The following is a 275660-nucleotide window of genomic DNA, read 5'->3' on the forward strand; positions in this document are numbered from 1 at the left end:
CCCATGTTGCCTTTGATCTTTCCCCCAACTAACTTCAGATTGTGTCCCCATGTTCTTGTGTTCATTTTCCTATTTAAAACACTTTCCTCCTGAACCTTATTTAACCCTTTAGCATATTTAAATGTTTCGATCATGTCCCCCCTTTTCCTTCTGTCCTCCAGACTATACAGATGGAGTTCACTAAGTCTTTCCTGATATGTTTTACGCTTAAGACCTTCCACCATTCTTGTAGCCCGTCTTTGGACCCGTTCAATTTTGTCAATATCTTTTTGTAGGTGAGGTCTCCAGAACTGAACACAGAATTATTCCAAATGTGGTCTCACCAGCGCTCTATATAAGGGGATCACAATCTCCCTCTTCCTGCTTGTTATACCTCTAGCTATGCAGCCAAGCATCCTACTTGCTTTTCCTACCGCCCGACCACAATTTTACTCTACCTTAAGTAACCCCCAAATAACAGAGATTAATAAACAATATTTATCCCCTTTTTTGGTTTTATATACAGTATAGCAATCTGTTTTTTCAAAACAAAGGAAAAATACTGTCAAAACAAGTAGGAGTTCCAAAATTCCCTTTCAAGCCTTGTTCGGTTTGACAAAAACAGTTCAATTAAATTACAGTATCTTGTTCATGTCGCTGCAACTAACATTCCTTGGGAACCCAATAGAACCCTATTAAAACTCTCAATTATCAAAAGTCTATACTTTAACAAGAACACGTACTAGACAGTTAATATTTTGGTATGAAACGGATCTGGTTGGCAAATCAAATTTGAATGATAAATTTACATAACAAGGAAGAATAAAGTTTCAGATAGCAATATAGAATCTATTTAACATTATAACAACAATAGTTTGCATGAGCTAGAATTGAAATCTTATATAGCAGTGATAGCGAACCTTTTTTTTCTCAGGTGCCAAAATTAATAATTAATAATAATAATAATAATTTAATAGATTTGTATGCCGCCCCTCTCCGAAGACTCGGGGCGGCTCACAACAACGATAAAAACAATATTATAATGGCACAAATCTAATATTAAAAAACTAAAAACCCTATCATAATTAAAAACCAAACAGCATATACATACCAAACATAAATTATAGCATGTGTGTGCGTTACTGTGCGTACAGGAGTGCCAACACCCATAATCCACTGCCCGTGGAGGGCGAAAACAGCTTCCCCCCCCCCGGAGGCCCCCTAGGGGCTGGAAACAGCCTGTTTCCCAACTTCTGGTGGGCCCAGTAGGTTCGTGTTTTGCCCTAATCAGGCTCCAAAGGCTTCCCTCGAGCCAGGGGAGGGTAAAAACAGCCTCCCCCATCCCTCCGGAGGTCTCTGGAAGCCAAAAACACCCTCCCAGAGCCTCTGTGCAAGCCAAAAATCAGCTGGCCAATACACACATGCACGTTGGAGCTGAGCTAGGGCAACAGCTCATGTGCCAGCAGATATGGCTCCCTGTGCCACCTGTGGCATCCGTGCCATAGGTTTGCCATCACTGTTATATAGAGTCCTCGGAGAGGGGGAGCATATAAATCCAATTAATAAATAAAATAGATAGATAGATAGATAGATAGATAGATAGATAGATAGATAGATAGATAGATAGATACACAGGCATTAATAACCTGGTTTGGTTTGTCAACCTTGGCAACTTGAAGATGTATGGAGGATTCTGGGAGCTGAAGTCCATACATTTTCAAATTGACAAAGTTGAGAAACTCTGGTTTGGTTAAATCTCTTCATGTCATATCAGAGACCACTAAGCAATCCAGAAGTCTAATTCCCAGCTTATTGACTTGGGTGGGATTCTACCGGTTCAGGCAAACTGGATTTATTTATTTATTTATTATATTTCTATGCCACCCTTCTTGAGGCGACTCGAGATGCTCCTACTCGAGATGCTCCTACGGTCAGCTAGGAGCAGATCGATTTACTCCAATGTGAGCTTTACTTACCTATATCTTCTCAGCTGATTCGCGCAATACAGCAGATTGCTACCCCTCAGCTGTGTTTCTCCCCAGAGGTGATGCAGAAGGTAGGTTTTTGTTAAAGGGCGCATGTGCTTGCAGCAGGCGTGTGTGTGCGCAAAATGCGCAATCTCCAAACTGGCAGGATCCCACCATTACACAACACTGTAATCCATAGCCGCGGTGAATTATAAAGAACCGAAGAAGCTTCTTGGATGAAAGGTGAAATATTTTCAAGAAAAAAACCAAGGAAGCTCAGTAGACTTTTGAACAGCACCTCTACGGCAACCATGGCCTGAATTGAGAATTTTCATAAACGTTTATAATAAAGAAGGATTTTAGACGGAAGGTATATAGGTATCTCTCTTGTAGTTATTTATAAGTGCAAAGTGTTTCATTAAAACAGAACTGTATTCTACAATTTTAAGAACATTTAATCACATTCCTCCCAATTCAAAGGCAATTAATGTCCATGTACGGTGACACTGAACATCAGACTGCCAAAATAATGATCTGTTGCAGATTCTTTTTTTCTCTCAAACAGGAAGCAGTAGTATTCCACAGGTGAGGAGTTAGAACAGAGGTCTTCAAACTTGGCAATTTTAAGACTTGTAAACTTCAACTCCCAGAATTCTCCAGCCAGGTATGCTGGCTGGAGAATTCTGGGAGTTGAAGTCCATAAGTCTTAAAGTTTCCAAGTTTGGAGACCCCTGAGTTGGAGGAAAGATGAGCACATCTTCTAGAACAGGAGTCTCCAACCTTGGCAACTTTAAGATTTACGAACTCCCAGCAAAGCTGGCCAAGGAATTCTGGCAGTTGAAGTCCACAAGTCTTAAAGTTGCCAAGGTTGGAGACTCCTGTTCTAGAATAAACATATCATGACTGTATTAAAGTACCATGAAATTAAAACAGAACAATTATACCAAAGCAAAACTATACACTTCTATGTCAAAGTTGCTTTCAGTAACTGAGGAAGTAACTGCTTCCCCTAACAAATGTGTTTTAGTTTTAAATTTTAATTAGTTTTAGTTACAGTTACTCTGAAACACCTACAGATATTTCCTATTCAATTCAATTCAATTTATTAGATTTGTATGCCGCCCCTCTCCGAAGACTCGGGGTGGCTCACAACAGTAATAAAACAATATTATAGCGAAACAAATCTAATATTAAAAAGGAGCATATAAAACCCTATCATATTAAAAAGCAAACAGCACATACATATCAAACATAAATATAAAAATATAAAAAGCCTGGGGGAAAAGGTGTCTCAATTCCATGTCTGGTGGTATAGATGGGTCTTGAGTAATTTACGGAAGACAAGAAGGGTGGGGGCAGTTCTAATCTCCGGGGGGGGGGGGGGGGCGGAGTTGATTCCAGAGGGCCGGGCCTATCTATCAATACAAGAATTTGATCTTATGGCCAAAGGTATGATCTAGGATTTTCTTTTTTAAAGTACCACTTATACTTTGTTCCACTTTCAAAAACTGCTTTTATTCTTTCACAAAACAATACTTCTCTGATTTGGGGAAATTAATTAAGAAAGACATTGTTTCAATTCAACTGTATTTAACATTCCTCTTATTGAAGCCTGTACCTCTCATCTTTTTAAGTGTACCTATTTCAACACCCTCAAAGCATTTAATCTGTCTTCGGATTGAGATTTTCCAAACGAACATTAATTCCCCAAAAGTCACAAAGGAACTTCGTCAAGAGTTACATCCAACAGAAAGAAGTACTGACAAAAGATCATTCTTCAACTACAGACCGTAATAAACCACTGCACTTTAAACACTGAGTCATCTAGGTTGAAAGAAAAACAAGGTAATCAAAAAAGGAGCAAAGAGGAAGCCGGAAAGAAGAAAAAAAGAAATAATAAAACAAGTTCTTTGGTGCATTTGCTTCCTTACATCCATACAAACTGTCCAAGTTTGGCTTAACACAGAGGGAGCCCATGCTAAAAGTTATCCCACCCAGTCGCAATTTAAAACTCAGGTGAAAACATGTTCCTTCACCAAGGTTCAATGGATTTAAAGAAAAGACAGAAACTTTATTTTCCAACAGAAGAGGAAATTTACACTTCAGGGTTGAACTGTGGAGTTCTCCTTTCAAAGGTGCTTTTCCAAAAGACAATTGGACTATGTCCCCCCACCCTTGAGGAAGATATTTCAAATCTCATCCAAGCAGCTGCATTAGAAGAATGGATGATGCGTCTTGGATGGGAAGCGACACGTCTTCAAAGAATAAACACATTTGAGACAAACCATGACCTGGATAACGGAGAATCTCCACAGACACATTGGGATCCTTGCTGATCTCTCAAACTTGGTGATTTGTCTGGCTGACATTTCATTACCCCACTAGGTATCATCATCCAGGCTACAAGGGAGCGGAACTCACAACAATCTACATACATATACCCGTGAAAACTCACAACAATCTACATACATATGCCTGTGAAAATCTATGAAAACAAATATATATACATATACAGTACTGTATACATATGTAGATTGTTCTGAGTTCGGGTTTTACCCCGTGTAATATTTTGAATGTCTATGCGACGTTTCGGTGAAATCATATTCACCATCATCAGGCTGAAGTTGTTAGCTTCGTGCTGCTGTAAATATAGTTTGTTTGCAACTGCCATTTGTTCCTTATAAATAGTGGTGGGGGTGGAGATTTGGTTTGAATGTACTGTATATATATATATATGTCACATGTTTTTTTGCTGAATTTGAAAATTAAGGGAGACTAGGATAGATCTATTTTGGCCTTATTTTGGCCTCATCAGCTAGCCATACCCACTAGGATGTGTGTATGTGTATGTATATACACTATATGTATGTATGTATGTATGTACTGTATACACACACATATATACACGTACACATATACATACATATAGATGTATAGATATACATATACATAGAAAGGAAGGGAGGGGTACGGTATGTATGCATGTTGTATGTATGTAATGCATGTGCATATATGTTTATGAGGGTTACACACACACACCCTCAGCCAACCCACGGAAAGGCACCTCGCAGGCCAGGGCGGCGGCGGCACAAGGAAAGGCGGCTCCGCTCCACTGGCGTCTGCCTCCCCGGGGCGAACCCTCCCCGCGGCCCTTCCGACGTGCAGCGCCCAGCACCGAACGGCGCCTCCCTCCCTCCCTCCCTCCCTCCCCCCCTTCCTTTGTCTCCTTCCCCGATGGCAGCCGAGGGCTGAGCCCGCCACACGGAGAGGCTGCGGGCCTGAGGGGAACGGGGGGGAGTTGGACTCCGGAGAAGCGACCCCCGACCCAAAACGAAGGCGGAGGGGCGGCGCTGGGGCTGCCCGGGCGCCGTTTAAATGCCCCACAGGGCCGGAGGGCTCTGCCCCCCCCAGGCGGAGAGGGGAGGGGGGGAAGAGTGGAGACCCCCCCTCAGGTGCCCCCCCCCCATCAATTGCGGTCCCTCACCAGGGCGCCCCCTCAGCAGCGCCCCCCCCCTTCCCGCCCTCTCTCGCGAGCGTTCCCCTTGGCTACGGTTAACGGCGGACACCCCTCCCGCCCAGGAAACGCACCGGAGACCCGCCCGCCGCTCGGCCTTCTTTACCGTCCTGAGGAAAAAGCCGCTTCTCCCGGCTGGGAGGGGGCGCGAACCCGGGGCCACTGCCCCCTCCTTCGCTGAGCGCTCTAAGGGGAGGGGAGGGGGGCAGCGGGCCACCCCGGAAGCGCTTCCCGCGGACACGCCCTACGACGGCCGGCGGCCCTATCGGAGAGACGCCAGCCGGCCCGGGGCGCGCGTCACAAAAGTGTTTCCGGGGCCCGGACGCCCTAGCAACCGCGTCCGGTTACTAAGTGGGATAGGGCGGGGCTTAAGCGGACGGAGCGGCGCAGGCGCAGAGGAGGGTTTCCTTCTAACAGAAGAGACGGGACGTGGGGTGGGGGATAGAGAGACGCAGATTGTGGGATCACGTGGGACTTGTTTATATGCTGATCCTGGAAAGGGATCCCGGGCTTGAACAGGGATGGGAGACCACTGGGAAATCCCGGGAAGTGGGGGAATGTCCAGAAGGTGACCAGAGCAAAGCATATCTAGGGTCTGGTCCCCAAAATAAAAGGTTACTCGGTGAAGGAGAGGTAGCCCTGCACCCCACACAAGTGTTGTTGTCATTCAAATTATTCGTATTCCACACTGGTTTCTGCTGTTTGCACAGGATTGACGTTTGTGCATCAAACTGTGCACCAAGAAAAATTTATTGTATGTCCAATCACACTTGGCCAATAAAATTCAATTCAATTCTACTCTATTCTGTGGGTTGCCCAGAAAGTAATGCATCACGTTTGTTTGTTTTTCTCAGCCTACAGTAATGGTATGAATGCGAAACTTTAGATATACTGTACATTATTTGAATTGTCAGGAGTGGGTTGTCAATTTTGCATTTCTTCAGATAGATAGCGTATCTGCAGCAGTGTTTCGAAATGGCGTCTGTAAGTGATGTACGTTACAAGTAGTGTGTCGTCACTGAATTTCTCACTGCGGAGAAAGAAACTGTTGGGAACATTCAGTTTGTGTAGTTAATAAAGAATCTGCAGTCGACAGAAGTACGGTTAGTCGCGGAAGACATTTTGAGCATGACGAAGAGGTGATTCGCACAGTGCAGAAATGGCTATGTGACCAGAACAAGGAGTGGTACCGACAGGGCATACACGTCCTTGTGTCTCACCAAAGGAAGGCCATAGAACGGGACAGAGATTATGTGGAAAAATAAGGAGTGTCGAAGAAACGTCATTCTTTCTTGTGTGTAAGTTTCATTGTGTTCAATAATTGTTGAAGGGAAAAAAAGTGTGCATTACTTTCTGGACGCCCCTTGTATGTATCCTGTGAGGCAATTGTACTTCATAATTTTTAAAATTAATGTGAATCCCACTATTTAAAAAACCTAAACAAAACCATGGCTGTCTTGACTTTTTGGACCTACCCCACAGACATTGCTGTGGCATTGAGGGTCTTAATTAAAACATTTATTTATTTATTTGTTTATTTATTGGATTTGTATGCCGCCCCTCTCCAGAGACTCGGGGCGGCTAACAGCGACAATAAAACAGTGTACAATAGTAATTTGTATTAGAAATGATTAAAAATCCATTAATATAAAAACCAAACATACATACATACATACCATGCATAGAATTGTAAAGGCCTAGGGGGAAAGAGGATCTCAATTCCCCATGCCTGGCAGCAGAGGTGGGTTTTAAGTTGTTTACGAAAGGCAAGGAGGGTGGGGGCAGTTCTAATCTCTGGGGGGAGTTGTTCCAGAGGGCCAGGGCCGCCACAGAGAAGGCTCTTCCCCTGGGTCCCGCCAGGCGACACTTGCTTAGTTGTAACATTGTACTTTAGCCTAAAGATTTCATAAATTTTGCTGAATTAGTAATAAGAATCTCATCCTACATTAAAAGAAACCTATAGCAGCTTACAAACGAGCAGAAGAAATTTATTTATTATTGGGATTTATGTGTCGCCCCACCACAGGAGGACTCTATTCTGACTTCAAACCCAATGGACTTTAAATTGAGTTGGAAGGGACCTTGCTCATCTAATCCAACCTCATTTCTGACAAATGGCAGTCCATTCTCTCCTTGAAAGCCTGCAGGGATGAAACTCCCAGAACTTCTGAAGTCAACTTATGTTCCATGGGTTGGTTGTTCTCCCTGTCAGGAAATTTCTCCTTATTTCTAGGTTGAATCTCTCCTTGATCAGTTTCCATCCATTGTTCCTTGTCTGGCTTTAGGGTGCTTTGGAAAATAGCTTGACCCCTTCCTATTCTCTGTGGCAACCCCTCAAATATTGGAAAATTGCTATCATGTCTCCCCTGGTTCTTGTTTTCATTAGACCAGCTATGCCCAGTTCCTGCAACTGTTCATCGTATGTTTAAGACTCCATCTTGGTTGCCCTTCTCTGCATTCAACATCTTTTTTATAATGTGGTGATCAAATATAATGGGAATTGTGGAAACCAATCTCAAAGCAGTTGAAGAATATTGGACCGGAATATACTGAAAGTGAACCTTTATCTTTCCCACTGCCAGAAAGTTCAATTTAAGGAAAGTATGAATACTCAAAATCTTTTAAAATCATCACGTAAGAACTAATTGTAGTCAGCACATAGACAAACCAGTTACCCAGATTAAAAACAAGGACAGCTGTGCTAAATTCAGTAAAACTGTGTTATACTTTTATTAGGCTAATTTCACAATTACAAATAATGTAGTAATTGGTTAATCGGAAAAGATTTTAACCACAGCCCCAATGCTGCAAAAGATGGAAGCAAACTGGAAAATCTTTAGAAGCATTAATATATCATTTCTAATATCAGCAATTCTGTGCTTCGTCTTGCTTTAGTAAGACAAGTTGGCCTATTCAAGCTATTATAGAGAGCCATGTTGAAATTCTACCATTCTGCCATTGTAATGAGATTCATTTCTTAGGCCTTGTTTCTTTTAAATCCAAAATAATTATTTCGTTCAACATTTTTCCAGTTTGCAGGAAAAAAAACACCTAGGTATTCAGCATAGCAACAAGCAGATTTTTTTAGAGGCATATTATTTAACACTGATTTGGCACATTCGTTAAGTGCTTAAAGAAGCAAAATGAATTTCGTACAAAGCATGTAGGTTACGAGTTAAGAATCATTAAAAACACTTAAGTATTAAGAGCGTTGTATCAATGACCAGACTTTTTTTTTTAGTCTGTCAACTTTCAAGTTATTTTAATCAACTGAATAGCATGCCAGATGCTTATAAGGACTCAGTTCAAACGGAATATATGCAATATATAATACAGCCTATACACAATGCTCTAGGAGCGCATGATCTGCTTGCAGATCCAGGATTAGATCACATTTGATCATCTTCAGATTCTTCCTGTTCCGTGGGACAAGGAGGCAAAGGACGTGTTCTGTCAATGTGGGGAGGAAAAAAATATAAATCAGCAATCGTTCATATTTCTAAAATTTCAGTAAAGTACCATCCGTGCCATAAGTTCGCCATCATTGATCTAAGTCAAGGTTTTTCCACTGTGGCAACTTTAAGCTTTATGGACTTTCAACTTCCAGAATTCCCTAGCCAAATCTTATGGGAGTCTCAGCCCACGCTAAGGCTGAGAAACAGTGAACTAGGTAATGCTGGAAACAATATTTTAAAAACAAATTTGCAAAAAGCAATGGAACGAAGCTTCACTGTGTGAAATAAATTTCCCAAAATGTTTGTCTCTAATAATTAATAATAATAATTTATTGGATTTGTATGCCGCCCCTCTCCGTAGACTCGGGGCGGCTAACAATGATAAAAACAGCATGTGACAATCCAATTAATAAAACAACTAAAAACCCTTATTATAAAACCAAACATACACACAGACATACCATGCATAACTTGTAATGGCCTAGGGGAAGGAATATCTCAACTCCCCCATGCCTGGCGGTATAAATAAGTCTTGAATAGTTTATAAAAGACAGGGAGGGTAGGGGCAATTCTAATCTCCGGGGGGAGTTGGTTCCAGAGGGCCGGGGCCGCCACAGAGAAGGCTCTTCCCCTGGGGCCCGCCGAACGACATTGTTTAGTCGACGGGACCCGGAGAAGGCCAACTCTGTGGGACCTTATCAGTCGCTGAGATTCGTGCGGTAGCAGGCGGTTCCAGAGGTAGTCTGGTCCAAAGCCATGTAGGGCTTTAAAGGCCATGACCAACACTTTGAATTGTGACCAGAAACTGATCGGCAGCCAATGCAAGCCACGGAGTGTTGAGGAAACATGGGCGAATCTTGGAAGCCCCACGATGGCTCTGGCAACTGCGTTCTGCACGATCTGAAGTTTCCAAACACTTTTCAAAGGTAGCCCCATGTAGAGAGCATTGCAGTAATCGAACCTCGAGGTGATGAGGGCATGAGTGACTGTGAGCAGTGACTCCCTGTCCAAATAGGGCCGCAACTGGTGCACCAGGCGAACCTGGGCAAACGCCCTCCTCGCCACAGCCGAAAGATGATGTTCCAATGTCAGCTGTGGATCGATACCCAATGAAAATCCGTTTTAGACATGGAGACCTCAAAACTCATGCTGCGCTGAGTGAACAAAACTTGGGAATTGTCATTTTCACTGAGCAGTAACTAAGGGGGTTAGATCAGGGGTCCCCAACCACCGGGCCACGGACCAGTACCGGGCCGCGGGGCATGTTGCACCGGTCCGTGGAGTCAGCAGCTGCCGGCCCTCATGCCGCCACCCCCTCCCTCCAGCGCTTCGCCTCCCGCCGGGCAAGAGGCCTCAGGAGGCAGGTTCTGCCGGCCACAGGACGATGGATGGGACAGAGGGGCGGGAAGGACCGAAAGGCTCAAGCCTCTTTTGGCTTCTGCCGTGGGGCGCTTTTGCGTTTTTGGCTGGGGGGAGGCAGGACGGCCAGCCTGACCCCCTCTCTCCAGCGCTTAGCTCCCGCTGGGCAAGAGGGCTTGGGAGGCAGGTTCTGCTGGCCACAGGACGATGGCGGGAAAGAGGGGCGGGGAGGACCAGCACCCCCATGCTTAATCCCACCCCCAACCACGCCCCTTTCCGCCCCCACTGGGCCATAGAAAAATTGTCTTGCTGAAACTGGTCCCTGGTGGAAAAAACGTTGGGGACCACTGGGTTAGATCAAGCGAGGCAGAAGTTTGAAAACATGCTTCACCAATTCTTCTACAGAACATTAAACCTCGAATACTGCGGCAGCTAGTTTTGCCACTTAGCAGTGTGAGGATAGCCATCCTTACTTCTTTCGGCGTTTTCCTATTTCGCTGCACCCGGGCTCCTCCTCCGAGTTGTGGTTCTCTTTTTCCCGATGATTTGGGCTTTGCCGGAAGAATTCTCCGATGCCTTTTTGCCAGGATGGAGTTGGCCTCACACATACCGGATTGCCTCCTGCGTATTTACTCTCCGCTGTAGGAAACAAACCAGGATTTATCAGTGCCCAGCCAAGAAAGCAAAAAATAAAAAAGTAACAAATCCAACTTAATGGTAGGCCTTGATTAATGATCATTATGGCAGCTCAAAGTTACCATCAGGGCGTCCAGCTGGAAAGCATTTTGAAATTCCCCTGATTTTCCCTGACATTTCCCTGAAACTTAGAAACATAGAAGAAGATTGACGGCAGAAAAAGACCTCCTGGTCCATCTTATTATTATTTTATTATTATTTATTAGATTTGTATGCCGCCCCTCTCCGTAGACTCGGGGCGGCTTACAGCAATGATAAAAACAATATATAATGACAAATCTAATAGTTAGAATCTAAAATAACAATAATACATTTAAAAAGTCTAAAAAACAATCCCTTAACTATTTCCTGTATTTTATCTTAGGATGGATATATGTTTATCCCAGGCCTGTTTAAATTCAGTGACAGTGGATATACCATGTCTGCTGGAAGTTTGTTCCAAGCATCTACTACTCTTTCAGTAAAATAATATTTTCTCACATTGCTTCTGATCTTGCCCCCAACTAACTTCAGATTGTGAACCCTTGTTCTTGTGTTCACTTTCCTATTAAAAACACTTCCCTCCTGAACCTTATTTAACCCTTTAACATATTTAAATGTTTCGATCATGTCCCCCTTTTTCCTTGTGTCCTCCAGACTCTACAGATTGAGTTCATGAAGTCTTTCCTGAGACGTTTTATGCTTAAGACCTTCCACCATTCTTGTAGCCCGTCTTTGGACCCGTTCAATTTTGTCAATATTTTTTTGTAGGTGAGGTCTCCAGAACTGAACACAGTATTCCAAATGTGCTCTCACCAGCGCTCTATATAAGGGGATCACAATCTCCCTCTTCCTGCTTATTATACCTCTAGCTATGCAGCCAAGCATCCTACTTGTTTTTCCTACCGCCCAACCACACTGCCCACCCATTTTGAGACATCATACCAAACGGCTAAGCCATGGAGAAATATTGGTAGCTGAGGAAGCAAGGTGTTGCCACAGTTAACTCATTTTTTCTTGACTCTGCCAGGCACTCACTGCTCACAGTCACTCATGCCCTCATCACCTCGAGGCTCGACTACTGTAATGCTCTCTATATGGGGCTACCTTTGAAAAGTGTTCGGAAACTTCAGATCGTGCAGAATGCAGCTGCGAGAGCAATCATGGGCTTCCCCAAATATGCCCATGTTACTCCAACACTCCGCAGTCTGCATTGGTTGCCGATCAGTTTCCGGTCACAATTCAAAGTGTTGGTTATGACCTATAAAGCCCTTCATGGCATCGGACCAGAATATCACCGGGACCGCCTCCTGCCGCACGAATCCCAGCGACCGGTTAGGTCCCACAGAGTTGGCCTTCTCCGGGTCCCGTCGACTAAACAATGTCATTCGGCGGGACCCAGGAGAAGAGCCTTCTCTGTGGCGGCCCCGACCCTCTGGAACCAGCTCCCCCCAGATATCAGAGTTGCCCCAACCCTCCTTGCCTTTTGCAAGCTCCTTAAAACCCACCTCTGTTGTCAGGCATGGGGGAATTGAAAAAATTTTCTCCCTTCCCCCTAGGCTTATAGAATTTATACATGGTATGTTTGTTGGTATGATTGGTCTCTTAAATTGGGGTTTTTAAGATTACTTTTTAATATTAGATTTGTTACATTGTTTTTTATTGTTGTTAGCCGCCCCGAGTCTTTGGAGAGGGGTGGCATACAAATCTAAATAAACTAAACTAAACTGTAATCTGAAAATCACCAGCGGCCTTCAACTTTTGTCCAGAGCAGCATTAAAGCCAGTCATATATGAAGTCCATTTTACATACTCACCTTTCCTTGATGTAGGAGGCGAACTAACATTAGCCCGTGCAGACCCCAGCGCCTTCCGAGGAGCCCTAGCAGCTACCACTGGCATAAAGAAAAAATGAGAGGTTATTTACATTTATAATGCCATTAAGTCCAATTGTCTAGGTGACAGACCAATTGCTCTTTTTACAATCCACAAAGAGGAGGTCACTTTTTAAAAAAAAAATGCAGGAGTTAAAACAGCAACAAAGGCGAATGCCCTACTCCAAGGTGTTTCCAGTCTACTCTAAGCAAATGGAAGTTGATTGGATGCTGTTGCTCCACATTGTGTGAAAGCAGCCCAAAACAAACCCTTCATCTTTTGTCTTCTTGAATTAAAAGTCAGCACCTCGTTTCCTTTAAGGAGGTTTACAGGTACCACAAAAAGCTGACTTTTGTGTATTTCATCACAGCAGCCAGTGCTAGATAGGGCTACCTTGGATTTTATTTATTTTTTTCCGAACGCCATCACTCTACTAAACAAATAATTCTCTCAACACTGTCAGACTTTCTACTAAATCTGCACTTCTATTCTTCTAGTTTTTCTCATCATTCCTTTCACCCATTTCCTCCCATGTTGACTGTATGACTGTAACTTTTTGCGTATATCCTAAGATTTTCATTAATATTGCTTCTTCGTTGCTTATTTGACCCCTATGACAATCATTAAGTGTTGTACCACATGATTCTTGACAAATGTATATTTTATTTTATGTACGCTGAGAGCATATGCACCAAGACAAATTTCTTGTGTGTCCAATCACACTTGGCTAATAAAAAAATTCTATTCTATTCTATTATTGTTGAAAGGGGCCCCAAGGGTCATCAAGTCCAACCCCCTGCTTAAGCAGGAAACCCTACATCTCCCCAGCCCAATCTCTTCTTGAAAATGAAAGTGTTCCTCCATTTCAAAGGGCCTGCACTGGCAATACACATCCTGCATTCAAGCAACATTATCATTTAATGGCCTAGGCACCCTATACTAACTTCTGCTGCCTTTTTCATGGCTTTCTGTGTCTTCAATCCAACTTAATGGCCTAAACATGGTTAAAACCCATCCCTTTTAGAAGGAAGATGGAATAATGCAAGGCAGCTGTTTCAAATTTAATTCATACACATGCTTTTAACCAGGAGGCTACAAGGCAGCTATAGTTAGACTACAGGTTAGTCTCTTCCCTTCCCGTGTGAACCTAACTTTTTTTAAGCAGTTGGAGACCTTATGCAAGAAGGGCTAATTCTGCATCCTGGTTAGCTCTGCATCCCTTAGTTCTGTATCCCACTTAATTCTGCATCCTGGTTATTTATTTTACTGGATTTCTATGCCACCCTTCTCCCCAGACTCAGGGCGGCTTACAAAAATGGGAATAAAATACAATACAGAATATAGTAGAAGAAACCCAACCTAATATTAAAACCCCAGGATATAAAAACCAGACATTCACAATCAATCTAATTCCAATCATATAATCACATTCTCAACCGGAGCAAGTTCTCATCCCGTTAGTTCTGTGTCCCACTTAATTCTGCATCCCGGTTAGTTCTGCATCTCAGTTAATTCTGCAATCCGGTTTGTTCTGTACCCCACTTTATTCTGCATCCTAGTTATTCTGTAGATCAGTTAACTCTGCATCCCAGTTAGTTCGGCATCCTGGTTAGTCCTGCATCCCTGGTTAATCATGTGCAAATGCTGTTACCTTTCCGATAGGCCCCAGCGGTGCCTCCGCAGTTCGCCTTGGTCCGCACCATGCCCGTCCTTTGCTGTTGCACCAAAGTAAAAAAAAAACCGGAATACTGTAAAACGAACAGGCAAAAAGGCAAAAGGCGCAACTTTCTTGCAAGCTGCAACTTCCTTTACTGCCGCAATATTCGGGCTTCCCGCGCGCGCGCCGCGCTCCCATTGGCCGAGGCGGAGGCGGCCAGCGGCCAATCAGGAGCCAGCCCGCGACTTTCAACCGCGGTTCGAAATTCCAGCCGCCTCCGTTTTTCTTTCGCTGCCCCGGAGCGGAGTCAACTTTTGGGCGGGAGGCCTCGAACGCCGCAGATGGAACGAACCGAACCGGGAGAAGTTTGCTTTTGGGCTCGTCTGAATCGAGAGAAGAGCGAATCCGCCTATGGCAACCGCAATTACACGTTGTTTTTTGAATTAAATTTAATTTATTTATTGAATCGTTTATTTCAATTGAATTGTTTATTATTGATAAAATAACAAAGCAAATCTAAAGGAGCGGGGGAGAAAAGGAGATTTAAAAAGTGGAAGAAGAAAAGACCAATGCACGACGGGTCCTCCGCCTCCCTGGAGTTATAAAGAATGGAATCAAGAGATGTTAAAAATAAGTGTAACACACCGACATATACTGTACAGTAAACTGACCAGGCTGCCTGAGTTTCTACGGTGCTGCACTAGATAACCATGTTTTTGCCCAATGTTTTATACGAAGCCACCTTTGTATTGACCAGGACAGCCTGATCAATAATACCAAAGGTAATCCTGCAGATATATACAAACATACACATACACACACACCCTTCAGTCTCGAAATACCATGCTCTGGATATACATACACTGCTCAAAACAAAAATAAAGGGGACACTTGAACAACAACATAACTCCAAGTGAATCAAACTTCGGTGAAATCAAACTGTCCACTTAGGAAGCAACACTGATTGACAATCAATTTCACCTGCTGTTGTGCACATTCAACTTTGTATAGAACAAAGGATTCCATGAGAATATTTCATTCAGGTCTAGGATGTGTTATTTGAGTGTTCCCTTTATTTTTTGAGCAATATATATAATATATATATGGCATGCTTAAGTGCACCATTGTGCCTACCATCCCTATCTTACTGTCCTATTATAATTTAACTGTACCTACTTATGTTTATGTTTATAAAAATACCTGCTACCCTGTCATGTTTTTGACTAAATAAATAAATGCAATATATATAGAAAAATGAGTAGAACCACAGCCCCTTGTTTAATTCTGCAATTCTCAAAGAGAATTCCTTCCTTATCTTTTAAGGCCCACTACTGATCACCCAATAAACATCTTTCAAACCTTTTTTCTGTTACCTATCTGGAAAGGTAAACAGTGACATTCCACACCCAATCAAAGCTTAATTAGATTTACAATACAGCCAATCTAAACCCATCAAGCCTTGGTTGAAAGTGATAAAAAGGCAGCTTACTTCTGCAGCTTCATACATTATCATGATAAAACCCTGGAAGCTTAATTGGTGTTAAGCCACTTGAGTTCCATTGTCATTCACCAGAAGCTAAAAACCACTGCTGTGGTTAGTTTGTTGATTGAGAAATGTGTCACAAGCATCTTCCCAGGCCTAGCGCCAATGTTTAAAGGAAAGTGATTGATACAGTGATTGTCTAATATTTATTTTTTTTAAATACATTTTAATCAGATTTTCATTGTAGCCTATGAGAAACAGACCAACAGATCTTCTACCCTCCTGTTTTAGCCAGTACATCTGATGGAAAAATATTTTATTTATTTATTTATTTATTTATTATTTAGATTTGTATGCCGCCCCTCTCTGCAGACTCGGGGCGGCTCACAACAAAATAAAACAATTCATGACAAATCTAAATTATAGTTTAAAATATTTTAAAACCCCCATTTACTAAGCAAACATACATACAAACATACCATGCATAAATTGTATATGCCCGGGGGAGATGTCTCAGTTCCCCCATGCCTGACGACAAAGGTGGGTTTTAAGGAGCTTACGAAAGGCAAGGAGAGTAGGGACAGTTCTAATCTCTGGGGGGAGTTGGTTCCAGAGAGCCGGGGCCGCCACAGAGAAGGCTCTTCCCCCGCGGCCTGCCAACCGACATTGTTTAGTTGACGGGACCCGGAGAAGGCCCACTCTGTGGGACCTAATCGGTCACTGGGATTCGTGCGGCAGCAGACGGTCTCGGAGATATTCTGGTCCAATGCCATGAAGGGCTTTAAAGGTCATAGCCAACACTTTGAATTGTGACCGGAAATTGATCGGCAACCAATGCAGACTGCGGAGTGTTGGTGTAACATGGGCATACCTAGGTAAGCCCATGACTGCTCTCGCAGCTGCATTCTGCACGATCTGAAGTTTCCGAACACTTTTCAAAGGTAGCCCCTTGGTGGGGTAACTACCCATCAACCTCGCTTTCCATGCCTTTCTTTTCATGCTAAATCAGCAGCTGTCACACCACATCCTTTGTCACCAAAAGGTACTGTTTAAACTGTGTGAAGAAGCATTTCCTGTAAGCAACTGTTGTAAACTAGTCAAGGAGAGAAGCAACCTAGAACAAAGGAGAAATGGGACAATTAGAACAATTCATCACTGGAACAACTGACCTCCAAAAGTTGTGAATCCTTCAACACTGGTAGTTTTCAAGAAGAGATTGGATAACCATTTGTCTGAAATGGTATAGGGTTTCCTGCCTGTAAAGTGAACTGGACTAGATGATCTCCAAGGTCCCTTCCAACTCTGTTATTCTATTCTATTCTAAATCCATCCCTACACAAACTATAGTTATATATATATATATACGGGACCCAGGGGAAGAGCCTTCTCTGTGGCGGCCCCGGCCCTCTGGAACCAACTCCCCCCAGAAATTAGAACTGCCCCCACCCTCCTTGCCTTTCGTAAACAACTTAAAACCCACCTTTGTCGTCAGGCATAGGGGAATTGAGATCCTCTTTCCCCCTAGGCCTTTACAATTCTATGCATGGTATGTATGTATGTATGTTTGGTTTTTATATTAATGGATTTTTGATCATTTCTAATACCAAATTACTATTGTACACTGTTTTATTGTTTCTTCATTGCTTATTTGACCCCCTTGACAATCATTAAGTGTTGTACCACATGATTCTTGATAAATTTATATTTTCTTTTATGTACACCGAGAGCATCTGCACCAAAGATAAATTCCTTGTGTGTCGAATCACACTTGGCCAATAAAGAATTCTATTCTATTCTATTCTATTCTATTCTATGGTTTGGTTTCTTTGTTGCTTTTCCTCTTTTTCAGAGTCTCCGGAGAAAAGAATTGGCTTCAACCAAGATTTTATTTTGCCAATCTATAGGGTTGTTTTTAGCCCTTACGAACTGTGTGATGCAGTTCTAATATCAGTGTTAGGTAATTTTATTTTAATCCTCCTTCCCAATGGAGCCTAAAGTAGAATTTATATTTCATTACAGAAACACAGAGGCTGTCAGGGTTCCAAGTAACACCCCCAACACAATAAGACTCCGAGGCTTGAGATTGCTCAAAGTTCCATTTTATTAGCGATGTCCTATTGGCACATCTGGGAAAACCCAAATCTGAAAGCTTCTGGCTTTTTTCCCACCCAAAACAAAGTTCAAGTCCCTGCCCAACACCCGCAGATCCATTACAAGATCCAATCAGTCACCATCCAAAACTGAAGATGCCTCCCAGTTACATCAATGCAGCTGCAGGGCACAGCGGCCTTGACTTCCTGGAAAGAATGTTGTTTTGACTATATAGCATCCGAGCTCCATACAAATCCCTCCTCCCTTTTTCCCATAGTAAAACATGTGGCAGGCCTGATTGCTGAAAGGTAAAAAGACGGCTTCCGGGTCTGACCTGTATTTTGAAGTCAGCATTATTCAACGTTTTTAGGAATGATCTAGATCAGTGATGGCGAACCTTTGTTTCCTCGGATGCTGAAAGCTGTGTGTGTGTGTGTGTTATTGCACGTGTGCCCACACCAGTGGTGGGTTGCTACTGGTACAGTAGGGGATGGTGCATCGATAGAAGCTGCCAGATCGCGCAGTTTGTGTGCAGCAGCTACGGTGCCAATCCTATGAACACCACCGTCTTTTTTTATTTTATTTTATTTTATTGGATTTGTATGCTGCCCCTCTCCGTAGACTCGGGGCGGCTAACAACAGTAGTAAACAGCATATGACAACCCAATATAAACAGTTAAAAACCCCTATTGTAAAACCAACATACATACAGATATACCGTGCATAAAATTGTAAAGGCCTAGGGGGAAAGAGTATCTCAATTCCCCCATGCCTGGCGGCAGAGGTGGGTTTTAAGAAGCTTACGAAAGGCAAGGAGGGTGGGAGCAATTCTAATCTCTGGGTGGAGTTGGTTCCAGAGGGCCGGGACCGCCACAGAGAAGGCTGTTCCCCTGGGTCCCGCCAAGCGACATTGTTTAGTTGACATTACCCGGAGAAGGCCCACTCTGTGGGACCTAACTGGTCGCTGGGATTCATGCAGCAGAAGGCGGTGCCTGAGATAATCTGGTCTGGTGTCATGAAGGGCTTTATAGGTCATAACCAACACTTTGAATTGTGACCGGAAACTGATCGGCAACCAGTGCAGACTGCGGAGTGTTGGTGTAACATGGGCATATTTGGGAAAGCCCATGACTGCTCTCACAGCTGCATTCTGCACGACCTGAAGTTTCCGTATTTTTGCTTTGTATGCATATGGGGAAGCACAATTTTGCAAAGGGATGCACGAGATTTTGCTAATTTTTTCTTCTGTGCATGCGAGACCCAGGGGAAGAGCCTTCTCTGTGGTGGCCCCGACCCTCTGGAACCAGCTCCCCCCTGGAGATTAGGATTGCCCCCACCCTCCTTGCCTTTCGTAAACTCCTTAAAACCCACCTCTGCCATCAGGCATGGGGGAACTGAGACATCTCCCCTGGCCTATATACCGTAGTTTATGCATGGTATGTTTGTGTGTATGTCTTGCTTTTAAATAAGGGTTTTTTAGATATTTTAATTATTAGATTTGTTATTATATATTGTTTTACTATTGTTGTGAGCTGCTCCGAGTCTACAGAGAGGGGCGGCATACAAATCTAATAAATAATAATAATAATAATAATAATACTGTAATAATAATAATAATAACTCTACCAAGATGTCCTGATTCAATATAATAACGTAAGATAAAACTATTGAAAGCAGAATTTAAAAGAGTTTAAGTTTTGTTTTTATAAGCTAAATTGTTTGTTTCTGTAAGCTAAACTATTGGGTATCGGTATGTTAAATCGGGATGGAATTTAAGTCGATAAGGATACGCTGAGATATTGTGAAAATATGTTGCAACTGTGTTGAAACCTTGAAGAAGAAACTGAATCAATGGTTACCAATGTAAATGTAGCTAATAACGTTGAACGCTGTCTCCTTTGGAAGATAACTTTTGTTTCATTAAACTCAGTAAAATTTATAGCATTGATAAAAAGAATGTATCACGATAGAAAGGAATGCTTTTGTAATTTGTTACCCATCTCATCAGAAAAACTGATGGAGAATGGGAGGGGGTTCTTTGTAATCAGGGTATATTAATCCGGTTCTCGCTTCTGTATTATTGAATAGATTTGCACAAACACTTAAAATTCTTCAAAGTACTGTCCTTGGGTCTCTACACATTTTTTTCAGCGACTCTGCCATGACCAGTATGCGCCCTAGAAGTTGTCTTCGGGGACCTCTCACAAGGTCTTCGTCACAGCTGATTGGATCTCTTCTGTGGATGAAAATCGTTTAAAATGATTAAAGAGAATAAAACTTTTCTATTCTCTTTGTCCGAACATCTCTGGAATTTATTTTCATAAAAATCCAGCAATCACTATCAAGGGGAAAAAAAGACCTATTCATAGACAATAATCAATAAATAAGCTAAAATTTATTTATATTTATTCATTTAATTAGATTTCTATGCCGTCCTTCTCAACCGACTCCCGACAGCAAAATGCTGAAAAAAGGATTTTTAACAAAAAAAAAAGGAACTCAATTATGAACAGTCTTTATCCTACTAATACTTGTTGGGGCTTTTTAGTTATTAATGAAAATGCTTCAAGAAGGGGAAGAACCTCAGAAAACACCCTTTGCTTTCTATATTGCCTAATAGCTGCCTGGAGACCTCCAATAAGCCCTTCAGTCAGCAGTTTAACCACTGAAAGAGGCAATCTCCTTTTGAAGGATTTAAAAGCAAATTGCCTTTGCTGATTTTCAAGGTTGTCTGAGAAGATAAGATCACTTTTTAAGGGGCGGACTTCAGTACTCTTCCTCACTTCCTGCAGGGTACAGAAATAATGTAGTTGCTCTAGCGGAGTGTGGAAGAAACATGAAGGTAAGAATTAAAGAGAATTTTTTAAATTTCTTTCTGGTTTTCCTCTTAGGTATCATAGTTCCCTCTAAGCTGAGCAGTGAGCAATCGCTCACTTAAAAATCATCATCAACTCAGAGTTTTCCAAACCTGCCCAGAAGCCGAGAGGGAAAGAGTGAGAGGGAAGGAGAGAGAGAGGAAGAGAGAGAAACAGATAGAAAAAAGAGAGGAAGGAAAAGAGAAAGAAAAAGAATGGGAGTAAGGAAGAGAGAAAGAAAATCAAAATCTAGTTTGAAACTAGCTCAACTACGGTATTTAAGTGGCATTTTGATATTGATAGAGTTGCCCTATTATGAGCTCACTGTTATAGACACACAGTACAGTATTTTATTTTGAAATTATCTGAGGCAAAACAGGGTGGGTTTTTTATTTGTTTGTTTGTTTGTTTGTTTGTTTATTATTTCTGTGCCGCCCAGTCCCGAAGGGACTGCCGCTCAGACACTATACTTTTCTGCCCACCCCCCAAAAAATTAGAGGGAACACTGTTAGGTATGTTGTGATTTTTACTGTTCTTCAGATGCATTCATTCCAATCCCTGCAAGATTGTTTCTTTCCTATGCCCGGTTTTGTCTGGCTGCATTTTCACACACATGCTCTGCAAATTCTAGCATTGTCAGGTCAGATGTTTTTGGGGATCTGATTCATGTTCTGCTTTATGTGCCTTAATACTTAATGGGGGAGTGGGATCCAGAAAGGTAGGTAGGTTTTCTTGGGAGTGGTGGTGGGGAGATAGTGTTTTTGCATCAGGTTACTCACTTTGGATTAATTATCTGTCCTTTTCAAACAACTCCTTAAAATATACTTGCTTGAAAGATTTCATTGGCAGAGTCCCTGGCTTACCAAGCTTTAAACATCCTGTTATCAAAACTCAAGTTTTATTTGAACAGAAATGGTGTAACTTATTTTAAGTTTCTTTGGGAAATAAATGTATTTTATTCTTAAACTTCAGAAGAAAATGATTTAGGGGTAGTGATTTTTGACAGTCTCAAAATGGGTGAACAATGCAGTCAGGCGGTAGGGAAAGCAAGTAGGATGCTTGGCTGCATAGGTAGAGGTATAACAAGCAGGAAGAGGGAGATTATGATCCCGCTATATAGAGTGCTGGTGAGACCACATTTGGAATACTGTGTCCAGTTCTGGAGACCTCACCTACAAAAAGATATTGATAAAATTGAACGGGTCCAAAGACGGGCTACAAGAATGGTGGAAGGTCTTAAGCATAAAAAGTATCAGGAAAGACTTCATGAACTCAATCTGTATAGTCTGGAGGACAGAAGGAAAAGGGGGGAAATGATCAAAACATTTAAATATGTTAAAGGGTTAAATAAGGTCCAGGAGGGAAGTGTTTTTAATAGGAAAGTGAACACAAGAACAAGGGGACACAATCTGAAGTTAGTTGGGGGAATGATCAAAAGCAACATGAGAAAATATTATTTTACTGAAAGAGTAGTAGATCCTTGGAACAAACTTCCAGCAGACGTAGTAGATAAATTCACAGTAACTGAATTTAAACATGCCTGGGATAAACATATATCCATCCTAAGATAAAATACAGAAAATAGTATAAGGGCAGACTAGATGGACCATGAGGTCTTTTTCTGCCGTCAGACTTCTATGTTTCTATTCCTATATGGAATTTATCTGGTTTTATATTCATCCGTCTTGTGAATATTGTGAATATTGCCAGCCCTTCTTATCTATTACTTTCTTTGTGACCTTTGGGAAAGGTAGTATTAAGTTTTATTCTTTCATGTATTTGCAGGTCAAGTTGAATGTAAAAGATCCCAATTTTCTTAACCAATAGATAAGAAGAAACAGTTTATTATGTCCTGCGTTAAATGTTAGCCTCCATAAAGTATCTCCATAATTTCTTACTGAATTACTTTTCCATTGTCATAAGAGGTTAACTGAATTTATTCCTCTGGCTTTAGATGCGATCTCTTTTCTCCCCCATCTTTTTTTTACTCTGCCCTAGTTAGCTATTGTCTCTCCTCTGCCTCCCTCCCAGCCTTCCCCCTCTCTGAATAGTTCCTGTTTTGTTTTGTTTTTTTAAAGTAGCTGGCTAACTTTTTATTTACATTCTAACAGAACCATAAGATGTCCAGTATTTTTTGGTAACAGCTGTTCCATATCCTGGACCTTATCTAGAGTTGTCTTTTGTATTCCCATGTTGGTAATCTCAATTTTGTTATCTTCCATTCTTTCATAACTCAGAACTATGTCACATAAAAGTTTTTAAACTTTCTTTAACTTCTAAAAGCTTATCCGTAAATATTTGCATTCTGAGACATTTGTTATTAATATTTTAATCTGTATTTTAGAATAAACTCTTAAGGAAAAAAGATGTAGTATTTAATTATTTTAATTCTTTTCTGCTTAACCCTGTAGTTCCCTCTAGTGTTCATCTACAACAGTGGTTCTCAACTTGGGGGTTGGGACCCCTTTGGGGGTCAAACGACCATTTCACAGGAGTCACCTAAGACCATGGGAAAAGACAAATTTCCCCTGGTGTTAGGAGCTAAAGTTTCTATTCTGGTGCCTTGGAACATATGTTTACAATCAGGGGTTCACAGTGGGGGTGTCCCTCTGACCTTCCTGCCAAACAGCTTAAAGCTCTGTTGGGAGAATTGGTGCTAGACTTATGGTTGGGGTAACGACAACATGAGGAACTGTATTAAGGGGTCACGGCGTTAGAAAGATTGAGAACCACTGCTCTATAACTTTCATCAAGGCTCAGTTGCTAACATGGTTTTAGCTTTGTTTCAGTTGTTTCCTGCCTTGAGTATACTTATTTTTCAAATTGTACAGCAAAATTAACCCATATTCCAAGTCACGCGTCTGCCATCTAAATTTATTTATTTTATTTTATTTTATTTTAATCTATCTATCTATCTATCTATCTATCTATCTATCTATCTATCTATCTATCTATCTATCTATCTATCTATCTATTGGATTTATATGCCGCCCCTCTCCGAAGACTCGGGGCGGCTAACAGCAATCATAAAACAGCATACAATAATAATCCAATACTAAAAACGATTAAAAACCCCTTAATATAAAAAACCAAACATACATACAAACATACCATGCATAAAATTGTAAAGGCCTAGGGGGAAAGGGAATCTTAATTCCCCCATGCCTGGCGGCAGAGGTGGGTTTTAAGTAGCTTACGAAAGGCAAGGAGGGTGGGGGCAATTCTAATCTCTGGAGGGAGTTGGTTCCGGAGGGCAGGGGCCGCCACAGAGAAGGCTCTTCCCCTGGGTCCCGCCAAGCAACATTCTTTAGTTGACGGGACCCAGAGAACACCCACTCTGTGGGACCTAACTGGTCGCTGGGATTCGTGCAGCAGAAGGCGGTCCCTGAGATAAATGGTTCTACAATGGTAGAAACAACTTAATTGTAGCTAACTCCATGCACCATACTAATTGTGGGTAAAGGAATAGCAGTGTCTTGATTCACTCCAGTTGTGTGGATTTACAGAACACATAAGTGTTCTGTATAATGCATAAGTGCACCAGAGTGCCTTCCGTCCCCTGTCCTAATGTTTCTCTTTTACTAGTATCATGTATATAAATATTACTATATCTTTGTATACCACCAATACGTACTTGACAAAACAAATAAATAAAATAAACAAATTAAACCATAAACCAACATGTACATCACATAAGATTGTAGCCCTAATACAGTATATAATTGTTCTAGTGCAGGGGTAGGCAAACTTGGCTCTTCTATGACTTGTGGACTTCAACTCCCAGAATTCCCGAGCCAATCATGCTAGCTCAGGAATTATGGGAGTTGAAGCCCACGTGTCATAGAAGAGCCAACTTTGCCTACCCCTGTCCTAGTGAACATAGCTACCTGAGGGATTCTGCTAGTTGAAGTCCACAAGTCTTACAAGTAACCAAGTTTCCACACCATTGCTTTAACTTTAAGGCCGCTGTACTGTAGGATGAGCACCGGAACTAGAAATACGCGGCCACCGTTGCCCAGCCGGCGCCCTTTGCGCGTTGCACTGAACCAAAACCCGGCCGGCTTTTCGCGGATGTGTGCGTGTGCACCCGTTTTCTTCTTCCCCCCTGTCAGGAAGGAATCGCTGTTACAAGCCGAGATGGCGGAGGCGGCGTCGCTCGTCTCGTGGTGCATGCGGCAGCTGCGCGGCACTTTTGGGCTGGATGTCAGCGAGGAGATTATCCAGTGAGTTTTGGGGGGGAGGGGGGGCACTGTCGGCGCCCCCCCCCCGGCGATGTTACCTTGACCCGGGCTGCTGTCTTCGCTTAGGCTTCGGGGGGGGGGTGTCGAATTACGGCCCCTCCTGCTCGGCCCCCCTTGTCTTTTGGCTTCTTTTGGCCCTGACAGGCCGAGAACGCCATTTGTCAGTCCGAGGAGGTATTGCTTTGCCTCTTGGACAACAGGCAGAAGTTTATTTTTTTGTGTATTTATTTTGTCAAGTACGTATTGGTAGTATACAAAGATGTAACAATGTTTATATACATATTATTGATACATAGAATAGAATAGAATTCTTTATTGACCAAGTGTGATTGGACACACAAGGAATTTGTCTTGGTGCATATGATCTTAGTGTACATAAAAGAAAAAGATACATTTGTCAAGAATCATGAGGTCCAACACTTAATGATTGTCATAGGGGTCAAATAAGCAATGAAGAAACAATCAATATTAATAAAAATCTTAGGATACGAGCAACAAGTTACAGTCATGCAGTCCTAAGTGGGAGGAAAAGGATGATAGGAATGATAAGAAAAACTAGTAGAAATAGAGTCACATTAATACCTGCTGAAAGTATTATATATCTCAAAAAAATAAAAGGAACACTCAGCATATCCTAGATCTGAATGAATGAAATATTCTCATGGAATACTTTGTTCTGTACAAAGCTGAATGTGTACAACAGCAGGTGAAATCAATCAGTGTTGCTTCTTAAGTGGACAGTTTGATTTCACAGACTTGATTTACTTGGAGTTATATTGTGTGGTTTAAGTGTTCTCCTTATTTTTTTGAGCTGTGTGTGTGTGTATATATAATAGAGAAACATTAGGATAGGGGCGGTAGCAGTGAAGGGCTACAAAAAAAATTTACTTCCACCATGTGGGCGTGGCTTGTTTGTGGGTGTGGCTTGCCAGTCATGTGACCAAGTGGCTTGACAATCATATGACTGGGGATGGCTTAAAGGTCATGTGGCTGGCTTAAACTTGATGTCACTCACATGAAGGATTAGGGTGCTTGGCCTCTCCTTGCCTCAAAAAGATACAATTTCCCTATTTATTATTACTGAACATCCAAAATATACTATTTAATTCTATGTATGTATGCCATATGTGTACATAAACATTACACACACATACACAAATATACATTATCTACTATATAAACTGTATGTGTATAGACACACACACATGCAGGCACAGCTCTTCAAAATTATACACATTCAATCTCATTTACTGTGATAGGAAAAACATACCCAGAGCCCAGATGGGGGGGGAAAGAAAAAAATTCAATTTTTTTTCTAGTGATTTGTGTACAAACCAAAATTTTTCTACCTGTAAGGGGATATAAGCTGACCTTAATGTTTTGTTCTGTGTCTACTTTCTCCTTGCGCCTGTGTTTGCAAATATGTTAATAAACCTCTTTGCTGCTTTTATATTATCATCCAGGGTAGTTTTACATGCAGATATGCACTGTTTATAACACAAGGGGATATAACAATTATCATTACAATGATAAGAGATCCCGGTAACAAAGTCCGGGCTACTTTTTCTCAACCTTGAATTCCCCAAATTATATTTTCATAGACATTACCCTCTGTATATTTTTAGATATATTTTGTTTATCGATGACGAGGAAGAGTTTCGCGAGTATGTCACGGACTTAATCCAAGGGAGAGATGGCCAGAAGAAGTTCTTCATAGATGAGCTCGTAGCCAGGTGGAAACAGTCCCATTCTACAACTTTGGATCCTTTGCCGCTGTGTCAGAGAAAAGATGGTAAGTGGGAAGTAGAAAAGGACAGAAAAATTTGTCCAGAGATAAAGAGGGTGTTAGAAATTAATTTTTAAATTAGCCCCGATCGGTAGCAAATTCAGCCCTTTGCTACCATCTATCATGGTCTGATTCTTATAGACTTGGTTTGATAGCTGTGCCTAAATGCATTGTAACTCAAATATGGCCCTCCAGATTTTGCTAAATTATAGTAGTCAACATTCCTTACAATGAAGGTTAGTTCAATTGAAATTCTGTGCATGCACGTCGGCACAAGATTTTGCTTCTGCGCATGTGCCGGAAGCCAAATGCTGCATGACCATGCGCGTATGAGCGAGATGTTGGCGATTTTTGCTGATATTTTTGCTTCAGTACATGAGCGAAATCTCGTGCGTGCGAGCGTCCTCACGTGAGATTTTGCTTTCAGCGCATGCACAGAAGCCAAATTTAATGCACGGACCTGCGTGCCCGTGTTGGGAGTTCAGGGATGCATGTGCATCTCCATTTCCACTAATGGATCGCCGATCCCACCCGTACCAGGTGCAACCTGCTACTGATTTGCGCGCCTTTTGCTTCAAAGCTTGCTTTCCTTTTATCGCTATCAGTTCTCTAGTAAAAGTATCAATCTCTATCAACATGGAGTTGGGGGTTTTCTTTCCTGGACTTTGAATGTAAGCACACCTGACTAAGAACAGCTTCTGCTACGTTTTTCCTATTCTTTAGATATTTTGGATACTCCTCGGCCAGGAGACCAGACAAAGAAAGGAAGGCATAAAGGGAGAAATAAACAGGAAGCACCTATTTACGTTGAAGCCTGTCAGCCTGTTGAGCAAGTAAAAACGCCACTCGATTTAGCCAAGGTAGGTGCATTTGGTGTCTACTATTGTTAGAAGACATTCATACTTTTTTAATGCAATTTATTATAATTGTTTCACTCAATGTTTTTCAAGAGGCCGCTGCGCTTCATGGTGAATAATAGGTCCTCCTTTTAATCCAAATACTACAAAACCCCAGATAGAGAGGTAGTTAAAATTGTTTTTAATAAATATAGATTAATGTTTACCCATTATTTTTCAGTGAAAATAATGTATATCTTTCAGGAAAATGGGGAATAATAATTTCTCTCTCTCTCTGTGGGTGTATAAAGAAGCGGTAGCCATCGCGATTTCTGGAATGTTAAAAAAAAAAATTTAAACTACCATAAAACTACTAAGCTTCCGCCAGGCCCTATTGACTTTGCCAGAGTGTAAAACCCCCATTGAAGAGATCTTGCTTTTATGTGATGTCAGTAGGGGCTGATGAAAGCTTAGTAGTTTTACAGGAGTTTTAAATAAATTTTTAAAACATTACGGAGATTGTGATGGCTACTGCTTCTTTATTTATAGCTATACCTGGAACTCGCATTTTTGGGACAATTCTATATACATACATACATACAGTACATATCCAGCTGTATAAAGCCAGACATCCAGAGAGATGAGAGGGAGAGAGAGAGAAAGAGGGAGAGAGGGGAAAAGGAATCCTCAATCTGAGTATTGTATTGGCGGTTCTGTGTTAGCAAAAACTTCAGAAGAAAAGGATTTAAGGGTAGTGATTTCTGACAGTCTCAAAATGGGTGAACAGTGCAGTCAGGCGGTAGGGAAAGCAAGTAGGATGCTTGGCTGCATAACTAGAGGTATAACAAGCAGGAAGAGGGAGATTGTGATCCCGCTGTATAGAGTGCTGGTGAGACCACATTTCGAATACTGTACTGTGTTCAGTTCTGGAGACCTCGCCTACAAAAAGATATTGACAAAATTGAACGGGTCCAAAGACGGGCTACAAGAATGGTGGAAGGTCTTAAGCATAAAACGTATCAGGAAAGACTTCATGAATTCAATCTGTAGAGTCTGGAGGACAGAAGGAAAAGGGGGGACATGATCGAAACATTTAAATATGTTAAAGGGTTAAATAAGGTCCAGGAGGGAAGTGTTTTTAATAGGAAAGTGAACACAAGAACAAGAGGACACAATCTGAAGTTAGTTGGGGGAAAGATCAAAAGCAACATGAGAAAATATTATTTTACTGAAAGAGTCGTAGATCCTTGGAACAAACTTCCAGCAGACGTGGTAGATAAATCCACAGTAACTGAATGTAAACATGCCTGGGATAAACATATATCCATCCTAAGATAAAATACAGGAAATAGTATAAGGGCAGACTAGATGGACCATGAGGTCTTTTTCTGCAGTCAGACTTCTATGTTTCTATGTAAAGAGTACACACATACAGGGTGCGTTCCAAAAGTAATGCAATTTTTTTAAAAAAAAGTAATTTATTGAATAGATTTGCACAAACACTTAAAATTCTTCAAAGTACTGTCCTTGGGTCTCTACACATTTTTTTCAGCGACTGCCATGACCGGTATGCGCCCTAGAAGGTGTCTTCGGGGACCTCTCGCGAGGTCTTCGTCACAGCTGATTGGATCTCTTCTACAGATGAAAAACAGGTTCCTTTCAGGGCTGGGAACAAAAAGAAGTCTGCTGGGGCAACATCAGAACTATAGGGGGGGGGGGGCAGCGTTGGCACCTGGTGTTTGGCCAGGAACTCGCGGACTCGTAGCATGTTGTGGCAAGGTGCTTTTTTCGTCCATAGAAGAGATCCAATCAGTCATGGCAAAGACCTTGCGAGAGGTCCCCGAAGATGCCTTCCAGGGCGCGTACCGGTCACGGCATAGTCGCTGGAAAAAATGTGTAGAGGCCCAAGGACGGTATTGAAGAATTTTAAGTGTTTGTGCAAATCTGTTCAATAAATTACTTTAAAAAATAATTGCATTATTTATTTATTTTATTTATTTATTAGATTTGTATGCCCCCCCTTTTCCGTAGACTCGGGGCGGCTCACAACATAATAAAACAATTCATAACAAATGTAATAATTTACATTTTAAAATTTAAAGTAGTTAAGAAAACCCCATTTTTAAGCAGACATACCTACAAACATACCATACATAAACTATATAGGCCCGGGGGAGATATCTCAATTCCCCTATGCCTGACGACAAAGGTGGGTTTTGAGGAGTTTACGAAAGGCAAGGAGGGTAGGGGCAGTTCTAATCTCTGGGGGGAGCTGGTTCCAGAGAGTCGGGGCCGCCACAGAGAAGGCTCTTCTCCTGGGGCCCGCCAACCGACATTGTTTAGTTGACAGGACCCGGTGGAAGGCCCACTCTGTGGGACCTAATCGGTCGCTGGGATTCATGCAGCAGAAGGCAGTCTTGGAGATATTCTGGTCTGATGCCATGAAGGGCTTTATAGGTCATAACCAACACTTTGAATTGTGACCGGAAATTGATCGGCAACCAATGCAGACTGCGGAGTGTTGGTGTAACATGGGCATTTTTGGGAAAGCCCATGACTGCTCTCGCAACTGCATTCTGCACGATCTGAAGTTTCCGAACACTTTTCAAAGGTAGCCCCATGTAGAGAGCGTTGCAGTAATCGAACCTCGAGGTGATGAGGGCATGAGTGACTGAGCAATGAGTCCCGGTCCAAATAGGGCCGCAACTGGTGCACCAGGCGAATGCATTAGTTTTGGAATGCACCCTGTGTAACACACACACTGTGAGATTATATCTGCTCTGTGGTGTGTTTCCCTCTCCTCATTTCATCCCTCTTTCTCCACCTTTATAACAGGCCCAGGAGGTCCCCAGAGGCAGCAGCTCCTGTTCCTCCAAGAAGAAACCGAAATACGTCAATTTGTACACGCAAGAAGGCCAGGACAAGCTGGCGGTCATGCTTCCAGGACGCCACTCCTGTGAATGCCTGGCCCAGAAGCACAAACTCGTCAACAACTGCTTGACCTGCGGGCGCATTGTCTGTGAGCAAGAGGGGTCTGGGCCTTGCCTGTTCTGTGGAACTCTGGTAGGCTGAACTTTCCCGTAGGTTTTTGTTTTATAAAAGCAGCAAGTAAGGAAGGTTGGGCAAGGCTTGCTGTTTTAAGGAGAATCCTCTGTGAAAGATTATATTTCAGTTTATATTTTAAATTTCAGTTTATATTCTGCTGCACGAATCCCAGCGACCAGTTACGTCCCACAGAGTGGGCCTTCTCCGGGTCCCATCAACTAAACAATGTCGTTTGGCGGGGCCCAGGGGAAGAGCCTTCTCTGTGGCGGCCCCGGCCCTCTGGAACCAACCCCCCCCCCCCCGGACATTAGAATTGCCCCCACCCTCCTCGCCTTTCGTAAGCTCCTTAAAACCCACCTCTGCCGTCAGGCATGGGGGAACTGAGATACTCTTTCCCCTTAGGCCTTTACAATTTTATGCATGGTATGTTTGTTTGTTTGTTTGTTTGTTTGTATGATTAGTTTTACAATAAGGGTTTTTTAGTTGTTTTAGTATTGGATTTACATGTTGTTTTTTATTATTGTTGTTAGCCGCCCCGAGTCTACGGAGAGGGGCGGCATACAAATCCAATCAATCAATCAATACCTGTTTAACACTTAGAAATTATTGATTGATTGATTGATTTTATTTTATTTGATTTCTATGCCACCCTTCTCCTGAGACTTAGGGTGGCTTACCTGCAAATTTATGCAAAACACATTAGAAATTTACAATAAAATCTACATTTAAAATACTGTCTTAAAACTCCAATACTTAAATTTAATCAATCACATCCATACATACATTCAATCATTGGCTGGGACTAGATAATAGCAGCTCAGTGGCGGGGAGAGTGGAGGGCAGTGCAAATCTCTGGAGGGAGTTCGTTCCATAGGGCCGAGGCCGCCACAGAGAAGGCTCTTCCCCTAGCTCCCGCCAGTCGGCATTGTTGGGCTGACGGGACCTGGAGAAGGCCAACAGTCCTGTAGGTAGTCTGGTATACCTGTTGTAACCCCAGGCTCCCTTTGCCTACAACACAAAAGCTCCCACTGTAAGACGTGTCTTGAGACTCTTGCAGGAGGCAAGGAGGGTGGGGGCAGTGCGAAACTCTGGAGGGAGCTGATTCTAAAGGGCCGGCCCCCCCACAGAGAAGGCTCTTCCCCTAGGCCCCACCAAGTGACATTGTCTAGTTGACAGGACCCAGAGAAGGCCGACTCTCTGGGACCGGACCTGACCGGTCGCTGGGACTCATGCAGCAGTAGGCGGTTGCACAAGTAATCTGGTCCAATGCCATGTAGGGGCTTTACAGGTCATAACCAACAGATAGATAGATTGATGATGATTTGATTTGATTTGATTTGATTTGATTTGTATGCCGCCCCTCTCCGTAGACTCGGGGTGGCTCACAACACAATAAAACAATTCATAACAAATCTAATAATTTACAATTTAAAATATTTAAAAAACCCCATTATTAAGCAGACATACATACAAACAAACATACCATACATAAATTGTATAGGCCCGGGGGAGATATCTCAGTTCCCCCATGCCTGACGACAAAGGTGGGTTTTGAGGCGTTTACGAAAGGCAAGGAGGGTGGGGGCAGTTCTAATCTCTGGGGGGAGCTGGTTCCAGAGGGCCGGGGGCCGCCACAGAGAAGGCTCTTCCCCTGGGGCCCGCAAGGCGACATTGTTTAGTTGACGGGACCCGGAGAAGGCCCACTCTGTGGGACCTAATCGGTCGCTGGGATTTATGCAGCAGAAGGCGGTCTCGGAGTTATTCTGGTCCGATGCCATGAAGGGCTTTATAGGTCATAACCAACACTTTGAATTGTGACCTGAAATTGATCAGCACCCAATGCTGAAATTGATCAGCACCCAATGCAGACTGTGGAATGTTGGTGTAACATGGGCATATTTGGGAAAGCCCATGACTGCTCTCGCAGCTGCATTCTTCACGATCCGAAGTTTCCGAACACTTTTCAAAGGTAGCCCCATGTAGAGAGCGTTACAGTAGCCGAGGTGATGAGGGCATGACTGTGAGCAGAGATGACGTTACAGTTTTGAGAGCAGTCTTAACAAGTGGACACTTTATGCACATGTAGCAACAAGCAAAGATATTTCCCACATGCAGTTGGAAGACTTAAGCTTATTCGGGACGTTCCTTCTGTTCTTGTAGGTGTGCACCAAAGAAGAACAGGATGTCTTGCAACGGGATTCCAACAAGAGCCAAAAGCTATTAAAGAAACTTTTGGGAGGTTGGTATTTTCTAAAGGACAGTTGGCTTTGTCTATGGGAAGCTGGCAAGGAAAGTTGCAAATCATGATTACGGGACACAGCAATACTTGAAAATCTGGGCTGATTGTCAAGCGCCTATTTGCTTAAAAACTTTTAACAACGATAGCTTACAGACACACAAATACAGAGATGTACATTTCTGGAGGACAGAAGGAAAAGGGGGGACATGATCGAAACATTTAAATATATTAAAGGGTTAAATATGGTCCAGGAGGGAAGTGTTTTTAATAGGAAAGTGAACACAAGAACAAGGGGACACAATCTGAAGTTAGTTGGGGGAAAGATCAAAAGCAAGGTGAGGAAATATTATTTCACTGAAAGAGTAGTAGATGCTTGGAACAAACTTCCAGCAGACGTGGTTGGTAAATCCACAGTAACTGAATTTAAACATGCTTGGGATAAACATATATCCATCCTAAGATAAAATACAGGAAATAGTATAAGGGCAGACTAGATGGACCATGAGGTCTTTTTCTGCCGTCAGACTTCTATGTTTCTATGTTTCTATTTCCTTCTTTTAAGAAGTACATCAACAGTACTCAGTGCATGATTGGTTGTCATTTTGAGTTATAATCCTTTTATTTTATTTAGTGAACAAAATGCACCGTATTTTTCAGAGCATAAGATGCACCATTTTATTTACTTACTTACTTACTTACTTACTTACTTACTTACTTACTTACTTACTTACTTACTTACTTACTTACTTATTGGATTTGTATGCCGCCCCTCTCCGGAGACTCGGGGCGGCTAACAGCGACAATAAAACAGTGTACAATAGTAATCTGATATTAGAAATGATTAAAAATCCATTAATATAAAAACCAAACATACATACATACATACCATGCATAGAATTGTAAAGGCCTAGGGGGAAAGAGGATCTCAATTCCTCCATGCCTGGCAGCAGAGGTGGGTTTTAAGTTGTTTACGAAAGGCAAGGAGGGTAGGGGCAGTTCTAATCTCTGGGGGGAGTTGGTTCCAGAGGGCCGGGGCCGCCACAGAGAAGGCTCTTCCCCTGGGTCCCGCCAGGCGACATTGCTTAGTTGACGGGACCCGGAGAAGATCCACTCTGTGGGACCTAACTGGTCGCTCGGATTCGTGATTTTACTCCCCAAAAGAGGGTGAAAACTTGAGTGCGTCTTATACACCGAATGTAGCCCCGCCCAGCCACCCCAAACCTTTGGCCTCTGCCTCCCAGCAATCTACCTTCTTGCAGCAAACAACAGAGCCTATTAAGCCAAGCAACTGGTTATTATCAGCTTCCTGATCCTCAGCTGAATTTGGCTGAAGGCAGGCCACTTGCTGAAACTGAAATTAATAATAATAATAATAATAATAATAACAATAACAACAATAATAATAATAACAACAATGATAATAACAACAACAATAATAATAATAACAGCAATAATAATAACAATAACAATAATACAAATAATTTATTAGATTTGTATGCCACCCCTCTCCGAAGACTCGGGGCGGATCACAACAACATAAACAGTGTACAAATCCAATTTTAAAAAATACAATTTAAAACCCTTATAATAAAATAATTACACAATCCAATCAAACCATACACCAAACTTGACAATTGGGTGTGTGTGTGTGTGTGTGTGTTAATTTCCCCATGCCTGGGGGCAAAGATGAGTTTTTAATAACTTACAAAAGGCGAGGAGGGTGGGGGCAGTCCAGTGAAACTAAAGCTGCAAGGGGGCAAATTGCTGGGAGGTAGAGGCAGTTGATTCCAAAGGGCCGGGGCCGCCACAGAGATGACTCTTCTCCTAGGCCCCGCCAGGCAGCATTGCCTGGCTGACAGGACCTGGAGAAGGCCGACTCTGTGGGACCTGACCAGCCGCTGCGATACGCGAGGCAGAGGACATGGGCCGCTGGTATAAATGTGAGTTAGTTGTCAGGCATGCTGCAATGGTTGTAAGTATGAAAAATGGCAATAAGTCATTTTTTCCCAGTGCCGTTGTAACTTCAGTCACTGAGCAAACTGTTGTAAGTCGAGGACCACCTGTAATGCCAAAATCTCCAGTACACTGTTGTTTATAAAAGTTTTAAAGAAAAATTGCCCCTAAAAATCATTCTGTCGGGCTCTCTGGTAGACTCCTCCCAAAAATTCACAGGTACAAATTTCAGACACACACAAACGTTTGAAAATTCAAAACAATGTTCTTTATAATGAAAATTCACTTAACCTAAGCCCTCTTTTTGTATAGCAAAGAGCACTTTGTCTCCAAACAAACTGGTAATTTGTACAAGTCCCTTATCAGTTCTGTGATACTTAGCTTGCAGCTGTGAGGCAATTCACAGTCCTTCTTCTTTCACAAAGTGAAACACACTTTGCTCTGGTTTAGTTTCAAAGCGGGGAAAAATCAGCACACAAAAGGTCAAAGTCAGTAAAGCAGTCATGAAACACAATGATCAGATAATCCTCCACAATGGTCAAACCCACAGGCTGCTCTTTATAGCAGCCTCACTAATGACCACAGCCCCACCCAACCACAGGTGGCCTCATTTTCTTTGATAATAATCTCTCAGTTGTTGCTGCCTATGCAACGCTCTCCGCATGCGTGGCTGTATCATTAACTCTTGTTCTGAATCCAAGGAGGAGCTAGATAATTGATCTTCTGAGCTTTCTGCCCCACTCTCCTCCTCCCTGTCACTCATGTCTTCTTGGTCAGAGGAGCCTTCCTCATCAGATTCCACCTGGGGGGGGGCAAAACAGGCCTGCAGCATGTGGATGTCTCCCCCACATCCACAGTCCTTGGGGCAGGAGCTGGGTCAGAGGCAACCACAACAAAAATAGTAAAGGAAAACATTTAATTTCTGACTTCCTTCTTCTTTGGACTAAATTGAGGTTTTTCTTGGGGCCGGGCGGTTCTCTCAGGTGCTGAAAATTCCGGGAAGGCGGACATAAATGACAAATACTCATGCCAACATCAAGATGCTTTGGTGAAGTTTAGCCTGGAGAAGGCTTTGAAGCACAAAGACAAACTGCTAGAGTATGACAAAACCAGGTAATGGGGGAGAGTAACGGAGCAAAGGAGGAATAGACTTAACTTTCCAACAGCTGCATGCTTTCAAAATGGGTTATTTGAGTGTTCCCTTTATTTCTTTTGAGCAGTGTGTATATATTTACATATTTCTCCTGATAAGTGAAAAGGAAGGGAGCCTAGTATAGATCTATTTTGGTCTTTTTATGGCCTCATCACCTGGACATACCCTTACTGGGATTTGAACCTGTGGCGTGCTGCATGCAAGGCAGGATATTAACCTCTGTGCTACAGGCTTGCCTCCAAATCAGCTTTATAGAAATAGATCTATACTGGGCTCACTTCCTTTTCACTTACCAGCAAATATATGTAACTATGTAAAATTATAGTTGTCGATTATTTAAAAAAAACTATCTTCTATTATTATTATTATTATTATTATTATTATTATTATTATTAATTAGATTTGTATGCCCGCCCCTCTCCGAGGACTCTTTGCATGGGGCAGAGAGGTAAAAGGAATAGCTGGGTCAAGGGTCTCCAACCTTGGCAACTTTAAGATTTGTGGACATTAACCTCCAGAGTTGACTAGGAATTCTGGGAGTTGAAGTCCAGAAGTCTAAAACTGCCGAGGTAGGAGACCCCTGGTCTGGATTGACATCAGACCGCTTCCCAGATGTCGACACAGGGGTGGATGGTAGTAACGGTGCCCCCTGCCCCCCCTTTCTTTCTGCCCCCGCAGTGTCCGGCGAACCCAAGTGATCGACGACGAGTCCGATTACTTCGCTACCGACTCCAACCAGTGGCTGTCCAAGCAGGAGAGGCAGATGCTGGAGAAGAGGGCGAAGGAGCTGTACGAACTGCGGCACGCCTCGCGGCTCTCCAGGAAGGTCACCATCGACTTCGCCGGTCGGGCTGATCCGGGAAGAAAACGACAACATGTCGGAATATCACAGCAAGTGAGGATCCGGGAATCACGGGGAGGTGGGAGTGGTCGACTCAAGATCCTAGTTGGGACAGGCGAGTCCTCCTGGAAATGGTGTATTTTGGGTGGGATATGTTGGGGAGGGGCTTAGGGTTTTTTCCCTCTGTCCCTCCATTCATTCATCTATTCATTCATTCATTCATTCATGGATCCTGTTTAAGCATCCTTGAAGGGGTCTTCTATGAATGACTCTCTGAAGAATTCGTGCTAAATATATTGGGGCTTTAGAATTTAAATTGCATGTTTTTAGTATTGAAGGTTTTTTAGAGTGTTTTAATATTAGATTTCTTACATGTTTTGTATTTACTTGTGAGCTGCCCTGAGTCTCAGGAGAAGGGTGGCATAGAAATCAGATAGGTACGTAGGTAGGTAGGTGGATGGATGGATGGATGGACGGACGGACAGACAGACGGACCAACAGACAGACAGGTCTATAGGTCAATAGATCGATAGGTAGGTAGGTAGGTAGGCAGACAGACAGATAGAAAGACAGATAGGTCGATAGATGGATAGGTAAGTAGGTAGGTAGGTAGGCAGGCAGACAGATAGACAGGTCAATAGAAAGGTTGATAAATAGATAGGTAGGTAGATCGATATGTAGGTAGGTAGGTAGGTAGGTAGCCAGGTCGATAGACAGATTGATAGGTAGGTAGGTAGATCGATAGGTCGATAGGCAGGTTGATAGGTAGGTAGGTAGGTAGATAGATTAGATAGATAGATAGATAGATAGATAGATAGATAGATAGATAGATAGATAGATAGATAGATAGATAGATAGATAGAAAGGTAGGTAGGTAGACAGACAGACAGACAGACAGACAGACAGACAGACAGAAGAGGGAAGAGAATATCACGGGATGAAAAGCCAATTTGGCGAGTTGTCTTGCAGGTTGGATGAGACAGTTGAAGCGATCAACCTCAGCTCCTTGGTCAAGGCGAAGCAAAATCCGGACATAAAAGTTGAAAACTTGGGAGTCTTGGTGAATCCACACATTCTCCAGGCAGCTCCTGTGGTCAGTATTTTTTTTCTTTTTCAATTGACATTGTCTAGTTTAGTGTTTCCCAACCTTGACAACTTGAAGATATCTGGACTTCAACTCCCAGAATTCCCCAGCCAGCGTTTGCTGGCTGGGGAATTCTGGGAGTTGAAGTCCAAATATTTTCAAGTTGCCAAGGTTGGGAAACACTGGTCTAGTTGACGGGGCCTGGAGAAGACCGACTCTGTGGGACCTAACCGGTTGCTGGGTCCCCGCAAGTAATTGGCCAATGCCATGTAGAGCCCTCCGTGCCTAAAAGGTTCACCATCACTGCACTAAGCCAGTTGAATAAATGTCACTGTGTGGGCTGTCGTGTCGCACAAGTTCAGTGTCTCTAACAAGCCCCAACCCTTAAGCACAAGTCAAAAAACCCCACCCCCTTTCTTTTCCTACCTTTCATTGTACAATTCCAAGTATAAAAACGTCTCTTTGTTCTCTTCTAAATTATACTGAAGTGGGTGGACCAAGCTGGTTTGCTGCCACACCGGAAAATGGACATCTCTGCGGAGAGCGGGACCCCCAAAAATTCAGAAAGAAGTCGCTTGCGAATTCAGGATCGAGAGATTCAGGAGATTTCAGATGGCGGCTGGTGTCTAAGCCTGCATCAGCCTTGGGCCTCCTTGCTGGTCAAAGGGATCAAGAGGTAAACAGAGATTTTTGAAGTTCAGGGGTTCACAACTAGAGCAGGGGTGTCAAACTCCATTGTCACGGCAGCATCACATGACGTATTGGGATTTCCCCTCCACTTCGCTAAATCGGGCACGGAGGTGGCCAGCGCGTGACGTATGTGGGCTGGGAGCTTGACAGCAGTAGGTCGTGGTGTGCTGTATCCAAGGTTTGTTTGAATAAGCTTCTGGGCCAAGGTTTGGGTATCATTAAGCCATAAATAGGTTTCTGTATCATTAAGCCCTATTTGGACCGGGAGTCACTGCTCACAGTCACTCACGCCCTCGTCACCTCGAGGCTCGACTACTGTAACGCTCTCTACATGGGGCTACCTTTGAAAAGTGTTCGGAAACTTCAGATCGTGCAGAATGCAGCTGCGAGAGCAATCATGGGCTTCCCTAAATATGCCCATGTCACACCAACACTCCGCAGTCTGCATTGGTTGCCGATCAGTTTCCGGTCACAATTCAAAGTGTTGGTCATTACCTATAAAGCCCTTCATGGCACCGGACCAGATTATCTCAGGGACCGCCTTCTGCCACACGAATCCCAGCGACCTGTTAGGTCCCACAGAGTGGGCCTTCTCTGGGTCCCATCAACTAAACAATGCCGTTTGGTGAGACTCAGAGGAAGAGCCTTCTGTGTGGTGGCCCCGGCCCTCTGGAACCCACTCTCCCCAGAGATTAGAGTTGCCCCCACCCTCCTTGCCTTTCATAAGCTGCTTAAAACCCACCCCTGCCGCCAGGCATGGGGGAATTGAGATATTCTTTCCCCCCTAGGCCTCTACAATTTTATGCATGGTATGTCTGTTTGGTTTTTTATAATAATGGATTTTGAACTGTTTTTAGTATTGGATTGTTATTATGTGCTGTTTTATTATTGCTGTTAGCCACCCCGAGTCTCCGGAGAGGGGCGGCATACAAATCCAATAAATAAAAATAATAATAAAGCCAAGCCCACAGAACCGGTAATTTAAAAAATAAATTGGAATCCCACCATTGGTGCCGTTGTAACTTCAAACCGTCACTAAACAGGCAGTCATGAAGCAAGGACTCACCTGTAGATCAAGGGCGTCCAACTTTTTAAAAAAACCTACAGACTTCAACTCCCAGAATTCTACTGCTAAGCCTAAACCTTTTAACTCTTACGAACGATTCACCAGGCGGCGCTGTTTTCCACCTCTCTAACTGAAGGAGTGGGGGGGACAGGGTTGCTGCATGTTTTAATGTTGCTTCCCACCCCCCACCCCTGATGCTTTTTAATATGTTGGGTTCCCCATCCCTTTTATAAAGGGGTCATTAAATGCAGTGTTGTAACCCCTGGGAACATCACAAGTTTGTAAGGCCTTGGATGTCAAAAAATAATCAGCTGGTTCAGGAAAGACTTAATGAACTCAATCTGTATAGTCTGGAGGACAGAAGGAAAAGGGGGGACATGATCAAAACATTTAAATATGTTAAAGGGTTAAATAAGGTTCAGGAGGGAAGTGTTTTTAATAGGAAAGTGAACACAAGAACAAGGGGACACAATCTGAAGTTAGTTGGGGGAAAGATCAAAAGCAACATGAGAACATATTATTTTACTGAAAGAGTAGTAGATCCTTGGAACAAACTTCCAGCAGACGTGGTTGGTAAATCCAGTCACTGAATTGAAACATGCCTGGGATAAACATAGATCCATCCTAAGATAAAATACAGGAAATAGTATAAGGGCAGACTAGATGGACCATGAGGTCTTTTTCTACTGTCAGCCTTCTATGTTTCATATGTCACTTTAAACACATTACACCCCAATCACGCTGATAAACCATTTGTGAGTTTTTTCAGCAAAAACGTGCTGAAAGCGTGATCGTGCAGAACACGGCCGCGAGAGCCATCGTGGGGCTTCCCAGATTCGCCCACGTATCTTCAACACTCCATGGCCTGCATTGGCTGCCGATCAGTTTCCGGTCACAATTCAAAGTGTTGGTCATGACCTTTAAAGCCCTACATGGCATTGGACCAGAGTACCTCCGGAACCGCCTGCTACCGCATGAATGCCAGCGGCCGAAAAGGTCCCACAGAGTTGGCCTTCTCCGGGTCCCGTCGACTAAACAATGTCGTCTGGCGGGCCCCAGGGGAAGAGCCTTCTCTGTGGTGGCCCCGGCCCTCCGGAATCAACTCCCCCCAGAGATTAGAACTGCCCACACCCTCCTTGCCCTTCGTAAACTACTTAAGACCCACCTATACCGCCAGGCATGGGGGATTTGAGACATCTTCCCCCAGGCTCATTATTATTTATGTTTGTTATGTATGTGCTGCTTGGTTTTAATTATGATAGGGGTTTTAGTTATTTTTAATATTAGATTTGTGCCATTGTAATATTGTTTTTATCGTTGTTGTGAACCGCCCCGAGTCTTCGGAGAGGTGCGGCATACAAATCTAATAAATTGAATTGAATAAATTGAATTGAATTGAATTGAATATTGCAAACAATCGTCCTGGCAGAGTTGGTGTGTGTGCGAAATGTTCCTCCTTGCCGTCTTTCCGAGTTAACAAAATGATGAAGAGGACTTGGCCGTATTTAGTGTGCTAAGCTCCTTAGAGGAAAAAAATGCTTAATGCCAGTTGAGCATCTACATATAACCTCAGTACCTCTTCCCTTCCTCCTTTCTCCCCACCCCCACCCCCACCCCCAAAGATTGCAAGACAGTCCTTTCCTTCTCCCCCTCCCCTCCCCTTCTTAGTCTACGGTTACCAGGGGTTTTAACATAACCTTCTTATTTTAGAGGTCAGCAGGTTGGAAGTGAAAAGTCCCAGCCATCCCAACAGTTTTGCATTGGTGGGGAAAATAAACATGCATTTCAAAGTACAATTGTGCTCATCTATTTTACAAATTAAGCCCTGGGGTTTCCTCATTTTATTGGGTTTGGTTATACCCGTATATATTAAATATTGGCTGCTATCCTTTCTTTCTTTCTTTCTTGCTTGTCTTCTGAGTCTAGAAAGAAGTATGCGTGTGTTTAAGAACCCTTTTTTCTATATTAAAAAAATGCTATTATTCCTGGGTAAATATGCAGGGATAAACATTAGTTTCTGTTGCAAAACTCAGAAGATGTAAAACTGCCTCTACCTGTTTAGAAGATCTTGACTCTTCTGTCCATCTTCTTGGTTGTCAAGCTTTTTAAATAATAATAATTTAATAATAATTTATTGGATTTGTATGCCGCCCCTCTCCGCAGACTCGGGGCGGCTAACAACAATAATAAACACAACATGTACAATCCAATAATAAAAACAACTAAAAACCCCTATTATAAAACCAAACATACACACAAACATACCATGCATAACTTGTAATGGCCTAGGGGGAAGAGCTACCTCAACTCCCCCATGCCTGGATCCCTTCTTTCGCCATGGCCATTTCTCCATTTAATTTATTAGATTTATAATTTAATTTAATATATTAGATTTATTAAGCCGCCCAACTCCTTTCCTGACTCTGGGGGGTGTACAAGTAGAAAACAATAAAAAGCAGTTAAAATCCCTAAACATAAAATCATTCCAGGCACTCACTGGTGATCTAATTTGTTTGTTGAGGCTCCTCCTGAGAGTCAGGTTGGCCCAAAGACTGACCCAGAATTTCCTGTAGTATTTCCAAAGAAAATATTCTTTGGAGTGACATGCAAAGAAACTTAAGGGGAGGCAGATTGTGTTTTCTGATCCTTCCCTTTCCTTCCACAGGGTGGAAGGCCGAATCTGGTACACGTCCCACAGAGGCCGGCTATGGATAGCAGCCACGGCCAAAAGGCCAACCCTCCAGGAAATCTCTGAGCTGGAGGCCACCTACCGAATGTTGCTTCAGGAAGGTAAGCCTCCTCCTTTATCTTTGTGGGGGGGGGTGTGTCTTTTTTCTCAGAGGCCGGAAGGAAAGTGAAAAAAAAGTTGGAATTGGAATACTTTTATTTGGCCAAGTGATTAAAACACACAAGGGATTTATCTCCTCGTGTGTCCAATGTACGTGCAAAGCAACAGAGAGGTTAATGAGAATAATTTACTTATTTATTTATTTATTTATTGGATTTGTATGCCGCCCCTCTCCGCAGACTCGGGGCGGCTAACAACAATGATAAAAACAACATGTAACAATCCAATTAATAAAACAACTAAAAACCCTTGTTATAAAAACCAGACATACACACAAACATACCATGCATAACTTGTAATGGCCTAGGGGGAAGGAATATCTTAACTCCCCCATGCCTGGCGGCATAAATGAGTCTTGAATAGTTTATGAAAGACAGGGAGGGTGGGGGCCGTTCTAATCTCCGGCGGGAGTTGGTTCCAGAGGGCCGGGGCCGCCACAGAGAAGGCTCTTCCCCTGGGGCCCGCCAAACGACATTGTTTAGTCAACGGGACCTGGAGAAGGCCAACTCTGTGGGACCTTATCAGTCACTGGGATTCGTGCGGTAGCAGGCGGTTCCGGAGGTAATCTGGTCCCATGCCATGGAGGGCTTTAATAATATTCCACACCTGCCTATCCTGGGTCAGGGGTGGGTTCCTCCCCATTTGGACTGGATCACCCAAACCGTAGCAACCGAATGGTGTCATCACGATGGTATCACAGATCTAGTTGCTGCCATGTTTTGGGGAAATCTTTTTCCAACTTTTTTTTGGACGTTTTGTCCTCTGATGCTGCTTGAAAAAGGGCCCGCCCGACCACCCCCAGGTTTATACTTACAATTGATCAGCTGTGCTTTGGAAGAAGGAATAAATTTTTATTATTATTTATTTATTCGATGATGATGATGATTATTATTATTATTATTATTATTATTATTATTATTATTATTATTATTATTATGTCAGTACAACACAGCAAACAAGATCGCTATGCTGGATTTCGTATTTCATCACCAGTCGGGCACTTCCCAAGCACCTAGGACTGCGTGATGTAGCGGCGAATTATGTTTGCCGATCCCAGTAAAGCGGCCTTTTGCAATTGACAGATGGAGATTTTGTCAATTCCAATGGTTTTCAAATGTCCATTGAGATCCTTTGGCACTGCGCCCAGCGTACCAAGTACCACTGGGACCACTTTCACGGGCTTATGCCAGAGTCGTTGCAGCTCGATTTTTAGATCTTCGTATTTCACTAATTTCTCTAGCTGCTTCTCCTCAATTCTGCTGTCTCCTTGAGAAGCAGCTAGAGAAATTATTATTATTATTGTTGTCGTTGTTGTTGTTGTTGTGAGCCGGGGTGGTGCAGCAGGCCACTGAAGCTGACTTGTAGATCTGAACGTCAGCGGTTCAAATCTCATCACCGGCTCAAGGTTGACTCAGCCTTCCATCCTTCCGAGGTGGGTAAAATGAGGACCCGGATTGTGGGGGCAATAGCCTAGCTCTGTTAAAAAAGTGCTATTGCTAACATATTGTAAGCCGCCCTGAGTCTAAGGAGAAGGGCGGCATAAAAATCGAATAAATAAATAAGTAAATAAATAAATAAATATTATTATTATTATTATTATTATTATTATTATTATTATTATTAAGATTTGTATGCCGCCCTTCTCTGAAGACTTGGGGCGGCTCACAGAACATAAAAAACAGCACGACAACAAATATAATTAATTAAAATGACTACTAAAAATCCCATATATATTAAAACCAGGAAAGGGAAGTGCTCAAAATGTTTCAAAGAAACCCTTAGGGGGGTTCCCCCCCCCCTTTGATGCCATTCTTTGTGTGCGTGCCCTCTTTGGTTTTTCACCTTCTCACTCCCAACCCTGGCGATTTGACGTAACATTTCAGTTTTGACTACCCAGCGTATGAAAATGACCACACAAAGGAAGTGGTTTCAAAACAACCAAACCTTCCTTAGCCTTGGTTCAATAGGTATCAAGAGGTTGTTCTAAAGGGAAAGGAGGTTTTGAGAGAAAGATAAAGCCCCCGGGGGCAGGAAACGGGGAAGGGAGAACGAAAAGAGAAGATACCGTATACGTGTTATTTATGAGTGGGTGACATTTATGTCATGTAAAGCCATAGATTATTTAACAATGAGCATTGACCTGAAGTTGACTGTTGTTAATGCAGTGTGTGAAACCACAAACCACCCTCGCAGGGTGAAATCCGACACATATCCTCCGGCTTAATCGTTCATTGCACGTCTCCACATGGTGTGTCTTTCTTTTTTTCTTTTTTCTTTGTATTTTTTTTGCATTTTTATAGCCTAACAAACCATTTTTTCCAGAGCCCCATTTTTTCTCAAACCATTTTTTCCCACCTATCCGATGGGTCCTTTCCCTTTGTTCTTTTTAAAAAAATTCTCAATTCCCCTCAAGCGGGTCTGCTGAGCGTCTCAAGACAGAAACCTTACCACGTGCGTCTGAGAATCGGAAGGCAGGAAATGGGCTCCACACCAGGGGGGGGTTTCTTAGCCCTGAGAAAGTTTTCAAGGGCCTGCGTGACATAACATTCACCTTGATTTGCCGATCAATTTCCGGTCGCAATTCGAAGTGTTGGTTATGACCTATAAAACCCTTCATGGCAGCGGACCAGAATATCTCCAAGACCGCCTTCTGCTGCACGAATCCCAGCGACCGGTTAGGTCCCACAGAGTCGGCCTTCTCCAGGTCCCGTCAACTAAACAATGTCGGTTGGCAGGCCCCAGGGGAAGAGCCTTCTCTGTGGCGGCCCTGACTCTCTGGAACCAGCTCCCCCCAGAGATTAGTACTGCCCCTACCCTCCTTGCCTTTCGTAAACTCCTCAAAACCCACCTTTGTCGTCAGGCATGGGGGAATTGAGATATCTCCCCCGGGCCTATATAATTTATGTATGGTATGCTTGTGTATATGTCTGCTTAAAATGAGGTTTCTTAACAATCAAACAGTTCATGACAAATTCTAATAATTTAAAATTTAAAATTTAAAATAATAATAATAATTAATAATAATAATAATAATTTATTAGATTTGTATGCCGCCCCGAGTCTTCGGAGAGGGGCGGCATACAAATCTAATAAATTATTATTATTATTATTATTATTATTATTATTTTAAATTTTAAATTTTAAATTATTAGATTTGTCATGAACTGTTTTATTGTGTTGTGAGCCGCCCCGAGTCTACAGAAAGGGGCGGCATACAAATCTAATAAATAAATAAATAAATAAAAAAGGGTCACCTTCAGTCCTCAATGTATGATCACAATTGACCCCCCCCCCAAAAAAATTTCTGTTCTCAAGTGAAAAAAAATTGTTAAGTGAGTTTTGCCCTATTTTACTATCTTTTCTTTCCACCTCTTTTAAGTGAATCACCACCGTTGTTAAATTAGCCATACTATAAATGGTCCTAAGTTACTGTTTTCAGTTCCTTGTAACTTAGGAAAGGTCACTAAGTGAACTGTTGTAAGTTGACCACTACCTGTATGGTGGCTGGAAGAATAGGAATGGAATGGATGCAATGGGAATGAGAATAGAGTAGAATAGAATAGAATAGAATAGGGAATAGAGTGAAGAGTAGAGTAGAGTAGTAGAATAGAATAGAATAGAATAGAATAGGGAATAGAGTAGAGTGAAGAGTAGAGTAGAATAGCATAGAGAATAGAGTGAAGAGTAGAGTAGTAGAATAAAATAGAATAGAATAGGGAATAGAGTAGAGTGAAGAGTAGAGGAGTAGAGTAGAATAGGGAATAGAGTAGAGTGAAGAGTATAGTAGAATAGAATAGAATAGAATAGGGAATAGAGTAGAGTGAAGAGTAGAGTAGAATAGCATAGAGAATAGAGTGAAGAGTAGAGTAGTAGAATAGGGAATAGAGTAGAGTGAAGAGTAGAGTAGTAGAATAGAATAGGGAATAATAGAGTAGAGTGAAGAGTAGAGTAGTAGAATAGAATAGAATAGGGAATAGAGTAGAGTGAGGAGTAGAGTAGAGTAGAATAGGAAATAGAGTAGAGTGAAGTGTAGAGTAGGAGAGTAGAATAAAGTAGAGTAGAATACAATAGGGAATAGAGTAGAGTGAAGTATAGAGTAGAGTAGAATAGAATAGGATTTTTTTATTGGCCAAGTATGATTGGAAACATGAGGAATTTGTCTTTGGTTCATCTGCTCTTAGTGTACATAAAAGAAAAGATGCATTCATCAGAAATCATGGTACAGCGCTTAATAATAGTCCAGGTACAAAGAAGCAATCCAATCATAGGATAACAGTTGAAATTTGGAAGTCCTGGGTTTAAAATCCTGATGGGCAATGAAATATTTCCTCCAAAAATGGGTATTTTTCCGGCAGGGCTCCCTAAGAAAGCCAGTGTGTTTTTTCCAAACCGTGCAATCACCATTTAAAAGCAGCCTGGCGTGAGCGCACACGCGAGGGCTGGCGGAGGCTAATCAGGACCGTGTGGAGAACGGCAGAAACCGGAGGCCCCCGCGTGAGCTTGCCTTATAATTTTCTCTCCCGCTTACCGCAGATTTGGAATTTCCCAAAGATTATCCCTCCGGCTGTCTCCTCGGCTGCGTGGACTTGATTGACTGCCTGTCACAAGAGCAATTTCAGGAACAGGTGAATGAACGGGAGAACCAACCAATCCCTCCCTACTCGTTTTGTTTTGTTTTCAGGGATGGGGGCTGCGGTAATCAAAGCTGGGAGTCCTTTGTCACCTGCTTTTAAAATAAATGGCCTCCCCCTACCCCCGTCCCTCCCCGAGTCCTCAAAGAGTTATAAAATCAATACAGTTGGAGACTGACGTATCCTCAAAGGACCTGAATGCCGAAAATGTAATGATTGCTCGGCTAGGCCTTTCTGCACCACTTCTCCCGCGAAGCAGAGCATTACATCTTCGCTCCTTTTCCCGCAGTCAGGCTTTGATTGACAGCAAGTCTTCTGGGTTCTCCCACCAGCTATTATTGACTTATTGATTAAATTTGTAGGACGCCCGTCTCGCTATTAAGCGATTCTGGGTGGCTCACTGTGCCGTAAATAACAAAAAAAACCCCAGCAATAGTGCATAGACTTATATACCGCTTCGCGGTGCTTTACAGCCCCCCTCTTTCTAGAGTCAGCCTCTTGCACCCAACAATCTGGGTCCTGGTTTTACCGACCTCGGAAAGGTGGAAGACTGAGTCGACCTTGAGACAGTCAGGATTGAACTCCTGGCAGTGAGCCTGCAATACTGCATTCTGACCACTCGGGGAAGCAGGCGGTGGGCGAGGCGGGCGGCGCGAGGCAGCTTCTGGTGGGGGCGCCTGGAACCAAGTGAGTCAGCCAAGGCTATGGGGCCTGTCCTGGGAAGCGAGCTCCCCATTGTCCTTAGGAGCCTCTCCGCCTCTCTAAGGTTTGAATCCCAGGCGGCTGCATCGTCCATGGCTGCTCCGGACGGTCAGCTTCGCCTCGAGGAGAGAAGAAGCTTCGCGGAAAGTTTGTGTGCTCTTGGGGAGCCACCACTCGCTTTATTTTTATTTATTTATTTATTTATTCATTTGTCCAATACACAAATACATAGGAAGAAAAATAGACATGTGATAATATAAAAGAGGGTGAAAGTGAACTTAGAGGAGAGGATATATGAAAGGAAGAGAATATATATGATATATGAGAGAAAGGAAAGACAATTGGACAGGGGACGTATGGCACACCAGTGCACTTATGTACGCCCCTTACTGGCCTCTTAGGAACCTGGAGAGGTCAATCGTGGAGAGTCTAAGGGAGAAGTGTTGGGGGTTAGGGGTTGACACAATTGAGTCAGATAATGAGTTCCACGCTTCGATAACTCGATTGTTGAAATCATATTTTTTACAGTCAAGTTTGGCGCGGTTCGTATTAAGTTTGAATCTGTTGCGTGCTCTTGTGTTATTGCGGTTGAAGCTGAAGTAGTCATTGATCGGTAGGACGTTGCAGCATATGATCTTGTGGGCAATACTCAAATCGTGTTTTAGGCGCCGTAGTTCTAGGCTTTCTAGGCCCAGGATTGTTAGTCTATTTTCGTAGGATATTCTGTTTCGAGTGGAGGAGTGAAGGGCTCTTCTGGTGAAATATCTTTGGACATTTTCAAGGGTGTTGATGTCTGAGATGTGATATGGGCTCCGGAAAGATGAGCAGTAGTCTAGGATGGGTGTGGCAAAAGTTTTGTAGGCTCTTGTGAGTAGAGTGAGATTGCCTGAGCAGAAGCTGCGTAGGATCAGGTTAACAACTCTAGAGGCTTTTTTGGCTCGCTTGCCTCATTTGTCCCGTGGAGCCTCTCCGCCTCTCTTACGCTCGAATCCCAGAATGGCTCAGTGGAAGTAAATGGGGTAGAGCTCAATGAGGGGGAATGCTAAGCGGTAGAATTGGCAACAGCAGCCGGTCTTCTCTATCTCTCTCCTCCTTTGCCCAGTCCCCGGCCAGGGATTGTGGCGGCTTGCTTTTTGGCTGGGCGCCATGGGGACAAAAAGGGGTCTGTCTGTCTGTCTATCATCTGCAGCAAAGGGGGCTCCCTCTCCTGTTTGCCTCCCTCTTCCCACACTTCCTCTGGCGGGGGGGAGGGGGGAAAAAGGTCCCTTCAGGGAGAAATAGTTATAGTAGTTGTTGACAGGAAGGACGTTGTAGCAGATGGCTTTATGGGCTATGCTTAGGTCGGGTTTAAGACGAGGTAGTTCTAAGCTTTCTACACCTAGGATTGTAAGTCTAGTTTCATAAAGTATTCAGTTGCAAGTTCTCTTCCCAAAAGCAATCTCCATCAGTGTCTCTCTCTCTCTCTCTCTCTCACACACACACACACACACACACACACACAGGGATTCCTTGGCCAAAATTATCCCCTTCAGCAAGTCTGGGGTTTTCCGTTTCCTCTGAGCGACAACCGCTCGAATGACTCCTTTGCATGAGATCCGTTGTGGGTTTTTTTGGCGTTAAGGTTTCTCCACTGTCTGACTCGGAGACTCTCTTAGCCCTCACCCCCCCCCCCAAATGACATCAGATAATAATGCAACTGCAGCACTAACAAGAGTCGGAGTCAAACCACAACAGAGCAGCGGTTCCGCGCGTGGGGGAGATCATCTGAGCCCAGCTCTGTAATCTTCAAAGGTTTCTCTTCTGCAAGAGGCAAATCTTAACTCTTCTCTGCACGGCTGCAAAGAAAGCAGGCGGGGGAAGGAGCTCCCTTGGCGAAAGCGTTCTCAAAGCACGGAGCTGTCACAAAGCTCCCATGCCTCCTCTCTTCCCACCTCCCGAGACGTTTAGCGGATGGTTTATGTCCCTTTGGGTTGGGTGGGCAATATTTATACAGATTAGGCAAACTCGGAGATAACCAGGGCCCCTCTGTTCCACTACTCCAGTGTTTCCCAACCTTGGCAACTTGAAGGTATCTGGACTTCAATTCCCAGAATTCCCCAGCCAGTGTTCGCTGACTGGAGAATTCTGGGAGTTGAAGTCCAAATATCTTCCAGTTGCCAAAGTTGGGAAACACTGCACTACTCTTCCTCTCCCAACTTCTGTTTCCAGATGTCCAGGGGAGTGGTAGGGATGAGCTTTGCTACACATAAGAACATAAGAAGAGCCATGCTGAATCGGGCCAAAGAATGGAATAGAATAGAATAGAATAGAATTCTTTATTGGCAAAGTGTGATTGGACACACAAGGAATTTGCCTTGGTGCATATGATCTTAGTGTATGTAAAAGAAAATATAGATTTGTCAAGAATCATGTGGTACAACACTTAATGATTGTCATAGGGGACAAATAAGCAATGAAGAAACAATCAAGATTAATAAAAATCCTAGGATACGAGCAACAAGCCCTTCGAGTCCAGCATTGGCATTGGACCAGAATACATCCGGAACCACCTGCTACCTCACGAATCCCAGCGGCCGATAAGGTCCCACCGAGTTGGCCTTCTCCGGGTCCTGTCCACTAAACAATGTCGTCTGGTGGGCCCCAGGGGAAGAGCCTTCTCTGTGGCGGCCCCGGCCCTCCGGAATCAACTCCCCCCGGAGATTAGAACTGCTCCCACCCTCCTTGTCTTCCGTAAACTACTTAAGACCCACCTATACCGCCAGGCATGGGGGATTTGAGACACCTTTCCCCCAGGCTTATTATAATTTATGTTTGGTATGTATGTGCTGTTTGGTTTTTAATTATGATAGGGTTTTTATGTTTTTTTTATATTAGATTTGTGCCAGTATTATATTGTTTTTATCGTTGTTGTGAGCCGCCCCGAGTCTTCGGAAAGGGGCGGCATACAAATCTAATAAATAATAATAATAATAATAATAATAATTATTATTATTATTATTATTATTATTATTATTATTATTATTATTATTATTATGTGTCACACAGTGGCCCCACCAATTGTCCATGGGGATCTTGAGCAGAAAGAGAAGGCAAAACCCTCCCTTTCCCTTGACCCCCAGCAAATTGGGCCCAAGGGAATCCTGCCTGCCTCAACCAACATAGAGTTGGCACTTGGACATCTTGGCACTTGGACACCTAACACCTCACATCAAGAGGTCTTCAAACCTGGAACTGGAAAAGGTGCAAAAAAGGGCAACAAGAATGATCAAGGAAATGGAGTGCCTCCCTTGTGAAACCAGGTTGCAACGCCTTGGTCTCTTCAACCTTGAAAGACGGCGTTTAAGGGCTGACTGGATCGAAGCGTATAAAATCATGCATGGGATAGAAAAAGTGGATAGAGGGAAATTATTTTCTCTATCACACAATACTAGGACGAGGGGCTCCTCCCTAAAGCTCATAGGTCAGCGGTTCAAATCTCATCACCGGCTCAAGGTTGACTCAACCTTCCATCCTTCCAAGGTGGGTAAAATGAGGACCCGGATTGTGGGGGCAATAGGCTGGCTCTATAATAGGAGAAGGGTGGCATAAAAATTGAATAAATAAATAAATAGGTAAGAAAGGACAAATAAAGGGAAATATTTCTTCATCCAGAGGGTCCTTGGTTTATGGAATTTCCTTCCAGAAGAGGTCGTGACAGCTGTCAGCCGGGATAGCTTCAGGGCAGGAATAGACAGATTCATGGATGCTAAGTGTACAGTAGTCCCTCACCTATCGCTGGTGTTACGTTCCAGACCTGGCCGCGATAGGTGAAATCCGCGATGGGGAATTTATCGACTGATAGTACTTATTTAAGTATTTATATTGTAATTGTTTGGTAAGTTTTCATTGTTTTTAGTGTTTATAAACCCTTCCCACACAGTATTTATTTTAGATACAGTAATTAAATACAGTATTTACAATTCTAGATTATTATTTTTTTTGAAAAACCTGCCGATCGAGTTCGGCAGGCTGTTTAAATCTGCCGATCGACTTCCTCAGAAACCCGCGATGAAGTGAAGCCGCAGTAGGTGAAGCGCGGTATAGCGAGGGACTACTGTATTGGTGGTTGTCCAAGTGCCACCTTTATGTTGCTTGAGGCAGGCAGGGTTCCCTTGGGTCCCATTTGTTGTGGGGTCAAGGGAAAAGGAGGGTTTTGCCTTTTCTTTCTGTTCAAGATCCCCATGGACAATTGGTGGGCCACTGTGTGACACAGAATGCTGGACTCGATGGGCTTTGGCCCGATTCAGCCTGGCTCTTCTTAGGCTCTCACGTTCTTAGCAGCTTTTAAGTCTTGTGGACTTCAACTCCTAGAATTCTCCAGCCAGCATAGCTCTGCAAGTTTGGGTTATTCTGCTTCTTGAAAAAAGCAGGTCCTCGGTCAGGCGTTGCTTGTTTTGGGCAGCTGATAATGCAAAGCATCCCTTGGACCTTGTAAGCAAGCAACTCCCTAAGGAACAGGCTGACCAGCCAGACTGGTTCATCTGCCGTGGGTTGAATCCAAGTTCTGAGAACTTTCCTGTCTTCCTTCGCATCTTACTCAGTTACGTAGGGATGTAACCAATTCCTGTTGGCTCTGGATTGCATTGTCAATAGCAGGGAGATCTGGGTATTGTGGTTTCCTATTCCTGCTTTAGAGGACAGATGTTCAAGGCCCAGCCACTGTTGACTGTTGTGAGTTCTTCTGGCCACCTAAGGACCTTGCTTCTTGGGAGGCTGGGGGAGGGGGCATGATCAGGGGACATGGCCATCTCAAAGTCCCTCATCGAGGCTCAATTTTTTTGCCACAACTGCCTCCTTCAGTCCTCTTCTGGCGAAAATAGAGCTTGGCAAGGCCACGTGAAGCCCTCTCGGGCTCTGTTTTTAGCTACGATGGTCTCTTGCAGTCCTGCCAGCAAAAATAGAGCTTGGCAAGGCCACGTGAAGCCCTCCCAGGCTCTGTTTTCAGCCACGATGGTCTCCTGCAGTCCTCTGCCAGCAAAAATAGAGCTTGGCAAGGCCACGTGAAGCCCTCCCAGGCTCTGTTTTCAGCCACGATGGTCTCCTGCAGTCCTCTGCCAGCAAAAATAGAGCTTGGCAAGGCCACGTGAAGCCCTCCCAGGCTCTGTTTTCAGCCACGATGGTCTCCTGCAGTCCTCTGCCAGCAAAAATAGAGCTTGGCAAGGCCACGTGAAGCCCTCCCAGGCTCTGTTTTCAACCACGATGGTCTCCTGCAGTCCTCTGCCAGCAAAAATAGAGCTTGGCAAGGCCACGTGAAGCCCTCTCGGGCTCTGTTTTTAGCCACGATGGTCTCCTGCAGTCCTCTGCCAGCAAAAATAGAGCTTGGCAAGGCCACGTGAAGCCCTCCCAGGCTCTGTTTTCAGCCACAATGGCCTCCTGCAGTCCTCCACCAGTAAAAATTGAGCTGGTGGAGGACTGCAGGGGGCTGTTGCGGCCAAAAACAGAGCCCAGAAGGGCTTTGCGTGGCCATCCTGAGCTCCATTTTCACTGGCAGACGCACCACGGGCCAGTCTTTCCCTGCGGCCCTAACGGGCCTACAGGCCAAATCTAAGCATCCGGCAGGCTGTATACAGCCTGTGAGCCTTGAGACCCTGCCCTACATGGTCCTTTCCTCAAAGTAGCCGAGCTTGTTAGAAGCCAACTAATCTTCTGGTGCCGAAGAGCCCGTCAAGCGTTCGGTGGTGAGGAGCCAGAACCTCCTTCCCTTTTCCAGGCGAGAGGCTAATAGATTAAACACATCCCCATAACGGGCGTCGGATCAGAGCCGCTCAGCATCTTGACAACCAGCAGGCAGTTTACGTTGGAGGAATTGGATGGCGGAGCAAGCCAATTGGCTGTGTCCTGCTTCTCCGGCAAAGGGGACTCTTGTGCTTGGAAGCCTTTAATGATGCGAGTCTCTATTTATAACTTTCCCCGATTTGGCGGATCAGCTGGATTCAGGCAGGCTCCCCTGCTGCTTCTACATCTGTTGCATAAAGCCACGCGGACCGCTCAAAAGGCATTTCTGCGCGGCCTCGGGAAGATCGTCTTATGCGTGTCTTATTTGGGGGGGCAATTGCCAGTCCATTTCACAGACACCGAGCCCGCAAGCTTCTTATAACATCCTTGCAGCCACCTTACATGTGTGACCGCGAAGAAAAGCGGTGTCTCTTTGATTCGTGCCTTCAGCCACCTTTACAGGTAATGCGTTTGGCAGAATTGTCATCAGGATAAAATAGCTCTTGCTACAGGTTTATTATTATTATTATTATCAATACAACACAGCAAACGAGATCACTATGCTGGATTTCGTATTTCACCACCTGTCGGGCGCTTCCCAAGCACCTAGGACTGCGCGATGTAGCAGCGAACTATGTGTGCTGATCCCAGTAAAGCCGCCTTTTGCAATTGGCAGATGGAGATTTTGTCAATTCCGATGGTTTTCAAATGTCCACTGAGATCCTTTGGCACTGCAGCCAGCATGCCAAGGACCACTTTCATGGGCTTATGCCAGAGTCGTTGCAGCTCGATTTTTAGATCTTCATACTTCACTAATTTCTTTAGCTGCTTCTCCTCAATTCTGCTGTCCCCTGGGATTGCGATGTCGATGATCCATACTTTCTTTTTCTCCACAATCATAGAAACATAGAAGACTGACGGCAGAAAAAGACCTCATGGTCCATCTAGCCTGCCCTTATATTATTTCCTGTATTTTATCTTACAATGGATATATGTTTATCCCAGGCATGTTTAAATTCAGTTACTGTGGATTTACCAACCACGTCTGCTGGACGTTTGTTCCAAGGATATACTACGTTGCTTTTGATCTTTCCCCCAACTAACTTCAGATTGTGCCCCCTTGTTCTTGTGTTCTCTTTGCTATTAAAAACACTTCCCTCCTGAACCTTATTTAACCCTTTCACATATTTAAATGTTTCGATCATGTCCCCCCTTTTCCTTCTGTCCTCCAGACTATACAGACTGAGTTCATGAAGTCTTTCCTGATACATTTTATGCTTAAGACCTTCCACCATTCTTGTAGCCCGTCTTTGGACCATAGTTCCCTCTAAGCTGAGCAGAGAGCAATCGCTCACTTAAAAATCATCATCAACTCAGAGTTTTCCAGACCTGCCCAGAAGCCGAGAGGGAAAGAGTGAGAGGGAAGGAGAGAGAGAGAAACAGATAGAAAAAAGAGAGGAAGGAAAAGAGAAAGAAAAAGAATGGGAGTAAGGAAGAGAGAAAGAAAATCAAAATCTAGTTTGAAACTAGCTCAACTATTTAAGTGGCGTTTTGATATTGATAGAGTTGCCCTATTATGAGCTCACTGTTATAGACACACAATACAGTATTTTATTTTGAAATTCTCTGCGACAAAACAGGGTGGGTTTTTTGTTTGTTTGTTTGTTTGTTTGTTTGTTTGTTCGTTCGTTCGTTCGTTCATTCATTCATTCATTCATTCATTTATTTATTTATTTATTTATTATTTCTGTGCTGCCCAGTCCCAAAGGGACTGCCGCTCAGACACTATACTTTTCCGCCCACCCCCAAAAAAAATTAGAGGGAACACTGCTTTGGACCCGTTCAATTTTGTCAATATCTTTTTGTAGGTGGAGGTCCCCAGAACTGAACACAGTACTCCAAATGTGGTCTCACCAGCGCTCTATATAAGGGGATCACAATCTCCCTCTTCCTGCTTGTTATACCTCTAGCTATGCAGCCAAGCATCCTACTTGCTTTCCCTACCGCCTGACTGCACTGCTCACCCATTTTGAGACTGTCAGAAATCACTACCCCTAAATCCTTCTCTTCTGAAGTTTTTTATGATGTCTGATGTGATTTGGAGAAAAAGAAAGTATGGATCATCAATTATTGTTGTTGTTGTTGTTTTTGGAAGGGACCTTGCAGGTCATCTAGTCCAACCCCTTGCTGGTGCAGGAGACCCTACATCACACTAGTCCAATAGCAGTCCGGTCTTTTCTTAAAGGTCTCTAGTGTTGGAGCGTCCACCACCTCTGCAGGCAAGCCCTTCCACTGGTTGATCGCTCTCACCGTCAGAAACTTCCTCCTTATTTCCAGGTTGAATCTCTCCTTGGACTTTTGTAGTGTGGTGACCAAAACTTTTTCTCACCTTCTCAGAGTTTGCTTGCCAGTTCATTTTTTCAAGAAAGTGGGCTTCACTTGGACTTAAAAAAAAAATAAAAAATTATTATACAAAGAACATCTGGTTTCCAAACAACGAAGAAGAAAAAACCCACTTTAGGTCTCTGAGAAATAGTGAAACAAGAACTTCAATTCATCGTGTCGACACTTTTCCATTCCACCATGTCGGAGGCTGGTTGATAACTTTAGCTGACTTAAAGACCCAAATGAGCAGGAAGTCGTAACCACCAGCTAGAATACAGGTAGTTGTCAGCTTAATGATCAGAATGGAGCCCCAAATATTTGCGCTTAAGTGAGATGTGCTTCAGCACATTATTTTATCCCCTGGTTAAGGCTTTTAAAAAACCTTATTTGTAGAGAGTAACAATGAAAGAGTTTGCAATCCAGTAAGAACTGGGAACATTGTTATCACCTGGAAAGAAACATTTGGAGCAAGTTGAGCAATGAAAGAAAACCTTGAAAAAACTTAGGGCTTGGAAAACATTTTTCGCAGAGTAACAATGAAAGATCTTGCAAGCCCTAAGAAAGATCTTGCAAAACAGAGTTGGCCTTCTCCGGGTCCCGTCAACTAAACAATGTCGTTTGGCGGGACCCAGGGGAAGAGCCTTCTCTGTGGCGGCCCCGACCCTTTGGAATCAACTCCCCCCAGATATCAGAGTTGCCCCCACCCTCCTAGCCTTTCGTAAGCTCCTTAAAACCCACCTCTGTCGTCAGGCATGGGGGAATTGACATGTTCCTTCCCCCTAGGCTTATAAAATTTATGTATGGTATGCTAGTGTGTATGATTGGTTTTAACTTGTGGTGTTTTAAAATTAATTTAAATATTGGATTTGTTTACATTGTATGGCGATTGCTGTGAGCCGCCCCGAGTCTGCGGAGAGGGGCGGCATACAAATCTGATTAATAAATAAATAAATAAAAGCCAGTAAGAGCTAGGAACATTGTTAGCATCTGGTTAGAGCTGGAAAGAAACATTCGGAGCAAGTAGAACAATAAGAAAAACCCTACAGTGACAGGGTTTGTAAAACATTATTCACAGAGAGTAACTGCGAAAGAGCTTGCAAGCGGGTAAGAGCTGAGAATATTGCTAGCACCTGATTAGGGCTGGAAAGAAACATTTGGAGCATGTTAGAGCAATGGAAAAAACTGCAAAGACAGAGCTTGGAAAACATCATGGCATCGGACCAGAATATCTCCGGGACTGCCTTCTGCCGCACGAATCCCAGCGACCGGTTAGGTCCCACAGAGTGGGCCTTCTCCGGGTCCCGTCGACTAAACAATGTCGTCTGGCGGGATTCAGGAGAAGAGCCTTCTCTGTGGTGGCTCCGACCCTCTGGAACCAGCTCCCCCCAGAGATTAGGATTGCCCCCACCCTCCTTGCCTTTCGGAAACTCCTTAAAACCCACCTCTGCTGTCAGGCATGGTGGAATTGAAACATCACCCCCTTGCCCATGTAGTTTCTGTGTATGATTCGATTGTGTGCTTGTTTTTTTATATATTGGGGTTTCTTTTGGATTTTTTAACCTAAAACTGTAATTTAGATTGCTAAATATCAGATTGGTTACTATGTATTGTTTTTTTACCATTGTTGTGAGCCGCCCCGAGTCTACGGAGAGGGGCGGCATATAAATCCAATAAATCTAATCTAAATCTAATTGTTAGCAGAGAGTAACAATGAAAGTACCTGCAAGGTAAGAGCTGGGAAGATCATTAGCACCTAGTTAAGGGGGGAAAGCTTCAAAAAAGAGCTACATAGAGTATAAGAGACACCTGAATTTTCAGCCTTTTTTAGGGAGGAAAAAGGTGCGCCTTATACTCTGAAAAATACGGTAAGTCTAAATCAGTGATTTTCAACCTTTTTTGAGCCGCGGCACATTTTTTACATTTACGAAACCCTGGGGCACATTGAGCGGGGGGGGGGGGGGGGTAAAAAAAGTTTGGACAAAAAATTCTCTCTTTCTCTCTTCCTCCCCTTCACTCTATTTCTTTCTCCCTCCCTCTTTCTCTCCCTTCCTTTCTCTTTCTTTTTTCTCTCTCCATTCCTCTTTCTTTCTCTTCCTTCCTTCCTTCCTCTTTTTTGCTCTCTCCCTCCCTCCCTCCCTCCCTCTATGTCTTTCTCTCTCTCCTTCCCTCCCTCTCTTTCTCTCTCTCTCTTGCTTTCTTTCTTTCTCTCTCTTTCTTTCTCTTGTTCTTTCTCTCTTGCCTTTTCTCTCTCTTGCTTTCTTTCTCTCTGAGCTTCGCGGCACACCTGACCATGTCTCGCGGCACACTAGTGTGCCACGGCACACTGGTTGAAAACCACTGGTCTAAATGAATGAATGAGTGAGTGAGTGAATGAGTAACTCAGCTTCACGGTTTTCCAAGCAAGCAAACCTTCCTTGGTTCGAATCCGGTCTTGGCTCTGCAGATCCATCATAGATCCTAGCCCGGGAACACTGGATCCTGCCTTCTAATCCAGCGTGCCCTTCCCAAGCTCACCTCCTTTGCCGCCCCCCCTTTCCAGCTGCACGCCGTCGGTGAAAAGTGCGAAGGGAGTTCACACGAAGGGCGAGATGAAAGGCAAGTGAAGTAGCCTGGTGGGAGCTCTTTGCGTCTCCCCCATCAAAGCAGCCAAAAACTACTTTGTTTTTGTTATCTTTGAGTGGCAGAGAGAAGCTCTTGACAGTCTCCAGGGGAGACGCTGCCCGCCATCAATAGCACAGCACCGTCACCACGATGATGATGGTTTGCAACTTTATCGGTTGAGGCAGCAAAGGAAGGCCGCTTCGGAACAAAGGCGTCTGGATTAGCCCGTCATTACTGTTTCTGCACCGTTCCTTCCTCGCTTCTTCCTCCACAGGGTAACTTTCTCACAATCCAGGCAGGGTGGCTTCTGAAAACACTACCATCCCACACTCCTTCTCCCCTAAACCCTGAATACCGGTAGTCCTCAACGTATGACCAGCAACCGAGCTCAATTTTTTTGTTCTAAGTGCAACAATTTTTTTTTCAAAAAATAATCTTTATTGAATACTGTATATACATTTTTTAAAAAGGACATATAATAATACACAATAGAACAATAATATGAATTGTACAGATGAGAGAATAAAGGAAAGATTAGAAATAAAATAAAGTAAGAAAATTAAAGAAAAAAGATTATTATTATTATTATTATTATTATTATTATTATTATTATTATTTATTAGATTTGTATGCCGCCCCTCTCCGTAGACTCGGGGCAGCTCACAATAGTAAAACAATATATAATAACAAATCTAATACAGTGAACCCTCGATCATCGCGAGGGTTCCGTTCCAGGACCCCACGCGATGATCGATTTTTAGCGAAGTAGCGGTGCGGAAGTAAAAACACCATCTGCGCGTGCGCAGATGGTGTTTTTGCTTCCACTGCCGCCCGCCCTTCGCCCGCCCACCCCGTTGCTCGCGCCTGGGGTGCGCGCGTGCTTGGGGACTCCCTAGCTCCGCTTCCCAGCTGGGGAGCGGAGCTGGGATGTCCCCAAGCGCGCGCGCTTTCCCCAGCAACGCGCGCGCGGTGGGGACTCCCTAGATCCGCTTCCCAGCTGGGGAGCGGAGCTGGGATGTCCCCAAGCGCGCGCGCTTTCCCCAGCAACGCGCGCGCGGTGGGGACTCCCTAGATCCGCTTCCCAGCTGGGGAGCGGAGCTGGGATGTCCCCAAGCGCGCGCGCTTTCCCCAGCAATGCGCGCGCGGTGGGGACTCCCTAGATCCGCTTCCCAGCTGGGGAGCGGAGCTGGGATGTCCCCAAGCGCGCGCGCTTTCCCCAGCAACGCGCGCGCGGTGGGGACTCCCTAGATCCGCTTCCCAGCTGGGGAGCGGAGCTGGGATGTCCCCAAGCGCGCGCGCTTTCCCCAGCAACGCGCGCGCGGTGGGGACTCCCTAGATCCGCTTCCCAGCTGGGGAGCGGAGCTGGGATGTCCCCAAGCGCGCGCGCTTTCCCCAGCAACGCGCGCGCGGTGGGGACTCCCTAGATCCGCCTCCCAGCTGGGGAGCGGAGCTGGGATGTCCCCAAGCGCGCGCGCTTTCCCCAGCAACGCGCGCGCGGTGGGGACTCCCTAGATCCGCTTCCCAGCTGGGGAGCGGAGCTGGGATGTCCCCAAGCGCGCGCGCTTTCCCCAGCAACGCGCGCGCGGTGGGGACTCCCTAGATCCGCTTCCCAGCTGGGGAGCGGAGCTGGGGTGTCCCAGGGAAGCCTCTGGGGGAAGGGGGAAGACCCAGGGAAGCCTCTGCCCGGCGGGGAAACTCCACCATCTACGCATGCGTGGAAGGGCACGCATGCGCAGATGGTGGAGTTTACTTCCGGGTTGAAAACTCGCGAAATAGCCCTTTCGCGATACTTGAGGACGCGAAACTCGAGGGTTCACTGTAATTAAAATATCTTTAAAAAAACTTATTTAAAAGCAAGACATACACACAAACATACCATGCATAAACTATATAGGCCAGGGGAGATGTTTCAATTCCCCCATACCTGACGGCAGAGGTGGGTTTTAAGGAGTTTATGAAAGGCAAGGAGGGTGGGGGCAATCCTAATCTTTGGGGGGAGATGGTTCCAGAGGGTCGGGGCCGCCACAGAGAAGGCTCTTCCCCTAGGTCTCGCCAGACGACATTGTTTAGTTGATGGAAACCGGAGAAGGCCAACTCTGTGGGACCTAACTGATCGCTGGGATTCGTGCGGCAGAAGGCGGTCCGGGAGATATTCTAGTCCGATGCCATGAAGGGCTTTATAGGTCATAACCAACTCTTGGATAGGATCAAGAATTGGATAGAGTTGGATAGGATCAAGAATTCAAAGGTTTCTCAAATGTTGGCAAATGATAAAAGCAATACATAATGACAAATCTAATAGTTAGAGTCTAAAATAACAATAATACATTTTAAAAGTCTAAAAAACAAGAAACCCCAATATATAAAAACATACATACAGTCATATCATACACAAAAAACTACATAGGCAGGGGGTTCCCCCACGCTTGACGATTAGAGGGAAAGAGAGAAATGTTATGTCAACTGTCGATGACATTTCGATCACATACGACCTATAATTTCAGTTGTATGGTAGCTGTAGATTTCCCCTCAGTTTCAGTTGTTTATAATAATATTTGTTGGCTAGATGTTGCACCATCGGGTGAAATCCTTTTGTATATCAGTGATTAATTTTTCATCTTTAATGGTACTACAATTTGCCATAATCCAAAGGCCCAAATATTTAACTTTTTTGTGGTTTTTATTTTAAATAATTCTTCTAATTCTATGTCATGTTTTTGACAGATTGCATTTGCTTTTCTTAACAGTTGTCGTTAAGATAGCTTTGTCCCCATTTCCTGCCTCCGTCATTAAGCGAATTGGCCTAGTTGTTTAATTACGACCACGATTGTTAAGTGAGTCAATTGCCAAACATTTGAATTTGAATCAGGCGAACCTAAGAGTGAAACGCGGTTGTAAGTCTCTTTTTCCAATGCTGCCGGGGCTTCGAACAATCACTAAATGAGCTTTTTGCAAATCGAGGAGTTGTTTATAAAGACAAAGGTGGTTGGATATGAATACATTCATAAATAAAACCAATCAGGCGTTTCTGTTTATAGAGATGATTCTCTATAAGCTGGGATTCTCAGCCTCCAAACAGCTGGTGCGGCAGCCGTTTTGCAGCTGGGGAACAACAGAGGCAAAGAGAGTCTCGTGACCATGAAATGAGCTGGCGGGGGGGGGGGGGGATTTCCCACTTCACAGGTGCCATATTTGGTCAAGAAAGACCTGCTACATCGGGGTGGGGGACGGACCATGAGAGTTTGAGTGGACTTGGCTATCTTTGATCCGGCTTAGAAACATAGAAGACTGATGGCAGAAAAAGACCTCATGGTCCATCTAGTCTGCCCTTATACTATTTCCTGTATTTTATCTTACAATGGATATATGCTACAAGAATGGTGGAAGGTCTTAAGTAGAAAACGTATCAGGAAAGACTTAATGAACTCAATCTGTATAGTCTGGAGGACAGAAGGAAAAGGGGGGACATGATCGAAACATTTAAATATGTTAAAGGGTTAAATAAGGTCCAGGAGGGAAGTGTTTTTAATAGGAAAGTGAACACAAGGACAAGGGGACACAATCTGAAGTTAGTTGGGGGAAAGATCAAAAGCAACGTGAGAAAATATTATTTTACTGAAAGAGTAGTAGATCCTTGAAACAAACTTCCAGCAGACGTGGTTGGTCAATCCACAGTAACTGAATTTAAACATGCCTGGGATAAACATACAGTGTTCCCTCGATTTTTGCGGGTTCGAACTTAGCAAATAGCCTATACCACGGTTTTTCAAAAAATATTAATTAAAAAATACTTTGCGGTTTTTTCCCATCCAATGACATCATATGTCATTGCCAAACTAGTAATTTTTGCAAATAAATAACAAAAAAAAATTATTAATAATAATTAGGTTTATAAATATCAGGATCATTAAGTATCTTATTCAATGGATAGTACCAGTAATAATGGTGAGTAAATGGTTGTTAAGGGAATGGGAAATGGTAATTTAGGGGTTTAAAGTCTTAAGGGCTGGCTTGTGATACTGTCCATAGCCAAAAATGGTGTATTTACTTCCGCATCTCTACTTCGCGGAAATTCGACTTTCGCGGGCGGTCTCGGAACACATCCCCCGCGGAAATCGAGGGAACACTGTATATCCATTGTAAGATAAAATACAGGAAAATAGTATAAGGGCAGACTAGATGGACCATGAGGTCTTTTTCTGCCGTCAGTCTTCTATGTTTCTATGTTTCTATATGTTTATCCCAGGCATGTTTAAATTCAGTTACTGTGGATTTACCAACCACGTCTGCTGGAAGTTTGTTCCAAGGATCTACTACTCTTTCAGTGAAATAATATTTTCTCACGTTGCTTTTGATCTTTCCCCCAACTAACTTCAGATTGTGTCCCCTTGTTCTTGTGTTCACTTTCCTATTAAAAACACTTCCCTCCTGGACCTTATTTAACCCTTTAACATATTTAAATGTTCGATCATGTCCCCCCTTTTCCTTCTGTCCTCCAGACTATACGGGCTTAGATTTCAGCTTCCTTGTTCTTGGATTTAGCAGATTTCTCTCTCGAGCTCTTTTGAGAGCCGACTTGCTCTGTAGTGGTCCAACAAAATCTGATGCCTTACAAGAACCGTAGTTGGTGTAGCAGTTAAAATGCAGACTTGCGGGCTGACTCTGCCTTCAGCCAAGAGTTCAATCCTCACCGGCTCAGAGTGGACTCAGCCTTCCATCCTTCCGAGGTCAGTCAAATGAGGACCCAGATTGTTGGGGGGCAATATGCTGACTCTGTAAACCGCTAAGAGCGGGCTGAAAAACACTGTGGAGCGGTTTATAGATCTACGTGCCCTTCCTTCCTTCCTTCCTTCCTTCCTTCCTTCCTTCCTTCCTTCCTTCTTTCTTCCTTTCTTCTTTCTTCTCTTCCTTCCTTCCTCCCTCCCTTCCTTCCCACTGGTTAGAATACAGTATTGAAGGCTAACTCTGCCCACAGCCAGGAGTTTGATCCTGACTCAGCCTTCTATCCTTCCGAGTTGGGTCAAATGAGGACCCAGATTGTTAGGGGCAAGAGGCTGACTCTGTAAACAACTTAGAGAGGGCTGTAAAAACACTGTGAAGCGGTGTAAAAGTCTACGTACCCTTCCTCCCTTCTCATCCCTTCCCTCCCTCCCTCCCTTAATAATAATAATTAATAATAATTTATTAGATTTGTATGGCGCCCCTCTCCGAAGACTTGGATCCTTCCTTCCTTCCTTCCTTCCTTCCTTCCTTCCTTCCTTCCTTCCTTCCTTCCTTCCTTCCTTTGTAAGATAAAGGGAATTTCCCCTTCCTTCCTTCCTTCCTTCCTTCCTTCCTATCTTCCTTCCTTCCTCCCTCCCTCCTTCCCTCCCTCCCTCCCAGTGGTTAGAATGCAATATTGAAGGCTTACTCTGCCCACAGCTAAGAGTTTGATCCTGATCATCTCAGGATAGATTCAGCCTTCCATCCTTCCGAAGTGGGTCAAATGAGGACCTCGATTGTCGGGGGTAAAAGAGGCTGTAAACCGCTTAGAGAGGGCTGTAAACGCCCTATGAAGCGGTATATAAGTGCTATCGCTATTGCTTCCTCCTGCTCACTCCACCATCCAATTTTCTGCACGCGTTGGGGAGAAGACTCCCAACGTAACCGTCTCCACTTGTGAGAAGAAGTGAAAAGCCATCGAACCCACCGAGGGGCCTTCGCAACGCAGCTGCCTTTCTCAGCTTCCCCATCGGGGATCTGAAAGCCGCCTGCGCATGATGTTCCACCAGCTGATATTTCACAGTTGAAGATACTTCCATGTTCCCAGTGGCTTTGAGGCCTCGCTGCCGGAAGGGTGCCTTCTGCTGTTGCCATCTGCGCAAGCAACGAGGTCATCTCCATTGCCGCCCTGCGCATAGACCTTCTGAAGTTGGCAGTAGGGTAACCGGGGTAGGGGCATCAATGCTTGTGCCCCTTGCTCCAAAGAAGCATCCTATTGGGTGGGCATCCTTCTAGTGCCCTTCAAAGAGCAATCCCTCGTGGGGGTGTTATCTGCTGCCCCCAGTATTTTAATAACAACAACAATAACAACAACAGAGTTGGAAGCAGGGTGTCCAGCAAACCTGGAAAACAGGGAATTATCAGGGAAATTGGCGGTTCTGGGAATTCTTGATAAAAACAGAATAAACCAGGGGAAGAAAGCAAACTACAGTGGTACCTCATGATACGAACCCCTCGCCATATGAACAACCCGAGATACGAACCCGGGGTTCGGAAATTTTTTGCCTCTTCTTACGAACTTTTTCCATCTTACGAACCTGCTGCCGCCACCGAGAAGCCCCGCCGCCCGGCTGTCGCTTTTTGAAACAGCCGGGGGGCTTCTCAGCGGCCTCCCGAACCCGAACTTTTGCCGAACTTCCGGGTTCGGCGTTCAGGAGGCCGCCTAGAAGCCCCCCGGCTGTTTCAAAAGGTGACAGCCGGGCGGCGGGGCTTCTCGACGGCCTCCCCAAATGCCGAACCCGGAAGTTCGGCAAAAGTTCGGGTTCGGGAGGCCGCTGAGAAGCACCGCCGCCCGGCTGTCACCTTTTGAAACAGCCAGGGGGCTTCTCAGTGTCCTCCTGAACCTGAATGCCAAACCAGAACTTCCGGGTTTGGGAGAACGCCAAGAAGCGCTCGGCTGTTTCAAAAGGTGACAGCCGGGCGGCGGCGTTTTTTTTGCGTTATTTTTTCGTTGCACGCATTAATTCATTTTACATTATTTCCTATGGGAAACAATGTTTCGTCTTACGAACTTTTCGCCTTACGAACCTCCCCCCTGGGAACCAATTAGGTTCGTAAGACGAGGTATTACTGTATTAAAATGTTTTAAAGTTGGGGAAAGTCGGGGTTTAAAAAAACCCCGGATCATGTCTGCTTTTGTTAGTTTGAAGCAGCTCAAAAGAAGGGTCACTCATGCCCTCATCACCTCGAGGTTCGACTACTGTAATGCTCTCTACATGGGGCTACCTTTGAAAAGTGTTCGGAAACTTCAGATCGTGCAGAATGCAGCTGCGAGAGCAGTCACGGGCTTCCCCAAGGTATGCCCATGTTACACCAACACTCCGCAGTCTGCATTGGTTGCCGATCAGTTTCCGGTCACAATTCAAAGTGTTGGTTATGACCTATAAAGCCCTTCATGGCACCGGACCAGGATATCTCCGAGACCGCCTTCTGCCGCACGAATCCCAGCGACCGATTAGGTCCCACAGAGTGGGCCTTCTCCGGGTCCCGTCAACTAAACAATGTCGGTTGGCGGGCCCCAGGGGAAGAGCCTTCTCTGTGGCGGCCCCGACTCTCTGGAACCAACTCCCCCCGGAGATTAGAACTGCCCCTACTCTCCCTGCCTTCCGTAAACTCCTTAAAACCCACCTTTGCCGTCAGGCATGGGGGAACTGAAACACCTCCCCCGGGCATGTACAATTTATGCATGGTATGTTTGTGTGTGTGTTTTGTTAGTAAAATGGGGTTCTTTTTAAATCTTTTTAAATATTTTAAATTATATTTGGATTTGTCATGAATTGCTGTATCTTGCTGTGAGCCGCCCCGAGTCTGCAGAGAGGGGCGGCATACAAATCTAAATAAATAAGTAAGTAAGTAAGTAAGTAAGTAAGTAAGTAAATAAAATAAATAAAATAAAATAAAATAAAATAAAAGAAAGAAAGAAAGAAAGAAAGGGATTCCCAAAAAACAAAATATCTCTGCTTACTCCCAGGCTGCGATTTTGCAGTGCAAAATCTCTCCCAAGGTTGATTCTAGCCCTGTTTTTGAGAACGGGCTGCTGGGATTTCTTTACACTTGCAGTGTGGCTCCCTTTGATCTGGATTTTTCCCTTTTGAAGAGATTTCAAGGGGGAGGGGGCGGCCTTCGCCTTTCAACTTGGTTGGCAGTGTTTGAAACATTTCCTCCCCTCTGTTTGGGTAGTTTTCTTGCCTTAATTTATTGTGGCGCTGATAACCTATTTGTAATGCTGCTGTTTCTGTTCTCTCCCTTCTCTTCCCCCCCCCCCAACCTTCTAGCATCCCCAGCTGAGCCAGGAGTCGTCTTCTCCATTTGTCTTCATCTGTTCTAACCCCCAGGAGATGGTTATTAAGTTTCCCATCAAGGGCAAACATAAACTCTGTAAGTAGCAGTCTCTACTCCTGAAGGAGGGAGGAGGCTGGCCAAATGACCCTGGGTAGGGAAGGTGGGGTGAGGGCTTCCTTCCTTCCTTCCTTCCTTCCTTCCTTCCTTCCTTCCTTCCTTCCTTCCTTCCTTAGATAAAGAGAATTTCTCCTTCCTTCCTTCCTTCCTTCCTTCCTTCCTTCCTTCCTTCCTAAGATAAAGAGAATTTCTCCTTCCTTCCTTCCTTCCTTCCTTCCTTCCTTTGTAAGATAAAGAGAATTTTTCCTTCCTTCCTTCCTTCCTTCCTAAGATAAAGAGAATTTCTCCTTCCTTCCTTCCTTCCTTCCTTCCTTTGTAAGATAAAGAGAATTTGTCCTTCCTTCCTTCCTTCCTTCCTTCCTTCCTTCCTTCCTTCCTTCCTTCCTTCCTTTGTAAGATAAAGAGAATTTCTCCTTCCTTCCTTCCTTCGATAAAGAGAATTTCTCCTTCCTTCCTTCCTTCCAAGTGTGATCGGATACACAAGGAAGTTGTCTTTGGTGCAGATGCTCTCAGTGTACATAAAATACATTCGTCAAGAATCACGAGGTACAACACTTAATGATTGTCATAGGAGTCAAACAAGCAATGAAGAAACAATATTAGTAAAAATCTTAAGGATACAAACAACACGTTACCGCCATACAGTCATAAGTGGGAGGAAATGGGTGATAGGAATGATGAGAAAAAACTAGTAGTAATAGTAGTGCAGACTTGGTAAATAGTTTGACAGAGTTGAGGGAATTATTGGTTTAGCAGAATGATGGGGTTTGGGAAAAATCTGTCCTTGTGTCTAGTTATCTTGGTGTGCAGTGCTCTAGAACAGTGTTTCCCAACCTTGACAACTTGAAGATATTTGGACTTCAGCTCCCAGAATTCCCCAGCCAGCAAATGCTGGCTGGGGAATTCTGGGAGTTGCAGTCCAAATATCTTCAAGTTGCCAAGGTTGGGAAACATTGAGGGTCATTTTGAGGGTAGCATTTGAAACAGTTTATGTCCAGGATGCGAGGGGTCAGTCAATATTTTCACAGCCCTCTTTTTGACTCATGCAGTATACAGGTCCTCAGTATATTGGTCCTCCTGCAGGCATTCCCCGCCCTGCAATTACTAATTAATTATTTGATTTGATTTGATTTGATTTGATTTGTATGCCACCCCTCTCAGTGGACTCGGGGCGGCTAACAACAGTGATAAAAAGAGCATGTAGAAATCTGATACTAAAACAGCTAAAAACCCTTGTTATAAAACCAATCATACATATAAACATACCATGCATAAATTGTAGGAGCCTAGAGGGAAAGAATATCTCAGTTTCCCCATGCCTGACGGCAGAGGTGGGTTTTAAGGCGCTTACGAAAGGCGAGGAGGGTGGGGGCTATTCTAATCCCTGGGGGGAGTTGGTTCCATAGGGCCGGGGCCGCCACAGAGAAGGCTCTTCCCCTGGGTCCCGCCAAACGACATTGCTTAGTCGACGGGGACCCGGAGAAGACCCACTCTGTGGGACCTAACTGGTCGCTGGGATTCGTGCGGCAGAAGGCGGTTCCGGAGATAATCTGGTCCGGTGCCATGAAGGGCTTTATAGGTCATAACAAACACTTTGAATTGTGACCGGAAACTGATCGGCAACCAATGCAGAGTGTTGGTGTGACATGGGCATATTTAGGGAAGCCCATGATTGCTCTCGCAGCTGCATTCTATTATTATATTATTGTAGTCCCAAAACCTGCGTATGGTAAAATTGCTCCGGTCTCCACCGTTGGGAAACAGCATTTGTACCTCTGCAGAGATGGCCTTGTCTACAGCAACGTGCTCACCCTTCTGTTTGCAGCAGACCGAGTGGTACATGTGACGCGACGTGGCTTGGTTTCCTGCCATCCGCGGTGGCTTTGTCTCGCGAAGCAGGGAGCCTGTTGCGGTGAGAGCTGATCGGGCAGCTGTGGCGGCGACACAGCCCTGGACAAGAATGCGCCTGGCCGATCTTGATTCAGTGGAGCAGGGACTTATTCACTGGAGCAGTGACGGTGTGGCCTGCCTGTCTCCTTGGGAGAGCAACTTTCTCCCTTCCAGAATCAAAGTCTTGTCTGTTTCGATCAGCCGTGATGGTTTCCCTCGCTTCCCGGAGGGCTCGGTTGGCTTCTGACAGGAAGGTCCCCGGCAAGCTGTTGACAAATATTCCTGGCTCGGTTTTAGGCGGGTTGCTTAAGGCAGGTGGGGGGGGGAAATACAGCCAGCATTGGAAAGTGTTAGCACATGTCTAGCATGCAAAATTACACTGCTCAAAAATGAATAAATAAAGGGAACACTCAAAGAACTGTATCATCTGTGCATCAGAAAAGTTGGTGGTTGCATGTAGGTGACACAGCAGATTGGAATTTTTGTTGACTTGATTTAAGACGGCCTAATAGTGCAGTGCAGTCAGGCAGTAGGGAAAGCAAGTAGGATGCTTGGCTGCATAGCTAGAGGTATAACAAGCAGGAAGAGGGAGATTATGATCCCGCTATATAGAGCGCTGGTGAGACCACATTTGGAATACTGTGTTCAGTTCTGGAGACCTCACCTACAAAAAGATATTGACAAAATTGAACGGGTCCAAAGACGGGCTACAAGAATGGTGGAAGGTCTTAAGCATAAAACGTCTCAGGAAAGACTTCATGAACTCAATCTGTAGAGTCTGGAGGACAGAAGGAAAAGGGGGGACATGATCGAAACATTTAAATATGTTAAAGGGTTAAATAAGGTCCAGGAGGGAAGTGTTTTTAATAGGAAAGTGAACACAAGAGCAAGGGGACACAATCTGAAGTTAGTTGGGGGAAAGATCAAAAGCAACGTGAGAAAATATTATTTCACTGAAAGAGTAGTAGATCCTTGGAACAAACTTCCAGCAGACGTGGTTGGTAAATCCACAGTAACCAAATTTAAACATGCCTGGGATAAACATATATCCATTGTAAGATAAAATACAGGAAACAGTATAAGGGCATCAGAAAAGTTGGTGATTGCATGTAAGTGACACAGCAGATTAGAAACCAGATTTGGACATCTCAACTAACCAGTTTTGGTCACCACACTACAAAAAAGATGTAGAGGCTTGAGAGAAAGTGCAGAGGAGAGCAACCAGGATGATTAGGGTACTGGAGACTCTAGCATATGGTCGCAGGAACTGGGCATGGCTAGTTTAGCAAAGAGAAGGGCCGTGGGAGACATGATAACAGTGTTCCAACAGATTTAGATTTAATTGGATTTGTATGCTGTTGTGGTTAGCTCTGGCCCAGCTCCTGCCCCAAGGACTGTGGATGTTTTGCTCCTGGTGGAATCTGATAATGAAGGCTCCTCTGACCAAGAAGACATGAGTGACAGGGAGGAGGAGAGTGTGGCAGACAGCTCAGGAGACCAATTATCTCTGGGTGGGGCTGTGGTCATTAGTGAGGCTGCTATAAAGAGCAGCCTGTGGGTTTGGCCATTGTGGAGGATTATCTGATCTTTGTGTTTCATGACTGCTTTACTGACTTTGAGCCTTCTCTGTGGGGCCGCCACAGAGAAGGCTCTTCCCCTGGGTCCCGCCAAGCGGCATTGTTTGGCTGACGGGACCTGGAGAAGACCCACTCTGTGGGACCTAATCGGTCGCTGGGATTCATGAGATCTCAGTGCCTGCAACTGAATTGAATTACAAACAACCATAAACAATAAGTACTGATGAGTTTCCCCTTCTCTCTTTTTTCAGGGAAGCTGGATCCCAAGATTCACCAGGGAGCGAAGAAAGGGTTAATGAAGCAGAAAGTGGCCCCCTGAGTTCCCAAACCCTCCTCCTCCTCCTCCTTCCTCTACTACTCTCAACTCAGGCTGAGGTTTGAGGAGAGGCAGCCCCAGGAGGGCGGATGAGGAAGCAGCGGCACTTAGGAGCTCAAGGGTTTCAAGCAGAAGAAAACAAAGAAGGAAATTGCTGTTACCTTGCATCATTATAATCACAGCCAATATCTATCTGTATACATTGTGCTGAGTTGTTTGTGACCAGAGTTGGAGAGAGTCTTTAGAGAGGGTGGCGTTAGGCCTCAGTATCTCCCCCAGGGGTTGGATGGGCGTCTTAGATTGGACGGACACTTGAGGTCCTCTTCCGGTTTATTTTATTTATTTATTCAATTTTTATGCCGTCCTTCTCCATAGACTCAGGGCGGCTTACAACATGTTAGCAATAGCCCTTTTGAACAGAGCCAGCCTATTGCCCCCACAATCCGGGTCCTCATTTGACCCACCTCGGAAGGATGGAAGGCTGAGTCAACCTTGAGCCGGTGATGAGATTTGAACCGCTGACCTTCAGATCTACAGTCAGCTGCAGTGGCCTGCAGTACAGCACTCTACCTGCTGGATGGAGCATTCTGGGACTTGAAGTCCACAAGTCTTAACCAAGGGAACAGCTGAAGAGGCTTCAGAGTTCGTGGTTCTCAATTTTTCTAATGCCGTGACCCCTTAATGCAGCTCCTCATGTTGTGGTGACCCTCAACCATAAGTCCAGCGCCAATTTTCCCAATTTTGAAACTGGTTGGCAGGAAGGTCAGAGGGACACCCCTACTGTAAACGCCTGATTGTGAAAATATGTCCCAAGTCACCAGAATAGAAGCTTTAGTTCCTAGCACCATGATAAATTTCTCTTTTTCCTTGGTCTTAGGCAGGGGTGGGCTACTGCCCGGATGGGGGGGGGAACACAGTGGGGTAGCAAAAATGGAGCTCCACCCCAGAGCACCCAATTTGCACTGAAAGATGTTGAAAGAAAATTCAATTCAATTCAGTTTATTAGATTTGTATGCTGCCCCTCTCTGAAGACTCGGGGCAGCTCACAACAATAATAAAAACAACATTCCAGCGAAAACAAATCTAATATTAAAAAGCACATAAAACCCTATCATATTTAATAAAGCAAACAACATATACATACCCAAACATAAATATAAAAAAGCCTGGGGGAAAGGTGTCTCAACTCACCCATGCCTGGCGGTATAGATGGGTCTTGAGTAATTAACGAAAGACAAGGAGTGTGGGGGCAGTTCTAATCTCTGGGGGGAGTTGATTCCAGAGGGCCGGGGCTGCCACAGAGAAGGCTCTTCCCCTGGGGCCCGCCAAACGACATTGTTTGGTCAACGGGACCCGGAGAAGGCCAACTCTGTGGGACCTTATCGGTCGCTGGGATTCGTGCGATAGCAGGCGGTTCCGGAGGTACTCCGATCCAAAATGCAGGGCATCCTACATAAGCCATGGCCAAAGTGTGGTCGTAAAAAATTTGGTAGCCCTTCACTGGTCTTAGGCGACCCCTGTGAAACGGTCATTCAGCCCCCAAAGGGGTCGCGGCCCCCAAGTTGAGAACCACTGCAACTAAGTTTAAAGACAGAGAATTTTTCACCTGCGTCTCTGCCTTATTTTTGGCTTCCTATTTTACACAAACACCTTCCCTCTCTTGCTACGTAGCCAGAGGTGGGATTCGGCCCATTCGGACGAAGCGATAGTGGTGACTGGCAGGTGGCCTCGCCTGGATGCGATCCCATCCTATATCGCTGTGGACAGCACGCAAGAGCAAATTGCCATGTTGGATAGTGCACACGTATGTGGATGTCACGCATGAGCGAATTGCCGTGTCGTTGGATGTCGCACAGACGTGAACCACATCGTGAACCACCACAGCACCTGGCTTGGGAAGATGGGCCAGTTTATTTATTTTAATTTATTTTAGAAACATAGAAACATAGAAGACTGACGGCAGAAAAAGACCCCATGGTCCATCTAGTCTGCCCTTTTACTATTTCCTGTATTTTATCTTACAATGGATATATGTTTATCCCAGGCATGTTTAAATTCGGTTACTGTGGATTTACCAACCACGTCTGCTGGAAGTTTGTTCCAAGGATCTACTACTCTTTCAGTAAAATAATACTTTCTCATGTTGCCTTTGATCTTTCCCCCAACTAACTTCAGATTGTGTCCCCTTGTTCTTGTGTTCACTTTCCTGTTAAAAACACTTCCCTCCTGAACCCTATTTAACCCTTTAACATATTTAAATGTTTCGATCATGTCCCCCCTTTTCCTTCTGTCTTCCAGACTATACAGATTGAGTTCATTAAGTCTTTCCTGATACGTTTTATACTTCAGACCTTCCACCATTCTTGTAGCCCGTCTTTGGACCCGTTCAATTTTGTCAATATCTTTTTGTAGGTGAGGTCTCCAGAACTGAACACAGTACTCCAAATGTGGTCTCACCAGCGCTCTATATAAGGGGATCACAATCTCCCTCTTCCTGCTTGTTATACCTCTAGCTATGCAGCCAAGCATCCTACTTGCCTTTCCTACCGCCCGACCACACTGCTCACCCATTTTGAGACTGTCAGAAATCACTACCCCTAAATCCTTCTCTTCTGAAGTTTTTGCTAACACAGAACTGCCAATGCAATACTCAGATTTAGGATTCCTTTTCCCCAAGTGCATTATTTTACATTTGGAAACATTAAACTGCAGTTTCCATTGCTTTGACCATTTATCTAGTAACGCTAAATCATTTACCATATTACAGACCCCTCCAGGAATATCAACCCTATTGCACACTTTAGAGTCATCGGCAAATAGGCAAACCTTCCCTACCAAACCTTCCCCTATGTCACTCACAAACATATTAAAAAGAATAGGACCCAGAACAGACCCTTGTGGCACACCGCTTGTAACCTGTCTCTGCTCAGAATACTCGCCATTAACAATAACTCTCTGATGTCTATGCTTCAGCCAGCTTGAAATCCACTGAACTATCCAGGGATTAAGTCCAATCTTCACTAATTTATCTATCAGCTCTTTATGTGGAACCGTATCAAAGGCTTTGCTGAAGTCCAGATAGGCAATATCCACAGCACCACCTTGATCCAACACCTTTGTGACATAGTCAAAGAACTCAATGAGATTAGTCTGACACGATTTGCCTTCAGTAAAGCCATGCTGATTTGGGTCCAATAAGTTATTGTTTTTTAGATGCTGATTTATCCTCTTTTTGAGTAGAGTCTCCATCATTTTAACTACAACTGATGTCAAGCTAACTGGCCTGTAGTTTCCAGCTTCTTCTCTACTTTTATTTTATTTTATTTTAATTTATTTTATTTTAATTTATTTATTTTAATTTATTTTATTTATTTGTTTCTTTGTTTCTGTTTGTTTATTTACTTACTTACTTACTTACTTACTTACTTACTTATTTGACTTGTATGCTGCCCCTCTCCATAGACTCGGAGCGGCTCACAATAAGAAACAATACAAATCCAATAATTAAAAAACACTTTAAAACCCTTACTATAAAGGACAATCATGCACCTCATACATACCATACACAAAGTTGTACAAAACGCCAGCCGGAATTGCCTGCCCGAGCAAGAGAGGCCAATTTGCTTTTCTCTCCAAGGAGTCGGGGCGGCTCGCCACATATCAAAACAATGTACAGTATCCATATCTAAAAATCCAATTAACATAGCTAAAATGTCTTTAAAAACCCTAACAACATTTGAAATCACTCATTCCCATTCGCACCGCAAAACATACTTGCACTCGTCAGACAGGGGGCTAGGGTCTAGTGACCCCCAAGCCTGGAGACACAGGTCTTTAAACTTGTGGAAAGCGAGGAGGTTGGGGGCAGTGTGAATCTCTGGGGGGAGCTGGTTCCAGAGGGCCGGCGCCACCACAGAGAAGGCTCTTCCCCTAAGCCCCGCCAACCGACATTGTCTAGGTGAGGGGACCTGGAGAAGACAGACTGTGTGGGACCTCACCAGTCGCTGGGATTCATACGGCAGAAGGCGGTCCTGCAGGTAATCTGATCTGATGCCATATAGGGCTTTGTAGGTCATAACCAACACTTTGAATTGTGCCCGGAAACCAATCGGCAACCAATGCATTCCGCGGACTGCTGGAGAACTCATGGGCATGCCTTAGAAGGTCCATGACCGCTCGCGTGGCTGCCTTCTGGATGATTTGAAGTCTCCGAACACTCTTCAAAGGTAGCCCCATGTAGAGAGCATTGCAGTAGTCGAACCTCGAGGTGTTTATGCCAAGTGCCATTTCTGCCCACTGCAGCTCATGGCAAGGTTGCCGTTTGGAGAGGGTCCAGTGCTGCCAGCCAAAAAGCAGTCGATGAACTGAACCGAAAGATTTTTTCCTTTGGCAGCTGCTACTGCCAATGCTCCTGGTGACATTCGGAGTTACTATGGACACCCGAGCGCGCCGGCACACCACATTCGCTTGGCAGCCTTTGCCATACTTTATCTAGACCAGTGTTTTTCAACCAGTGTGTGCCGTGGAGAAATTAAACACAGGTCCTCAAACTACCATTCCTGCCAGGATCTCCCTTTTGTGTTCATTGAAACAGGCCCAGGTTTCACCTGCCCTCCAACCAGCCCCACATCAGGATGTGGATTGCAATTAAAGGCTGTTTTAAGCTGTCAATAAAATTGGGAAAGACTCACAGATAAGGTGCCAAAAAAAATGGGGGAGAGAGAATCATTTTGCAAAAGGCTTCCAAGGAGTGACAACCAACCCCCTCTTATTTTAAATGACAATAACCGTATGAAATTCCCAACAGAAAGTTGATGGTGTTTGGGAGGAAGAGAATGTGAAATCAAACAAAAACAAAAAACAGATCCCCCCCCCCTCTCGAATGTCTCCTTTCCTCCCTCTCACCCCCATTGCCTCTTCTGTGAAAGAGCCTTTGTTCCCAGGAAAGGAAAATAGATTTACCTGGATGATAAATGAATACACTCACGGGGGCATCCGAGATTCCTGAGATAAGCAATCTCACTGCCAGGAAGCCATATAGTCTAGCGTGTGTAAGTATCTCTTCCTATCTTAGAAACCTAGAAGATTGACGGCAGAAAAAGACCTCCTAGTCCATCTAGTCTGCCCTTATATTATTTCCTGTATTTATTTATTTATTTATTTATTTATTTATTTATTTATTTATTTATTTATTTATTTTGTCCAATACATAATACACATTGAAGAGAAAGATATGTAATAATAGAAGTAAAGAAAAGAATAGAAGAAAAGATATAAAAAGTATAGGTGAACATATTTGAAAGGGAGAAAAGATAAATGAGATAAGGAGAGACAATTGGACAGGGGACGGAAGGCACACTGGCGCACTTATGCCCGCCCCTTACTGACCTCTAAGGAACCTGGGAGAGGTCAATCGTGGATAGTCTAAGGGAAAAATGTTGGGGGTTAGGGGTTGACACTACTGAGTCAGGTAATGAGTTCCACGCTTCGACAACTCGGTTGCTGAAGTCATATTTTTTACAGTCAGGTTTGGAGCGGTTAATATTAAGTTTGAATCTGTTGCGTGCTCTTGTGTTTTGGAGGTTGAAGCTGAAATAGTCATTGACAGGTAGAACGTTGCAGCATATGATCTTGTGGGCAATACTTAGATCGTGTTTTAGGCGACGTAGTTCTAAGCTTTCAAGACCCAGGATTGATAGTCTGCTTTCGTAGGGCATTCTGTTTCGAGTGGAGGAGTGAAGGGCTCTTCTGGTGAAGTATCTTTGGACATTTTCAAGGGTGTTGATGTCCGAGATGTAGTATGGGTTCCAGACAGATGAACTGTATTAAAGGATGGGTCTGGCAAAAGTTTTGTAGGCTCTGGTTTAGTAGCGTGAGATTGCCAGAGCAGAAGCTGTAGTCTGGCGTGTGTAAGTATCTCTTCCTATCTTAGAAACATAGAAGAATGATGGCAAAAAAAAATACCTCCTGGTCCATCTAGTCTGCCCTTATACTATTTCCTGTATTTTATCTTAGGATGGATCTATCTTTATCCCAGGCATGTTTAAATTCAGTTCCTGTGGAGTTACCTACCACGTCTGCTGGAAGTTTGTTCCAAGCATCTACTACTCTATTTATTTATTTATTTTATTTTATTAATTAGACTTCTATGCCACCCTTCTCAAAGCAACTCAGGGCAGCATACCACATAGTAAATTCAAACAATATATGTGTAGAAATCTAAGAAATATACAAAATTAGCAAAATTCTAAAAAAAAACACCCCACGCACAATCTTCCACGTTCATCCAATTCAATCATTCACAACATCATCCAGAGACAATTATCTTAACCATGATAATTGTGCCTATCGCAGTTTCAACCGTCCAATGTTGATGGCCCTTCAGCAGATTAACATAGAAACATAGAAACATAGAAGACTGACGGCAGAAAAAGACCTCATGGTCCATCTAGTCTGCCCTTATACTATTTCCTGTATTTTATCTTACAATGGATCTATGTTTATCCCAGGCATGTTTAAATTCAGTTACTGTGGATTTACCAACCACGTCTGCTGGAATTTTGTTCCAAGGATCTACTTGATTAACCCACAACACGGTTGGTTTATAGTTTAGCACATTCCTAACACCCAGCTCTGACTTACGGCTTTTAATCTATGGTTGACTGCTTGAAGCAATGTGTGAACCACCCAAATTGTAGCAAGACCTGGGTTAGCACAAGGTGTATCCCTGCCGTGAGTCTCTTTGGCCCTATCTTCTCCCGCCCGGTCTGCCACTTCCTCATCAGTAAATAGAAGAGTTGTTTCTCCCCCACTTTTATCTTCTAACCCCATCCTTTAATTTCTTAATTATCCCACATGAAAACCGAAGGGTGGGGTTGAAGATAATTGTTCAGAAGCCCAAAAATGTAACAACAGGGAGTGCAGTTTAATTATGGAGCTGGCTTCTGCTCGGTAATCTCTCTTTCCATTTTAGTTTGCCAGCATTCTTTGAAGCTTCGACATTTGGTCTATGCGAGTGATGGCGAACCTATGGCATGGGTGCCACAGGTGGCACACGGAGCCATATCTGCTGGCACACGAGCCATTATTATTTATTTATTTATTTATTTATTTATTTATTTATTTATCTATCTATTATTTAGATTTGTATGCCGCCCCTCTCCGCAGACTCGGGGCGGCTCACAGCAAGATACAGCAATCATAACAAATCCAAATAAATTTAAAATATTTAAAAATATTTAAAAAGAACCCCATTTATTAACAAACACACACACAAACATACCATGTATAAATTGTACATGCCCGGGGGAGGTGTTTCAGTTCCCCCATGCCTGATGGCAAAGGTGGGTTTTAAGGAGTTTACGGAAGGCAGGGAGAGTAGGGGCAGTTCTAATCTCTGGGGGGAGTTGGTTCCAGAGAGTCGGGGCCGCCACAGAGAAGGCTCTTCCCCTGGGGCCCGCCAACCGACATTGTTTAGTTGACGGGACCCGGAGAAGGCCCAGCTGGCATTCGTGCGGCAGAAGGCGGTTCCGGAGATATTCTGGTCCAGTGCCATAAAGGGCTTTAAAGGTCATAACCAACACTTTATTATTATTATTATTATTATTATTATTATTATTAAATTAGATTTGTATGCTGCCCCTCTCCAAAGACTCGGGGCGGCTCACAGCAATAATAAAAACAATGTCAAAGAACAAATCTAATATTAAAAAGAAACACATATAAAACCCCTCATTTAAAACCAAACAAGACATACATACCAATCATAAAATATAAAAGCCTAGGGAGATGTCTTGGTTCCCCCATGCCTGGGGATATAGGTGGGTCTTGAGTAATTTACGAAAGACAAGGAGGGTGGGAGCAGTTCTGATCTCCGGGGGGAGTTGACTCCAGAGGGCCGGGGCCGCCACAGAGTAGACTCTTCCCCTGGGGCCCGCCAAACGACATTGTTTTGTCGACAGGATTTGGAGAAGGCCAACTCTGTGGGACCTTATCGGCCGCTGAGATTCGTGCGGTAGCATTGCCCGAGCTCAGCTCCAACATGCATGTGTGTGCCGGCCAGCTGATTTTTGGCTCACACAGAGGCTCCGGGAGGGCGTTTTTGGCTTCCAGAGAGCCTCCGGAGGGATGGGGGAGGTCGAAACACGAAACACAGGGAAGTCTTTGGAGCCTGGGGAGGGCAAAACAGGAGCCTACTGGGCCCACCAGAAGTTGGGAAACGGGCCATTTCCAGCCTCCAGAGGGCCTCCAGGAGATGGGAGAAGCTGTTTTCGTCCTCCTCAAGCATTGACTTATGGGTGTGGGCACCCACCCAGGTGTGATAGCGTGCGCCCACACTCAGCACCCAAGGAAAAAAGGTTCACTGGTCTATGTTTCCCAGAAAGGTTGCAAGAAGACAATGAGATTCCAAAGGCTCAGTGGTGGTTCGTAAAGGCTACTTGTAGTTGGATTCTGGGTGTGTCCAGGGTAATTTCAGCAGGCCAAAAGCCAGTTTGCCAAGAGTGAATCACCCAGGCAAGTGGGCCAAAGAAATTACCGTCAGGTATTTTGGTCATTAGAATAATCCATGTACCATAATGCACAGGCGCTTTTCAAGGAGGAGCACCTGCACCAATCAGCCTTTGTATAATTTCTTACGAATCCAATGACCTGTGACTCGGATTTATGATGGTTGCAATGTCCTCAGATGATGGGGTTCCCCTTTTGCGACCTTCTGACCAGTCAGTCGAGAGGCCATTTTCATTTATTTTAACAACTGGGTTATTGACTTAATGACTGCAGTGATTCACTGAACAAGTTGGTAAGAGATGTCGTGGGGGGAATGGGGGGAAACTCCTTTAGCAAACGCCTCGCTTTGCAATGGGAATTTGGGGCTCGGGTGTGGGTCGCAAGTCGAGGACTTACCTGCACTGTGACCGTGGTCCAGTCTCAAAGCATCCAAAGGAGATTTCGGCGGGGCATTGGCTGAAGAGCTTTCCACAGGCCAAGAGCACTCGGATTGTGAAGCCAAGACCACAAAACCTCCAACAGCTGCCAGACAGGATAATGGACCTTCCAGCTAAAAGGAAGGCCAAACGGGACTAATTTAAAAGAAGTCCGATGAAGTTCTTGAACAGCAATAAATCTCCCAGGGCTATGAAGATGCTTCGTACTGCAGGTCAGCCCCCTCCACCCTCCCCATAACTCTCCTTAGGAGAGTAAGCAGTTTTTATTTATTGTGCAAGTGGACAGAACAATCTAATCAGCAATCAGCCTTGTAAATCATGCCGTGAACGGGCTCTTGGCTGGGCAGTCTTCGGTGCTGAGTCAGGAAAACCACGTCTCCGTCCCCTCCTGTTTTCAACTCCTGATCTTGGACGGAGGGCATTGGGCGCACTGGGCAGAAGAGATGGTAAGGTGGTACAGTTATTAATTAATTAATTAATTAATTAATTAATTAATTAATTAATTAATTAATTCATTCATTCATTCATTCGTAGAAACATAGAAGACTGACGGCAGAAAAAGACCTCATGGTCCATCTAGTCTGCCCTTATACTATTTCCTGTATTTTATCTTGCAATGGATATATGTTTATCCCAGGCATGTTTAAATTCAGTTCCTGTGGATTTACCAACCACGTCTGCTGGAAGTTTGTTCCAACATCTACTCCTCTTTCAGTGAAATAATATTTTCTCACGTTGCTTTTGATCTTTCCCCCAACTAACTTCAGATTGTGTCCCCTTGTCCTTGTGTTCACTTTCCTATTAAAAACACTTCCCTCCTGAACCTTATTTAACCCTTTAACATATTTAAATGTTTCGATCATGTCCCCCCTTTTCCTTCTGTCCTCCAGTCCAGACTGTACAGATTGAGTTCATGAAGTCTTTCCTGATACGATTTATGCTTAAGACCTTCCACCATTCTTGTAGCCCGTCTTTGGACCCGTTCAATTTTGTCAATATCTTTTTGTAGGTGAGGTCTTCATTCATTCACTCATTCATTCATTCATTAGGAAGGAATATCCTAAGTCCCCCATGCCTGGCGACAAAGGTGGGTCTTGAGTAATTTGCGAAAGACAAGGAGGGTGGGGGCCGTTCTAATCTCTGGGGGGAGTTGATTCCAGAGGGCCGGGGCCGCCGCAGAGAAGGCTCTTCCCCTGGGGCTTGCCAAACGACATTGTTTGGTCGACGGGACACAGAGAAGGTCAACTCTGTGGGACCTTATCGGCCACTGGGATTCGTGCGGTAGAAGTTAGTTTGCAGCTTCCTGCACCAACGCCACGATTTGAATTATTTGGTTGGTCCGAGATGCTTATAGGCTAAGTCAGTGATGGCAAACCCATGGCACGGATGCCACAGGTGGCACGCGGAGCCATATCTGCTGGTACGCGAGCCGTTGTCCTAGCTCATCTCCAACGTGCATGTGTGTGCCAGCCAGCTGATTTTTGGCTCGCACAGAGGCTCTGGGAGGGGGTTTTTGGCTTCCAGAGAGCCTCCAGGGGGATAGTGGAAGGCATTTTTACCCTCCCCTTTGGAGTCCAGCGAGGGCAAAACACGATCCTACTGAGCCCACCAGAAGTTGGGAAACAGGCCATTTCCAGACATCAGAAGGCCTCCAGGAAGGGGGGGCAGGTTAGGCTGTTTTGCCCTCCCCAGGCATTGAATTATGGGTGTGGGCAGAGAAAGGGGAGACATGATCGAAACATTTAAATATGTTAAAGGGTTAAATAAGGTCCAGGAGGGAAGTGTTTTTAATAGGAAAGTGAACACAAGAACAAGGGGAAACAGTTTGAGGTTAGTTGGGGGGAAGATCAGAAGCAAGGTGAGAAAAATATTATTTGACTGAAAGAGTAGTAGATGCTTGGAACAAACTTCCAGCAGACGTGGTTGGTCAATCCACAGTAACTGAATTTAAACATGCCTGGGATAAACATAGATCCATCCTAAGATAAAATACAGGAAATAGTATAAGGGCAGACTAGATGGACCAGGAGGTCTTTTTCTGCTGTCAATCTTCTATGTTTCTATATCCATCCTAAGATAAAATACAGGAAATAGTATAAGGGCAGTCTAGATGGACCAGGCGGTCTTTTTCTGCTGTCAATCTTCTATGTTTCTATATCCATCCTAAGATAAAATACAAGAAATAGTATAAGGGCAGACTAGATGGACCATGAGGTCTTTTTCTGCTGTCAATCTTCTATGTTTCTATGTTTCTATATCCATCCTAAGATAAAATACAGGAAATAGTATAAGGGCAGACTAGATGGACCATGAGGTCTTTTTCTGCTGTCAATCTTCTATGTTTCTATCTCCATCCTAAGATAAAATACAAGAAATAGTATAAGGGCAGACTAGATGGACCAGGAGGTCTTTTTCTGCTGTCAATCTTCTATGTTTCTATGTTTCTATATCCATCCTAAGATAAAATACAGGAAATAGTATAAGGGCAGACTAGATGGACCAGGAGGTCTTTTTCTGCCGTCAATCTTCTATGTTTCTATGTTTCTTTTTACTATTTTCGCCATATGCTAAATAAATAAATAAAACCACACCAAGATTCTTGCATCATTGAGGGGCAGACCTATGGACTCCTTGTCTGTCTGTGTGTATCTCTCTGAGTGTGTGTGTGTGTGTGTTTTTAAATGCTTGTGTTAGAGCCTGACCTGACCAGCTGCACCCTTTGCAAGTATCTTAAGTTAGCATTCCTAATGAAAAGGTGAAAAGGTTCCTCCCACAAATGACTTGTAAAAATGAAGCAATCCTCATTAAAAGAAAAACAAAACACCTCCCTAATTTTCTGCTGGGGCACCTCAGCTACAACTCTGCAATGAATTCCAAACAAATAGAAGATGATGAGTGGGTTCATTACCTGCTGATAGGTATCACTGTGTTTTTAAAAGCGCTTCACACCTAAATGGCATCTGATGGCATGCAGTGATACTGTAGGAGATATATTAAAAAGTTGGGTCAACAGAGCAAGGATGCACCTGTCACTGCTATATTCTGTCTGATGTTGTCCTTCCAATACGGCTAGCCCTCAAGGTACCGCCACAATTTAGGGGGTTAGGATTTTAGGATTTAGGGGTTGTGATTTCTGACAGTCTCAAAATGGGTGAACAGTGCAGTCAGGCGGTAGGGAAAGCGAGTAGAATGCTTGGCTGCATAGCTAGAGGTATAACAAACAGGAAGAGGGAGATTGTGATCCCGTTGTATAGAGTGCTGGTGAGACCCCATTTGGAATAATACTGTGTCCAGTTCTGGAGACCTCACCTACAAAAAGATATGAATAAAATTGAATGGGTCCAAAGACGGGCTACAAAAATGGCAGAAGGTCTTAAGCATAAAACCTATCAGGAAAGACTTCATGAACTCCATCTGTATCATCTGCAGGACAGAAGGGAAAGGGGAGACATGATCGAAACATTTAAATATGTTGAAGGGTTAAATAAGGTTCAGGAGGGAAAAGTTTTTAATAGGAAAGTGAACCCAAGAACAAGGGGGCACAATCCAGGTTAGTTGGGGGAAAGATCAGAAGCCACTTGAGAAAATATTATTTGACTGAAAGAGTCGTAGATGCTTGGAACAAACTTCCAGCAGATGTGAGAAAATATTATTTGACTGAAAGAGTCGTAGATGCTTGGAACAAACTTCCAGCAGACGTGAGAAAATATTATTTCACTGAAAGAGTCGTAGATGCTTGGAACAAACTTCCAGCAGACGTGAGAAAATATTATTTGACTGAAAGAGTTGTAGATGCTTGGAACAAATTTCCAGCAGACGTGAGAAAATATTATTGGACTGAAAGTCGTAGATGCTTGGAACAAACTTCCAGCAGATGTTGTTGGTAAATCCATAGTAACTGAATTGAAACATGCCTGGGATAAACATAGATCCATCCTAAGATAAAACACAGGAAATAGTAGAAGGGAAGACTAGATGGACCAGGAGGTTTGTGCACTTTCCTATTAAAAACACTTCGCTCCTGAACCTCATTTAACCCTTTAACATATTTAAATGTTTCGATCATGTCCCCCCTTTTCCTTCTGTCCTCCAAGGTCCCTTCCAACTACGGTATTGTTGTTTCTGCAGCAGAGGTCTTCAAACTTGGCAACTTTAAGACTTGTGGACTTCAACTCCCAGAATTCCCCAGCCTTTCTCCAGCCTGCTAAGCTGACTGGAGAATTCTGGGAGTTGAAGTCCACAAGTCTTAAAGTTGCCAAGTTTGGGGATCCCTGATGCCCCCCATGCATCATCATCATCATCCCACTTCACAAGGGTCCTTGGCACCCTTCCAAGCATCCTTTTTGCACCCGCTCCAGAGCATCCTTTGCAGAGGACAAAACCCACATCTTCCGGCACCCCGCGCGGGGAAGGGAGCGGTTCTGCCTCGAAAAGGGAGGCCCAGCACAGCAGCCCATCGGCGGACGGACCCAGACAGAGACGCCCGGCCGACCAAAGCGCTCCCTCCCGCTCGCCTGGCTGCTGCCGCTCAGCACCTTCCCGATCCGGGGCTCCATTCCAAGCTCCGGGTTTTCCTGGGCAGGCACGCGCGTGCGCGCGCGGTGGAACGGGGCAGGAACGTTTTTTTTCTCCCGCCTGCTCTCCCCCCCCTTTCACAACTGCGTTCCAGTGCTCCGTGTTTTCTTTCCCGCCGAGAAGAGCCGGCTCGCTGCTGCTGCTATTGCTACGACTCTCCCCCCCCCGCCTCGTTTTTTTTTTTGCGCGGCCTCGCGGAGGGAGGGCCGGGAAGAGCCGCTGTGCCGGGCGCGCGCATACTCTCCCCCCCCCTCCCGCTTCCCACAGGCGGCGGCGGCCGTGAGGAGGAGGAGGATGGCGGGCTCGTGAGGCGGCGGCGGCGGCGACGGCGGCTTCATGGAGGACGAGGCGGCGGCGGCTCCTGAGGGGCGCGCCCGGCCCCGGCCGGGACCCGAGTGTGAGTCTGAGGCGGGCGAGGCCGGGCGAACGAGCGAGGGAGGCAGCTCCTCATGGCGGCACGCTAGGCCCCGGCCTGGCTCGGGGTTCCCGCTGAGGCCGGAGCGGCGGGAGTTGCCTCGGGAGGGGGGAGGGGGGAGAAAGGCCCCTCCCTCAGCGAAGGGGGTGGGGCGGGGGGAGGCCTCATCCGGGTCTTTCCCGTGAGGGGAGGGGGCACGTCCCTCCCCCTCCTCCCCCCTTGCACAAAAGCCCCCCCACCCCCGGGCTGAGGGGAAACGGGGAGGGGGACGGGACCCCCGAGGGTGGGAAGCGGGGTCGCCCGAGCCGCGAGGACACGGCCGGGGTCACCTCCCGAGGCCGCTCCCGGGGCACGTGGGCCGGCAGCCTCGGGAAGACCCCGGCAGGAGTCGCAGCTCCCCCCCGCAATTCAAGACTCCCCTTTGAAAAGCGGGGTCGTCCCGCAGCTTCGGGAGGGGCAAAACATGGGGAGTCTCCGCCGGTGGGAAGCCCGGGATTGGGGGGGGGGCAACGAGCCGACGTTGGGGTTGTATGGCAGCCTTGGAGATGGGGGGCGAAGGGAGCCCGGGGTGGTCTTTTTTGGGGGGGGCATTAGTTCCAGGTGGCCAGTGTCGGGCTGGGATGCAGGGCTGTTGGTTCAGAGTCACGTGTTTAATCGCTGGTGTTTGTGTATTGGTTTGAGGACACCTATAGTAAGTAGGGAAAGTGTTAATTTCTTTGCTCCTGGAGAGGAGGATGTTGCAAAGATCATTGTTTTGGCCAGAGGGGGTTAAGCCGACTCCTGCTTGTGGACCAGGAATTGGGTGAAGCTGTGGTCTGCGGTAAAAACCGTGGTGTGGGGAGTAGTTCTTAGTGGATAAGGGTAGTCCTCGACTTACAACAGCTCGTGACTATTCAAAGGCTACTGAAAAAGTGACTTTGGCACCTTCCCCCTCCCCTCACATTGACTACTCTTGCAGCATCCTCATGAGTCAAAACAAAGATAGTAATAGCATTTAGACTTATATGCCACTTCATAGTGCTTTGACAGCCCTCCTTAAGCGGTTTACAGGATCAGCCTCTTGCCCCCAGCAATCTGGGTCTTCATTTTACCCACCTGGGAAGGCTGAGTCAACTTTGAGCCATGGTGAGATTTGAACTGCTGAACTACAGCTGGCAGTAGCAGATGCCTGGGCTACTTGTTTCTTATTTATGACAGTTGCAGTGTCCCAGGGTCATGTGGTCAGCTTTGGTAAAGTCCATGGGGAAACCAGACTCACTTAACGTGTTACTAACTTTAACAAATGCAGCGATTCGCATAATTGTTTCATAAAATGAGGCAAAACTCGCTTAACAAATGTTTCCCGTGGCAGCGTAAATTTGGGGGGCAGTAACGTGAGGACTACCTGTGGTTAATGGTAGGTTTGTTGTAGGTCTGGTGTCATAAAATCCTGCTGGTGTTTCTGGTATCTCAAGACATCCATAAAATCTCAGTGTCCTGAAGGAGTGTCCTTATCTGAAAGTTACACTTGAATATTGGTGTATGAGGAAGACAGCATTCAGGCCTGGTTTCTTGCCCGATATTTCTGGCTGCCTCACATAGTACAGACCATCCTTCTGTCTTTGAAGAGTTCCTGAGAAATGACAGCTCATCAGCAGTGCCCTCAATGGGTTGAAGTAAAGGCTGTTTTAACAGTTGCGGATGGTTGTAGGAGGAAATGAATGAGTAGGTTGAAATGTCCTGCGTGAGCCAATCTGGTTGCAGCTAGCTTTATTTATTTATGCCTACATTTGGGATTTATTTGGACTGGTTATTTGACTTGGGGAACAAATGCCTTTTGTCAGGGTTTGCTTCCGATATATAAAGAAACATAGAAACATAGAAAACTGACGGCAGAAAAAGACCTCATGGTCCATCTAGTCTGCCCTTATACTATTTCCTGTATTTTATCTTACAATGGATATATGTTTATCCCAGGCGTGTTTAAATTCGGTTACTGTGGATTTACCAACCACGTCTGCTGGAAGTTTGTTCCAAGGATCTACTACTCTTTCAGTAAAATAATATTTTCTCATGTTGCCTTTGATCTTTCCCCCAACTAACTTCAGATTGTGTCCCCTTGTTCTTGTGTTCACTTTCCTATTAAAAACACTTCTCTCCTGAACCCTATTTAAATATTTAAATGTTTCGATCATGTCCCCCCTTTTCCTTCTGTCCTCCAGACTATACAGATTGAGTTCATTAAGTCTTTCCTGATACGTTTTATACTTAAGACCTTCCACCATTCTTGTAGCCCGTCTAGAACTGTTCCTGTGAAGCTGAATTCTTACCTTCTGTATCTTAGCTTCTACTAACTACTCTTTTCAAGAAGCAGAGCCCATCCACGATAGAATTAAAAGGTCTACTTTTCCCCTCTCAGAAGGACAGGTATAAGTTATAAGAGTTCTGTTGTAACTATTATAACTTCTGAGGAGTTTCCAAAAACGTAAAACCTTTCATTCGTCTGTTTTGGGTCTCACCTGTGATACTACAGTACCACTGTTCTGAAAATGGTTTAATTTATTCAAAGTCCTGTTTTGTCGTCTTAGTTTAGATTATACCGAATCTTTTAGGCCTGCATGTGTTACGAACTGCAAGGAATTCTTAATCTTTAAATGTTAATACTGTATGCTAGAAAATACAGCCACAGCTGTCTCCAGCAAACCACTTATCAGGTTAAATCTATGGAATAGTTAATAGTTCATACTTTGTTTTGTTCTTTTGATAGAGGTACAGGATCTGCACAAACAAGTTATTACTTCAAATGAGTAACTGTATTTGCTCTGTGTCCTACCTCTGCAGTGTAAACCTGATAAGAATTAAGTCCTTAAATTTTTGGATTTCTGTACAAATAAATAGGTACAGAAACTACAAGCAGTAGCTAGCACTTTTGTTCAAATACTGTTTTTTTATCTGCTACAGACTCTTGCGTAATTATAGATGACAGGCAATGTCAGTGGAAATCCTAAGGAATATTTTTAAACTCAATCTGTCAGCCAGTTATAATTATTTATTATTTTAAACTATTAATATTTCTTAGGTTTATTTTCTGTTAATTTTTAATGCGCCTCAGTAGTGTTTTACATAATAGGTTTTTGCTTAGTATTCTGAATATTCTTACTAGACTTCCATTATGCTGGATAGTGAAATGAGCATGAACAATATTTAATCTTTTTGTCAATATAGTAATATCAGAAAGTACTGTACTATTGTTTCATGCTTTCCCCATTGTGTGAAATGAGAAATCACAGACATTGATGTCTAATAACCATACAGGCCAACTCTGTGGGACCTAATCCTAAAATAACAGATTAATATCGATGTTACAGGGATTATTTAATTTTATGTAAATATGTAAAACCTTAATACAGAGACCTAATTGTAAGAATGATTCTTAGTTCCAGTGTTAGGACTATAAAGTTATAATGTAGCTACACAATGACAGACCAGAAAAAAAAGATAAAAACAATTTCTTTATTCCAGTGTTTCCCAACCTTGGCAACTTGAAGATATCTGGACTTCAACTCCCAGAATTCCCCAGCCAGCAAATGCTGGCTGGGGAATTCTGGGAGTTGAAGTCCAGATATGTTCAAGTTGTCAAGGTTGGGAAATACTGCTTTATTGTAATTTATAAACTGGATTAAACTACAGATTTGCTTTATTTTATTCAGTCAAGGTTGTGAAATGGAAAAAGAATGCCTAATACGATCAAAGAAAATCCAAAATCCACTTTAGAATATAGCAAAATGGCAAAGTTAATTTTAACCGTAAAAAGTCTACCTTTATAGAATGGAATCTTATAAAAAGAGGTTGACACAAAAGAACTGTTGTCTACACTTACATTTATTTAAAAGAGATGCTGTGAGTAAGTGACAGGCATCCCAGTATTAAAATCAGCAGACGGGTACACATGCTGCTGACTCAACATCTCTAGAAAGGCATGGATACAAGCCAGAGATCTTCAAACTTGGTAACTTTAAGACTTGTGGACTTCAACTCCCAGAATTCTCCAGCCAGTTGTTGGAGAATTCTGGGAGTTGAAGTCCACAAGTCTTAAAGTTGCCAAGCTTGGGGACCCTTGATAATAAGCTTTTATTGTATGGAATACCAGCAAGTCTTCTTTGCAAAATTTCAGAGAGTAAGGCATTATCTATCTATCTATCTATCTATCTATCTATCTATCTATCTATCTATCTATCTATCTATCTATTTGGATTTGTATGCCGCCCCTCTCCGCAGACTCCGGGCGGCTAGCAACAGTAATAAAACAGCATATAATAATAATCCAATGCTAAAAACAGTTAAAAACCCATTATTATAAAAACCAAACATACATACAGATATACCATGCATAAAATTGTAAAGGCCTAGGGGTAAAGAGTATCTCAATTCCCCCATGCCTGGTGGCAGAGGTGGGTTTTAAGCAGCTTACGAAAGGCAAGGAGGGTGGGGGCAATTCTAATCTCTGGGGGGAGTTGGTTCCAGAGGGCCGGGGCAGCCACAGAGAAGGCTCTTCCCCTTTAGAAGATGCCAAAGAAAATCACTAAAAGCATAAGGCAAAGCGAGAATTTTAGTTGGCTTTTCAACTAAGTAGCAATGGGTGGTTCTGCTAAAGACATTTTGTTATATCAAATCCCATACATGTTATTTTAGTGGGGAGGGGAGGGGGAGTTGGAGAAAGGCTGCAATCTTTTAGTTTTGATTCCAGTGAAATCCTCCTCCTGGAGTGGTGTTAATCATATAGAGTTAAGGGGACTAGACCTTCTGGATGATATATCATCTTAAGACGTTGCATTGTCTGCTGCTTTGCCAAATCGGAGCTTCTGAGAGATGAAGCCAGCTTTCTTTTACAACATTTGAAATGCACCAAGAACCACTAAAATCAGCTTCAGAATTTGGAAGACCTTCATTACAAGCAGCTGCTTGATAAGATTTGTTAACATAAATGCTGTCCTATGCAGAAACAGCCCTGCTCCAGCGGGGCCTCAAGTTATACTGGAAAGGTCTATATCATAGTGATAGAATCTTCCAATTGAAGTTCTCATTAGATAATTGCAGTGCTGTAGAATGGGCCAAGAGCCTCACCCAGGGAGTAGGCAGTTTGGTTCAGAAAAGGAGCCACACAATGGTAACTCAGGCTAACTGGAGCCACTGTCAGGGATCCTTTTTTGGCAGCACCAGGTAGAATTTCCAGAGGCTTTTTAACCAGTCTCTGCGACCCCAGTGGAATTGGAAAAGAGACCGCTCGCCCCGGTAGGTTTACAAAACTGCAGTTTGCAATCTGGCCTAGCATCCATGTGTTCTGTCGGGCTCTCTGGTAGAATCCTCCCAAAATTTCACAGGTACAAATTTCAACACACACACGTTTGAAAAGTCAAAACAATGTTCTTTATAATGAAAATTCACATAAACTAAGCCCTCTTTTGGGATAGCAAAGAGCACTCGTCTCCAAACAAATTGGTAATTTGTACAAGTGCCTTATCAGTTCTGTGATACTTAGCTTGCAGCTGGGAGGCAATTCACAGTCCTTCTTCTTTCACAAAGTGAAACACACTTTGCTCTGGTTTAGTTTCAAAGCGGGGAAAAATCAGCACACAAAAGGTCAAAGTCAGTAAAGCAGGCGCGAAACACAACAATCAGATAATCCTCCACAATGGCCAAACCCACAGGCTGCTCTTTATAGCAGCCTCACTAATGACCACAGCCCCACCCAACCACAGGTGGCCTCATTTTCTTTGATAATAATCTCTCAGTTGTTGCTGCCTATGCATCGCTCTCCGCATGCGTGGCTGTATCATTAACTCTTGTTCTGAATCCAAGGAGGAGCTAGATAATTGATCTCCTGGTTAGCTGTCTGCCACACTCTCCTCCTCCCTGTCACTCATGTCTTCTTGGTCAGAGGAGCCTTCATCAGCAGATTCCACTGGGGGCAAAACAGGCCTGCAGCATGTGGATGTCTCCCCCACATCCACAGTCCTTGGGGCAGGAGCAGGGCCAGAGCCAACCACAACACCATGTTGGATAGAGGTGTGATACTTTGGCCCTGATAATTATTCAGAGCATTGCCCAAAGAGGAGAGATATCTGAGAGAGGACATAACGCCAGGTCTGTAGAAGAGCCAAGCCAATGGCAGATGTGCAAACAGAAACATAGAAACATAGAAGACTGACGGCAGAAAAAGACCTCATGGTCCATCTAGTCTGCCCTTATACTATTTTCTGTATTTTATCTTAGGATGGATATATGTTTATCCCAGGCATGTTTAAATTCAGTTACTGTGGATTTACCAACCATGTCTGCTGGAAGTTTGTTCCAAGGATCTACTACTCTTTCAGTAAAATAATAGAACCTCCAGGACCTCAGTGTAAGCCGGGTTGTCGTTTCACCAGTCTCATGGAAACCATTGCTTGTGGCCATTATTGTGAGCAGAATTTACACGAAAATGTCTGGGGAATGGATTCACCTGATCCTAATTGAAAATAAGGCCATTAGGTAGGCCCTATCAGCAACAACATAAAGAAGAAAACAGATGCAGCTAGCTTCTTATTTGCCCTGTTGCCTTTTCTTGCTAGATTGTTTCACTTAGAAGTATGTATTGGAATAACTCAAGACAACACAGAAATAGTCATCATGTTACACCAACACTCCGCAGTCTGCATTGGTTGCCGATCAATTTCCAGTCACAATTCAAAGTGTTGGTTATGACCTATAAAGCCCTTCATGGCATCGGACCAGAATATCTCCGGGACCACCTTCTGACGCACGAATCCCAGCGACCGGTTAGGTCCCACAGAGTTGGCCTTCTCCAGGTCCCTTCGACTAAACAATGTCATTCGGTGGGACCCAGAAGAAGAGCCTTCTCTGTGGCGGCCCCGACCCTCTGGAACCAGCTCCCCCCAGATATCAGAGTTGCCCCCACCCTCCTTGCCTTTCGCAAGCTCCTTAAAACCCACCTCTGTCGTCAGGCATGGGGGAATTGAAAATTCCCTTCCCCCTAGGCTTATAGAATTTATACATGGTATGCTTGTATGTATGATTGGTCTCTGAAATTGGGGGTTTTTAGATTATTTTTTAATATTAGATTTGTTATATTGTTTTCTTTATTGTTGTTAGCCGCCCCGAGTCTTCGGAGAGGGGCGGCATACAAATCAATCAATCAATCAATCAATCAAATAAATAAATGTATGAATGAATGAATAAATAAATGGGATAAAAGTTTTAGAAGAAATATCCTTCAATTTGGCACTATCGGCTCCCTGGTAGTGGGTCTCCTGGCAAGTAGACAATCCAATTGGAGCATGTGGGACAGTTCAGAGACAAACTAAAGGAAAGATTCCTACCTTCCCCAGTTTCAAACAAAAGGAAAATACAAGGGAGAATAGGAGATGTCATTGGCCATTTATGGATAATCAGTGCAATAGAATATGTTCCAAACCAGGAAGTCCCGGTCCGGTCTCCATTCTTTCCAAGCCACCGAACAGGTTCATCAGACAGTTGGCCTTCATTCTGAAGAGTATGATGACTAAAGTTAGAAGCCTTTATTCCAAACAATTGGCTAGCCTCTATAACCTTTAGTGGTCATGCTGAGTGTGCTGATACCTGGACCAGAAACGTCTCGTATGTGTGTACATGGTTCAATTCATCAGGATCAGTTTCATGTTTCTCCCCTTCAATCTGATGTTGGAATTTTTAACCAGAATGATGGCGTAATGGGCACCTGAGGGCTCATTAGGTTCATATTTTACCCCTGTTTGGACGACCTTTTCATCACAATTCCCTCAATGGGAAAATAATTGAATTAACTTAGCTCCAATTCCTTAGGGACTGCAACTTTATGATAAACATAAAGAGCTCCCTTGTTCCCTCCAGGTGAACTCTACACCTGAATAGGGAAGACTCTTCCTTCCTATCTCCAGAACAATCATTCAGGCTACAGAAGAATCTGACATGAGAAATGGTAGGTTACAGAAAAACAACCCCTCATATTGTTGACAAGAGCAATCACGGGCTTCCCTAGGTATGCCCATGTTACACCAACGCTCCGCAGTCTGCATTGGTTGCCGATCAGTTTCCGGTCACAATTCAAAGTGTTGGTTATGACCTATAAAGCCCTTCATGGCATCGGGCCAGAATATCTCCGGGACCGCCTTCTGCCGCACGAATCCCAGCGTCCGATTAGGTCCCACAGAGTTGGCCTTCTCCGGGTCCCGTCAACTAAACAATGCCGTTTGGCGGGACCCAGGGGAAGAGCCTTCTCTGTGGCGGCCCCAACCCTCTGGAACCAGCTCCCCCCAGAGATTAGAACTGCCCCCACCCTCCTCGCCTTTCGTAAACTCCTTAAAACCCACCTCTGTCGTCAGGCATGGGGGAACTGAAACATCTCCCCCGGGCCTATACAGTTATGTATGGTATGTTTGCTTTTAATAATGGGGGTTTTAGTGTTTTTTTTTAAATTATTAGATTTGTTATATATTGTTTATTATTGCTGTGAGCCGCCCCGAGTCTACGGAGAGGGGCGGCATACAAATCTAATATATAAAATAAAAATAAATAAAGACACACAGGGAGTGACAACAGCAGCTCAGAACATAGTCTTACCCCCCCATTTTCATTCCAGACCGTTCCAGTTGTTTCTGCTCTCATTACAGGAATAGATAACCCCCAGGATCTTAATAACCCGTTTAGTCCTATGCAGGGAGCAGATCTCTGACCTGGTGATTTGAATTAATCTATTTTAACCCCACCCCCCACCCCCCAGTATAGTTCTCAAAGAGCCAAGCAGAGAGAACATACAGTAATCACCGATGTCACCTGAGCAGTATAAGGAGGTCATTTTGTGCCTCTCAGTTCAGAACCTGTGGCCCAGTCTAAGGCCTTCCTGTTGCCGGTCAGTTTGCTCAGAGAGTCAGGCTGTGTACTCCGGGGTTGTTGAACTTGAAGTGAGGGGAAAGGATTTCCTAACAAGTGGACAATACTATAGCCAGGTCTGGCATTACACCATAACCCCAGGGAGGCATGAGGTCAATGGGCCTTTTAGAAGGAGGCAAATCACTTAATGAGGTAAGCAGAAGACCACGTTAAACAATGAGCACAACTGGCTCAGCCACCAGTCATTTTAACCAAAGCTTTTTCCAGAAGATAACAGAGATATTCAGCTTATTATTGATCATCTTATTTGCAACAGAGAAGAGCAGGCGGGTGAGCCATTTCTCATTTTTTCCACGATGTCAAAGCAGAGGAGATAGATGATCTGCTAATGTCATGGCCAGAGGGTTTGCTCCACACTATTTCATCGGCATAGATCGTGTCTGGAATAGCAGAAAAGATGAGTTCTTCTCAAGGCATGAGTAATTGTGATCGTTCCCTTCTGGCTCAAGGAACCTGTACTGTGATCCCTCGAGTATCGCGAGGGTTACGTTCCAAGACCTCTCGCGATAATCGATTTTTCGCGATATAGTGGTGCGGAAGTAAAAACACCATCTGCGCATGCGTGCCCTTTTTTCCATGGCCGCGCATGCGCAGATGGTGGAGCCGGGGAGCGATGAATGTGCGGAAGCCGACAAAGATTGCTTTGAATGTCGGCTGCCCCCGCCCCCCCAGCGCGTCCGGCGCCCTCGCTGCTACCGCCCGCCGCTCGCCCGCCCGCCCGCCCGATCCACCCCTCTCACCGGCTTTCGGACACGGGTCCTCCTGCAGCAGCGCTGCCGAGCAGATCAGCTGCTGGGCGGCCGAAGAAACCTTCCCTGGGTCTTCCCCGCCGCCCACGCAAAGGGGAAACCCCGATCTTCGGCTCCTCGCTGCTGCCCACCCGCCGCTCGCCTGCCCACCCGCCGCCCGCCGCTCGAGAGCAAGAGGGGGAGAGATAGAGAAAGAGAGAGAAGGAAAGAAAGAGATGAGAGAGGGAGGAAGAGAGTGTGAGAGAGGAAGAAGCAAGAGAGAGAAAGAGAGAGAAAGAAAGATGAGAAAGGAAGGAAGAGAGTGACGTCATCGGGTGGGAAAAACCGCGGTATAGCAAAAAAACCCGTGGAGTATTTTTTAATTAATATTTTTTGTAAAATCGTGGTGTAGCCGTTTCGCGAAGATCGAGATCGCGAAAATCGAGGGATCACTGTACTTCTCTGGGTGGATGTCAATAATGAAGAAATTGCTATAGCCTCCTTTGGGTAAAGCAGAATCGCTGAGGGGGGGGGAGCCGTTCTTCACCCAGAAGTTCAACAGGGGTGCTCAGTGAACCCCAGTTTTCAGATTTTGTAGTGAAGATTATCGGTGATCTGGCAAATGTTTGACTGATAGTAAAGGAGAAGGAATCTAGAAAACTGGAAATTCTGGGGTTCCTATGAGGCAGTGATGGCGAACCTATGGCACAGGTGCCAAAGGTGGCACTTGGAGACATATCTGCTGGACACGAGCTTTTGCCCCAGCTCTGTTCCAGTGTGCATGTGTGTTCTGGCCAGTTGATTTTTGGCTCACACAGAGGCTCTGGGAGGGCGTTTTTGGCTTCCAGAGAGCCTTCTGGCTCTTTGGAGCAGGGGAGGGTGAAACACGAGCCTACTGGGCCCTCCAGAAGTTGGGAAACAGTCTGTTTCTGGCCTCCAGAGGGCCTCTGGGGGGCGGGGAAGGCTATTTCTGCTCTCCCCAGGCATTGAATTATAGGTGTGGACACTCACACATGCGCGATAGAGCGCGCACATGCTCTTTCGGCACCCGAGGAAAAGAAGGTTCACCATCACTGCTATAAGATGATCTAGATAAAATGCTGGTAGCAAATTCCCAGACAAGGCAAGCTGCCACGATTCGAATTATATTTTTGAATGGATAGGGAAATTCTCCTTCAGGTTACAGGCTGGTATGCTTTTACTCAGGGGATTTGGCTTTTATTTCTTGCTCAGTTCTCCTTTCCTCATCGTGGGATTTAACATTGGTCCTCAGGATGTTGACCCCAATTCCTTTTGAGCCAATTAAGCATATCTTTATGAGCCTCCTATTTGGAAAGCAGCCTTGCTAATGGTCTTAGCCTCCACTAGGCAGCTTAGACAACCCCATCAGTGCAGGATGACCTGGGTATGTTCCATTGGGAAAAATTGGTGTGGAAAACAGATCCTGCCTTTATTATGTGCAAGATAAATTTGAGTTTTCATTGGGCTCAGGAGATTGTTTTTCCAAATGTTTTTCCAAATCCTGTTAATCCTAGATATTTATTTTATTTATTTATTTATTAGATTTGTATGCCGCCCCTCTCCGTAGACTCGGGGCGGCTCACAACACAATAAAACAGTTCATGACAAATCTAATAATTTACAATTTAAAGTATTTAAAAACCCCCATTATTAAACAGACATACCTACAAACATACCATACATAAATTGTATAGGCCCGGGGGAGATATTTCAGTTCCCCCATGCCTGACGACAAAGGTGGGTTTTGAGGAGTTTACGAAAGGCAATGAGGGTAGGGGCAGTTCTAATCTCTGGGGGGAGCTGGTTCCAGAGAGTCGGGGCCACCACAGAGAAGGCTCTTCCCCTGGGGCCCGCCAAATGACATTCTTTAGTTGACGGGACCCGGAGAAGGCCCACTCTGTGGGACCTAATTGGTCGCTGGGATTTGTGTGGCAGAAGGCGGTCTCGGAGATATTCTGGTCCGATGCCATGAAGGGCTTTAAAGGTCATAACCAACACTTTGAATTGTGACCGGAAATTGATCGGCAACCAATGTCTATCTCTCCTATAGAGGAGGCAATCTAGGGAGTTGAGTTTCTTATTCTTTTATCGGTAGATGGGCTAAGGAGTCCATCATGCGGGCTTGTAACTTAGCAATGAACAGCTACAGGAGACCTTATTACTATCTCCATTGAGGGGATACCAGCCTTGTTGGCATGGATTCCATTAGTAGAGAATGGCGAAGCAGCCACATAGTTTAGAGTTGTCTGCCTAAACATTAAAGGGATCCACATTGGCAAATACATACTCCTTTCCCCCCACTATAATAGAGCCTGTACTTGCAGTTCTCAGCAGTGACCAAGAATGGCACTTGGATTTAATATGAGATTCCTTTCAGGTACAGTCCCACCCCGGTAAGATCTTGTTCTTCAGGTCATCTGCCCAAATATTTGCTGGAAGGATCTTGTTTCAGGTCAAATAGGGAGCCTTTTGCGTTCTGATTTTAAGATACACAAGCCATAGATAATTCACTTTGCGTGCCATGAGACGTTTGTTAAATAATAAAAGTGTTTTGTTTATATTACCTTTTGGCTGAAGACAGTTCATGCAGTTGAGAAGCAGGACATAATCTCTATGGCAGAGGCCTTCAACCTTGGCAACTTTAAGACTTGGGGATTTAGCTGGCTGGAGAATTCTGGGAGTTGAAGTCCACAAGTCTTAAAAAGTTGCCAAGTTTGAAGACCTCTGTTCTATGGGATAGCTGCTTTCCCCCACTTCTTAATAAGCCAAAGAAAATGAACTTAAGCCTTTCATTCCAGGTTCATCTTTAGCAATTAAAGGGGCATCTCACTGAAAATGCAAATGTTAATTTACAATAGAAAATACAGCATAATGAGGTCTCAGGCCAGTGTTTTTGTTGGTATTGGCAATTTTCCTGAGTTTTGCTGTGACCCTTGGCCACAGTGGAGTGAAAAGCTATTGTCGATGGTTGAAAATACTCAGCATTGATAAATAACAGTTTGTTGTGTGCATTATCTTTTGGGCATTTTTATATTTCAGGTACACTCTTGATATGTAGAGCAGGTGTTTAAGCTTAGTTAAAAATATTAAACATCTCTACATTCCCTTTTGAGAAATCACAGTGTTTCATGACATTAGTAGAAAAATCAAAACAGAACTGCAGTTAAAAGTATAAAATCGGATTCACCTGTGGTTTAGCTGTCTCAAGCTTGTTTTAAAAATAGCCCATATTTAGAAATCAAATGTTTAATTGCATAAGAGTAGCCAAAATGGAGCTGTTAATAAGATGAGCATTTTTTTCATGATTTCAATATTGATTTTTGTGCTATTTTACTGTTCTGTCCCGATTATTGTTTATACACCGAATATGAAGATACATTAGGGCTGGTTATGTTCTTTTGTATACATGAAAGAAATCCATATTCTGCTTTCAGAATAAACCATGCTTATTAAGTTAGCAACTTAATTTAGTTCACATGCGTATGTGTTTGCTTTATAAAATGTTACTTTATAATATTTTGCAGAATGGAAAAAGAATAGGTGCCTTGCGGCAATGGGGCAGTAGGAATAAAACCTGTGGAAAAAAAGAAATTAATGTTACTTTATACAAAACTCTTCATCTACTTATTGTTTAAAGTTGTCTGGTTCATTTTCTCTTTTCTTTTCATTAACAAAATAGGAAAAGTGTATATTATAGTCATATGGTATTTTTTCTAATATTTACTCTGATTCATTCTCTGGTTCTCTTGTATCTTTTAAAAAAAGACTTTCTTTGAATCAAACATGTATGTAAGCAATACCACGCTCCCCGTTCCCCCCCACTCTGTTTTAGAAATTAAGAAGTCATTTGTTCAGTTATATACATAAGGAAAAAAAATCTGAATTTTATTGTTTATTATCCGCATACAGTTGTCATGTTCTCCATTCTATCAAATGAATGGGATCCCTACAGATAATGATAGTCAGGAATGGGGATTCCATTGCAACAAAGAGGATAACTTTCTGCTTCGGGGCAAAAACTATTTTTCCCCCGCTGTAGTTTTTACTTTCTCATATCATGACAAGAGAAGATGACAAGGCCAGGTAAACAGTCTGCAATTACATTCAAAGCCCATCTCGTTCCAACATGCCTCACTTAATTAGTTGCTGAACGAATGGAACTGCAGCTCTAAGCCAACATAGCAATCACCTTTTATGTCTAGAATCTGGTTTGGCTTTATTACTTATTTATTGTCTTCCCTGAAGGCACCAGGACATCCTGAGCTGCCCATTTCTGATCTCGCGGAAGAAACCTTTGGTTCAAACTGTCTGCTGCCCACCTGTAGTGGGGTTGGAAGGAGTGAATGGGAGCTTTCAGTCACCATTAAACCTACTATGCCTTGTTCACTACTTTGCAGGCTAGGATTTTAACTGTTGCTTGTGGCTTATTAAGCTTATTTCTGCTCCTCCTATCTTTGCCCAGGATATTTTCCACTTGGCAATACTAAATAATAATAAGCCATTATTATAATTGCTTTTCCTTGGAGGCTCAGTGGCATGGAACAGGCATTTATCTTTAAGCCCCATAACTATGTGAAGTATAACCATGTAGTTATAACTGCTATATAAAACAAGACTGGACTATACCTTTTTTTTCTATTTTTGGCTTGGTAGTAATACATATAAAAGAGTTCTGGATGCCCTTGTTGTTTAAAAGGTGAACATGAACCCACAGTGTGATGCCGCTCTTTAAAAGGCAAATGTTATCTTGGGCTACATTAACAAGAGTATTAGAGCCCAGATCAAGCCATGAGTTCTCCTTTGCTAGAGATGAAAGTGAAGTTGGATGGGTACTGTATTTTTCTGAGTATAAGACGCAACCCTCCCCCCAAAAGAGAGTGGAAATGTTGGTGCATCTTATACACCAAATACAGCCATTTTGGGGGCTCCCGAAGCCCCATCCCTGCATCCCATTTTTGCAACAATGGGGGGAGTTTTTACCTTTACTCAGCCCTCAGGAGCATTCTGCAGACTTCCCAAACCCTCTGCACACCCAATTTTTGCAAAAAAATAAATAATGGTGTGTGTGTTAAAAACAGGTAGCTTGTCACAAAAATTGTGGTTTTGCCCCACCCCCCAGCCCCCAGGAGCATTCTGCAGACTTTCCAAACCCTCTGCACACCCCATTTTTACAAGAAAAGAAAAGGGTGAAAATGGGTCAATTTTTGCAAAAAACGGTGTGCACATGTGGTCTTGAAGGCCTGCAGAGTGCTTCTAGGGGCTGGGGAAGGCAAAAGCCCCTGTTTTTACGAAAAACGGGGCACGCAGATGGTTGAGAGGCTTGAGGAATACTTCTGGGGTCCGGGGAGGATAAAGCCTTTTTTTTCTTTACTTATCTCTTTGAAATCTTGGTGCGTCTTATACACTGGTACATGTTATAGGGCAAAAAATACAGTAATCTCTTCCATGCCGCTGATGGTTCCACCAAGAACAGGGTTGCAGCAGATAACCCTTCCTAAGATCCCTTCCTATTATGATTCCATAACTCCTTGAAGTAGCTTCCTTCTCTGAGAAGAGTGGAAATGAGGTAAGCTGCTTGTGTGAACACAGCAGCATCTCCATTTTGTTAATTTGATTACATGTTATTATGTCAAAATGCAGCCTTAAAGTAAGAGAAGATGAAGTATTTTGTTTGTTTTCCAGTCATTTAATTTCAGAAATGGCAAGATGGGTCCATCTCGAGGGTCAATTTATTAAGGGCTGTTATTGTGTAAACTTGAATAGAGGTGAGGGTTGGCTAGAGAAGAGGGATGAGAAAACAATGAGGAGTAGCAAACACAAGACCCACCTTGTGGGACCAGATCAGAATTCTTCATTCAGCATCCCAAATCCAATAAAGGCCGGCCAGATGCTCCCAAGAAGCTCACAAAAAGGGAATCAAAGCAATCACCTTCCCCTTTGTTGTCTCCCACTAAAAAGCATTCAGTGGCATGCTGCCTCTCAATTTGGAAGTGTCAATTAACCTTCATGGCTAATAGAGTTTCATGCTCTAAATATTCTTATTTAGAGCATTCTGTTCCATTAGGTGCTTGTGTGTTCATCAAGTACACAACTTACTTTGGAGCAGCCGCAAAGGAGAACTCCCAAGATTATATGTACAGCACAGAACCGAGAAATCTGACATGTAGGATGAGCTGTCATTTAGATTGCTGCCTCCCCAACTGATAGCTGGAAACATTGAGATTAATTTAAGCTAAAGGCATCATCACATCTTTGAACAGGAAAAAAAAAGTATTTATTAAATTTGTTTGCCATCCATCTCACCCCACTACATGAAGTGCACATTTGTATTGGTGGGAAAAACATGCCAGAATGTCTGATAATTTAGGCGACTACTTCGGCTTCAACCACAACAACACAAGAGCACACAACAGATTTAAACTTAATATTAACCACTCCATAGAAACATAGAAGACTGACGGCAGAAAAAGACCTCATGGTCCATCTAGTCTGCCCTTATACTATTTCCTGTATTTTATCTTACAATGGATCTATGTTTATCCCAGGCATGTTTAAATTCAGTTACTGTGGATTTACCAACCACGTCTGCTGGAAGTTTGTTCCAAGGATCTACTACTCTTTCAGTAAAATAATATTCTCCGTACTGAAGGAGTGGGTCCAGCAGTCACATGGGTTGCTCCTGTCCAATCCGTTGGAACTGAGCCTAGTATTAAAAAAGACTGCTGGATCCGCCCCTTCCCCAGAATTCGCTCAGTTCGCATATCCTGCGGTTGTATTGTGATAGCTCGTTCAACATTCTAACACCTTCCCTTCGATCTTTCCTTCAATAAGTAGTAAGATTTATTGTCTTTATTTTATTACTTGCACTAATTGCGCCAGCCGTTTAAAAGAAAAAAGAAAAAAACGCGGCTTGGCTTTCTTTCCTTGGGAGAAGTTGCGGTTTCGTTTTCCCCCGGCGGTTTTGCCGGTTACGATTCCTGCGGCCGCTTGTGGATTCTTCTAATCCCTAGGCCTGGAGGTCCTAGTGCAAGTATTTATACCATTGAAATATTGATTATTTATTGTATATAATATTTAAGGGCTTATAATATACCTCCTGCGGAGTGAGACGCCTTATAGTCTCCTGGACTTAGTCGATCGCTTTTCCCTTTAGAAATTTCTCAGCAGCGATCTTTTCGGCGCGAAGGCCTTCGCGCCCTTTTTTTTAAAATTTAGGCCTCTCGTGTTGGCCTTCTGCCAGCCGCGTAGGCCTCAGTCCACCGCCTGGATCCGGGAGCGGGCCTTGGGGGTCCCAGGCTAAATTCTCCACCGGCTAAGCCTCCAACCAGAGTGCCTTGGTTTACTTAATTACTAAGTTTAGGGAGGCTGGCCCCGCTGGATTTGGGGGCACGAACTCTGGGTTTGCCCAGATTGTCCTCACTCTTCAGCAGCTTCGAGGCCTCGAAGCAGGATCCATTCCTCTTGGGAAGTCCTTAAAATTCTTCTCCTTATTATTTAATTATTGGCTCAGCCTTGTCTTCTGTTAATTGTCAGACTATGGCTTCTTTTCCCAAGAGAGGCACTACCAAAGGTCCCAAAGAGGTTAGGCCTACTGGTAATTCTACTGAAGTTCCCCAGGCCTCTTCCTCCTCTTCCTCAGGCACCCATTCCTTAGCCAAGCCCACCAGGGCTGAGAAGAGAAGGGACCCAGCCCTACAAAAAATACATGATAAATCAGCCAAACTTTTTAAGGTGCAGGCCCAAGTGCATATCAATCCAACCCCCCCGGAGGCCTCTAACCTGCCTCTTTCTGGGGTTCCTGTGCTATCCCTGGATGAGCCAAACCTAAATCCACCCCAACCTAATCTATGGGGTTTAGGTCCAGAGGAGCCAGATATTACCGAGGATTCCTCCCAGCCAGAACCTGCTCAGGCCCTCAGGGATCCTCCGGCTTTTCCGGCTGATATTTCTTCCTTGCCTCCGGAGTTTCAGTCTATCTTGACTATTCTGACTAACACCATTGACGCTAAACTCTCATCTTTCAATGTGCCTTCTCTGTCTCATCCCCCACCACGCTCCTCCCGTCTCGTGAGTTCTTCTCCTTTCTACAGAGCCCCAGCTATGGAGGTCTCTGACTCCTCTCAGGAAGAGGATGAGGATGTGGATGCAGAAGAGGATGATGACCCATTTCAGCGTCTGTCGGAAGATGAGGAATCTCAGATTAAGATTCCAGCCCCAGCTGCTATTTTTCCTTCGCAGCTTTTCAAATCTCTCCTGTTTAACGCTAGAGTATCCACGGGGCTAGCCGGGCAAGAAAAACAGGCTACTTCTTCCTCAGACCCTCCGGAGCAAAATCTTCCTTATTTCAGGGAAGAACAGGAAGACAATGAGGTAATACCTATGCCCAAGTTATTTAAGGATGCTTTGCTTAAACAGTGGGACCACCCAACCGTTGGCCTTACTCCCACTCCCAAGGACAAGAAGCTCTACAAGCTCTTCTCCTCCTATGAGGAACTCCCAACTTGTCCCAAGCCAGATGAACCAGTGAAGACACTCCACTCGACTGCTGCCATACCGGGCGAAGCAGAGGAGGTCCTCCGGCCAGAGGACAAACGACTTGAGCAAATGCTCAAAAGGAGTCTCCTTGCAGACTCATGGGCCATTAAGAGTGCTGCAGCGGCATCCTTCTTTTCCAGAGCTATGCTCTTGTGGCTTCGTCAGCTCCAAACACACCTGCCTCCAGATGACTTACGGGGCCAACAGGATTTCAACAAAATCTTCGCAGCTCCCCGATATGTAGCAGATGCTTCCCTCCAATCGTCCAGATTTGCAGCCAGGTCAGTAGCAGCCTCCACAACGGCCAGAAGACTTCTAGGGCTCCGCCCTTGGCAGGCGGGAGTAAGACAGAAGTGGCAGTTAGCCATGGGTCCGCTGAAACGTAACTCCTCTTCGGAGACCTTCTGGACCCTTTTTCTTTACGGAGACCACAGACAAGAAAAAGGTCTTGGGACCTACCACCAAGAAGGCCCCTAAACCGCAGCCCTTTCGGCGCACAGGGCGTCAACAGGATCAGGGCTTCGCATTTCAAAGGAATCCAGGTCAGTATTCCCCTCGGTTTCGATCCCAATCTAGAACCACCAGGGGCAGAGGTTCCCGTTATCAGAGAGGATCCTCTTCTACCAGGGCTTCCAAAAGAGCCAGATGGTAAGTTTTCCTCCTTTCCCATAGGCGGTCGCCTAGCCTGGTTCTCTTCCGCCTGGCACCGTTCTTGTAAGGACCCCTGGGTCATTGACACTGTGGAAAGGGGCCTATGGTTAGAGTTCATTTCACCTCCCCCTATCCGTTTTATTTCTTGTCCTTCTCCCAGTTCCACTCCATCTCGTTTCCGAATGGAGGAGGCTATTTCTCATTTGTTGACTATGAGAGCATTTCAACCGGTCCCCTCTCTCCAGAGAGGTTTAGGCTTCTATTCCATCCTCTTCATGGTCCCTAAGACCTCTGGAGGCTGGAGAGCCATCTTAGATCTAAAGAATTTGAACCGGTTCATAAAATATAGGAAATTCAAAATGCATTCCTTATTTTCCATTTTAGCAGCTCTACATCAGGGAGACTTTATGCGGCCTCTGGATCTCACGGAGGCCTACCTCCATATTCCCATTGCCAAGGTCCATAGGAATTTTCTGCGCTTTGCCTTTCAAGGCAGGCATTTCCAGTATAGGGCTATGCCATTTGGGCTCTCCTCAGCTCCCAGAGTCTTCACTAAACTCTTGGGATCCTTGGCAGCTCATATCCGGGCCTCTCCCATTCATATTTTATGTTATTTAGATGACACTTTAATTCATGGGAATTCCAGAACTGGTGGGGCTGCAGACACCTCTTTTACCATGTCGGTTCTACAGAATCATGGTTTCTCCATAAATCTTAAAAAGAGCCACTTTGATCCATCCACTTCCTTTCTGCATCTGGGAACTATCATTAATTCTGAGATATCCCAGGTTTTTCCTCTCCACTGAGAGAAAACGCAGCTTTTTGGATCTCATTGTTCGCATCCTGCCCCAGCAATCTGCCTCCATTGCCACCCTATCTTCCCTTTTGGGTAAAATGGTGTCATGCATTGGTATTGTTCCCTGGGTCCGTCTTCACGCCAGGGAACTACAGTGGCTTCTATTACCCCTCCAGAGATCGGGCCACAGCAACTCGAATCGTCGCATCACCATCCCACCGACGGTTCGCAGATCCCTCAAGTGGTGGACTTCTCCAGCCCTAGACAAGGGATCTCCCTTCCGGTGCCCCGACCAGTTTGTAGTCACCACAGAGGCCAGCCTCTCGGGCTGGGGAGCCCTCGCCCAGGGTCTTTTAGCTCAGGGCACATGGTCACCGGAGGAGGTTTCCAGGCCCATCAATTGGCTAGAATTAAGAGCCGTGTCTCTAGCTCTAAAACAATTCCACTCTCACATCTCTAACCAACATGTGCTGATTCTCACCGACAATATAGTCACCAAGGGCCATATTTGCAGACAGGGAGGCACAAGATCCAAGGCCCTCATGAGGGAGGCCCCGAAGTTAGGCCTTTGGGCAGAGAAAAATCTCCAGTCGCTTCTAGCCGACCACATCTCGGGAAGCCTCAATGTCCAAGCGGACTGGCTCTCGCGAGTGACCTTAGATCCAGGCGAGTGGAATCTCCATCAGTCACTGTTCCACCAGATCTGCCTCAGGTTCGGCCATCCAGTGTTGGATCTATTTGCGACCAAAGCCAATGCCCAGCTCCCTCGCTTCATCTCCAGGTTCCCGTCTCCGGGAGCAGAGGCAATCAATGCTCTCAGGAGCCCTTGGCCTCCAGGTCTATTGTAGGCCTTCCCTCCAATTCCAATTCTGCCAGACGTGATCAACAAAATTCTCCTGGAAAAGGCCCGAGTAATTCTGATTGCCCCTCACTGGCCTCGCAGGCCCTGGTTCGCGGACCTCCAACAACTGTCCGTCCAGGACCCCTGGCGACTCCCCGTTTCGGAGGATATGTTGCGACAGGGGGTCTCCTTCCACCCGGACCCAGAGTGGTTCCACCTCACCGCCTGGCTATTATCCGGAGGGACTTAGACCTGCGAGGGTATGACCCGGACACAGTGGAAATCATCCTGAAGTCTAGAAGAGGGTCTACCAACCGGATCTACGACCATACTTGGTCCAAATTCCATCAGTGGTGCTCGCAGGAGGGTTTTTTCAGCACCATCCGCCGACACCTGGCCGCCATTTCTTCCGTCTTGGCGGGGCCTCGCAGGCAGCCCCTCCGCTCTTTTCCAGAAATCCAAGAATTTCTAAGAGGAGTGGCCATCCTCAGGCCTTCTAAAATCCACAGATATCCTACCTGGGACTTGCCACGGGTTCTCCACTCTCTTACTCAGGCACCTTACGAACCCCTGAATTCTGCGTCCCTCAGGTACCTATCCTTTAAGGTAGCATTCCTGGTGGCGATTACATCCGCCCGACGCATATCTGAGTTGGCAGCCCTTTCTATCAGACAGGACCTTTGCCAGTTTTCACCAGGATAAAGTGGTTCTGCGACTGGACCCCACCTTTCTACCAAAGGTTAGTTCCATGTTTCACAGATCTCAGGATATCATATTACCTTCCTTCTGCCTCCAACGAGAGCATCCCCTGGCAACTAGATGGCACACTCTGGATCTCACTAGAGCGCTAAAGGTTTATATCCAACGCACAAGATCCATCCGGAGATCGGAAGCACTCTTCATAGCCTACCATCCCAGATCCTTGGGATCCAGAGTGTCTTCTACAGTAATAGGTCGTTGGATCAGAGGGACCATCTCTAAGGCCTACGAGACAGCTCCCTTTTCCATCCCAAGGAATATTACAGCGCATTCCACCAGAAGTGCTGCCACATCTGCCGCTTGGGCGACTCAGGCTCCGTTGGAAGAAGTCTGCAAAGCAGCCACTTGGGCCTCGCCATATTCCTTCATAAGGCACTACAAAATCGATTCGTACGCATCAGCGGACGCTGCCTTCGGCAGAAGAGTACTCCAATCCGTTATCTCTCACGATAGCAATGTACTCCCACCCTAGGGACCTATCTCTTGGGTATGTCCCATGTGACTGCTGGACCCACTCCTTCAGTACGGAGAATAGGCGTTGATTGCTTACCTGAACGCCTCTTCTCGTACGGTGAGTGGGTACAGCAGTCACTTCCCTCCCTATGTGTGGTCTTCTTTACCTTCTATTCTATTTTCTTATAACACATGAGAGTTGAACATTAAAGAGCTTCACTACTGAGCCTAGTCTATGGATTCGCGAATTCTGGGGAAGGGGCGGATCCAGCAGTCTTTTTTAATACTAGGCTCAGTTCCAACGGATTGGACAGGAGCAACCCATGTGACTGCTGTACCCACTCACCGTACGAGAAGAGGCGTTCAGGTAAGCAATCAACGCCTATTTTCTCATGTTGCCTTTGATCTTTCCCCCAACTAACTTCAGATTGTGTCCCTTTGTTCTTGTGTTCACTTTCCTATTAAAAACACTTCCCTCCTGAACCCTATTTAACCCTTTAACATATTTAAATGTTTCGATCATGTCCCCCCTTTTCCTTCTGTCCTCCAGACTATACAGATTGAGTTCATGAAGTCTTTCCTGATACGTTTTATACTTAAGACCTTCAACCATTCTTGTAGCCCGTCTTTGGACCCGTTCAATTTTGTCAATATCTTTTTGTAGGTGAGGTCTCCAGAACTGAACACAGTACTCCAAATGTGGTCTCACCAGCGCTCTATATAAGGGGATCACAATCTCCCTCTTCCTGCTTGTTATACCTCTAGCTATGCAGCCAGTCTCTAAACTTGACTGTAAAAAATATGACTTCAGCAACCGAGTTGTCGAAGCATGGAACTCGTTACTGGACTACATAGTGTCATCCCGAAACCCCAAACCCTTTACCCTTAGATTATCTACGGTTGACCTATCCAGATTCCTAAGAGGTCAGTAAAGGGCGAGTGCCTTCCGTCCCTTGTCCTATTGCTCTCCTATATCTCCTATACCTTTCTTCTATTCCTATATCTCTTCTTCTATTCTTTCATTGATATGTTCTATTACTATACCTTCTTTTCTATTCTTTCTTAGATATATTTTACTATGAGTATCTCCTCTATAACCGTCATCATGTATTTTAGTATGTATATATAGATATATACCCACTAAAACACTCATTGTGTATTGGACAAAATAAATAAATGAAAAATAAAAAGTTGAAACCTTCTTGGGCATAAATAAGACCTTTATCCATAAACATGTTGTTACCATATCTGATATTTGCGGCAGAGTAACCTTTTGCCTCCTCTATTATTATTTACAACGTTGATTTAAAAACAATTAGGCTTCTTTTTCCAGATAGAAACTGTTCTGAAGTCTTGCTGTTCATTTGGCCTCTCGTTTACAACAATGTCATATAGTTATATACATAGGCATAACCTCAGAAGCAGGACATATTTTATAACTGTAGTTATTTGCGTCAGAAAAGCATTACCCCCTGACACAAAACAAACTTGCCTTTTTATTGCTTTTTAAGTACTCTCTGCTCCACCTTGTACCCTGATGATAATCCATCTGTTGTGTGCTAAAGAAATTGTCATAAAGAGTGAGTAGAGTAAAATCCTCTGTGTGGTTTTGTTTGGATGTGTTTTGAATGTGTAATTATTTTTCAGAGGAGAAGCCGGAGAAATAAATGACTCAGGCGGGCAGCGATTTTGTAAGATTATTCTAAGTCACGGACAGGTGTGGATAATAATCCTGTGTGGACATTTCGTCTTTTATTTCAAGCTTGCTCTCCCTGTACATCCCCATCTTTGTGATTGGGCAACCATTATTATTATAGGCAAGGCCAAGGGATTGGGGTGGGGGTTTGCAACAGCACATTTTTGTAGTCTAAGGGGGATCTGCCTCCGAAAGAGAGAAGCGAAGGCTCCCCGCCTCCCGCTGCCAGCAGACAGTTCCTTGAACGAAAAGCAGCGAGTTAGGAAGCTCCTTTGTGCAGATTCCTTCATCTCCTTCTGGCTGCCAGCTGGCTTTCATTCAACATTGTTTTCATCGCTGGAGAGAGCACAAGAGAGAGAGAGCAACGTCTTAAAAAGGAGGCTACAAAAAAGACATGGGAAAGAAAAGAAGAGAGGGGGAGAGAGAGAGAGTGAAAAGAAAGGTTTCGACCTAAACAAAGCAGCCGGAGGGAGCCGGGCTCTGTAGTGCGAGTGCAGCAGCTTCCTCCTCTGCCAAGCAAGATGCATCCTCCTGAGTTTCTTTAGTCAGGAAACACACAAAAAAAGGAGCCTGGGTCGAGGTGGTGGATGGAGGAGAGCCCTGGGCTGGCTGCCAGCTCCAGGATGATGGGAGGACCAAGCCTAGGATACGGCGGCAGCTGCTGGGGCTTCCACAGCCACCTACACGTAAGAGGCTAGATGGGGTTAACGGAACGAGGTCCCGGGTTGCGTGGAATTATCCCGGGCCCTCCGAGGTATGTCTGTTACAACGGTCGGAGGCAGATCCGTCTCAAAAACTGCTTTGTTCTGCTCTGATTGCTCTCGCTTGTTTTCCTGGGGATCGCCTGGAGCCAGTAGGCGCACAAGCTGGCTTGCTCCGGCCCTGGAAAAGACACGGCAACCGTCCGAAATCCCGTGAGCCTCGGCCAAGCGCCGGGGCTGCGGTTGCCTGGTACTGGAGATTTTCCACCGTTCCTGTTGTTTTTCAGCGAGGGCATTCCTGAAAGTTAATCAGATTGAAAATTGCTGTGGGTAATGTCTGGAAGCAACTAGAGTACTGCAGGCTTTGAACGTAGCTGGTAAAGAGACGGCTCTCTTTGTATGTGGCTGAAACTGCTGGTGGGGTCAATCCATCTCTCGGTGTCACATCCTTCCCAGTTGGCTTTTCTTTGCTGCTTAACTTTGCCGCCAAAGGTCAGCGGTAATGCAGGCCCTGGTGATCATCAAGGGGGGGGCAGAAACTCTATGAAAAGTCCAGATGAATCTTTGCGAGATCTGAGACAGGTGGTCTTCATAGAGGCCACAGTTTGGAAGCCAACTTTCAAGTTTGCTCTTCAGTGACATGAGTCTTTCTCGGAACGCAGATGCAGTCGGTGGTGGTTTCATGCGGCCTTTAATGGCGCTAAATTATTTATGTCTGGCCCTGCAGATGTGTGGTTTTTCCCCAGAGAGAAGCTGTCTCTCTCAGAAATCCTGTTCCAAGACTTCCCTTCGAATCCCGTTGGAAGGCGGCCAGTTGTACAAGTGAATACATGCAGTTTCTGCTTTGCACGGGTAGAATTTTGCATGGCAAGAAGGAAATGGAGGAGAATTCCTTTGCTTGGACTGATTTCTTCCCCATCTGGCATCTGTAATTTTTGGGGGCTTGGATGCCTCTTTCTCTGGTTTCTGTACCAGATGTTCTAAAGGGGCAATGTGACACAAGCTGCAGGCTAAGGTGGGCGTTTGCCCAGGTTCGCCTGGTGCACCAGTTGCGGCCCTATCTGGACCGGGAGTCACTGCTCACAGTCACTCATGCCCTCATCACCTCGAGGCTCGACTACTGTAATGCTCTCTACATGGGGCTACCTTTGAAAAGTGTTCGGAAACTTCAGATCGTGCAGAATGCAGCTGCGAGAGCAATCATGGGCTTCCCCAGGTATGCCCATGTCACACCAACACTCCGCAGTCTGCATTGGTTGCCGATCAATTTCCGGTCACAATTCAAAGTGTTGGTTATGACCTATAAAGCCCTTCATGGCATTGGACCAGAATATCTCCGGGACTGCCTTCTGCCGCACGAATCCCAGCGACCAGTTAGGTCCCACAGAGTTGGTCTTCTCCGGGTCCCGTCAACTAAACAATGCCGCGGGACCCAGGGGAAGAGCCTTCTCTGTGGTGGCCCCGGCCCTCTGGAACCAACTCCCCCCAGAGATTAGAATTGCCCCCACCTTCCTTGCCTTTCGTAAGCTACTTAAAACCCACCTCTGCCGCCAGGCATGGGGGAATTGAGATACTCTTTCCCCGTAGGCTTATAGAATTTATACATGGTATGCTTGTATGTATGAGTGGTTCTTTAAATTAGGGTTTTTTAGATTGTTTTAATATTAGATTTGTTTACATTGTCTTTTTATATTGTTGTTAGCCGCCCCGAGTCTTCGGAGAGGGGCGGCATACAAATCTAATAAATACAAATACAAATACAAATAAGGTATAGTAGGATAAATAGGATGCATCATTTCAGGCATCTAGCTGAATCCTCAGTGCACAGGTTTTATTAGGTTTTCCAGCTATAATTTTCAACCAAATGAAATATTGGGGCTTGCGTGTAATATACAAGAGGCAAACGTCTGCTTTATTTCTCTTTATTTTTATATGCTCCCATATGAAAGCGACCCATCACATTAAAAGTAAAAATTCAGCAAAACGAAAAAATACAGCAGAGTTTTCAGGCATGTGTTCAATAAAACTAGCAATATTATTAATAAGATAATTTATTATTATTATTATTTTCATTATTATTATTTATTAGATTTGTATGCCGCCCCTCTCCGAAGACTCGGGGCGGCTCACAACAGTAATACAAAAACAATATAATAGACAAATCTAATATTAAAATAAAACATATCTAAAACCCCAACAATTTAAAAACCATACAACACATACATACCAAACATAAAATATAAAAACCTGGGGGAGGATGTCTCAGTTCCCCCATGCCTGGCGATAAAGGTGGCTGCACGAATCCCAGCGACCAGTTAGGTCCCACAGAGTGGGTCTTCTCTGGGTCCTGTCAACCAAACAATGTCGCTTGGCGGGACCCAGAGGAAGAGCCTTCTCTGTGGCGGCCCCAACCCTCTGGAACCATCTCCCCCCAGAGATTAGAATTGCCCCCACCCTCCCTGCCTTTCGTAAACTGCTTAAAATCCACCTCTGCCGCCAGGCATGGGGGAACTGAGATACACTCTCCCCCTAAGCCTTTACAATTTTATGCATGGTATGTTTGTACGTATGATTGGTTTTTTATATAATGGGTTTTTAACTGTTTTTTTAATATTGGATTTTGTTATTTACTGTTTACTGCTGTTGTTAGCCTCCCCGAGTCTGAGGAGAGGGGCGGCATACAAATCCAAATAATAAATAAATAATAATAAATAAGATAACCAGGATACAATTTTAAAGTACATGGTAGCAAATTGCCCCTTGAAGGCTCTCTGGAAGAATTCCATGTCAGTTGCCCTCTACAGCAGTGTTTCCCAACCTTGGCAACTTGAAGAGATCTGGACTTCAACTCCCAGAATTCCCCAGCCAGTGAATGCTGGCTGGGGAATTCTGGGAGTTGAAGTCCAGATCTCTCCAAGTTGCCAAGGTTGGGAAACACTGCTCTACAGTGATGTCAGTATAGCTGCCAACCTGATCTTTGGGGAAAGACTGTTCCAATTATAGGGGGCATCATGGGGGAAATACCCCTAGCCTCCCATAGCCCTTCACCACCTAAGTTATGGTGAGCACCTCATTCAAGAACAAGTGCTCAGGAATGGCATTTCTAATTGGATGAGAGTATTCTGAAGTTACTTGGGAGCTAAGTTCATAAGATCTTGTAGGTGAAAACTAGCACCTATTGAAAGCCAGTGTAACACCTGAAATATAAAATGGTGGCAGCAGTCCCACCTGCTACTAGATAGGCTACTGCATTTTGTACCAATTCAAGTTTCTGAGTAGTCTTCAGAAGTTAGGTCAAGCACACTGTAGTAATCTTAGTGATGTTGAGGATGTGGGTTACTTTAACAAGAGTTTGGGCAGAAATTATTCATGCACACATAACCTACACAACCACACCCCACCCCAAAGCAGCCTAGACAGGTATAAATCTAAGACACCAGAAGTGGAATTCATATTACAAACCCTAATTCACATTAGTACTCCACCCATTGTAGCAAGCATTTGATGGCGCAATGGTTAGAATGCAGTATTGCAGACTGACTCTGACGACTGGCAGCAATTTGATTTTCATCAGCTCAAGGTTGACTTGACCTTCCATCCTTCCAAGTTGGTGAAAGGAGAATCCAGATTGTTGGTAGGCTGACTCTGTTGACCGCTTAGAAAGGGCTGTAAAAGCACTTGGAAGTCTAAGTGCTATTGCTGTTTGTCTTACAAGGCAAGGCATAGTTTATAAAGGCAGCCTTTTGTGCCATTCTGCGAATGCAGGAGGAACAATATAGAAACATAGAAGACTGACAGCAGAAAAAGACCTCATGGTCCATCTAGTCTGCCCTTATACTATTTCCTGTATTTTATCTTACAATGGATATATGTTTATCCCAGGCATGTTTAAATTCAGTTACTGTGGATTTACCAACCACGTCTGCTGGAAGTTTGTTCCAAGGATCTACTACTCTTTCAGTGAAATAATATTTTCTCACGTTGCTTTTGATCTTTCCCTCAACTAACTTCAGATTGTGTCCCCTTGTTCTTGTGTTCACTTTCCTATTAAAAACACTTCCCTCCTGGACCTTATTTAACCCTTTAACATATTTAAATGTTTCGATCATGTCCCCCCTTTTCCTTCTGTCCTCCAGACTATACAGATTGAGTTCATGAAGTCTTTCCTGATACGTTTTATGCTTAAGACCTTCCACCATTCTTGTAGCCCGTCTTTGGACCCGTTCAATTTTGTCAATATCTTTTTGTAGGTGAGGTCTCCAGAACTCACCTACAGAATAGCAATATTTTGTCTGAAACAGTTTATTTTTGAGGGAGAAGGAACATTTTGGAGAATCACATTATGTTGCTGTAGGTGAAACTATTTTACAATTACTGTAGCTTGTAATGAGTTTGAATGTAGACTGCTTATTTAGTCTGTAGGTAGAAAATCCAAAGTTTTCACATGCACGTTTCCTATTTTCCTAAAATGTGTGCTTTTGTTCAACCGATCAAATGATGATAGTCTCTAGTCTGCTTTATTAAGCCCTCAAAAATAGACAATATTTATGAAGAAGGGCAGTTGTGAGAATTAAGAAAAAACATCAGCTCAGATATGTTTGCAGGGTGTTGTTTTCTGTAATGAGTGTAAAGATATGATTGCTATGGAGAGTGCTGTATTTACTTTCTGACAGACTTGGTTGGCATAAAGATAGTTTACACTCCCTCTTTTTATTTGCCAGGTGTGCAGTATTCAGATCTGAAGCAGGAAAGCAATTCCAGATCCAGCAAGGGTGGATTTACTGTGCCTGCCAGCAGCTCCTTAAAAATGCTAGGCTTTATTCCCTGAACTTAAACTGTAGCTGAATGGTAAACATATTTTTCAGGGACCATGTGTAAGTCTGGAAAAAAAGCATGTCTTCTTTAAAGAACATCTGGCAGATACAGTAAATACGTTAACCACATCTGAAGCTCCTTTTCTGTTTGGAGCTGAGCCCTATTAACATACTCAGGTCTGGAATGCAACTCTTCAAATCCTGTCATCTGTGTGACAAGTTTATTTTGTGTATTGTGACATTCGTTTCTTAAAAAGCATATCGGCCTTGGGATCAAAGTAATTGTGGTGAGTTCTAAAGACCTATTAAACCAAGATGGTTTAATTATTAATGGTAACCACATTATTAACTTGGTTTACGAGAAGCCATGTATACAGTCTCCTGATATATGCATGAAGATGGATTTGGGCTGTATTTAATATAGCATTGCTCCTGAGCAGGCATCCTTCTGCAAATGTTAATTCCCATAAGCCTTTTCAGTTTGGCAGAAATTTATTTATTTTATTTATTTATTGGATTTGTATGCCGCCCCTCTCCGGAGACTCGGGGCGGCTAACAGCAACAATAAAGCAGTGTACAATAGTAGTCTGATGTTAGAAATAATTAAAAGCCCATTAATATAAAAAACCCAAACATACATACATACATACATACCATGCATAGAATTGTAAAGGCCTAGGGGGAAGAGGGTCTTAATTCCCCCATGCCTGATGGCAGAGGTGGGTTTTAAGCAGCTTACGAAAGGCAAGGAGGGTGGGGTCAATTCTAATCTTTGGGGGGAGTTGGTTCCAGAGGGCCGGGGCCGCCACAGAGAAGGCTCTTCCCCTGGGTCCCGCCAAGCAACATTCTTTAGTTGACGGGACCCAGAGAAGACCCACTCTGTGGGACCTAACTGGTTGGTGGGATTCGTGCAGCAGAAGGCGGTCCCTGAGATAATCTGGTCCGGTGCCATGAAGGGCTTTATAGGTCATAACCAACACTTTGAATTGTGATTGGAAACTGATCGGCAACCAATGCAGAAATGTCTGTAGAATGCTGTAATTTCTCTTCCAACCTCTTTAACAATGAAAAAAAGAAGAAATTGCATGATGTTCAAGGAGTATTAGTATGCACAGGTTCCTCCTCTTCTGACTGTAGGACATGTTTCTTATTCTATTAGTGCATAAAAGATGGGGCATGTCAATAATCCATTTTGTGGCTCTGCCTTTTCTCTAAAACTACTCCAGATAGGGAGAAGGTTGCTTCTGATCTCATTAGGAGGAATAAAGGCTTAGGGACAAGATGTGACAAGCCAATCAGCCAGAATATTTTAGGGAGACAAATAGAAGTACGGTAAGCTATGTACTCTATCTGAAGGTGGGGTAGCGAGAGGCTGCTTTTTACAAAGACATTCCTGATTCAAAATCACTGCTGTGTTTTTTAAAAATTTCCTGCTCTCAAATCAACTCTCTGGCTCTTGAGGTTAAAAATCTCCATAATGACCTGTCGGAGAGCAGATTGTTAATAGCCAAAGTCAGAGAATCTATGGGGGGAAGGAATGGGAAATAGTGCAGCTCCTGCAATCATCTGAATTAATCGCTTATATTATACCTTGTTCCTTCCTCCTGATGTATTTTACCAACTTGCATTCTTGTGCTACCAAAACATAATCTTCGTGCTTCGCGGAATTAAAAAATAAAAATGAAAATGCAGTATCCATCTCTCTCAAAAACAGTATTGCTGTTGTGTTCCCATAAGCGTTCTCCATGCGATGCAGTATTGATCATCAGTATCTCATGATTAGCATGGAGCAGCAAAAGACAGTAATGCTTAAAACGAGCCACAGATGGAGGGGCAGCCATGGGTTCATAGGTGCACCTGAGAATGTCTTTTGCTGATTGCAGGAAAAAAATGCTATTTCGTGTGCTAATTATGCCTTGTAAATATAATTGTCTTATACTTATTTTTTTAGAATAGAATAGAATAGAATTTTTTATTGGCCAAGTGTGATTGGACACACAAGGAATTTGTCTTGGTGCAGATGCTCTCATTTTATGGAATGACTGACTTTTTTGTTTATATCCTTCAGGATACAGTGTTCTTGAAGATTTATTTATTTTCTATACGTGTATGTCACTTATTCTTAAAGGTGTGAGGGTCACTGAATGATTACAGGCTAAGAATCATTAGATAGTACAAGGGAACCAACATCCATGTATTATTTGGCCTGTATACAGTTCTGCGTTCAGCTCTCACTATTCTAATTTATGCTGTTCTTATATACCGTACCTGACTGTTTACTTTTTTCATTCGTTTCTTGTTTTTTACTATCATTTTCTTAGTACCTTTGCTATTTCTGGGATGTTACATTAAATTGTGGGAGGAAATCATGTAGCTTTTCCTTATCTCTGGAGATAATTTAGGATTTTGGAAGAAGCAGCTTCTCTCTCATAGAAACAGAAACATAGAAGACTGACGGCAGAAAAAGACCTCATGGTCCATCTAGTCTGCCCTTATACTATTTCCTGTGTTTTATCTTAGGATGGATCTATGTTTATCCCAGGCATATTTAAATTCAGTTACTGTGGATTTACCAACCACGTCTGCTGGAAGTTTGTTCCAAGGATCTACTACTCTTTCAGTCAAATAATATTTTCTCATGTTGCTTTTGATCTTTCCCCCAACTAACTTCAGATTGTGTCCCCTTGTTCTTGTGTTCACCTTCCTATTAAAAACACTTCCCTCCTGAACCTTATTTAACCCTTTAACATATTTAAATGTTTTGATCATGTCCCCCCTTTTCCTTCTGTCCTCCAGACTATACAGATTGAGTTCATGAAGTCTTTCCTGATACGATTTATGCTTAAGACCTTCCACCATTCTTGTAGCCCGTCTTTGGACCCGTTCAATTTTGTCAATATCTTTTTGTAGGTGAGGTCTCCAGAACTGGACACAGTACTCCAAATGTGGTCTCACCAGCACTCTATATAAGGGGATCACAATCTCCCTCTTCCTGCTTGTTATATATCATGGTGGCTACAGCAGCCATGCATGGGTTAATCCTGTATTCTCGGTGGTTGGACTAAGCCTGCAGAAGCTTCTGTTTATGTTGCTGACATACTTCCTGGCTCCAGTTCTTTTTCTCAGTCGCTCACTAGGACAGTTATGCTACAGCTCCTCTTAGTTCAAGTGTCCTTTGAAAACATTGCTAGAAGAAAAAGAGATTTTAAGTGAATGATTCTTCCCTATGTGAGTTTGTTCCAGTCTCAATTCCTGGGGAGATTACTGGAGTGTGAGCACCTGTTCGTGCCCCCTAAAGGGAGGGGGGACTTTGCAACGACAAATAATTCCCTTTGCCTTATTTCCCTCTCCTTAATCAGACCCTGGGGGCTCTCAGAGTCTCGGTAATGCAGCCAAATTGGCCCTAATCTCCCTCTATTTGACCTGAGAGGGAAATACCGGCAACAGCCCCCTTTTCAGCGGGCGGGAAAGTTGTCTCGCAGCAATTTCAACTAAGTTGATGATGTATCCGTTGTGAACTCTACTCAGAATACCAAGGGAACCCTCTGAAAACTAGGCCCAACGGTCTGTATATTATTACTGTAGCTGTCCAGCTGTCGGCAAAATCCAAAATGGCAGGCGGGAAAGTTGCGCCCGGCATTTTGGATTTTGCCAACAGCCGGACAGAGAGACTGCCCATAGCAGTCCTTCTGCTTCTTCGACCATGGGGTCCAGCAAGGTATCGCAGTGAGTATTCAACAAGCCCGGCAATAGGAGAACTTGGGAGCTGCACTGGCTTCCTATTAGTATCTGGGCACAATTCAAGGTATTGGTTATTACCTAAAAAGCCCTTGTTGCCCCACTGGAAATACATGGTTATCCAACTTGGGACTTGCCCAAGGTACTAAAATCCCTAAGAGTTGGCCTATATGAGCCACTCAGTGATGCACCCTTGTGCCATCTCACATGTACAGTGGCATTTTTAGTGGCGATTACATCGGCCAGGAGAGTGTCCGAGCTAGCGGCCCTGTCAGTACAGGAGGACTTATAATTGAGATTCATTCTATTATGCAGTAGTACTGTACCCAATTGGGTGGAGGAGCCTTTCAGAAGTGGTACCTTGGGGAAATTTTGTCTTTATCCTTTGGATCTTGTCTTCATTTTATGTATACAATGTAAGTAGTGGGGTTAAAGCGTGCAATCTGAGGGGCAGCATACAAATCCAATAAATAAATAAATAAATAAATAATCTAAGCTATACAGGACAGATAAACTATAGTAGAAAGCAAATTATTTGCACAGAGAATGATTCATATTCATTCCCAGGCCACTCTAATTAAAAAAAAATCATAGTAAATGAAGGGAAGCTTAGAGAGTGTAGAGAGCAACAGCCCATTGTAATACGCTTATTGGCTAAATTTATTTAAAAAAAATGAGTTGATGCAAGAGTAGAGTCCTTAACCCTATGAAAATAGTTTAATGGGATTTGACTTTCAACTTTTACTTTTAGCCAGAAATTAAAGCAGGAATGACTGATGATATTCAGTTACGCTTCCTGGGCATTTTACATCTGCATGTGAAATCCTTCCCCATATTTGTCCGTCGTGTGTGATTTTAGAATACCCTTCCTAAACAATAGCAATGTAACATATGTTGTCCCTGCTTTTCCTTTCAGCCACTATGTTATCACCTGGGTACTTCTGGATCACCGGAGGCTTGAGGACATAGCTGGAGCTGCTACTTCACACCCCGAGGCTGAAGGAGCAGACAAGAGGCTTGAACCTTGAGGTGGCGGTTAACTCTAAGATGTCCTTGAGCGGTGGAGCTACCGGAGGGAAAGGAGTGGATGCAAACCCAGTTGAGACATATGACAGTGGGGACGAATGGGACATCGGAGTAGGGAACCTCATCATTGACCTGGACGCCGATTTGGAGAAGGACCAACAGAAATTGGAAATGTCAGGCTCCAAGGAGGTGGGTCTGCCGGCCCCGAATGCTGTCGCGACGTTGCCCGAGAACATCAAGTTTGTGACACCTGTGCCAGGTCCACAGAACAAGGAAGGCAAGTCCAAATCCAAGCGGAGTAAGAGTAGCAAGGACAACGGCAAGGCCGCCCCAGGACCCTCCCTGTTTACGCCAAGCGAAGGGACTGCTGGCAAGAAGGAGGTCCAGGGGCGCTCGGGGGACGGCGTGAACTCGGGGGGGTTGGTGGCTGCCATTGCCCCCAAAGGCTCTGAGAAATCAGCCAAGACTTCTCGCAGCGTGGCGAACTCCAAAAAGGAGAAGGAAGGTGGCTCTTCCAAGAGTAAGAAAGAAAGGAGTGAGGGGGTGGGTGCTCCGGCCGAAAAGGAGCCCACTGTACTCCAGCCTCTTGCCTTGGCGGTCAGGGTTGGGCAATACGATGGCGGCCAAGGGGCTGATCCGACGGCTGCTGCTGCCGAGCAGCTTGGAGGTATAGCAATTGACACGGGATCTGCACTCAATCCTTTGGGAGTTAAGTCGGAACTGGAAGACGGCGACAGCGAGTGCCGACAGCTCAAAAAAGTCAAATCGGAGAAGGTAAGAGACAGAGTTGGTTTTCAGGGGTTCCTTGAATGCTGCCGTGGCTTGAAATCAAGAGATTATTAATATCCACAGTGTTTTTTCCTTAATAACGGGTGGGATACGCAGTCCCATAGCTGGTGTGACATGCTGTTTTGCTATACGGTGTCACTTGTTCTGGAATCTTGATAGTTAAGTGGATGTCATTCTTTGTCCAGAAGAACTGGAAGGCTGGTTTTGTCGTTTTTAATCTGTTGACGTGAATGGCTATTTCTGAAAGGCAATTGATGGAATGACGAAGTATAGCTATTTATAGCCAATTGTTGCTGCTAGACAACCTGGGAACTTCCTATCCTGTTCCTTATATTGTTTGTATGGAATGATACAGGCTTTATTCTGTAACTCGGCCTGTTTATCCAAGGGCACGTATCTGGGGAGGAAGGAAAGAGTCACGGTAGGCGGTCCTTGGTTAACAACGGTAATTGGGACCAAAACTTCAGTCGCCAAACCAAGCTGTTGTAACCCCAGCAGTCCCTATTGCTGCCATGAGGTGTTAAGCAAGGGCCTCATTACAACTTTTGCTATATTCCAACAATCAGTGGAAAAGGCAGCAGGAATGAGAGGGAAGAATACTAGCCACAACAAATTCTTTCCAGGATTCAAGGTCATCCTTTGTTCAGCACCAGCCGGAAGTCAGTGGGAGGATTGTGGACATTGGGTGAGGTTCATGTGATGAATTTGTGGGTATGGGGACAGGTGATGAACTTTAAACTGGGTGGAGAGCTGTAGGGGAAGTTAATTTTGGGTTGCTTACAGTTCGTGCCAATATGACGCTGTTAATAAATTGGAAGTTGGGAGAAGGCCAGGCCTTGGATTCTGATTTATTTCTCAGATGTTAATTGGAATGCTGACATTACACGTCCCATATAGCAGTCTGGCATGTTGGTAATTGGTAGCTTTGCATGGGTGACTAGTGCAGCATGAGTGGGGCTGGGAATGGTTGCTTCTAGGTGGACAAGACTTAACCATGGTGAGTCTCGTACCATTGCAACTTTCCCTGCCAGCTTCCCATTAGTTTTGTTTGTGGAAAACCAATAGGAAAAGTTGGAAACGTTGATCCAATGGCTCAGGGACACAGCTGCCATTGACTGTGCCAAGGTCACAGAATTTAGTCATGTGACAACGGGCGAGCTGGACATCTGGAACTTAGAGGACCAATCATGAATTTCTTTTTTCTTTTTTAAATATACTTTATTAGGTTATTAAAAAAAAGAAAACAGGGAAAAGGGGGATGGGAATACAAAAAAGAGAAGTGGGAGGGGGAGGGGGTAAACAGTATTTTTATACAGCGGCTTATATATATTCTACAAGGCCTGGGAGAAATGGTTCAGATGGTTATCTAACTTTAAAGACAATAAAACAAAAACGAATTAAAACCTCTTAATATAAATCAAAATAAAGATATACACAATAGAAATTCGGACCAAAATCAATACAATCCCTGTCTGAGTTCAATCCACTTGATAATTATTAGTAACTTACTAATATCACAACCTACAATTACTTCTCACTAACAAAAATAACAAACATAATCAAACTAAGCCGTCACAATCCAAATGCCTGCTAGTTTGCAGGTAATACCCCTCCTCTCTTTTTCTCTTTCTTCTCTCTTTCTTCTTCTTTACTTTCCACCCTCTTTCCTTTTCTATCCCACCTCCAATCGCCTTTTCTTTCCACGTTATTCTTGGACTATTAAATATTACAGCTATAAGATTATCCAAATAAGAATATTGAATACAAAATATTTACATATAGACAAATATTTGGAATGTATATACCAATCATGAGTTTCACTTGTTCAACACCATCGTAACTTCAAGCAGTTGCCGAGCGAGTGGTCATTAACTGAAGACTAGCTGTATTCTGGGGAAGAATCAGAAGGAACGGATAAAGCTCCTTGGTTGCTCCAAAAGATTTAAAAAGCAGGCTGTGGGTTTAGAAGCTTGTGTGAGCTGTATGACTTGATGTATTATTTCTGCCACTGCATCTCCCAGCACATCTGTGAAGTGTCACCTGCCCGTGCTGAATTATTTATAGCAATGTACTGCTTTTGAGGAGAAAAGAGCATCTTCGTGGATTGTGCATAAGGCTTACTTGACTTTTCAGGTGCTAGTCTAGGAAATGCTTCAAGCTAATGGCTTTCAGAGAACCAGATCTGTAGCCCAGCTGATAGCTTATTGCTTTCTTCTGCCTAGATTCTGGAAATAGCAAAGCTTTACCTATGCATGCGTTGCCTGGTTTTAGCTTTATTATTATTTTTATGTAGAAAATATTGATGTAGGGAAGCAGAGGAAATGCACATAGTTACCTACATACCTCGTAAAGGAAACAAAAATCTACCGCTTGGGTTTACAGGGAATCAAGAGAATTCAGATAGGATTGATGGATACTTGCTCCTCCACTGTAGGGTAGCCATTCCCAGCCTGATGCTTTCCAGATGGTTGCTGCTGAGTAGGACTGAGCTCTTGCTTACAGTGTAAAAAAAAAAGGGGGGAAACACTTATCCAGTATCATTTTCTCCAGAGTGCTGTCAAGGTTCATCACTTTCCTATCATGGTTTTTATGGCAAAAGCTGTTTGCGGAAGAAAAAGAAAACATACTCTGGTTTAAGTGCTGTGGAGGCCTCATGATAGTTATTAGCTGAAATCTGCATTTTCAGGAGGCTTGTAGAAGAAGGAAAGATTAGTATCTGTTGTGGTTAGCTCTGGTCCAGCTCCTGCCCCAAGGACTGTGGATGTGGGGGAGACATCCACATGCTGCAGGCCTGTTTTGCCCCTGGTGGAATCTGCTGATGAAGGCTCCTCTGACCAAGAAGACATGAGTGACAGGGAGGAGGAGAGTGTGGCAGACAGCTCAGAAGGAGATCAATTATCTAGCTCCTCCTTGGATTCAGAACAAGAGTTAATGATACAGCCACGCATGCGGAGAGCGATGCATAGGCAGCAACAACTGAGAGATTATTATCAAAGAAAATTAGGCCACCTGTGGTTGGGTGGGGATGTGGTCATTAGTGAGGCTGCTATAAATAGCAGCCTATGGGTTTGGCCATTGTGGAGGATTATCTGATCATTGTGTTTCATGACTGCTTTACTGACTTTGACCTTTTGTGTGCTGATTTTCCCCCCACTTTGAAACTAAACCAGAGCAAAGTGTGTTTCACTTTGTGAAAGAAGAAGGACTTGTACAAATTACCAGTTTGTGTGGAGACCAGTGCTCTTTGCTATCCCAAAAGAGGGCTTAGTTTAAGTGAATTTTCATTATAAAGAACATTGCTTTGAATTTTCAAACGTGTGTGTGTCTGAAATTTGTACCTGTGAATTTTTGGGAGGAGTCTACCAGAGAGCGAGACAGAACAGTATCTTTATATTTTAATTTCTTTCCCTTTCCAACAATGCGATGAGCTAGAATATGGTATACAAGTAAAATAGCATAGATTGAAGGATTAGCAGGTGTTTTTTTAAAATAGAGATGTTTCTTTGCTTTATGTTTATTTGTCTCACCACTGAGTAAATTTACTTCTTTCCTATTGATTATAGGTAATGGTTTGTGTTTACATTGAAGCTTACATTCTGTAAGGTATAAAGAAAAAAAGACTGGCTATCTTTTTTCAACCAACAGATGTCTACAGAAAAGTAGTGTGACAGTTCTGTAATATGTGGAATTTAGATTCCAGATTCTAAAACAAAATGGATTAGCCCTGTCAGAATTGAGTATAAAGCGTGCTCTGCTTTTTACAGCAATGAAAATGGCCTGTGGTATAAGCCTAATAAGAAAACATGACATGCAAGAGTCTTGCTTGTTTTCTCTTTCCATTATCTCCAGGCAGCGCATCCAATGGGAGCTGTATTCTAACTTACCTGGAGGACAAGGATTTAAGAAAAAAAAACTGTTTAGCTTGGATTTGGCAGTAATGCATATCTTTATAAAATTGGAGTATTGACCGAGTCCATTTCAAGTCACGTTAGCAGAATCCGATCGGAAACTTCAGATCGTGCAGAATGCGGCTGCGAGAGCATTCATGGGCTTCCCAAGGTATGCCCATGTCACACCAACACTCCGCAGGCTGCATTGGTTGCCGATCAATTTCTGGTCACAATTCAAAGTGTTGGTTATGACCTATAAAGCCCTTCATGGCATCGGACCAGAATACCTCCGGGACCGCCTTCTGCCGCACGAATCCCAGCGACCGGTTAGGTCCCACAGAGTTGGCCTTCTCCGGGTCCCGTCGACTAAACAATGTCGTTTGGCGGGACCCAGGAGAAGAGCCTTCTCTGTGGCGGCCCCGACCCTCTGGAACCAGCTCCTCCCGGAGATTAGAACAGCCCCCACCCTCCTTGCCTTTTGTAAAGTTCTTAAGACCCATCTCTGCCGTCGGGCATGGGGGAACTGACACATCTCCCCCGGGCCTATACAGTTTATACATGGAATGTTTGTGTGTGTGTTTGCTTTTAATAATGGGTTTTTTAGTGTTTTTTAAATTATTAGATTTGTTTTTACATTGTTCTTGTTATTGTTGTGAGCCGCCCCGAGTCTACGGAGAGGGGCGGCATACAAATCTAATAAATAAATAAATAAATAAAATAAATTAGATTTGGCCCTGAATAGAAAATGAAATACTGTAGTTGGGTAAAGGTTTTCCAGGAAAGACTTTGTATGCATCAGAAAAGATCCTATTCACCCTCTAAAAACCTCTCCCCCAGGCTGTTGTGTTAATTGGGAGATAGATGTTTGTATAAAGTATAAAGCCAATATTTGCGTGCGGGGGGGTCTTTTTCTTTTGTGACAGGCTCTTTTGCCCATGACCTTGGAAAAGAAATAACGGGAAGATCAGGGGGCTGATGTCTGAATGTAATGCCACTTCACTTCCTTCTGCCAGCTCCGAGATTGTGCGGCTGGCAGCTGGCTACGTACGGCTTGTGCTGATAATAGCACAATAAATGGCAGTTTCTTGCTGTGGGGCAACAACTTCTGTGGTGCCTGCGAGAGTAGGAGGAACAACCCAGTGGAGTGGCAGCTCCATCTGTTATCATTGTTCTCTGCCGTGACTGTCTGCTTGATTTGGGATAAATGGAGAACATGGGATGACCAGTGGACAATACAGCTTCTCTCCCCTCTTTTGCAGCTTTGTTTTTATTTAAGAGTTTGGGATGGGATAGCATGGGATGAAGAGAAAGCATGCTCCTCTGAGATATGGGATGCTGACATTCTGCTATTAATAATAATAATAATAATAATAATAATAATAATAATAATAATAATTTATTAGATTTGTCTGTAGCCGCCCTGAGTCTGCGGAGAGGGGCGGCATACAAATCAGATAGATAGATAGATAGATAGATAGATAGATAGATAGATAGATAGATAAATGTCGCCCCTCTCCAAAGACTTGGGGTGGTTCACAACAACAATAACAATACAGTACAAATCTAATGGTTAAAACTAAAATAAAAACCCATTATCATTAAAAAACAATTGATACTACACAATCATACCATACTCAAGTCCTACTAGTCAGAAGGGGGCACATTATTCCCCCCATGCCTGGCGACATAAATGGGTCTTCAGAGTCTTGTGTAAGGCGAGGAGGGTGGGATCAGTTCGAATCTCCGGGGGGAGATGATTCCAGAGGGCCGAGGCTGCCACAGAGAAGGCTCTTCCCCTAGGTCCCGCCAGGTGACATTGTTTAGTCGATGGGACCCAGAGAAGGCCAACTCTGTGGGACTTAATCAGCTGCTGGGATTTGTGCGGCAGAAGGCGGTCCCGTAGGTATTCTGGTCCGATGCCATGTAGGGCTTTATAGGTCATTACCAACACTTTGAATTGTGTCCGGAAACTAATCGGCAACCAGTGCAGGCCGCGGAGTGTTGACGAAACATGGGTGTATCTGGGAAGGCCCATGATTACTCTCGCGGCCACATTCTGCATGATCTGAAGTTTCCGAACATTCTTCAGAGGTAGCCCCATGTAGAGAGCATTGCAGTAGTCGAACCTCGAGGGGATAAGGGTGTGAGTGACTGTGAGCAGGGACTCCCTGTCCAAATAGGGCCACAACTGGTCCACCTGGTGAATCTGGGCAAACTCCTTCCATTAAATGGAAGAACCATGAGTTTTTAATAAGCTTCTCTTAGAGGTATATATGGGCAGCTGGCCTTGCACATATAGTGTTCTGAATGCATTCTTTGTCAGTTGCCAAGTCTCCCAACATTGATTAGGTGACCACGCAGCTCCTGCCACGGTCATAAGTGTGAACAGTGGTCATAACAAGGATTGTCTGTAATGCAACCCCACCAAGACTGTTTATTATTGTATGATTTATATATTGTATATAAAATATATATTATATTTTGTGGGCAGTTCTCTTCACTCAATGCAGCCAAAGCAAGACCAGAAGGTTGGACACACACACTGTTTAACTTGAGAGATGAAAGATTACATATCTAAAGTCAAATAAATATTTCTAATGGATGGTGTGGTATACAATCCCGGGAGCCTAAGTTCAAAACAAATCCTTTTATTATGCTGAAACTATTATGATTAGATAAGCTTCTATCTGTTCTTTTCCTTAAATTCCTAAGCTTCAACTGGTTATTTACTTACTGTGGATTTATTACCTTTAAGTATTTCTTTAAGCAAAATAGTTATGCCTGAGCTTGCAGATTATCTGGTAGCATGTCCTCTTAATCTTTAAGAGGAATTATGTTGCACTTGGCATTTTTGTTCACCTATTGAGCCCTTCCCAAGGACCTGAGGTAGGCAGATGTTTATAATAATAATAATACAGCATTGACAGAATCACCATCAGTTCATTGCAAAAGGCAGCTTTACTTGGAACAGCTTACATCCTGTTGATGATACCTTTAACACCACCCCAGGTCCTAGAGAAGGATTTGATAAAATGAACAAAAATGACATGTCCAGTCGAAGCATCTTTGCTGTAACGAACAGTAATAATCATGCTGCTCTCTGGAAGAAGGAGGGATGATTTTCAAAGCTTGTGCCTTCTGAATCCCCTTCCTCTCATTTGATCCTTACTTTGATGTTCTGTTGAGCTCCCTGGTAGAATCCTCCCAAAAATGCACAGATACAATTTCAGACACACACACGTTTGAAAATTCAAAACAATGTTCTTTATAATGAAAATTCACTTAAACCAAGCCCTCTTTTGGGATAGCAAAGAGCACTCGTCTCCAAACAAACTGGTAATTTGTACAAGTCCCTTATCAGTTCTGTGATACTTAGCTTGCAGCTGTGAGGCAATTCACAGTCCTTTTTTTTTTCACAAAGTGAAACACATTTTGCCCTGGTTTAGTTTCAAAGTGGGGAAAAATCAGTACACAAAAGGTCCAAGTCAGTAAAGCAGTCATGAAACACAAGGATCAGATAATCCTCCACAATGGCCAAACCCATAGGCTGCTATTTATAGCAGCCTCACTAATGACCACAGCCCCATCCAACCACAGGTGGCCTCATTTTCTTTGATAATAATCTCTCAGTTGTTGCTGCCTATGCATCGCTCTCCGCATGCGTGGCTGTATCATTAACTCTTGTTCTGAATCCAAGGAGGAGCTAGATAATTGATCTCCTTCTGAGCTGTCTGCCACACTCTCCTCCTCCCTGTCACTCATGTCTTCTTGGTCAGAGGAGCCTTCATCAGCAGATTCCACCGGCAGCAAAACAGGCATGCAGCATGTGGATGTCTCCCCCACATCCACAGTCCTTGGGGCAGGAGCAGGGCCAGAGCTAACCACAACACTTTGAAATGTTAAAAATTCTCAGTGGTTTGGATACAAGAAGCAATTAGGGAATGCAAGCATGGCTATAAGAGGAGTAACATAACAACACTAGAAATAACTGAGGAGAGCTGACATTTGGAGGGGGTTCTCACACATTTATCGCTGGAGGGATGTGGTGTTTATGGGATTGTTGGAAAAATAATGCGCAAAGCCCTCGCCATAAGCATCTCCATGTGAAGAATTTTATTTTTTTTAAAGCCGAGCTAAGTTAAGCCACAAGCTTTCGATTCCCCTTTTCTCCTGGAGATGTGACAAAAAGGGCAGCAGCTCTGTCATAGGCAATTTCCCAAGCCATCAATTTCCTTCCTTCTAGGCAGGCAACTGCTCCCGTTGACAAGGGCTGAAGGCCAGCGAGCTAGAGTAGAGGCATGCTTATCATGCTACGGTTTCCCGCTAAGTAGTGCCAGTCAGATGCTGTGATTCTAAAAATGCCAGCAGCAGTAAATATACCCATTCCTGCTAAAAACAGTTTGTAGCCAAGCAGATAATACACTCAAGTCTTTGACTGCTGTTGGTGTTCACTGTTCCTTTTCCCCCTTCCACCTATCGGTCCAAAAGGCTATTCGTGCCTAGAATTCCCAATGCGCCCAAAACATTTTGAGGCCAGTAGTTTTTGCAAAGAGGCCAAGAATGCACAGATACAATTTCAGACACACACACACGTTTGAAAATTCAAAACAATGTTCTTTATCATGAAAATTCACTTAAACCAAGCCCTCTTTTGGGATAGCAAGGAGCACTGGTCTCCAAACAAACTGGTAATTTGTACAAGTCCCTTATCAGTTCTGTGATACTTAGCTTGCAGCTGTGAGGCAATTCACAGTCCTTCTTTTTTCACAAAGTGAAACACACTTTGCCCTGGTTTAGTTTCAAAGCGGGGGAAAATCAGCACACAAAAGGTCCAAGTCAATAAAGCAGTCACGAAACACAAAGATCAGATAATCCTCCACAATGGCCAAACCCACAGGCTGCTATTTATAGCAGCCTCACTAATAACCATAGCCCCACCCAACCACAGGTGGCCTCATTTTCTTTGATAATAATCTCTCAGTTGTTGCTGCCTATGCATCGCTCTCCGCTTGCGTGGCTGTATTATTAACTCTTGTTCTGAATCCAAGGAGGAGCTAGATAATTCATCTCCTTCTGAGCTGTCTGCCCCACTCTCCTCCTCCCTGTCACTCATATCTTTTTGGTCAGAGGAGCCTTCATCAGCAGATTCCACCGGGGGGGGGGGGGGCAAAACAGGCCTGCAGCATGTGGATGTCTCCCCCACATCCACAGTCCTTGGGGCAGGAGCAGGGCCAGAGCTAACCACAACACTTGCTGTGGTGTGTTACCTGCTTTCTGACCTAAATATTTCTGGAATGCACCAGGAGGTGTTCCTCTCTTATTGGAGCTTCCAGTTGCTGCTCAAATTCTGTTCTTTTTGCAATGCATGAATAAGCTGCTGACTGGGTTGCCTTTGGAAGACTTTCAAATGAATGTTTATTTCCTCACCTCCCCTTAGAAACCAGGCCAAAATCTGGTGCTTTGGCTTCGATTTTGGTACCCAGTATGCGTATAGAGGCATGTGCCATTAAGCATGAGATGATAAAAGTTTGAGATGATATTCCAGTAACATCTATAATTGTCTGAATCTTTTTCAACATTAAATCAAATTTATAACTTACGCAAATCTCATATTGAAAACAAATCTTATAAAAAGCATCAAAATTTAATTCAAACCAACATGTTACTTATAAAAAACATTTTGATGAGATAATTATGTTTATTAATTGTACAAACTTATGCACGACTCTAATATTGTTAACATGATTAGATGCAGCACAATAATTCTAAAGAAAAAAACTGTAACATTCAGCCATCAATCATCCATTTTCTTTTGGTCTCTGACACACACACACACACACACACACACACACACAAAAACACACACACTGGTTTGTTTCATTTTTTCCTGCTTTCCTTATGAGACATACATATTTATATGCTCGGTACTTCAATCCACTTGAGATCACCATTTCATCAAATCAAATCTTTATTATGATCCTAGTTAAACACTGCCACCATTTCTTTTTCACAGCATTCCAGCATTTTCTGAGTTGTCGTAGTGCCTACGGGCTACGCAGTGGTTTGTTGCCTTCACATCGGCAGGGCCACTGTTAGCCTCTAGCAAAAGAATAATGATCCGAAGAATTCTTTCCAACGATTCTGTTTTGCCTTCAGCTTCCTTGTTGACTGTTCAAACATAACTCAACCTATGAGAGAATTATTTTTGCTTATGCAATAACATTAGCCAAACACATTATACCTTGTTCTGTGTTTTTAATTTCCAAACAGGAAAGGCCATGGTGCCTCTAAGATTTCCACTGTGCTCATAGAAAAAAAACCCCTAAAACATTTGTCATCTTTGTAATTAATTAATTATTATCTAGATCACATTCAGGCGTTGGTTATTATGGATGCTAAAACATCAAGCATGGTAAGCTACAGTAGTTCACACAGCACACTAAACAAAAAAAAAAGCATTATGGCTTCTTATGATTACTTGATTCATGGAGTACATAAAGCTATTAAAATGGTTGCTTATGGTTTAATGTGAAGATAACATATTAATTGTCAAGGAGACCCAACATATGTCAAATATGTTTAATGTAGCATGGTCAAAAGAACACTTGTTCAAAATAAGGTTTCCTAAAGAATATCTAATATATTTCTATGCTTCTCTTTTTAAAAAAACTCTCCACGACACAATAAAGCATCTGATAATTTAAAAATACTGTATGTACATTCTCCCTGGTGTAGTTGGTATTAAAGATGCCCCACTGCTAACAGGTCTCAGTCTTAACATAGAAACATAGAAGACTGACGGCAGAAAAAGACCTCATGGTCCATCTAGTCTGCCCTTATACTATTTCCTGTATTTTATCTTACAGTGGATATATGTTTATCCCAGGCATGTTTAAATTCAGTTACTGTGGATTTACCAACCACGTCTGCTGGAAGTTTGTTCCAAGGATCTACTACTCTTTCAGTAAAATAATATTTTCTCATGTTGCTTTTGATCTTTCCCCCAACTAACTTCAGATTGTGTCCCCTTGTTCTTCTGTTCACTTTCCTATTAAAAACACTTCCCTCCTGGACCTCATTTAACCCTTTAACATTCTTGTAACCTTAATAGTAGGGTCTTCATTTCTTTTGCTGTCTCCTGCATATGTTGGATTTTTGAGATAGAAGAGCGGCCTTTGGGCCTCATATTAGTCTTGGTGTTCCAATTATGTCTCAAGAGTGCTGCACACTGTAGCTTCCCTGGGAAAGTTGTGTGCCCAGTCAAACCCCCTGTGCATCAGGACACAACCCAGAATACTGAGCTGAAATAAAAGAGATCAAAGAAAAAAAATTGATTATTTGAGTACTGTACTTTCCAAAGGAGTTCTGAAATCTCGCTTGGTTTCTTCATTCTTTTATTTAAGACGGGATGTATTTAGCGATAATGAAACATCGTTCTCTTTCCACAGAAGAACATTTTCTATCTTTTTCCTTTTCCAGATTTGTTAGTATGGTTCGGTACCCATCTGCACCTCGTATTAGTAAGCCCCTAAAGGTATTGCACAGTTGATTTAAAGCCTCTGGACACTTCTATCAGGCATTAAGGCAGATGGCGTTTGTTCTGCTTTTCAGGTCCGCTTGCCAGAGGAGGTAATTTTGAAGGATTTGATATGTCAGTAAATGGAAGGGGAAAACTGGTGCCTTTGCCCGTGCCTGGGAAATGGGCCAGCCTTGGGTTGGCAGCGAAAGCAGCAAATTCATAGAAACTAACGGCTACAGCTGAAAAACTCTGGCAAGCCTTTGGGTTCCTGAGCAGGGGAATAAAGCAAGAACATAATACGACTCCTAAGGAAATAGATGTTTTCCTGTTATTAATAGGGAACCTTTGATTCTGTGTTCCATGATGGAGCTTCCATCCATTGGAATTACCCTCACAGGATATTGGCCATAAAGCTTCCTCTGGGTCTCCTGAAAATGAACGAGGTAGATAGAAACATAGAAACATAGAAGTCTGATGGCAGAAAAAGACCTCATGGTTCATCTAGTCTGCCCTTATACTATTTCCTGTATTTTATCTTAGGATGGATATATGTTTATCCCAGGCATGTTTAAATTCAGTTACTGTGGATTTATCTACCACGTCTGCTGGAAGTTTGTTCCAAGGATCTACTACTCTTTCAGTAAAATAATATTTTCTCATGTTGCTTTTGATCTTTCCCCCAACTAACTTCAGATTCTGTCCTCCAGACTATACAGATTGAGTTCATGATGTTTTTCCTGATACGTTTTATGCTTAAGACCTTCCACCATTCTTGTAGCCCGTCTTTGGACCCGTTCAATTTTGTCAATATCTTTTTGTAGGTGAGGTCTCCAGAACTGAACACAGTACAGTATTCCAAATGGGGTCTCACCAGCGCTCTATACAGCGGGATCACAATCTCCCTCTTCCTGCTTGTTATACCTCTAGCTATGCAGTCAAGCATCCTACTTGCTTTCCCTACCGCCTGACTGCACTATTCACCCATTTTGAGACTGTCAGAAATCACTACCCCTAAATCCTTCTCTTCTGAAGTTTTTGCTAACACAGAACTGCCAATACAATACTCAGATTTTGGATTCCTTTTCCCCAAGTGCATTATTTTACATTTGGAAACATTAAACTGCAGTTTCCATTGCTTTGACCATTTATCTAGTAAAACTAAATCATTTACCATATTACAGACACCTCCAGGAATATCAACTCTATTGCACACTTTAGGGTCATCGGCAAACAGGCAAACCTTCCCTACCAAACCTTCCCCTGTTTTGCTTTTTTTAAAAGAAAGAAATGTTACATACAAAAATAACAGTTTTAATCTTGTACTTTCTACCCTATCTTATATCTTGTTGTATTTAAATATAAGAATGCTGAAAGTATTAACATACAAAAGCAGGTTTTCCCTTTGCAGCTCGAGAAATGACAGCTACTTAAAGAGCTGAATTATTTTGAGCTCATTCTCTGTTGTGCATGCTAAATGTGGATTTGTTTGAAACAGGATTAGTTTCATCTAAAAAATTGTGACATTAGGTTATGTCAATCTCTGTCCAGCAGGTAATGTCTCCTAAACATAACACCCAGATCCATAAGTAGAGCAATCATGGGCTTTCCCAAATATGCCCACGTTACACCAACACTCCGCAGTCTGCATTGGTTGCCGATCAGTTTCCGGTCACAATTCAAAGTGTTGGTTATGACCTATAAAGCCCTTCATGGCACCGGACCAGATTACCTCAGGGATCGCCTTCTGCTGCACGAATCCCAGCGACCAGTTAGGTCCCACAGAGTGGATCTTCTCCGGGTCCCGTCAACTAAGCAATGTCACCTAGCGGGACCCAGGGGAAGAGCCTTCTCTGTGGCGGCCCCGGCCCTCTGGAACCAACTCCCCCCAGAGATTAGAACTGCCCCCACCCTCCTTGCCTTTCGTAAACAACTTAAAACCCACCTCTGCCGCCAGGCAGGGGGGAATTGAGATCCTTTTTCCTCCTAGGCCTTTACAATTCTATGCATGGTATGCATGTATGTATGTTTGGTTTTTATATTAATGGATTTTTAATCATTTCTAATACCAAATTACTATTGTACACTGTTTTATTGTCGCTGTTAGCCGCCCCGAGTCTCCGGAGAGGGGTGGCATACAAATCCAATAAATAAATAAAATAAATAAATAAGTATGCTCCAGTGTGCCACTGGTTCTGCCAATTGATGTTCCTTTGTGTCGTGCCAGTCTGGTAGGTTTTGCAACGAAGAGACGTTCTTGGCATTTCTGTCTAAGTAGCAATTGCTGCATGAATCTTATATTGAGTAGCTTAATACATCCATAGTCTTCTCAATTCTTTCTAAGCCATTCAGAGTGAATATTTTCCTAACATAAGCTATTTTCCTTTCTACTGACTGAAGCGGGATTGCAGACAATACACACAGTGTTGTGCAGTGTGAAGTTGTGAACATACCTATAAATGCTAATCTCTCTAATTGTAAAAATGTCTTAATATGCATATACTTAGCTATACTGTAATATGACTTTTTGTTTGGTTTGGTAAGATATAAAATTATGGTGTACTATTGTGTATACACGATGCGACTCTGGCTTGTTCAATAGATTGTGGTTTAAACTTTTGGCTTGACGTAAATGCAGTCTAGTATCTCAATCATCTGATATCTCTAATCTATTCAAATTGCCTGTCTTTCTCCTGTCATCGTATTTTTCCATACCATTCATTCAGCATGGTGGCCTACAAAGACTTGTCACTATTTTAATATACTGTACAGTGATACCTCGTCTTACAAACGCCTCATCATACAAACTTTTCGAGATACAAACCCGGGGTTTAAGATTTTTTTGCCTCTTCTTACAAACTATTTTCACCTTACAAACCCACCACTGCCGCTTGGCTGCCCCGCCTCCGGACTTCCGTTGCCAGCAAAGCACCTGTTTTTGCGCAACTGGGATTCCCCTGAGGCTACCCTCCATGGGAAACCCCACCTCTGGACTTCCGTGATTTTGTGATGCTGCAGGGGAATCCCAGCAGGTGAATCCCAGCAGCGCAAAGCGGGAGTTTCGCTGGCAACGGAAGTCTGGATTAGATTAGATTAGATTTATTGGATTTATATGCCGCCCCTCTCTGCAAATTCAGGGCGGCTCACAACAAGGTAAAAACAATACATAATAACAGAGGTGGGGTTTCCCATGGAGGGGAGCCGCAGGGGAATCCCAGCAGCACAGAAACAGGTGCTTCGGCTGGCAAAAGGGATGAATTTTGGGCTTGCACGCATTAATCGCTTTTCCATTGATTCCTATGGGAAACGCTATTTCATCTTACAAACTTTTCACCTTAAGAACCTCATCCCGGAACCAATTAAGTTTGTAAGATGAGGTATCACTGTAAATCACTTGTCAATACTCTATTCTTTTTCGATCCTTAGTCTAGTTTGGAAATCACATAATTCTTGTGAGGAATATTAGAGCTTTATTGGGGTTTTTTTTGTACTTTTGTCCTTTTTTCAACAATGGTAGGTCAAAAGTTCTTAGAAATTACATGATGCATTCAGAATTCAACTGGATATGTTATCAAATACGGTTGGCATGTAGGTGAGAGAACAGTGGATTCCTCAGATTGGAAAAAAACCCATCTTACTTTATATCTCTCCTTTAATGGCAAAATCTGAATATCCTGTGGATATGAATGAGAGCAACAACTTGCTATAACTGTGAACCACATGCTTTGTTTCTGCTGTTCTTTGTTCATGGAACCATCCCTTCACATCTGTTGAACAGATGGAAGCTACTGTACTCTCTCTTCTCTTTCTTCTTTTCTGTGTGCTTTGGAGTGAACTCCCTGCCATTTAGGAGTAGAGTTCTTTTTCACGGGTAAAACCGTCTAGATTAAAGGGAATTCTAGCATCGTGTAGATTTTTGTATTTCTAGTGAAACACGATAGATCAAGAAGGCTCTCTTCACAATTGCAAAATACAGGCTTCTGTCTTGTCCAAATCCCTGTGCTTAGGGGCGGCAACTCCTTTTATTAAAAAAATATGGTTTATTCCTTGGTATAAGATCATGGAAAAAGCCTATTAACATTCTTTCCAAGCACTGGCTGTGCTAAAGTTCTCTGTGTTCTAATTCTAAAAATGCTTTTTACAGCCAGAGTGCAGCATCTTTCCAAATGTCCATGTGCTTGGAGCCTTGCTGAACATACCCATCAAAGAATTCTGGGAAGTAATTAGCAAGGAGCAAGTAAGGACCTATTGGTGGAGGAAGGAGATGTGCAAACTGCTACACTGTGCAGATTTATTTATTTATTTATTTATTGGATTTGTATGCCGCCCCTCTCCAGAGACTTGGAGCGGCTAACAGCAACAATAAAACAGTGTACAATAGTAATCTAATACTAAAAACGATTAAAAACCCATTAATATAAAAACCAGACATACATACATACATACATATCATGCATAGAATTGTAAAGGCCTAGGGGGAAAGAGGATCTCAATTCCCCCATGCCTGACGGCAGAGGTGGGTTTTAAGTAGCTTACGAAAGGCAAGGGGTTGGGGGCAATTCTAATCTCTGGGGGAGAGTTGGTTCCAGAGGGCCGGGGCCACCACAGAGAAGGCTCTTCCCCTGGGTCCCGCCAAACGACATTGTTTAGTTGACGGGACCTGGAGAAGATCCACTCTGTGGGACCTAACTGGTCACTGGGATTTGTGCAGGAGAAGGCGGTCCCAGAGATAATCTGGTCCGGTGCCATGAAGGGCTTTATAGGTCATAACCAACACTTTGAATTGTGATTGGAAACTGATCGGCAACCAATGCAGACTGCGGAGTGTTGGTGTAACATGGGCATATTTGGGAAAGCCCATGATTGCTCTCGCAGCTGCATTCTGCACGATCTGAAGTTTCCGAACATTTTTCAAAGGTAGCCCCATGTAGAGAGCGTTACAGTAGTCGAGCCTCGAGGTGATGAGGGCATGAGTGACTGTGAGCAGTGACTCCCGGTCCAAGTAGGGTTGCAACTGGTGCACAAGGCGAACCTGGGCGAACGCCCCCCTCGCCACAGCTGAAAGATGTTTCTCTAATGTGAGCTGTGGATCGAGGAGGACGCCCAAGTTGTGAACCTTCTCTGAGGGGGGCAGTGATTCTCCCCCCAGGGTAATGGACGGACAGATGGAATTGTCCTTGGGAGGCAAGACCCACAGCCACTCCGTCTTGTCTGGGTTGAGCTTGAGTTTGTTGACACTCATCCAGGCCCCAACATCCTCCAGGCACCGGCACATCACTTCCACTGCTTCGTTGGCTGGACATGGGGTGGAGATTTATAACTGGGTATCATCGGCGTATTGATGATACCTCACCCCATGCCCTTGGATGATCTCACCCAGCAGTTTCATGTAGATTGCTAGTGCTTAATCTAAACCAGAGGTCACCAACCTTTCGGACCTCAGAGACTACCAAATTCATAGTAAGAGATAAAAGATAAATAGTATTTAGTGAAATACAAAAAATGCAATTAATTTTTCTGCGGATCACCAAAATTTTCTCGCGGACCACTGGTTAGTGATCACCACACCCAAATTCAATGCTCTGGCTGCACATATTATCCATCCACCTTCTACGAACAAATTGATTGACGAAACACAGGAAAGTTACTCAGTGTCCTATAGTTTGGGTATGTTTGGTTTTATGTTATTTGCTTTGTTCTGTTTCCCTTGCTAAATAAACCGTACAACAATCTAACAATGCACAATTAAGAGATAATTGTTGGTAATATGTTCCATTCTATAAAATAATTCTGTTATCCTAAACCTGTGGCTTTGTTTCTGTTGGCTAAAGACTAGAATAGGTGGTGAGTCTGTTAGCTATATTTATGTGTGACTGATCTACCCAATTAAATAAGATAATGTAAAGAGTATCTTGGTTGGAGTTGGAATTGTTGGGGTCTACAAAAATCATATATTTTATAAGTGCTCTGAATTCATATTTCATTAATGCTGTGTGTGAGTGGTTACCCTAATCACGGGTAAAAGGACTTTTTATCAATAATATCTTATTTCTAGCAATCATCTTGTGGTATTGCTAATGAAACAATAATATGTAACTACATTTTTTTTGTTTTTTTGCCATTGAATCTATTGCCATTGATTTGCAAAGGAAAAATAAACAAGGAACTGAAACTATTCAAGATTTGGTTTTAGTCAAATTGTGGCCAGGATTATGTATGCTTATTCCCCTATCCAAGCACCTTTTGGGTAATTGATTGTCTGAACTAGGCATTTTTTTAGCACTATTTATTGTTTACATTTACGGATTTCTGTTTCGTTATATGCAGTAAAAAATTCAAATTATATTCTATTTAGGCAGAACAAGAATGGCATATCATATATTTGGCTTCAATAAAATTGTTCAATTTGAGAATAGAAGAATTGGAAAGGTTAAATGGAATTTCTGATCATTTTCAGACTGGGCAAGTGAGATGAAAACATCAAGCATAAATGAATTATTCCATTTTGTATCTTGTTATATAATGGTTGTGTTGGATAAATTCCAAGGTCCAATATTGATGGAGTAAATAGTTTAGATAATGTAGGGATACAATGTATTCAAAAGTTTCTGGTAGCAAGAAGGGAAAAAATAATAATAATCACACATTTGCTCATTCGCAACAGAATAATAACAGAATGTTGGGATTTTTCATATCTTTTAATCAAATCTAATAATTCATATATTTGGCAGATCTTGGTCTTTAAAAAAAGTCAACATTCCTTTAATAAAGGGGTGAAATTCAGCAAGTTCTGTTTGATTCTGGAGAACCTGTAGCAGAAGTTTTGAGTAGTTCGGAGAATCGGCAAATAATACCTTTGGCTGGTCCCAGAGTGGGATGGGATTGGAGATTTTGCAGTATCCTTCCGCTGCCATGCCCAGCAAGCCACGCCCACAGAACCAGTAGGGAAAAATTTTGAATTTCACCCCTGCTTTAATATGTTTTTGTACAAGGTCCGGGACAATGATGTCCTCCCTCTGTCTCTTAATTTCTCAAGAATTCTAAAGCCTAGTTCGAACTTTGTAACAAAAGCCAATTGCCAGCACTAAATAAATTGACAAGCCCATCTTATTGTGCTGTTCTGAAATACAATAGTAGTAGGTGGTGTTTGTTTGGTAGGGTTGGTTAGGAGCAAGACTGTGACAAATGTACATACCAGCCCTCTACAAGTGGTATAGTTTGCAGCTAACCAGGAATAATTAGAGCACGGAGAAATTACAACAGGTGCAATAAATGCTTTTAACAGAGTAAATCAGGAAGCAGCAATAGTAGAAGCCATTAAACCATGTAGGAAAGAGGGAACTGCAGTTACAGTGAGTCAAGCAATGGATGATAATTGCAAATATTCCTGTGTTTGACATTCTTTCTCTTGACTGTAATTTTCTTAGTGGGATCTTAGTGGCATTAACGATTTAATTCCTTGGCTGAAGAAATAAGTAGTAGTCCAGCTTCAACACACTTAGGCTCCAGACAGAATTTCCATACATTCCTTAAGCAGTAAATAAAAAGTACATGAAATTATCGGGTGAAGCCTCTTATAGTTGTACAGTGTTCCCTCGATTTTCGTGGGGGATGAGTTCCGAGACCGCCCGCGAAAGTCGAATTTCCGCGAAGTAGAGATGCAGAAGTAAATACACTATTTTTGGCTATGAACAGTATCACAAGCCTTCCCTTAACACTTTAAACCCCTAAATTACAATTTCACATTCCCTTAGCAACCATTTAGATTATTACTCACCATGTTTATTTATTAAAGTTTATTAAAAAAATATTTATTAAAGGCAGACAAAAGTTTGGCGATGACATATGACATCATCGGGCGGGAAAAACTGTGGTATAGGGGGAAAAACTGCGAAGTATTTTTTAATTAATATTTTTGAAAAACCGTGGTATAGACTTTTCGCGAAGTTTGAACCCGCGAAAATCGAGGGAACACTGTACTCCCTTCTACATTTGGGGTTATTATAGTTTGTTGTAATAAATGTACCTTTACCTGCCTGTATCCCCAAGTGATTTCCCCCCCTAATGCCATTGTAACTTCAAACAGTCATTAAATGAATAGTTGTAAATCAAGGGCTATTTGTATGCACATATTCACTAGATAGTTAGGCAACAATTTGTTTTATGTAAGAGGCTTAAAATTGCTGGTTGCTCTATGAAAATGTACTTGAATTTGCTAATATACCTTGAACTGTTCTTATATTGACATTTTTTGAACGAATAAAAATAGCAGTGATGTGAATAAGCAAATTAGACACCTTCTTGCATAATGGCAAGGTGGACTGTCATAAAGAAGACAATTTTTGAAGAGAGGATGCCAAGTTGCAGTTGGTCTCATGAAATGGCTGAATGGAACCTGATTGACCGTAGATTGCAGACAGCGGAAGGAGTGTGTGTTTCATCATTCATCTCATCATTAATCCTGCTGCATTCCATACTGTGAGAAATGATAGTAGCTGCTAGTTTTAATGGCTTTAATAAAGAATCAAACCAAATGAGAGAAGATAAAACCTGTTGGGGAGAGCACTAACCTATAGCCAAGTGGGAAACCATCCTCCTCGTTCAGAATCCAACAATTGTGGGAAACAAGATATTGGACCAGATATTGTTGATCTGATTTAACAGAGATGCTTCTGCAGTACAGCATAAAATGTGGTCCATTTCACTTCATCTAGAATAGAATAGAATAGAATATTTATTGGCCAAGTGTGATAGGACACACAAGGAATTTGTCTTGGTGCATATGCTGTCAGCGTACATAAAATAAAATATACATTTGTGAAGAATCATATGGTACAACACTTAATGATTGTCATAGGGGTCAAATAAGCAATGAAGAAGCAATATTAATAAAAATCTTAGGATATAAGCAACAAGTTACAGCCATACAGTCAACATGGGAGTAAATGGGTGAAAGGAATGATGAGAAAAACTAGTAGAATAAAAGTGCAGATTTAGTAGAAAGTCTGACAGTGTTGAGGGAATTATTCGTTTAGTAGAGTGATGGCGTTTGGAAAAAAACTGTTCTTGTGTCTAGTTGTCTTGGTGTGCAGTGCTCTGTAGCGACGTTTTGAGGGTAGGAGTTGAAACAATTTGTGTCCAGGATGTGAGGGGTCAGTCAATATTTTCCCCGCCCTCTTTTTGACTCGTGCAGTATACAGGTCCTCAATGGAAGGCAGGTTGACAGCAATTGTTATTTCTGCAGTTCTGATTGTCCTCTGAAGTCTGTGTCGGTCCTGTTGGGTTGCAGCACCAAAACAGACAGTTATAGAGGTGCAGATGACAGACTCAATGATTCCTCTGTAGAACTGTTTCAGCATCTCCTTGGGCAGTTTGAGCTTCCTGAGCTGGCGCAGAAAGAACATTCTTTGTTGAATCTATGGTTCTTCTATATATGTAGTCCTGAAATTTGTTTCCCCCTTTTTCTTTGTCCTGAATTTATGTCTTCATATCATGATCTACATTTTGTTTTTATTTCCTGTTTGGGGCAAACATCTATCATTCAATCCTTCCTGGCATTCAGTTTAGATGATTACCAAAAAACCATAGACATTTCAAGGTGGTGATTTTTTTACCTTTGAGCTGCTAGTGACTGTTGTTGTCCTCACAACACCAAAAGGAGATTGTCATTAATACAGAGAGATGGCGATTCACGTGAGCAGGTTTTGCACAGTTAAAAATTCGAAATGGCTTCCATTTTTATGGAGAGTGAAAATTGGTTAATGTTAGAAAGGCTTCTGCTACTCAGAAAGCTATAATTTGCTGTGACCCATTTAACTCCCTGTTTGCATTGCAAGCAAATAAGAAGTGCAAACATTACATTCAGAATTTGTGGGTGGCATAGTCACACACTGCAAACAAGTGATAGGAAAAGTATCTGCAGTGAATTGCAATCGGATCGTCTTTCCTCTGGGAGCCCCAAAGCTCTTTGTGATCCCATGGAAAAACTCTTATTTTTATTAGTTTTGGACACACTGACTGAACAACTCACATGGCATTTTTGTGCTTGGTTGTTCTATACAGCCAGTGGAGTTGTGCTATTAGTTTGTGAAATGACTATTCCACCATATTGTATAAAGTCTTGGATGAACAGATCTGCTGTAAATAATTGAGTTGGTACTTTGCATATGTTGAAGCTGCAAATAATATGCCTCCAAATAGGGATTATCCGTCTTCTTAGCAAAAGTTAAAACACCTTCCCCCTTTTTTTATTTGGTTAAACAAACCCTCCGGAATCAAAGAAAAAAAAATTCTAAATTCCCAAAATACACTTTTTATAAATAAATTTATAAAAATATAAATATGAGCCGAGGTGGCACAGTGGGTAGAGTGCTGTACTGCAGGCCACTAAAGCTGACTGCCAGATCTGCAGGTCAGGGGTTCAAATCTCATCACCGGCTCAAGGTTGACTCAGCTTTCCATCCTTCCGAGGTGGGTCAAATGAGGACCCGGATTGTGGGGGCAATATGCTGGCTCTGTTAAAAAGTGCTATTGCTAACATGTTGTAAGCCGCCCTGAGTCTAAGGAGAAGGGTGGCATAAAAAAATTGAATAAGTAAAGTAAGTAAGTAAAGTAAATAAATAAATATGGCATATAAATCTGATAGATAGATAGATAGATAGGTAGGTAGGTAGGTAGGTAAGTGTTGGTTATGACCTATAAAGACCTTCATGGCATCGGACCAGAATATCGGACCGCCTTCTGTCGCACGAATCCCAGCGACCGGTTAGGTCCCACAGAGTTGGCCTTCTCCAGGTCCCGTCGACTAAATAATGTAGTTTGGTGGGACCCAGGAGAAGAGCCTTCTCTGTGGCGGCCCCAACCCTCTGGAACCAGCTCCCCCCCAGAGATTAGAACTGCCCCCACCCTCCTTGCCTTTCGTAAAGTTCTTAAGACCCATCTCTGCCATCAGGCATGGGGGAACTGAGACATCTCCCCTGGGCCTATACAGTTTATACATGGTATGTTTGTGTGTTTGTTTGCTTTTAATAATGGGGTTTTTAGTGTTTTTAAATTATTAGATTTGTTCTTACACTGTTCTTGTTATTGTTGTGAGCCGCCCTGAGTCTACGGAGAGGGGCGGCATACAAATCTAATAAATAAATAAATTATAGGAGGAGGGAAGTGTTTTTAATAGGAAAGTGAACACAAGAACAAGGGGACACAATCTGAAGTTAGTTGGGGGAAAGATCAAAAGCAACATGAGAAAATATTATTTTACTGAAAGAGTCGTAGATCCTTGGAACAAACTTCCAGCAGACGTGGTAGATAAATCCACAGTAACTGAATTTAAACATGCCTGGGATAAACATATATCCATCCTAAGATAAAATACAGAAAATAGTATAAGGGCAGACTAGATGGACCAGGAGGTCTTTTTCTGCCGTCAGTCTTCTATGTTTCTATTAAATAAATAAATAAATAGGTAGGTAGGTAGGTAGGTGGGTGGGTGGGTAGGTAGACATCTCATCATGCGATCTTGAGAGATTAAAAAAAACCTTTGACATATCCACATTGAGTATTTGTCCAAACAACATTTGTCCAGATAAAAGTTAGTGTCCAATCCCAGTGACGAACAATTGACTTGCTTAAATTAATGTAACTCCTACGACTTGTGATCCGTTGACTTCCGTGTCTGCACAAAGGCTGCTTCATCAAGTGCAAGTCAGGATTCCGTGGTGCCAGGATATCGGTATCCTTATCTCAATAACTCGGGACTCTAAAGTTGATTGGAGTGCTGTGATATTTACCAAAGCAGATAAAGAGTCAAGGTACAAATTCCTACCTGAGCAGTGAAACTAAGAGGAGAGTCTTATAATTTTTTTTTTTTTTTCCTTTTTTAAATTTAAGATAGTAAATGTATAAAGATTAGGATGGTAAAACGATACAGATGCTCTTCAAGGCAAACTCCACTTCTGGCAATCACATGAATGTCTTCATTCAGCTTTTTGGGTGACCATATTGTCATATTGCTGTCTTTAATTTTTTGTTTTTTTTAAAAAAAAGAGATTAGAATTGCCCCCCAACCTCCTTGCCTTTCGTAAGCTCCTTAAAACCCACCTCTGCCGCCAGGCATGGGGGAATTGAGATGCTCTTTCCCCCTGGGCCTTTACAATTTCATGTGTGGTATGTATGTTTGGTTTTTTATATTAATGGGTTTTTTAATCATTTTTAGTATTTATTGGATTATTATTGTACATTGTTTTATTACTGTTGTTAGCCGCCCCGAGTCTTCGGAGAGGGGCGGCATACAAATCCAATAAATAAACAAACAAACAACAAATAAATAAAGAAAGAAATAAACGTTCCACTCTTTCCCGCAGCCCAGGAATTCTCTCTTGATCTTCTATTTGAAGTAGAAGATAGACTTAACCTAATTTCCAAGCCCAGTAAAGGTCGTTCAGGGCGATGTATACTAAAACCACCATTGTGACTTGTTTAAAAGAGGGGCGATAAGGTCCCACAGAGTTGGCCTTCTCCGGGTCCCGTCGACCAAACAATGTCGTTTGGCGGGCCCCAGGGGAAGAGCCTTCTCTGTGGCGGCCCCGGCCCTCTGGAATCAACTCCCCCCAGAGATTAGAACAGCCCCCACCCTCCTTGTCTTTCGCAAACTACTCAAGACCCACCTTTGTCGCCAGGCATGGGGGAGTTAAGATATTCCTTCCCCTAGGCCATTACAAGTTATGCATGGTATTTTTGTGTGAATGTTTGGTTTTTTTAATAATAAGGGTTTTTAGTTGTTTTATTAAATTGGATTTTTACATGTTGTTTTTATCATTGTTGTTAGCCGCCCCGAGTCTGCGGAGAGGGGAGGCATACAAATACAAATCCAATCCAATAAATAAATATAAGCTTTAATGTGTGGACATAGATTAAATGGAGAATATTATTTACTATACTGCATTGGTCTTTCCCCTCCCACGGCGGTAGGCGGTAGGGAAAGCAAGTAGGATGCTTGGCTGCATAGCTAGAGGTATAACAAGCAGGAAGAGGGAGATTATGATCCCGCTGTATACAATGCTGGTGAGACCACATTTGGAATACTGTGTTCAGTTATGGAGACCTCACCTACAAAAAGATATTGACAAAATTGAACGGGTCCAAAGACGGGCTACAAGAATGGTGGAAGGTCTTAAGCGTAAAACGTATCAGGAAAGACTTCACGAACTCAATCTGTAGAGTCTGGAGGACAGGAGGAAAAGGGGGGACATGATCGAAACATTTAAATATATTAAAGGGTTAAATAAGGTCCAGGAGGGAAGTGTTTTTAATAGGAAAGTGAACACAAGAACAAGGGGGCACAATCTGAAGTTAGTTGGGGGGGAAATCAAAAGCAACATGAGAAAATATTATTTTACTGTAAGAGTAGTAGATCCTTGGAACAAACTTCCAGCAGACGTGGTAGATAAATCCACAGTAACTGAATTTAAACATGCCTGGGATAAACATAGATCCATCCTAAGATAAAATACAGGAAATGGTATAAGGGCAGACTAGATGGACCATGAGGTCTTTTTCTGCCGTCAGACTTCTATGTTTCTATGTTTCTATTTCTAATATAAAATGTCACTATCCTGTTTAAAATTAAAAAATAAATAAATGTTTAGTGAATATAAAAATATCTCCTTAATCCATACAGGGGACCAACAAATGTAGGAGCTTCATTACTGGAAGCTTTCAAGAAAAGACTGTCAGAAACGGTGCAGGGTCTCCTGCTTAGGTTGGGAGGTTGGACTAGGTGACCAAAAGGTCCCTTCCAACTCTTTTAATCAGTTATGTTATTAAATATAATCGGTGCCCACAAGAGGCCTTGTGCCAGTAAAGACCCAGAAAGAACAAATTAGAATGCAGTGTTGCTGTAAATATTAACCCACATGCCATGTCCAGGTTGGAGGATAATTTATAAAATACTCAGTTTTTGTAGAGAGAGAAGTTTGGAGCTCTAAAGTCTTAGTAGGCAAGACAACATAATTTCAGGACTGTTTATCCCTCCGGCCAGAGAAGACATCTTCTTTCAGTCTATTAATTATTAAAGCCTTTAACTTGTTATGATATGCATGCCCCAGTACTTGCAAGTAGTATACTTCAGAGGATGGAATTATTCTAATTTTCTCCCCTTGGAACTGTTTTCTGCACTTAGTTGGTTTCTCATCGCACACATAGTTCTGGGTGGCCAGTTGCAAGTGGAAAAATATGTCGTACTATCTCAGTTGTACAATCTACTGCATATAAAGTGGGGTGGGGGGCAGGAGACTTCATCCTTCTTTTACCTGTCGTAAGTAATCTAAACATCGGGATTTATTCTAAAGAGGATACAGTGATTCCTCATCTTACAAACGCTTCATCATACAAACTTTTCAAGAGACAAACCCGGGGTTTAAGATTTTTTTGCCTCTTCTTACAAACTATTTTCACCTTACAAACCCACCGCCGCCGCTGGGATGCCCCGCCTCCGGACTTCCGTTGCCAGTGAAGCACCCGTTTTTGTGCTGCTGGGATTCCCATGAGGCTCCCCTCCAAGGGAAACCCCACCTCCGGACTTCCATGTTTTTGTGATGCTGCAGGGGAATCCCAGCAGGGAAATCCCAGCAGCGCAAAAACGGGCTCTTCTCTGGCAACAGAAGTCCGGAGGTGGGGTTTCCCAGCGAGGGGAGCCTCAGTGAAATTGCAGCATCACAAAAACACAGAGGTCCAGAGGTGGGGCTTCGAGGACTTCGGTGTTTTCCCCCAAATATGCCCACGTTACACCAACACTCTGCAGTCTGCATTGGTTGCCGATCAGTTTCCGGTCACAATTCAAAGTGTTGGTTATGACCTATAAAGCCCTTCATGGCATCAGACCAGAATATCTCCGAGACCGCCTTCTGCTGCACGAATCCCAGCGACCAGTTAGGTCCCACAGAGTTGGCCTTCTCCGGGTCCTGTCAACTAAACAATGTCGTTTGGCAGGACCCAGGGGAAGAGCCTTCTTTGTGGCGGCCCCGACTCTCTGGAACCAACTCCCACCAGAGATTAGAATTGCTCCCATCCTCCTTGCCTTTCGTAAGCTTCTTAAAACCCACCTCTGCCGTCAGGCATGGGGGAATTGAGATGCTCTTTCCCCCTAGGCCTTTACAATTTATGCATGGTATGTTTGTATGCATGTTTGGTTTTATAATAAGGCGTTTTTTAGTTGTTTAGTATTGGATTGTTACATGCTGTTTTTTATCACTGTTGTTAGCCGCCTCGAGGCTGCAGAGAGGGGCGGCATACAAATCCAATAAATAATAATAATAATAATAATAATAATAATAATAATAATAATTACTATTATTACTATTATTATTATTGTTATTATTATTATTATTATTATTATTATTATTATTATTATTATTATTATTATTATTGAAGGTCTTCCACAGAGTGGGCCTTCTCCGGGTCCCGTCAACCAAACAATGTCGGTTGGCGGGCCCCAGGGGAAGAGCCTTCTCTGTGGCGGCCCCGACTCTCTGGAACCAACTCCCCCCAGAGATTAGAACTGCCCCCACCCTCCTTGCCTTCCGTAAACTCCTTAAAACCCACCTTTGCCGTCAGGCATGGGGGAACTGAAACACCTCCCCCGGGCATGTACAATTTATGCATGGTATGTTTGTGTGTGTGCTTGTTAGTAAATGGGGTTCTTTTTAAACTTTTTTAAATATTTTAAATTTATTTGGATTTGTTACGATTTGTTATATTTTGCTGTGAGCCGCCCCGAGTCTGCGGAGAGGGGCGGCATACAAATCTAAATAATAAATAATAAATAAATATAAATAAATAATAATAATAATAATAATAATAATCAGTAATGTGTCATATCAACCGCTATGCTTTCATCAAAACTGGGGACAGTCGAGAGGCGAGGCTACAAAGTTTAAAAGGACTCTGGGCAGAAAGGCAAAGTTAACCCATACTTTGGATTCTTTCTCAGCACGTAGAGAAGGAGCGTATCAGGTAAGACCAACGCCTTGGTATCTCAGTATTCTGACCTATTGAACACTTCTTATGCGCATCAGTCCTGTTTCCTCATTGTTTGCTACCCCACCGAGATCAATAAACCATGCTTCTCTCTTAGCTAGCAACATGTCTACGCATTATAATTGGAAGCAAATCCCCAGTTTCACTTCGAAGCACCAACTATGATTTGCTATTTCGCATACAACTGGGGAAAGGGAAGTGGAAATAAGAACCAGTAGGAAGAGCTTACCACAGATGCCATGGATGGCCTCAGACTCGCCCTGCCAAAGATATTTATAAAACCCTGGTTTTATGTTTGGAAAATAGCTAATCCCTTTAGCTAATATAGCATAATCTTCCAGCTGTGTAAAGCTTTTCTGAAGTGGAGAATGAATTAATGGGAGAGGTGAGTACAGTCCTTTTACTCTAAAAAAACCCAAAAACTTGTTAGCTAAAGAAAATGGAAGGTGCAGGGAATAACAAAAGCATGAAATTACAGTGCTCTCTCCAGCATACAGACGGTCCTCGCAACTGAGCCCAGAATTTACGTTGTTAAGTGAGAAATTTGTGAAGTGAATTTGCCCCATTTTACGACTTTTCTCGCTACGTACGTTTGTTAACTGAACCACTGCAGTTCTTACATTAGCAACATGGTCGTTAAGTGAATCTGGTTTACCTACTGATTTTGCTTGTCAAATGGTTGCAAAAGGGTCTCACATGACTCCAAGACTCTGCAACCGTCATAAATGTGAGTCGGTTGTCAAGCATCCGTAAATCACGCGACCATCGAGATGAACCAATGGTCGTAACTGTGAAAAATGGTCATAAGTCACGTTATGGCATTGGGCCAGAATACATCCGGAACCGCCTTCTACCGCACGAATCCCAGCGGCCGATAAGGTCCCACAGAGTTGGCCTTCTCCGGGTCCCGTCAACCAAACAATGTCGTTTGGCGGGCCCCAGGGGAAGAGTCTTCTCTGTGGCGGCCCCGGCTCTCTGGAATCAACTCCCCCCGGAGATTAGAACGGCCCCCACCCTTCTTGTCTTTTGCAAATTACTCAAGACCCACCTTTGTCGCCAGGCATGGGGGAGTTAGGATATTCCTTCCCCCTAGGCCATTACAAGTTATGTATGGTATGTTTGTGTGTATGTTTGGTTTTTATAATAAGGGTTTTTAGTTGTTTTATTAAATTGGATTGTTACATGTTGTTTTTTATCATTGTTGTTAGCCGCCCCGAGTCTGCAGAGAGGGGCGGCATACAAATCCAATTAATAATAATAATAATAATAATAATAATAATAATAATAATAATAATAATAATATTCAGTGCCGTTGTAACTTTGAATGGTCACTAAACGAACTGTTGTAAGTTGCGGACTACCTATAGTTAATAGAGAACAAATCATAAAAGAAATTTTTAAGTACTGTATTAATTTTGTAGGACTAGGAACAGTTTCTTCCCTAGAAACAGCACTCAACCTGTGTTCATAGTGGATTAGTCTGTGTAACTCACTTACAGCCAGTCTGTTCATCATATTTTATCTTTTGTGCTGGGTTAAGCTCAGCTTGAAATGGTTAAGCCACTTTTGAAATATAAATTGGATTTTTTTTTCACCCTTTGCTCATAATCCAGCGATGATTTCTTTTAAGAAGCCAGAATTAGAGAAAAGGCGTTAAGCCAGCCCGTTTGTCCTGCCCTTTGAGGAATTGCATCCAAAAGTAGTAGTTTGTGCTTATTCTGCTTTGTTTTTACTATGTTTCTCCATCTCTTTGATTTTCCCTGGTGGTGTTTGATAACATTGAACCGGTACTCACTGTAAAATGTATGTTCTCCAGATGTGCAGCTATTTTCACACTGTTCCTTTAAGCCTTAAAAGCAAGACTTTTAAGACCCATGTCCAGTCAGTGAAGCAGTGGAAGTGATGTGCCGGTGCCTGGAGGCTGTTGGGGTCTGGATGGGTGTCAACAGACTCAAGCTCAACTCTGATAAGACGGAGTGGCTGTGGGTTTTGCCTCCCAAGGACAATTCCATCTGTCCGTCCATTACCCTGGGGGGGAATTACTAACCCCCTCAGAGAGGGTCCGCAACTTGGGCGTCCTCCTCGATCCACAACTTACATTAGAGAACCATCTTTCAGCTGTGGCGAGGGGGGCGTTTGCCCAGGTTTGCCTGGTGCACCAGTTGCGGCCCTATCTGGACCGGGAGTCACTGCTCACAGTCACTCATGCCCTCATCACCTCGAGGCTCGACTACTGTAACGCTCTCTACATGGGGCTACCTTTGAAAAGTGTTCGGAAACTCCAGATCGTGCAGAATGCAGCTGCGAGAGCAATCATGGGCTTTCCCAAAAATGCCCATGTCACACCAACACTCCGCAGTCTGCATTGGTTGCCGATCAGTTTCCGGTCACAATTCAAAGTGTTGGTTATGACCTATAAAGTCCTTCATGGCACCGGACCAGATTATCTCCGGGACCGCCTTCTGCTGCATGAATCCCAGCGACCGATTAGGTCCCACAGAGTGGGTCTTCTCCGGGTCCCGTCAACTAAACAGTGTCATTTGGTGGGACCCAGGGGAAGAGCCTTCTCCGTGGTGGCCTCTGGAACCAACTCCCTCCATAGATCAGAATTGCCCCCACCCTCCTCGCCTTTCGTAAACTCCTTAAAACCCACCTCTGCCGTCAGGCATGGGGGAATTGAGATATCTCCCCCGGGCCTATACAATTTATGTATGGTATGTCAGTATGTATGTCTGGTTTTTATAATAAGGGTTTTTAGTTGTTTTATTATTGGATTGCTATATATTGTTTTTATCACTGTTGTTAGCCGCCCCGAGTCCACGGAGAGGGGCGGCATACAAATCCAATAAATAAATAAATAAATAAATAAAATAAATAAGACTGATGGAGCAATAGGTCTTACACACAAGAAGGACAAAAGATAACATTTTCCAGGAAGATAATAGCCCTTCCAGGAGAGTCCAAACAAACACTTTCAACGTGTACAATTGCAACTCATCACAAGGCAGAGGAAAAGGATGGCTCTAGTTCCTGATAAGCATGTGTGGTTTTTAGTTGCAGCAACTAAGAAATCACCCCGAGCCTGTTAGCCAAGCTTAAAAAAAGGATCTGGAGACCACACCCTGGATACACACAGATGGTGGAAATAATCTTCGCCTTGCTGAAAGTTTGCAAAATGATCACTCTCTAGTCCTGCCAATTAGCTGAAGACTGGTCCAAACATGTTACCTGAAATGACCTTATCGTTGCTAAATAGAACAGTGGGCCTCTCCAAATACATTCCTCGTAGCGTCTGCAGATGGACCGGCTAGGGCAGGAGGAGTGTCAAACTTGATTTCATTGAGGGCCACATCAGGATTGTGTTTGGCCTCAGGGAGGGGCAAGAGTGGACGTGGCCAGCTCCATGTCACTCATGTCAGAGGCGGCTGTGGTGGCCTGAGTGTCCTGCCAGCGAAAATGGGCTCCTGAGCTGGTTTTGGTTGTGATGGCTTCCTGCAGGCAGTGAAAACAGAACCCAGGAGCCTTGGGAACTCCATTTTTGCTGGCGGAGGCATTGTGGGCCAGTTCTTCGCTGTTTCTACGGTGGTCCCGCGGGCCAGATCTAAGCACCCCGCAGACTGGTTCTGGCCCCCAGGCCTTGAGTTTGACATCCCTGAGCTAGGGAGAATGTTGGTAACATGATAAAAAAACATCATTTTTTAATTTAGGCCATCTCTTGTAGACTTGAATAAAAAGCAAATGTTTTTTGTAATTTCTTCAATGTTGTCGTTCTGGAGTTTAATGTGTAGGAACGTCATACAAGCCAGCCAATATTCAGGTGTTAGCTTTTCATTTATATCTATATCCCACACATACTGTACATACAGACACAATGGCAGTTCACGTGCCCATATTTAACTTCGTTTTGCAATAATCTGTTAAAAATTAACAGGACTCTGTTAATTAAAACTAAATTTAGGTGCTTCCTTATGCAATGCTAAATAGAGGTTTCATATTAAGAAGTTACATGTTTACATTTATTTGTCAGTGCAGTTTACACAAAAAGTATTGTAGGCACCTTTTACTGTTTGAATATTGAACTATATTTACCGGTAATTAAACACAGCTGTTAGTATATAGATAAAATAGATTATCAAGATTCAGTCACCTCCGTGCTAATTGCTTTTGCCTTTATTAAGTAATGTTTACAAGCTTTTCAATAAAAATGAGAAGTTCTTGACCATCTTGGCAGTTTCTGCAGGAAGTATTATGATGTTGGAGTCATTGTAATAAAGAAATATGTATAGAGAACTACATACTTTTGATGTGAATAATTTCCCATCTTGTTTGCGATGTTTATTATGAAAAAATGTATCCTCTTAAACATATGCTAATTTTAACTTGAGATGTGGTGGAAGTGTTCGCAGAGCCTGCTGTAAATGAGGTTTTTAAAGGGTAACTACTGTCAAGGGTTGCAGATATGTGCTTTGGGAAGAAAGTATTTGCCAGCAAAAGAATCTACCCTGTTTCCCCGAAAATAAGACCCTGTCTTATATTTTTTTTAAACCCTGAAATAAGCTCTTATTATTATTATTTATTGGATTTGTATGCCGCCCCTCTCCACAGACTCGGGGCGGCTAACAACAATGATAAAAAACAACATGTAACAATCCAATTTAATAAAACAACTAAAAACCCTTATTATAAAAAACCAAACATACACACAAACATACCATACATAACTTGTAATGGCCTAGGGGGAGGGAATATCCTAACTCCCCCATGCCTGGCGACAAAGGTGGGTCTTGAGTAATTTGCGAAAGACAAGGAGGGTGGGGGCCGTTCTAATCTCTGGGGGGAGTTGATTCCAGAGGGCCGGGGCCGCCACAGAGAAGGCTCTTCCCCTGGGGCCCGCCAAACGACATTGTTTGGTCGACGGGACCCGGAGAAGGCCAACTCTGTGGGACCTTATCGGCCGCTGGGATTCGTGCGGTAGAAGGCGGTTCCGGATGTATTCTGGCCCAATGCCATGTAGGGCTTTAAAGGTCATTACCAACACTTTGAATTGTGACCGGAAACCGATCGGCAGCCAGTGCAGGCCGCAGAGTGTTGAAGAAACGTGGGCGAATCTAGGGAGCCCCACGATGGCTCTCGCGGCCGCATTCTGCACGATCTGAAATTTCCGAACACTTTTCAAAGGTAGCCCCATGTAGAGAGCGTTGCAGTAACCTTAGCTTTATTGCCATGCATTCAAAAGCCCTGTTGGGCTTATTATCGGGGATGTCTTATTTTGGGGAAAACAGGATACCAAGGCAAATGTTATCCTGTATCCTTTTAAAATAGAAGCGCTAGCTTTAAAATTGCACAGTAAGATGATGTTGCCACACGTAAGAATTATAATACAAGATATTCTTGACAGTTGGAATATGCACATCTTAAGACACAGCTTGACAGAGTCAGGCACAGCTCTTGTACCACCCACAGGTGCCGGCGTGAGGAGACATCATCTCATCATGTTCTGCATGTGAGCTACATTTAACTTTTAATTGAAAGCAGTGGGGGAGGGGATGCATGAAATTTTGCCATGAGCATTTTTCACATTGTATTCACATTGTGAATAAAGTTGACGGGTTCCTTGCAGTTCCTTATGGATTTGATCACGATTCCAAGATTTGCAGATTTGGGGGAAGAGGGTATATCCATAGTTCAGCAACTGTCATGAAATTATCAGCTTTTCATTTACAGCGGTGCCTCTACTTACGAACTTAATTCGTTCCATGACCAGGTTCTTAAGTAGAAACGTTTGTAAGAAGAAGCAATTTTTCCCATAGGAATCAAGGTAAAAATAAATAATGCATGTGATTGGCGAAACCACAGGGAAGGTGGAGGCCCTTTTTCCTCCCAGAATATTCCTAGAGAGGCCCCACGGAGGCTTCTCCCCGCCTTTTCCAGCTCTGTTTCCTCCCAGGATATTCCTAGAGAGGCCCCACAGAGGCTTCTCCCTCCTTTTCTGGCTCTGTTTCCTTCCAGGAGATTCCTAGAGAGGCCCCACAGAGACTTCTCCCTTCCTTTTCCGGCCCCGTTTCCTCCAAAGAAATTCCTAGAGAGGCCCTACAGAGACTTCTCTCTGTCTTTTCAGGCCCTGTTTCCTCCAAAGAGATTCCTAGAGAGGCCCTACGGAGACTTCTCCCTGCCTTTTCAGGCCCTGTTTCCTCCAAAGAGATTCCTAGAGAGGCCCTACGGAGGCTTCTCCCTGCCTTTTCTGGCCCTGTTTCCTCCAAAGAGATTCCTAGAGAGGCCCTACGGAGACTTCTCCCTGCCTTTTCCCGTTACAGTTTTGGAGGCTCGGGTTTGTAAGTGGAAAATGGTTCTTGAGAAGAGGCAAAAAAATATTGAACACCCAATTCTTACCTAGAAAAGTTTGTAAGTAGAGGCATTCTTAGGTAGAGGTACCACTGTACTTCGCAGCTAGGTGGCAAGTGACATTTTCCCCTCCTGACTGTCCTTGACTGTTGTTGTACCTCATATTTTTAACTTCATGATTTTAAAAAAAAATTGCAGAAGCTAACCATTGTTAACCTCCATGCCAAAATGTACCCTGTAGTCTCTTTAATGAGAAATAACATGTACATTATGTTGCTAGTATGCTAAATTGATATTGTAGTCTGTGGAGAGGGGCGGCATACAAATCTAAATAAGTAAGTAAGTAAGTAAGTAAGTAAGTAAGTAAGTAAGTAAGTAAGTATGAGGGTTAGCATTCATCCCTTCTTGATTAGTCCAAATGTGTTCAAACATCAGACTTTCCAGAGAGGTAATTCTCGTTGTCACATGTGTCATAGCTAGGTTCTTTGATTTAATAAATTGGCTTTGTCTGTATTAAATAGAGAGAAAATATACAGGAACATGAGAATATTGATCTCGCATATCTGTAGGGGACTAGGTTCAGAGGAGGCAATGTAAATATTTGGCACTGCAGATACATTTGGTGCTTTGATGTTTACTTAATCTTGAAATGCTTCCATCTGCTTCTTACAGAGAGCAAATAGTATCGTAATGCCCTGTGCTTTCTCTCCCTTCAGTTGGCCATAAGTCACAGTTGAAATCTAAAAACGTTGCAGTGAATTGTCAGAGCACTGCAGCAGAATGCAAATTATAAATATATGCATATGACTGCTTAAACATGTAACAATTCCATTTTGCATCCTGCAACCTCATGTCATCTGGATGAGACGGGCGACACACAAATCTAATAAAAATAAAGAAATAAATGTCATTTAACAGGAAGAAAGAGAAGGGTGGGGAATATTTATTTAAAGCAAACTATAGCAGCAGCTGGATACCACTTTTAACCTCTCCCACTCCCTCCTTTTTTTTGCCATCCCCAGAGCACCCTCAAATCACATCACCAAAATATAATGGAAGCTAATAACCAATTATTAGCAACATAATTTCTAACCAATGTTTGGCAGAAAGAAAGGAATAAGGTAGACTAATTATTAAAGTTAATTTACAATCCCATAGGTGCCTGCGTTTTGTGTCCATAACTGCAATTTAATAAAAAGGTACATTACACTTCTGCAACCAATATTCTTCGTGAAATATTTCAGCATTAGTGTTTAGTCAACACTGTGTCATGTGACATGTCCCTTTAAAAACACCATTTCTCTAGAACTTGCTTTTGCAAGTCCTAATGTGAACCTTTTATTTATTTATTGTTCTAGAATACACGGGGCAGGGGGGAGACCCAAAAAAGGGAGGGAACGAAATTGAACAGAAAAAGACAGAAATGTGGACAGAAAAGTGGTTCAAATTTTTTAATACATAGAAACATAGAAGACTGACGGCAGAAAAAGACCTCCTGGTCCATCTAGTCTGCCCTTATACTATTTCCTGTATTTTATCTTAGGATGGATATATGTCTTCGGAGAGGGGCGGCATACAAATCCAAATAATAAAATAATAAAATAAAATAAATGTTTATCCCAGGCATGTTTGAATTCAGTTACTGTGGATTTACCAACCACATCTGCTGGAAGTTTGTTCCAAGGATCTACTACTCTTTCAGTGAAATAATATTTTCTCACATTGCTTTTGATCTTTCCCCCAACTAACTTCAGATTGTGTCCCCTTGTTCTTGTGTTCACTTTCCTATTAAAAACACTTCCCTCCTGAACCTTATTTAACCCTTTAACATATTTAAATGTTTCGATCATGTCCCCCCCTTTTCCTTCTGTCCTCCAGACTATACAGATTGAGTCCATGAAGTCTTTCCTGATACGTTTTATGCTTAAGACCTTCCACCATTCTTGTAGCCCGTCTTTGGACTCGTTCAATTTTGTCAATCTCTTTTTGTAGGTGAGGTCTCCAGAACTGGACACAGTATTCCAAATGTGGTCTCACCAGCGCTCTATATAAGGGGATCACAATCTCCCTCTTCCTGCTTGTTATGCCTCTAGCTATGCAGCCAATACTGTAAAAAGTAGACTAAATCTAAAAAATTATGTATTTTTCCCCCAACAAAGATCATGAATACTGGTTGACTATATTTGGTATAGACATAATATGGAGTACTGTTGAGGTGTTGTTTGTTTAATCAGAAGTTCTTTATTGTGGGACTTAAAGAAAGCAGCAGATCCTTATACTGCAGAGTTATAGATGGTTCTAAAGAGGCCACAAACTCTCTCATTGCTTTATCTTTTTTTAGATAAACATCCTATTCTCACTCACTCACAGTCAGTCAAGGCGGAAACTTAATAAATCATAGACCAGCAACTCCCTTTCCCTTTGCTCCCCTTCAGATGTACGCTGGTCAGCAGCCTGTGCCATGTCATAAATTTTTTAAGAACTCACTCTCTCCTTTCTCTTCTTCTTTTTTTTTTTCATCTTTTCAAAAGCTGCAGGGAAGGTTGAGCTCCCCGCCATCCCCTTTTCCTCCTGTGCCCAGACAGCTGATAAATGACAGTACATTTGTTCCACTGCAGAGTGAAATATGAAATCCCATAAAGGCGTCTCACTTATTAGACGGCTCTCAGCAAGCTGCTTATTATGCATTGTGGCATAAGGCAGATTACAGACGTGACCAAATGATAATTAGCAAAGCTGGAGCAGCAATTAGCGTTCTTCTGCCGAGTACTGATTACCTTTCATAGTAGTAGAGCAGCTGAACAGTTTGCAAACCTGCAACTTTTCTGACTCTTAAAACACTTCCAAGAAGTGGCCCAGCTCTGCCTCCGGGGAAGTGTTGCGGTGAACCAATTTCCATCTTCCAAGACAAATTGACTGTCCCTAGTTCTTTGCCAAAATTGTTTTGCTGTAATACGTGAGAAGGAAGGAACATCTGCTCCGGATTAGTGGAGAAAGATTCCTGGAGCAGCTGATTAGGTTCATTTTTCGCCTGTTCCCAAACGGCAGGCAGAAGGTCTCTCCTTTTATTCTCTCTGGTGGCCAAACCTTGACCTTCAGCTGGCAGTGTTGGGATTCCAGCTACTGCACCCTCATGAGAGAATCAATCCAGCGTCAGAATCAAAAAGTACTTCCTTCAGTTATTACAGCATTGTCAGCTACTTTAAAAAAAAGAAAAAAAGCAAGTAGGGATGGCATCTTTGATGAATACAGCCTTGCTTTACAGGGAAACCCTTGTATACATGGACTGTTAATACATTATCGTATTTATTTGCGTCGCTCTGGTTTTGTTCTGTTAAATTTTGCTAGACATTGATCAAATAAATATTGATTGACTTCTGTTTCTGGAATCTTAGCAATGATAAAGCTACTGTAACGCTCTCTACATGGGGCTACTGTTCGGAAACTTCAGATCGTGCAGAATGCAGCTGCGAGAGCAATCATGGGCTTCCCCAAATATGCCCATGTTACACCAACACTCCGCAGTCTGCATTGGTTGCCGATCAGTTTCCGGTCACAATTCAAAGTGTTGGTTATGACCTATAAAGCCCTTCATGGCACCGGACCAGATTATCTCTGGGACCGCCTTCTGCCACACGAATCCCAGCGACCCACAGAGTGGATCTTCTCCGGGTCCCATCAACTAAAGAATGTCGCTTGGCGGGACCCAGGGGAAGAGCCTTCTCTGTGGTGGCCCCGGCCCTCTGGAACCAACCCCCCCCAAAGATTAGAATTGCCCCCACCCTCCTTGCCTTTCGTAAGCTGCTTAAAACCCACCTCTGCCGTCAGGCATGGGGGAATTGAGACCCTCTTCCCCCTAGGCCTTTACAATTCTATGCATGGTATGTATGTATGTATGTTTGGGTTTTTTTATATTAATGGGCTTTTAATTATTTCTAACATCAGACTACTATTGTACACTGCTTTATTGTTGCTGCTAGCCGCCCCGAGTCTCCGGAGAGGGGCGGCATACAAATCCAATAAATGTCTGCTACTGCATCTCAGACATTAACACTCTTGAAAATGTCCAAAGATACTTCACCAGAAGAGCCCTTCACTCCTCCACTCGAAACAGAATGCCCTACGAGACTAGACTTTCAATCCTGGGCCTAGAAAGCCTAGAACTAAGACACCTTAAACAAGATCTAAGTATTGCCCACAAGATCATGTGCTGCAACGTCCTGCCTGTCGGCGACTACTTCAGCTTCAACCACAACAACACAAGAGCACACCACAGATTTAAACTTAATATTAACTGCTCCAAACTTGACTGTAAAAAATATGACTTCAGTAACCGAGTTGTCGAAGCGTGGAACTCATTACCGGACTCCATAGTGTCATCCCCAAACCCCCAACACTTTACCCTTAGATTATCCACCGTTGACCTATCCAGATTCCTAAGAGGTCAGTAAGGGGCGAGTACAAGTGCACTAGAGTGCCTTCCGTCCCCTGTCCTATTGCTCTCCTATATCTCCTATTCCTTTCTTCTATTGCTATATCTCTTCTTCTATTCTTTCATTGATATGTTCTATTACTTTATCTTCTTTTCTATTATTTCTTAGATATAGAAACATAGAAACATAGAAGTCTGATGGCAGAAAAAGACCTCATGGTCCATCTCGTCTGCCCTTATACTATTTTCTGTATTTTATCTTAGGATGGATATATGTTTATCCCAGGCATGTTTAAATTCAGTTACTGTGGATTTATTTACCACGTCTGCTGGAAGTTTGTTCCAAGGATCTACTACTCTTTCAGTAAAATAATATTTTCTCATGTTGCTTTTGATCTTTCCCCCAACTAACTTCAGATTGTGTCCCCTTGTTCTTGTGTTCACTTTCCTATTAAAAACACTTCCCTCCTGGACCTTATTTAACCCTTTAATATATTTAAATGTTTCGATCATGTCCCCCCTTTTCCTTCTGTCCTCCAGACTATACAGATTGAGTTCATGAAGTCTTTCCTGATACGTTTTATGCTTAACACCTTCAACCATTCTTGTAGCCCGTCTTTGGACCCGTTCAATTTTGTCAATATCTTTTTGTAGGTGAGGTCTCCAGAACTGAACACAGGATTCCAAATGTGGTCTCACGAGCATTCTATATAGCGGGATCATAATCTCCCTCTTCCTGCTTGTTATACCTCTAGCTAAGCAGCCAAGCATCCTACTTGCTTTCCCTACCGCCTGACTGCACTGTTCACCCATTTTGAGACTGTCAGAAATCACTACCCCTAAATCCTTTTCTTTTGAAGTATTTGCTAATATATTTTACTATGAGTATCTCCTCTATAACCTTCATCATGTATTTTACTAGGTGTATATAGATATATACCCACTAAAACCCTCATTGTGTATTGGACTAAACAAACAAACAAACAAACATGTGTTCTGACTTGGGTGAAGGGTCTGGCAGCTCTTGTTTTTCATGCTGGGAGTGCCTAGAATTTTGCTTAGCTGAGAACAGGTCAACAGCGTGTTTTATCCTTCATTCCTGGAGCAGAAAGCTAAACACATCAACATGCCTCCACAAGGGTATTCAACAGGGTCAAGGAATCCTGTTCGGCAAAATGTAACTTACTCCACTCCTTATGTACACAAATGCACACAGACCAACTCAAGGAGAGAGAGAGGGAGAGATTTGCGTTATGCTAAGAATGTGGTCGCCTTGCAAATAGGGGCTTACGTCAGGGAGCTTGCAAATCTGAGGGATGGCTTACTGCCCTTGGGGGGAAAAAAACAAAAACCCTGGGTATAGCTTCTGTTATCTGCCTGGACAAACATCGCCAGCTCGATCACTACAGATTAAAAAGGCAGACAGTATTAAACGTTGATCAGATAAGATCGGCTTTGTTTGGCTAGCTGTCCAGGGCAAACAAGTACACAGAGGAGAAAGAACCTAATGCAGGCAAGCAGGCAAGTGACACTCTGGGTGATTTCCCCCCTCCCCTGCTGTTTTAACTTGACTGGAAGTGAAAATCCATTCCCAGAACTCAGCAGTGCCTACATTCTTGGGCACCGAACCTTGCCAGAGGGTAGACAGCTGTTTCCCTCAGTTATTGCTTATGCGATGGGAGAGATTTAATGAGATGGTGTGCACTGAAGGATAAATACCAGCGTTTTCCCCTCTTCCTGGTCCAGCAGAGGCCCTGGCGGGCTTTAAGATAATTCTACCATCTTCTCGGCATGGCTGTGTACCTGTCAGTTGAAGCGGTTTCATAAATCAGGGCTGCAACCCTTTCCCCTCCTCGGAAATGTTTGCAAGAAGAAGGGGGTGGGGGAAATGCACACGATGCTTTTCTGATGTTCTGGACAGGCAACACTGAGCACGCAAGATTCAACTTGCTCCATTTCACTGTGTTTAATTGCTTCATAAAAAGACAGTGCTAGCTCTGTGTGTATGTGTGTGAGAGAGAGAGACAATTTGCAGCAACCAAGGATCTGGCAGCCGTTCAAAAGCAGAATTAGCTTGAATGAGAGTGTGTGTGGCTGCTGGCAGTCATGTTCCATAAATAACCTCTGGTTTTATGGTCCCCAATACTCGCGGGGAAGAGGGTGCAGGTTATCTTTTGGCAAAGGGGGCGAGCTTTGGGCTCCACGCGAAACCGAAAAAAGCCAAGCTCCCAATCTGTATAGCAAGCGGGCAGCTTTCCCAGAGAGACATCTTGAATGCTTTATCTCCCTGGCTGGAATGTTTCTGCACTTAACCAAAAGGCACTCAGACCATCACTTAACCGCAGAGTGACATGTCATGGAGTTCTCGAATTAGCAGATGATGCGCGAGACAACAATAGCCAAGTTGGAAGCCTTGTTTTATGGAAGGAGTGCGCTCTGGGTGAGCAGCCAGCTTTCTTACACTGCAGCTCGTGTTTCAGCTTAGAAATCTATTAACTTTCTCTGGTGGAGGCTTAAATTGGGAGAGGGAGAGGGCTTTGCTATAGGCAGCAGCTCAGTTCCTGGATTGGGGGAATAACAATATGGACACTTGATGGCAGGCATCAAGCGCCTTTCCTTTCACCAGACAGAGGCTTTGAGATGGACAATCTCGGGCAGGGTTGCATCAAGGTTGTGTTTGACCTCAGGAAGGGTGGGGTATGTGTGGTCATTTTGATGTCACTCATGTCTGAGGGCCCTGTAATGGCCTGGGCAGGGCCGGCGTGGAGATTCCCCTGCAGCCCTCTACCAGTGAAAATGGAGCTTTGTTTTCGCTGGCGGGGGACTGCAGGAGGCTGTCACGGCTGAAAATGGAGCCCAGAGGGCCATGCGCGGCTTTCCTGGACTCCGTTTCAGCCGCGACGGCCTCCTCCAACCCTCTGCCAGCGAAAACAAAGCTCCATTTTCACTGGCAGAGGCACCAGAGGCTGGTCCTTCACTATTTCCAGGGCAGTCCTACAGGCCAGGTCTAAGTACACCACGGGGCAGATTCAGCCCACGGGCCTTGAGTTTGACACCCCTGGCTTAGAAGGTCAAGGAGAAAGTTGTATATGTTTATGAGGCTGATTTGCTGGGTGTGAGAATCCTACTATCAAGAAGGAACATTTGTTTCATATTTAAATCCTATCCCAAGTCTAAAGTGACACAACTCAGGCATAAACTTGCACGGATCATTTTCATTGGGACCTGCCCAGAATTGGGCAGCTCTATAAATGTTTTAAGCAACGTAAACAAACTTGTCTGCCTAGATTTTTTCTCTCTCTCTCCAAATGAATATCCTTTGGTTTGGCAGCACAACACAGAGGCAAGTGCTGGAGAATGGATATAGTTGTCTCACAGAACTGAAAGGAGGTGTTCTTGGCGAAAGGTTAAAGCTTTTTCCATAGCTAGTCAAAATGGCCAAGTTAGACTGTCTAGGGCAGTGTTTCCCAACCTTGGCAATTTGAAGATATCTGGACTTCAATTCCCAGAATTCCCCAGCCAGCAAATGGGGAATTCTGGGAGTTGAAGTCCAAATATCTTCAAGTTGCCAAGGTTGGGAAACACTGGTCTAGGGTAGCAGTGTCCAACCTTTAAGACTTGCAGACTTCAACTCCCAGAATTCCCCAGCCAGCAACGCCACAGCTGTTTAAAGTCACCCCTGTTTGTTCTTCACTGATAAATATGCTAGATAAGTACTACAGTCATTCGTGAAGGTAAGGTCAAGTGTAGGACTTGTGAAAGAGCCCCAGTTTGGGCGGTGGGACCCCGGGACCCCTCAAGGGTTGCTATGCCTCAGTTGTGACTGCTTCATTTTCTGTCTTTCCAGATGGAGTCTCCCGTGTCCACCCCTGCAGTGCTACCACTGCATCTACTTGTCCCTGTTGTTAACAGTGATATCTCGTCACCGTGTGAACAGATAATGGTACGCACTCGCTCTGTAGGGGTGAACACCTGCGACGTGGCGCTAGCTACTGAGCCAGAGTGCCTGGGCCCCTGTGAACCTGGCACCAGCGTTAATCTGGAAGGCATCGTGTGGCAGGAGACAGAAGACGGTAAGTGTCCTTTCAGCATACTTGTTTTAGACCAGTGCTGGTCACTTGATCAATGCAATGTAGCAGATCATATCCACCCCTGTCATTTGCAGCTTTGCACGTTTGTACAGGAATACAATGGTTCTGTGTTCCAGAGTCCAAAAGACGAAGGCATTGATGGGAAGCTTCATGAATCTGTTCTTTGTTTTAAAGGCTTGCCTTTTCTAACTGCAACGCTCTCTACATGGGGCTACCTTTGAAAAGTGTTCGGAAACTTCAGATCGTGCAGAATGCGGCCGCGAGAGCCATCGTGGGGCTTCCTAGATTCGCCTACGTTTCTGCAACACTCCGCGGCCTGCACTGGCTGCCGATCGGTTTCCGGTCACAATTCAAAGTGTTGGTAATGACTTAAAGCCCTACATGGCATTGGGCCAGAATACATCCGGAACCGCCTTCTACCGCACGAATCCCAGCGGCCGATAAGGTCCCACAGAGTTGGCCTTCTCCGGGTCCCGTCGACCAAACAATGTCGTTTGGCGGGCCCTAGGGGAAGAGCCTTCTCTGTGGTGGCCCCGGCCCTCTGGAACCAACTCCCCCCAGAGATTAGAACGGCCCCCACCCTCCTTGTCTTTTGCAAGTTACTTAAGACCCACCTTTGTTGCCAGGCATGGGGGAGTTAAGTTATCCTTTCCCCCTAGGCTACTACAAGTTATGCATGGTATGTTTGTATGTATGTTTGGTTTTTTTTATAAGGGTTTTTTAGATGTTTTTATTAATTGGATTGTTCATGTTGTTTTACCACTGTTGTTAGCCGCCCCGAGTCTGCGGAGAGGGGCGGTATACAAATCCAATTTTAAATAATAATAATAATAATAATAATAATAATAATAATATTATAATAATAATAATAATAATAATAATAATAATAATAATAATAATAATAAAGCCATCTTTTCCAGCCATTAAACTCTTTTAAGGTTTGCACCTCTGAACGCAGTGTAAAATGTTGGTAATACCCTGTTTTCCCCAAAATAAGTCGCCCCCGAAAGTAAGACCTAGGAGAGGTTTTGTAGAATTGCCTAATACAAGGCATCCCCCAAAAGTAAGACATAGGAGACATTTCGTTTCGCAGCATTTCTGAACAGAACATATATAACATATATTTGAATAAAGTATAATTGCTGTACATGGAAATAATGGTACGGTAGCAGTAAGAAATTCTTAATAGGATTCACAGTTTGTCTGGTTATGCTGGTTTCTGTGTACAGTATATAATAAGTGTTCTTTTTTTTTTTTTGTTCAGCAATAAAAGTGAATTCTTCTTCATTGAAAAAAAAATAAGACATCCCCTGAAAATAAGACATAGCACATCTTTGGGAGCAAACATTAATATAAGACGCTGTCTTATTTTCGGGGGAACAGGGTATGTGCAAATATTCTAAATTGGGAGAGAAACTTTTGAGCGGTCGGACATCTTCGTGATGTCAAAGCTCCGCCCATGGAATTCCCTATTGGAATTCCCCACCTCCTTTCTAGCCTCCAGATTGGCCGAAAACGCCGTCACCGATCACAAAAACGGCGCTCCGCCACCCGGCTGTAACCTTCTGAAACAGCGGGGCGCTTCTTGGCGGCCTCTGGAACCTGAACTCGAACTTCCGGGTTCGGCGTTCGAGAGAATGCCAAGAAGCCCCCCGGCTGTTTCAGAAGGTGACAGCCGGGCGGCGGTGCTTCTCGGCGGCCTCCTGAACCCGAAAAGTTCGGGTTCGGGAGAACGCCGAGAAGCCCCCCGGCTGTTTTAAAAGGTGACAGCTGGGCGTCGACACCCAGCGGAGCGCCATTTTGCGATCTGCGGTGGGTTTGTAAGCTGAAAAAAGTTTGTAAGAAGAGGCAAAAAATTTCCGAACCCCGGATTCGTATCACGAGGGGTTCGTATCACGAGGTACCACTGTGCCACGAAACTCCTTTGCTGTTGTTGTTGCTTTTGCTGCGAGAGATTAATGCCGCTACCCCTTTTGAAGCTTCCGTAGAGGTATGATTTGCCTTGGCAAGGAGCCAGTAACAATTGGGAGGTAGTCAATTATCTTTGGAGAGAATGATACAAAGAAGCGTCTTGCGGAGATGCAGAACGCATATCCTTGGCTGTTCCTGATCCATTTTGATGTGATGCCAGTCAGAGTGGAATTGACAGATCCTGAGAGGTTATAATTTGGGAAGACAAAGACACGCTGACAAATGTTCTTTCCAAACTTACTTGGCGCTCACACTTGTATCTCCAGGAGCTTGTGTAAGAAGCTGACTGATTAAAGATCAGGGGGAAAAAAACACCACTCAGTTTTGTCATCTCGGGTATATTTGGTTTTCCACTGATCATTTTCTTTTCCTAGATAACTTAAAAACATTCTAATGAATAGGTGATAGTTCTTTGATAGCTCTGTTAGATATCAAGTTGAATTAAAGTGTTAACAATTTGTTGTTAATGGCAGTTCCAAATATTGATTCCTTGGCTGTCGATGAGAGGAAGATTGTAAAATTGGTCAGGTTTTGAACTGGTGCCTATATCCTAATAAAGCCAAGCTCTATCACCCTAGCTGAAATCCTGAAATTTATTTATTTATTTATTCATTCATTCATTCATTCATTCATTTATTTATTTGATTTGTATGCCACCCCTCTCCGTAGACTCGGGGCAGCTAACAGCAATGATAAAAACAGCATGTAAATCCAATACGAAAACAACTAAAAAACCCCTTATTTTAAAACCAATCATACCTACAAACAAACATACCATGCATAAATTGTAAAGGCCTAGGGGGAAACAGTATCTCAGTTCCCCCATGCCTGACGGCAGAGGTGGGTTTTGAGGAGCTTACGAAAGGCGAGGAGGGTGGGGGCAATTCTATAAAGCCCTTCATGGCACTGGGCCAGGTTATCTCCGGGACCGCCTTCTGCCGCACGAATCCCAGCGACCAATTAGGTCCCACAGAGTGGGCCTTCTCCGGGTCCCATCAACTAAACAATGTCGCTTGGCGGGACCCAGGGGAAGAGCCTTCTCTGTGGCGGCCCTGGCCCTCTGGAACCAACTCCCCCCCAGAGATTAGAATAGCCCCCACCCTTCTTGCCTTTCGTAAGCTTCTTAAAACCCACCTCTGTCGTCAGGCATGGGGGGACTAAGATATTATTTCCCCCTGGGCCTCTACAGTTTATGCATGGTATGTTTGTATGTATGATTGGTTTTAAAATAAGGGTTTTTAGCTGCTTTAGTATTGGATTGTCGCATGTTGTTTTTACCACTGTTGTTAGTCGCCCCGAGTCTACGGAGAGCATACGGCGGCATACAAATCCAATAAATAAATAAACAAAATAAATAATCTCCGGGGGGAGTTGGTTCCAGAGGGCCGGGGCCGCCACAGAGAAGGCTCTTCCCCTGGGCGACATTGTTTAGTTGACGGGCCCCGGAGAAGGCCCACTCTGTGGGACCTAACTGGTCGCAGCAGAAATTGTCAAGGAGGTTTGTGTATTGATCAGGATCTGAGCACATTGCCCAAGTTTCAGAGAAAACTACTCCAGGGAGCAAATGAGATGATACTCAAGCCTTCCTGCTTGTTACTATCTCCTAATGCGTTTGCAGAATTACCCTTTTCTAGAACAGCCATAATTTCAGATCTTGCCTGGAGGTTATTCTGTGATTCCTGCAGCTTAACTATTTTTAGCCTGCACTCCTTGTAAACGTGCAGAGTTCTTGCCTGCCACATCGCTCCAGCTGTGCCGTGGTTCTTCCTTACAGAAAAATAATGTTAGTCTTTGAACGATGTGGATCTGTTTTAAACTCTTTCCAACTGTGTATTGGGCAAGACATTGGCTGCCTAATTTACCATGGTACTTGGATTTCAGGTGAAGATTTACAGTTAGCGCTTCTCCTATATGATATATGACGGCAAGCCAGAACACAGATTGTTTACTTTTGCTGTTTGTGGCGAGCAAGTCCCTTTTAGATGAGCAAGTGGAAGATTTTTTTTTAAAAAAAATCCTGCTTCTCTTTCTCTACAATCCTTGTGATGCCAAGTACCACTAACATAGAAACATAGAAACATAGAAGACTGACGGCAGAAAAAGACCTCATGGTCCATCTAGTCTGCCCTTGTACTATTTCCTGTATTTTATCTTACAATGGATATATGTTTATCCCAGGCATGTTTAAATTCAGTTACTGTGGATTTACCAACCACGTCTGCTGGGAGTTTGTTCCAAGGATCTACTACTCTCTCAGTAAAATAATATTTTCTCATGTTGCTTTTGATCTTTCCCCCAACTAACTTCAGATTGTGTCCCCTTGTTCTTGTGTTCACTTTCCTATTAAAAACACTTCCCTCCTGGACCTTATTTAACCCTTTAATATATTTAAATGTTTCGATCATGTCCCCCCTTTTCCTTCTGTCCTCCAGACTATACAGATTGAGTTCATGAAGTCTTTCCTGATACGTTTTATGCTTAAGACCTTCCACCATTCTTGTAGCCCATCTTTGGACCCGTTCAATTTTGTCAATATCTTTTTGTAGGTGAGGTCTCCAGAACTGAACACAGTACTATTCCAAATGTGGTCTCACCAGCGCTCTATATAAGGGGATCACAATCTCCCTCTTCCTGCTTGTTATACCTCTAGCTATGCAGCCAAGCATCCTACTTGCTTTTCCTACCACCCGACCACACTGCTCACCCATTTTGAGACTGTCAGAAATCACTACCCCTAAATCCTCCTCTTCTGAAGTTTTTGCTAACACCGAACTGCCAATGCAATACTCAGATTGAGGATTCCTTTTCCCCAAGTGCATTATTTTACATTTGGAAACATTAAACTGCAGTTTCCATTGCTTTGACCATTTAACTAGATAAGCTAAATCATTTACCATATTACAGACCCCTCCAGGAATATCAACCCATTGCACACACTAACAGCGTCAAAGTTTGCGCAGCAAAGTGAACATTTTTAATGTCATTGTTTGCATGGTTGGGTTTCTTACCCAGCAACTTAGTTCACACATGACATTAGACACGAGGTTCATTTTCAGCACTAAAGACTTCATTTGTAAGTTTTGCTGAAGCCACAGTTTCCGGTATAATTAAACATGTAGTTTCATTGATAAATGAGAACTTTTGCATTTGAACGGATTGCAAGTCAGTTAACTAAGACGTTTGTCCCCTTTTGCCTTAATGGAGCCCTAAAGGACCTCCTGGTCACGCAGAAGGGCAAAGGAGTTGGAAATGACCTTTAAAGCCCGACATGGCATTGGGCCAGAATACATCCGGAACCGCCTTCTACCGCACAAATCTCAGCGGCCGATAAGGTCCCACAGAGTTGGCCTTCTCCGGGTCCCGTCGACCAAACAATGTCGTTTGGTGGGCCCCAGGGGAAGAGCCTTCTCTGTGGCGGCCCCGGCCCTCTGGAACCAACTCCCCCCAGAGATTAGAACAGCCCCCACCCTCCTTGTCTTTCGCAAATTACTTAAGACCCACCTTTGTCGCCAGGCATGGGGGAGTTAAGTTATCCTTTCCCCCTAGGCTACTACAAGTTATGCATGGTATGTTTGGGGTTTTTTATAATAAGGGGTTTTTAGTTGTTTTTATTAATTGGATTGTTCATGTTGTTTTACCACTTTTGTTAGCCGCCCCGAGTCTGCGGAGAGGGGCGGCATACAAATCCAATAAATAATAATAAAAAATGTTTCCTATGGGCATAAACAATAACCGGTTCAGAGTTCTTAACGGCTAAATTTGCCTCTTCTGAAATTATTGACCTCTGTGCGAGTTGTATCACTCGTCCTTGCAGCTCCGTAGAGAGCTTTTTCATGGCCACCTGCTCTTTTCGCTGAGTAAACAGACTTCCCAGTACAGTACTGCTTGTTCTGTTCCCCTGCCCCCTGCAGAAATGCATTATTACGCTGAATAATAGCAAGGATATTGCCAAGACGTTTAAGATGGCGATCGTAGCCGTTCCTCTAATTCTGTTACGTGCCATTCTGATCTGCTGAGATCATTAATGGATTTAATTATAGCCAAACTGCAGCCCTCCACTCGCGGCCTTGCCAGCCGCCTGGTTCCCATTTCCTCTTTAATTGTGATGGATGCCATCTGGAGCGGAGCCAGTAATGGAAGAGGAGGGGCTTTAATGGCCGCAGACCTGCTCCAGGTGGGAGGCAAGCCCGTTTCAGCCACCTTCAGCATCCGAGGCTGGAAGTACCATTGCCGCTCACCTGGGAAATGTCTCAGCCAATAGCAGTGGGGCTCGCAGTTAAGAAGGGGGAAAAAAGCCCATTGTCTGACACACAGATCTTCATAGCAACAAGGTTCACTGCATGGCAACAGCAGCTGCTGCACAAAGGAACCATCAGAAGCATCTTCCTCCAAATCTCTCTCGCCTTCCCTTTTATCCGGTGGATGAGAAGCACTTTGGGTTGCAATATTTCTTTCTGTAGTCCCCCCCCCCTCTTTATTTTGTTTTGAGAGGTATACATTTTCTCTGAAAGAGGGCAGGCGGCTCCGTCAAGTCCCCAGCGGAAAGAAAAGGAGAGGGAGGCTGTTGCCATTGTAAGCTTATAGCAGGCCAGCTCTTTGAATTTCGCATAATTAAATTCTGCCCCGAGAGCTGAAACTTAGCGCCAGAGCTCTGGTGGTGTACAAATTACAGAGTTTGTGCCAATTTGAAAGCATCAGTAGCCACTGTTGAAGCTGTTGTGCTATCTTTTCTATTAAATTTTACAATTTTGTGTATGGTATGTCTGTATGTATGTTTGGTTTTTATATTAATGGGTTTTTAATCGTTTTTAGTATTGGATTATTATTGTACGCTGTCTTATTATTGCTGTGAGCCGCCCCGAGTCTCCGGAGAGGGGCGGCATACAAATCCAATAGATAGATAGATAGATAGGTAGGTAGGTAGGTAGGTAGGTAGATGATAGATGATAGATGATAGATGATAGATAGATAGATAGATAGATAGATAGATGATAGATAGATAGATAGATAGATGATAGATAGATAGATGATAGATAGATAGATAGATAGATAGATAGATCATAGATAGATGATAGATAGATAGATAGATAGATAGATAGATAGATAGATAGATAGATAGATAGGTTTTATTTATTTATTTATTTATTTATTTATTTATTTATCAGATTTGTATGCCGCCCCTCTCCGCAGACTCGGGGCGGCTCACAGCAATAATGATACAATGTAACAAATCTAATATTTAATTAATTTATAGATAGGTAGGTAGGTAGATAGATAGATGATAGATAGATAGATAGATAGATAGATAGATAGATAGATAAATAAAATCCATGTTCCCAACCTCCTGTAGCATTCAATGTTTTAAATCTTTAAATATTTTTAAATTTGTCAAATTATTTATGATTTGTTTCCACGTGTTGTGAGCCGCCCCGAGTCTTCGGAGAGGGGCGGCATACAAATCTAAGTAATAAAATAAATAAAATAAATAAATAAAATAGGCAGTGGGAAGCTGAAATTTCTGAAAGAGAATACTTAATAAAAAGAAAGAACAACATTTCCTACACTTCTGTTTCTCTTTGTAGCACTAGAGACTTGTGGCTATTAAAAAAAACATTTAAGAGGAAGAAGGAATCATCTAGTCCAGTACTGAAGTTGAATAAACAATGTTCATGTATTCAGAGCCAGATGCTGTAAAAAAAATAATTTGAACTCTTAGGCTGGCAATGCACAACAAAAGTACCATGGTTGAAACAAAACAGGTGAAATCTGAACTTAAAAGAAAACAAAAGAATGTGAGTTATATGAGAGGGCAAATGTTTTCCCTTTAAATAAAAAGTAAGTGTAAGCCCATTGAACTAATATTGACAAAGTGGGATTGGTTCATTAAGGCTCTCTGGTTTTCGTTTGCAGTCACAAGGTCACAAACGGAAGCCCGAGGTGAAACATAGAAACATAGAAGTCTGACGGCAGAAAAAGACCTCATGGTCCATCTAGTCTGCCCTTATACTATTTTCTGTATTTTATCTTACAATGGATATATGTTTATCCCAGGCATGTTTAAATTCAGTTACTGTGGATTTATCTACCACGTCTGCTGGAAGTTTGTTCCAAGGATCTACTACTCTTTCAGTAAAATAATATTTTCTCATGTTGCTTTTGATCTTTCCCCCAACTAACTTCAGATTGTGTCCCCTTGTTCTTGTGTTCACTTTCCTATTAAAAACACTTCCCTCCTGGACCTTATTTAACCCTTTAATATATTTAAATGTTTCGATCGTGTCCCCCCTTTCCCTTCTGTCCTCCAGACTATACAGATTGAGTTCATTAAGTCTTTCCTGATAACGTTTTATGCTTAAGACCTTCCACCATTCTTGTAGCCCGTCTTTGGAAAGGAAAAGGTTTTTTTCCCAATAAAATGATCCCTTGAATTTTGGAGAAATTAATTCTCCTAAGAGAAGTGGCTGTTAATAATAATAATAATAATAATAATAATGATAATGATAATGATAATGATAATAATGATAATATTAATGATGATAATAATAATAATAATAATAATAATAATAATAATAATAACAGAGATGAAAGGGACCTTGGAGGTCTTCTAGCCCCTGATTAGGCAGAAAATCCTACAATACTCCAGGCAGATGGTTATCCAACATCTGCTTAAAAACTTCTAGGGTTGGGACATTCTGTTTGGAAGATCATAGCTAGACATCACATCAATTCCCGGTTTACAGCTATGTCATCTAAATAATATAGGAAAGCAGAACATTTTGAGTTTGGAAAGGCCGTATGGGTCTAGTCTTCTCTCTCTCTCTGAGTTGGCCAGTGATAAAATGGCTGCAGAGTTGGAAAGTGACCAAACCAGCCTGTACCAACACAAAATAATTTTGGCTCAGTAGCTGAAGTACTGGATGGTTTTTAAGGGGTAACAGTTCTTCTACCTTTGGCCCTATTAAAATCAAGTTATTAAACTTGTATTGCCTTACTAATTTCTCTTTAAAAGCAGTTATTTGGACCGGGAGTCACTGCTCACAGTCACTGACGCCCTCATCACCTCGAGGCTCGACTACTGTAACGCTCTCTACATGGGGCTACCTTTGAAAAGTGTTCGGAAACTTCAGATCGTGCAGAATGCAGCTGCGAGAGCAATCATGGGCTTTCACAAATATGCCCATGTTACACCAACACTCCGCAGTCTGCATTGGTTGCCGATCAATTTCTGGTCACAATTCAAAGTGTTGGTTATGACCTATAAAGCCCTTCATGGCACCGGACCAGAATATCTCCAGGATCGCCTTCTGCCGCACAAATCCCAGCGACCAGTTAGGTCCCACAGAGTTGGCCTTCTCCGGGTCCCGTCAACTAAACAATGCCGTTTGGCGGGACCCAGGGGAAGAGCCTTCTCTGTGGCGGCCCCAACCCTTTGGAACCAACTCCCCCCAGATATCAGAGTTGCCCCCACCCTCCTCGCCTTTCGTAAGCTCCTTAAAACCCACCTCTGTCGTCAGGCATGGGGGAACTGAGACTTTCCCTCCCCTTAAAGCTTATAAAATGTATGCATGGTATGTTAGTTTGTATGATTGGTTTCTAAATTGGGGTTTTAAATTAACTTAAATATTAGGTTTGTTTACATTGTATTATTATTGCTGTTAGCCGCCCCGAGTCTGCGGAGAGGGGCGGCATACAAATCTGATTAATAAATAAAATAAATCTGATTCATAATACTGTAATACGTTAGTGGCTTTTAAACAAGCTGTGAATGTAGCAGTCATCGCTGGCCCCGAAATGCTACGCGAGAGAGCTTGCACGAAACGAACGGTCCTTTCCCTTCTCCCCCCTCGGCTTTCGTTTCCAGCGAAGGTGGTGGTTTTTTCCCAGGCAGACAGGTTAAAAAGGCTGCTTTGCAAATCACCTCCCATTTCATATTATTTGCTGGGAGGGCTTTCTCTCCCCCCCCCCCCCCACCTCTGTGTGTGCATGATTGATTGAGGTAGGTTAAATCTAGGACACGGTGTGTCAGGCAGGAGTTACAATTAGTCGTGTGCTTTGTTTGGTTGCCAGAGCAGCAGGCGAAAGGAAAAAGGAGGAGGAGGAGGGTGGTGGTGAGTTTAGCCGCCACTGAGGTCTCTGCTTTACAGAGCTCTTCATCTTTCTCCTGTGATCATGGCAGCGGGCAGGCTGCCAGGACGTCCTTCCTAATCTGACCTGCCAGCGCTGAGATGGAAGCAGCTGCTGGCGCATTGCCACACAATTAACTTGTAAGGCTCTGCAGGAAAGCGGTGCGCGGAGCGCGAGCGTGGAACTGTACAAAGGAGCCCTGCCTTGAAAGGCTGGTGCCTCCTGCTTGATGCTGACACCTGCAGGAAGAGAGATCCCTTCCCCAGGCTGAGAGAGAGAGAGAGAGAGAGAGTGCTTAGGACGAGGGAAAGGTCATCTTGACCGCTTAGGAGTCAGCAAGAGGAGCTCTCTGAAGAAGGCGAGATGAACGGAGAGGGGGAGAAATCTGCTCATCTCCTTCCCTCCCTCCCTCTAAATCACTTCCAGAGCAAAGATAAGATTTGCCCCCTTGGTCTCTCTCCCCCACATCCCCAAATCCACCCTGGAATTATGGAACTTAAGCCTCCAAGTCCATCTGCCCATTATCCAAATTTATATCCCTGTTTTCTCTGCTATATTACAACTCGAATGTGACCCTGCCTAAGAGTTTTATTGGAGAGGATTTTATTTATTTTGTCTTACTTCTATCCCGCCTTTATTATTTTTACAAATAACTCAAGGCATAGAAACATAGAAGATTGATGGCAAAAAAGACCTCCTGGTCCATCTAGTCTGCCCTTATACTATTTCCTGTATTTTATCTTAGGATGGATAGGTGTTTGGTTTGTTGGTTTGTCTGTCTATCTATCTATCTATCTATCTATCTATCTATCTATCTATCTATCTATCTATCTATCTATCTATCTATCTATCTATCTATCTATCTATCTATTGTTAGAGTTGGAAGGGACCATGCGGGTCATCAAGTCCAACCCCCTGTCTAAGCAGGAACCCTATAGCATCCCAGCCAAATGGCAGTCCAATTTCCTCTTTAAAATGTCCAGAGTATTGGAGTTCACAACGTCCGCTGGTAGGTTGTTCCACTGGTTGATCGTTCTGACCGTCAGGAAGTTCTTCCTTATTTCCAGGTTGAATCTCTCCTTGGTCAGCTTCCAGCCATTGTTCCTCGTCCGGCCCTCCGGTGCCCTGGAGAATAAAGTGATCCCCTCCTCTCTGTGGCAACCCCTCGTATACCTGTCCGCTATCATGTCCGCTCTGGCCCTCCTTTTCTCTAGGCTATCCATGCCCAGTTCCCGCAGTCTCTCTTCGTAAGTCTTGGTTTCTAGACCCCTGATCATTTTGGTTGCTCTTTTCTGCACCTTCTCCAGAGTTTCAATGTCTTTTTTGAAGTGTGGTGACCAGAACTGAACACAGTACTCCAGGTGTGGTCTGACCAGGGCGTAGTAGAGTGGTATTAAGACTTTCCTGGTCTTGTTTCATATCCCAGGCATGTTTCAATTCAGTGACTCTGGATTTACCAACCACGTCTGCTGGAAGTTTGTTTCAAGCATCTACTACTCTTTCAGTAAAGGGAGTGAACCAGAGGTGGGTTCCTCCCAGTTCAGACCGGTTCTAAAGATACCGATAGTAACTTGGCGGCCTGGGTCGTTAGAACCAGCAGCGACCCAGGCCTACCATGCCCCCGAGCAGTTCTGCTGGCAGCGCCATCCTATTTTTAGTATTGTGCATGTGCTCACAAAGCACAACGTATGTGCGCCCATGTGGTGCGCACCTGAGTGAATCAGCAGTGGGAGAAACCAGAACCCACCCCTGCGGTGAACACATTACAATACTCCTTCCTGTGTTCCCTCACAACAATCTTGCGAGGTAGATTGGGCCACAGAGCAAGTGACTGGCCCAAAGTCACCCAATGTGTATTACGTAGCACACTTGAAAGCCTGCAACATTGCATAGTGTCAGCTCGCTTTCTACCTAAAGTGCAAATACCATTCATTGTGTTTATCCACATGTGCTTTGCTTTATGACAAAGGAATAATTTTCCATTATCATACCAGTCCAATCCCGCAAAATGAACTTTTGCAACTTACAAGGCTTTTCAGGATGAAATATCTATAGAAGCTGAAGCAGTGGCAACGTAATCTTAAACTACAGTCATGTTGAGATAACCTTCTTGTCATTTCTGGTAATCGGCCGCTCTTATTGGGCTAATGAGGTCTGGAAATCATTAACTTCTGAACAGACATAGTAATTTCCTATTAATGTACCAACGACTGTGAGTTTAAAAAGCACGGTGCTTTTTGGTGAGAGAAGAGAGACATTTTCTAAACATTTAAAAGTATACAGAGCTGGCCTTCTCCAGGTCCCGTTAACTAAACAATGTCATTTGGCGGGACCCAGGGGAAGAGCCTTCTCTATGGCGGCCCCGACCCTTTGGAACCAACTCCCCCCAGATATCAGAGTGCGCCCCCCCTCCTTGCCTTTCGTAAGCTCCTTAAAACCCACCTCTGTCGCCAGGCATAGGGGAATTGAGACTTTCCCTTCCCCCTAGGCTTATAAAATTTATGCATGGTATGTCAGTATGTATGATTGGTTTCTTAAATTGGGGTTTTTTAAATTAACTTAAATATTAGATTTGTTTACATTGTATTATTATTGCTGTTAGCTGCCCCGAGTCTACGGAGAGGGGCGGCATACAAATCTAATAAAAATAAATAAATAAATAAATAAATACATACATACATACATACATACATACATACATACATACATACATACATACAAACAAAACTTTTGCTCGGTAATATTAATTTAAAGAAAAGAATTGTGTTTTATTTTAAATGTGGTTCAACCTGCTTTTGTTTTAGTTTCCTGGAAATTGTTCTGGTTCATATTATTTCCTTTCTGTACTTTTCTGGCTAATATTAGAACGTTCATGCTAATATCAGTTTCTATATCTTGGAAGATTTTTTCATCCAAAGAAACCAAACATCTAAAAGTAAAACGATTGTCATTAGTAAACAGATGTATTTATTTCATAATACATTGCTCTGAAGAAAATTAGTTTTCAGTATATTGATCTTAACATATAGTACAAAATGTAAAGAAAGACTCAATGGAGGGTACGGTATTTGGTTTTTTTGTTTGGGGAACTTGTGGCTGGGTCCTTTGTCTTTCATTATGAGACTTTTGATTTTCAAACAGTAATTTAGGAAAGTTTGGCAATATAGAGAGTAGATGAGGTGCCATGTTCGTAGACTTGCACCAAAAGAATATAGGACTAGTGTTGGGCGAACCGAACCCGCACAATTCGGGTCCATACCGAATTTTGTGGTGTTCGGCATGCAGGACCCGAACCCGAATTTTGTTTGAAATTTGTGCTTTAGTTTGGCGTTCGTGCCGAACACTGCGAAAAGCTGTCCTCTGCTGAGAAGAGGAGGAGGAGCCAGGCGCTGGTGGTGGCGGAGGAAGGCGAACACCGGGCAGCTGTCAGCCGGTTGGAGGCTGGGAGGGAGGCACAAAAGGAGCTGGGGAATCCCACAAAGAGATTCCGGGGGCGGAGCTTTGACGTCACGTACATGGGCAGGTTGCTAAGGACGCCAAAGTGATCACTTCCTGGATTCCATGGAATCCAGGAAGTGATCACTTTGGCGTCCTTAGCAACCTGCCGGTACACGTGACATCAAAGATCCACCCCTGGAATCTCTTCGTGGGAGAGATTCCCCAGCTCCTTCAAAGGGAGGTCTTTTCATGTTAAAAAAATATATATATTTTTACGAAAAAGGACGCTGCAGCACCGCCGCAAGAAAAGGGAGGTCTTTTCATGTAAAAATAAAAGTTTTTATTTTCATGTGAAAGGACCTCCCTTTGTTGCAGCGCCGCTGCGGCGTCCTTTTTCGTAAAAACAAAAAAATTTTTTTTTAAAAATCCATAAAAATAAAAAATGATGGGATGTTGGGAGCGGAGCTTTGGTGCCACGAACCGTTCGGGTTCGGCCGAAGTTTGCACAAAGTTTGTCCGAACTTGCCGAACCCATCACTATATAGGACCCCATTTAGAGAAGGAGGTTGCTTTATCGCCCTCATTATCCCGATCCTTATTCCTCTTAACAATCAAGGGAGCTTCTGCTGATCTACTTCAGCCGAGAGCACCACCCCCAAAGGCAGTTATCCCAGAATGGCAAACCACAAGAGGAATGTAAGTAGTCTACTGTAAACAGGACTAATCATCATATTACATGGAAGAAGAACTGGTTTGACTCACTGCGAAGGGAGCTTGCTAGGAGCCGAATGAATGGAAGCGGAGCCGTGCAGGAGAACACTTACACAGCCTAACTTTGATCCAAGAAAACGATAAGCTAATTACGGAACTGCACAAACTATTAGGCCTTTCACCAGAAGATCGTGAAAATAATTATCTAAATACATCAGGATTGAAAAACTGATGATTTATGGATCAGGGGTCGGTTAGAGTCTCCAATTCTGAGGTTACCCTACAACTTGGGAGAGTAATCCGGAGAACATATACCCTGTTTCCTGGAAAATAGGTCACCCCCGAAAGTAAGACATAGGAGAGGTTTCGTAGAATTGCCTAAACAATGTCGGTTGGCTGGGCCCAGGGGAAGAGCCTTCTCTGTGGCGGCCCCGGCCCTCTGGAACCAACTCCCCACAGAGATCAGAATAGCCCCCACCCTCCTTGCCATTCGTAAGCTCCTCAAAACCCACCTCTGCCGTCAGGCATGGGGGAATTAAGATAGTCCATCCCCCTAGGCTTCTACAATTTATGCATGGTATGTTTGTATGTATGATTGGTTTTATAACAAGGGTTTTTAGCTGTTGTAGTATTGGATTTTTACATTCTGTTTTTTGTCACTGTTGTTAGCCGCCCCGAGTCCACGGAGAGGGGCGGCATACAAATCCAATAAATAAATAAATAATATAAGGCATCCCCCGGAAGTAAGACATAGGCGACGTTTCGTTTTGCAGCATTCCCGAACAGAACATATATAACCCTGCTGTCCATAAATTGTATCCTAAAACGCTGCATCAATCAGATTTAAAACACATCCAACATGCGGCTGTGTGTTTGGATGCGTTTTTGCTGCAGCAGGATACAGGATACAATTCACTGGGGGGGGGAAAGACATCCCCTGAAAATAAGACGTAGCTCATCTTTGGGAGCAAAAATTAATATAAGACGCTGTCTTATTTTCAGGGAAACAGGGTAGCAGGTGATGGCGAACCTTTTTCCCCCCACTCTGGTGCCAAAAGGTCATGCGCACAACCCATAATGCAATGCCCCACCCCATGTATGCGCACAACCCCCTTGTGCTGCTCTCCCACACATGCACTCAATGAAGACTCCGGAGCCTGTGGATGGCGAAAACTGGATTCCAGATGATTTTCCGCATTCCGGAGGGCTGGGCAGGAGTCGTTTTCCCTTTCCCCAGACTCCAGAATCTGTGGAGGGTGGGAAAATGGAGCCAATGGCCCAACCGGAAGTTCGGAAACAAACTTCCGGTTGGACTGTTGGGTCGTTTTTCACCTTCCCCAGGCTTCAGGAGGCATCCCTGAAGCCTGGAGAAGGTGAAAATGATTTCTTCCCCCCACCCTCTAGAACAACCTTGGCAAGTTGAAGATATTGGGACTTCAACTCCCAGAATTCCCCAGCCAGCGAATGCTGGCTGGGGAATTCTGGGAGTTGAAGTCCAGATATCTTTAAGTTGCCAGGGTTGGGAAACACTGCTCTAGAAGGCCGAAAATCAGCTGGCCTGTGCACACATGTGCACTGGATCCAACATAGGGAAACCTCAGATATGGCTCCATGTGCCTCCTGTGGCACATACGCCATAGGTTTGCCATCACGGATCTAAGTGATCATTGAAATCTGTACCAGGAAAAGCTATCTTGATTATTGCAATATGCTCTACATGGGGCGACTTTTGAAGAGTGTTCAGAGACTCCAAATTGTCCAGAATGCAGCCGCGCGAGCTGTCATGGGTGTGCCCTGGTACACCCATATAACACCTACGCTCCAGGAGCTGCACTGGCTTCCTATCAGTCTCCGGGCACAACCCAAGGTGTTGGTTATCCCCTAGAAAGCCCTACCTGGCTCAGGGCCAGACTGTTTGCGCCACCCTCTCCTGCCGCATACCTCCCAGAGACCAATAAGAGCACATAGAGTTGGTCTCCTCCAGGTCCCGTCGACAAAGCAATGCAGGTTGGCGGGACCGCGGGGGAGGACCTTCTCTTTTGCCACCCCCCCTCCCGATGTCCGTACTGCTCCCACCCTACTGGCCCTCTGCAAGGCCGCGAAGACCTGGCTTTGCCGGCAGGTCTGGAGAGCCATGGATGGACATCTATCATGGCCGAATTGTGTGAATGGTATGCATGTTTGCTGATTGGATTGTTTAACTGTGGATTTTAATAAGGGTTTTATAGTTTCAGACTTTATATTTGACTTCTTTTTTTATTGTACAGTGATACCTTGTCTTACAAACTTAATTGGTTCCGGGACAAGGTTCTTAAGGTGAAAAGTTTGTAAGACGAAACAATATTTCCCATAGGAATCAATGGAAAAGCGATTAATGCGTGCAAGCCCAAAATTCACCCCTTTTGCCTCGAAACCCCACCTCTGGACCTCTGTGTTTTTGCGATGCTGCGATTTCACTGAGGCTCCCCTCGCTGGGAAACCCCACCTCTGGACTTCTGTTGCTTAGCGAAGCGCCCGTTTTTGCACTGCTGGGATTCCCTTGCTGGGATTCCCCTGCAGCATCACAAAAACACGGAAGTCCAGAGGTGGGGTTTCCCATGGAGGGGAGCCTCAGTGGAATCCCAGCAGCACAAAAACAGACGCTTCGCTGGCAACGGAAGTCCAGAGGCGGGGCATCCCAGCGGCGGCGGTGGGTTTGTAAGGTGAAAATAGTTTGTAAGAAGAGGCAAAAAAATCTTAAACCCCGGGTTGGTATCTCGAAAAGTTTGTATGACGAGGCGTTTGTAAGATGAGGTATCACTGTATTTGTATTTTTATATTATTGTAAGCCACCCTGAGTCTTTTGGGATTGGGCAGCATAGAAGTCAAATTAAACTAACCAACAAACAGACAAATAAATCTGCAAAACTCACTACAACTAATAGATATGGTGACTATCTTAAGGGCTGGGAATGGTTGCTTTATTGCAAATTGTGTTCTAAAAGCTTCCAAAGGCACTTGATTGACCCTGGTGGAGAAAAAATTGCTGAACCAGCTTGGCTTTTGACTTGATCAAAAATATCTCTCTATATACCTTACCCCCATCAATGGGCAAAAATGCTTCCTGAGTCAAAATTGCTTCTGAGTGATGGCATCCTTGCCATTTCCTTGACATTATTGCAGAAGTGTTCTTTATGTTTAGCCAAGCTCAACAACATCACGAGTCTGGTCTGTCGTTTTTTGCAATCAGTAGCTTTTAGAGCAGGGAGGATCTTCCTACATGAAAGAAAGTGGTAGCAGTGAAACCCAAAGCAAATACCGTCTAAGTTCTTCTGCTGACTTAGCCACACAGAATAGATTTGAGTAGCTACATAGAAATTTAGTCACCGCCCACACTTGTTCTGACTTGTTTGGCAGAGATATTTTTGTATTGTGGCTGAGAACGCTGGGAAAAGATAGGGAAATGTTTCTGCCCCCCCAAGACCTGGGAACTCGAGGCTCGACTACTGTAACGCTCTCTACATGGGGCTACCTTTGAAGAGTGTTTGGAAACTCCAGATCGTGCAGAATGCAGCTGCGAGAGCAATTATGGGCTTCTCTAAGTATGCCCATATTACTCCAACACTCCGCAGTCTGCATTGGTTGCCGATCAGTTTCCGGTCACAATTCAAAGTGTTGGTTATGACCTATAAAGCCCTTCATGGCACCGGACCAGATTATCTTCGGGACCGCCTCCTGCCGCACGAATCCCAGCGACCGGTTCGGTCCCACAGAGTTGGCCTTCTCCGGGTCCCGTCAATCAAACAATGTCGTCTGGCGGGACCCAGGGGAAGAGCCTTCTCTGTGGTGGCTCCGACCCTCTGGAACCAGCTCCCCCCTGAGATTAGGATTGCCCCCACTCTCCCTGCCTTTCGTAAACTCCTTAAGACCCACCTCTGCCGTCAGGCATGGGGGAACTAAAACACCTCCCCCTTGCCCATGTTGTTTTGTTGATTGATTGACTGTGTGCCTGTTTTTATATATATATATTGGGATTGTTTTATGAAATTACTAATTTTAAATTGTAATTAGATTGGTGGGCATTGGATTTTTATTATGTACTGTTTTTTATTATTGTTGTGAGCCGCCCCGAGTTTGCGGAGAGGGGCGGCATATAAATCCAATAAATCTAATCTAAATCTAACTCACAGTCCTCTTCTTCCCCCTCACAGGCATGCTGGTGGTGAACGTTACCTGGAGGAATAAGACGTATGTGGGTACGCTGCTGGATTGCACGCAACATGATTGGGCGCCACCCAGGTAAAACCCAGGAAGAGGAGGCTCTCTTGCTCCATGCTGATAGTATGTGCTCATTCGTGAGCTGTGGGTGGAGGGACAAGGTGGGGAGGTCTGCTAGAAAAATTCTCTAATTTTAGGGATTACAGTGATCCCTCGATTTTCACGGGGGTTGCGTTCCCAGACTGCCCGTGAAAGTCGAATTTCCGTGGAAGTAAAAACACCATTTTTGGCTATGGACAGCCAAAAACTACCTCCGCGCACCCTTTTCCAAGGCCGCGCAAGGAGCCGGGCTTGAAGTTGGGGGTGGGGAGCGACGAAAGTGTGGAGGCCGGCAAAGATTGTTTTGAATGTCGGCTGCCCTCGCCCCCCCCAGCGCCTCCTGCCCCCTCGCCGCTAACCCCCGCCCGCCCAATCCGCCCCTCTCACCAGTTTTCTTGGGGCACGGGTCCTCCTGTAGCAGCGCTGGCGGCTACGGCTTCTCATCCTCCTCATTCGGCCGCTAGCCGCTCTGAGCGCTTTGAGAATGCCCGCCCCGCCCCTCTCGCAGGCCCTTAGCTGAGAGCGCTTTCGTCCCAGCTGTCAGCGAGGGGGCTGCAGGAGAGGTGGGGCAGGCGTTCTCACAGAGAGAGAGAGCAACAGACAGAGCGAGATAGAAAGGAGAGAGTGAGAGAGAGAGAGAGAGCAAGAGGGGGGAGAGTGGAAGGTAGAGAGAGAGAGAAAAATGATAGAAAAAAGCGAGAAAAAAAAGAGAAATGAGAAAATGATTGAAGCAGAGAATGACAGGAAAGAGAGAGAAAGAGAGAGAGAAGTGACTCTTGGTGATGACGCATGACGTCATCGGGTGGGAAAAACCGTGGTATAGAAAAAAACCCGTGGAGTATTTTTTAATTAATATTTTTTGAAAAACCGTGGTATAGCCGTTTCGCGAAGTTTGAGCCCGCGAAAATCGAGGGATCACTGTATTGAGAAACCGTCAGCCTGTGCCCTTACTTCCTCTTGCAGTGTACGTCCTAGTCCACCACTGTTTTAAAAAAAATATATGTCAATGTGGCCTAAGAACTCAAGCAGCTACAGGTTTTGAAGGAAGCTTGCCTTGGGTAATCTGGCTTTTGGTTTTTTTTGCGTGGGAAGCTGGTGAGGCAACTTCTGCCTAGGAAACCAATCAGTGTTGTGTCTCAGCTGAGCCCGTTGAACTGTTGTGTGACTTTTTATTGAATTGCTAAGAGGGAATTGGGAAAGGTTAGATAATGGATTGTTCAATGACTGTCAGGTGAGGGCTGTGCTTATTCTGAAACCTCTCTCTGTCTCCAAGTGCTAGAGATGAGTTATTACGAGTTGAAAAATTCAGGTTTGAGCTTGCCTGGTACAAGAAACCAGGATTTCACCACTGCCTTGGTGCTAATCTTCTAGCTTTGGGAGATAGCTATAACACTTAAGGCTTATATACCACTTTACAGTGTTTTAAAGCCCTCTCTCAGCAGTTTACAGAGTCAGCATATCGCCCCCCAACAATCTGGCTCCTCATTTTACCCACCTCGGAAGGATGGAAGGCTGAGTCAACCTTGAGCCTGGTGAGATTTGAACTGCCAAATTGCAGTCAGCTGGCAGTCAGCAGATGTACCCTGCAGTACTGCATTCTAACCACTCATGTGATAGATAGTCACTTGCACAGAGAGAGAACAGGGTGTCCAGCAAACCTGGAAAACAGGAAAATCAGGGAATTATCAGGGAAATCGGTAGTTCGGGAAATATCAGGGAATTATCAGGGTACTTGTGAAAAAAATGGAATAAATCAGGAGGAAAAAACCAATGTACAGTGATACCTTGTCTTACAAACTTAATTGGTTCCGGGACGAGGTTCTTAAGGTGAAAAGTTTGTAAGACGAAACAATGTTTCCCATAGGAATCAATGGAAAAGCGATTAATGCGTGCAAGCCCAAAATTCACCCCTTTTGCCAGCCGAAGCGCCCGTTTTTGCGCTGCTGGGATTCTCCTGAGGCTCCCCTCCATGGGAAACCCCACTTCCGGACTTCTGTGCTTTTGCGGTGCTGCAGAGGAATCCCAGCATCGCAAAAACGAGCGCTTCACTGGCAACGGAAGTTTGGAGGTGGGATTTCCCAGCAAAGGGAGCATTAGTGAAATCGCAGCATTGCAAAAACACCGAAGTCCTCGAAACCCCACCTCCAGACCTCTGTGTTTTTGTGATGCTGCAATTTCACTGAGGCTCCCCTCGCTGGGAAACCCACCTCTGGACTTTGCCAGCAAAGCGCCCATTTTTGCACTGCTGGGATTCCCCTGCAGCATCACAAAAACACAGATGTCCGGAGGTGGGGTTTCCCATGGAGGGGAGCCTCATAGGAATCCCAGCAGTGCAAAAACGGGTGCTTCGCTGGCAACGGAAGTCCGGAGGCGGAGGCATCCCAGCGGCGGTGGTGGGTTTGTAAGGTGAAAATAGTTTGTAAGACGAGGCAAAAAAATCTTAAACCCCGGGTTTGTATCTCGAAAAGTTTGTATGATGAGGCGTTTGTAAGACGAGGTATCACTGTATTAAAATATTTAAAAGCCAGGGGAAAATCATGAAAAAGAAAAAAAACAGATTGCGCTGCCTGGCAAAAATGAGCATAACTGTGGCAACAACTTGCTTCCTCAGCTATCGATATTTCGCCACGGTTTAGCCGTTTGGTATGACGTCATCTACAACCGCTGCCTTAACTAGATTGCAAGTTAAAGGGAATTTGAAAATGCTTTCTCCCTGGACACCCTGGGGTGGGGAAGGGAGGGAGGGAGAGAATGGCTCAAGGGCTACACTCGGTGCTTATTCTTAACTTCTGCTCTGCTTCCCCTTAGATTCTGTGACTCTCCCACCAGTGACCTGGAGATGCGGAATGGCCGTGGGAGAGGCAAGCGGGTGCGTCCCAACAGCAACCCTCCGGTGGCCGAAAGCACAACAGCCACGGATACCAAAACCTCCAGCAACAGTAGCAAGACTCGGGCAGGGACCAACAGCAAAGGACGCCGAGGCAGCCAGAACTCTTCGGAGCACCGACTGCCCCCCAGCGGCACTTCGGAAGAGGTCAAGGCCAGCCCTTCGTCCGTGACCAAGCGGAAGAGCAAGCCTCTCTCTGACATGGACGTGAACTCCAGTTCTGAGGACTCCAAGGGAAGCAAACGTGTCCGCACAAACTCCATGGGCTCCACGACGACACCTTTAGTCGTGGCGGCAGCGGCGGCGGCGGCAGCCGCCACCACCGCCATCAAAGTGGAGCCTGCCATTTTGGATAGGAACTGCCCCTCTCCTATACTCATTGACTGCCCCCACCCCAACTGCAGCAAAAAATACAAGCACATTAATGGACTCAAGTATCACCAGGCCCATGCGCACACTGACGATGACAGCAAGCCTGAGGCCGATGGGGATAGTGAGTATGGAGAGGACCCCTCTCTTCCGGCTGACTTGAGCAGCTGCAACGGTGCTGCCGGGAGCCAGAAGGGCTCCCTTTCCCCGGCCCGTTCAACGACTCCCAAAGTGCGGCTGATAGAACCGCACAGTCCCTCGCCCTCAAACAAGTTCAACCTCAAAGCCACTTGCAAGAAGAAATTAGGTGCCGAAGGAGACCCCGATTCCGGTGCTCTTTCTAATGACGGTTCTGAGGACGGTCCTTTGATACCCGACGAGACGAGCAATGACGGCTTTGACTCGGTAGAAAAGAGGACCGGTGACAAAGAAAAGACCAAAAAACTGGTCGGCGTGAAGCCCGAGAAGACCAGTTCGAAGAGCATCAAGTCCGCCCGGCCCATAGCCCCGGCCATTCCACCCCAGATCTACACTTTCCAGGCCGCCACGTTCACGGCTGCTAGCCCTGGCTCTTCCACTGGTCTCACCACCACCGTCGTTCAGGCCATGCCTAACAGCCCCCAGCTGAAGCCCATCCAGCCTAAGCCAACTGTAATGGGAGAGCCTTTCACAGTCAGCCCGACACTGACCCCTGTCAAGGACAAGAAAAAGAAGGACAAGAAAAAAAAAGAACCCAAGGAAGTGGAGAGCCCCTTGACCCCCGGGAAAGGTTGCCGGGCTGAGGAAGGGAAGAGCCCCTTCCGTGGGGAGCCCAGCGACCTTGGGACGAAGGGAGAGAACCTTCTCAATGGTTCCTCTGACCCCCACCAGAGCCGCCTCGCCAGCATCAAGGCCGAGGCGGATAAAATCTACAGTTTCACTGACAATGCCCCAAGCCCATCCATTGGCGGGGCTAGCCGGCTAGACAGCACGGCCCCCGCGCAGCCCCTGACTCCACTTCACGTGGTCACCCAAAACGGAGCCGAAGCCAGCTCTGTGAAAACGAATAGCCCAGCCTACTCGGACATCTCAGATGCCGGGGAGGATGGGGAAGGGAAGTTGGAGAGCATGAAAGCCAAGGACCCTGACCAAATGGCCAAGGAGGGGGCCAAGAAATCCCTCTTCCCTTCCCAGCCGCAGAACAAGGAATCTCCGTACTACCAAGGCTTTGAGGCCTACTATTCCCCGGGTTATGCCCAGTCAAGCCCCAGCCCCATTAACCCCAGCAACCCAACGTCCATGGATAGCCAGGCCCTGAAGCTGAAGAAAGACGAAGAGCCACCAAGCCCAGAGGTCAAGGTGAAGAATGAGGCTTGCGAGGAGAAGAAGGCCGAGTTGGGTCCTTCCAGCCAGCAGCCCTCGGTCATCCAGCAGAGGTCTAATATGTACATGCAGTCCCTGTATTACAACCAATACGCCTACGTGCCCCCCTACGGCTACAGCGAGCAAGGCTACCATGCCCACTTGCTCAGCACTAACCCAACCTATCGGCAACAGTACGAAGATCAGCAGAAGCAGCGCCAGAGTCTGGAGCAGCAGCATCAGCGTGCGCTGGACAAGAAGGTGGACCTGGGGCTGAAGGAAAGAGAGGTGATCCTAAAGGAGGAGTGGAAGCAGAAGGCTTCTCTCCCACCCACTCTGACCAAAGCCCCCAGCTTAACTGACCTGGTCAAGCCTGGACTCAATAAGGCCAAGGATCAAGGAAGTGATGTAGCGAAGTCGGTCATTATCCCCAAATTGGAGGACTCCACAAAACTCCAAGGCCCGACTCTAGAAGGCCTCAAGGGAAAATTAAACGAAAGCCACCTTGGCAAAGAGACGATGGACTCAAAGGGAGTCTTGGATTGCGGCCGGCAGGCCGAGGTGGACCCGGTACTTTGGTACAGACAGGTAAATTGAGGAGGAGGAGAATGCTGGGTGGGTTGAACTGGCAGTGGGGTTGTCAGAATGATTAATTCCTGAATGCCGAAAACTAGATGGAGAGGTAGTGAGAACAGCATTAATGGGGATGCTCCATTCTTTGCCTTTTCCTGGATTGTGTGTTTTCTGGTGATTAGCAAAGGAATGAGAGTAAGGCATATATTTCCTTATATGGAAGTTAGCTATAGGTTTTCTTCATGTTGTATATCAAGTTAATTATTTTCCATGTGGTCATGGATTCTGCAGGATGCTTACTCAGCCTGGACTTTGCTTCCTTTCAATAGAGGAAGAAATAAGGTTTTATTCAGCACCCATTAGGCTAAAACATCACTCTCCAGTAATATTCCATTCCTAAAGTTCAGTGCCTAAAAACCTATGATTACAACATGTTTGGTTCCTTCAGTTTCTGGATCTTGGAACCTCTGCCAAAATAAATATGGCTAGCGCAACTATAGTTGGTTGGTTCAGATTTGTTGATATTTAATTCACCCTGGGTGGGATTTAATCACTCCCCCTGCCCACATTAATGCTTGGTTTGGGGGCAACCAAATAGATAAGAGGAGCTATCGTTTAATGATACACACAGCAGCAAAAGGATAAGAGTTGTGTAGTTTTTGTCTTCCTTTGATCAGTACTTCGAAAGCTGAGCTATCTCACTGCTCTTAATAAAGTAGACCAGTGATAGTAAATTAAGTAACATCCATCAATAGAAACGAACCACTTATAATGTCTATTTACTTCTGCTTGTTAATGTAACTAGAATTTTAGAGTTTTGGTGAATGTTATGCGGTGCTTCGGAGAGGCATTCGATTGGTAGATGAGAAGCCAAAAAGCCCAGAAGTAAATGCTTTTATAAGGTGGGAAGAATCCATGTGAATATAGAATTGCTTCCATGGACTCTTATCTTTTAAACACTCCACCTGAAGTTCAGGCAGCTTCCAATATGGCGACTTCTGGGCTGTGGAATTGTTAGCCACCTGACTGACTCAACCCTCTGTTGCTGCAGGAGGCTGAACCTCGCATGTGGACCTACGTTTATCCCGCTAAATACCCTGACATCAAAATGGAGGACGAGCGGTGGAAGGAAGAGAGGGAGCGAAAGTTGAAAGAGGAGAGAAGCCGCGGCAAAGAGTCCATGGGGAAGGAAGACGGGAAAGAGGGCATCAACTCTGAGTGCAAAATCCCTTCCGGCGAAGACTCGCGCTTAATGGGGAAAGACATCAGATCCGCCACCCATGTACCCGTGTCCTCCCCGCTCACCCAGCACCAGTCCTACATCCCCTACATGCACGGCTACTCCTACAGCCAGTCGTACGACCCCGGCCATCCCAGTTACCGTGGCATGCCGACCGTCATGATGCAGAACTATCCAGGTAGGGGGAATCGAAAGGGAACCCTGTGACTACAGGTGGTTTCCATTGGGCACAAAGAAGGAAGGCTCAGAGTTGTTAATTTTGGTCTTCAGCACAAAGTGAAGGGATATGAAGCTCAGATAGGCTTGATATGCTATTTTTTCCTTTGTTCTCTCTCTTTTGTTTTACTCACAGTTTGAAGCGATAGCTTTCTAGTTCGTTGCTTCTCTTTAAAGATGTTCCCAGCACGTTTTTAGAATCACGTTTTAATTCTCTTCCTCTCAATCCACTTTTCACCAAGTTTGAGAGGGGTTGTCAGGGGTTAATACAGTGGTACCTCATCATACGAACTTAGTTGGTTCCAGGAGGAGGTTCGTAAGGCGAAAAGTTCGTTAAGATGAAACAATGTTTCCCATAGGAATCAATGTAAAAGCAAATAATGGGTGCAAATCCTTCAGGAAAATCCCAAACTTTAGAAGGGAGGCGAACAGAGGGCAGGGAGGAGCAGCTAAAGGGGGCGGGTGGAAGAAGCAAGGCTAGGCTAAAGGGTGAGTGGGAAGGAAGGAAGGCAAGGGGGGCACCCCTCCCTTTTCTTTCTTCAAAAGACACAATTTCAGTGCCTTTGCAAGCATGCAAAATCTTTACTCCTCCAAGCTGCCCCTCCCTTTTCTTTATTCAAAAAAGGCGGGGGGAAGAAACCCCTTCATCCCAGCAGCAGCTGCTTGGGTTCGTAAGGTGAAAATAGTTCGGAAGAAGAGGCAAAAAAATCTTAAACACCGGGTTCGTATCTTGAAAAGTTCGTTAGAAGAGGCGTTCGTAACATGAGGTACCACTGTATTTACCTTTCTAATTCACATCTGAAGAGCGACCCGTGGAGGCGTCTAGTCCTGGCAACGCATGCGCAAATCCCCCAAGATAGGCTTCATACGCTGATATCAAGATGCTCTCGGGCTCTGAAAAACCAAGAAAGACACCTCATGGTTATTCCAAGCAGATTTCTTTAGTGCTCCTCACCCATAGACAGAATCTTGCCAAACTAAAGCAAACCTCCGTCACCATAAATACAAGGGTTGCCCAGAAAGTAATGCACCACATATTTTTTCTTCAACAACAATTATTTATTGAACACAATGAAACACACAAGAAAGAATGATGTTTCGTCTACACTCCCTATTTTTCCACGTAATATCCGTCCCATTCTATGGCCTTCCTCCAGCGAGACACAAGGGTGAGTATGCCCTGTTGGTACCACTCCTTGTTCTGGTCACGAAGCCATTTCTGCATTGTGCGAATCACCTCTAATGGCCTCCCCCTCTGTGCCCAGCGACTAACCGTACTTCTGTCGACTGCAGATTCTCCATAAACTGCACAAACGTTTGTGAATGTTGCCAACAGTTTTTGTTCTCCACCGTGAGAAATTAAATGTAACGGACATCACTTACAGACGCCATTTCAAAATACTGCTGCAGCTACGCTATCTGTCTGAAGAAACGCAAAATTTACACATGCACTCCTGACAATTAAAATAATGTTTATCTAAAGTTTCACATTCGTATCATTACTGTAGGCTGAGGGGAAAAAAAGTAGTGCATTACTTTCTGGGCGACCCTCGTACTAACCTGTGTGCCCCAAGCCTTCGACCTTGGTAATTTTGTCTTAGCAGCTAATGGTGATCTAGGGATATAAAACCAGAATGGGTGGAATGACATCTTCTAAAACGTCTCCTGCTGCCAACCTTGAGTCAATCCCTTTCCTTTTCTCGTCTTTTCCCTGTAGAATGTATGACGTCAGTTGATTTCTTTGGGTGGCTGGCTCCTCTGACAAAGCCCAGGGTAGAATTGCTGACTGGTATCTCTCCCGCAGGCTCTTACCTTCCTTCCAGCTACTCCTTCTCCCCGTACGGCAGCAAATCCTCTGGAAGCGAAGAGAGCGAAAAGTCTCGAGCGAGTCCTATTATCGGCTGCAAATCCAGCTCTGAATCCAAGGCCCTGGACATCTTGCAGCAGCATGCCAGCCACTACAAGAGCAAATCCCCAACGGTGAGTTTATCTGGGTGCTGCCTTAACTAGTTCTCGGTGCTGGGCCTTTTGGGCGAGCCTCGCTCTGAACTTGCGGCTCTTCTCTCGTGGAGCCTACCACGGGTTCTGTTCCCGTGAAGAACATAACCCAACACCCAGTTTGTACAAACCTATGACTAGAGCCTACAAAACTTATGCCAGACCCATTCTCGAATACAGCTCATCTGTCTGGAACCCACACCACATTTCAGACATCAACACTCTCGAAAACGTCCAAAGATATTTCATCAGAAGAGCCCTTCACTCCTCCACTCGAGACAGAATACCCTACGAAAACAGACTAACTATCCTAGGTCTTGAAAGCTTAGAATTGCGGCGCCTAAAACACGATTTAAGTATTGCCCACAAGATCATATGCTGCAATGTCCTTCCGGTTAACGACTACTTCACTTTCAACCGCAACAACACAAGAGCATGCAACAGATTCAAACTTAATATTAACCACTCCAAACTTGACTGTAAAAAATATGACTTTAACAATTGAGTCGTCGACGCATGGAACTCATTACCGGACTCTATAGTGTCTACTCCCAACCCCCAACATTTCTCCCTTAGACTCTCCACGATTGACCTCTCCAGGTTCCTAAGAGGCCAGTAAAGGGTGTACATAAGTGCACTGATGTGCCTAACGTCCCCTGTCCAATTACTTTTCCTTTTCTCATATATCCTATATATTCTCTCCCTCTCATCCACTCCTCTTCTTTTTTACTTACTATCCCTATAGATACTACTTAATGTCTATTTCTTGTATATTGGACAAATAAATAAATAAATAAATAAAACACCACTACTAATAAACATCCTAGCAGTGAATATACACATACCAATCTATAATCTTTTTGGCAAGCAACCAGCTACTAATTAATCTTCATTAACAGCTGGTATCAGTTCAAATAGTGTTAAAGCCAAGAAGAGCAATTAGGTCTTGATATCTTACGTAGCTTCAGAGAGTTGGCAAAATGCCTAGATCACCGAGACAGCAGCAGAGAAAACAAAGTCTTCCAGACATGGAGCAAAGTATGATCAGATGGGTTTCTCAGACGTTCTGTGCAGCTTTTTATCTGTCTCTGATGTCCATAAGTAGACCAGGGGAGTGACCAATTAGCCTGCAGTCTTACTCCTGAGAAGACCTCCTCTAGAGTAACCATTCCTGTCTCTTGGCAGCACTGCGGGCTTTTGCATCAAGAATAGGAGAAGCCTCTTTTTCCTTATCACTGCTATGAGGTGCTGGAGGTTCCGAAGGCCTTGGTTGAACCTCTTCCTCTGGCGCTGGGTCCTCGCCAGCCTCCTCATTGTCCAACTTGTTGCCAGCAGCACGGGCCGCCGGCACATTACCAAGTCGGTCTCCTCTTGAACGGGAAACGCTACCATAGAAACATAGAAACATAGAAGACTGACGGCAGAAAAAGACCTCATGGTCCATCTAGTCTGCCCTTATACTATTTCCTGTGTTTTATCTTAGGATGGATCTATGTTTATCCCAGGCATGTTTAAATTCAGCTACTGTGGATTTACCAACCACATCTGCTGGAAGTTTGTTCCAAGGATCTACTACTCTTTCAGTGAAATAATATTTTCTCACGTTGCTTTTGATCTTTCCCTCAACTAACTTCAGATTGTGTCCCCTTGTTCTTGTGTTCACTTTCCTATTAAAAACACTTCCCTCCTGGACCTTATTTAACCCTTTAACATATTTAAATGTTTCGATCATGTCCCCCCTTTTCCTTCTGTCCTCCAGACTATACAGGTTGAGTTCATTAAGTCTTTCCTGATACGTTTTATGCCTTCCACCATTCTTGTAGCTCCAGACTATACAGGTTGAGTTCATTAAGTCTTTCCTGATACGTTTTACCTTCCACCATTCTTGTAGCCCGTCTTTGGACCCGTTCAATTTTGTCAATATCTTTTTGCAGGTGAGGTCTCCAGAACTGAACACAGTATTCCAAATGTGGTCTCACCAGTGCTCTATATAAGGGGATCACAATCTCCCTCTTCCTGCTTGTTATACCTCTAGCTATGCAGCCAAGCATCCTACTTGCTTTTCCTACCGTCCGACCACACTGCTCACCCATTTTGAGACTGTCAGAAATCACGACCCCTAAATCCTTCTCTTCTGAAGTTTTTGCTAACACAGAACTGCCAATACAAATACTCAGATTGAGGATTCCTTTTCCCCAAGTGCATTATTTTACATTTGGAAACATTAAACTGCAGTTTCCATTGCTTTGACCATTTATCTAGTAAAGCTAAATCATTTACCATATTACAGACGCCTCCAGGAATATCAACCCTATTGCACACTTTAAGAGTCATCGGCAAATAGGCAAACCTTCCCAGGCTGCTGGCAGGCCACAACACTAGGATTGGAGCAGATGATGATGATGCACTTGCCCTACCTGGTGGCTGGCGTTTGCAAGGACGGGAGAAACCCAACAATTGCAGGCCTGCCATTCCTTATAGATTCACACTTCAGGCTTCAAACCCGCCTCTTTTTCCTCTTCCCATGCAGATAAGCGAGAAGGCCTCTCAGGAGCGCGGCGGCTGCGGGATAGGAGGGAGCAGCGCCGGCTGCAGCAGCCTAGCGGGAGCCAGTGGCGTTGAGAGAAGCGTCGACCGTCCTCGCTCCTCCCCTTCACAGCGCCTGATGTCTACGCATCACCATCATCACCACTTGGGCTACTCATTGCTCCCAGCCCAGTATAACTTGCCCTATGCAACAGGTGAGGACTTCTGCAGTGGGGCGCGATGGGGCAGGTCAGGATTCCAAATCCAATTTTTATCGATTGGTTCAATTCATGGAGTGCCACATTTGCAATTTTACAATCTTTGCTGTTCCTCTACAGGTCTTTCGTCTACAGCCATTGTTGCCAGTCAGCAAGGTTCTGCTCCTTCCCTCTATCCCCCACCCCGGAGGTGAAAATGGTAAGGACACCCCAATACACCTGTCTCGGTGGTTGTGGGGAGGAATGGAAGGGGATGTTTTCTTTGTTCAGATTCGTGGCATATTTGGGTTTCTTCCCATGTAGGTTTCAGAGAATCCTGGTGGTGTTTCGATGAGGTCCCATGTCATCTTCAGGCTGGTGCTTTTGGCTTTGTGCATCAGGAAGTTTCAACACAGCGTGCAGCAACTAAGCCAGCGCTCCACACCCACCCACCAGTATTTATAGATTAGATTAGATTAGATTTATTGGATTTATATGCCGCCCCTCTCCGCAAACTCGGGGCGGCTCACAACAATAGTAAAAACAATGCATAGTAACAAATCCAATACCCACCAATCCAATTACAATTTTAAGTTTAAAAAAATTCATAAAACAATCCCAATATATATAAAAAACAGGCACACAGTCAATCAATCAAACAGCAAAACAACATGGGCAAGGGGGAGATGTTTTAGTTCCCCCATGACTGATGGCAGAGGTGGGTTTTAAGGAGTTTACAAAAGGCAGGGAGGGTGGGGGCAATCCTAATCTCAGGGGGGAGCTGGTTCCAGAGGGTCGGAGCCACCACAGAGAAGGCTCTTCCTGTCGACATTGTTTAGTCGACGGGACCTGAAGAAGGCCGACTCTGTGGGACCTAACCGGTCGCTGGGATTCGTGCAGCAGAAGGCGGTCCCGAAGATATTCTGGTCCGGTGCCATGAAGGGCTTTATAGGTCATAACCAACACTTTGAATTGTGACCGGAAACTGATTGGCAACCAATGCAGACTGCGGAGTGTTGGAGTGACATGGGCATATTTGGAAAAGCCCATGATTGCTCTCGCAGCTGCATTCTGCACGATCTGAAGTTTCCGAACACTTTCAAAAGGTAGCCCCATGTAGAGAGCATTACAGTAGTCGAGCCTCGAGGTGATGAGGGCATGAGTGACTGTGAGTAATGACTCCCAGTCCAAATAGAGGGGCGGCAGCTCAGATTGTGCTTTGTTCGCCCAAGCAGAAAGCTGAAAGCACCAGCTGGAAGATGATGAGTGGGACCTTGTCGAAACGTCGCCAGGATTCCCCGAAATTTGCATGGGAAGAAACCGGAATATACCAAGACCTACATATCTGTACCTATGAACATCTTCGAAAACAAATATGTGTGTGTGTATGTGTAACATGTTTTTGCTGAACTTGAAAATTAAGGGAGACTACGATAGATCTATTTCAGTCTTGTTCTGGCCTCATCAGCTAGCCATACCCTCACTGGGATTTGAACTTGCAGCTTTTTTCTTCTAAGGCGGAGAATTAACCTCTAGGCTACAGAATCTCATCCTTTCAGCTTTGTACCAGGGAAGTGTTATCTGTTTTTTTCTGTCGAATCACCCTGGTATACCCAAATATGGGAAGAGCTTAATGCCTCCTTTTGCCTCTTGGCGGGACCTCGAGGGTCATCGGGTCCAACCTCCTGGGTTGGACCCGATATATCTTCAGTTCTGGTCAGGTTCTTTATATATATAAAGAACCTGACCAGAACTGAAGAGGGTTGTTGGATGAAAAGCAAAACGTTTTCAAGGGGCATAAAAATCCAGTTGCCTTTGGGGACTTCTTTCCTATTGATCAAATTAAAAATTGGATAATGGCCTTAAGACAGGGTTCCAGGTGACATCCACACTTAAATCAAAGTCCAAGGCAAGGCACTGCTTAGAATTCCAATTTAATCCAGGAGCCATCCTGGCACCTACACTGGAGAACCTGAATCTGAGCTTCCCACCCGGTTGAAAGTTCACATGCCTTGCCCCCCACCCCACAAACTTGTCACATTGCCCACTCAGGTTGTGCCAGCATGGCAAGTCCTCCTTCCGCTTCCACCTGGATGGTGGACATAGGATGGCCTTGAACTTCTCGAACGAATGCCTTGTGTCTGCATCAGCTCCCTCGTGAATTCACCCCCCCAAGTTTGTTTGTTTGTTTGTTTGTTTATTATTTACTTACTTACTTACTTACTTACTTACTTACTTACTTACTTACTTACTTACTTACTTACTTACTTACTTATTGGATTTGTATGCCGCCCCTCTCCATGGACTCAGGACGGCTAACAACAGCGACAAAAACAGAATGTAAAAATCCAATACTAAAACCGCTAAAAACCCTTGTTATAAAACCAATCATACATAAAAACATACCATGCATAAATTGTAGAAGCCTAGGGGGAAAGAATATCTTAGTTCCCCCATGCCTGACGGCAGAGGTGGGTTTTGAGGAGCTTACAAAAGGCAAGGAGGGTGGGAGCAATTCTAATCTCTGGGGGGAGTTGGTTCCAGAGGGTCGGGGCCACCACAGAGAAGGCTCTTCCCCTGGGTCCCGCCAAGTGACATTGTTTATTTGATGGGACCCAGAGAACACCCACTCTGTGGGACCTAACTGGTCGCCGGGATTCGTGCGGCAGAAGGCGGTCCCTGAGATAATCTGGCCCGATGCCATGAAGGGCTTTATAGGTCATAACCAACACTTTGAATTGTGACCGGAAACTGATCGGCAACCAATGCAGACTGCGGAGTGTTGGTGTGACATGGGCATATTTGGGAAAGCCCATGATTGCTCTCGCAGCTGCATTCTGCACGACCTGAAGTTTCAGAACACTTTTCAAAGGTAGCCCCAGGTAGAGAGCGTTGCAGTAGTGGAGCCTCGAGGTGATGAGGGCAGGAGTGACTGTGAGCAATGACTCCCAGTCCAAATAGGGCCGCAACTGGTGCACCAGGCGAACCTGGGCAAACACCTCCCTCGCCACAGCTGAAAGATGTTTCCCTAATGTGAGCTGTGGATCGAGGTGGACGCCCAAGTTGCAGACCCTCTCTGAGGGGGTCAGTAATTCCCCCCCCCCCCCCCCAGGGTGATGGATGGACAGATGGAATTGTCCCATAAACATCAGGCCTTCTACAGATAGTGTGGCAAGCCGTTGATTTATCCCCAACTTCTGCACCGGCTTGAGACCAGCATTGCTTGCAGTAGCTTCTCTTACCGCAGAACGGGCCACTTCCTCATTCTATTTTTTTTTAATAAACTTTATTAATTTTCATAAAAAACCAACATACAAACAAACAAACACACATTTAACATATAATTGGGGTTGCAATTCCCCCTTATCATAGAAGTCAAATTTCCATACAGAAAGAGAAATACGGTGTTAATACCTTGAATCAACATAATAATTTAAATGAAAAGAAGAAATTTTTGTTTAACTTTATATATAAAAAAGATAACACGCAACTGCCCACTTCCTCATTCTAAACCCACCTGCCTTTTCTCCAGCTGGGAAAGTCAGACCTCCAAGCAGTGTTCCCTCTAATTCTTTGGGGGGGTGAGCTGAAAATTATAGCGTCTGAGAGGCAGTCCCTTCGGGACTGGGCAGCACAGAAATAATAAATAAACAAACAAATAAACAAACAAACAAATAAAAAACCCACCCTGTTTTGCCTCAGAGAATTTCAAAATAAAATACTGTCCTGTGTGTCTATAACAGTGAGCTCATAATAGGGCAACTCTATCAATATCAAAATGCCACTTAAATAGTTGAGCTAGTTTCAAACTAGATTTTGATTTTCTTTCTCTCTTCCTTACTCCCATTCTTTTTCTTTCTCTTTTCCTTCCTCTCTTTTTTCTATCTGTTTCTCTCTCTTCCTCTCTCTCTCCTTCCCTCTCACTCTTTCCCTCTCGGCTTCTGGGCAGGTTTGGAAAACTCTGAGTTGATGATGATTTTTAAGTGAGCGATTGCTCACTGCTCAGCTTAGAGGGAACTATGCCTCCAAGTCCATTTTCTGAACTGCCTGTTACTCTGGCTCCATCTTGCGGCTGAGGTTGAGTTTGCTGCTAAACCCCCCCCCCTTCTCCTCTCTCCCCCCTCTTCTCTTTGCAACAGGACGTGACTGATAAGGTAACCCGGGCTGTACCAAGACATGTGACCGGCTCACATGAGGAAGCGCTGGAAACTGCATTAAGGCATCAGTTGAATGGCGTCGATTGTTCTGCTTGGTGCTCCTGCCACAGTGCGATGCAGACTCTAACCCTCCCCTGTTGAACACGCAAACACAAACACACACACACACAAGCTGAGCCCCCCCGTATGAGTGAGTTATGCAGCTGGGACTTGCCGAAATATTTATTCATCTGACTTGGGGCGACTGGCCGTTTTCCAGGAAGAAAGAGGATGGGGGACGGTGGGCCGAGCACTGTGACCTCACAGGACCTTTGGGAATAACACTGGGGAGGAAGAGCACCCACGTTTTTGAGTTCCACTCGCAGCTCCCCTCGTTCCTGGGGCCGCAGCCGAGAAGGCTCCTCCAGAGTTGGCCGAAGAGAACGTCCAGATGGTGGGGTTGTTGGGTTCTTTTCCCCCCCTCCTTTCTCCCCAACTCTTTTTTCATTGGTGAGAACTAGTCACCTGGCACAAGCAGGTAGGTGGACTCTCGCAAAGAGCACCGGAACGACGAAGACCTCCTGCCTCACGCTGGCCTGGGGGAACGGGGGGATGGGACTGGGGAAAGAAGCAGGGAGGACCAGCAGGCCTGCCACACGCCCGAGTCAGCCATACGTTTCTCGGTCAGGAACGGTTACCGAACTTCTCTGTAGCACTTTGCCTTGCGGGGGCCCCCGGCTACTGCTGCTGCTGCTGCTCTCCAAGAGGCTGCCCCACCCGCCGTTTTTCTAACCCCTTCTCCCTGCTGGCGGGACTCGCGCGTGGGCTTTGCTCCCCGGCACAAGCAGCCTCTCAGTACTGCTACAATATGGCCTTTGGGCAGGCTGGTCCTGCTTCTGTCGGGCTCCCCCCTCCTCCATCCACAGCACCCGCAGCGGTTAGGTGGCTCCTCTCTGCTCGAAGGGCGCCTGTCACTCCTGTCTTCCCCAGCCCTTTGCACAGAGGGAGGAAGCCTGGCGGCCATGACGCTACTTGATTTTTTTTCGGGCCCTTCCCCAACGCCTGGGAAAAACCCTCCCTTCCCCCGGCAAGGAGCGGAGCTGTGGCCTGCAGTTTTTGAAATAACTGCTTTGACCTTGGAGCACACGTCTAGCAACTCGGCAGCCTCCTCCTGCCAAGCCCTGCGGCGGTTGCGGCTTCCACAGGGGTGAGCAGGCGAGAAGCAGTTCCCTCCTGCTGAATGCCTCCCCCCCACCCCCCCTTGGGCTGGCGACCGTTTCTAGTCCCCGTGCAGAGCGGAGAGGCCCCTTTCTGCCTCCGCCCTGGCCGCCGGTGCCTTTAAGGACCCATCGGACTGGAGCTCTGTCCCCCGCCCCCCAAATCCCATTTCCTGCAGGCCTGTCAGTTGGAAGGGGCCAAAGGGGCCCGAGTCTTGCCTTCCCACGCTGACTCTTTTAAGGAACGGGTGCTTATCTACGTCTGTCTCAGCGGTGTAAATTCTCCCCCCCCCCCCGGGCTCTTTTGTCTTTTCTGTTCCCGTCTGTATGTTGCGCGAGGCCACCCTCTGCCTCTTGGACTTTGTATATACTGTAAAAAGGAATTGTTTGAAATTTGTTGGGTTTTTTTTCTCCCCCCACCTCCCCTTCCCCCCCCCCCAAGCTCGAGGTCTTACGGTAGCTTCGGCAGAGTACCTGGGAAAGGGGGGAGGGAAGCAGCAAGCAGAAGGGGATGTTGCTTATCCCCGGCACAAGTCTCCTTTGACAGCGGTCCTCTCCCCCCATCTTAAAGCACATCGCCGTTGCGTTCTTGCTCCGGCACTCGCTTGCCCTACTAGATCTCCTGCAGGGAGGAGTCGCCTTAGAACCACGACCCGGGACCTCCCTCGCCCAGAGGAGAGGAGACGGCCTGGGAGGTTGTTGCAAGCCTTTCCTGACCAGCATAGTCCCGCAAGAACATTCACTAGTCGAGCTGAGCGCCGTAACCACCTCCGATAGGGTTTTACGAATCCGTGACTCAGGTCGGCACAAAAATACAACCAACCACGAGCCGCGCAAGCTCCTGACGAGCGGTGCGGCGTCAGTGAGTAAACCTCAGGGTTACCTACTTGGAGGGAGAGGCCTTTACAGAAGCACCGCGTTGTAGCAAGCTCTCGCAAAAATGAGATGAGGAGTCACTCGAGTTTTCTTCCCGGGCCCGACTTTTATGCTCCCGACCTTACTTAGGTAAGGTATTCGTATAAGAAATGCCCTACCTCAGCAGCAGGATATTTGCCCTGTTGGGTGCATGCAAAGCTTTGGCCTTTTTTGTTTGTATTGGTGTTAGTGTATTGCTGTTGTTGTTTCCTTTTTTTTAAAAAAAAAACTACAAATATATATATAGTCATATTTGTGTAAAAAAAAATTATTTAACTGACGTTAGTGCACCTCCCAATTTGTGTAAGGGCTAGAAATACATTTTCAGGTTCCGGGGCTGGTTCTGCAGTTGTGCAGGTGACCTGGGAGTTTGAGCATTCTGGGCTGAGCCGATCCATCGAGTAAACAGACAGCTCTTTGCAGTCGATTGTCCACTAGGGATTATTTCCCCCCCCCCCACTTTGCAGAACTTCCTGAGTGGAGAATTAAAAGCCAAAGACAGATATTCTAGAGGAAGCCATAAGCCAATGTTTTTTGTTTGTTTTTTTTTAAAGTGAAAATGGTGGGAAAACATTTCACACTACTCTCTCAAATATCGGTATTTTACAAAGCAAATTGATTTAATGTCTGGCCCTTCCCAATCTGGTCTTCCACAGATAAACAGGACTGCGGATGAGAACAGGCACTAGGGGTGTCAGATGAAGCACTTTGGGTAACAACTCAGTCTGAGGACGATACCCCCGAGAACTGAATAATAAAACATGTTTTTTCCCCCCTTTTCATGCCAAGAATTCAGTTGTATGGCTTTTAACATAGGTCATCAGCGAAGGGCAAAAAAGCTAGACTCATAGAAGATATTTGTGTATCCAAACCCTCCCAAAAAGGCTTTTGACCCAAGGCACTACAGCAGTGATGGTGAACCTATGGCATGGGTGCTATAAGTGGCACGCGGAGCCATATCTGCTGGCATATAAGCCGTTGCCCTAACTCAGCTCCAACTCATGTGTGCCAGCCAGCTGAATTTTGGCTCACACAGAGGCTCTGGGAGGGTGTTTTAGGCTTCCAGAGAGCCTCCAGAGGGATGGGAAGGGCGTTTTTACCCTTCCCCAGCTCCAGGGAAGCCTGGGGAGGACAAAACACGAGCCTGCTGGGCCCACCAGAAGTTGGGAAACAGGTCGTTTCCGGCCTCTGGGGGGCAGGGGAAGCTGTTTTCGCCCTCCCCAGGCATTGAGTTATGGGCGTGGGCATTCACGCATGCAAAAAAGCACGCGTGTATGCTCTTTCGGCAGCCGAGGGAAAAAAAGGTTTGCCTTCACTGCACTAGAGAACATTTTATTGACTTATCTAATAACAACTACAAAGAAGTTGTAACAAGCTGAGAATATTCAGAAGCAACCACTCTATTCTGCAAACTGGGTATCATCAAATGAGCTTTTTTTTCCTACACTTGGGATGAAATAAATACCAGTAGTAGCAAGCAAGTGGAAGAAAATTTGGTAGCCCTGGTGAATATTTTTTATTCTCCGTCAGATATATACCTTCCTAAATAGAACAAGCTTTTTTGTTAATGTAACAATGGGGAGAAGTTGACTCCCCCCTCCCCTCTCAAAAATTGCACTTTGAACAGCCCTTGATCAAAGACACTGAATTTTATTGGACTGTTTCCTGGGTTTGATAGAAATGTCTTGGTCCCTCTAAAGATAATCAGAGTTGGATGGAAGGAACAACTTGCTGAAAAGCAGTTCTGGCAAAACATTGAAGCACAAGAAAACGGGGACATCACGAAGCTCGAATTTGAAAAGCTACAATTCTTTTATATAGGCTAGATATCTGGGAAAAACAGCATGAATCTTTTAAAGATTTAAGAGGCCGGTGTAATTTAGGATCTAGCTGTTTCCGTAAACAACGGTGCTATTGTTGGTTTTAAGTGTCGCTCAAGCAAAGATGACAAAACACAGCCAGGAAAGCAAGCAGAACAAATGAAGTTTCGTTTTAGATGTCCTAATTTTCAAGGGCAATATATTCAAGAATTTAAAGACTTGTAAGTAGCCTCATCGGTCCAAAAGCGTGATGAATGTAGAAGCCAACTTTAGCAGGTGATAGTCTGTCCAACGGGCGTATAATTCTTGCCTCGATGAGTTGTTGGTTCTCTCGTGTCACCAGGTTTTCCATTAACTGGACAGTGCAGATTAAATTGCCTATCAAACAACCAGGTAACCCTAAATGAGGAGTATTTTCCCTTCTATTGCTTACCTATATTCTATTATCTATTTTCCCTTCCATTAGCAATAGGTTACTCCAATAAATGTTCAGGTTATGGCTAATATTAAAGCCTGTGATTGTGAGGTCTGGCATGTCACGAACAAAAATTGTGAGGGGATGCAGAGAGTTTTGTTTTATCCCCATGATAATCAGTCCTACGTTGCCGAACCCCACCCCAGTACAGAAACCAGCCAAAGATCTGATGATGAGATACAGTGTTCCCTCGATTTTAGCAGAGGATGCGTTCCAAGACCGCCTGCGAAAGTCGAATTTCCGCGAAGTAGAGATGCGGAAGTAAATACACCATTTTTGGCTATGAACAGTGTCACAAGCCTTCCCTTAACACTTTAAACCCCTAAATTACAATTTCTCATTCCCTTAGCAACCATTTAGATTATTATTCACCATGTTTATTAAAGTTTATTTTTTAAAAAAATTATTAAAGACAGACGAAAGTTTGGCGATGACATGTGATGTCATCGGGCAGGAAAAACCGTGGTATAGGGGGGGAAACCGCGAAGTATTTTTTAATTAATATTTTTGAAAAACCGTGGTATAGGCTTTTCGCGAAGTTCGAACCCGCGAAAATCGAGGGAACACTGTACTCCCTCCAACCAGCCGGCCCTTAAGGCTGAAAAATAAACTTACGCTGCCCTAAAAAGCAGCGAGGAAAATCAAGACACGGGCTATAACTGGATACTAAGAAGAATTTCCTCCGGAGGTGTCAGTTTATGGTACACCCCTAGGTTTCGGGTTTGTTTTTTTGAAGGGTTTCCCTTCTGTGATAGACAGATGGCTCCCATTTTGCACAAGATGAATGCCAGAGAAGCTAAAAGTGCTTTGGATAACACAAGTAAATAGACAAGAGGAGTTTTTAGAATTGTATATTGTAATGAAGTTTGAAGGAACTGGCTGTTTTCAAAGAAAGGTAAGCATGATAGCAGTCGTCTAATATTCCCAGGGGGGCGTTTGAAGGAAGGATGAGGACCGGAGGTCTCAAATTACATTAAGGAAAAGTGTTTCCGATTCATTTTGAGGACGTGTAAGGTGCCACGCTAATTGTCAAATCAAGTTGCCTTAAGATGTTTCTGGGAATCCATAGACTTGCGGTGTGGGGCCAGTCTTCCAAAGAATAAAAGTGGGGGGGGGGGGGGACTTGATTTGACTTGATTCTCTCTGTTACCCCACCTGATCCCAAGGCTGCCCCCAATCCTTTGGAGAGGGATGGCGACACATTTCAGAAGCAAGGCCAGCTTTGCACCCGTCTTCAGAGATGCTAAGGTGGAACAGTGACATGCTCCCCCCGTGGCTCTGAGTGTTAGCAGAGTCCAGCGCAATTACGCTACTGCACCTGGGCAGGTAGCGAAATCGCACACGGACACGCAAGGGCGCCCGCAGGCCCAGGTGCAGTAGCGTAATTGCGCTGGACTCCGCTAACACTCAGAGCTAAGGGAACGAGCACACGTCACTGTTCCACTTTAGCAGCCCACCCCTGCCCATCTTTTCCCTCCTTCCCTCCTAAATGAAGCTGCGCTAGAGTTAATACTAACCTAATAAAGCCAGAAAGCGGATAAGTTTCTCAGAACCCCCGAGTGTCGGTTAACCCAGTGGTGCCATCATCATGTACTTGCCAAAAGAGAGAACCAAAGAAAGCGAATGTTCCTCATTATCTCCACACTCAAAAAAAATTTCCCCCTGCTTAAGAGTCTGAGTGAACACATAAATATGCGTTGGAAATGAAAGCCAAATATCCAAACTAATAGGTTTAAGCCCAAAACATGTATGTAACGAGTAACAGAGGCTTCTCCCTCTCTTCCCCCCCCCCGTCTGTGGGCTCCGTAGCCACCATGTGGCCGGGCAGGATGTCTTTGCTAGGCTTAACAGCGGGGGCCCCAGAGCTCCATTTATACCTTCCGTTTACTATTGTGCAATTACATGTGCAGACTTTATATTATTCGCTAGGTAACACATTTCAATGGAAAAGTCAACTCAGAAGATATACAGGTCACTCTAACAATAAGAAATGCAGTTTCAGTCCAGAAGAATTTTGTTTTCCCTTTCCTCAGAAGAGGCCTTTTAGCCCCCTCTCGTCCTCGAAGCATGTCCAGGCCCCACTGAAACGCTGCACTAGGTCTAATCGTCATCATCGTCGTCCTCGGAAGAGACCTGATCCAGGGGGTAGACCATGAACAACACGTCTGGCCGTGGTGGGACACAAGGATGACCAGGCCTCACAATTTCAAAACCCAGAAAACTGAATGTCTTCAGTAACGGAGCTGAAAAAGAAAGAAGGAAAATGTACAAGATCAGATCAATATTTATTTACTTACTTACTTACTTACTTACTTACTTACTTACTTACTTACTTACTTACTTACTTACTTACTTACTTACTTTACTTACTTACGTACGTACGTACGTACGTACGCACTTACTTACTTATTTACTTATTTATTGGATTTGTATGCCGCCCCTCTCCGCAGACTCGGGGCGGCTAACAACAGTAATAAAAAACATCATGCAAATCCAATACTAAAAACAACTAAAAAACCCTTATTATAAAACTAAACATCCATACAAACATACCATGCATAAATTATAAAGGCCTAGGGGGAAAGAATGTCTCAATTCCCCCATGCCTGATGACAGAGGTGGGTTTTAAGTAGCTTACGAAAGGCAAGGAGGGTGGGGGCAATTCTAATCTCTGGGGGGGAGTTGATTCCAGAGGGCCGGGGCCGCCACAGAGAAGGCTCTTCCCCTGGGTCCCGCCAAGCGGCATTGTTTAGTTGACGGGACCTGGAGAAAACCCACCCTGTGGGACCTAACTGGTCACTGGGATTCGTGCGGCAGAAGGCGGTCCCTGAGATAATCTGGTCCGATGCCATGAAGGGCTTTAAAGGTCATAACCAGCACTTTGAATTGTGACCGGAAACTGATCGGCAACCAATGCAGACTGCGGAGTGTTGGTGTAACATGGGCATATTTGGGGAAGCCCATGATTGCTCTCACAGATATTTCTCAACTGCTGATTTTCCTGTTTTCCAGATTTGCAGGACACCCTGTCTGTCCCGTGTTTGCAAGACAATTGGCCACTGGCCCTACAACAGTGTTTCCCAACCTTAGCAACTTGAAGATATTTGGACTTCAACTCCCAGAATTCCCCAGCCAGCAAAATGCTGGCTGAGGAATTCTGGGAGTTGAAGTCCAAATATCTTCAAGTTGCTAAGGTTGGGAAACACTGCCCTAGAATACAGGCAGTCCTCAATTTATGATCACAATTGAGCCCAAAATTTCAGTTGTTGACCCATTTTACCATCTTTCTTGCTACGGCTGTTAATTGAATCACTGCAGTGAATTTGGCTTCCCCCACTGACTCTGTTTGTGGGGAGGTTGCAAAAAGGCAACCGATCACATGACCCCGGAATACGGCAACGGTTGTAAAGGTGAATCAGTTGTCAAGCATCTGAATTTTGATCCCCAGCCGCAGGTGTGAAAAAAATCATCAGAAGTTGCATTTTTTCAATGCCATAACTTCGAATAGTAGTCACTAAATGAACTGTTAAGTCCGCTACCCATATGCTGGCCAATCCATCCATTCACCAAAGTCACATGATGAACAAAGGTGAGTTGGTGAAAGCTGCAAGTGGCCCAAACCATGCGCAGCACATCAAGAGAGATGCCTACTGCTTCCTACCGTGTTTCCCCGAAAGTAAGACAGTGTCTTACTTTCTTTTTACCCCCAAAAGCCCCACTACGTCTTACTTTCGGGGTATGTCTTACATTGGAAAAAAATTGAAAGGGTCGCGTTCCCGAAGGCATCTCCCCAGAGTCCAGAAGGGCAGCCGCGGGACAGGAGCCTCGTGAGCCCTTTTCCAAGTTCAACCTCAGGGCTCCAAGCGGCGTGCACGCGTGGAGCCACAGACGCGTGTCGGGGAAGCGTGTGTCTGGAGGGGAGGAGCCGCTCTGCGCAGTTGGGCAGCCCCACCTGCCTGCCGGAAAGGAGGCGGGCGAAGGAGGGCGCAGCTCCGGCCGCTCGCCTCGGAGCTGGTCGGCCTCGCTGGCCGCTTGCAGCCGAGCCTCGGCAGGACTCGGTTGCTGGGACGAGCGCCTTCGCTGCAAACCGCCGCCCGCTCGGCTCGCTTCGGACCAGCGCCGTCCTTCGCTTTGCCAAGCCGGGGAAGAGGCGGTGGCGCTGCGGCGAGGCGAAGGCGAGCGCAGGGAGCTTGGAAGCGACGTCCTCGGGCTCCCCCCCCCCGGCAATACCCCCGTGTTTCCCCGAAAGTAAGACATATGTCTTACTTTCGGGGTACGGCTTATATTAGCCGACCCCCCTGAAACCCCCGATACGTCTTACAATCGGGGGTGTCTTACTATCGGGGAAACACGGTACCACAGACACTCCAACCTGCAAACCTGACTCTTTTTCACAGAAATTTAGGGGGAGAGAAAATTACGCTGGCAATTTTAAGGATGGTTAGCAATTACACCCTAAATCTTTTCTACTCAGCCGAGGAGAAAATCCACACCCACAAATGAGAATGAATGGAACCCACTATTGCCGCTCCGAGTCCTCGGAGAGGGGCGGCATACAAATCTAGTAAATTATTATTATTATTATTATTGTTTGCATGCATGAAAGAACGAGGGAACGAGCGCACTTACCTCTGTCTTCTCTGCTTTTTCGAAAGCAAATAAAGACATAACTTGCTTTCATTTTCTCTTCAGCAAATTCTAACAGCGCTAATAATCTGGCAGGTGGGGAGAGAAACAAGGTTACCCTCAGCTGAGCTTCTAAATAATCCCATCGTGTTCATCGGTGCATCCTTGCAATCAATGTGTCACCCCCACCCCCCCTTTTGCACTGATATTTGGGAAAGAAAGAGCTACACAGGCTGCAGAGTATGTGAGGAAGGGAAAGGAAAATTGGTCAAGATACTAACCACACCTGCTTGAGTGGTTGTTTGCACAGCAGGGGAGCACAGCTGTGTAAAAACAGAAACCCAAAGAGGAAAAGGGGACATTTACAGAATAGCAGAGTTGGAAGGGGCCTTAAGAGGTCTTCTAGTTTCACTCCTTGATGGTGAACCTTTTTTTCCTCGGGTGCCGAAAGTGTGTGCGCGCGCTATCAAGTGTACGCGAGTGCCCACACCCATAATTCAATGCCTGGCCAGGGCGAAAACAGCTCCCGCCCCCACAAGGCTCCCTGGAGGGCTGGAAACACCTGTTTCCCAACTTCTGGTGGGTCCACTAGGCTCATGTTTCACCCTCCCCAGGCTCCAAATGCTTCCCTGGAGCCGGGGGAGGGTAAAAATGCCCTCCCCCACCCCCATGGAGGCTCTCTGGGAGCCAAAAACGCCCTCCCAGAGCCTCTTGTGTGAGCCAAAAATCAGCTGCCCGGCACACACATGCACATTAAAGCTAAGCTAGGGCAACGGCTCACGTGCCAGCAAACATGGCTTCACATGCCACCTGTGGCACCCATGCCACAGGTTCGCCATCACTGTCCTATACCATAACATTTTGAGTACTGAGGTCTGGATTTAAAATTTTGGAAAAAAGACCCGATGAATTGCATTTGAACACCGTTGGACTCTTATTTATTTATTAGATTTGTATGCCGCCCCTTTCCGTAGACTCGGGGTGGCTCACAACATAATAAAACAATTCATAACAAATCTAATAATTTACAATTTAAAATTTAAAGTAGTTAAGAAAACCCCATTTTTAAGCAGACATACCTACAAACATACCATACATAAATTGTATATGCCCGGGGGAGATATCTCAATTCCCCCATTTCTGATCACAAAGGTGGGTTTTGAGGAGTTTACGAAGGGCAAGGAGGGTAGGGGCAGTTCTAATCTCTGGGGGAGCTGGTTCCAGAGAGTCGGGGCCACCACAGAGAAGATCCTGCGCAAGGAGCATTCAGGGGCAGGCGGGTCTGTGTGTTGAGCTACTTCAGTCCAAGCTACGTCCAACTCAAGAGGCAGTGGGCTGGGAGATGTATAAGCCACAACTTTGGAGGGTTTAAATGTACCTGACGCTTATATAACGATCCCCTTTGCAGACAGCCTTAAACAAACATTAAGCTGTAACCATCCCCTGCAGGGAGGGAATAGTGTTCACATTGCAGATGGTTTTCAAGTTACCCGTTTAATGGCCTTATAGAAATCATCCGGCACAGGACAAACGGCCTGCTTTGGTACAAGGGTATCTTGCTTGACCGATGGAGCAAGTGGCAGATCAACAAGGTTTTAACCGGAGGCGGAAAGCAGCAGCGCTTTTAACTTAGGAGGGATTTTCGTTAACATCCATTTTAATTATAACTTCCAAGCTGCTTATTTTAGCTGGCTATAATTAATCAGTTATGCAATTGTACTTAAAGCAGGCTGGCGGGGAGGAATGCCGCGATCAAAGAATTATGGCGAAAGGAAAGAATGAAACTAGCTGAAGCCTCTCTTTTTTTAAATAAGTGACAAGTCTCTAGCCTGCGTAATCCAGAGGGAAAATGCAATCGCGTGAGTTGCTTTGGAAATCAATGTTCATTTGGCACGACTGATGCTTCCTCTCTCTCTTCCCCCCCCCATCTTCAAAATACCAGGAGCTATGCACATCATTGGGAGTCAGGAGTGTGCAACCTGTACCCACAGGTGACTGGGGCGTAATCTGTGGGAGCCTTGCGCATGTCTTACCCTTCTTTGCTCCCATCCGCTAATAAGCCATCAGGAATTTCCACGAAAAGACTCTGATTGGATAGCACTGCATCCCAGGAGGAGACCTTTACTTCCGTAACTTTGTACTGGAAGTGGACAATATGTGGTTTCCCATCATGCACTGGAAGATCTTGGTTAACAGTGAGCTTCTCATCCTTTTCAAGAAAGGGGAAAGAAAACAAGGGGTTGGTTTTTTTTTCAAGGGTTGGAACAAGTAAAGGGCAGTTCAAGTTCCCCCATTCCTCATTGCTATGGGAACGGCGGTTCTGCTTTTTAAAGAACCATCAGAAAGCTTCAACTCAATGACCGACGGAGTACATTTAATAAATCAAAAGTCTTTATCTCCTAGGCAATCTCCAGTAGGTACCCCCACACTTCAAAGAAACGAGCAAAGTTCACCCGTCTTCCAAAACGCTTACGCTAACAGGAATGATAGAAACATAGAAGACTGATGGCAGAAAAAGACCTCCTGGTCCATCTAGTCTGCCCTTATACTATTTCCTGTATTTTATCTTACAATGGATCTATGTTTATCCCAGGCATGTTTAAATTCAGTGACTATGGATTTACCAACCACGTCTGCTGGAAGTTTGTTCTAAGGATCTACTACTACCAAGGATCTTAGGAAATTCCAGCCTTGGCAGCCAAAAAATGCGATCGATATATTACAATCCTCGATAGCGTCTCCGTCTTAACACTTTGCAAGACAGGAATTGGGGGAAACCAACCTTAAAGCAGCTTTAGAAAAATAAGGGGGGGGGGGAGGGGGAGAAACATGGCCGTTGCATATTTTTGTTCTGACCAACCCAAATACTATCCCACTTCTAAGAATTGAGAATACTCTAAGCTGCATAGCAATGCTACTTTTGAGGGGGCAGCCAAATCTTGTGGATGCGACAGCTCATTGATGCTTCAGGATCGAAAGAGATTTGTTTATTATTTATTTATTTATTGGACTTATATGCCGCCCCTCTCCAAGGACTTGGGGCGGCTTACAACATATAAAAAGTAATGTGCAATAGCTAAATCCAATTAATTAAAATTAAGCAAACAATCTAAAAGAGATCCTTCTCTTCTTTGCTAACGCAAGATAAAATCTATTTTAATACCTAGAAAGTTGTCCCTGGGGAGTTCTATAACAGAGATCTTCTTGGTTATTGAAACGGGTGTCGAAGTGCTGTGCCTATGTTGGTTGAGGCAGGCAGGGTCCCCTTGGGTACCATTTGTTGGAGGTCAAAGGAAAGGGAGAGTTTTGCCTTCTCTTTCTGCTCAAGATCCCCATGGACAATCAAGGGGCACACTGTGTGACACAGAATGCTGGACTCGATGGGCTTTGGCCCGATTCAGCATGGTTCTTATGTTCAAACTTGGCAACTTTAAGACTTTATTTATTTATTTATTAGATTTGTATGCCGCCCCTTTCCGTAGACTCGGGGCGGCTCACGACACAATAAAACAATTCATGACAAATCTAATAATTTACAATTTAAAGTAGTTAAGAAAACCCCATTTTTAAACAGACATACCTACAAACATACCATACATAAATTATATAGGCCCGGGGGAGATATCTCAATTCCGCCATGGCTGACGACAAAGGTGGGTTTTGAGGAGTTTACGAAAGGCAAGGAGAATAGGGGCAGTTCTAATCTCTGGGGGGAGCTGGTTCCAGAGCCGGGGCCGCCACAGAGAAGGCTCTTCCCCTGAGGCCCGCCAACCGACATTGTTTAGTTGACGGGACCCGGAGACTTGTGGACTTCCATTCATAGCTGGCTGGAGAATTCTGGAAATTTAAAGTTGCCAAGTTTGGGGACCCCTTGTTTCACAAGGTCCAGAAATTTCATCGTCGGAAGGTTTTCGCTTGCCTCATTATTTTTGCTACCCCAGTTATAAGATATTTAGGAGCCTGTGATTCAGTGCTCCGCTTTGTTAAGTGTTGTGGAAACGGAGCTCCAGGGAGAAGCACAGTTGGATGATTAACCAAAGATCACCCCAGGGGAAAACATTGGAACCCATACTTGTTTTTCTTCATTTTGCTGAACTCAAAATCTACATCGGCTGACCTGACTGCAGAGCACCCTTTCATTACATTTTCTCACATGTTGGGTTCTTCTTTTTTTAAAAAATGTAACAAAGCAATTAACACCAAGAGGTGCCAGGAAAAAAAAGTACCAGAAGTCACTTATTTAAAAAGATCTCCAAGGCAACCGGCCCCCAAAATAAACCCGCTTCCAGAAGTAGCGTGCTCGATTTAATACAGTGCTGTGAAGGGTAGGGAGAGGGGGGGGGAGGCACAGAAATGAGAAATATTTAGACCCTTCTTGGGAGTTTCCACGAAGCCAACAGCCTGTCAGTCTCACAGCCAAAAAGCTGAGGAGGTGTGGATATTAGGCTCACCTTATATATCAAAGCTGAAAGAGAAGGATCCCTGCCAACCCCTCGCCCACCGGGGATCTTCGACAGTGGGTGAGGGGCATCAGGAGCACCACAGAGGCCCTGGAACAATGTGCCTGCAGCACGGTACCTGGGGGCAGTTACTCAAAGGTAAGATACTCCTGGAAGGGAAAAAAAAGCACAATGGTGAGAACCAACAAGATTCAAGGGAGGCTCAGGAGTGCAACATCGTTGTGGTTATCTCTCTCTCTCTCTTCCCCTACCTTCTTTCTATCTATCTATCTCTATCTATCTGTCTCTATCTATCATCTATCTATGTATCTATCATCTATCTATTTATCTACCTACATCTATCTATCTATCTATCTATCTATCTATCTATCTATCTATCTATCTAATCTATCTCTTTTTCTATCTATCTATATCATCTATCTATATATCTATCTATATCCATCTATCTATCTGTCTCTATCTATCATCTATCTATCTATCTATCTATCTATCTATCTATCTCTCTACCTACCTACCTCTATCTATCTACCTACCTACCTCTATCTATCTATTTCTATCGCTATCTCTCTCTCTCATCTATCTATCTATCTATCTCTCCTCTCTCTCTCTCTCATCTATCTATCTCTATCTCTCTCCTCTCTCTCTCATCTATCTATCTATCTATCTCTCCTCTCTCTCTCTCATCTATCTATCTATCTATCTATCTATCTATCTATCTATCTATCTATCTATCTATCTATCTATCTAGGGTTAGCCTCTATATCAAGCAGGAGACAATGTCCATTTTTCCACTGGACCATAATGACATGATTCAACCACTACATTTTTCAACAAATAGCGAATCAACAAGGTGTTTCAAAAAAAAGGGGGGGGGGAGCTTGGTTACGTATTTCCCAGAAGCAAGCTAAGGCCGTTGCGAAGTTCAACCTTGCAATGTCTTATTCTTAATATTTACGCCTTGTCTGCTGAGCGAAGAACGTTCAATGCTTTTGTGTCCCGCGCTGCAGAGTTCCTCAAGCTTGGCCTCCCCTTTACGATGGGTGGGCTTCCCTCCTCGCAGTTCCCCTGGGGAATTCTGGGAGTTGAAGTCCGCCCACCTTAAAATGGCCACAGTTGAGAAATAACTACTGCACCGCATTCATCACCTGCTTTTGTTTATCATATTTTAATTGCAGCCTTATACTGGTTTAAGGTGAAATTTCAATCTGACATCAAAGATACAATGGGTCTTAAGTGCCCCTCCCATGACACACCTTGTCTCAATCTTCATATAACACCTACACAGGTGCAGCTGGCAGCAATGTCCTTTGTGCTGGTGCCGAGCCAGACTTTCGGCTATACTGATATTTTGTTTTTTAAAAAAAAAGACACTAATTCTCATTTTTCCCAGCAGGTAACGAGGGTAGCTATAGTCCAAGATGCACAGCATTGCTTATTTCATATCTGGGTTTTACCTGTTGTCATTCCTCTCGCTCAGAACTAGGAGTTATCTTTAAAGACATTTTAAGAAGACACCTGCAGACTCAGGCTGCATTTTAGTTTAGTTTAGTTTTATTGGATTTATATGCCGCCCCTCTCCGAAAACTCGGGGCGGCTAACAACAATCATAAACAATGTACAATAAAATCCAATACTAAAAGCAAATTAAAACCCCTTAATATATAAAAACCAAACATACATACAAGCATACCAGATATACAGTTGTGACGGCCTAAGGGGAGAAAAAGTCTCAATTCCCCCATGCCTGGCAGCAGAGGTGGGTTTTAAGTAGCTTACGAAAGGCAAGGAGGGTGGGGGCAATTCTAATCTCTGGGGGGAGTTGGTTCCAGAGGGCCGGGGCCGCCACAGAGAAGGCTCTTCCCCTGGGTCCCGCCAAGTGGCATTGTTTAGTTGATGGGACCCGGAGAAGACCCACTCTGTGGGACCTAACTGGCCGCTGGGATTCGTGCGGTAGACAAAACAAGCAGAATCTGGGATGAAAGGAGTATCATTTTACAGTTCTCTTTCTGGTAATCGTTTCGCAGTCTCTCTCACAGCCTCCCAAACCAGCTCAAACAGGTGTTGATGCATGTTTGCACATGCAGGTAGTACTTTTAATCACAACAGTATATTTAGTGACTGCAGAATAGGAGTAGGAGAACAGAACAGAGGAATAGAACAGAACAGCATAGAGGAATGGAACAGAATAAGAGGAACAGAATGGAATAGAATAGAACAGTGAGGGCGAACCTATGGCACAGGTGTTACAGGTGGCACACGGAGCCCTATCTGCCGGCACGCAGACCACTGCCCTAGCTCAGCAGATTTTCGGCTCATACAGAGGCCCTGGGAGGACGTTTTCAGCTTCCAGAAGGCCTCCATGGAGGTAGGGGTGGGCGTTTTTGTCCTCCCCAGGCTCCAGGGAAGCCTTTGGAGCCTGGGGACGGTGAAAAATGGGCCTACTGGGCCCACCGGAAGTTGGGAAATGGGCCTTTTCTTGCTTCCAGAAGGCCTCCAGGGAGCGGGCGAGGCCATTTTCATCCTCCACAGGCATTGAATTATGAGAGTGGGCATTCACACATGCGCAATAGAGCACAGGCACTCGAGGAAAAAAAGCTTCACCATCACTGGAAATAGGAGAAGGAATAGAATAGAACAGAGTAATGGAACAGAACAGAACAGAATGAATAGAGGGACAGAACAGAGGAATGGACTGGAACAGAACAGAATAGAATTTGTCTTCAGCGCATATGCTCTCAAGCTACAATGGCACTGACAAAGGTGACTTATGACCGTTTTTCACACTTATGACCTTTGCAACATCCCCATGATCATGTGGTCATCTTTTGCGGCCTCCTGACGAGAAGCCAGATTCACTTAACAAACGGATTACTAATTTATCCCCTGCAGGGATTCTCTTTAACTGTGGCAAGAAAGGCAGTAAAATGGGGCGGAACTCACTTAAGAAATATCCCACTTAGCCGTTGAAAATTTTGGGGGCCAATTCTGGTCGTAAGTCGAGGACTGGCTGCACTATGCCGCCTCAAAATCGGGACACCTCTCCTCGGCAATCCCAATTTTCAAAAAACCGAGCTGGCCTGTTCTTGTAACCACAGACTCTGATTACTCTTAATGGAACACAATTAAAACAGGCGGCGGCAGCAACACCCAAATGGGAAGCCAATATTATTATTATTATTTATTAAATTTATATGTCACCGTTCTCCAGAGACTTGAGGAGGCTTACATCATATAAAAACAGTATACATCGAGATAATAATGAAGGTTAAAATTAAGAATTACATTTAAAAGGAAACCAAAAGGCCTATTAGCATACACACATGTCCATTCAAACAAGCCCACTATACATTCATTGGCATCTAATGACCCCAAGCTTGGTGGCATAAATGAGTCTCTAAAACTCTTACGGAAGGCGGGGAGGGTGGGGGCAGTGTGAATCAACTCTGGAGTTGATTCCAAAGGGCCGGGGCCCCCACAGAGAAGGCTCTTCTCCTAGGTCCCGCCAAGTGACATTATCTAGCTGACGGGACCTGGAGAAGGCCGACTTGGTGGGACCTAACCGGTCGCTGGGATTGATGCGGCAACAACCACAAAATCATGTATTTTTAATCCCAAATCCACTCTGCCCATTTAGGGACACAGAGCAGCTGCAAGCTGGGCTGCCTGCGAAGGAGTTTGCGCACACAACCGACTTTGGCCCATCTTCACCATCCACATCGACTGTAATAATTGACTGCACAAACAGCCCCCTTCTGTCAGGCTGGTGTCTGGCAGAGACCGGGAGAGCATAATGCTAGACTATGGGCTTTTTTGTCCACCCCTGCCCAACATAGCCTCCAATACAGCTGGCAGATGTGCTTGTTTTCTCCACTCAACAATGCAACAGTTATTGTTGCTCGGGGTGAAGCTTGAATAATCAAGCATAGCCATGAAAATTAAGATCCCCGCCATCCATTACCAGCAGGAAGCAGTTCATTCTTCCTGGATCAAAGCCTTAAAGCAGGGGAGTCCAACCTTAGCCACTTTTAAGACGTGTGGACTTCAACTCCCAGAATTCCCACTGCCAAATTTTCTTAAAAGTTTCCCAAGGCTGGACATCCTAAACTCAAATGACTAGGACAGTAACAGCAAACTTTTTTCCCCCTTGGGTGCCAAAAGAGCATGGGCGCGCACTATCACACATACACGAGTGCCCACACCCATAATTCAATGCTTGGGGAGGGCGAAAACAGCTTCCCCCACCCCTGGAGGCCCTCTGGAAGCTGGAAATGACCCGTTTCCCAACTTCTGGTGGGCCCAGTAAGCTTGCCTTTTGCCCTCCCCAGGTTCCAAAGCCTTCCCTGGAGCCAGGGGTGGGTAAAAACGCCCTCCCCCATCCCCCTGGAGGCTCTCTGGAAGCCAAAAACGCCCTCACAGAGCCTCTGTGTGAGCCAAAAATCAGCTGGCCGGCACAAACACGCACCTTGGAGCTGAGCTAGGGCAATGGCTCGCGTGCCAACAGATATGGCTCTGTGTGCCACCTATGGCACCCGTGCCATAGGTTTGCCATCACTGCACTAGGATAAATCCCCCTTGGGATGCATCCGTTCTGTAACCATGCTAGCAGTTTACTAGTGAATTCCACTGGTTATCTACGAATGTCACACAATTTGTCCTGATACCAGCTAGGTCCAGGAAGGCTTTAAACAGCCTGACAATATAATTAACGGCAAACAAGTCACAATTCAAAGTGTTGGTTATGACCTATAAAGCCCTTCATGGCACCAGACCAGAATATCTCCGGGACCGCCTTCTGCCGCACGAATCCCAGCGACCAGTTAGGTCCCACAGAGTTGGCCTTCTCCGGGTCCCGTCAACTAAACAATGTCGGTTGGCAGCCCCCAGGGGAAGAGCCTTCTCTGTGGCGGCCCTGACCCTTTGGAACCAACTCCCCCCAGATATCAGAGTTGCCCCCACCCTCCTAGCCTTTCGTAAGCTCCTTAAAACCCATCCCTGTCGTCAGGCATGGGGGAATTGACATTTTCCCTCCCCCTAGGCTTATAAAATTTATGCATGGTATGCTAGTATGTATGATTGGTTTCTAAATTGGGGTTTTTTAAATTAACTTAAATATTAGATTTGTTTACATTGTATTATTGCTGTGAGCCGCCTTGAGTCTGTGGAGAGGGGCGGCATGCAAATAATAAATAATAAAATAAGTGTGCAAGAGTTTTTCCATTGTGATATAATCACCACTGATGAATACATGAGCTAATTTTCAAGGGGGTGTGTGAAAGATAATTAAGCTCTTCCATTCCATAGTAATACCCATAATATGCTATTACAGCGGTTCTCAACCTGGGGACCCCTTTGGGGGCCAAATGACCGTTTCACAGGGGTCACCTAAGTCTATGAGAAAAGACAAATTTCCCATGTTGTTAGGAACTAAACTTCTACTCTGGCTTCTATTCTTGGAGCATATTCACAGTGGGGGTGTCCCTCTGACCTTCCTGCCAATCAGCTTAAAGCTCTGTTGGGAGAATTGGTGCTAGACTTATGGTTGGGAGTCACCACAACCTGAGGAACTGTATTAAGGGGCACGGCATTAGAAAGGTTGAGAACTATTAGGATAGAGCAGAGGTCCTCAAACGTGGCAACTTTAAGACTTGTGGACCTCAATTCCCAGAATTCTCCAGCCAGCTATTCTGAAATTATCAACATGCCTAAACCAACTGAACGTATCATACTGCCTGGCCTATATATTTTCCTGTTTTGAAGGGAGAACAAAGGTGCAGTCTTTTGAAAAAAATAATAATTCAAGTGTATGAATTATAAACATTTCCTGGCGGACACATGCCCAGCGTGGGAAACAGACTGATAAATACAAAGGATTGTATATAACTCACTAAACGGAGTGGATGTTAAACTCCCAAGGCCAAACTTCCTCTACAGTTTCCACTCCTTAAGCTTGGGATTTTCAAGCAGAGGAAAACCCAAGAAAGACAACAACAAGCATTTTGCAGATAGGCATAAAAGAAATCTGGGTTATCGACCAGACGCTCCAAAGAAAAAGGAGCTAGGTAACAAAGAAAAAACATTTTACAGTTGCTATGCCAAACCTGATGGGATTTTCCCCCCAGCCAAAGTATTAGTAGAAACAGATCTAAAATTACTTAGATTTGATACTTTCAAGAGGGTGAAATTTGGCAAGTTCGGTCTGGCAAATTTTGAGTAGTTCAGACTGGCAAATACCGTCTCTGGCAGTATTGGGCTGGGAATGGAGATTTTGCAATATCCTTTTCTCAGGAGTAGTGAGGAAATGGGGACTTGGCAGTATCCTTCCCCTGCCACAGAACCGGTAGGGGGAAAAAATTGAATTTCACCCCTGGGGTGGGATATAAACGGTATAATCCCAGCGACCAGTTAGGTCCCACAGAGTGGGTCTTCTCCGGGTCCCGTCAACTAAACAATGTCGCTTGGCGGGACCCAGGGGAAGAGCCTTCTCTGTGGCGGCCCCGACCCTCTGTAACCAACTCCCCCCAGAGATTAGAATTGCCCCCACCCTCCTTGCCTTTCGTAAGCTACTTAAAACCCACCTCTGCCGCCAGGCATGGGGGAACTGAGATACTCTTTCCCCCTAGGCCTTTACAATTTTATGCATGGTATGTCTGTATGTATGTTTGGTTTTTATATTAATGGGTTTTTAATCGTTTTTATTATTGGATTATTATTGTACGCTGTCATTATTGCTGTTAGCTGCCCCGAGTCTCCGGAGTGGGGCGGCATACAAATCCAATAGATACATAGATAGATAGATAGATAGATAGATAGATAGATAGATAGATAGATAGATAGATAGATAGATAGATAGGATTAGATTGATAGATAGATAGATAGATAGATAGATAGATAGATAGATAGATAGATAGATAGATAGATAGAAAGAAACATAGAAGTCTGATGGCAGAAAAAGACCTCATGATCCATCTAGTCTGCCCTTATACTATTTTCTGTATTTTATCTTAGGATGGATATATGTTTATCCCAGGCATGTTTAAATTCAGTGACTGTGGATTTATCTACCACGTCTGCTGGAAGTTTGTTCCAAGGATCTACTACTCTTTCAGTAAAATAATATTTTCTCATGTTGCTTTTGATCTTTCCCCCAACTAACTTCAGATTGTGTCCCCTTGTTCTTGTGTTCACTTTCCTATTAAAAACACTTCCCTCCTGGACCATATTTAACCCTTTAATATATTTAAATGTTTCGATCATGTCCCCCCTTTTCCTTCTGTCCTCCAGACTATACAGATTGAGTTCATTAAGTCTTTCCTGATACGTTTTAGATAGATTAGATAGATAGATAGATAGATAGATAGATAGATAGATAGATAGATAGATAGATAGATAGATAAATAGATAGATAGAAAGAAGGATTGTTTCCACCCCTATCACTGACCTGATTGCTAGGCCTCTGGAGAGATGGAATTACTTCATCGTTTACATAACACCAAAGGTCTTAAGCAGATTAGAAAACTCTCCCTGACAAGATGGGAAGGCAGCACCCAGATTTAATAATTATAACCGCAACCTCCTATTCCTGGCCTGGGTTACATTTCAGATAAATTTAGGATCCGACCAAAGAGGGCTTTGGACTTTCATTTTTAAAGTTCACCAATTACTCATGGCCTCGTTTATGCTTAAATATGTTTTGCTTTAAAATGAAGAAATCCTTCCTTGCAGTTAACTGTAAATAAACAGCCTTCCTGTTTTTGCAAACCCATTTCAATCGTACAGTGCTTGCCAATTAAAGTGAAAGTTTAACTTTGAGACATTTAGAGTTAAGATAAAACTTTCACCACCAGCCCTTTCCTAAAGATAACTAACATTTTGTTTTGAAAGGGAACTGCTTTTCTCTGAAAAAGCTGTTGCTTGGAGGCCCTTGAGCCAGTCTGGTTCTTAAATTCAATTCTCAGCTCCCTCCATAAGCTGTTAAAATAGCATTTGTCTCTTCAAATTCTCCAACTGCTGCAGACAGAATTCTGCCTTCGTTCAGTAATATTAGGAAAGAAATTGTGCTTTACCCAATTCCCTCCGCTCCCAAAAACTTGCCTTCAGATAAACACTTCTACACAACGCAAGGAAATATGCAACACCTTCCAAAAATAATTACTGGCTTCTGTCCAATGCAAAACTACTATATAATAAAACACCCCACAAAAGTACGAATTATGATGTTGGAAGGAGGCTAATCATCATAACTTGAAGCTGCTTGTGCTTCCTGGAATCTAAAACTATTTTGCAAAAACCTCCTTCTTTTGACTGCAAAGGTTGCAGGAGAGCACAGGGAATAAAACAGGCCCCGTAGGTGTACAGTATTTGGTCTTTTTCTCCATCCAGGTGGCAACTCCTATCCTTCTGTCAATCCACTTCCGGGAACTAAAGCAATTGCGGGATGTGTAACCTTGGATTATAGTTATGGCTGCTTTTATCGTAGGAAAATTCAGGCAAAAGACCAGTTCTTCCAGAAAATATAGCCAACTTCGAAACACTAGCCCATCTTTTATTTTCCTAGCCTAAAAGACAGAGCATGCTTTTTTGAAAAATAATAATAATAAATAAAATGGAATACCAGCTATTATTATCTATGCCAGGATCCCCAAACCGTGCAACTTTTAAGACTTGTGGATTTCAACTCCCAGAATTCTGGGAGTTGAAGTCCACAAGTGTTAAAGTTGCCAAATCAGGGATTATTCTCACATAGTAATGTTTTATTTATTTTTCTCCTGATGAACTCAGGGCGGTGTGCAACAATAAAGCAATGTACAAAATTTAAAACCCCAATATGAAAAAAAAATATTCATCCATCTATCATTCTTAGGTACTGGCCAGAGCAGAGTCTTATTGCTCAACAGCTCCAGGCCTGCCAGCAATATCATCTCAGCCTCGGTCAAATGAGGACCCAGGTAGTTGAGGGCAATATGCTGACTCTGTAATCCTCTGAAGAGAGGAGGGCTGTAAAGCGGTAGGTAAGTGGCCATTGCTATCTATCCCAGCCCTAGGGAAACCTGGTTTCCATCAAGGCCAAGCAGGCACCTGTCGAGACTTGAGGCTTTAAAAAGGAAAAAAAAATTGACAAGAACTCAACTCCTACATCCCAGGTTGAGTCACAACAGACAAACTAATTCTGTGGTTCTCAACTTTACCAATATTGTGACCCCTTAATACAGTTCCTTGTGTTGTGGTAACCCCCAACCATAGCGCCAATTCTCCCAACAGAGCTTGAAGCTAATTGGCGGGACGGTCAGAGGGACACTCCCACTGTAAACGTCTGATTGTTCGGATTGTAATAATATGTTCCAAGGTGCCAGAATAGAAGCTTTAGTTCCTAACTCCATGGGGAATTTGTCTTTTCCTCCATGGTCTTACTCGACCCCTGCGAAACGGTGGTTCGACCTCCAAAGGGGTCTCGACTCCCAGGTTGCGAACCACTGCTCTAATTGTTTTAAGATAATTTTTTTAAAAACCAAGGACTTCTCCCAATACAGAGAACACGTTTTGGACCTCAGCCAAAGATAGCCGGAACCACATCTTCTTTTCTTAGTCCACCTGTCCTATTTCCAGGTATTGTCCAGTTAATTAGTCCCTGACCTCTCCTGCAAAGCCAACCCTGCCCTTCTGTCTGGATCTTCACAAAGCGGAGGTTGAGGGGTGTCCCAGGATGGGCAGAACCGTCCGCCCTTCGTCCGCCCCCTTCATTCCAGGTGAGTTTCTTTGTTAGCCAAAGCAGGATTTCCCACCCACCCACTCACCCACCCCCTCCCTTCCAGGGGAACACCTGAGGCTCCTCTGGAACTCAAACATCTTTCACAGGCCAAACTGTATTGATTGGATGTGCGTGTTAGGTTGGTTGGATTAAGCCGTAAATTTGTATCATGGGATTTTATGGTTTATAATTTTAGTGTGTTTAATTTTTAATATTGACCTCTTCCTATTATAATGTATTATTTTTATATTGTTGCAAGCTGCCCTGAGTCCTAGAGGATTGGGTAGCAGAGAAGATAGATAGATAGATAGATAGATAGATAGATAGATAGATAGATAGATAGATAGATAAGATAGATATGGATGATGAGAGGAAGAGTAGATAGATAGATAGATAGATAGATAGATAGACAGATATACAGATAGATAGCTAGAAAGACAGACAGATAGGTGATGAGAGAGAGAGAGCAAATAGGTAAGATATATAGAGAGATAGACATAGATGAGAGAGTAGATAGATAGATGATGAGAGAAAGAGAGTAGATAGATAAGATATATAAATAGAGATAGACATAGATGAGAGAGAGAAGATAGATACATATAGATGATGAGAGAGAGTAGTTAGATAGATATATAGATACTGTATATAGATAGATAGAAAGACAGAGAGACATGATGAGAGAGAGAGAGTAAAGAGATAAGATATACAGTATATATATATAGAGCTAGACATAGATGAGAGAGACAGTAGATAGATAGATGATAGATAGATAAAGACAGACAGACAGACAGACTAGAAACCCACATTTCCCCCCTGCACGCCCTCCCTCCATCCGCTGCTCCCAGTCGGGGCCAAAGGAAGGGGAGGAAAAAGGCCCTTTTTTTCCTAGGCTCCACGGAGGGGGAGGGGACCCCCTGCCCCCCCTCCCCGAGGGCGGTGTGGACGTGCGGAGGAGCAGCCATCGCCGCCCCGCCCCCTCCGGCCTGCTGCTGCCGCCGCCGCTGTTGTTTTTGTTTCCTCTCCTTCTGCCCCCCCCCCCCAATCCTTTCATTCTCCCCCTCCTCCATTGCAAAGAGACCCTCCCCCTCAATGGGTGTGTGTGTAAGTCCGAGGGAGGGGCCAGGAGCCGCCTTCTCTCTCGCCCCCCCCGTTGCCCCCTCAATCTTTTCATTCCCCCCCCTTCATTGCAAAGAGGCCCTTCTCCTTGTGAGGGGGGGGAGAAGACCGAGGGAGGGGCAAGGAGCGGCCTTCTCTCTTTCCCCCCTTCTCATTCTCTCCCCCCCCCCTTATGGCAAAGAGGCCCTCCCCCTTCTGTGAGGGGGGAAACCCGAGGGAGGGGCAAGGAGCGGCCTTCTCTCCACCCCTTTTGCCCCCCCTTTTATTTGGAGCCCCCCCCCCCCGTTCTTTGGCTTGGCCTCTCCCGAGCCAGGCCTGCCAGGGATGCTGATAAAGCCCACACACAAAAAAAGGGGGGGGGCGGCGGGAGGAGATAGGCCTGGGCCTTGCCCCCCCCCCCAATAGTCCCCTCACGCCTCACCCCTCAGTACCTGTCCTGGCTGTTTATCATCCTCGGGGCTGGGGGGGGGAGGCGCTCGCTCTCAGCCCTCACAGCAGCTCCTCCGTGGGCGAGCGAGGGCCGAGCTCCGACCGACTTGGCGCTGCTGCTGCTGGCGAAGCGAAGCGAGAGCGAGAACCGATGCCGCCGCCCGCCCCGTTGCTTATCTGCATAGCCACGCCCCCTCCCTCCGCGCGCCAGGCTGCCTGGGAAACAGGCCGCTCCGAAACAAAGACGCCGGGGGGAGGGGGAGGAGACTCCGCCTCCCCCCCCCGGGCATGTTGCGCAGGCGCCGCCAGGGACGCCGAGAGGGAGGAGGCGCGTGGGTTGTTGTGAGGAAAGTGTTGGTGATTTTTTTTCTGTGGGTGTGGATGGGTGTTTTTTTTTATAGGTGTGCTTATACATATATGTGGGTGTCAGTGATTTATAGACACACACACAGATAGGGGTGTGTGTGTTTATATTTATTTATTTATTTACATTTCTTTATTTTGTCCAATACACAATACATATAGAAGAGAATAGACATTTTTTATTTATTTATTTATTTATTTATTCTTTGTCCAATATACAATACATATGGAAGAGAATAGGCATTAAGTAATATATATAAAGATAGAAGGAAAAGGGGGATATATATGATATAAGAGATAAGGAGAGAATATATATGATATATGTATATATATACTGTATATGCATATAGATAGATAGGTAGGTAGGTAGGTAGGTAGGTATATACATGAGGTATATAGAAAAATATAAAAATAGAGAAGATGTATGAAAGGAAGAAAAAATATATATGAGATAAAGGAAATATGTGTGTGTGTGTGTGTATAAATATCTATGAAATCTTCGTAATTATTCTGTTTTCGGTTGGTACCCCTTCTTTCCAGTATTGAGCTATTGTTATTCGATTATTATTCTATTTATGATGACGGTGACGACGATGATGATTGTTGTTATTATTATTATTATTATTTCAACAATAAAACACAGCAATCGAAATTACTATGCTGGATTTTATATTTCATCACCAGTCGTTCCCAAACACCGGACTGCATGATGTAGCGGCGAGTCATGTTTGCCGATCCCAGTAAAGCAGCCTTTTGCAATTGACAGATGGAGATTTTGTCAATTCCGATGGTTTTCAAATGTCCACTGAGATCCTTTGGCACTGCGCCCAGCGCGACAAGGACCACTGGGACCAGTTTGACTGGCTTATGCCAGAGTCGTGGCAGCTTCTCCTCAATTCTGCTGTCTCCTGGGATTGCGATGTCGATGATGATGTTGGTGATTATTATCATTATCATTATTAAACTCAAGATTGCAAGCAACCTAATAATCCTGCCATTTTTTTCTCCTGGAAAAACTACCCAGTGAGATAGAAGTTGGGTTGAGAGAGATAGGATACAGCCAGTCAATATCAACTTTATTTGATTAGTCAATCGATCATATCAAAGCGAGCAAAAGGACCACATCGGTCGTCATAAAACTGTGACTGGTTAAAATACAATAAAATTGGCTAAAATAGAGGGAATTTGAATAAATAATAAGTTAAAATGCAGTATAATATGCTAAAATTGAGTAGTAAAACATGAGAATATAACTCGTGCAAAGGATTATATTAAACAAGTCTAAGATACTGATATAAAATATTCTTAAGTGAGTTCATCTCCTTTGCATGCCACCCCAATATGTTCTATAAAACGTATTCTCGTCTGAACAGCCCTGACTATAAACTTAGCGGTTCTAGAAACTACATATATATTTGTACCCTGAAGAAAATAGGATAATTGTTTATTACAGTCCCAGTGTATGATCTTGTCAAGTAGGGGCTGTAAATACTGAGGTCTTACTGAGGAGTATAGTTTACAATTGAGTAGCACATGTGCAATGTCTTCTATTTCTGGTGCACCGCAAATGCATGTTCTCTCAAAATATGGTACTTTTGGAATCGTCCATATTTGACGATAGAATATAATTGCTCAAATCTTGCTCTAGTGAGGATCCAGCCCAATGTCACCCAGCTGGCTTTCATACCTAAGGTGGAACTAGAACTCACAACCTCCCGGTGACTGATCCAAAGTCACCCAGCTGGACTTCATGTCTAAGGTAAGAGGAATTCCCCATCTCGCAGTTTCTATTCCAGCCCCCTCATCATTACACCCAATCAGCCCTACTTCATCTTAGTACTCTGCGTGGCTGCATTCACATAGAAACATAGAAGACTGACGGCAGAAAAAGACCTCATGGTCCATCTAGTCTGCCCTTATACTATTTCCTGTATTTTATCTTACAATGGATATATGTTTATCCCAGGCATGTTTAAATTCAGTTACTGTGGGTTTACCAACCACGTCTGCTGGAAGTTTGTTCCAAGGATCTACTACTCTTTCAGTAAAATAATATTTTCTCACGTTGCTTTTGATCTTTCCCCCAACTAACTTCAGATTGTGTCCCCTTGTTCTTGTGTTCACTTTCCTACTAAAAACACTTCTGAACCTTATTTAACCCTTTAACATATTTTAATGTTTCAATCATGTCCCCCCTTTTCCTTCTGTCCTTCAGACTCTACAGATTGAGTTCATTAAGTCTTTCCTGATACGTTTTATGCTTAAGACCTTCCACCATTCTTGTAGCCCGTCTTTGGACCTGTTCAATTTTGTTAATATCTTTTAGTAGGTGAGGTCTCCAGAACTCAACACACCAGCGCTCTATATAAGGGGATCACAATCTCCCTCTTTCTGCTTGTTATACCTCTAGCTATGCAGCCAAGCATCCTACTTGCTTTTCCTACCGCCCAACCACACTGCTCACCCATTTTGAGACTGTCAGAAATCACTCCCCCTAAATCCTTCTCTTCTGAAGTTCTTGCTAACACAGGACTGCCAATACAATACTCAGATTGAGGATTCCTTTTCCCCAAGTGCATTATTTTACATTTGGAAACATTAAACTGCAGTTTCCATTGCTTTGACCATTTAACTAGTAAAGCTAAGTCATTTACCGTATTACAGACCCCTCCAGGAATATCAACCCTATTGCACACTTTAGAGTCGTCGGCAAATAGGCAAACCTTCCCTACCAAACCTTCCCCTATGTCACTCACAAACATATTAAAAAGAATAGGACCCAGAACAGACCTTTGTGGCACACCTGACACCATGACTTATTCAACTCTGGTTCATATGTGAGCTCAGCCCATGTTACAAACACCACGAATTTGTCTGGTGGCGTTTCTTTGCTACGACTTTTCCTCAATCACCATTCGCTTTGGGGGGGAGGGATTCGTTTTGAAGCCCAAGTTCAAACGAAGCCAGTGGCTGTTATCCCTCTTCCCCATTTCTGATTCCACATCCGATATTTGAGGAAAAGTTCTATTTATACACCCCAGGAAAAACAAACTTGGCCTTTCCCACGGAGGCCGCTCGGCCCGTTCATTGTTGCTAGAGGAAGCTGGAATGTGCTTTATATTATTTTTAGGATTCGCATGGGAAAAGGATGAGGAGGGAGAATATTGCTTCACTTCCAGGGCTACATGGAATATTATCAGGCCAGAAATTCTATTTAGAATAGAATAAAATAACAGAGTTGGTTAAAGGAGGACTCAAATTCTTGAGCGCTATAAACTGATTAGAGAAGGCTGTAAAATACTGTGAAACAGTATAATGTTTAACCATTCTGTGATATGAATTAGGAGGAGCAATGTTTAAAATTTTTTGAATTGTTATGTTGTTTCTTTGTTATAAGCTGCTCAGAGTCCTTCGGGAGTTGAGTGGCCTATAAATTAAATAAGTAAGTAATAAATAAATAAAATATAAGTCAAAGTGCTATTGCTCCTTCCTTCCTTCCCCCTCCCTCCCTCCACTCTCTTCTTCTTCCCTTCCTTTCTTCCTCACTTCCTTCCTTCTTTCTTATCCCCCCTCTTTTTCTCCTTCCTTCCTTCCTTCCTTCCTTCCTTCCTTTCTTCCTTCCTTCTCCCTCCCTCCCTCCCTCCTTCCGCTTCCTGGTGGCTCAGTGGTTAGTATTGCAAACTTCCAGCAGACATGGTTGGTAAATCCACAGGAACTGAATTTAAACATGCCTGGGATAAACATAGATCCATCCTAAGATAAAATACAGGAAATAGTATAAGGGCAGACGAGATGGACCATGAGGTCTTTTTCTGCTGTCAGTCTTCTATGTTTCTAAGTAAGTAAGTCTCGACTGCTCTTGCTATAAGAGCAAAGCTGCCTTGAGGATGTTGTTACAGCATAACTGCCCCCAGCCTCTTGCCCTTAACCAAATCTCCAATGGACGCCTGGCCTGGCTCCAAGAACAGCAGAGGCAGGAAGGACAGGAGGCCGTGGGAACCCGTCTTCGGCGACAGCTCCCTGCCAGGGCCCGAGCCAGCTGCTTCCCCTCCCCGGCTGCGTTGGACACGGAAGTCAGGGACAATGTGCCAGTCGCCAGCCAAATGCCGGCAGCCCAAACAGGCACAAATAATATGCGTGCACGGTTCCCAAGGCCTCACCGCAGAAACCCCAGGCTGCCTTTGCCCCCATCCTCCTCTCCGGCTGCTGCTCTTTGGGCTTGATGGGGCAGCCCCAGTGGAAGTTGGTTTTCATTCAGATTTGGGAGTTGGGGTCTTCGGGAGATACGCCTGTCTTTGATTTTAAAAAGCACATTTATTTATTTTATTTATGTATTTGGTTGGATTTCTATGCCGCCCTTATAGTTTCATAAAAACCCTGGAGTCTAGGTGAGTTGAATAAACTATGGTTCATCATAGCCCGTGTTGGCAAAGCAATGGTGTTCCCCTATGTCAGCTCGAGTGCACATGCGTGCATTGACCAGCTGATTTTCGGCCTTGGGAAAGGCTGTTTTAACCATCTTTTATCTGAAGCGAAAAACGGTCCAACGGGCAAATTTTTTCCAATTTTTCTGAACTTCCTGTTTGCCCATTGGGCTGTTTCTCACACTCCAGAGGCTTCAGGGAAGCCTGAGAGTGAAAACACGGCCCAAACGGGTGGGCAACATACATGAGGATGTACGCATGCGCAGTGTGGCATGCATGGGGAGTATTTTACGCCGGCACTCCCCTTTTTGGCATGTAAGAAGAAAAAGCTTCACCATCACTGCCCTAGTCCGGTGATGGCGAACCTATGGCACAGGGGCCACAGGTGGCACACGGAGCCATATCTGCTGGCACTCATGCCGTTGCCCTAGCTCAGCTCCAACGTGCATGTGTATGCTGGCCAGCTGATTTTTGGTTCACACAGAGGCTCCGGGAGGGCGTTTTTGGCTTCTGGAGAGCCTCCAGGGGGGATGGGGAGGGCGTTTTTACCCTCCCCTGGCTCCAGGGAAGCCTTTGGAGCCTGGGGAGGGAGAAACACGAGCCTACCGGGCCCAACAGAAGTTGGAAAACAGGCTGTTTCTGGCCTCCAGAGGATTTCTGGGGGGCAGGGGAAGCTACACTTCAACACTCCGTGGCCTGCACCGGCTGCCGATCAGTTTCCGGTCACAATTCAAAGTGTTGGTTATGACCTTTAAAGCCCTACATGGCATTGGACCAGAGTACCTCCAGAACCGCCTGCTACTGCACGAATCCCAGCGACCAATAAGGTCCCACAGAGTTGGCCTTCTCTGAGTCCTGTCGACTAAACAATATCGTTTGGCGGGCCCCAGGGGAAGAGCCTTCTCTGTGGTGGCCCCGTTCCTCTGGAATCAACTCCCCCCGGATATTAGAACTGCCCCCACCCTCCTTGTCTTTTGTAAATTATTCAAGACCCACCTGTATCGCCAGGCATGGGGGAACTGAGACACCTCCCCCAGGCTTTTATATTTTATGTTTGGTATGTATGTGTTGTTTGGTTTTAAATGATGGGGTTTTATATGTTTTTTTTCCCCTTTTAATATTAGCTTTGTTCCAGTATAACTTTGTTTTTATTATTGTATCGAATCTTCAAAGAGGGGCGGCATACAAATCTAATAAATTATTATTATTATTATTATTATTATTATTATTATTATTATTATTATTTTCACACACACCAGGCATTGAATTATGAGTGTGGTCACTCGCACATGTGCGATAGTGTGCGCACACACTCTTTTGGCACCCGAAGCAAGAAAGCTACACCATCACTGCCCTAGTCTGTGTGTGACTGCCTCGTCAAACGTGGTGGATTTAAATCCAAGCACTTTGTCGCCCTATAAGATAACCTGATACTAATCTCAAGTCATAGGCCTTTGTGCAATGCATGTTTAAAAAAAAAACAAGCAAAGCCAATCTCTTCAATCAGATTGTCATTTGGCAGGCCCTGCTTTCTGCCAAATTAAAACTCACGTCCAAATGAATCTACACTGGTATTGTAGTCAACTTTGAGGGAAGCTAACCCATAGCCTCAGCCTATGCTTAAGCCAGCCAGAGGTGAAGTCTGCTGTGCAAACACAACCGCTAAGCCTGGAGTGTGGAAAATACAGCCCACGCACTGCACTAGATGGGGCCTCCCAACATCCCCTTTGCAAGCCCAGAGCCTCCGAAAGGGGGGACAGAGAAGAAGAACATCTGGCAAACATTCAGAGCCCACTTTGGGAACCTCGGACAGTCCTTCAGAGCTAATAGGAGTGGTGCATCTATTATTATTATTATTATTAATAATAATGATAATAATAATAACAACAACAACAAAACAGCAAAACAACAACAACACAACAATAACAATAACAACAACAATAACAACAACAACAACAATAATAATAATAATAATAATAATAATAATAATAATAATAGGAAAAGGTGCAAAAAAGGGCAACCAGTATTGTTGTGGTTAGCTCTGGCTCAGCTCCTGCCCCAAGGACTGTGGATGTGGGGGAAACATCCACATGCTGCAGGCCTGTTTTGCCCCGCTCCCCCTGGTGGAATCTGCTGATGAAGGCTCCTCTGACCAAGAAGACATGAGTGACAGGGAGGAGGAGAGTGTGGCAGACAGCTCAGAAGGAGATCAATTATCTAGCTCCTCCTTGGCTTCAGAACAAGAGTTAATGACCCCATGTACCAAAAATTATAACATTTGAGCATAACTCCTTGAAAGCAAATCAAATCCATTCTAGAGAATTTTTTTTTCTTAAAAAACTTGGAACAATAACAAATTCAATATCTGTGCAACAAAGTAAAACCACGGGGCTGCCTGGCAAGATTATAACACGGAGAAGATGAAACAAAACAGAAAAGGGGGCTGAATTTTAGAGATGCTTTGGACTACAGTTCCCATTATCCAGCCTTGGAGAGGGAGGCTGATGGGGATTGCTTCTCTTGCAACAGACTGGCTAATGGGAACTGTAGTCCAAATCATAGTGTACATATAACCATTATTTTATTTTTATAATTATTTAATTTTCAGTTTTTTTTTTAAAAAGATCGCTGCCTGCCTGATCGATGGGCTTTGTAGTCCAAAGGGAAAACATACCCAGAGCCCAGAAGGGGAAAAAAGAAAAAAAACACCTAATTTTTTCTACGTATCTGACTGTACCCTTAAGAGCCCATCACTGGTTTATAGGTAGCCTAATGTGATCAGAGCCAATATTGGCAATCGATAAGGCTCAGTGGAATCCACAGGACTGTACAGGGTCTCCTCTCCGTTTGCGCCGAGCCCCGTTGCAAGGAGCCGCTAAACCCGGCGTCCTCTCCCACTCGCCTCCCTCGGGGGGGGGGGGAGAGCCAAAACAAAAAGCTTGCCGGAGCCCCCAAGAGGGACCCCCCCCTTTAAAAAAACCCCAGACGGACGGGAACTTTCCCCGCGAACGTCCACCGCCCCGCAACCCCGGTGTGGAGCGGCGGCGCGATTGATCAAGCCAGCTTTCTTTCTTTCTTTAGAGTCCAGGGGTCTCCAAACTTGAGAACTTTAAGACTTGTGGACTTCTGGGAGTTGAAGTCCACAAGTCTTAAAGTTCCCAAGTTTGAAGACCTCTGGTTTAGACGTGTTTGGATTTCAGAGCAGAGGTGGGTGGGAGAGAGAAAGAGAGGTTAGGAGACCTGGACCCTCCCCACCAGCGCCATCCACTCCCCGGGGACCCTCCCACCCCTCCTTGGGCTTAATAATCATAATTATAATATTTGCATTGCATTGGCATCTTTCAAGTCTGGAAAGACCGTGGGACCTTGCTCTGGATTCCCCCAGAATTATAATATTTATTTCTTTGATGGATAGGCGCCTTGGGCGCCGTTTCAACACCTCTGGAGAGCGCAACGTGCTGGCATCTCTTTGCGAGGCTCCCTTGAACACCAATATGGGAAGGAAGGAAGTTTGCAAGTAGTAAATTAAGGAAAGAAGAAACGAAAGAAGGAAGGAAGGACTTTTGCAATATGGGAGAAAAGAAGGAAGGAAGGAAGGAAGGAGGAGGAAAGTTTGCACTTAGTAAATTAAGGAGAGAAGAAACGAAAAAAGGAAGGAAGGGCTTTTGCAATATTGGAAGGAAGGAAGGAAGTTTGCACTTAGTAAATTAAGGAGAGAAGAAACGAAAGAAGGAAGAAATGACTTTTGCAATATGGGAAGGAAGGAAGGAGGGAAGGAAGGAGGAAAGTTTGCAATTAGTAAATTAAGGAGAGAAGAAACGAAAGAAGGAAGAAAGGACTTTTGCAATATGGGAAGGAAGGAAAGAAGGAAGGAGGGAAGTTTGCAATTAGTAAATTGAGAGAAGAAACGAAAAAAGAAAGGAATTTTGCAATATGGGAAGGAAGGAAAGAAGGAAGGGAGGGAGGGAAGTTTGCAATTAGTAAATTAAGGAGAGAAGAGGCAAACCCATTAGTAGGAAGAAAGGAATTTTACAATACTGTATAGGAAGGAAGGAAGGAAGGAAGTTTGCAATTAGTAAATTAAGGAAAGAAGAAACGGAAGGAGGAAGGACTTTTGCAATAAACACACTCAAAGCGCAGAAGCCTCCAATCATCCTCACCTGGCCCCGAGGAGCCACCGTCTCCTTGGCAACCCCTCCAGGTGCCGAGCCCTGCTGGGGGTCCTGCATGGGAACCGAGAGCAACCGCCAGGCGCCTTTCCCGGGGGTCTTTCTCCCCGCCCCTCTCGCCCCGTTCATTGGCTGCTGTTGAAAACCCGTCCCTCGGATTGGTCGGGATGCCCCTTCTCGCCCCGAGGGGCGGGGGCATTTAAAACCTGGCGGGTTTTCTCAGCTGTGTGGGAAATTAGCGAGCTGGGTGCCTGAAAAAGCAGAATCCGCGGGAAGGAAGGAAGGAAGTTTGCAATTAGTAAATTAAGGAAAAAAGAAATGGAAGAAGGAAAGACTTTTGCAATACACACTCAAGGAAGGACTTTTGCAATAAACACACTCAAAGCGCAGAAGCCTCCAATTCCCTTCACCTGGTCCCGATGAGCCACCGTCTCCTTGGCAACCCCTCCAGGTGCCGAGCCCTGCTGGGGGGTCCCGCGCGGGAACCGAGAGCAACGGCGCGTGCGTGCGAGCGCGAGCGCCCACAAGCGCCTTTCCCCGGGGGTCTTTCTCCCCGCCCCTCTCGCCCGTTTATTGGCTGCTCTTGGAAACCCGTCCCACGGATTGGTCGGGATGCCTCTCCTCGCCCCGAGGGGAGGGGGCATTTAAAAAGCCGGCGGGTTTCCTCAGCTGTGAGGAAAATTAGTGAGCTGGGTGCCCAAAGAAGCAGACTCTGCGGCTGGCGTGTCTCTCGTTCCTCGAAAGGGACGATGCTGCGGGGCGCCGGAGAGCCCCAAAAACAGTCTCCCCGGCGCCTCCGCAGCCCAAGTCCTCGAGCTCGAGGCCAGGCAGGGCCTTTTGAGCTTTTGAGGTAATTCTACTTCAGCCCTTTTCTATCTTGCGTGAGTTCTTTAGCCGCTTAAATAGCCTAGTATTAGATAGCCCCTGTAGTAATTTTAACCCCGGGTGCGTATTCTAAGGAGTAAAATGCCAGGGACATGGGGTAATATCTCGGAGGTGGGTTATTTTAAAAGGACTCAGGTTCCACAGCTCACTCAAGTTACTAATGGGTTTGCCTCAGGGGATAACGGGAACCACTGAAGTAATCCTAGTCAAGACTCTAGTCCTCAAAAATTTTGCAAGAACCTGAGGTAATGTCAGCTGCATCTCTTTAAAAAGGACCAAATCCACCACAGGTGTGAAAAAATAGCCTTAAAAGTAAAATTGCTTTAAGAGCTGACTTTGTTCTCTGGAATAAAGTCAATTCTTGAGGTCTGAGATAATTTTAAAATGGAAATGGAAGGTTTTAGAGTCAGGTTTTGGTGAAACCTGAGGTAATTATAGCCCTTCCCTTTAAAAAGAACCAAACCACCACAGGTGTGAAAAAAATTAGCTTTAAAGGTAGAATTGCCTTAGCAGCTGACTTTGTTCTCTGGAATAAAGTCAATTCTTGAGGTCTCAGGTAATTTTAGCCCAAACTGGAAAGTTTTACAGTCAAATTTTTGTGGAGCCTGAACTAATCTCAGCCATTTTCCTTTAAAAAAGACCAAAACACCACAGGTGTGAATAAATTAAGTTCCAAGTAAGGTCTGGGGTAATTATAGCCCTGCCCTTTGCAGATTAAAAGTACTGCAAGTAGGTAGAGGAGAAAATGTAGTATTATTTCAGGTCCAGGAGCTGACTTTCACTATATAAAGCTGAGAAAATTTCAGCTAGTTAAAAGCAGGGAAATTACCACAGGTGAACAAGCATTAAAATTAGCTTCAAGGCAAAATACAGTAGCTTCAGTATTTGGAGTTGCCCTTCATTTCTTGAAAAAAAGTGATTTGTTTGGACCTGAGGAAATTTTAGTCAAAGCTCAAGTTCTTAAAAGAAGCAAAATATATAAGAAAACTAGTTGCCTCAAGGAAATACAGGCAAAAGTTAAGTAAAATTAGTTCAGGTCCAGGAGTTTGACCTTATTTTCCTGAAATAAAGCCAGCTCTTAAGGTAATTCTGAGATTATGTCAGCCAAGCCTCATATTTTTAGTAAAATACAGTACTGTATATGGAATTCTAGGTAATCTCAGCCATGTCCTATTAAAAAGACCAAACCACCACAGGCAGAAAATCAGAAACAGAGAAATATAGATTGATGGCAGAAAAGACCTCATGGTCCATCTACTCTGCCCTTATACCATTTCCTGTATTTTAAAATTAAAATGAACAGTTTTAAAGGTAAAGATAAAATTACCACAGGAGGTGACCTTGCTCTCAGAAATAAAGTGACCTGGGGTGATTTTAGTCAAGGCTCAAATCCTTAAAGAAGCAAAATATGCAGAAAGCATCTACTTCAAATAACTGAAGTCAAAAGTTAACTAATATTACTTCAGGTCCAGGAGTTGATCTTATTTTCTAGGAATTAAGTTACTTCTTGAGGTTTAGCCAATTTATTAGAATAAAATTTCCCAGTAAAGCCTGAGGTAATTATAGCCATGCCCTTGCAGACTAAAAGCACATAAAATTACATGATTAGTCTTTTAGTTTCCGAACATCTTTTGGTTATTTGGTGATATTGATTTTTTTCCCCCCAAAGGCATGAATCCAATAGATGAAGAAGAAGACATCAACAGTAAGACAGATGGTTTCATTTACTCTTCAGTGTACTGAAAGCGAGGAAATGTCTTGAACTGTATTGAAGGCAGGTACTGTTAGCGACATGTTGCTGCAAAAATGTTTAGACCTTGCTAAATTTTACTTGTTTTGGCAAAGTTGTTTATTAAAAAAACCCAACATTAAAATGTATCAATGGCAGCGAGCCGGAAGGCTAAATTGCACTCACCACTACGGCTCGTAAGTTCTTGTGGGACCGGCGCGATTTTGCTGTTGAACCTGTGTTGGTAGAAAAATTGCGCCTGTGTTTCAGCATGGTTTTACCTGTGGCTCCGTGCGTGATTTTTTAGCTGGTTATACCTGTGGCTCCTACCTCCACAGGTGCAGCAGCAAAATCGCACTGGTCCTGCAAGAACTATTGAGCTGTGAGCACAATTTAGCGTTCTGTCTCGTAGCCCACCACTGATCAATGGTAAAAAGAGCAGTCATAAGTTTATAACTTAGATAAAAAGTATCAAAAAAAATTCTGACTCACCATAATTTTGGTTATTGGCTGTGGTTCTTAGAACCAGATCACATTCCACATTCCACATACACCCTGGTGATGGGGGTGATGCCCCTACTTATAGAGGTCTTTCAGTCCGTGAGCTTTCGGACACTCACCCTGAATGAGATCAAGCTGCCGCCTGTCTCATTGAGTTTCTGAGTGGACACTGTGGGAGACTCGCACTGGAAGTCTTCTCTGGGGTTGCCCTTTCAGTCCCTGAGTAAGCAGTGAGGGCGAATCACACTGGAAGAGACAACAGCGCTCAGCTAAAAGCCTCCTCCAATGCCTGAGGACCCCCTCAGTGACACCCAGACCGGAAGGGAATCCTTTGGGATCACCTCCCTCCCAGTACCAGCCAGACTTCTTAAAGCCCAAAGTGATGCAATTGGATAGGAGGTGTATTGACAGAGGATAATATTTGTGGCTCACCATTGAAATGAGGCGTCCTTGGTGGTGTCTGAGCTCAGTGGCTTCCTTGTAGAGGTTTAGTTAGGAAACTAGGGAACATCATCAGTGCTGGAAGGGAGTGCATTTATGGCTTTAGTGGCTTCTTTCAGTGTTGGTCTTGGACAGGCGTAGTTGGCTCTTCTATGACATGTGGACTTCAACTCCCAAAATTCCTGAGCTAGCATGATTGTCTCAGGAAGTCTGGGAGTTGAAGTCCACAAATCATAGAAGATTTGTAGTCTTGGAGATTCTTTGTTGTTAGCTTCTTTGGCAGTAGCTTGATGGGACTATTCGGTATTTCTTGATTGTGGGTCTGGTGTGAATGATAGTAATAAAACCTCATTGGCCATTTTTAATGATAATGTGGCCAGTAGTTTTCTAGCCTTGCAGACTAAAGGATGGAACCAGTGCTGACAAATTTTCCTTGGAAGAGGCAACGCTTGCTCGGCACAGAAGAACAAGAAAGAAATTGAAAGAAGAAACCAGAAAGCAAGAAAATGTCTCCAGCCCAAGACTGTTGGCCTTCAGCTGTTGTGTCATCATCTATGCTGTGAGGTAAGTTTGGCTGAGACTTACAGTCCCCCAAGATTTTAAGATATGGGTGGGGTTCATCTTCCACTACTTTATGTTAAGTAGGGGTAACCCTGCACATGACATAAAAGAATGCACTACTGTGTATTGTGAATCTTAGGAGGAAAACTCCATTGGCAACTGAAGTAACATTGATTTTTTCCCCTTAATCTCAAAGGCTTCTCCCACACCAACTTAGAAGACAGACTATTCACTTGCCAGCCAGCCCGCAGTAAAAATAGAAAATTAGCCCTGGCAATGGTTCTTAGAACCAGTATAAAACTCTAAATGACCCTTTTTAATGCTAGGTTTGGCTAGTAATTGATAATAGATTTTGTACCTTTTTTTGCATGGCATAATTTAGCCCTGGCAATGGTTCTTAGAACCAGAAAGTAACCCTCAGTGGCCATTTTTAATGTGAGGTGTGGCCATTGATCAATTTTAGATTTTATAGATTTCTGCCTGGCATAATTTAGCCCTGGCAATGGTTCTTAGAACCAGAAGGAAACCCTCAGTGGCCATTTTTAATGTGAGGTGTGGCCATTGATCAATTTTAGATTTTACAGATTTCTGCCTGGCATAATTTAGCCCTGGCAATGGTTCTTAGAACCAGAAGGAAACCCTCAGTGGCCATTTTTAATGTGAGGTATGGACATTGATCAATTTTAGATTTCATAGATTTCTGCCTGGCATAATTTAGCCCTGGCAATGGTTCTTAGAACCAGAAACTAACCCTCAGTGGCCATTTTTAATGTGAGGTGTGGCCATTGATCAATTTTAGATTTCATAGATTTCTGCCTGGCATAATTTAGCCCTGGCAATGGTTCTTAGAACCAGAAAGTAACCCTCAGTGGCCATTTTTAATGTGAGGTATGGACATTGATCAATTTTAGATTTCATAGATTTCTGCCTGGCATAATTTAGCCCTGGCAATGGTTCTTAGAACTAGAAAGTAACCCTCAGTGGCCATTTTTAATGTGAGGTGTGGCCATTGATCAATTTTAGATTTTATAGATTTCTGCCTGGCATAATTTAGCCCTGGCAATGGTTCTTAGAACTAGAAAGTAACCCTCAGTGGCCATTTTTAACGTGAGGTGTGGCCATTGATCAATTTTAGATTTTATAGATTTCTGCCTGGCATAATTTAGCCCTGGCAATGGTTCTTAGAACCAGAAACTAACCCTCAGTGGCCATTTTTAATGTGAGGTGTGGCCATTGATCAATTTTAGATTTCATAGATTTCTGCCTGGCATAATTTAGCCCTGGCAATGGTTCTTAGAACCAGAAAGCAAACCTCAACAGCCTTTTACTAATGCTAGATCTGGCTGTTGATTTATAAAAGATCTTATAGTTTTATAGCTTTGGAGAATAAGGGATGGAGCAAGTGCTGGCAAATTTTCCTTGCAAGAGACAACACTGGTTGGGCACATCAGAAGAAGAAAGAAGTCTGAAAGAAGAAACCAGAAAGCAAGAAAATGTCTCCCGACCAAGACTGTTGGCCTTCAGCTGTTACATCATCATCTATGCTGTGTGGTAAGTTTGGCTGAGTCTTACAGTCCCCCAAGATTTTAGGATATGGGTGGGGTTCATCTTCCACTACTTTATGCTAATAAGGGAAACCCTGCATATGAAATAAAAGAATGCACCACTGTGTATTGTGAATCTTAGGAGTAAAACTCCAGTAGCAACTGGAGTAACGTTGATTTTTTGTATTTATTTCAAAGGCTTGTACCACACCAACTTAGAAGACAGACTATTCACTTCCCAGCCGGCGGGGTTGATAGGAAAAATAGAAATTTAGCCCTGGCAATGGTTCTTAGAACCAGAAAGAAACCCTCAGTGGCCATTTTTAATGTGAGGTGTGGCCATTCATAAAGTTAGATTTTATAGATTTCTGCCTGGCATAATTTAGCCTTGGCAAAGGTTCTTAGAACCAGAAAGAAACCCTCAGTGGCCATTTTTAATGTGAGGTGTGGCCATTGATCAATTTGAGATTTTATAGATTTCTGCCTGGCATAATTTAGCCTTGGCAAAGGTTCTTAGAACCAGAAAGAAACCCTCAGTGGCCATTTTTAATGTGAGGTGTGGCCATTGATCAAGTTAGATTTTATAGATTTCTGCCTGGCATAATTTAGCCTTGGCAAAGGTTCTTAGAACCAGAAAGAAACCCTCAGTGGCCATTTTTAATGTGAGCTGTGGCCATTGATCAATTTAGATTTCATAGATTTCTGCCTGGCATAATTTAGCCCTGGCAATGGTTCTTAGAACCAGAAAGAAACCCTCAGTGGCCATTTTTAATGTGAGGTGTGGCCATTGATCAATTTTATATTTTATAGATTTCTGCCTGGCATAATTTAGCCCTGGCAATGGTTCTTAGAACCAGAAAGCAAACCTCAACAGCCTTTTTTAATGATAGATCTGGCTGTTGATTTATGAAAGATCTTATAGTTTTCTAGCTTTGGAGAATAAGGGATAGAACAAGTGCTGACAACACTTGCTGGGCACGAAGTGAAAGAAGAAAGCAAGAAAATGTCTCCAGCCAAAGACTGTTGGCCTTCTGCTGTTACATCATCATCTATGCTGTGAGTTAAGTTTGTTTAGGATATGGGTGGGGTTCATCCTCTACTACTTTATGCTAAGCATTTTTAGTAAAATAGATGCAATTCTAGGTAATCTCATCCATGCCCTGCTAAAAAGACAAAACCACCAAAGGCAGATCAAAATTAAAAACAGTTTTAAAGGTAAAGATAAAATTACCGCAGGAGGTGACCTTGCTCTCAGAAATAAAGTGACCAGGGGTAATTTTAGTCAAGGTTCAAATCCTTAAAGAAGTAAAATATGCACAAAGTTTCAAAAGTTAACTAATATTACTTCAGGTCAGGAGATGATCTTATTTTCTAGGAATTAAGTCAATTCCTGAGGTTTAGCCAATTTATTAGAATAAAATTTTGGTGGAATTTGAGGCAATCTCAACCATCTCCTTGTAAAAAGACCAAACCACCCTGGTGAATGAGAATTAAAATTTGCTTCCCAGTAAAGCCTGAGGTAATTATAGCCATACCCTTGCAGGCTAAAACCACATAAAATTACAGGGTTAGTATTCTAGTTTCTGAACATCTTTTGGTTATTTAGTGATACTGATTTTTTTCCCCAAAGGCATGAATCCAATAGACGAAGAAGAAGACATCAACAGTAAGACAGATGGTTTTATTCAGTGTATTGAAAATGAGGAAGCCTGGCAGGTACTCTTTGCGACATCTTGTGGAAAAATTTTTGGATCTTGCTAAAATTTACTTGCTTTGGCAAAGTTGTACAGTGACACCTCATCTTACAAACGCCTCGTCATACAAACTTTTCGAGATACAAACTTGGGGTTTAAGATTTTTGTGCCTCTTCTTACAAACTATTTTCACCTTACAAACCCACTGCCGCCACTGGGATGCCCCACCTCCGGACTTCCGTTGCCAGCGAAGCACCCGTTTTTGCGCTGCTGGGATTCCCCTGAGGCTCCCCTCCATGGGAAACCCCACCTCCGGACTTCCGTATTTTTGTGATGCTGCAGGGGAATCCCAGCAGTGCAAAAATGGGCACTTCGCTGACAACAGAAGTCCAGAGGTGGGGTTTCCCAGCGAGGGGAGCCTCAGTGAAATAGCAGCATTGCAAAAACACAGAGGTCCGGAGGTGGGGTTTTGAGGACTTCAGTGTTTTTGTGATGCTGCAATTTCACTGATGCTCCCTTCACTGGGAAACCCCACCTCCGGATTTCAGTTGCCAGCGAAGCACTTGTTTTTGCGATGCTGGGATTCTCCTGCAGTATCGCAAAGACACAGAAGTCTGGAGGTGGGGTTTCCCATGGAGAGGAGCCCCAGGGGAATCCCAGCAGTGCAAAAACGGGCACTTTGGCTGGCAAAAGGTGAATTTTGGGCTTGCACGCATTAATCGCTTTTCCATTGATTCCTATGGGAAACATTGTTTCATCTTACAAACTTTTCACCTTAAGAACCTCGTCCCGGAACCAATTAAGTTTGTAATATAAGGTATCACTGTATATTAAAAAAACCCAACATTAAAATGTATCACTGGCAGCGAGCCGGAAGGCTAAATTGCACTCATCACTGCGGCTCGTAGGTTCTTGTGGGACCACCGCGATTTTGCTGTTGAACCTGGGGAGGTAGAAAAATTGCGCCTGTGTTTCAGCATGGTTTTACCTGTGGCTCCGTGCGTGATTTTTTAGCTGGTTATACCTGTGGCTCCTACCTCCACAGGTGCAGCAGCAAAATCGCACAGGTCCCGCAAGAACTTACGAGCTGTGGCGGTGAGCGCAATTTAGCGTTCTGTCTCTGGGGATGCCCTTTCAGTCCCTGAGTAAGTAGTGAGGGCGAATCACACTGGAAGAGACAACATCGCTCAGCTAAAAGCCTCCTCCAATGCCTGAGGACCCCCTCAGTGAGACTCAGACCGGAAGGGAATCCTTTGGGATCACTTCCCTCCCATCTTAGAAATAATGCCAGTACCAGCCAGACTTCTTAAAGCAGAAAGTGATGCAATTGGATACGAGGAATATTGACAGAGGATAATATTTGTGGCTCACCATGGAAATGAGGCGTCCTTGGTGGTGTCTGAGCTCAGTGGCTTCCTTGTAGAGGTTTTGTTAGGAAACTAGGAAACATCATCAGTGCTGGAAGGGAGTGCAGTTTGTTCCCAGTTTATGGTTTTAGTGGCTTCTTTCAGTGTTGGTGTAAATGGTCTTGGACAGGGGTAGGCAAAGTTGGCTCTTCTATGACATGTGGACTTCAACTCCCAGAATTCCTGAGCTAGTATGATTGTCTCAGGAAGTCTGGGAGTTGAAGTCCACAAATCATAGAAGATTTGTAGTCTTGGAGATTCTTTGTTAGCTTCTTTGGCAGTAGCTTGATGGGACATTCGGTATTTCTTGATTGTGGGTTTGGTGTGAATGATAGTAATAAAGCCTCATTGGCCATTTTTAATGCTAGGTGTGGCCAATTTATTTATTTTCTATCTATCTATCTACCTACCTACCTATCTATCTATCTATCTATCTATCTATCTATCTATCTATCTACTTACCTACCACACCTACCTACCTGCCTACCTGCCTGCCTATCTATCTATCTATCCATCCATCCATCCATCCATCCATCCATCCATCCATCCATCCATGTATCTATCCATCTCTCTCTCTCTCTCTCTCTCTCTCTCTCTCTCTCTCTCTCTCTCTCTCTCTCTCTCTATCTATCTATCTATCTTACTTACTAACTTACTTACTAACTTACTTACTTATTTATTTTTATAGATTTTACAAATTTGTGCCAGGCATAATATAGCCTTGGCAATAGTTCTTAGAACCAGAAAGAAAACCTCAGCTGCCCCTTTTAATGCTAGGTGTGGCCATTTATTTTATTTATTTCTTAATTCTATTTATTTATAGATTTTATAAATTTATGCCAGGCGTAATATAGCCCTGGCAATGGTCTTAGAACCAGAATGAAAACATCAATGACCCTTTTTATTGCTAGCTGTGGCCATTTTTTTTTTTAATGTTACCTTATTTTTTAATAGATTTTATAAATTTGCCAGGCGTAACATAGCCCTGGCATATGGTTTTTAGAACCAGAAAGAAAACCTCTATGGCCCTTTTTAATGTGAGGTGTGGCCATTGATCAATTCTAGATTTCATAGATATCTGCCTGGCATAATTTAGCCCTGGCAATGGTTCTTAGAACCAGAAAGCAAACCTCAACAGCCTTTTTCTAAGGCTGTTGATTTATAAAAGAACTTATAGTTTTCTAGCCTTGCAGACTAACGGATGGAACCAGTGCTGCCAAATTTTCCTTGGAAGAAGCAACGCTTACTATGTGCAGCAGCAGAAGAACAAAGAAGTCTGAAAGAAGAAACCAGAAAGCAAGAAAATGTCTCCAGACCAAGACTGTTGGCCTTCTGCTGTTATGTCATCATCTATGCTGTGTGGTAAGTTTGGCTGAGTCTTACAGTCCCCCAAGATTTTAGGATATGGGTGGGGTTCATCTTCCACTACTTTATGCTAATAAGGGTAACCCTGCATATGAAATAAAAGAATGCACCACCTCCGTATATTGTGAATATGTATATATTGCAAGCCCCCGAGCCCCCAGGCCGGCTGCGACGTTTTAAAACACCCACGCCGCTTCGCAGCTGTCTCCTAAAGCCGAACGCGGAAGTTAGCGTTCGGCTTCAGGAGACAGCTGTGAAGCGGCGCGCGTGTTTTAAAAGGTTGCAGCCGGCCTGGGGGGCTTGCCAGCACCCCCCCCCGAGCCCCCCAGGCCGGCTGCAACCTTTTAAAGCACGCGCGCCGCTTCGCAGCTGTCTCCTGAAGCCGAACGCTAACCTCCGCGTTCGGCTTCAGGAGACAGCGGCGAAGCGGCGCGCGGGATACGAGCGCCAAGGAGCTGTCTCCTGAAGCCGAACGCGGAAGTTAGCGTTCGGCTTCAGGAGACAGCTCCTTGGCGCTCGTATCCCGAATGTGAGCTCGGGAGGCGAACAAAAATGTCGCTCCCCTCCCAGCTCTTATCTCGAGTAGCTCGTAAGTAGAGCTGCTCGTATGTCGAGGTTCCACTGTAAGGGTAACCCTGCATATGAAATAAAAGAATGCACCACCCTATATTGTGAATCTTAGGAGTAAAACTCCAGTAGCAAATGAAGTAACGTTGATTTTTATTGATTTATTTCAAAGGCATGTACCACACCAACTTAGAAGACAGACTATTCACTTGCCAGCCTGCAGGGTTGAGGGTAAAAATAGAAATTTAGCCCAGGCAATGGTTCTTAGAACCAGTGTGAAAATCTAAATGGCCCTTTTTAATACTAGATGTGGCCAGTAATTGATAATAGATTTTATATCTTTTTTGCCTGGCATAATTTAGCCCTGGCAAAGGTTCTTAGCCCCAGAAAGAAATCCTCTATGGCCATTTTTAATGATAGGTGTGGCCAGTAAATAATATATTTTATATCTTTTTTGCCTGGCATAATTAAGCCCTGGCAAAGGTTCTTAGAACCAGAATGAAAATCTCTATGGCCATTTTTAATGATAGGTGTGGCCAGTAAATAATATATTTTATATCTTTTTTGCCTGGCATAATTAAGCCGTGGCAATGGTTCTTAGAACCAGAAAGCAAACTCCAACAGCCTTTCACTAATGCTAGATCTGGCTGTTGATTTATGAAAGATCTTATAGTTTTCTAGCTTTAGAGAATAAGGGATGGAACAAGTGCTGGCAAATTTTCCCTGGAAGAGACAACACTTGTTGGGCACATCAGAAGAAGAAAGAAGTCTGAAAGAAGGAACCAGAAAGCAAGAAAATGTCTCCAGACCAAGACTGTTGGCCTTCTGCTGTTACGTCATCATCTATGCTGTGTGGTAAGTTTGGCTGAGTCTTACAGTCCCCCAAGATTTTAGGATATGGGTGGGGTTCATCTTGCACTACTTTATGGTAATAAGGGTAACCCTGCATATGAAATAAAAGAATGCACCACCTCCGTATATTGTGAATCTTAGGAGTAAAACTCCAGTAGCAAATGAAGTAACGTTGATTTATTTATTTATTTCAAAGGCTTGTACCACACCAACTTAGAAGACGCCCCGAGTCTGCGGAGAGGGGCGGCATACAAATCTAAATAAACTAAACTAAACTAAACTAAGACAGACTATTCACTTGCCAGCCAGCGGGGTTGATAGGAAAAATAGAAATTTAGCCCAGGCAAAGGTTCTTAGAACCAGAAAGAAATCCTCTATGGCCATTTTTAATGATGTGGCCAGTAAATAATATATTTTATATCTTTTTTGCCTGGCATAATTTAGCCCGGGCAAAGGTTCTTAGCACCAGAAAAAAAACCTCTATGGCCATTTTTAATGATAGGTGTGGCCAGTAAATAATATATTTAATATCTTTTTTGCCTGGCATAATTTAGCCCAGGCAAAGGTTCTTAGAACCAGAAAGAAATCCTCTATGGCCATTTTTAATGATAGGTGTGGCCAGTAAATAATATATTTTATATCTTTTTTGCCTGGCATAATTTAGCTCTGGCAAAGGTTCTTAGCACCAGAAAGAAAACCTCTATGGCCATTTTTAATGATACGTGTGGCCAGTAAATAATATATTTTATATCTTTTTTGCCTGGCATAATTAAGCCGTCACAGTGGTTCTTAGAACCAGAAAGCAAACTCCAACAGCCTTTCACTAATACTAGATCTGGCTGTTGATTTATGAAAGATCTTATAGTTTTCTAGCTTTAGAGAATAAGGGATGGAACAAGTGCTGGCAAATTTTCCCTGGAAGAGACAACACTTGTTGGGCACATCAGAAGAAGAAAGAAGTCTGAAAGAAGGAACCAGAAAGCAAGAAAATGTCTCCAGACCAAGACTGTTGGCCGTCTGCTGTTACGTCATCATCTATGCTGTGTGGTAAGTTTGGCTGAGTCTTACAATCCCCCAAGATTTTAGGATATGGGTGGGGTTCATCTTGCACTACTTTATGCTAATAAGGGTAACCCTGCACATGAAATAAAAGAATGCACCACCTCCGTATATTGTGAATCTTAGGAGTAAAACTCCAGTAGCAAATGAAGTAATGTTGATTTATTTATTTATTTATTTATTTCAAAGGCTTGTACCACACCAACTTAGAAGACAGACTATTCACTTGCCAACCAGCGGGGTTGATAGGAAAAATAGAAATTTAGCCCAGGCAAAGGTTCTTAGAACCAGAAAGAAATCCTCTATGGCCATTTTTAATGATAGGTGTGGCCAGTAAATAATATATTTTATATCTTTTTTGCCTGGCATAATTTAGCCCAGGCAAAGGTTCTTAGAGCCAGAAAGAAATCCTCTATGGCCATTTTTAATGATAGGTGTGGCCAGATAATAATAGATTTTATATCTTTTTTGCCTGGCATAATTTAGCCCTGGCAAAGGTTCTTAGAACCAGAAAGAAATCCTCTATGGCCATTTTTAATGATAGGTGTGGCCAGTAAATAATATATTTTATATCTTTTTTGCCTGGCATAATTTAGCTCTGGCAAAGGTAATTAGCACCAGAAAGAAAACCTCTATGGCCATTTTTAATGATAGGTGTGGCCAGTAAATAATATATTTTATATCTTTTTTGCCTGGCATAATTAAGCCGTCGCAGTGGTTCTTAGAACCAGAAAGAAATCCTCTATGGCCATTTTTAATGATAGGTGTGGCCAGTAAATAATATATTTTATATCTTTTTTGCCTGGCATAATTAAGCCGTGGCAATGGTTCTTAGAACCAGAAAGCAAACTCCAACAGCCTTTCACTAATGCTAGATCTGGCTGTTGATTTATGAAAGATCTTATAGTTTTCTAGCTTTAGAGAATAAGGGATGGAACAAGTGCTGGCAAACTTTCCCTGGAAGAGACAACACTTGTTGGGCACATCGGAAGAAGAAAGAAGTCTGAAAGAAGAAATCAGAAAGCAAGAAAATGTCTCCAGACCAAGACTGTTGGCCTTCTGCTGTTATGTCATCATCTATGCTGTGTGGTAAGTTTGGCTGAGTCTTACAGTCCCCCAAGATTTTAGGATATGGGTGGGGTTCATCTTGCACTACTTTATGCTAATAAGGGTAACCCTGCATATGAAATAAAAGAATGCACCACCGTATATTGTGAATCTTAGGAGTAAAACTCCAGTAGCAAGTGAAGTAACGTTGATTTTTATTGATTTATTTCAAAGGCATGTACCACACCAACTTAGAAGACAGACTATTCACTTGCCAGCGTGTGGGGTTGATGGTAAAAACAGAAGTTTAGCCCAGGCAATGGTTCTTAGAACCAGTGTGAAAATCTAAATGGCCCTTTTTAATACTAGATGTGGCCACTAATTGATAATAGATTTTATATCTTTTTTGCCTGGCATAATTTAGCCCTGGCAAAGGTTCTTAGCACCAGAAAGAAATCCTCTATGGCCATTTTTAATGATAGGTGTGGCCAGTAAATAATAGATTTTATATCTTTTTTGCCTGGCATATTTTAGCCGTGGCAAAGGTTCTTAGAACCAGAAAGAAATCCTCTACGGCCATTTTTAATGATAGGTGTGGCCAGTATATAATATATTTTATATCTTTTTTGCCTGGCATAATTTAGCCCTGGCAAAGGTTCTTAGAACCAGAATGAAAACCTCTATGGCCATTTTTAATGATAGGTGTGGCCAGTAATTGATAATCAATTTTATACCTATTTTGCCTGGTCTAATTTAGCCCTGGCAGTGGCTCTTAGAACCAGAAAGAAAATCTCAATACTGTATACCTTTTTAAAGAGAGGTGGGGCCATTGATCAATTTTAGATTTCATAGATTTCTGCCTGGCATAATTAAGCCGTGGCAATGGTTCTTAGAACCAAAAAGCAAACTCCAACAGCCTTTCACTAATGCTAGATCTGGCTGTTGATTTATAGAAGATATTATAGTTTTCTAGCTTTAGAGAATAAGGGATGGAACAAGTGCTGGCAAATTTTCCTTGGAAGAGACAACACTTGTTGGGCACATCAGAAGAAGAAAGAAGTCTGAAAGAAGGAACCAGAAACCAAGAAAATGTCTCCAGACCAAGACTGTTGGCCTTCTGCTGTTACGTCATCATCTATGCTGTGTGGTAAGTTTGGCTGAGTCTTACAGTCCCCCAAGATTTTAGGATATGGGTGGGGTTCATCTTGCACTACTTTATGCTAATAAGGGTAACCCTGCATATGAAATAAAAGAATGCACCACCTCCGTATATTGTGAATCTTAGGAGTAAAACTCCAGTAGCAAATGAAGTAACATTTATTTATTTATTTATTTATTTTTTAATTTTTTTATTTATTTATTTATTTATTTATTTATTTATTTATTTATTTATTTCAAAGGCTTGTACCACACCAACTTAGAAGACAGACTATTCACTTGCCAGCCTGCGGGGTTGATAGGAAAAATAGAAATTTAGCCCAGGCAATGGTTCTTAGAACTAGTATATAAATCTAAATGGCCTTTTTTAATACTAGATGTGGCCAATAATTGATAATAGATTTTATACCTTTTTTGCCTGGCATAATTTAGCCCTGGCAAAGGTTCTTAGAACCAGAAAGAAAACCTCTATGGCCATTTTTAATGATAGGTGTGGCCAGTAAATAATATATTTTATATCTTTTTTGCCTGACATAATTTAGCCATGGCAAAGGTTCTTAGAACCAGAAAGAAAACCTCTATGGCCATTTTTAATGATAGGTGTGGCCAGTAAATAATATATTTTATATCTTTTTTGCCTGGCATAATTTAGCCCTGGCAAAGGTTCTTAGAACCAGAAAGAAATCCTCTATGGCCATTTTTAATGATAGGTGTGGCCAGTAAATAATATATTTTATATCTTTTTTGCCTGGCATAATTAAGCCGTGGCAATGGTTCTTAGAACCAGAAAGCAAACTCCAACAGCCTTTTACTAATGCTAGATCTGGCTGTTGATTTATGAAAGATCTTATAGTTTTCTAGCTTTAGAGAATAAGGGATGGAACAAGTGCTGGCAAATTTTCCCTGGAAGAGACAACACTTGTTGGGCACATCAGAAGAAGAAAGAAGTCTGAAAGAAGAAACCAGAAAGCAAGAAAATGTCTCCAGACCAAGACTGTTGGCCTTCTGCTCTTATGTCATCATCTATGCTGTGTGGTGAGTTTGGCTGAGTCTTACAGTCCCCCAAGAGTTTAGGATATGGGTGGGGTTCATCTTCCACTACTTTATGCTAATAAGGGTAACCCTGCATATGAAATAAAAGAATGCACCACCCTGTATTGTGAATCTTAGGAGTAAAACTCCAGTAGCAAATGAAGTAACGTTGATTTTTATTGATTTATTTCAAAGGCATGTACCACACCAACTTAGAAGACAGACTATTCACTTGCCAGCCTGCAGGGTTGAGGGTAAAAATAGAAATTTAGCCAGGCAATGGTTCTTAGAACCAGTGTGAAAATCTAAATGGCCCTTTTTAATACTAGATGTGGCCAGTAATTGATAATAGATTTTATATCTTTTTTGCCTGGCATAATTTAGCCCTGGCAAAGGTTCTTAGAACCAGAATGAAAACCTCTATGGCCATTTTTAATGATAGGTGTGGCCAGTAATTGATAATCAATTTTATACCTATTTTGCCTGGTCTAATTTAGCCCTGGCAGTGGCTCTTAGAACCAGAAAGAAAATCTCAATACTGTATACCTTTTTAAAGAGAGGTGGGGCCATTGATCAATTTTAGATTTCATAGATTTCTGCCTGGCATAATTAAGCCGTGGCAATGGTTCTTAGAACCAAAAAGCAAACTCCAACAGCCTTTCACTAATGCTAGATCTGGCTGTTGATTTATAGAAGATATTATAGTTTTCTAGCTTTAGAGAATAAGGGATGGAACAAGTGCTGGCAAATTTTCCTTGGAAGAGACAACACTTGTTGGGCACATCAGAAGAAGAAAGAAGTCTGAAAGAAGGAACCAGAAACCAAGAAAATGTCTCCAGACCAAGACTGTTGGCCTTCTGCTGTTACGTCATCATCTATGCTGTGTGGTAAGTTTGGCTGAGTCTTACAGTCCCCCAAGATTTTAGGATATGGGTGGGGTTCATCTTGCACTACTTTATGCTAATAAGGGTAACCCTGCATATGAAATAAAAGAATGCACCACCTCCGTATATTGTGAATCTTAGGAGTAAAACTCCAGTAGCAAATGAAGTAACATTTATTTATTTATTTATTTATTTATTTATTTATTTATTTATTTATTTATTTATTTATTTATTTATTTATTTATTTATTTATTTATTTCAAAGGCTTGTACCACACCAACTTAGAAGACAGACTATTCACTTGCCAGCCTGCGGGGTTGATAGGAAAAATAGAAATTTAGCCCAGGCAATGGTTCTTAGAACTAGTATATAAATCTAAATGGCCTTTTTTAATACTAGATGTGGCCAATAATTGATAATAGATTTTATACCTTTTTTGCCTGGCATAATTTAGCCCTGGCAAAGGTTCTTAGAACCAGAAAGAAAACCTCTATGGCCATTTTTAATGATAGGTGTGGCCAGTAAATAATATATTTTATATCTTTTTTGCCTGACATAATTTAGCCATGGCAAAGGTTCTTAGAACCAGAAAGAAAACCTCTATGGCCATTTTTAATGATAGGTGTGGCCAGTAAATAATATATTTTATATCTTTTTTGCCTGGCATAATTTAGCCCTGGCAAAGGTTCTTAGAACCAGAATGAAAATCTCTATGGCCATTTTTAATGATACGTGTGGCCAGTAAATAATATATTTTATATCTTTTTTGCCTGGCATAATTAAGCCGTGGCAATGGTTCTTAGAACCAGAAAGCAAACTCCAACAGCCTTTCACTAATGCTAGATCTGGCTGTTGATTTATGAAAGATCTTATAGTTTTCTAGCTTTAGAGAATAAGGGATGGAACAAGTGCTGGCAAATTTTCCCTGGAAGAGACAACACTTGTTGGGCACATCAGAAGAAGAAAGAAGTCTGAAAGAAGAAACCAGAAAGCAAGAAAATGTCTCCAGACCAAGACTGTTGGCCTTCTGCTGTTACGTCATCATCTATGCTGTGTGGTAAGTTTGGCTGAGCCTTACACTCCCCCAAGATTTTAGGATATGGGTGGGGTTCATCTTCCACTACTTTATGCTAATAAGGGTAACACTGCATATGAAATAAAAGAATGCACCACCGTATATTGTGAATCTTAGGAGTAAAACTCCAGTAGCAAATGAAGTAACGTTGATTTTTATTGATTTATTTCAAAGGCATGTACCACACCAACTTAGAAGACAGATTATTCACTTGCCAGCCTGCGGGGTTGATGGTAAAAACAGAAATTTAGCCCAGGCAATGGTTCTTAGAACCAGTGTGAAAATCTAAATGGCCCTTTTTAATACTAGATGTGGCCAGTAATTGATAATATATTTTATATCTTTTTTGCCTGGCATAATTTAGCCCTGGCAAAGGTTCTTAGAACCAGAAAGAAAACCTCTATGGCCATTTTTAATGATAGGTGTGGCCAGTAAATAATATATTTTATATCTTTTTTGCCTGGCATATTTTAGCCCTGGCAAAGGTTCTTAGAACCAGAATGAAAACCTCTATGGTCATTTTTAATGATAGGTGTGGCCAGTAAATAATATATTTTATATCTTTTTTGCCTGGCATAATTTAGCCCTGGCAAAGGTTCTTAGAACCAGAATGAAAATCTCTATGGCCATTTTTAATGATAGGTGTGGCCAGTAAATAATATATTTTATATCTTTTTTGCCTGGCATAATTTAGCCCTGGCTAAAGGTTCTTAGAACCAGAATGAAAATCTCTATGGCCATTTTTAATGAGAGGTGTGGCCAGTAATTGATAATCAATTTTATACCTATTTTGCCTGGTCTAATTTAGCCCTGGCAGTGGCTCTTAGAACCAGAAAGAAAATCTCAATATACCTTTTTAAAGAGAGGTGGGGCCATTGATCAATTTTAGATTTCATAGATTTCTGCCTGGCATAATTAAGCCGTGGCAATGGTTCTTAGAACCAAAAAGCAAACTCCAACAGCCTTTCACTAATGCTAGATCTGGCTGTTGATTTATAGAAGATGTTATAGTTTTCTAGCTTTAGAGAATAAGGGATGGAACAAGTGCTGGCAAATTTTCCTTGGAAGAGACAACACTTGTTGGGCACATCAGAAGAAGAAAGAAGTCTGAAAGAAGAAACCAGAAAGCAAGAAAATGTCTCCAGACCAAGACTGTTGGCCTTCTGCAGTTATGTCATCATCTATGCTGTGTGGTAAGTTTGGCTGAGTCTTACAGTCCCTCAAGATTTTAGGATATGGGTGGGGTTCATCTTCCACTACTTTATGCTAATAATGGTAACCCTGCATATGAAATAAAAGAATGCGCCACCCTATATTGTGAATCTTAGGAGTAAAACTCCAGTAGCAAATGAAGTAACGTTGATTTTTATTGATTTATTTCAAAGGCATGTACCACACCAACTTAGAAGACAGACTATTCACTTGCCAGCCTGCGGGGTTGATAGGGAAAATAGAAATTTAGCCCAGGCAATGGTTCTTAGAACTAGTATATAAATCTAAATGGCCCTTTTTAATACTAGATGTGGCCAGTAATTGATAATAGATTTTATACCTTTTTTGCCTGGCATTATTTAGCCCTGGCAAAGGTTCTTAGAACCAGAAAGAAAACCTCTATGGCCATTTTTAATGATAGGTGTGGCCAGTAAATAATATATTTTATATCTTTTTTGCCTGGCATAATTTAGCCCTGGCAAAGGTTCTTAGAACCAGAAAGAAAACCTCTATGGCCATTTTTAATGATAGGTGTGGCCAGTAAATAATATATTTTATATCTTTTTTGCCTGGCATAATTAAGCAGTCGCAGTGGTTCTTAGAACCAGAAAGAAAACCTCTATGGCCATTTTTAATGATAGGTGTGGCCAGTAAATAATATATTTTATATCTTTTTTGCCTGGCATAATTTAGCCCTGGCAAAGGTTCTTAGAACCAGAAAGCAAACTCCAACAGCCTTTTACTAATGCTAGATCTGGCTGTTGATTTATAAGAGATCTTATAGTTTTCTAGCTTTAGAGAATAAGGGATGGAACAAGTGCTGGCACATTTTCCCTGGAAGAGACAACACTTGTTGGGCACATCAGAAGAAGAAAGAAGTCTGAAAGAAAAAACCAGAAAGCAAGAAAATGTCTCCAGACCAACACTGTTGGCCTTCTGCTGTTACGTCATCATCTATGCTGTGTGGTAAGTTTGGCTGAGTCTTACAGTCCCCCAAGATTTTAGGATATGGGTGGGGTTCATCTTCCACTACTTTATGCTAATAAGGGTAACCCTGCATATGAAATAAAAGAATGCACCACCTCCGTATATTGTGAATCTTAGGAGTAAAACTCCAGTAGCAAATGAAGTAACGTTGATTTTTATTGATTTATTTCAAAGGCATGTACCACACCAACTTAGAAGACAGACTATTCACTTGCCAGCCTGCAGGGTTGAGGGTAAAAATAGAAATTTAGCCCAGGCAATGGTTCTTAGTACCAGTGTGAAAATCTAAATGGCCCTTTTTAATACTAGATGTGGCCAGTAATTGATAATAGATTTTATATCTTTTTTGCCTGGCATAATTTAGCCCTGGCAAAGGTTCTTAGCCCCAGAAAGAAATCCTCTATGGCCATTTTTAATGATAGGTGTGGCCAGTAAATAATATATTTTATATCTTTTTTGCCTGGCATAATTAAGCCCTGGCAAAGGTTCTTAGAACCAGAATGAAAATCTCTGGCCATTTTTAATGATAGGTGTGGCCAGTAAATAATATATTTTATATCTTTTTTGCCTGGCATAATTAAGCCGTGGCAATGGTTCTTAGAACCAGAAAGCAAACTCCAACAGCCTTTCACTAATGCTAGATCTGGCTGTTGATTTATGAAAGATCTTATAGTTTTCTAGCTTTAGAGAATAAGGGATGGAACAAGTGCTGGCAAATTTTCCCTGGAAGAGACAACACTTGTTGGGCACATCAGAAGAAGAAAGAAGTCTGAAAGAAAAAACCAGAAAGCAAGAAAATGTCTCCAGACCAAGACTGTTGGCCTTCTGCTGTTACGTCATCATCTATGCTGTGTGGTAAGTTTGGCTGAGTCTTACAGTCCCCCAAGATTTTAGGATATGGGTGGGGTTCATCTTGCACTACTTTATGCTAATAAGGGTAACCCTGCATATGAAATAAAAGAATGCACCACCTCCGTATATTGTGAATCTTAGGAGTAAAACTCCAGTAGCAAATGAAGTAACATTGATTTTTATTTATTTATTTCATAGGCATGTACCACACCAACTTAGGAGACAGACTATTCACTTGCCAGCCGGCGGGGTTGATAGGAAAAATAGAAATTTAGCCCAGGCAAAGGTTCTTAGAACCAGAAAGAAATCCTCTATGGCCATTTTTAATGATAGGTGTGGCCAGTAAATAATATATTTTATATCTTTTTTGCCTGGCATAATTTAGCCCTGGCAAAGGTTCTTAGAACCGGAATGAAAATCTAAATGGCCCTTTTTAATGCTAGATGTGGCCAAATAATTAATAATAGATTTTATACCTTTTTTGCCATGCATAATTTAGCCCTGGCAAAGGTTCTTAGCACCAGAATGAAAACCTCCATGCCCCTGTTTAATTCTAGGTGGGGCCAGTAATTAATAAGGAGGACCCGGATTGTGGGGGCAATAGGCTAGCTCTGTTGAAATGTGCTATTGCTAACATGTTGTGAGCCCCCCTGAGTCTAAGGAGATGGGCGGCATAAAAATCAAATCAATAAATAAATTAAATATATATATATTATACCCTTTTTGCCCGGCATAATTTAGGCCTGGCAATGGTTCTTAGAACCGCAGAGAATTCAGGTGGGTTCACTGGCCATTTTTAATGCTAGGTGTGGTCGGTGATGTATAGAAGATTTTAGAACTTCTAAAGATTAGATTTGTGGGTGGGAAAAATGCAAGTGTTTTTGGAAAGAGACAGCCCTTGTTCAGCATGGCAGAGGAAGAAACATGGAAAAGAAGGAAAAAGAGTAAAAGTAAGTTGAGTTGAGGCTTGTATTCTTCTGGGCATAATGGAGAGGGGTGGAGGTCTTCCACTAACGGATAGCCCCTTTTGTCTATTCACTATGACAATCGTTAATTGTTGTACCTTATGATTCTTGACAAAAGTATCTTTTTTTTAATATACACTGAGAGCATCTGCACCAAAGACAAATTCCTTGTGTTTCCAATCACAGTTGGCCAATAAATAATAATTATTCTTTCCTATTCTGTTTTTAAGAGTAATATTGCAGTAACGTTTATTTTTTATCTCAAGGGCATGTGGTACAACTTCTTAGAAGAGAGAAGACTGAATTTCCCGCCTCCAGTGTTGAGAAGAGAAGAAGGAAGAGAAAGCCAGAATGAACACGATCTTCGCCCAGAATGCAGCTCACCCTGTCAATCAAAACTGACCTGTAGGAAAAACAATGGGGTTGTAAGCCATTAATGCACCACACTACACATTTGAATGCTGTCTGTGTCTGTTGATAGGTAATAGAATTTCTAGTTTTCTTGCCTAGCGTAGTTTTGTCTGTGGTTGTTAGACTCAGAAAGAAAAGGTCAAGTGTGTTCGATTCAATGGTTTTCTTGCCCCTTGGCTATTAGACCAGGCAATGGTTCTTAAAACCAAGAAGAATCTCTATGGCCCACTCTAATGCTAGGTGTGGTCAGAGATTCTTAAAGTAGTAATTAGTTATCCGCCCTCAGACCCCCGCACACGACGGTGAAAATGCCATGGCACCCCTGGGTGAAGGAGGCCTTCCGGTCCCTGAGAGAGCGTTGAGGGTGAATCACACTGGGAAGGTCCAGAGAGCTCAGAGAGAAGGCTCCCCCGGTCCCTGAGGATCCCAAATGGTCCCTGAGCGAGCAATGGGGGTGAATCACACTGGAAGAGTCCAGAGCGCTCAGAGAGAAGGCTCTCCCAGTCCGTGAGGATCCCAAATGGTCCCTGAGCGAGCGATGGGGGTGAATCACACTGGAAGAGTCCAGAGCGCTCAGAGAGAAGGCTCTCCCAGTCCCTGAGGATCCCAAATGGTCCCAGAGCGAGCGATGGGGGTGAATCACACTGGAAGGGTCCAGAGCGCTCAGAGAGAAGACTCTCCCAGTCCCTGAGGATCCCAAATGGTCCCTGAGCGAGCGATGGGGGTGAATCACACTGGAAGAGTCCAGAGTGCTCAGAGAGAAGGCTCTCCCAGTCCCTGAGGATCCCAAAGGGTCCCTGAGCGAGTGATCGGGGTGAATCACACTGGAAGGGCCCAGAGCGCTCAGAGAGAAGGCTCTCCCAGTCCCTGAGGATCCCAAATGGTCCCAGAGCGAGCAATGGGGGTGAATCACACTGGAAGGGTCCAGAGCGCTCAGAGAGAAGACTCTCCCAGTCCCTGAGGATCCCAAATGGTCCCTGAGTGAGCGATGGGGGTGAATCACACTGGAAGGGTCCAGAGCGATCAGAGAGAAGGCTCTCCCAGTCCCTGAGGATCCCAAATGGTCCCAGAGCGAGCGATGGGGGTGAATCACACTGGAAGAGTCCAGAGCGATCAGAGAGAAGGCTCTCCCAGTCCCTGAGGATCCCAAATGGTCCCAGAGCGAGCGATGGGGGTGAATCACACTGGGAGAATCCAGAGCGCTCAGAGAGAAGACACTCCCAGTCCCTGAGGATCCCAAATGGTCCCAGAGCGAGCGATGGGGGTGAATCACACTGGGAGAGTCCAGAGCGCTCAGAGAGAAGACACTCCCAGTCCCTGAGGATCCCAAATGGTCCCAGAGCGAGCGATGGGGGTGAATCACACTGGAAGAGTCCAGAGCGCTCAGAGAGAAGGCTCTCCCAGTCCCTGAGGATCCCAAATGGTCCCAGAGCGAGCTATAGGGGTGAATCACACTGGGAGAATCCAGAGCGCTCAGAGAGAAGGCTCTCCCAGTCCCTGAGGATCCCAAATGGTCCCAGAGCGAGCGATGGGGGTGAATCACACTGGGAGAGTCCAGAGCGCTCAGAGAGAAGGCTCTCCCAGTCCCTGAGGATCCCAAATGGTCCCAGAGCGAGCGATGGGGGTGAATCACACTGGGAGAATCCAGAGCGCTCAGAGAGAAGGCTCTCCCAGTCCCTGAGGATCCCAAATGGTCCCAGAGCGAGCGATGGGGGTGAATCACACTGGAAGGGCCCAGAGCGCTCAGAGAGAAGGCTCTCCCAGTCCCTGAGGATCCCAGATGGTCCCAGAGCGAGCGATGGGGGTGAATCACACTGGGAGAGTCCAGAGCGCTCAGAGAGAAGGCTCTCCCAGTCCCTGAGGATCCCAAATGGTCCCAGAGCGAGCGATGGGGGTGAATCACACTGGGAGAATCCAGAGTGCTCAGAGAGAAGGCTCTCCCAGTCCCTGAGGATCCCAAATGGTCCCAGAGCGAGCGATGGGGGTGAATCACACTGGGAGAGTCCAGAGCGCTCAGAGAGAAGACTCTCCCAGTCCCTGAGGATCCCAAATGGTCCCAGAGCGAGCGATGGGGGTGAATCACACTGGAAGAGTCCAGAGCGCTCAGAGAGAAGGCTCTCCCAGTCCCTGAGGATCCCAAATGGTCCCTGAGCGAGCGATAGGGGTGAATCACACTGGAAGAGTCCAGAGCGATCAGAGAGAAGGCTCTCCCAGTCCCTGAGGATCCCAGATGGTCCCAGAGCGAGCGATAGGGGTGAATCACACTGGAAGAGTCCAGAGCGCTCAGAGAGAAGGCTCTCCCAGTCCCTGAGGATCCCAAATGGTCCCTGAGCGAGCGATAGGGGTGAATCACACTGGAAGAGTCCAGAGCGATCAGAGAGAAGGCTCTCCCAGTCCCTGAGGATCCCAAATGGTCCCAGAGCGAGCGATGGGGGTGAATCACACTGGAAGGGCCCAGAGCGATCAGAGAGAAGGCTCTCCCAGTCCCTGAGGATCCCAAATGGTCCCAGAGCGAGCGATGGGGGTGAATCACACTGGAAGGGTCCAGAGCGATCAGAGAGAAGGCTCTCCCAGTCCCTGAGGATCCCAAATGGTCCCAGAGCGAGCGATGGGGGTGAATCACACTGGGAGAATCCAGAGCGCTCAGAGAGAAGGCTCTCCCAGTCCCTGAGGATCCCAAATGGTCCCAGAGCAAGCGATGGGGGTCAATCACACTGGGAGAGTCCAGAGCACTCAGAGAGAAGTCTCTTCCAGTCCCTGAGGATCCCAAATGGTCCCAAATGGTCCCTGAGCGAGCGATGGGGGTGAATCACACTGGAAGGGTCCAGAGCACTCAGAGAGAAGGCTCTCCCAGTCCCTAAGGATCCCAAACAGTCTCAAACCGGAAGGATCCTTTTGGCTCACCAGTCCTGCTCCTTCAGATTCTTAGAAATAAGTTCAGTAACAGCCAAATCTGGTTGGTAGGTAGGTAGGTAGGTAGGTAGGTAGGTAGATAGATAGATAGATAGATAGATAGATAGATAGATAGATAGATAGATAGATAGCGGCCCTTTTTAATTCTAGATGTGACCCTTGAAATCCTGAGTAGATTTCTTGCCTGGCTTAATGTTGGTTCTTAGAACCAGAAAACATCTTAATGGCCTTTTTTAATGCTAACCGTGCCATTGGTTTATAATAGATTTTATAGTTTTCTGCCTGGCATAAATTTAGCCATGGCAATTGTTCTTAGAACCAGGGGGGAAAACACCTGAAAGGCTCTTTTTAATGTTAGGTATTAGTTATTGATTTATAACTGATTTAACAGTTATTGATAAAAGGTTTCTAGTTCTCCACCTTAGAATAATTTTAGCCTGGGCTGTGATTGAAAATGTATGTTGTTTTGACTGGTAAATGTTAATCATGACACACACTATGTGGCCCTCACCTCAAGAATTGTGGTTTCTTTTGTCACACACATTTGTCATCTTTATTCCTGAAATATCTGTAAATGGTGATTGATGATTCTGTTACATATATTTTTTATAATATTCTGACATGTACTTTTTGGAATGCAGCTGAATTTTATTTACACTATTGTTAAGTAGCTGTGATGCTTATAGTAGACAAGATATTGCCTATTTTTAATTCCTGTAGTTCCTTAATATCCTTTCATATCATCTCTTCACCAAGAGATACCTGTTGTGATATTAAAATTTTGAACATTACAGTTGTGTTTTCTTTCTTCTGAGAGCTGTGGTTTCTTTTACATCTCACCTTTTTTTAAAAAAAATAAAAAATGTAAAATGTATTTTAAAAAATAGTTTTTATTCAGTTTTTTTAAATAAAATACATATAACAAAAAAAGACAATATAATACAAAAATACAAAAACAACAAAAATAGCAACAACAAAAAATTCAGGATAATATGTAAACTTCTACTTTAAGAGGAGGAAAAATAAACCATTCTCTCCGAGTCTCTGGAGAGGGGCGGCATACAAATATAATAAATTATTATTATTATTATTATTATTATTATTATTATTATTATTATTATTATTACAATTATCAATATCTATACAATAAAATTTATATAAAATATTTTCATTTTCTGGCTTGAATATTCGGTGTCCTTTTACTTATCTTGGTTATTGTTATCTTATCTATAAATAACTTTTCTTACCGCATTATGTTAAATCTGTATTCAATATTTAATATCCTAAAAATACTTACTTTATATACATATATTACATAAATATATAATAAAGTTAATTGTATTGTTCAAAAATTCCTGTTTTAAGTGTTAAATTATTATATATATTGTAATTTTAATTTTCTTTCCTTTTTGTAAACCATTCATAAAAAATTCCAAATTTTGTAGTAGTCGGTGTCTTCCTTATTTCTTAATTTTAACGCTTTCACGGCATGGGGGAAAGCTGAGCTTCTATCCTCTGTCGCCTGAGTGCCTTTCTCCCTTGGTAGGTTTGTCTCGCGTGTAGAGATAGAGAGCGCCTGCCTTTCCTTCCCCCTCCAAGCCGCCAAAGAGAGCAGCATGGCACTTGCCATGGGAGCCATCTCAGTTTCCCTCCCCACACACTTGCAAGTCGCCACCACCGGCTTGCAAAATAGGAAAGCCGCTACCGCCGCTGCTGACCGCTCAGAAAAGCCGCCGCTGGAAGAAGCCTTTATCTGAGGAGCCGCTACCGCTTCCTCTGCTTGAAGCCAGTGGCCTGACAGGTTTGAAGACCAACTTCCAAGTTGGAAGACCCCCTGAGTTAGGAGTGCAAGGGTCTTCAAACCTGGCAAGATTAAGGCTTGTGGCTGAAGGAGGAATTCTGGGAGTTGAAGTCCACAAGTCTTAAAGCTGTCAAGTTTGAAGTTTGTGAAAAGTGTACATTTTTTAATTTATTTATTTATACTTTGTCCAATATACAATACATATGGAAGAAAATAGACATTAAGTAATATATATAAGGGTAGTAAGTAAAAGAGAAGAGAAGTAGATGAGACGGAGAGGATACATAAGATATATGAGAAAAGGAAAGACAATTGGACAGGGGACGTTAGGCACACTAGTGCACTTATGTACGCCCCTTACTGGCCTCTTAGGAACCTGGAGAGGTCAATCGTGGAGAGTCTAAGGGAGAAATGTTGGGGGTTGGGAGTTGACACTATTGAGTCCGGTAATGAGTTCCACACTTCGACAACTCGATTGTTAAAGTCATATTTTTTACAGTCAAGTTTGGAGCGGTTCATATTAAGTTTGAATCTGTTGCGTGCTCTTGTGTTGTTGCGGTTGAAGGTGAAGTAGTTGTTGACCGGAAGGACATTGCAGCATATGATCTTGTGGGCAATACTTAAATCGTGTTTTAGGCGCCGCAGTTCTAAGCTTTCAAGACCCAGGATAGTTAGTCTATTTTCGTAAGGTATTCTGTTTCGAGTGGAGGAGTGAAGGGCTCTTCTGGTGAAATATCTTTGGAGGTTTTCGATAGTGTTGATGTCTGAGATGTGGTGTGGGTTCCAGACAGATGAGCTGTATTCGAGAATGGGTCTGGCATAAGTTTTGTAGGCTCTAGTCAGTAGTGTGAGATTGCCTGAGCAGAAGCTATGTAGGATCAGGTTAACAACTCTGGAAGCCTTTTTGGCGATATAGTTGCAGTGGGCTTTAGCACTTAGGTCATTTGATATTAATATTCCAAGGTCTTTTACTGAGTTGGGGTGGCTGTGAGGGTTTGTTTATTCAGTTCATATATGAGGTTTGGATTCTTTTTGCCGATGTGGAGGGTAGAGCATTTGTTGGTTGATATTTGGAGTTGCCAGGTGTTAGACCAATCTGAAACAAAGTCAAGGTCTTTTTGGAGAGAGAGTGTGTTGTCGGTGGTGTTGAAAAGTTTCACGTCGGCGAAAAGCACACAGTTGCTTGCGATATTATCACAGAGGTCATTGATGTATAGGATGAAAAGAGTGTAGGACCTAGTACGCTGCCTTGGGGAACGCCACTTTTGACAGGGACGGGGGTGGAAATGGTTTTAAACAGCATACATGGTTGTAAAAAGTATTCTGCTACACTGGTATTTTATTAAATAATATAATATTGCACCATTTTGGTTCAGAATACTCTTTTCCTTGTTTTCCTCCTCTAAAATCTAGGTGTGTCTTATACACCGAAAAATATAGTATATGAATTTCAGACTTCTTCCCCCCCTTCCTCTAAATAGTACTTCCCATTTTGATTTTTTACTTTAAAATAAGGTATGTGCAGCGTGCATAGGGATTTTTTCATAGTTTTTTTTAATAGTCCGGCCCTCCAGCAGTCTGAGGGACAGTGAACTGGCCCCCTGTGTAAAAAGTTTGGTGTACTGTACATAAAAGAAAAGATGCATTTGTCAAGAATCAACCAGTAGATGGCAGTGTAACCTTTAAAAGGAGAGAAAGGCACCTCAATAGAATCTGCAGCTGGATTTGAATGACTGAAATGCAAAGCAAATCCTTTGTGCCTTGTTGCACCATTTGGTTGCTGAAAGGCCACACAATTTCCCCCTCCCCTTTGGTCCAAAGCACGGGTAATCTCTTATGTAGAGGCTCCTCCCTTACCCACTGTTTCTTTCATCCTTTCCCCCTGTAGATGCATCGATCAACCTCATGGCTTCCGATTGGGATAGGCTGTCGACTTCTCAGCCAGCGTGGCAGTTGGAATCCAGAACATCTGGAGGCCCCCAAGTTGGGGAAGGTAATTTTAATTGAATGTAACTTTGGCTTCTGTCCCTCACTCAAACCTAGCAATGGTTCCCTTAGGCCTAAAGCATCACAGCTAGCGACTGTGTTGACTCGTCTGCATTATTTAAAAACAAAAACATTAGAAAAGGATAGAATAGAAGATAGAATAGAAAATAGAATAGAAAATAATAGAATAGAGTAGAATAGAATAGAAAATGAAATAGAATTTTATTTATTTTATTTATTTATTTTATTTATTTTATTTATTTTATTTATTTTATTTATTTTATTTATTTTATTTATTTTATTTATTTTATTTATTTTATTTATTTTATTTATTTTATTTATTTTATTTATTTTATTTATTTTATTTATTTTATTTATTTTATTTATTTTATTTATTTTATTTATTTTATTTATTTGTTTTATTTATTTTATTTATTTATTTTATTTATTTTATTTATTTTATTTATTTTATTTATCTATTTTGTCCAATACAAATTGAAAATTAAGGAGAATAAAAACGTAGAATAGAATAGAAAATAATAGAATAGAAATGACAATTTCCCCCTGGTGTTAGGAACTAAAGCTTCTATTCTGGCGCCTTGGAACACGTTTTGACAATCTGACCAATCACGTGTTCACAGTGAGGGTGTCCCTCTGACCTTCCTGCCAATCATCTTAAAGCTCAGTTGGGAGAATTGGCGCTAGACTTATGGTTGGGGGTCACCACAACATGAGGAACTGTATTAAGGGGTCATGGCATTAGAAAGGTGGAGAACCACTGCAGTAGAAGATGCATCACCCATGTTGGCTACACCTCCGTGGCCTGTCCAGATGGCTTGCATTTGTAGAACACGTCTTGGTTTCAGATGCCACTCTTCATCCTCCGTGGCTGGATCACGGCTCCTCCGAGCCACATTGACATCTCCCAAGACCAAGAGCTGCTTTAAAGGATTTTTCTTCGGAAAAGCGGCAAAGCAGCAAACCTTTGCATTCTCTTCTCTCTCTGTCTCTCTCTTTCTCTCTCTTTCTCTCTCTCTCTCTGTCTCTCTCTTTCTCTCTCTTTCTCTCTCTCTGTCTCTCTCTTTCTCTCTCTCGCTTTCTTTCTCTCTCTCTCTCTTTCTCTCTCTCTCTCTTTCTCCCTCTTTTTTTCTCTCTCACTTTCTCTTTCTCTCTCTTTCTTTCTCTTTCTCTCTCTTTCTCTCTCTCTGTCTCTCTCTTTCTCTCTCTCACTTTCTTTCTCTCTCTCTTTCTCTCCCTCTTTCTCTTTCTCCCTTTCTTTCTCTTTCTCTCCCTCTTTTTCTCTCTCTTTCTCTCACTTTCTCTTTCTCTCTCTCTCTCTCCCTCCCTCTCTCCCCCTCCCACCTCCTCTGCACACTGCGTCAGGTTCCATCATCTCAACTTGCCCAGAAAGTGGAGACATTGCTCAATATTTTATGGCTGTCCCCTGGTGGCTTTGCAAGCACCACCACTCTGCATGGCTTGCTTTGGCGTGCCTTAGCAGGAGAAGAATGAAGCCTTGAGCTCCAAACAGATGCAGTGGGCAGAGGGCGATGTCTCTCTCAATCAATGTTTTGCGACCTTGGGGGCTTTAAGACGGGTGGACTTCAACTCCCAGAATTCCCCAGCCAGCACTGAAGTCCACTCGTCTTAAAAGTCCCTACGGCTGAGAATCTCTTCTCAGAGTACTAGGACAGTGATGGCAAACCTTGTTCGGTTCACGTGCCAAAAGGGGTGTGTGTGTGTGTGTGTGCTACACACTTGTGCTACACACACCCTTCCCTTCCCCCACGCATGCGCACCCCACCTGCACTGACCCCCGCGCATGCTCACAGACCTTTCTGAAGGTGGAAAAAATGCCCAAATGGGCAAACCAGAAGTTCAGAGAAACGCACTTCCTGTTTGCCCACTGTTCTGTCTGGGTCACTCCGGAAGCCAATACCAACCCAAAAAGAGAAGCCAGACCCACCGGTAAAAGGCAAAGGCAGTTTATAAAATTCAAGAAAAACACAGGTAACAGAAAATGTCCTTACAAACAGGAAAACGCTGTATCTTCACATATATCCACGAAGGCAAAAGTCCATGCAGCAATACAGGATTCTTGCTGCCAAGACGAGGCTGTAGATAGCAGACCTACACCTCCCACGGGTCTTCCAAAGCTGCTGGGCCACAAGCCAGGAACAGAGACGCCGAGAAACAAGACAGGATAACGCAACTCCAAACTGATAACACTCCACATGGCTTCAAGGGCTTGCCTGCCTTTTAAACCCTGCTAAGGAGGACCACACCCAAGCCCAGCTGTTCCTAATTTAGTGCTGATAATACTTCTTTAATTGCTCCTTTCTCTGATCTGAACGTCTCTGTCGCATGTCAATGACGGCTTGTGCTTCATCACCTAATGACTCCAAGCTACTGGCTGGGGAGAGCCCCCACCCCCGGGGCTCTCATGCTGTTCTCCTTCGTCCCATTCCTGACTTTCCTCTCCCCCGTCCAACTGTTCAGCCCCCTCCTCTTCGCTGTCATCCTCCTCCGGGCATGGAGCCAGCAGAGACACAGCCGGTCCCTGAGCAGCCTCAGGCTGAACTACAACACCCACTATGCTGTTTTTCGCACTCTGGGGCTTTAGGAAGCTTCCGTGAACCCTCCGGAGTGCCAAAAACAGCACAACAGCAAACCGGAAGTGAGTTTTTCTGAACTTCCGGTTTGTCCGTTGGGGGATATTTTTTTTGTCTCTGGAGCTTCAAGCAAGCTTCCCTGAAGCACCCGGAGGACGAAACGGTCTTTTCCCAAGGCCGAAAATTAGCTGGCCAGCATTCACATGTGCACTGGAGCTGAAACATGGCAAAGTCCTGCGTGCACTCTGATATGACTCCACGTGCCACCGTTTGCTGTTAGCTGCGGAGATTCTGTGGTGGAAACAGCTGGGGCTCGGAAAATGGCGGCCGCCAGCTGAAATAGAGCCGCCTGCAGTTTAGAAGGAAAGAACGATCGAGACAGCTGAATTGAGGCTAGGTCCCACAAAGTGGGCCTTCTCCGGGTCCCATCAACTAAACAATGTCGTTTGGCGGGGCCCAAGGGAAGAGCCTTCTCTGTGGCGGCCCCGGCCCTCTGGAACCAACTCCCCCCAGAGATTAGAATAGCCCCCACCCTCCTTGCCTTTCGTAAGCTCCTCAAAACCCACCTCTGCCATCAGGCATGGGGGAACTAAGATATTCTCTTCCCCCTAGGCTTCTACAATTTATGCATGGTATGTTTGTATGTATGATTGGTTTTATAATAAGGTTTTATAATAAATTGTTTTTCACTTTGTTGTGAGCCGCCCCGAGTCTGCGGAGAGGGGCGGCATACAAATCTAAATAAATAAATAAATAAATAAATAAATACGGGTTTTTAGCTGTTTTAGTATTGGATTTTTACATTCTGTTTTTATCACTGTTTTTAGTCGCCCCGAGTCCACGGAGAGGGGCGGTATACAAGTCCAATAAATAATAATAATAATAATAATAATAATAATAATAATAATAATAATAATAATAATAATAATAATATGGCAAGCGTGCTATAGGTTTGCCATCGTGGTACTAGGAGAATGACTACTTCATGCCGGCTGGGGAATTATGGGAATTGAAGTCCACCCATCTTAAAGTCCCCAATACTGAGAAACTCTTCTCTAAATACAAGGAGAAGGACCTCCTCTTCTCCACCTTCTGAGCTAACATATTTTCCATAGTTCAAGGGTTCAAAGACCTTGGAGTACTCGTATACAATGGCCTATGTGCCAGAGCTCACTGTAACAACATTGCTAAAAAAGCACTAAGAGTTACGAACCTAATCTAACTTAGCTTCTGAACTACTAACCAGAACTTACAAAACATTTGTCAGACCAATACTCGAATACAGTTCACCTGTATAGAATAGAATAGAATAGAATAGAATAGAATAGAATAGAATTTTATTGGCCAAGTGTGATTGGACACACAAGGAATTTGTCTTTGGTACATATGCTCTCAGTGTACATAAAAGAAAAAGATACATTTGTCAAGAATCATGTGGTACAACACTTAGTGATTGTCATAGGGGTCAAATAAGCAATGAATGAATCCATATTAATAAAAATCTTAGGATACAAGCAACAAGTTACAGTCATACAGTCCTAAGTGGGAGGAAAAGGGTGATAGGAATGATGAGAAAAACTAGTAGAATAGAAGTACAGATATGGAACCCACATTTCATAACTGACACCGACACAATTGAGAGAGTCCAGAAATACTTCACAAGAGAGAGGTCCTTCACTCCCCCTCTTGAAACAAACTACAGTGTTCCCTCGATTTTCGCGGGTTTGCGAACTTTGCGAATAGCCCATACCATGGTTTTTCAAAAAATATTAATTAAAAAATACTTCGTGGGTTTTTTTTCCTATACCACAGTTTTCCCCGCCCGATGACGTCCTACATCATCGCCAAACTAATAATTTTTGCAAATAAATAACAAAATAAATAATTATTGTTAATAAATAATTATGTTTATAAATATCAGGATCACGAAGTGTCTTATTCAATGGTGAATATCAGTAATAATGGTGAGTAAATGGTTGTTAAGGGAATGGGAAATGGTAATTTAGGGGTTTAAAGTGTTAAGGGAAGGCTTGTGATACTGTCCATAGCCAAAAATGGTGTATTTACTTCCGCATCGCTACTTTGCGGAAATTCGACTTTCGCGGGCGGTCTCGGAACGCATCCCCCGCGAAAATTGAGGGAACACTGTACCTACTGTCACCCTCAACATCCAAAGCAGAAGGAGGAGGAAAACGCTTCCATCACACCAATGGACCTGCTACGTTGACCACACCCTAGCCGGACAGCCCTGCCAGGCTTTATAAGGGAGGGGGGGAGGTTTTGGAGCCGGCAGGTCAGAACAGAAACATATGCCTGGGACAAATTTAAAAATAAAAAAATCTGTTGATGAGGTCTGTTTCTTTTAACTGTACCAGCTGGAGAAAATTCCAGGCTCTAGGAATGTAGCGTTTGCTCAGTGAGGCGAGGGAGCACCCGAAGTCTAAGTGCTTTTGGGCCGCCGGATCTCGATCGAATGTGACGGCTGCAGCCAGGCGTGCAGGTGGAGACTCCACTCAGCTGCTGCCTTGGGGATGGGGTGGGGTGGGGGGGAGAGGTGACCCTCCCAAACTGCAGAAGACGGGAGTGGAGGCTCCCGCACAATCCTGCAGGCCCCGCGCTCCCCTTTCTCTTCCTCCAGGGCGGATGCTGCGGCCGCCAAGCTGTCTCGGGGCTGTTTATAACAATAATAATAATTATTATAAAGGAAATGCATCTGGCAAATATTGAGAGCCTGCTTTGGGAATCTGGTACGGTCCTTGAGCTAATAGGAGTGGTGCATCTCTTAATGATGATGATGATGATGATGATGATGATGATAATAAGAATAATAATAATAAGAAGAAGAAGAAGAAGAAGAAAGAAGAAGAATGGGAAGAAGAAGGAGAAGAAGGAAGAAGAAGAAGAATGGGAAGAAGAAGAAGAAGAAGTAGAAGAAGGAAGAAGAAGAGGAAGAAGAAGAAGAAGAAGAAGAAGAAGAAGAAGAAGAAGAAGAAGACGAAGAAGAAGAAACAACGACAACAGAGTTGGAAGGCACCTTAGAGGTCTTCTAATCCAGTGTTTCCCAACCTTGGCAGCTTGAAGAGATTTGGACTTCAGCTCCCAGAATTCTCCAGCCAGCGAATGCTGGCTGGGGAATTCTGGGAGTTGAAGTCCAGATTTCTTCAAGTTGCCAAGGTTGGGAAACACTGTTCTAATCCAACCCCTTGCCTTAGGAAGGAAACCCTACACTATATCAGACCGATGGTTATCCAACATCTGCTTAAAAACTTCCAGTGTTGGGGCATTCCTAACGGGCTTCCTGGACCCATTCTATAAGGTGGGATTCACGCCACACTCCGCAAGCAGAAATTGGTGTGTGGTGTGAAGCCAGCCATGGCAAGGACTGGGGATCCGTAGCTTAGGCCTGGGGAGAAGGAACCCAGGTGGTTGCAGCTGAGGGTAGCACCCAGTGAAGGGCTGCAAAATATTGTACTACCCCGCTGTGGGTGAGGCTTAGTTTGTGGGTGTGGCTTGCCAACCATGTGAGCAGGTGGGAGTGCCTTGATGACCATGTGACCGGGTTGGTGGTTTAAAAATCATGTGACTGGCTTAAAAATGGCCAACTTGATATTATGTCAAGAGTTTGGGTTAGGGTTCCTCCTCTTTCTTCTCCTTCCTCTCCTCTACTTCCTCTTCCTCTCCCTCCTCTATTTTCACCAACTACTCCTCATCCCTCCTCCTCTTTCTTCTTCATCTCCTCCTCCTCCATCTTCAACAACTCCTCATCCATCTTCCTCTTCCTCTTCCTCTTTCTTCTCCTTCATCTCCTCTTCCTCCTCCATCTCCTCGTCCTCATCCCTCCTTTTCCTTCTACATCTTCTCTTTCTCCTCCACCTTCACCAACTCCTCTTCCTCCTCATCCTTCCTCCTCTTTCTTCTCCGTCCTCATCCCTCCTCTTTCTTCTCCATCTCCATCGCCATAATTTGCAAATAAATTTGTTAAAAATCAGACAAAATGATTTCCTGGATGTGTTTTCTCATGTTGTCTCTCAGGCTTGAAATCTACTTATGATGTCAATTGCAGGCCTCTCTCATCTTTTTACGTCGGAGAACTTGCCCAACCGGTGTCTGACTAAATACTTTTTTTCCCAAATTGAAATATCGTAATATTGATTAAAATGACATTAATAACCAGAACAAACTTTTTATAAACATATATCCATTGTAAGATAAAATACAGGAAAATAGTATAAGGGCAGACTAGATGGACCATGAGGTCTTTTTCTGCCATCAGTCTTCTATGTTTCTATGTTTCTATACTGACTGTAATTGCTGTTTAAAAAAAAAAATTTCTCTTAGGAAAAATGTGTTTAATGGACTGAAATATTTCAATTTTAATATACGTTTTTTTTCTTTTTTTGGTTGATTTTATAGTTGTATTTGTGTTAAAATTTGTATGTCATATTTATGTCTATTTTTGTGTATTTTCTTTTTAATGTTAATATTTCAATAAAAATTACTTTTTTTAAAAAAAAAGCAAAAAACCCACTTTCAACCCTACTTAAAGATCACCCTAAAATAAACCCCTTTTCATTCACCAACCCTACTTGAAGATCACCCTATGAAATACCGGCCACATGGCTCAGTTACATCCATGAATTACATCATCCAGTCGGCATAGGGGGGCATTTGTCCAGGTTCGCCTGGTGCACCAGTTGTGGCCCTATTTGGACCGGGAGTCACTGCTCACAGTCACTCATCACCTCGAGGCTCGACTACTGTAACGCTCTCTACATGGGGCTACCTTTGAAAAGTGTTCGGAAACTTCAGATCGTGCAGAATGCAGCTGCGAGAGCAATCATGGGCTTCCCTAAATACGCCCATGTCATACCAACACTCCGCAGTCTGCATTGGTTGCTGATCAGTTTCCGGTCACAATTCAAAGTGTTGGTTATGACCTATAAAGCCCTTCATGGCACCGGACCAGAACATCTCCGGGACCGCCTTCTGCCGCACAAATCCCAGCGACCAGTTAGGTCCCACAGAGTTGGCCTTCTCCGGGTCCCGTCAACTAAACAATGTCGTTTGGTGGGCCTCAGGGGAAGAGCCTTCTCTGTGGCGGCCCCGACCCTTTGGAACCAACTCCCCCCGGATATCAGAGTTGCCCCCACCCTCCTAGCCTTTCGCAAGCTCCTTAAAACCCAGGCATGGGGGAATTGATACTTTCTTTCCCCCTAGGCTTATAAAATTTATGCATGGTGTGTTAGTATGTATGATTGGTTTTTAAATTGGGGTTTTAAATTAACTTAAATATTAGATTTGTTTACATTGTATTATTATTGCTGTGAGCTGCCCCGAGTCTGCGGAGAGGGGCGGCATACAAATCTGATTAATAAATAAATAATAAATAAATAGAAGCCACAGCACAATTGGTTGCCAATTTCGTACAATTGTTGCTGAGCCATTAAACCTGGCTAACTTAACCACAGTTCAGGGCAAGGTGTGAAATCCAAACCCTGGCTTGCTTAGGAAAGCCTGCTTGATTTTAGAGGCTTGGGTTTTTGGCTGCTTTTCAGGGAAAACAGCTCTCCCAAGATGGCAGTGGGCCCCTTGTTTATTTTTTAGGAAGGAACATGGGAGGGAAATCTCTCCCCCGTGTGTCTCTCCCCACCCCCTTCCCTGTGATGGAAAATCAAGGTCCTAGAAAACGAAAATTGTCCTCTGTGCAACCTTAAAGGTACAGATTTCTCTGAGAAATCACCGTCTGCAGCCCCTGACCAGTTTTGACAGTGACACGCTCCTTACCTGGTTCCCTTTGCTGGTTTTGCACGCAAGTAGAATCTTAGGAATATTTGTTTCTGTTCTGTCGGGCTCTCTGGTAGAATCCTCCCAAAAATGCACAGATACAATTTCAGACACACACACACACGTTTGAAAATTCAAAACAATGTTCTTTATACCGAAAAATGCAAATAAACCAAGCCCTCTTTTGGTATAGCAAAGAGCACTCGTCTCCAAACAAATTGGTAATTTGTACAAGTCCCTTATCAGTTCTGTGATACTTAGCTTGCAGCTGTGAGGCAATTCACAGTCCTTCTTCTTTCACAAAGTGAAACACACTTTGCTCTGGTTTAGTTTCAAAGCGGGGGAAAATCAGCACACAAAGATCAAAGTCAGCAAAGCAGTCACGAAACACAAAGATCAGATAATCCTCCACAATGGCCAAACCCACAGGCTGCTCTTTATAGCAGCCTCACTAATGACCACAGCCCCACCCAACCACAGGTGGCCTCATTTTCTTTGATAATAATCTCTCAGTTGTTGCTGCCTATGCATCGCTCTCCTCATGCATGGCTGTATCATTAACTCTTGTTCCGAATCCACGGAGGAGCTAGATAATTGATCTCCTTCTGAGCTGTCTGCTACACTCTCCTCCTCCCTGCCACTCATGTCTTCTTGGTCAGAGGAGCCTTCATCAGCAGATTCCACCGGGGGGGGGGGGCAAAACAGGCCTGCAGCATGTGGATGTCTCCCCCACATCCACAGTCCTTGGGGCAGGAGCTGGGCCAGAGCTAACCACAACAGTTTCCAACAGCCAACTCTGGCAAAAAAAAAAAAGCTACCCAGTCATTTAAAAGGCTGTAACCCAGTGGTTCTCAACCTGGGGGTCGGGACCCCTTTGGGTGGGTCAAATGACCGTTTCACAGGGGTCGCCTAAGACAAATTTCCCACGGTGTTAGGAACTACCTCAGGGACAGCCTTCTGCCGCACGAATCCCAGCGGCCAGTTAGGTCCCACACAGTGGGTCTTCTCCAGGTCCCGTCAGCTAAACAATGCCGCTTGGCAGGACCCAGGAGAAGAGCCTTCTCTGTGGCGGCCCCGGCCCTCTGGAACCAACTCCCCCCAGAGATTAGAATTGCCCCCACCCTCCTTGCCTTTCGTAAGCTACCTAAAACCCACCTCTGCTGCCAGGCATGGGGGAATTAAGACTTTTTCCCCCCTAGGCCGTTGCAACTGTATACATGGTATGTTTGTATGTATGTTTGGTTTTTATGTATTAAGGGGTTTTAATTTGCTTTTAGTATTGGATTTTATTGTATATTTTTATGATTGTTGTTAGCCGCCCCGAGTTTTCGGAGAGGGGCGGCATATAAATCCAATAAAACTAAACTAAATTAACTAAACTAAAGCTTTTATTCTGGCGCCTTGGAACATATTTTTACAATCCGACCAATCAGGAGTTTACAGTGGGAGTGTCCCTCTGCCCTTCCTGCCAATCAGCTCAAAGCTTCGGTTGGGAGAATTGGTGCTAAACTTATGGTTGGGGGTCACCACAACATGAAGAACTGTATTCAGGGGTTGCGGCATTAGAAAGGTTGAGAACCACTGCGGTAGAGGCATCACCCATGTTGGCTACACCTCCATGGGTTGACCCGGATTGTGGGGGCCATAGGCTAGCTCTGTTAAAAAGTGCTATTGCTAGCATGCTGTAAAGCGCCCAGAGCAGGGGTCCCCAAACTTTTTACACAGGGGGCCAGTTCACTGTCCCTCGGACTGTTGGAGGGCCGGACTATAAAACAACCTATGAACAGATTCCTATGCACACTGCACATACCTTATTTCTTTATCTCTCACTCACTCACTCACTCTCTTTCTCTCTCTTGCTTTCTCTCTCTCTCTTGCTCTCTTGCTTTCTTTCTGTCTCTTGCTCTCTCTGTCTCTTTCTCACTCTCTCTCTTGCTATCTCTCTTCCTCCCTCCCTCCCTTTCTCCCTCTCTTTCTCCCCCTTCCTTCCTTCCCTCCCTCCCGTCCCTCCCCCCCTTCCTTCCTCTCCACTTATCTTTCCCTCGCTCTTTTCCCCTTCTCTTTCCCTTTTCTTTCTTTCTCTCCACTTCTCTCTCTTTCTTTTCCCTCTTTCACCCTCCCTCTTCTCTCCCCACGGAGGACTCACCCGACAAGCCTCCACCCTCCGACCCCGGACTCCCATTCAATCCCCATTCAGAAAACAGGAGCTAGTAACTCAAAGAAGAGGAGGTGGCGGGTGTGTTGGTGTATGTGTGTGTGTTGTGCCCAGCTCGGCTTTCAGCAAGCCTTACTTTACCTCGGGAGAGATAAGATTGAGGGGGACATTCTCACTGCTTTTCCAGTGCGGCCTTGGAAAAGACCCGTGGGCCAGATAAATGGCCTCAGTGGGCCGCATGTGGCCCACGGGCCGTAGTTTGGGGACCGCTGGCCCAGAGTCTAAGGAGAAGGGCGGCATTAAAAAATCAAATCCAATCAATCAATCAATCAATCAATCAATCAATCACACAGTCCGAGATGCTTGGGAAGTTTTTTACTTGTGATATTGTGATACAAAATCCAGCCTACCAATCTCATTTGCTGGGTATTACTCCTTTTGTGAATAATAATTATAATAATTATAATAATAATGATAATAGCAGCAGCAAAATGTCCAGGTTGCCTTTCAAAGCCAATTGTCGTACAATCCTCCTCAAAGTAATCCCAAAGGGTTAAAGTGGATTATTGCTCTTCCCCAACCTAGCCGGTGTGGTCTGTGAGCCCCCTCGCCAGACCCCCCTCCCTTCCTCTCAGGCTGTTCCCTCTTGCCTTGACTATTTAAGGTAAATCTTGCTCCAAACACTCAGCCTATCTCTGCTGCGTTGCTTTTTAAAATAACTTGCTGGGAACAAACAGGCAAGGCAGAAAGTCTATAAATCAGGTGGTAGCCTGCCAGGGTCTTCCAGAAGTTTGTGTGAAAAAGAGGAGATGATGGCACATGGAGAGAGGGAGGGAGGAAAGGGAGAGAGGGGAGAGAAAGAAGGGAGGGCGAGAGGGAGGAAAGGAAGGAAGGAAGGAAATAATTGGAGTTGGGTGGCATATAAATTGCATAAATAATGAAGGAAGAAAAAGAGAAAGAGGGAAGGGAAAAGAGAAAAGGAAGGAAGGAAAGGAAAGGGAGGGAGGGGGAAAGAGGAAGAGAAAAGAAGTAGGGAAGGAAATGAAAGAGGAGAGGGAGGAAGAGGGGGGAAAGAGGAAGGAAGGAAAAAGGAGAGAGAGGGAAGGAGAGGAAAAGGAAGGAAGGAAGGAGGGAAGGGAAAAAGAAGAGAGGGAGAGAAGGAAAGAGAAGGAAGAGAGGGAAGAAGAGAAAGATGAAGGAAGGAAAAAGGGATAGAAGGAGAGAAAGAGGAAAGAAAGAAGGAAGGAAGGAGAGAAAGAGGAAAGAAGGAAGGGAGGGAAGGAGAGAAAGAGGAATGAAGGAAAAAAGGGAGAGAAGGAGAGAAACGAAAGAAAGAAGGAAGGGAGGGAAGGAGAGAAAGTGGAAGGAAGGAAAAAGGAGGGAAGGAGAGAAAGAGGAAAGAAGGGAGGGAAGGAGAGAAAGGAAGGAAGGAAAAAGGAGGGAAGGAGAGAAAGAGGAAAGAAGGAAGGGAGGGAAGGAGAGAAAGAAGGAAGGGAAAAAAGGGAGAGAAGGAGAGAAAGAGGAAAGAAGGAAGGGAGGGAAGGAGAGAAAGAAGGAAGGGAAAAAAGGGAGAGAAGGAGAGAAAGAGGAAAGAAAGAAGGAAGGGAGGGAAGGAGAGAAAGTGGAAGGAAGGAAAAAGGAGGGAAGGAGAGAAAGAGGAAAGAAGGAAGGGAGGGAAGGAGAGGAAGAGGAAGGAAGGAAAAAAAGGAGAGAAGGAGAGAAAGAGGAAAGAAAGAAGGAAGGGAGGGAAGGAGAGAAAGAGGAAAGAAGGAAGGGAGGGAAGGAGAGAAAGAGGAAGGAAGGAAAAAAGGGAGGGAAGGAGAGAAAGGAAAGAAGGAAGGAAGGGAAAGAAAGAATGGAAGAAAGGAAGTTAAATCTTGGAGCAGAGCATCTCGAAGTGATGGAGGCTTTCTGAGGAAGACGCTTTATAGCAAGTTGTGTCTTCCCTGCGGAGATGCTTCAGTGCACACACCTCGTGATGGGCTATCAATGATTTCACCAGCTGCAGTTTTCTCGGCTTAGCGCAGAACATGGCCGATTCACCTGGTGCACAATTTACTTTCCTCCAGCGCTGACTTTTGGAGCCACTTTGTAGTTTATAAAAACATAAGCAAAATTTAAGCATAGACAAATGAGGACAATAGTGATCATCCTCATTATGAACCAGTTACCAGGCTTCTGGAATTTGATCCCACGATGCTGCAAAGGGGGAAAACGGTTATAAATCACCCTGTCATTGCCGCTGTTGACTTCAAGCAGTCACTAAATGAACTGTTGTAAGTCAAGAACTGTCTGTAGAAAGCTTTCTATTGGGCATAATTAGACAAAACTTACCGAAATCCCAAATACATTTAATTGTCCATTTAACAACAGCAGCTAGACTAACCTTTGCGCAGTGGTGGAAAAATGAGGAGTTACCCCCAAATGATGAAATAATTAAAAAAATAGTATACTGCGCAGAGATGACAAAATTAACTATACTAGTTAGAAACGAATCATTGGCTACATTCAATAACTGTTGGGATCCTTTTTACAACTGGTTGGGAAGAAAGAGCGAGAATAACACGCTATATGATTGACATGTCAGATATAAACTCGAACCGTTACAAATCTGGTATAAAGCTCTCTTTTACTTAATATAATAACAAGAGACTTTATATATATTTTGATAATAATTTTATTATTACTTGTTAAATTCTCTACAATTAGATTAATTCAACTCTTGCATTTTTCAATTTAGATAAACAAACAGAAACATGGTAATGAGCAAATAAAACAGGAAATAGTTTTCGTTTTCAATACAGCTCCCACGTACACTCGCCGAAACTTTTTATTCTTTCTATCTTTATAACGTTTCCTGTCCTTTCTATCTTTTTTTCCCTCAGTCTTTACCCTTTCCCTCCCCAAAAGCCCCACTACGTCTTACTTTCGGGGTATGTCTTACATTGGAAAAAAATTGAAAGGGTCGCGTTCCCGAAGGCATCTCCCCAGAGTCCAGAAGGGCAGCCGCGGGACAGGAGCCTCGTGAGCCCTTTTCCAAGTTCAACCTCAGGGCTCCAAGCGGCGTGCACGCGTGGAGCCGCAGACGCGTGTCGGGGAAGCGTGTGTCTGGAGGGGAGGAGCCGCTCTGCGCAGTTGGGCAGCCCCACCTGCCTGCCGGAAAGGAGGCGGGCGAAGGAGGGCGCAGCTCCGGCCGCTCACCTCGGAGCCGGTTGGCCTCGCCGGCCGCTTGCAGCCGAGCCTCGGCAGGACTCGGTTGCTGGGACGAGCGCCTTCGCTGCAAGCCGCCGCCCGCTCGGCTCGCTTCGGACCAGCGCGGTCCTTCGCTTTGCCAAGCCGGGGAAGAGGCGGTGGCGCCGCGGCGAGGCGAAGGCGAGGGGCGCGCGGGGAACTTGGAAGCGACGTCATCGGGCTCCCCCCCCCGGCAATACCCCCGTGTTTCCCCGAAAGTAAGACATATGTCTTACTTTCGGGGTACGGCTTATATTAGCCGACCCCCCTGAAACCCCCGATACGTCTTACAATCGGGGGTGTCTTACTATCGGGGAAACAGGGTACCCCCTTTTCCCCTCCCTTCCCAAAGCTTTTTAAGTTTTTTCCTTTTGTAAATACAATACTTGTCTGTTTTTGTATGTCCTGATTACTATTCCATGTTTTGTATAATATGTTGTACATGTACTATTTGTATAATAAAATATTTTTAAAATTAAAAAAAAAAGAAAAAAAAAGAACTGTCAGAAAACTGCCGGCTGGTTAGGGCCCACATGGTCAGCCTTCTCCAAGTCCCATCAGCCAGACAATGCCAGCTGGCGGTCCCTAGGGGAAGGGCCTTCTCTGTGGTTGCCCCCACCCTCTGGAATCAACCCTCCCCCCCCCCTGGAGATCTGCACTATTCCCACTCTCCCGGCCTTCCAGAAGAGCTTAAAACTTGGTTACTTTGTGCCAGGCCCTATTATTATCCGACTGTTGGAGATATGACAAGAATTATATGAGTGATACGTTTTAAATTAAGGGTTTTTTTTAATAGAGATGTTTTATAATGTTTTTTAAATTTATTTTTGATTTCTTCCATTGTTATGTATTAATATGTTGTAATACTAATATGGGGCCTAGAAATTGAACAAACAAACAAACAAACATACAAATAAATAATAGAATTTGGAATATATTTTACAATTGGCTAAAAATTAGGCACCAAAGTTAAGAAATAGGAAAACACCCTAAAATCTGAATGACAAAATATTTACACATACAGTGGAACCCCGACATAAGAGCTGCTCTACTTAAGAGCAACTCGAGATAAGAGCTGGGAGGGGAGAGATATTTTTGTTCTACTTACAAGCCGAAATTCGAGATACAAGCGCCAAGGAGCTGTCTCCTGAAGCCAAACGCTAACTTCCGCGTTCGGCTTCAGGAGACAGCTGCGAAGCGGCGCGCGTGTTTTAAAAGGTTGCAGCCGGCCTGGGGGGCTCGGGGGGGTGCTTGCAGCTTTCTTTCTTGCTCTTTTTCTTTCTCTCTTTTACCTTCCCTTCCTCTATTTCTTCTTTTCTTTCTCCTTCCCACCTTCTTCCCTCCCTCCCTCCCTTCACTCATTCCTCTCTTACTCTCCCCTTTCATAAGTTTCCTTCCTTCATTCCTTCCTTCCTTCCTCTGTTCCTGTCCCTTCCCTCTTTCCTTCCTTCCTTCCCACCCTCCGTCCATTCATTCACCCATTCCTCTCTTGATCGCTTAAAGCCGGTCCCTGGTGCAAAAAGGGTTGGGGACCTCTGTCCTACAGGATTGGGTGGCAGAGAAGTTGAACATATGTAAATTTAAAAGTTTAAGAAAGTTTACAAGTTAAGTGAAAGAAACTTCATTATTCATTTATATGTACATGTACATTTCTTCATTAAAAACATGTCTTTCTGCATAATTTAGACTAACTTTGTGAGTTTTTTGAGGGCTGGAACCAATTAAAATTATTTACATTAATTCCTATGGGGAAAAGTCGTTCGAGATAAGAGCTGCTCGACTTAAGAGCCCAGGTCCGGAACGAATTAAACTCGTATCTCGAGGTACCACTGTATATAAAATTATAGGTTAAATTACTAATGGCAAAAAACATGTACTGAGTTAAATGGTAAAGCATGAAAGTAGTATATATGTTTTGACACGAAATACTGTAAAATATATTCTATAGTGGTCTTAAATGTTCACAACAGTATTTATTTTACTTTTGTTCAATAGATGTTTGCCTCATTTTTTTTTCCATCTTTCTTTTTCGTATTTGCACTTTGCAATTGTGTTTTTTAATGTTGGAAAAATAGTAAAAACTACTCTGCTGGGGGGGAAAAGGGGGAACACTTAAAAAAGAGAATATAACTTCAAGTCAATCAAACTTCGTGAAATCAAACTGTCCACTTAGGAAGCAACACTGATTGACAGTCAATTTCACATGCTGTTGTGCAAATGGAATAGTTGTGCAAATGAAATATTCAATGAGAATATTTCATTCATTCAGATCTAGGATGTGTTCTTTGAGTGTCCCCTTTATTTTTTTGAGCAGTATAAAAAAAAAAGAAAACAGCCCAGGTGGCTCTCTCTCAAGGCCTGAATTAAGAATCTTACTACGTGGAGATTTTACCTTCAATGCAAAGCGAAGATACAACCAGTTGGCTAGAGAAACCTTGCCTGCCAGGGGAGTCCGCGAGAGGGTGGATCTGGAGACCGTCAGCTTCACGCTGTCACAACAAAGTGCTTTTCTGATGAAGTGGGTTTGCTTTATCAGATGGTTGCCACAAATAAGCAGGGCTTTTCTGGGCAGGAAGGAATGCAACATAACAGCGCCGTGACCAAGCAGGGCCCTGTGCCATTTATAGAGACGGACGGTGTTTCCGAGGTGAAAAACCTCTTTCCTGGATGTTTCCTTTCTTCGGAGAGAAGCATTTATTTATTTATTCATTTATTCATTCATTCATTCATTCATTCATTCATTCATTTATCTATTTATCTATTTATCTATTTATTTATCTATTTATCTATCTATTTATCTATCTATTTATCTATCTATTTATCTATCTATTTATCTATCTATTTATCTATTTATCTAGTTATCTAGTTATCTAGTTATCTAGTTATCTAGTTATTTATTTATTTATTGGATTTGTATGCGCGCCCCTCTCCGTGGACTCGGGGCGGCTAACAACAGTGATAAAAACAGCAGGTAACAATCCAATACTAAAACAACTAAAAAACCCTGTATTATAAACCAAACATACATACAAACATACCATGCATAAATTGCAGAGGCATAGGGGGGAAAGCATATCTCAGTTCCCCCATGCCTGACGGCAGAGGTGGGTTTTAAGGAGCTTATGAAAGGCACGGAGGGTGGGGCAATTCTAATCTCTAGGGGGAGTTGGTTCCAGAGGGCCGGGGCCACCACAGAGAAGGCTCTTCCCCTGGGTCCCGCCAAACAACATTGTTTAGTCCAGCGATTTTCAACCTTTTTTGAGCCATGGCACATTTTTTACATTTACAAAATCCTGGGGCACATTGAGTTGGGGGGGGGGGCTAAAAAAAGTTTGGACAAAAATAATTTCTCTTTCTTCCTCCCTTCCGCTCTATTTCTCTCTCCCTCCCTCTTGCTTCCTTCCTTCCACTCTTTTTTGCTCTCTTTCTCCCTCCCTTCCTACCTCCTCTATGTCTTTCTCTCTCCACCTTCCCCTCCCTCTCTTTCTCTCTCTCTCTTCTTTCTTGCTCTCTCTCTTGCTCTCTCTCTTGCTCTTTTTCTCTCTCTCTTGTTTTCTTTCTCTCTCTGAGCTTCGCGGCACACCTGACCATGTCTCACGGCACACTAGTGTGCCGCGGCACACTGGTTGAAAACACTGGTTTAGTCGATGGGACTAACTGGTCGCTGGGATTCGTGCGGCAGAAGGCGGTCCTGGAGATAATCTGGTCCGGTGCCATGAAGGGCTTT

The 275660-nt window shown here is 44.0% G+C and overlaps 5 protein-coding genes across 18 annotated transcripts in view; 2 read left to right on the top strand and 3 right to left on the bottom strand.

The window, feature by feature from the left end:
• Nucleotides 1–5739, bottom strand: part of CSNK1G1 (casein kinase 1 gamma 1) — a 43338-nt gene extending 37599 nt beyond the window's left edge. For 5 of the 12 annotated variants that reach the window (XM_070762328.1, XM_070762335.1, XM_070762329.1 and 2 more), the window contains exon 1: nt 5567–5680. The gene's annotated coding sequence lies outside the window, so the exon portion shown is untranslated. Of the gene's footprint in view, nt 1–5534 lie in introns of all 12 variants that reach the window. The other 7 variants (XM_070762336.1, XM_070762325.1, XM_070762333.1 and 4 more) reach the window with 6 other exon arrangements.
• A 2423-nt stretch (nt 5740–8162) lies between these two features.
• PCLAF (PCNA clamp associated factor) lies at nt 8163–14828 on the bottom strand. 2 transcript variants are annotated; one of them, XM_070763461.1, is made up of 4 exons: nt 14475–14828; nt 12766–12843; nt 10748–10913; nt 8163–8910 (listed from the first exon to the last, which is right to left on the bottom strand). In XM_070763461.1, the coding sequence occupies exons 1-4, from the start codon at nt 14524–14526 to the stop codon at nt 8850–8852; spliced, it is 357 nt and encodes a 118-aa protein (XP_070619562.1). In that variant the 5' UTR covers nt 14527–14828; the 3' UTR covers nt 8163–8849. The 2 variants fall into 2 exon arrangements, with proteins under 2 accessions (XP_070619562.1, XP_070619561.1); XM_070763460.1 differs by lacking the exon at nt 14475–14828 and adding an exon at nt 13768–13834.
• Nucleotides 14829–24929: 10101 nt separating this feature from the next.
• On the top strand, nt 24930–70905 carry TRIP4 (thyroid hormone receptor interactor 4). Its single transcript, XM_070763056.1, is given in 14 exon segments — nt 24930–25132; nt 26776–26942; nt 27660–27796; nt 30608–30835; nt 32978–33056; nt 35993–36122; nt 36841–37015; nt 37017–37057; nt 37973–38096; nt 38576–38763; nt 42509–42633; nt 47225–47316; nt 66801–66903; nt 70643–70905. Coding segments are annotated over 14 exon segments (1809 nt in total). The 5' UTR covers nt 24930–24980; the 3' UTR covers nt 70711–70905.
• A 13340-nt stretch (nt 70906–84245) lies between these two features.
• ZNF609 (zinc finger protein 609) lies at nt 84246–197075 on the top strand. 2 transcript variants are annotated; one of them, XM_070762685.1, is made up of 10 exons: nt 84246–84624; nt 118238–119121; nt 161199–161424; nt 179877–179964; nt 182791–185167; nt 186204–186570; nt 188326–188588; nt 191137–191347; nt 191471–191549; nt 195469–197075. In XM_070762685.1, the coding sequence occupies exons 2-9, from the start codon at nt 118369–118371 to the stop codon at nt 191542–191544; spliced, it is 4359 nt and encodes a 1452-aa protein (XP_070618786.1). In that variant the 5' UTR covers nt 84246–84624; nt 118238–118368; the 3' UTR covers nt 191545–191549; nt 195469–197075. The 2 variants fall into 2 exon arrangements, with proteins under 2 accessions (XP_070618786.1, XP_070618787.1); XM_070762686.1 differs by having other exon boundaries at nt 188413–188588.
• A 3652-nt stretch (nt 197076–200727) lies between these two features.
• OAZ2 (ornithine decarboxylase antizyme 2) lies at nt 200728–229353 on the bottom strand. The gene is given in 7 exon segments (XM_070762773.1): nt 200728–202135; nt 204522–204607; nt 206552–206727; nt 208970–209050; nt 209052–209127; nt 211297–211394; nt 229216–229353. Coding segments are annotated over 7 exon segments (798 nt in total). The 3' UTR covers nt 200728–201992.
• Between the last annotated feature and the right edge of the window lie 46307 nt (nt 229354–275660).

This window comes from Erythrolamprus reginae, chromosome 10, assembly GCF_031021105.1.
Source record: "Erythrolamprus reginae isolate rEryReg1 chromosome 10, rEryReg1.hap1, whole genome shotgun sequence".
Taxonomy (NCBI): domain Eukaryota; kingdom Metazoa; phylum Chordata; class Lepidosauria; order Squamata; family Dipsadidae; genus Erythrolamprus; species Erythrolamprus reginae.

Excerpts from the sequence above, each read along its gene's own strand:
- PCLAF (XM_070763460.1), bottom strand. The coding sequence starts at position 13,825 with ATGTTTAGGCCATTAAGTTGGATTGAAGACACAGAAAGCCATGAAAAA. Across the intron at positions 12,844-13,767 it reads CCATGAAAAAGGCAGCAGAA|TGGTAGCTGCTAGGGCTCCT; the intron begins GTTAGTATAGGG and ends TCTTTATGCCAG. Across the intron at positions 10,914-12,765 it reads GCCTCCTACATCAAGGAAAG|CGGAGAGTAAATACGCAGGA; the intron begins GTGAGTATGTAA and ends TGTTTCCTACAG.
- ZNF609 (XM_070762685.1), top strand. The coding sequence starts at position 118,369 with ATGTCCTTGAGCGGTGGAGCTACCGGAGGGAAAGGAGTGGATGCAAAC. Across the intron at positions 119,122-161,198 it reads AAAAAGTCAAATCGGAGAAG|ATGGAGTCTCCCGTGTCCAC; the intron begins GTAAGAGACAGA and ends CTGTCTTTCCAG. Across the intron at positions 186,571-188,325 it reads CATGATGCAGAACTATCCAG|AATGTATGACGTCAGTTGAT; the intron begins GTAGGGGGAATC and ends TTTTCCCTGTAG.